Below are 280564 nucleotides of genomic sequence, written 5' to 3' on the forward strand. Positions count from 1 at the left end.
TCAGATGTTGGTGTTCCCTGCACATTCGACCTCTGCCGTATGAACTGTATGCCCAGGCAGTCACTGTCCAAGGCAGGCCTGCGAATAGCAGACTGCAGGCCTGACAATGGCTGGGGACCATCCCTGGCTCAACATTCCCGCCATTTCCATTGGGGCCTCAGTGAGGCCTGACTGACGTAATGAATTCACCAGAGTCCGCCTGTATCTCCTAGGACGTGCCGGCGCCTCTGCTAGGTTGTTTTTCCTTTTGACTTAAACAAAGGCTCTGCTGAAAGCTGGCACTGTTCTGTCTCCCCCATAGAGCGTGCTCTGTCACGGGACAGCTGGCTGTGGGCAGTAGCACCCTGAGCCCCTGGTGAACAATGACTGCTCTTAGGCAGGAGCTGTGTGCTTGTCATGCTAATGAACCCACCGCCTCTGCATGGAGGCTCTGCTTCCTTATGGTGCTGTAGCACAGTGACACTGACAGACTGGCAGAGCGGCTGTGACCCAGCCAGCTGCCATGTTCACTAGGAGGCAGCATCTCTGCTCTAGGAAACACAATCACCCACGTGGAAAGGGCAAACAGCTCTCTCACATAGGGCCGGATTTCCAGTTAGGCACATGCCAAGGGATGCCAGCGTCTGCATTTTTTACAGCAAACACGAAGGTCACCTGTAGGCAGGGGTGGGGTGGGGTGGCACTGAAGATACTGTGCCTAGGAGCATGTAAGGTGTAAATCCCGCCCTGCTCTCAGACGCGCTTGCGGACAGGTGCTTGGCTTCCCTGGTCCTGAAGTTGCTTTCCCTGCACTCCATTCTCAAAGTGAGCGGTTCTGCCTCAATGCTTGTGCTGCCCCAGATAAAATGCTGCACTAGGCCCCCTCATTTGCATGTTAATAACTATCAGGGTTACCAGCGTGCCAGGGAGAACGGTGGTGGAGAAGTTGTTCAGAACACATATTGGGGGAGCTACCGCCCCCATGTCTCCCTCTTACTTCCTAATTCAATCAAATATCCAACTGAAAATTGCTTTCAGCGCCTTCTGTGGTTGGAGTATACATAACAGCACCACAGGCAATCTTGTTATGGGCAGACGTTCTGACATCCCACGCTGGCTTCAAAGCAATGGAAGAGGAAATGCAGGGACTGTAGGCACGGCTGAGCTAGAGGGTAATGTATCGCATCACAAGCAGTTGCTATTCTAATTCCAGACAAAAAAAACACAGGGCTTGTTTATACACAAACTTGCACCAGTTTAATTACCCTGGTTTAGTTAAACTAGTGCAAAGCCCTGTGTGGACACATTATCTCATTTTAAAACGGGTTATAGTGGTTTAGCTTGCTCTGTATGTAGAATGTAAGGTACAGGAGCAAGTTAATAACTAAAATACAGGATTAAGTTGGTTTAAGAGTGTCCACCCACAGATTGAATTAAGTCTTTGTAAAATCTTGCCTGTACTTAAACCAGGACAGCTGTGTGTGGAGCAGAGCTCTGTGGCAGTTGCAAACCCATAACAATGACGTCAAAAGTAATAGATAAGAATGCTGGAATTTTTAAAAAGGCCAGGTGTGGCTAAACTGAGCTAAAGCCACCAATGTGTGAGAATGGGCTTGCGTCACTGCAGCTCAGGAGGTCAACATCCACTTCTGGCTCTGCATCCCTCTGTCACCTTGGTAAAGTTACTTCGTGTCTCTGGGCCTCCACTTCCCACCCATCAAATGGCGATAACAGCACCCTGGCTCAGAGGTTTTCTGACGCAACATTAATGCATGGTTGTAAGGCGCTTTGAGCTATTCTCCTGGAACAGAGGCACTGGAGAAGTGCAATGGGGAAATGCAGAGTTAAGTACCTCAAGTGACCTTAACTCTGCCCCCAAACCTGCCGCCTCATGCACCCTCCTAGCAGATTGCAGCCTATGAACAGCACGCTGAAGGCATGTGTACGCTGCTTAATTATTGGCAATGAGCCATAATACACTGACCTCAGCAGCTCTCCTGTGTGCAATGCGCTAGGCCTCAGCCTTGCAGACCATGAGGAACTCAATGTACAGGGTTCACCTGGAATGTTGTGGGTGGAGAAGCTGCAGGGGGAGGGAGAAGTGTAATGGTATTTCACTCAGTGACAGTGCTGCACAGAGCCAGCAGGAGGGCTGGGTGTGGAATGAGGCATAGACAATGCAGAGAGCAAGATATGAAAATGTGAGGGCTTCCTTGTTATAGGCGCAAGCTGGAATTGAGGCAGCCTTTGGTGTGTCTATGAAGGGTGAGAGGCTCCTCCAAAGAGGGAGAGTTGAAGAGTCTGTTGGGGTAAGTGGCCGCTGTGAAGTGGATGAAGGTTGTGTATGGTAGCATACAGGAGCATGTGGCTCCATCATCTCCCCCATTCTAGTCAACATATGCACAGACCTGCTGGGGAGACCATGACTCAAACAGCCGCAAGATCCAGCTTTATATCCAAGGCAGAGTGCACTATCTCCTAGCTCTCCCAGTGCCTGAGGGAGATTAGTCCCTGGCTGCAAAGCACACATCTTCTGGAAATGTTGGCCTCTCCCAGTTCTCTACTTGCTCCTTCAGCCTGGCCTTCAGAGGGTCCTACTCACGCCCTCATCAGTGCTCTGTGGGGGTCCCACCGGGCTCTGTCCTTGCTCCTCTTCTCTTCCCCCTCTATGCTTTATCTCGGGCCAAGCTCATCCACAAGCAGACATTTAACCCTCTCTATGCTGACCACTCTCAGATCCAGCCCTGCCAAGCTGGAGAACTGAATTTGATCCCAGCCTCTGCCACAGAGTTCCTGTGTGATGCTAGCAAGTAACTTAAACCAAACTTTCACAGGCAGCCACAATTGTATGTTCCTTATTTTCTGGATACAGTGTGATCTAAGTGGGGATCTGGAGTGTTTTAATGAGTACAAAGCCTGATCAGTTTGTGAATTAACTAGGTTTTGTCCATCAAAGGGTAAATCTTCAATGGGCGTCTGAACCTTTTTAGGTAAACTAGATAAGAAGGAGGCCTCCTCCTTGCCACCAGTTGCTATAGATCTACCCTTGTGTCCTCTGCATCTAAAGCTGCCTGCAGGGATGTGTTGGCAACTGATTGTCCTGCTGAGCAAATGGACTTAACCCCTCCTTGTGTTCTCCTGGGAGTTTATCCACAATCTCCACTTCCTTGTCCCACTGCAGATAGTGACACTTGGCTAACATAGCCTGATGATTTGCTATCCTGGCTTGCAGGCTACTAGAGGAGTATATTTTTTTTTTTAGTAAAAAAAATAAGAAAATCTAATCTTTTTTTCAGAGGTTGGTTCTTTGCCCTTTAGGGCAGACTTTGTAAACTGCTTAGATTGCTCATTGGCTGCCGTGATTACTAACAAGGTGAGTATCAGAATACTCCAAACCCTCAGATGGAATTTGGTATCTCCAATCCATGCATTTCAACAAAGCAGAGTGTGGCTGAGGGAGACCATAAATCCTTAACAAGGCTGAAGATTCCCTTCTTCAGTGGCAAAGTTGCACAGCTCTGAGGAGCCAGTTACAGAATCTCAAAAAATGTATATGCCTTCTCTTGAACCATCTCAAGAAGAATTTCAAGGATTTCTACCATCTTTTAAACAATTTTTGAAATCCTCAGCAGTAGCAGGGACAGATGAAATCACTACTTCATCTGAGGGGGTTGATGGAAAGCATGGAGGTACTGATGGGGTCCTCCTGATGCTCCATGTCCTTCCTTCACTCAGCAGTTGCTGCTCCTCTGGGGTGATCTCCTGCCCAGGAAGAGTGAGAGGGCATTTGAGGTTTAGGCACTGGAGATTTATTTCTGGCTCCTGAAGGAAAAAATGGAAACTGACGCTGGAATGGAGTTTGTGGTGTCCACATGGCCAGTATGGCCAAGTTTGAAAGCCATAGGAGTCTGGCATATTGGGCCAAAGAGGAGGCATCTATGAAGCATGTGGAGTTTCAGGTACATCATCTCTGCAGAAGGGAAGAATTTCATCTATGCCCTTCCCCATCCCTAGATCGGTCGGGTAGGAAGGGTGCTGGTTTAGAAGGATTCCTGCTAGAAGTGGCTGCAAATGAGGAAAAACCCACCAATCGAGAAGCAGTGCCTAGAGCCACTGAGACTTGAGTGGGAATCATGGATTTCCTCTGACTCTCAGGTGGATGAGGTGAGATCTTCATCACTGGTACCCAAGACTGGGGTACCGGAGATGATTTTGAAATCATAGCAGAAGCAGACACATTGGGAAGAGAAGACTCCAGGGTGACTCAGTCGGGGGGGGGGGTAGAAAATGCCCCCTTAGGTGCCATCAGTACTGGAGATCTGTGTTCTGTGGAGAGTGGTCCCAGGTGAGTCAATACCAAAGAAACTCTCAAAGTGCTGTAGGCGAGGCACTCTACGTAGTTCAATGCTGCTGCTCTTTGGATGGTGCTGCATCAGTCCAAGGTCAATGACATGGTGCTGTCTTTACTAGCACTGGCTTAACCAAGACTCTGGCTTGCTGACTCTTAGCAGTCTCTTGCCCTGTACTGGGAAAGGGGATAGTGCTGAGAGGCAAACTGAGCTATGCTCTGCTCTCCTGCAGGCGGCAAGGGTAACAGACTGCCAGCAGGGTGTGTGGCACAGTCTTTGCACTCCTGGAGGAGGAATGAGCACACGCTGCCGTTCCAGAGCCTGGAGTGGCATCCCTAGCAGATGGAGCACTGGAAGCATATTTTGCAGGAAAAAAGGCAGGAACTTTTGTCTGGCACACCATCAGATGCTCCCCTCAAACTGCTCCATGAGGTAAAGATTTAGCGCTGACTCTAGGGTGACCAGACAGCAAGTGTGAAAAATCGGGATGGAGGTGGGGCGTAATAGGAGCCTATATAAGAAAAAGCCCCAAATATCAGGCCTGTCCCTATAAAATCGGGACATCAGGTCACTCAAGCTGACTCTCTGGCCTTCTGTGTGCATTTGCTAAAAGATTTGCAAACTGCACACTTAGGGGAGATATGGCTCTCGCCAAACAGTAAAGGCCCTTCAGATGTTCATCCCACAGGGAAATTACCCTTCCATGGGAGAGAAAGGTCTTTAAACCTGGGGACATGGGATCAGCCATGAAGCTGAACATCTGGGATCAGCTATCTCATGTAGAGTTTTGGGGATTTTTGCTTGTTAAACCAACAGGCTAAGACCAGAAACACTAACATGCAATACCTGCTGTAACCACGTCTAGTAACAAACGCTCTCTAGTGACTACAGGGACACTGAAGTTGTTCTGACTTGCTGCCAAGGGTGGTAAGAAGGAACTGAGTGGTGGCTGGGGTCCCTCTGCCCTTTACCCTCTTGGGAGTGGGAGTGCAAAGGTGTGCAGAATACAGGCCTGGCCCCAATAGACACTGCTGCTAAAAACATTCCAAACTCCCACACATAGGGCACATGTGCACCATGATCGCGTCTCTCTACTTGTGGTTCCCTGCCCAGATCACAGCCATAGCCTCAAAGCCTTTGGAGAGAGCCAGGGTAACATCCAGTTTGAGCTTGAGGAACCAGAGATGTGGCTTTGGCAGATTTAATGAACACACGTTAGCTCCCTCTAGAGCTTCTCGGTAGCTGTTTAAAGGGCTATTATCCACCAGGGCCTCCTTTTGCTCCCTCGCTCTGTGCACTTTTTTCCTGCCCCTTTCTTCTGAGGGGGCAGCAAATAGGCTAGAAGGGAATGGGCCAGCTCCTCCCATTGCCCCTAGAAGGCCCCTCTTAGTGCAGGGGATACAGCTACTACTACAAAGGGGAGAAAAAAATGCATTAACGGCAAAGTTTGTCACGCTCACAAAAACAGTTGCACAATAATGAGATGTATTCTAGCACTTGCCTTTGAAGTTCCATGATTCCCTGAGAGCTGAGGCTCTCCTGGGAGAGGGAAAAAAATACACCTTTTCTTTGAAAGGCGGAAAACCCCTTTCCTAGTGGCTTTATCCACCAGAAAGCAGTCGAGATGTACCAAGCCCAATTCTTCCCCACTGCAGCTTCCCATTACCACGTGCTCTTTCCCCAAGCTGTAGAGAGCACTTGGCTCCACCTTCTGCATCTGGCATTTCAGACACCTGGCATCACAGGTGAAACAAATCAGCTTTTAATGGTCTCCAGCCTCAACGCCATACTGTTCTGCACCAGGGCAGGAAACCCTCTCATCACTGATTTTTGAAGTGGTTTCTCAGGACGCAGCTTGTCCAATTTTTAAAGGATTTTGACAAATTGTCAAAGGTTCAGCAAAACGACAAGACTTCTCCAAGCGCTGGAAAATGTGTGTTACAATGAGAGACTAAGAGAGCTCAGTCTATTTAGTTTAGCTAAGCGAAAGCCAAGAGGTGACTTGGTCACAGTCTCTTGGCTGGTACCAACATGGAGAAGAGAGTTCGGATAGCAGAGGGCTCCTCAATCTAGCAAAGGCAAAATGAGATCCACTGGCTGGAAGCTGAAACTTCGACAAATTGGTTAAAATGTGCCCATTACTTCTGTCCAGACACTGTATTTTATACCCTTGTGTCAATAAACACTCCACCGTCCCCCATCTTTGGCGACTCTCTTTGCCTCTGTCCCCATCCCTTACCAGCTGCTCCATGGCCCCACCCCAGCTGCTGGTCTCCTTCACAAGGTTTCTGCCTTTTAATTTCCCCCAGGAAGGGTTGGAACTGGGGATGCCCTACACCAGTCTGTACTTCCTGGGATAGAAGGGAGGTTACTGGGAGATCAGCAACTGATGCTTTGGGCAGCCTCCAGCTCATTTTGCAATGCAGCAGCCCAAGAGCCAGCCTTTAAAGCCTTGCTATCAATGCACCTCATACCAGCCACAGCGTCTGCGCCAGGCAGCTTGACTGCTTATTGGCAGCGCTGCATGGGAAACTGACTTTGAACCTGCAGGCTGCATGTGTGCGATGACTCACAAGGAAGCAGCCCACTTTCCTGGGATGTTAAGGACACTCACTTGGGTGATTCAGTGTGTTAGCACCTTGAGCACTTTCCCAACCCATCTGCTCCATTCAACCTGCTCTCCGGAGAGCTATCTTATGCTGTGTGACCCAGCACCACAGCTGTTATATGGGTCTGCTGCCCACCCATGGGCTGGTGAGGAGCCTGAGGACTGCAACTCACGGGGACAAAGTAAAGACAGTTGTAGCTGCCTGGGGCGGTCAGTGGAGACTCCCTCTCCCAGCATGCCAACCCTCTCCCTCCCTCCCCCCACTGAACAGCCTACTGGTAGGCTATTATAAAATGAGGTCATCTGGGCAGTGGACTGCACTTTGGCCACCTCCACTACACAGGTACAGAGCAAGAGCTGGACAAGTAGAACCCTGTCAGATTGGAAACCCAGCTGGCCTCTTTGTCACCCTGGCATGGGCACAGCTAGCCCCTCTGTGTTGTGGTGTACTCTCCACACAGCCTGTCACAGCGCTACTGCTGCTGAGATTTTCCTGGAGCAGCACAAGTGGGTAGAGATGAAGAGCTGGAGCAGGCTGAGCTGATTTCTTATGCCCTGCAGGCACTGTTGCTCAGTCCTCGCTGAGGCTCCTATTCCTCTCAGTGTGATGAGATGCACAGATCTCACCCTGCCCCAGCAACAGAAGAAAGGAAAACAATTATAGAGAAACATTTCCTGCTGCCTGGAGAGGTCTGGTTGCCACAGTAACAATGGTGATGCCAGCAGATGATGCTTATTGACCTCGAAGAGAAGCTAGAAAGTGCAGCAGGTGGGGAAAAAAGGCAGCCCCCCTCCCCCTTGCCTAAAAAAGTAGGGAGAGGTGCTGGAGGCGGGACCCCCGATCTCTCCCAGCATTTGAGGCCTAGGGATCTTGTGAGTCTGGCCAGCACTGAGAAGCGTGAGTGTATTCCAAAATCCAACACATGCCTCACAAGCAAAGCAACTGAGCTTGTCTTCCCTGCCATAGCCACGCTCCCTCCCAGAGCGCCTTCTAGGGGCTGATGGACAACAGATGGCTAGGAGGAGAAATGCTGAGCTATCAGCACTTGTGGCTGGACAGTTCTGGGCCAGAGGAGTCCAGCAACCCCTGCAGTTAATAAGAGCGGAGGATGTTCTGGAGCATGCCATCGTCTGATCTTTAAAATCCTAGTTCATAGCAAGGGCCAGTGAAGAGTTGGCTCCACCCAGAGGAAGGAAGCGGTATAAAGCAGGCAGGGCTTCACTCCAGTGCTAGGAAGGGCGATGCTCCTTCCAGAGCCCAGCATCTGATTGCTGCTGTGGGCCAGTCCCATGCAGAGCCCCTGACTGAGCACACTAGCCCAGAAAAGCCCTGCCAAGGGGAGGGGCTGGATATCCATGAGCCAGAGCACAGCATTCAAGCCAGCTGCAATTCCAATCTAAATATTCAGGAGATGAGGGAAAAGCAGTTCAAGAGAGCTGGCAGTTTTTCAAAGAGACATTATTAAGGACACAAAAGCAAACTATCCCACTGTGAAGAAAAGATAGGAAGTATGGCAAGAGATTGCCCTGACTTACCCAGGAGATCTTCAATGATCTAAAACTCAAAAGAGAGTCCTACAAAAAGTAGAAACTAGGTCAGATTACAAAGGATGAATATAAACAAATCACACAAGTATGTAGGGACAAAATTAGAAAGGCCAAAGCACAAAATGAGATGAAACTAGGTAGAGACATCATGGGTAACAAGAAAACATACTACAAATACATTAGAAGCAAGAGGAAGACCAAGGACAGGGTAGGCCCATTACCCAATGAGGAGGGAAAAACAATAACAGAAATTGTGGAAATGGCAGAAGTGCAAAATGTTTCAAAGTTTTCACCAAACAGGTTAGTAGTGATTGGACGTCTAACACAGTGAATACCAGCAAAAATAAGGTAGGATCAGAGGCTAAAATATGGAAGAACAAGTTAAAAATTACTTAGGTAAGTTAGATGTCTTTGACTTGGCAGGGCCTGATGAAATACATCCTAGAATACTCAAGAGCTGACTGAGGAGATATCTGAGCCATTAGTGATTAGCTTTGAAAAGTCATGGAAGGTGGGATAGATTCCAGAGAACTGGAAAATGGCAAATATAGTGTCAATCTATAAAAAGAGAATAAGGACAACCAGGGGAATTACAGACCAGCCAGCTTAATTTCAGTACCCAGAAAGATAATGGAACAAATAATTAAGCAATACATTTGCAAACACCTAGAAGATAAGGTGATAATTAATAGTCAGCATGCATTTGTCAAGAACTAATCATGTCAAAACAACCTAATAGCTTTCTTTGACAGGGTAACAAACCTTGTGGATGGGGGGGCAAGCAGTAGATGTGGTATATCTTTATTTTAGTAAGGCCTTGACACTGGATCGCATGACCTTCTCATAAACAAAGTAGGGAAATACAACCTAGATGGAGCCACAAAGTGGGTGCAAAACTGGTTGGAAAACCGTTCCCAGAGAGTAGTTATCAGTGGTTCACAGTCAAGATGGAAAGGTCCCGCAGGGATCAGTTCTGGGGCCAGTTCTGTTCAATATCTTCATCAATGATTTAGCTAATGGCATACAGTACACATATAAAGTTTGCGGACAATACCAAGCTGGGAGGAGTTGTAAGTGCTTTGGAGGATAGGATTAAAATTCAAAATGATCCGGACAAATTGGAGAAATGGTCTGAAGTAAATAGGATGAAATTCAATATGGACAAATGCAAAGTACTCCACTTAGAAAGGAAAAAAATCAATTGCACACATACACAATGGGAAAGAACTACCTAGGAAGGAGTACTGCGGAAAGGGATCTGGGGGTCATAGTGGATCACAAGCTAAATATGAGTCTACAGTGTAACACTGTTGCAAAAAAAATAAAAATAAAAAGCAAAGATCATTCTTGGATGTATTAGCAGGAGTATTGTAAGCAAGACAGGAGAAGTAATTCTTCTGCTCTACTCCATGCTGATTAAGCGTCGACTGGAGTATTGTGTCCAGATCTGTGCACCATATTTCAGGAAAGATGTGGACAAATTGGCGAAAGCCCAGAGAAGAGCAACAAAAATGATGGAAAGTCTAGAGGGAAGCTTGAAACAATGGGGTTTGTTTAGTCTGGAGAAGAGACAGCTAAGAGGGGACATAATTTTCAACTACATAAAATATTGTTACAAGGAGGAGGGGAAAAAAATGTTCTCCTTAACCTCTGAGGGTAGGACAAGAAGCAATGGGCTTATATTGGAGCAAGGGCAGTTTAGATTGAACATTATGAAAAACTTCCTAATTGGTCAGGGTGGTTAAGCACTGAAATAAATTGCTCAGGGAGGCTGTGGAATCTCCCACTGGAGGTTTTTAAGAGCAAGTTAGAAAACACTTGTCAGGGATGGTCTAGATAATACTTAGTCCTGCCATGAGTGCAGGAGATTGGACTAGATGGCCTCTCCAGGTCCCTTCCAGTCCTATGATTTAAATACTAGCAAGTTGGTAGCTAGATATTACTCAGTTGAGGGGGAAAGTCCCAGCAGTATCTCTGTAGCAGGGTGCTGGTGCAAAAGCACCTAACTAGCCCCTGCCCAGTCAGCTCCAATCAAGGGAAGCAGATTGGGGCTGATGAAAAAGGCCTGATGCCGGCCTGAGGATTGGCAGCACCTGCTGGCCTGACAAGCCAAGGGCTATAAAGGCTGTGAGGGAGCCAGATGGTGGGTAGTCAGAGAGAAGTCAGTCAAGGAGGGAACTGGAGGCCCCCTAGCTGAAGGCTGCCGCTGCCTGTGAAAGAGGTTGAATAATCCTGTAAAATTTGTAAATAGACAGACACTGGTGGTGGGATAACTGTAAGTAAATAAAGACATGGGTGTTGTTACACAACCCTGAAGCCTCTCTGAGCCTTATTGGGGCAGCAAGGGGGCCCCAGGAAGAGGGGTGGGTTGTGAACCCTGTTACGATCTCCCTCCACCAAACTGAGTGTCTTCTCCTCTAGCTGAATGGTCCAGGATGGGCACTAGCCAGGGAGCAGAAAAAGAGGCTGCAACAGGGCTGATTTGGGGGGGGCAGGTTTCTGCTTGTGAATTATTAGAGAAGTCAGATTTTATCCACAAGTTTCCTGCAGGCTCTAGGGCTTGTGCTGCCATACTCCTGCTTGTCCGTGTCTGCATTAGCAACCTTTGCAAGGGTTTTCCCCCTGCTGCCAACAGCAGAGCTGGACTGCAGGAAGGGCACTGATCTTCATACTCCCATGTCATCCAACCGTGTGGCAGTCAGAGTGCAATTGCCCTCCTGCCACTCCAGCACCCCCAGGGGTGGCAGCAAAGGAGTTCACTAGGTGCAGCGGTATATGTAAGCGCTCTCAGTGTAGGCATGGCCAAGCAGGGTCATGGCAGCACCAGTCCCACCCTGTGAAACAAGGAAAAGGGGGTTTATGGAGACTATTTAGAAGTTTTCACTAAGCCCCTGTTAACACAAACACCTCACAAATGGTGCATTGAATGAGGCAGGGGTCCTGGGAAAAACCAGCATGTGAGTGTGGGAAGTATCCTAATGCATGCCATTACAGTCAGGAGGGAACTGCCCCAGAAGCTCTCCCTTGGAGGCACGGTTTCCAAAGCAAAGGGCTGTGCTGCTCTCAAGGTGGACCCCCCATTTTTAGACTGGATCACCAGGCTTCGGCACTTCCTCTTTACCAACTGTATTGACCTCGCAAATGGCTGAGACACACGCTCTCTGTGTAAAAGGCTTACCTGCCCTTTCAATGATCACATAACTAAGGGCTAGGAAAGCTCCTGCAGGCTCTGCCTCTCTAGGTCCTGCACTGAACACTCCTGCCAAATCCAGGAAGCTAAGGCTGACACCCCCACCGCTCCCACAGTGAAAGCCACACCAGATTTCCTCTCCTTGTCTCAGGTATTAGGCCTTCGTTATACATCCAAGACCCAACTTCCACCCCAAACACCCACACCCATTTTGCAGGTTTCCTTTTACCATGCCAAGCCATGGCACTGCCATGCTTGGGTGGGGGGCAGAATCAAGCCTTAACCTCACAGGGCTCATCCCCTCCAATAGTGAATGGCAGCAGCTTTAACACAGATGATATGGACACGTGCATTTCCAACACTTCATCATCTCAAGTGCAATGAAGGGAGTCTCTTCCCTGTAGGGGCTCACGAAGCTTTAGCTGCACCTCAGTGGTCTGAGCTGCATTCCCAAGTTCAGCTTAGCAGCATATGCAGCAATAACTGCTTCGATACAACCCAGGCTGCTGGAGACAGCAGGCATGTCAGCACTTTGCCCAGGCTGCTGCAGTGGTAAGAGAGATGAAAGCCAGACATATAGTGTAGCATGTTTACTGTGAACACACACATTCTGATATAGCGCAGAGATCTTTGGGTACAGCTTCCCCCGAGACTACAGACACAGACAAACCTGTACCATAAATACAGTCCTCTCCATAGGCGGGACAAAGGAATAGGGAGCCTTCCACTTGCTCCGACAGATTGTCACTTTGCTGAAGAGGTGACATCACAGCCCCTGCAGATGGGGATTCTTCTACCTGCAGTGGCTTAGGAGACAGGACCCCTGTAGTTACCATGCCTCTGGGCTTGTGCTTGACACTCATTTACATAAATATATATTAAATAGTTTGTACTTTATCCACAATAGCAATTTCTCCTTATCAGTGTCTTAAAAATAAAACCTGATTTGCTCAAAAAGCAGTTGCACTTTGTTTCCATCACTGAAGGGTTCAGAGCTCAAACCTCATTCAACCCTCAAGGACTAGAAAGACCCGTCTCTGTACTCCCTGTGCACCCCTCCTAGAGTGGGCACCACGCCCCTCCTTGCAGGAATCCCAGCCCAGTGGGAACACACAAAGGGGCAGCCACTGAAAGGGGTCCCCACACGCAGTGGTCCCCAACCTGACCCTGCAGTGCCCCAAGTAAAGCTTCCCATCTCACCCCCATTGCCCTCCCTGCCGCAGTACCTGTCCCCTGCCCCCTGCCCGTGTTTCTCCCTACAATCAGACTTGCCTCTGTGCCTCCCTACAACCATCCCCACCTGGGGGCGACTGACAGGCGAGGTGAGAGAGGCAGACAGTTACCAGACCTGGCAAGTGGAGCAGTCAGGTTGGGCAGAGGCAGCGGGGCCCACGGAAGGAAGGAGCTGGTTTTGGCAGCAGGCAATGCCCAGTGTTACCTATTTTTCATTCAATCACATAAAAGCCATTTCTCAACAGGCTTGTCGGGAACCTGCAGGCTGGGATTTCTCCGTTCCAGAAGCCACTGGCTTGCAAAGCACTCATCACACTGAATCTGCACCCTTGCCAAGCCTCGGGATCATTCTCCTGCTTCCAAGGACACTGCAGCTTAACCAGGAGATCCTCAAGCTGCTCTCAAATCTCCTCCCCTGGCATATTCCAGCAGCCAGAGGGCAGGAGACCAACACAATGCAGCTGTTCAGCACAAACATGCAGCACTTGTATGTTCTGATGAAGCTTGTAGCTGCTACAGTGCCCATGTCTGCCAGACCTGTGCCTCTCTCCATGCAATCAGTGGGCTAACACCAGCTGCAGGCAGCAGGCATCTCCTTTGGCCTCATTACCCTGACAGCTGTGGACCCCCTTCCCCTTCACTTCTGGCTCCAGTGCCACTGACAAAGCAAGCCCATGCACTCCCTATGACTTCAGTGGGAGCTGCCCCTGCTCACTCAGGGCTGACTTTTTTTTTTTATTTAAGGAAGGCAGGGGTCCCTTGCCTGGTGGTGACAAGCTGACTGGTGTCTCTGAACAGAACAGACTTTTCCACTGTCCCCTGAATGATCCATAGACCAGTCTCCTAAAGCCCTTGGGGCTCGGGCCATGGCATGCTACAGAGCTTTGGAGTGTCAGATGCTGTGCAGGGAGTGTCGTAACATCTGCCCAGCGGGTTGACTGGAGGGCTAGAAACATTATGCAAGACATGGGCACAGCCAAATCCACTCCAGGATTGGGAGCCACACTGCTTCCAGACATTGACTGGCTCGGGGATTCTCCTTTCTTCCCAGCATGCTGGCCATGGAGGGAGATGCTAGTTCTGTAGCTCCTGCTGACTAGAAGGCTGCTCGTCCTCAACACTTTTCTCACTGGACAGCTGTTGGTCCTGATACGGGTGACTGGACGGCTGCTGATCTGATAGAGCATTATTTGTGGACAGTTCCTCTTCTTCCTTCTCCAGTATCTCCACCGGCTGCCCCTCCTCACTTGGCTCCAATGTCTGCATCACTGGCTCCTCCTCATCCAGCGCCGATGTCCCCCCTGGTGCTACTGGCCTGATCACATCTGGTTCTAACATCTTCCCAGCTGGCCCCTCTTCATCTGAATCTGACATCTTCCCAGACAGCCCTATCTCATCTGGCTCCAGCTTCCCTGTCTCACCCAGCTCCCATGTTCCCCCAGCTGGCTTCTCCCCACCCTGCTCCAGCACCACCGACCCATCTTTTTCAGATGTCTCTCCAGACTGCCTGGTCTTGCCCAACTCCAGTACCCTCATCGTGCCCTGTTCTGGCACCTCCTCAGATGGTTCCTCCTTGCTTGGCTCTGGGACCTCCAAGAGCCCTGGCATCCTCATCGGGCCCTGTTCTGGCATCTCTCCCAGGGGGTTCTCTACCAAAGGCCCAGACCCACCCAGGTCTAGCTCAAGTGCCTCCCCCGAGGGCTCCATCTCACTCTGTTCAGGGGGCTGGCAGTTCAGTCGCTCTTCACTTATTTGGGGACTGATGGAAGGTTTCTCAGTGAAGCCGAAGCGAGCGTAGTTCTCCATTGAGGTCGGGGAGGAGGGGCCTGCACTGGAGACAGTGCTGGAAGGGCCACTGCTGTCTGCAAAGCAATTCCAGAAAGCATCAGACAAACACTTAGAGAGTCAGTACTTAGCTGAAAACCTCAGCCAGAGTCTGTGCTGAAAAGCCTATTAAATGGCATGTAGCACGTTCCCAGACATCAGCACCTGACTGTTCCCTCCAGTGGGAAGGCAGCACTGAGTGAACTGTGCACCAGGGTGGGACCCAAGTGGAAGACACTCTTGTGAGGAGTGTCTGGGCTGAACTGGTAAACAGCAGGTATGCAGACACTGAACAACATTCTCCTGGCTTTATACCAGATGTATCAGTGTGCATCCAACCCCCAGAACTGAACCAGGTTTGAGAGGACTGGAAATCTCACTGTCACTTTTATTTCTTTGAAAAACAAAATGTTCAGCCAATGGTGCCAGACAGACAGCACTGGAGTCTATTTAACCACAGGCCTGGGGAAGAGCTGGGCATGGTATTCCACACCAGCCCCTACTCATGGTTCAGGAGAGACCAGAGTCTGGTCCTTGGGGCCATCTGGGCCCTGGCCTCCCTGTTGTGATTGCCCATATGCAGGTCAGTTGGTGCCATTGTGATGGCGATGGTTTTGGGATGTTGACATATACGTGCTAGGAATTGAGCGAAGGCCTACAGGTCCCTAAAAGCGTAGCAGTAGAGAGCAATGCATACATGGATTCTCTCAGTTATGATGTCTGGTAACTGTGTATATGTGGTGGTTCTCTCTCTGCGGAGGAGGCAGCCAGAAGAGCCAGGAGGGCAGGTAGGACCACCCCACCCTCTGCTCCAAAAAAACAACTTACTGGAATCATGTAGGATCTCTTCCAAAAGTAGCTGATAACCAACATATGAACCCTTGGGTAACACAGGCCCAACAGGCTTTCAACTGCTTACATTTCTGTCTCAGAGCAAGTGGCTCTAAACTCAGATGAGGGGTGGGAGACACCAGGGATACCGCTGCTGACAGGTAAGAGCCACCTCTCTCTCTCTCTCTCTTAAAAGTACGTCTGGCAATTCTGTACATAGTGGACATAACTAGCATCAAGCCCAGGAATGGAAAGGGAAGAAAATCAAGCCATTACATGCTTTTATTTATTTAAACCCTTCTGCAGACTCTTGGACTCCACTATCAAATATTATGTCCACCAAGTCCAAAAAATTATAAGTGGGCCATAAACAAACAGATAGCTCAAAGCCCATATATCTGCTCTGCACATTTTCCCCCATAGGTACACTCCCAAAAGAGAGTGATGCTATTGGTCTTGTAGTGCATAATTTGAAGTCTGGAGTAGGACCCTTAGGCTATGGAATAGTCACCTTCTTTCATAGATTTTCTGAATTATTTTCTCCTGTTGGTAGATATTTTGATTGCCCCTGTCGCAGCGAGATTTGGCCATCGTTTCTCCTTGGGGTGCCATGGGACCAGACAGAAGGAAGTACTAATTAATGAGCCCTGTCAACCCTAGATAAAAGCTTGGTCGGGATTCCAGAACTCTAAAGGGCTTCATGTCCTTGTGAAACGTGCAGTACTGTTCCATTATAGATAGCGTCCCCCATGCAAACTTACTCCCGGATGAAGCTATCACTGAGTACCACAACTGCACTCTTGCTCTAAAGAACAGGGATGCAGAATAAATATTTAAATAAGTGGACCAGTTAGATCTTGTAACATGTCAGACTTAGGCTCTAGCATGGATACAAGCTTAGGTGTACATAAAACTATGGCTTGCATATCAGAACCCAATGGGGCGAATTTTTATCCTAGCCGCTAGTGACTTGCTACTCCTTGTCCAGAATATATGAAGGTTATTTTGGCCACGTCTACACTAGCACTTACGTTGGCAAAACTTTTGTGGCTGAGGAATGTGAAAAAACACATCCCTGAGTGACATGAATTTTGTCGGCATAAGTGCTTGTGTGCACAGTGCTGGGTTGGTGGGAGACACAGCTACACAAGCACTCTTACAATGGCACAGCTGTATCGGTACAGCTGTGCTGCTCTAAGCTTGTAAGTGTTGACATGCCCTTACTTGTAACCAGAGATGACATGTGCCTCCTGAGGGGGCACAATGTGAAGGTGGGGGGGGGACATGTGACCACCCCATGTGTTGCCTCTGGGAGAAACCTTCCAGCCCCTCCTCCCTGGGCTAGTTCAGTCAATTCCGCCGGCTCCTGGGCCCTAGGGCTACAGCAGCAAGGAGCACATGTGCCTCTGGGCCTGGCTGGGAGCCAGGGGAGACTCACAGCACCAGTGTCTCCCTGGGACACCTCAGCAGAGCAGAGGCCAGGGAAGCTGCTTCCAGTGCCTTCCTCAGTGACTGTCTGCCCTGTGCCTAGCCCAGGGGTGCTGTATTCTTCCCACGCTGCCAGAGTTACCTGCGTGGGCGAGAGCTTTGTCCTTCTCCCACTGCACCTCCCCGTCACACGGCATGTTTCTGGCTCCCTCAGTGGCTCTCCCTGGCAGCCGGCCCCCGGCAGGGAGCGGAGGGGGCAGGAAGGAGCTGCTTCTCACGCCAGCTGAAGGTGACCGCTACCTCTGTGCAGAGCGGCAGTTGCCGGAGAGAGAGCCTGGCTGGGGAGGCGGCGGTGGCAGTGACCCACCCCCTCTGATCCCCACCTGGGCCTGGCTGCCAGGGACAGCAGCCAAGCGAGCTGGAGGGAGAGGGGGAGAGAGAGAGAGAGTGTCTGTGTGTGTTCCGGCTTGCTTGCCTCCTGTCTCCAGCAAGGAGGGAGAAGGGGAGGGGGTGCTGCCATCTCCCCAGCTAGGTTCCCCACCACGCTGCACAGAGCAGTGACCCAGGCCCAGCTGCCAGGGGGCAGGCGCAGCGAGAGAAGGACAGTGCCCTTCTCCCTCCCCTCCAGCAGGCCAAGCAGAAAACAGGAAAGCACATGACCCTGCATGCCCCCCTATGTGGCACCTATGCTGGTAATAGGAGTTCTTCAAAGGTGACTCTGCATATTCCCAGTTGGGTATTGCAGCATTTGTTAGGGTCTAATAGCAGAACCTTCTCCAACCAGTGCCCATTGCCGGGTACATGGGCCCCACTTCCTCCTCCTCTCAGAACTTCCAAACATTGAGGTGAGGCTATATAAGGGGGTGCTGCACCCTCTTTCACCTCAGTTTGTTTACTGCTAACCCAGAGAGATCATAATAAGACTAAGAAAAATAGGGGCAGGAAATGTGAATATGCAGAGTCATCCCAAAGAACTCAGCTTACAAGTAAACTTCATTTCTTCTTTGAGTGGCTCTGCATATTCCCACTTATGGCTAGTTTGACAAGCAATAGGCAGTACTGAAAAAGCCCAGAGCTGGGAACAGAGTCCTAATTAAATAATGATTGAAGCACCACTCTGCCAAATTTGGCATCTGCTGCTCTAGAAGCTAGATCCAGCTCATAGTGCTTAGTGAATGTGTGCATTGACTTCCAGGTAGCAGCCCTGCAAATTTCCCTAATAGGAACACATTTAATACAAGCAAAAGATGTAGCTATAGCTCTAGTAGAATAAGACTGTACAACAGAAGACTCAGGAATTTCTGCTGATTTGTAATACTAAATGATGCATTGTTTCACCCAACTGGAAATAGTCTGAGCAAGCAAACTCTGACTTCTTAGTATAAGAAACAACCAACCTAGATGAATTCCTAAAACTGACTTCTATTTAAATATGCAAGAACCCTTCTAGCACCTAAAGTATGTAACTACCCTTATCACGTGGGTTTGGGTAAAAAATGATATACTGAAATGTGATGCGAATCACCTGTCCCCCAGTTCAATTATGCTCCTCTTTGTCTTCCAAATGATCTTGTTCCCAGGTGTCAAGAGGGGGGAGGAAAGAGGTAAAGAGGTGATGTCATGAGCTCTTATTTTATACCCTCCTCCTTGCTTTTAGGAATACCCCCAGCTGGGGTGCAGACAATCAGTTTCCTGAGTCCATGAGATACAATTCACCTGAGAGCTGCTTTGAATTTCTTGTTCACACCTTTTGCGTATGTGAGGCTTGAGTGCCATGCAAGGCCTTTGTTTCACAATTCTTTTTGTTATTTCTAAGGAGCTACTCTGCGGGCATTCCCCAGACCCATCACATGTTTCAGTAACAAGCATACAGTAAAATTTCATAACTTCATATACAATAACGATGCACATTTTAACAGGACAGTAGGGTTGCCAACTCTGACTCAAGCTATTCTGGGAGATATTTTCCCCCCAACATGATGTAATGTCATTTTCTTAAAATATCCTATTGAAGTCTCCCAGATTGCTTTCAATAGTCACCGGGAGATCGATGCCAGTTCCGGGAGACTCCAAGCCAAACCCTACAGGACAATGATGTACAGCAAATTATGATTTTTCAAATGATATCTCACAAGACATACTTTGTACAACATATATCAGAACCATATACACGTGGTGAATATGGGGGTTTCAGAGTGTTATTTTGAGGTACAATGTATCACAGTTGTCTGATATGAAACAGTGGCTATTTTTGGTAAAAACCTGGGATCAGATCTACGAACCACCTTTATGAAAAATCATAAAGGGCAGCTCAGCCATCAGGGCATGCAATTTGCCCACCTTTCTGGCTGACATTATAGCAATAGTGAAGACCATTTTAACAGATAAATAAAATATGAAACACTTCACCTGTGGTTCAAAGGATGACCTCAAACATAGATTAGATCAGATTAAGATCCCAAAATGGGACTGGATCCCTTAAAGGTGGAGATTTGTTAGATAATCCTTTCATAAATCTTTTAACAGAATCATGTACAGTGATATACTATCGACCAAAATAAGGTAGACTGAATAGCTACCAAGTGAACTTTTAAAGAAGAATTAGGCCTCGTCCCCTCAGATTTTAAGTATATAAAATTTCTAATACACAGGGTATGGAAGCTGCAACTGGGAAATCGTATTTTCCCTGCATCCAAGCAACAAATCTAGCTCATTTTAAATAGTAACACTTTTTAATAGGCAATTTTCTAGAATTAAGTAGTACATTCTATACCAATGAGAACATGACTGCTAAGAGTAGCCAAAGTCTGACAGCCCAGGCCATAAGATGAAGAGACTGAGGATCTGGATAAAAGATCCTGCCTTGTTGCTGTGACAAGAGATCCGGAGACAGAGGAAAATGCATGTAAAGTCCAGCTGACAGCTGATGCAGATTCATGTACCGCTGCTGTCTCAGACAAGCTGAGGCAATCAATATAATTTTTGCCCTGTCCTGACAAATCTTTGTCACCACTTTCTGAATAAAGGGGGGGGGTATATAGAAGGCTCCTTCCCCAACATAGAAGGAAGGCATCTGAAATGGACTGACTGGCTGTCAAAGAGATCTACATCGGGCTAACACCACCAACAGGAGATGTCTTGCATACCTGGATTGTTCAGGGACCACTCGTGAATCTGAGAACTGACCCTGATGAGGCAATCTGCTAGTACATTGCTCTTGCCTGCTAAATGCAGGGCCATTAGATAGATCTCATGATGAGTGCACCAATTGCATAATCTGACCACCTTGGTATATAACTGGAAAGAATGAAGCTCCCTTCCTTGCTCATGTAATGCATGGCAGGAGCGTTATCAATTTTTCTCCCTTCTCTAGCAACAGGAGAAGCGTGAGCTTGGCCAGACCTAACCTGTTATTGGCAGCAGCCACTAACTGAGTTAGTTACAGGATGTGTATGAGTAAAGTAGGTCCTGCAGCCAACTGTGCAATAAGGCTTCTATGCCCTGGCTCTGGGGGCTGCTCCCTTGTGAAGTATTTTGGTCTTTATGTTCTTATGATTCATGAACAGCTCTGTTGAAAGGAGACCAAACGTCTGAACAATGAGATTGAAAAGCTTGATTCAAACCTTGTACCTGCTGAGCCAATCTGCCTTTTGGTGGTTCGGGTCCCCTTTGATGTGGATCGCTCTGAGGTCCCACCTCATTATTTCCAGCACATAGTGTCTGACTCCTTGTTCCCCCTTAGTTGCTTAAATATGTAACTGCAGTCATACTGTCTGACTGAATCAGGGTGTGGCTCTCCCACAGGGTGGGCTGGAACCTTCGCAGAGCTAACTTAACCTCTCTCAGGTCTGGGAGATTTATGCTGTGAGCCTTTTCCTCCTGGCTCCAGAGGCCCTGGCCTGTTTGAATCTCCAAGTGTACTCCCCAGCCCTCCAGAATGGCATCAAATATTTGCACTGTAAAAACGATAAAATAAATAGTATTTTTCAATTCGCCTCATACAAGTACTGTAGTGCAACCTCTTTATTGTGAAAGTGTAACTTAAAAATATAGATTTTTTTTGTTAGATAACTGCACTCAAAAACAAAACAATGTAAAAAACTTTAGAGCCTACAAGTCCACTCAGATCTACTTCTTGTTCGGCCAATCACTCAGACAAACAAAATTGTTTACATTTACGAGGGATACTGCTGACTGCTTCTTATTTATAATGTCACCTTAAAGTGAGAACAAGCGTTCACATGGCACTTTTGTAGCTGGTGTAGCAAGGTATTTACATGCCAGATATGCTAAACATACATATGCCCCTTCATGCTTCGGCCACCATTCCAGAGGACATGCTTTAATGCTGATAATGCTCGTTAAAAAAATGCATTAGTTAAATTTGTGACTGAACTCCTTGGGGGAGAACTGTATGTCTCCTGGTCTGTTTTACCCACATATTTCATGTTATAGTAGTCTCGGATGATGACCCAGCACATGTTCGTTTAAGAACACTTTCACAGCAGATTTGACAAAACACAAAGAAGGTACCAATGTGAGATTTCTAAGGATAATACAGCACTCAACTGAAGGTTTAAGAATGTGAAGTGCCTTCCAAAATCTGAGAGGGACGAGATGTGGAGCATGCTTTCAGATGTCTTAAAAGAGCAACACTTAGATGCAGAAACTACAGAACCTGAACCACCAAAAAAGAAAATCATCCTTCTGCTGGTGGCATCTGTCTCAAATGATGAAAATGAACATGCATTGGTCCTCTCTGCTTTGGATCGTTATTGAGCAGAACCCATCATCAGCATGGACACGTCCTCTGGAATGGTGGTTTAAGCATGAAGGGACGTATGAATTTTTAGCACATCTGGCACATAAATATCTTGCAACGCCAACTACAACAGTGCCATGCGAACGCCTGTTTTCACTTTCAGGTAACATTGTAAATAAGAAGCAGGTGGCATTATCTCCTGTAAATGTAAACAATTTTGTTTGTCTGAGCGATTGGCTGAACAAGAAGTAGGACCGAGTGGACTTGTAGGCTCTAAAGTTTTACATTGTTTTATTTTTGAATGCAGTTATTTTTTGTACATAATTCTACATTTGTAAGTTTAACTTTCATGATAAAGAGATTGCACTACAGTACTTTTATTAGGTGAACTGAAATATACTATTTCTTTTGTTTTCTACAGTGCACATAAGGGGGTTCCAAAGAGGATGGATCTAGATTGTTCTCAGTGGTGGCAGATGGCAGAACAAGGAGTAATGGTCTCAAGTTGCAGTGGGGAAGGTTTAGGTTGGATATTAGGAAAAACTTTTTCACCGGGAGGGTGGTGAAGCACTGGAATGGGTTACCCAGGGAGGTGGTGGAATCTCCTTCCTTAGAGGTTTTTAAGGTCAGGCTTGACAAAGCCCTGGCTGGGATGATTTAGTTGGGAATTGGTCCTGCATTGAGCAGGGGGTTGGACTAGATGACCTGTTGAGGTCCCTTCCAACCCTCATATTCTATGATTCTATGAAATATTTGTAATAAAAAATATAAAGTGAGCACTGTACACTTTGCATTCTGTGTTGTAATTGAAATCAATATATTTGAAAATGTAGAAAACATCCAAAAATATTTAAATCAATTATATTCTATTATTGTTTAACAGTGCAATTAATCACGCAGTTAATCACGATTATTATTTTTAATCGCTTGACAGCCCTAGTCATAACTATACTGTACTTAAACTACTTTATACTAAAAACTAAACTGTAAACTAACAAGGGACCGGAGTGGTTCAATTCCATCTGGCACAGCAGCTGTTCCCTTACATAGCTACTCTGAGAGGAAGGGTCTAAGGGGGCATGTGTGCTCTCATGAGCATTGCTTAGAGAAGGTTTTGCCGTTGGGTGCCAACAGGTGAGGCAATATCCATAAGTGGGAATATGCAGTGCCACTTGAAGAATACTGATTTTTCATCAGCATCTCCTGAAGTAGCTAGGCTGCTAAGCTCAGAGAAAATAAAAACCTAATAGCCCCTGAAACCTCGAGAACCCACATCTTATGCTACATTGGCAGGACCAGACCCCAGGATCCAGATTGCAAGGGTTCCACCTGCCTGCCCCTGCCCCGGATAGGTCAGTAGATATGTCAGAGGAGGGAGGAGTCTGTCTCCCTACACAAATCACCTGGGAGGGTTTTTTAGATCTGGGAGTCCTGAGAGTGCCACAAGAACGGGGCAGCAGGGCTGCTGTGCAATCTGCCAGGGTGAGAATCCCACCTACTCACCTCTGTGGCCTCCTTCAGCCTCACCGTTTTGGCACACAGAGCCTTCCCGCTTTGTCCAGTGGCCTGGGGTTTATGATGGTCAAGAGCTGTAGGTAAAGCAGGGACACTACACCTTAGCCCTGCTCGCCTCAGTCTTTGGCTCCATACTGAGTTGCTAGCGAGTACAGAAGGCAGAAAGTCCCAGCTTCATGACAACAAAGCCAATAAAATAAAGCCAGTACCTAGCCCAAAGGAGAGAGGTCTATTTGCTCATCACACCAGATTTTGAGGAGAATTCTGGGTTAGATCTGACCAGGAGGAGCGGAACAAAGGCATGAACCTTGAAAGTGTAACTTTTGGGAAGAAGGTCCTAGCCCTGCCCTCCTGCTGTGAGCTCCAAGGAGCATGGGGGAGAGGAAACTCCCACCCCCAGAAAGGACAGAAATGCCGGATGTACTTTTGACCACTGCTTAACAGGGAAAAGATTCAACCAAAGGCCTTAGAGGTGAGATGAAGCTTATTTTCAAATGCAATCCCAGTCACTGTGAGAAGTGCTGCCCCTCACTTCCCCCTACAACAGAGTGGAGGGAGCGTCCTGGCCTCAGCCACCCTTAGAAGGAATGGGTGAATGAGGCGCAGTGAAAGCACTGGATGAAGACTCAAGAGTTTTGCATTCCCATTCCTAGTTCTGTCACTGGGTTGCTCTGTATCCTGGGGCGAATCCCCTCCCCTCTCTGGGGCCCCAAAGGGGTTGTGAAGCTCAGCTGTAGCTGTAATGAGTGACAGAGAAAAGCCTACAACTAAAATAGTAAAGAAGGGAACACCATGGCCTGGAGCTCTGGGGAGAATCTGAACAAGAAAAGGTATTCTGCCTCCTGGATCAGAGGCACTGCTATTTGTCAAGGAGAATCAGACACACTGGAGATGGAAACCCCTCTTAGGTGCCAACCAGTCCATCCCCACACTCAGGGGACAGTGCGGGGGTCGCCTTGATAGCATCCGTGGGGAGACTGTCTGCTCGAGTTGTTAATGTGTCATGATGGAGCTTCCACCCCTTCCCTTGCAGGACCGTTTGGTAGATGGATATCTTTCTCCTTCAGGAAGCTATTCCCAATACAGTAGACAGGCTACATGTTTTCTTTGTACTCAATTATATCCCATTTCTCCCAGGTCTACCCCTGGAAGTCCCCTAAGCAATTCCTCTCCCGCCTCCAAACCCTCCAAGCCAATTATCTTGGCATCCTGCCGCAACCATCATTTAGCCCAGCTACCACAAATCAATCCCTCCATAAGAGAAAGGAAACACTCACACCACGGTGGTTTGTCCGAGCGCTGGCGCAGTGGCAGAGATGAGGACGAGAGGATTCTCTGTGGCATGAAGGGGTCACCAGGTGTCTGGCTTGCAATCACGGAATCAAACAGAGCTTGAAGAGACAGAACGTCCACATGAGGCCACAAAAATTCCATCAACCACACGGATTAACACCCCAGAGTGGAAAATACCAGGCTGCTGCTCCAGCCACAACAGAATCTAGGCCCTCTGCAGATCTACAAGCAACCTGCAGTGCCCCCACCATCCCTCCCGGCACCATTACGGATGAACCAAGGTACTTACTACACCAAAAGCAGCTATTCTGATAATGCTTTCAAATGGTTTGGCTGACAGATACAGACTCCCTCCTCCTGCAGTTAGAAGCTACTTTTGATTGACTGCCTCTTATGTCTCACATAACCATGCAGGGCCACCCAGGACTCACCTCACTGGACCAGCAGGCTCTGGAGCTGTTACTTTAACTGGCATTTGCTACTTGCCTTGCTCTTTTCAATCTGCTCTACATTCTACAAGGAGAACAGAGGATAAACAGCCCCCCGCCCCAGTGGATCGACCACTGCTCCTGTTGTCCTTTTCTCAGGGTCTCAGGACCTGCCAGCCTCACCCACCCCCACCCCCACCAGTACCTGTGGATGCTCGAGAGTGTAAGTTGCTGTAACACCTGCACACAGACGTCAGGAACTCATTGACCTGTCGCAAAGAGAGGGAGTTGTGCAGGGTCTCCAGTGGGTAAATGGTGGGAACCATGGAGCAGCCTTCAAAACCTGCAAGAAACCCAGGCAGAAAATAAATACAGCAGACAGTGACTTGGTTGCATTCAGGATCATTCACCACTGAGTGGGGAGAGGGAAGCAGTCTCCCAAACCAGACAAGATGGGGCCACTATGAACCCCAGACCCAAATTCACCTCATCTAGGCCAGGAAAACTGTCATTAAGCAAAAACAAGGCTGAGAGCACGAGCACAGGCATGCACAGCCAGAGGGGGGAGCACACATCACCTCTCTGCTGCCCAGTTTGTGACCCTTGTACTAAATTACAGGCATTTGTTTGGTTGTTGTGGAAGAATTCATCATGCGCCCAACAGCTCATAGCAGCCCCTCTGGAGAAAGTCAGCAAAACCTTAATGGGAAAATGACTCCCATTTCTGGTGCCTTAAGTTTGTGACAAGATTTTTTCTCTGTCCTAAAATGTGCCCCGCAACCATATAACCATTTAACTAAAGAAATGGTGAACTGCAAGCTGAAGGCAGCAGCAGCAGCCATTCTGCTGTGCCCCCTCCTGCCCACAAGGACCTGCCGTGCCCCCTCCTGCCCACACAGGCCTGGCAGGTTTACCACACACAAAAGAAGGTTGTACTAGAGCCCAATTCCTCCCTGGCACTGCTCTCAAACTTCTACGCACTCATTTCCAGTAGCCATCAAATCCAATGCTACCAGGGCCAAGCATTTCACTCACTCACTGGTCTGCCCTTGCTCAGATCTCACACCCAGCAGGGCTGCAGGAGTCCCCATGTGACATTTCTGACCCCAGCAGAGCCACTGTAACACTAAGGCAGAGGGCAGCAATGCTGCCTCTCTTCGACTCTCCTTAGCCCCCCTATGGGCTCTGAGCCAGCGCAGAACTGCTAGCAGCAGGAAGGAGGCTGACGGGAAGAGACCAAGGCAGAATGGGGGAAGCTGTTTCAGGTACTCCTGCCTCCATGATCCCTTCACCCTCTTTCCAGGCTGTCCCAGGTTTCCATCCCCCACCTCAATCCTGCCCATTCACCCCTGGCTCCACCAAGCTGCCTTGGAAAGTTCCTGCCTCCCCCAAGACCTGGCCCCTCTGATCCTGAGAGGGACTCTGCAATTTGTCCTCACTGGTGAAAAATGTCACGCATGGAGCTGCTAAAAACCCTGAAAGCAGTGGAAAGCCATTCCCAGCCCTGCGCAAGTGCTCAAAAACACATTTCCAGATCTAATAAAAGGATTCCCGCAGCTCCATGCCATGTATCTACTGAGAGACTTCAGGGAGTCTTACATGGAGGCTGCTTAGTGTAGTTATAATTACAATAGCTATGTGCTGCAATGGCCCATTCTTGTTTTGTTGTGTTCAGGTCATCTAACCGAGGGGTCCCTAACGCGGTGACGTCATCGAGAGGTGTCACCACCAAAATGCCGCTGAAATTCGGTGACATTTTGGCAGATGCTCGACCGCCACCATGGTCTGCCAGACGAAAAGGTTGGGGACCACTGATCTAACTCATCTCTGTAAAGCACCAGCTAAGGAGAACAAGTATCTGTGCATGCAGAATCATCTTGCAGGCTAGCAGGAGCACATCACATGTAGATACCACAGAGTGGTGCACTCTCACCCTGAAACCTTTCAAGAGGACAGAGCAGCAGAGCTGCACTCTACAACCGTGCCCCAGGTGCACACCCAGCCACAGTGACTAACAATGCCCAAAGGCTTCCCAGACAGCTCCCAAAACAGAGAGGAGAGGTTTCCCTATGCCAAGGAGCTTACAAACAAATTTTATACAAGACAAGAGAGGGGTAACACAACAGCCACAAGAGGAGAGGATGCCTCACATTACACTGCTTCCAAGCAAGGTCTAGTAGAATGAGCACAGGCTTTTCATGGGAGGGTCGAGGAAGCAGACATCTCCATTTGATAAGTTTCTCATAGGCATTATGGCAGAAGTGGATTGTGAAAAGGGATTGAATGAGGAGGGCAGGACGTGCAGGCCAGCTCAGGGTGGATATTCCATGCATAGCAGCCGCAGATGAAAACAGAGGGCAGGAGTTCTCATAGACCCCAAGGCCAGAAGGGACCATTGTGACCATCTAGCCAGACCTCCTGCATAGCACAGGCCAGAGAACTGCCCCCAAGTAATCCCTAGATCACAGCTTTTAGAAAACGATGCAGTCTTGATTTAAAAATGGTCAGTGATGGAGAGTCCACCACAACCATTGGGAAATTGTTCCAGTGGTTAATTCAGAGGTGGGCAAACTATAGCCCGCGGGCCACATCCAGCCACAGGATCGTCATGCCCAGCCCTTGAGCTCCCGGCCGGGGAGGCTATCCCTGGCCCCTCCCCTGCTGTTCCCCCTCCCCTGCAGCCATGCCGCACACCTCTCAGGCATCCCAATAAGCCACTCCTGCTGCTCTGAGCGACATGGTAAGGGGGCAGGGGATGGGGAGGCTTAGATAAGGGGCACCCGGGGGCTGTCAGGGGACAGGAGCGGGAGGGGGTGGATAAGCATGGGAGTCCCGGGGGGCCTGTCAGGGGGCGAGGGTGTGGACAGGGGTCAGGGCAGACAGGGGACAGACAGCAGGGGGGGTCCCGGGGGGTGGTGGTGAGGAGACAAGGAGCAGGGGGAGTTGGATGGGTTGGGAGTTCTGAAGGGGGAAGTTAGGGGGCGGGAAATGGAAGGGGGCAGGGAGCGGGGGCAGGCTGTTTGAGGAGGCACAGCCTTCCCTACCTGGCCCTCCATACAGTTTTGCAACCTTGATGTGGCCCTCTGGCCAGAAAGTTTGCCCACCCCTAGGTTAAGTACTCTCACCTTAAAAAATTCACACCTTATTTCCACTCTGAATTTGTCTAGCTTCCACTTCCAGCCATTGGATCTTGTTATACCTGTCTCTGCTAGACTCAAGAGCCCACTACTAAATATCTGACCCCAGGTAGACTGTGATCAAGTCACCCTGTAACTTATCTTAGCCTTCCTTGTCGCCTGTCATTAGCTAGTTTGTTTAAAGAGAAGATTATTTGGGGCCTTTACATGGACACAACAGTGCGAGGTCCTAGCTTCCCCATACACTGCCCCCAGCCAATGGCTCTCATTGCAGACTGCAGGGAAAGAGGGGTCCCCATGGTTTATGTCCACTCTGACCTCACAGCTGAATCTACCAAGAGGGAAATTCAATGCCAGGGAGATAGGCACCACAAAGAAGCCAAGACAGATAAGAGACCTAGGCAGAAATAAGTGCTAAGTATTACTAAAGATCTTAATTATTTGCAGGCAGGACCGTCTAGAGCCCCAATCAAGAAACAGGGCCCCACAGTGCTAATCTCTTTACAGATACACATGAATAACAGAGATGGGCCCTGCCCCTGAGCTACAATCTAAGGCTTTGGCTACACTTGCATTTCAAAGCGCTGCCGCGGCAGCGCTTTGAAGCGCTAAGTGTAGTCAAAGCGCCAGCGCTGGGAGAAAGCTCTCCCAGTGCTGTCCGTACTCCACCTCCCTGTGGGGAATAACGGACAGCGCTGGGAGCCGCGCTCCCAGCGCTGGCGCTTTGACCACACTGGCGCTTTGCAGCGCCGCAATTTGCAGCGCTGGAGAGGGTGTGTTTTCACACCCTGCTGCAGCACTGCAAATTTGTAAGTGTAGCCAAGCCCTCAGTCAGAAGTGAGAGACAACAGATGGGGGAGGACACAGTGACCATGAGAGGGTATTTGTCAGCTTCCCACTGCTGCCTGGCCATTGTTGAGGTTTTTGTAGGCATTGTGTAGAGGAGAGTTTTAAGGCAGGATTTTGGTGATAGTTTTGTGATACTTGTATACTAAAAACCCAATGCACACAGAGAGACCACCAGCAACCATCAGAGATACACTTTTCATTCATTGCTGATTTGGCACCAAGTGCCATCACACTGAGGGATGGGTGGACAATGCCCCAAAGCCAACCCCAGCCAAGGAGCAGCATGTATGCTGCATATGTCTGCTAAAACTCTTAATGAAGTTTTCATGATAGCAGCTGGTGTGAATCCCAAACTCAGTTAATCCTCACTAGACAAAAAGGATGGTGTCGACACAGCTCCCAATTTTTTGTGCAGTGACAGGAAAAGGGAACTCCAGCTGCTGATGAAATGTTATTACTTGTTTAAATATACAATAAATATTAAGAGAAAAACCTGTAAAAAGCTAGAGGATTAGGTAAAACACTAAGCAACATGGGTTTGTAAATAACAGATCTAGGGACAATCTCAATAGACCTCAGATGCTGGGCAGACTCAGTTCTGACTAAACTATTTCGATTACAGAACTCCAAGAAAAGTGCATGTACTGCAGAGAGTGGGGGAGGGGACTCAGTACAGAGCACTCTTACTGCACCTATGTCCCAGAGCAGTGGCAAAGAGCGCAGTACTGCTAGATGACAGTAACCCCTCCAAGGGCCTTTAAGCATTCCCACTCTGTGGAGATTCGTGAGCTGTCCAGACCAGGTGGAAGGTGGGCTGAGGAATTCTCAATTAAATAAAGATTGTAGCACCACTCTCTCAAGTCCAGAACCAGAGCGGGACAATAGTACTTGGTGAATATGTGGGGTGATGCCAAGTAACTGCTCTACAGCTCTCAGCAATGCAGAAATGCCTGAAACAGGCCACAGAGACAGCAGTAGCCCTGGTTGAGCAAGTTCTACACCCTGCTGGGATAAGGTTTTTGAAACATCTGGTTGCATATGGCATCCCATTGCTCTTTATCCACCAGACATCTCTGTGTACCCAAATGCCACATCCCTTCCAAAAAATGAGCCTTAAACATATAAAATGTCCCCTAAGCAGAATTCATCCTGAAAAGGGAAAAAGCTAGAGATTCCCTGAAGTCCAAAAAGGCCTTCACTGTTGTTCTTATTAGTTGTACATGGATGGCACTCTGATTCTGATTCTGCAATGATGGGCAGCAGGGGCTCACCTCGTCCCCACCCCCTCCAGACCACAAGCAGAGATGATGCAGTAACTGTCTGTGGTAGCTGACAGCAAAGCCAGTGAGCCTTCTCCCTGCTGGTAGTAGGCTGAGATAAACGCAGAGAGCACTATAGCCCGGGTGGTCTTCAATTTCTCTCACACCTTATTCATTTTGGCACTAAAATGTCCATGTCCTTTAAATAGTAAGCCCTCAGTCTTCAACTAAGCCACGGATGGTAAAGCCTGAGAAATATAGCTGAGCACCAGGGCCGCCCAGAGGATTCAGGGAGCCTGGGGCAAAGCGGGGGAGCTGAGGCCTTTGGCGGCATTTCAGCGGCGGGGGGCTCTTCAGTCGCTCCGCATCTTCAGCAGCACTGAAGGGCCCCCTGCCGCCAAAGATCTGGACCACTGCTGGGCCAGGGCTCACGGGGCCCCTATGGGGCCCGGGGCAAATTGCCCCACCCTCTGGGCGGCCCTGCTGAGCACAGCTGAGGCTCAAACACATCAGAGTCTCATGATGGATGGTGTTTTCCTTAATCTCCCATCTCATATGATCAAGAAACTGCAGAAGAATTCCAGCTTTAAAACTTTTTAAAAAAACGTTTCTAGCTTTCAGAACGGCAAAGAAAGGCTGGAAATCGTGGAGCAAGTGCCCTGCAAACACTCAGAAACCAGAGAACAAAATTAAAATGTTACAAATTTTGGGCGCTATTCCTTCTATCTCCAGGTTTCAAAGAGGGCAGGGAATTCTGTACGTGAGGCTGTATCAAATGTAAGAGAGGCCCTTGTATCAACTTCATCCATCCAGAAGTACTAAAGATTGAACTTCCCTGAGGGGTAGCAGTATTGTGTTCCCAGTGCCACGGTTCTTGGGTAATACTGATGGAGATGATTTTCCAGAAGGCGTGAGGTGCCAGGGCATCATCCCCATTGCACCAATTTAACTAAACTGGCTTCTGAAATATAAATCAATCCGTTTGAGTGGCTAACACTCAGTGAGCTTATCTCGGTTTGTGGCCAGGCCTGGAAACATGCAAAAACCCTTGAAGAACAACTCCTTTCTGCATAAAGTTTCTCCTGTGTCGTCTTTCCCCAATGATTTAAGTTTGAAGTTAGTTCAGAACTGTCTTTAAAAGAGTCGTATATTTTCACTTTTTGAATCTTGTTCTAACATTTGCTTTGACCACTCATATCAGACACAACCTGCTGTAAAAATTTCAAACTTGTTTTTTATATTTGAATCTTTAATGAGAACTCATGCAGATGACTGTCATGACATTTGAGAGCAGAAGTTTTTAAGTCATTGAAGGCATTATCCCTGTCACAACTTCCATAAGAAACTCTGTTCCATCCATGCCAATATTTTATTTTGTTAAAAAGTAAGTTTTTAGCTAAGACTTGGATACTTCAGTGTTTGGACTGCAATCTTCTTTCTCCTGTCAATTTTTTTTCCTTCTTGTCTCTAACTATAATGTTCTAATTAAGTGGGTTTTAAATCACTAGCTCTCTCTTTACAACAACTCAAAACTATAACACTGAACTATTTTGGTTTTTAATTTCCTTAGTGTTAGACACACACCTCTCTTGTGCTTGAACTATAAACATGCTCCATGACCTCTCAAAACATCCAGCTACAATGGTTGGGCTATCAGGGGACAAAGCTTGGGTTCTCGTTTGATCTCCAGTAGACACAGGAAAGAGATCAGCAAGATCTCCAGCAGGGACAGCTCTCTGCTCTGACTTCAGAGCAGCCTGGTTTGTCCAACCCCCTCTTCCCTTGAAGTGATCTTGCCTCTTTTTAGTCTTTGTTGCTAGGAGACCAAGGATAATTCTAATCACATCTGCACAGCAACAGCCATCTTCTCATCACTTAATGGATGACAAGGACCACATTGAGAAAAAAAAACAGATTGGTCTGCAGAAATTCCCCTCCTTCCGCATCTTCAAAACCTGGGGTCTGTTTCTTCACAGTGTGAAAAGCCAACCCTTCTGCACCTGTCCCCTTCCTCCTTCAATTCAGAAAGGAAAACCCGATTGATGCAACACAACACACACAGTTCAGCAAACCACATGCACCAGCAGGTTTTATGGTGTAAGAATATCTGGGCTGGCCAGCACCAGTTGGATAATTTCCTTGCACACAAAAGGATATCCCCTCCTACCCAATTAAAACCAGCCGCAGGCACTACCCCCAAGATTTCCACACTCCTGAAGATGAGAAACACCCAGAGGAACAGGAAGCTATCATACCATTTAGATCTGATGCTGAAATTTCCTGCCCACTCCCTGACAAGCAGGGACCAATTCCCATAAATGAAACATTTGCCATGCAATGCACACACACAAGCAGCTCTTCAGTCCTACATTAATCTGGCCTCTCTGGAAAGCAGCGCACCTCCCTCAAGCATCTCACTTTCCATGCATTTCCAAAGGAGAGGTTACTTACCTTGTACAGTAACTAGAGTTCTTCGAGATGTCTGTTTCTCTGCGGGTGCTCTATGCCATGATGTGTGCACACCTGTGCACTCTGGCCCACAGATTTTTTTTTGTCAGCTGTGTCCATGGGTCCATGCCTATGCCTTAGACACCCTCGTGCTCTAGTATGAGGGCATATAGGGAGGGGCAAATTTGCTTCCACCCCAGTTCCTTTTCAATGGCAAAAGTTCACCAAGAGATACCGAGGCAGATGGGTAATGGAGCACCAAATAGGGACACACATCTTGAAGCATTCCAGTTACTGTACAAGGTAAGTAACCTTTCCTTCAAGTAGAGTCCCTAAGGGTACTCCTGAGCAGCACCGCCAACACGGAGGAGGGTGCTGAGGAAGTGGATTCAGTCAAGATCATAAAACAGGGTCACCGAAAGCCGCATCAGCTATGGAAACAGTGACAAGAGCATAGTGCTGGGAGAACATGTGTATCAAAGACCAGGTGGCTGCTCTGCTGGGATAGGTATGTTTCTCAGCAGGGCAACATAGGAAGATTGAGCTCTGCTGCAGTGAGCCATAACTCTCGAAGGGGAGCAAACCGCTTAACCTTCATTGCAGGTTAAGATGCATCCCGCAACCCATTTGGACAGTCTGAATGGAAATCACCCGTCCTTTCATGCATTCTGCAACTGAGATAAGAAGTCTCAGTGTAGCCCTGTCCAAGACCCAGTCCTATCTTGGAAAAGGCAAGACCTTTTCTTACGCCCAGCGTAAAAGGCTTGGGATAAAATCACCGGTAGGTGACTCTGTTGGTTGATGTGGAATTTTGAGGATATCTTAGGAAGGAAGCAAGGATATGGACATAGTGTCACCTTGGCACAACTGAACACAGTGCACAGCAGGTCAGCCATCAAGGCTCCACACACCCCTAGCCTCCTGGCCAAGGTGATGGCTATAAGCAATAAGGTTTTAAGAGGATGGAAGAGGGAACAGTTTACCCTAGGTTCAAATGGGGATTTCCTCAGCACACTGAGGACCAGGCTGAGGTCCCATGGTGGAGTTCGTTCTTTAACTGGAGGGAAGAGGTTGAAGAGGCCTTTCAGAAACCTCATCATGGTTGGGTGGGTGAAGATTGAAAGTCCCTCAGTGGGGGAGCGAAAGGCTGCAACAGCAGCTAGGTGAACTCTATTTGAACTCAGATAATCCTGTAGTTTTTAAATTGAAGAGGTAATTGAGAACACGTATTAGACGAGAGTCAAGAGGAAATACAGACTGATGACTGCACCAACTCTAGAAGCATTTCCGCTTCTGCAGATAAGTTTTTCTCATTGTAGGTTTTTGCTGTGAAGTAGTACTGTTTGTACCTCTGGGGAGCAAAATCATTCTATACCAGAGAGCCATCTGGTAGCCACTCCTGGAGGTGAAGTGCTGAGAAGTTCAGGAGGTGATAGAGCCCAACTCTTGGGCGAGAAGATTCGCTGTCAGGGGAAGGTGGAGATGCAGTCAGAGGTATTGAAACAAGCTCTGAGAACCACACCTCTCTCCGCTATGGCAGTGCTATGAAAATGACTACTAATTTTTCTTGTTTTGATTTGTTCAGACCCTTGAGCAGTAGGGGAGTCAGGAGGATAAGCAAACAGCACTGCATGAGGCCAGCAAATAATTAGGGCATCTCTCACTGGGTTGTGGCTGTGCCCTTCCCTCAAGCAGAACTGCCTGCACTTTGCATTGGATAGAGCTGCAAGGAGCTCTGTTTGTGGATGGCTCCAGGTAAGAGAGAGCTCTTGGAATACCTGATTGTTCAGTTCCCACTCGTGTTCGATGCTGAAATGTCTACTGCGTTCAGTAGTCCTGGAAGACAGACCATTGATATGCACCAGATTCACAGTTTTATGGATTCAGAGCATAAGGACCAGGATCTTGCTCCTCCTTGTCGATCAATATAATACATTAGTGCTGGTCCACAGAGAAGCATGCTGATTGACAGGCCCCCTGATGCGTGGAAGGAAGTGCTGGCGAACATCATCAGCCACTCAGAGTTCTAATACATCAATATGGAGGATTGCCTCGAGGGGACCACTTGTCCTGGCTGTGAGGGTTTTGAAAGCGTGCACCCCCTCCTATCAGAGAGGCATCTGTAGTGATGATTCTTGTGGAGAGGGCTGTAAGAACTGAATCCCTGTGCACACGTTCTGCAGATCCCTTCCACCAATTTAGAGACTAGCGGTCCCTTCGGGGTACGGGCACTGGCTTGGATAAGCGATGTTTGTTGCGGATGTAAATGGTTCTGAGCCAGGCCTGAAGACACCAGGAGCATAGTCTTACCAAGTATCACAAATGTACAGGCTGCCGTGTGGCCCAGACATTGTAGACAAGCTTTTGCTGTGCTTTGCTGGCTCTGTTGTATTGTCAAGACAAGTGCTGAATCTGTCTCTGGGCAAGTATATTCTGGCAGTGGAAGAATCCAGAGTAGCTCCCACAAAGTCTATTCATGGGGTGCATGCGAGAGTGAAGTGGAGGACCAGTGACTGAAACAGAGATAGGGCCTTGCTGGTTGTAGTCTGTGCTTCGAGGAATGACTGACCTTTCAGGAGCCAATTGTTCACAAAGGGAAAAAGGAAGGAAATGGGGGAGACGGTCCCCATAGCCTAGGGGTGGAGGGGGGGATATATGCAATGTAAAATCCAGAGCAGGAGAGAGCGTTCATGACCCAAGACCACCAGGTCAAAATGGTTGTTTTGAAGATGTTGCCAACTGGGAGATCACAGCAGGGGACTGTCCTCTCAGAGGACTTGAGCTTCTTCCGGGGGGGCTCAGCAGTTCTTGTGGGCTGGCAGTGGACTGGGTTTGACCACTGAGTCACCGGCAACCTATTGTACTTTCTCTTTGCCACAGGTGTATAGATGACCAGATACTATAGCATGGCCAGAGTCCTTAGAGTGAATGGAGCCATCCACGGCATCGCTGAACAACATGGGTCCCTCAAAGGGAAGGTTTGACAGTATTTTGTACCTCCCAACGCAGACCAGAGGACTGCAGCCAAGAAGCTCTATGCGTGAGTATTGCTGTAGCCAGTGAATGAGCAGCTGGGTCAGTGGCTTCTAGTGAGGCTGTTACGAAGGCTTGAAGTTGTTCCCTCTGATCCTGTAACAAGTGGGCAATAAAAGGATGAAAACTGGGAAGAGTTCATGAAACTGTGTTTTGATATCAGGGCTTGGTAACTGGCTGCTCTGAACTGGAGCGTGGCTGAAGAGTAGCTTTTTCATACTCAGAAGGTCCAGTCTTTTTTGTTCTATATCAGATGATGTAGAATGGAACAAATGTTGTCTGTTCCATTTGTTGACTGCCGCCACAACCAGGGAGTTGAGTGTAGGATGGGAAAATAAATATTCTGATCCTTTGGGAGAGAGGTAGCACTTTTTGTCTGTCTGCTTTTATGTAGGCAGTATAGTAGCTGGGATTTGCCACACAGAACGTGCAAGGGCCAGAGGAGCATCATTAGTGGGAAAGGCAATTTTGCCCTGAGGAAATGTGTGAAGGATATCCATCAAGGAGTATTTGAGGTTCCTGTATGTCCTTCAATGGAATATGTAGAGTCTCCACTATATGTTTCGTAAGATCCTGAAATTCTTGAAACTGACAGCATAAGATGGCGAGGGAGGCATGAGCCTTGTCTGGGGAGCAGGAGGATGTGTGGGAAGGCAAAGTTTCTTCTTCCATATAAAGCGACAAAGAGTCCTGTGGCACCTTATAGACTAACAGAAGTATTGGAGCATGAGCTTTCGTGGGTGAATACCCACTTCGTCAGATGTGAAAGCTTATGCTCTAATACTTCTGTTAGTCTATAAGGTGCCACAGGACTCTGTCGCTTTTTACAGATCCAGACTAACACAGCTACCCCTCTGATACTTCTTTCATAGGTTGTTTTTGCTTCTCTGTAAGATCCTGCTGTGCAGAAGTACCCAAGAGTGGCAGCTGCACTCCTACGAGATGGGACCCTGTAGAACTGGTCACCATAAGGGGCTCCAGTGCTCCAATAAGCCCACTGTGGTGGCTGAAAGGGACAGGATCCCACTGTTCTCCTTGCCAGAGGTATTGCCTGGATAGGAATTTCATCATCAGGAGGTACTCTGAGTGAAGGAGGTTGAAAAGAGGAACCCTTTATGACACTTCAAATTCGGATGTGTCATCTTCTGCGTCAATTGGAGAGGCAAATAGTGTCGGTACTGGTGGTCAAGTCAGTATCAGGGCCCAAAAAGGGGCCTGTAATTGCATCAATACTGGAAGCTGTTAATATGAAGGTACCAGACAGTGTCGAGTCAGTAACAGAGAGAAGTGTGCCTGTGTACCCGCAAAGAAGGATTGGAGGCTGTGATGGCACTGGAGGATGAGACATGGTTGAAGAAAGTAGCGGAAGAAACGTAGACTCCTGCAGATGAGACTGTACACCAGTGGGGAGTGTCTTTCAATACCCCTCAGCAGAGGTGATTCAGGGTACTCCAGGATCCAAAGGTCCACATGGGTCAAAAGATTGGATGGTACTGGGGACCTCAGGTAGGAAACACTGGGAGTCAGAATATCTGGTGGTACCGAGATGGTACCAAAGTACAATTGGCACATCCTTTATGTCTGGTTGCTAGAGGCAGTACAAACAATGGTTTTGGCTTAGCTCTGGAATGCTTACATCTCGGAGGCACAGAGTCCAGTGGCAATGTAAGTACCACTTCAGGTAATTTACCAGACAGTTTCTTGGTATGCAGCGTAGTCACCTTAGCCAGTGCTGTGGTCTCAGTTCCGAAGGGGATGGGAGCCTCAGAAGTACCCGTAATGGGACATCATCTCTTGAGACTCAGATTGAGAGGTTGACGTTCCCTTTCTTTTCTCCTATTCTGGGAACAGGGGCCTTCTCTTCAATGGTTTAGCTGGTTCTGAAGGGCCCCCCAAGTCTTTGGTTACTGTCACTGAAGAGACTGTCACCGGAGCTCTCTCAGGGTCTGACATATAGGGGGATGACTCAGATCCTGTGGGTCTCAGCAAATGCTCCATTAACAGGAGTTTGAACCTGTTCTATCAATTTCTTAGATCTACTCTTAAACCCTGAGCAGATCTGACATTTGGAAGGGACGTGAGACTCCCCGAGGCAGCTTAAATGTCCATTGTTGTGGGAGAAAGATCTATGGCAGGTCTGGCAGGGTTTGAAGCCCAGGGGCCTGGGCTTAACTCATACTTAAGGCCATGGATCAAAGGCCTGAATTGGGCAAAAAAGAGGAAGGGAGGGGAACCTATTAAAAAGAACAAACTGTGCTAAACAAAAATAAAGAAAAGAATACTAAGAAAAATAAATTTTTCACAAGAGGAGTAGCCAGCCTTGAGGCCAGCTAGCAGACACCGTGATACTCTGTTTCAAACTGCAAATGACTGAGAAGAAACCGGGAGTGGCAGCAGGTTCACCCCTCCCTGTATGCCCTCGTACTGGAGCATGAGGGTGCCTAGGGCACGGGCACAAACTCGCAGACACAGCTGAGAAAAAGTCTCCAATCCAGAGTGCACAGGAGAAAACGGTTACCCACCTTTTAGTAACTGTTGTTCTTCGAGATGTGTTGTTCATGTCCATTCAAAGTAGGTGTGTGCGCACCGCGTGCACGCCAGCCGGAAGATTTTCCCTAGCAGCGTCCGTAGGGTCGGCCCAGGCACCCCCTGGAGTGGCGCCACTACGGCACTCTATAAAGGGGCCCACCGACCCTCCACCCCCTCAGTTCCTTCTTGCCGGCACTCCGACAGAGGGGTAGGAGGGTGGGTGTTGGAATGGACATGAACAACACATCTTGAAGAACAACAGTTACTAAAAGGTGGGTAACCGTTTTTTCTTCTTTGAGTGGTTGTTCATGTCCATTCAAAGTAGGTGACTCACAAGCCTAACCTTAGGAGGTGGGATCGGAGATCACTGCAGACTGGAGAACTGCTCGACCGAAGGCTGCGTCATCCCTCGCCTGATGCGTGATGGCATAGTGAGATGAGAACGTGTGGATGGAGGACCACGTGGCCGCTCTATAAATCTCCTGAGTCGGAACCTGAGCCAGGAACGCCGCAGAGGAGGCCTGCGCCCTAGTGGAGTGGGTCGTGACCGGAGAGACAGGGGTCTTAGCTATACGGTAGAATTCCCGGATGCAGGTTGCGATCCACGAAGAGATTCGCTGAGAGGAGACCAGGATCCCCTTCATCCTTTCCGCCACCGCGACGAAGAGCTGGGTCTAGCGACGGAACGGCTTGGTACGCTCTATGTAAAAAGCCAAGGCCCTGCAGACATCCAGGGAATGTAGCCTCTGCTCTTCACTGGAGGAGTGTGGTTTAGGATAAAACACCGGGAGAAAGATATCTTGGCCCATGTGGAACTGTGAAACGACCTTGTGTAGAAAAGCCGGATGAGGTCTAAGTTGGACTTTGTCCTTATAGAAGACTGTGTACGGGGGCTCAGATGTTAATGCTCGAAGCTCTGACACCCTTCTGGCCGAGGTGATTGCCACCAGGAATGCGTACAGGTACAGCAGGGAACAGGAAGCCAGAGGCTCAAAGGGGGGCCCCGAGAGGGCGGAGAGGACCAGACTCAGGTCCCAAGGAGGGGTCGGCTGACGCACATGCGGGAAGAGCCTGTCCATACCCTTGAGGAAACGCCCAACTAACAGGTTCACAAACACCGAGGTACCCCCTCTCCCGGATGAAAAGCAGAAATGGCCACCAAGTGAACATAAATGGAGGAATGGGAGAGGCCCAATTGTCTTAGGTGAAGCAAATAGTCTAGGGCAACAGGGATTGGTACCCCCAGTGGGGCGTGACCCCTCTGACCCGACCATAAGGAGAAGCGCTTCCATTTGGCCAGGTAGGTGGCCCTAGCTGACGGTTTCCTGCTACCTAGCAACACTTGCCTGACCTGCTGGGAGCACTGCAACTCCACCGGGTTCAGCCATGGAGCATCCAGGCTGTGAGGTGAAGGGACTCGCCATCCGAACCTCGGAGGGAGCCCCGGTCCTGCGTGATCAGGTCCAGGAGTAGGGGCAACGTCAGGGGCGTCTGAACGGACATGTGCAGGAGTGACATGTACCAATGCTGGTGCGGCCACGCCGGGGCTATCAGGATTACCCTGGCGTGATCCCTGCGAATCTTTAAAAGCACCCTGTGTATCAGGGGGATCAGAGGGAAGGCGTAGAGCAGACCGACCTCCCAGGACTGTAGGAAGGCGTCCGACAGAGACCCCCGACTGCGGCCCAGGAGGGAGCAGAACCGTCGGCACTTCCTGTTTTCCCTTGAAGCAAACAGGTCTAACTGGGGAAAGCCCCAGAGCTGGAAAATTGAGCGCATCACATCCCCTCGGAGGGACCACTCGTGACCCTGGAACGAGCGGCTGAGGGTGTCCGCCAAACCATTCTGCTCCCCTGGAAGGTAGAATGCCGTCAGGTGGGTGGCATTGTGAACGCAGAAATCCCACAGCACGAGGGCTTCCCTGCACAGGGGAGAGGAGCGTGCACCCCCCTGTTTGTTGATATAAAAAACTGTCGCTGTGTTGTCCGAAAGGACTGAAACAAACCTGCCGGCCAGGTGAGACCGGAAAGTCAAGCACGCCAGGCGGACTGCCCTCAGCTCCCTGACACTGATGTGTAACTCAAAGTGTGCCGGTGACCACAAGCCCTGCGTCCTGAGGCGTCCCAGGTGCGCTCCCCAACCTCAATCCAAGGTGTCCGTCACCAGGGAGAGGGAGGGCTGCGGGGCAGTGAAGGGGACACCCATGCAGACTTTCCGCGGGTCGAGCCACCACCGCAACAAGCTCAGCACCAAGCGGGGAACGGACACCACTGAGTCCAGGGGGTCCCTGGCTGGGCGATAAACTGTGGCTAACCAGGACTGTAGTGGGCAAAGCCGGAGTCTGGCATGGACCACCACATAGGTGCACACCGCCATGTGGCCCAACAGCTGGAGGCAAACTCGCGCCATGGTAACCAGGGCGCGGTGCAGTCCGAGGATGAGCTCGGAAATTGCACGGAACCTGGATTCCAGCAGGTACGCTTTGGCGTGGTTGGAGTCCAGAACCGCTCCTATGAGCACTATTCGTTGTGTCGGAGATAGGATCGACTTGGCTTCGTTCAAGAGGAGGCCGAGATCAAGAAAGGTCCACCTGATGAACAACACTTGAGTCTCTACCTGCTCCTTGGAGTGGCCCTTTATGAGCCAGTCGTCCAGGTAGGGGAATACCTGGATGCCCCTCCTGCGCAGGAAGGCCGCCATGACTGCCATGCACTTCGTGAAGACCCTGGGAGCGGCTGACAGGCCAAACGGGAGCACCGTGAACTGCAGATGGGCACCGGCCACAAAGAACCTGAGGTACTGATGGTGTTGAGGAATTATGGCAATGTGGAAATAGGCGTCCTTTAAGTCGAGGGCGGCATACCAATCTCCTGGATCCAGGGAGACCATACGGAACTTGAGCTTTCGCACAAACTTGTTCAGCCGCCGCAGGTCTAGGATGGGTCTCAGGCCCCCTTTCGCCTTCGGTATGAGGAAATACCGGGAGTAGAAGCCTTTGCCCCTGAGCTCCCGTGGGACTTCCTCCACTGCCCCTGCCTCTGTGAGGGACTTCACTTCTTGAGTTAGAAGTTGCTCGTGAGATGGGTCCCTGAAGAGGGACGGGGAGGGGGGTTGGTGGGGCGGGAGGGAGGAGAACTGGATAGAATATCCCCTCTCTACCGTGTGGAGCACCCATCTGTCCGACGTGACTCGGGATCAGGCACGGTAGAAGGGGGACAGACATGACCCAAAGGTAGGGGTGGAAGGATCCAGAGTCTCGACTGGTAGGTCGTCCTCGACCGCACCATCAAATAGGGGGTCTAGGCCCTGATGGTGGTCGCGATTGGTCAGACGCCTGGCCAGAGGGGTGGCATTGGTGATGCCTCCTGCCATTTCTGCCCCGCCTGCGCCCCAGCTCCTGGCGAGCCTGTGGCTGGTATGGGCGAGGGGCTGCCTGCGGTCTAAATTGTCTGCGCTGGGTCGCAGGGGTATGCAAGCCCAGCGAGCAAAGCATGGCCCTCGAGTCCTTTAAGCTGTGCAGACGTTTGTCCGTTTTGTCCGAAAACAGCATCTGCCCCTCGAAGGGGAGGTCTTGAATTGTCTGCTGGACCTCATAGGGCAGGCCCGAGACCTGGAGCCATGCTCCCCGCCGCATGGCCAGGCCTGTGGCCAGGGTGCGTGAGGCTGAGTCCGCCGCATCCAGGGCGACCTGGAGAGAGGCCCGGGAGATCAGTTTGCCCTCCTCCACTAGGGCCGAAAACTCTGACCTCGAGTCCTGAGGAAGGAGCTCCGCAAACTTCGACATGGCCGAGCACATGTTGTGACCATACCGGCTTACTATTGCCTGCTGGTTGGCAATGCGGACTTGTAGGCCCCCCGTGGAGTACACCTTCCTACCAAAGAGCACAAGTCTTTTCACGTCCCTGCTCTTCGGTGTTGACCCTTGAAACCCTTGGCGCTCCCGCTGGTTGGCCGCGTCCACTACCAGGGAGTCCGGGGGAGGGTGGGTGTACAGGTGTTCGTGCCCTTTAGAAGGGACAAAGTAGCGCCGCTCCGTCCTCTTGGCAGTAGGGGCCAGAGAGGCTGGTGTTTGCCATAAGGTATGGGACGTCTCCGCTATAGTCTTTATCAGAGGGAGGGCCACCCTGGATGGCCCTGAGGGAGCCAAGATGTCCACCACAGGGTCCACGTCCACCTCGATTTCCTCCGCTTGGATTGCGAGGCTCTGGGCTGCTCGCCGAAGCAATTGTTGGAGGATTCGAGTGTTCTCTAGGGCCAGCGCCGTAGCCGTGCCCGAACCCGCTTCGTCCGGGGAGGACGACGAGGAGACCACATGGAGTGGCCCTTCCTCTGGTGCATGCGGCCTCTCTGGGTCCTGCGGCACATGGTATTGAGGTTGCGGTGCCGGTTCCGAGTTTAAATGCGGCACCGCGACCGGTACCGGGGTCGCCTGTGAGCGGCTTGGCATATCATGTGGTGCCGGTGGAGCCCAAACTGAAGCCGTTGTCGGTGCCGCTGCCCGGCTAGGGGGTGCTGAACTTGACAACGGCACACCCCTGCCCGGCAACGGTGCCGGTGGAGGAGGCAGCTGCGCCAGGGCCACCGACATTGAGGACACCAAGGCTGAGCGTGAACAAGGACCGAACGCCTGGCCTACCGACTGATGGTAGGCCCAGGGAGTCCAAAACGGCCACTGCGAGGGTGGCTGCCATTGTTGCTGCCACTGCGGGTAACGTTGGTGGCTCGCCCCCGAAACCGATCTCCTGCTCCGCGACCGGCTGGAGCGATAGGAGTCTGCCTCTGAGGTCTCTGAGTATGAGGACCTGGGGGGAGCAGCGCCCGGTGCCGATGGAGAGCGGTGCAGAGGCGGTGGGGAGCCTCTCATCTGGTCCGGTGCCGCCTTCACGGCGCGGTGCGGAGAGGGAGGCAACAGCATGGCCGGCTTGCCCGTAGATTGTACCGGGGGACGGACCACAGTAGGCAACTCCCTATGATGTGAGGAGGCCGGCGCCGGGAGACCCAATAGATCTGAGGCCACCTCGAACGCCTCCAGCGTCGACGGGGGGCGTAGGTCTCCGCTGAGGTCCGGGGAATTAGGCTGGTCCGGACTCGACCGCCCTCTCTGCGGTGCGGGAGTCAACGGAACCGCCGAGGGCTATAGCCCAGCCTGTCCGCTTGTAGCCGCGGATGGCGTCGGCCTCGGATCCTGGTGGGGTGACCGATCCCTCACCGGCTTCCTCCTCTTGGCGGGCACTGGCGAAGGTGAGCGGTGCTGCACTGAGGCCGACTTTCTATGACCCGACTCCGTCCGGTGCCGGGTTTTCGACGACTTGGACTGGCCCTTAAGTCCTGATGCCAGTGCCAGGGCGCTCCGCACCGAGGACGACGTGCTGGTCACTGCCTTGGCCGGTTCCGAGTCCGAGGGTGGTCGTAGGGCCGCCTCCATCAGGAGGACTGTAGCAGGGTGGACCCCTGCTCCTGCCCTGAAGGGGTTAAAAACAGCCCTGGGAAGGGGCTGTGGCAGGAGAAAGCAGCCTTTAGGCTGGGCTGATTGGGAAGTGGCTGCAGCTGGGGCCACGCCCCAAACTGAGCCACAGGGCCTTATAAGAAGGCCAGGGAGGCCAGAAGCAAGTCAGTCTCTCTCTAGCTCTAGAGGGGGATGGGCCTGGCTGCAGGGAGCTAAACAAGAGGTACCTGAGTGGAGCAGGGCTGGGGAAAGGCTGAGGAGCTGGGGAGCTCCAGCCTGGAAAGCCCCAGGCTGCAGCCTAGCAAGCCCCGGGCTGCAGCCTAGCAAGCCCCGGGCTGCAGCCTAGCAAGCCCCAGGCTGCAGCCTAGCAAGCCCCAGGCTGCAGCCTAGCTATAGGCCAAAAGGTACTGGGGGTTGCAGAGGGCAACGCAGGGGTAGGCCAAGGCAGCAGGTCCAAACCCCCTTTGCCGATGATGAGTGGTGGATACTGCAGTCTGCCCCAGTGAACGGGGGCTAGATGGAGACTGGGCAGTAGCCCCCACTGAGGCAAAGTGTGGATAGTGGGGTGGGGGTTCCCCTGGGAGGGGGAGACCCAGTTAAAGGGGCACCGGGGTCCTGGGAGGGACACGGGGGCCAGTAGCTGGAAGGCGAATCACCGGCCTGCAGAGGGCGCTCTGGACACTGGACTGAGCTAATTCCCAAGGACGACCAGTAGGAGGCGCCGCAGGGGTGAGTCCGGCCCGTTACAAGGACTCTAAGTCTTTGAGCCCTGTCCTTAAGAGTTCACGGCACCTCAAAGAGTCCTCAAGAGTTCGAGGCACCTCAAACAGAGTGCGGGTTGCTCTTGAGCATGAATTTCCCGCAGTCCTTGCAGAGTTTGAACCTGGGGGACCCGGGGGGGGGGGAGGCCCCCCAACTACGAAGAACTATATACAATGAACTGATTATTCAGTGGTATTATAGTTACTTAAACGACTAAACGGTAAGGATAGGACACTGCCAACTTGCTACGCAAGAGAAGTTCCAGCTAGCCGTCACCGGCGGTAAAAAGGAACTGAGGGGTTGGAGGGTCAGCGGGCCCCTTTATAGGGCACCGTGGTGACGCCACTCCAGGGGGCGCCCGGGCCGACCCTACGGACGCTGCTAGGGAAAATCTTCCGGCTGGCGTGCACGCGGCGCGCGCACATCTACTTTGAATGGACATGAACAACCACTCGAAGAAGAACATGCACATCCTGACACTGAGCACCTATAGGCGCGCTACTCGAAGAAGCAACAGGTTAATTTCAGGGGTTTCAGGCTGCTCGGTCATTCTTATGCTATGGCTCCTGCTTCTTTACCTTTCTCCACACAGCAGTCATCCACCTCAGTTCCTTTATTAAACTGAAGGGACATGAGGATTACACTTCTCTGGGGATTAGGCATGGGGTAGAGAGATCTATGTCAGCAGTCCATCAAGCTGCTGGAGCAGTGTCTCAGACAGATGAAAGCACCCCAATCCACATTGGCCATCGCTCCACAAAAGAAGCATAAGTACCCACTCTGACTAGAGGAAGAAGGCACTGTGCAATTTCCAAGGATGAAGACCACAAAGTTACAGCTACACAGAAAAGTTATTAGCCCTAAATGGAAAGTACCTTCCTCAGGCTTCAAAACTGCCCTGATGCAACCACCCACATGCCTCACTGCAGCACCAACCCGAGGCTCTCAGAGAGGTAGAGAGGGAAATGCTTTCCCTGGTTTAGAAAGCACAGCATACATTGCATTCTCAAGCAGGCAGCTCTCCCCCGCTCAGCTATAAGAGCGTGGGCTTGAGGCAGCTGCAGTGTGCAGTACCGTAGAGGCACTCCAAGTCATCCTGGCCTGAGATCAGCCAGCTCCTGAAGAGACGCAGGTGGTAGGAACACTGATGTAGGTGGTGGGCCAGAGTGGCATCCAAGGAGATGTTCTGTCTCATGGCATAGTCAGAGGAAAAACGGCACAGCAGCGGGACAACACGGTGGTGTTCAAGCACATCTAGAGAAGGGAACCACAGAAGGCGAGAGAGAGAGAAAGAGAGAGAGAGTAGCTGAGAAATGAGAAAATGGAGACAGGTGGGGAAAAGGCCATATGCTGAACCCCCAGCCCCAGAGCTGGAGAGTAGGAAGAGCCCTCTCCTCACCACACAATATGCTGCACCTTCAGCCCCCAGGGTACAATTCCATTGAAGAGCTCATTTACATTTAGGTTGTTTCTTTCCAAGATTTTAGTTTTTCTAAAATGAACAAACCCCAGGAACACATTTTTAGCCTGTGTGTAATTAAGATCCAGGCTGGGCTACAAAACAAGAAAGGTAGCCCCAGGCCTGGCCCTTCTCAAACTGAACCAAGAAATCCAGATTCAGCCTTTGGTGCCAGAATCCTGAGCACTGCGTATGGGGAAGAAAAATGTAGGGCTTGGAGAGCATAGCAAGGCTGGAAAATAGCCAGCAGGGAGGCTGAGAAATTAGCTGAGAACAGATCACCTTGAAGTTCTGAAAATGCAGAGGGGCTCAAGTTATTTACAGCCCCCAAGAAGACAACAGTGCCAAGAAACACTGGGAAACGTATCGCCCCACTCCATAAAATTGTATTGTCATCCTCAAGGCACTGTGGAAAGACAACTAAATTCCTTCCCTTCACGCACTGTGGGACTCATGATATTGTAGCCCAGTTACTCCTGGAGTCACAGATTTTAAGGCCAGAAGGGTCTATTATGATTATCTAGTCCAGCCTCTGGCACAGGGCAGAGAATTTCACCCAGTGGTTCCTGTATCGAGCCAATCGCTTGTGGTTGAGCTACAGCAGATATTTTTGAATGAGACATCCAGTCTGGATTTAGACAGGGAATGCATCGTGTCCCTAGGTAAGTGGTTCCAGTGGTTAATTACCCTCACTGTTAAAACGTGCACCTGATTTCTAGTCTGCATTTCATAGAATGATAGAACTGGAAGGGACCTTGAGAGGTCATCTAGTCCAGTCCCCTGCACTCAAGGCAGGACTAAGTATTATCTAGACCATCCCTGACAGGTGTTTGTACAACCTGCTCTGACACCTCCCTAGGCAATTTATTCCAGTGCTTAACCACTCTGGCAGTTAGGAAGTTTTTCCTAATGTCCAACCTAACCATCCCTTGCTACAATTTAAGCCCATTGCTTTTTGTCCTATCCTCAGAGGTTAAGAACAACAATTTTCCTCCTTGTAACAACCTTTTATGTACTTGAAAACTGTTATGTCCCCTCTCAGTCTTCTCTTCTCCAGATTAAACAAACCCAATTTTTTCCAATCTTCCCTCATAGGTCATGTTTTCTAGACCTTTAATCATTTTTGTTGCTCTTCTCTGGACTTTCTCCAATTTGTCCACATCTTTCCTGAAATGTGGCACTCAGAACTCGACACTCCAGTTGAAGCCCAATTAGCACAGAGTAGAGCAGAAGAATTACTTCTTGTGTCTTGCTTACAACACTCCTGCCAATACATCCCAGAATGATGTTTGCTTTTTTTGCAACAGCGTTACACGGTTGACTCTCATAATCCCCAGATCCCTTTCCACAGTACTCCTTCCTAGGCAGTCATTTCCCATTCTGTACGTGTGCAATTGATTGTTCCTTCATAAGTGGAGTATTTTGCATTAGTCATAGAATCATAGAATAGAATATCAGGCTGGAAGGGACCTCAGGAGGTCATCTAGTCCAACCCCCCTGTCCTTACTGAATTTCATCCTATTTACTTCAGACCCATTCTCCAGTTTGTCCAGATAATTTTGAATTTTAATCCTATCCTCCAAAGCACTTGCAACCCCTCCCAGCTTGGTGTCATCCACAAACTTTAAGTGTACTCTCTATGCCATTATCTAAATCATTGATAAAGATGTTGTTGAACCTTTTGTTCAATAACAACAAGTGCAGAGTCCTGCACTTAGGATGGAAGAATCCCATGCACTTCTACAGAATAAGGACCGAGTGGCTAGCAGTTCTGCAGAAAAGGACTAGAGGTTACAGTGGACGAGAAGCTGGATATAAGCCAACAGTGTGCCCTTGTTGCCAAGAGGGCTAACAGCATTTTGGGCTGTATAAGTAGGAGTATTGTCAGCAGATCGAGGGATGTGATCATTCCCCTCTATTCGGCATTGGTGAGGCCACATCTGGAGTACTGTGTCCAGTTTTGGGCCCCACACTACAAGAAGGATGTGGAAAAATTGGAAAGAGTCCAGCAGAGGGTACCAAAAATGATTAAGGGGCTGGAGCACGTGATTTATGAGGAGAGGCTGAGGGAACTGGGATTGCTTAGTCTGCAGAAGAGAAGAACGAAGGGGATTTGATAGCTGCTTTCAACTACCTGAAAGGGGGTTCCAAAGAGGATGGATCTAGACTGTTCTCAGTGGTACCAGACAACTGAACAAGGAGTAATGGTCTCGAGTTGAAGTGGGGAAGGTTTAGGTTGGATATTAGAAAAACTTTTTCACTAGGAGGGTGGTGAAGCACTGGAATGGGTTACCAAGGGAGGTGGTGGAATCTCCTTCCTTAGAGATTTTTAAGGTCAGGCTTGACAAAGCCCTGGCTGGGATGATTTAGTTGGAGATTGGTCCTGCTCTGAGCAGGGGGTTGGACTAGATGACCTCCTGAGGTCCCTTCCAACCCTGCTATTCTATGATTCTGTGCACAGAACCGGACTCAGAACCAATCCCTGCAGGACCCCACTCGTTATGCCCTTCCAGCATGACTGTGAACCACTGATAACTACTCTCTGGGAATGATTTTCCAACCAGTTATGCACCCACCTTATAGTAGCTCCATCTAGATTGTATTTTCCTAGTTTGTTTATCAGAAGGTCATGCGAGACAGTATCAAAAGCCTTACTAAAGTCAAGATATAACACATGTACTGCTTCCCCCCATCCACAAGGCTTGTTACCCTGTCAAAGAAAGCTATCAAGTTGGTTTGACACTATTTGTTCTTGACAAATCCATGCTGACTGTTATTTATCACCTTATTATATTCTAGGTGTTTGCAAATTGATTGCTAAATTATTTGCTGCATTATCTTTCCAGTTGTAGAAATTAAGCTGACTGGTCAGTAATTCCCTGGGTTGTTTTTATTTCCCTTTTAATAGATGGGCACTTTATTTGCCCTTTGCCAGTCTTCTGGAATCTCTCCCATCTTCCCTGACTTTTCAAAGATAATCACTAATGGCTCAGATATCTCCTCAATCAGCTCCTTGAGCATTCTAGGATGCATTTCATCAGGCTCTGGTGATTTGAAGACATCTAACTTGTCTAAGTATCAGAGGGGTAGCCGTGTTAGTCTGGTTCTGTAGAAGCAGCAAAGAATCCTGTGGCACCTTATAGACTAACAGACGTTTTGCAGCATGAGCTTTCATGGGTGAATACCCACTTCTTTGGATGCAAGAAGAAGAAGTGGGTATTCACCCACGAAAGCTCATGCTGCAAAACGTCTGTTAGTCTATAAGGTGCTACAGGATTCTTTGCTGCTTCTAACTTGTCTAAGTAATTTTTGACTTGTCCTTTCCCTATTTTAGACTCTGATCCTACCTTATTTTCATTGGCATTCGCTATTTTAGAGATCCCATTGCCACCAACCTTCTTGGTGAAAACCGAAACAAAGAAGTCATTAAGCACCTCCACATTTCCTAAGCCATTTCCACATTTTCTGTTACTGTCTTTCCCCCCTCATTGAATAATGGGCCTACTCTGTCCTTGGTCTTCCTCTTGCTTCTAATGTATTTGTAGAATGTTTTCTACAAATCTGTCTGGCTCCAGCTCCCAGCCATTGGATCTCATGTTGTTTCTGTCTGACGGATTAAAGAGCCCTATGCTCTGTGCACTCTGTTTCCCCAACACGCACTGTGGGTGCCCTATTTCCCTCTATAATCTCTCTATGGGCATCAGGCTGCTATTACAATGGGGACAGGGGGTGGCCTATGGAAGGCTGCTCCACAAAGGAAAAGCTTGGCCTGCACGTCAGAGTGACACATGCCATACATGCTTACCAAACTATTTTCAGAAAGATACTGGAATGAGCCATGCAGCTGCTCCCTTTGCACAGAATGAGACCAAGTCCACCTGGCAATTTCTCCCATGGTCTGACCTGCTTGGAGACTCAGTATATATACGCACCAGAAGCTGTACACAGGCTAAGCTACCTGAGCGAGCATGAATCCCACTAGTGTGGATAACAACAGCAGTGAAGACAGCACAGTGCAGTGTTCAGAGTGCACTAGTGAGCTGAGCATAACTCAGGGTCTGTGTCAGGCTTGAACTATCCATGCTGAAGCCCACGCTGCCCTGTCTTCCTGGCTCTTGTAACCTGAGCCAGCGCAAATCCAGCCAGCACACGCAGGCTAGCCCATGCAGAGCTTTGGCTGTGCAGACATACCCTTCAGAAACTAGCCAGACCATAGCTTTGTGCTTTATGATGGTTCTTTTCTGATCTTAGACTTGTCTTCCAGATCAGAGTGTTTACTGAACACCAGCATTCAGGTTGAGAGGAGCCGGCCTAACCCATCTAAGAGAGAAGAACTTAGACTGATAACTCCTAATAACCTGCTCTAGTCCCAGCCACTCCCTATCCATGAGGAATGGGGAGGAACTTTGGCTGTAAAACAAACTTTTTCTGAACATTTCTGTTTAAGGCTTAGAGAGAAAATAGTTGTGAACCATTTGACAGTTAGACCAGGAGAATCAATTGTCTTCAAAACATCTAAAGATGCACAGAATCAGCATCAGGTTAGGAACTACACAGAGCAGGGGAGTTGGAGCACACAAGGAGCAGGGCCACTCTTCCCCTATTCCTTGCTGTTAGGGTGGGGAGAGCAAAGCAGACTGCACTGCAGCTGCTCTCCCTCCTGGCTAAAAAGAGGGGGACAAATATGGAGTCCAGTCTCTGAATTTCATGGGTTCAGTGGGGAAGATTTCCCACAGCAAAGGAGCAAGGCACTGTCCCTCTGAATGTCAGTGAACATTCCACGACCTTCCTTCGGGACCATATTTGTTTGTATGTGATTAAAAGTGAATTCTCCAGCGACACCATGCTTGGGGTAGGGTGCATGTGAAAAGGTGAGACCAGCCCTACTAATGCCATCACATTGGGTGGGGGATGAAGAGAGATGGGGGGGGACGGGACATGAGAGGGACCAGCGTTACAAGCGACCGTGCAGGTGGGAGACCAGGAGAGAACCAGAGCTACCAAGGCCACTGTGCTGAGGGGCAGCTTGGCTAGAGGAAATGCTAGGGATCTCTGCTGTTTTATCCACTTACTCTCACCTCCGCAGATTGCATTTTCTATGGCCACCAGGTGGCCTCACTTATTAACGCCATCTAACCCCAGAGCTGCCCTTGCTCTTTCTCCGCCGCCATACACAGCAGACTAGGGAGCCAGTCACTGCTGCTCTCAGGATGCAGACTGTCAAGGCAGATTGTGCTGCAGGGTTTGCACGATTATGCATCCCACACCATCAGTGAGATGGAGAGAGTGAGCATGGGGAAGACGCTGATGCCAGCACAGAACTTGAGGCTGCTAAAGGATCCAATTCTCGTTTGCTCACATTCGGTTGATCAGTCGAAGTACAAACACCTCTGGGAAAAACAGGCTGCCAGGCTTCTAACAGCCTGACCAGGCCTGGGCCCCTCACAGACAGTAACACAAAGTGAGCAGGTTAGTCACAATGAGACAACAGGGAAAACGGTGGAACAGTTGGACACCAGATACACGGACGCACAGAGGAACATGAGAAGGCTGAAGGGAGGGGAACACAGAACGACGTGCAGAAAGAACGGAACGTGAGGATGAGGTTAGAAGCGTGAGAAAAACGTCAAATCAAGGAAGCAAACGTACCATTAGTCGGATGCTTTGCAAACGACACAGAAAATCGTTTTACGGCTGGCATAGACAAGAGCTCTGAGGAAATAAAAACAGATCATCTCAGTTAATAGTCTGCTTCTAAGGAGCCCTAGACTTTGCATGCTTACAGCTATCCCTGCCTGACAGACCCCTCACACTTATCCGTCTGCCTGAACCCCAGACACCCGCTCCCACTTGACACGTCTCCTGACACTCCTTACATCTGCAGAACCTGACAGAGTCCTCCAGACCCCTCTTTAAACCTGCTCTCTGCCTCCCTTGCACTTATGCCCACTAACAGTCTCCCTTCCTGATACCCTGCAATGCTCTCACATTTCTACAGTCCCATTCTTATACACAGGAGGCACTCCCTTCCCTCCTATCTCATTTTGCCTAGAGAAACTCTCTGCTCTCTGAGTTGTGCATGGACTGGTCCTACTAGAGATAGCTGGGGGAAGAGATAGGGCTCTTCTGCACAAGTGACCAGGACATTCTCAGAGTCAGTAAAGCACAAAGCCACAGAACAGAACGCAGCAGCACAATATAGGCCAAGCCCCTCGGAATTTATTCGAGAGAAGTGACGTGCCTAAGACTGTTCTCCCCTCACAGGAACAAAAGATTCAGAGTAAAGGACACTGTAGCCTCAGCGTGTCCCCTCCAGAATCTGTGCTAAGCAGAGAGCTTTATGAATTAAAAAGGAAAGTCAAATGTACAACTGAACAGAATAAGCAGGTGCCCCCAGACCTCGCCCCATGAGGCATTCCCAGATACAGGCCAGGCATGGCCCCTCAAGCACAGCTGGGCCTCACAAAGATCCCTTTGGGCATGAGCCAGGCCAGGTTCCTGGCCACAGAGGAGGCAAAGCTGTCTCACATAAGTTATGTGGAGAGTGGGGGAATGAAAACAGATGGTGCATAAAAGGGCTCAGCTTTCATAGTACAGTGTTTTTATTTCCATAATCTACCAGAGAAGTCTGCACAGTGAGGCATAGGGAATATTGCAGGTAGCTCCTCAGAGCATGTGGGAAGGAACAGGCCAGCACAAACTGAAGAGAGAAAGAAGCTGACTGGATCCATAGCTTGGGGAACAGAGCCCAGCTGGTCAGACTTCCACCACTGCGTGGGAATTAAAAAGGTTTTCATTTCTCAGTGTCTCTTTTATGCTTCCTTTTTAATCAGAGCCATAAGAGCTACACACAACCTTGCCCTTCCACACGTACTCTAATTCAGCTGGCATAAACACCATCTCATCCTTGTGTCCACACCATGCTGCTGGCTAGGTTTATGGAAATACCTCGGACTTGCCCCCACAATTAATTTTAGCCAAGGGCTCAGGGACATTTCTGCATTTCTCTTACTGTCTGGATGGCCCTGAGACTGAATTGCTCTGTTTATTCCTGGGTAGATGCAGCACAGGTAGAAGTAGGACAAGATTCCCATCCACATGCACTCAAATTGGACAGTGTTTCTCAGCCTTGACCCTGTAAATCAGCTCTAGAGGTGACAATGACATTCAGTCTCCATACCCCACTCAACAGCCGGCTATGTGGAACTGGCCTGAGGCCAACCAACTCACGTCACAAAAGGAGATACCACTGATGACTTTCACTCACTAGTGGATTGCGCTCCATCACATCAGTAATGTAGAGGTGAAAAGATCCATATCCTAGTCACAGTCCCCAGCAAGGAGACTTTTAAAGGAAATAAAGCCAATTCAACTTCATAGAGCAGCAATGAGTCTATGGAGGAAAGCACTACAAACAGGGCACTATGTACTCTGCAATTCAGCAGCCACAGAATGAGAAGCAGAAGCTACCACTGGCCCAGAATTGCGCTCCAGAATCTTAGGGTGTGTCTCGGGTTTAATCCAAAGATGTTTGATGTGAGTCAAGTAACTCACAGTATGCAAGTCGCACCAACAGGATGCGCACGGAATACTTGTTCCATTTTCAATTCACAATGTGTGAACACATTGCAGCAGTCTGCTGCAAACTCAGGGTGCAGTGTTGGGGAGAGGTCCTTTGTTTTGCTGCTGAGTAGCATGCATCCTGGGATTGTTTTTGCTGTGAATTGTTGGAAGCCAGGTAGGTTCTATTTTTTTTTGTTAATTCTACATTTTTGCATTCTCCACCCCATCCTTCCTTTCCCGACAGTCTTGTGCGATTTTCAAATTGCTGTCAGTCAGCATGAACTCAACAATGCTCCATTCCACTATGGTGACAACTGAGAATATTCAGAACCTGCCCGGGCTGCATTATAGCACTAAAGTCAGATGAAATTGGCATTTCATTTTGCCAATCACCCCACAAGCAGGAGAATATTCTATGGCAGCAGCAGCAGAACACACTGGAGTGGGGGGAGCAGGATGAGGAGGAAGAGGACACTGCCGACCTGCGTGAACTAGTCCTCACCAGTTCCTGAATGAGTTACATGGTTCTCAGCACAGTCTATGGGCCTGGGAAACCAGTGTGGATTGGTGGGAGAGGATGTTCTGCAGGCCTGGGATGACTGGCCGTGGCAAACACTTCAGGCTAGGGAGGGTTACCCTTTTTAGAATTATGTTCCCACTTTGGTTTTTCTGTTTTGTTTGTGTGCTGGAGGCACTTCTGTGATGTTGGTAAGGTTAAAAGGGGGGTTATGGGAGGCTTCAGGGGTGAGCTGGCTAGTAATCCTCCCTACACCCCCATTAGGCTGTCCTGATTCTCTAGGATGTTATACTGGGGCGGAGGCAGAGAACAGAGGGGGGAGGGATAGTTCAGTGGTTTGAGCACTGGGCTGCTAAACCCAGGGTTGTGAGTTCAATCCTTGAGGGGGCCGCTTAGGGATCTGGGGCAAAAATTGGTCCTGCTAGCGAAGGCAGGGGGCTGGACTTGATGACCTCAAGGTCCCTTCCAGTTCTAGGAGATTGGTATATCTCCAGTTATTAAAATGAATTAATGCCTGACTAGGAGGCAGAGAATGCTCATATTAAAAAAGGTAAAGAACAGACCATTGAGATATGCTGCAAAGTTATTCACTAGGATGGTTCCCCTAGAAATGCTGCAGGAGTGGAAGAAGCTTGAAAGCTATACCTGGGGCATGGGCAAGCATCCATTCCCTACAACATGCAAAACTATATTGAACAATTTCTCAGTCTTAAGTTCTGCTATATCTCCACAGAAGACAGAACAATAAATAGAGCCATACAATGATCATCAGTTAGAATGCATATAACAGGGCATTTGTTCCTCAGCAGGGAGCAGTTGGCATGCCTGGTAAAGACAGTTGCAGAACTATGGTATACAACACATCACTTAAATCAGCCTCTGTACAAGACAGCCATTTTTTAAAAAAGCTCCAGAGGCGATCCTGGCAATAACAGGCTGGTAAGCCTAACTTCAGTACCAGGCAAATTGATTGAAGCTACAGTAAAGAATAGAATCATCAGACACACAGATAAATATGATACATTGGGAAAGTATCAACAAGGCTTTTGTAACGGGAAATCATGCCTCAGCCATCTATTAGAATTCTCTGAGGGAGTCAACAAGAATGTGGGCAAGAGTGATCCAATAGCTCTAGTATAGTTGGATTTTCAGAAAGCTTTTGACAAGGTACCACATCAAGGGCTCTTTAGCAAACTAAGCAGTCATGGGATGAGGGGGAAGGTCCTCTCACGGATCAGTAAGATAGGAAATAAAGGGTAGGAATAGAATGTCCGTTTTCACAATAGAGAGAGGGTACCCCAAGGATCTGAACTGGGACCAATGCTGTTCAACATATTCATAGATGATCTGGAAAAAGGGGTAAACAGTGAGGTGGCAAAACTTGCAGGTGATAGAAAATTACTTGAGATAGTTAAGTCCAAAGCAGATTGTGAAGAGTTGCAAAGGGATCTCACTAAATCTGATGACGGGGCAAGAAAGTGGCAGATGAAATTCAACAATAATATGCATTGATAAATGCAAAGTAATGCTCATTTGAAAACATAATCCTAACTATACATACAAAATGATGGGATCTAAATTAGTTGTTACTGCTTAAGAAAGATCTTGGAGTCATTATCGTGGATAGTTCCCTTAAAACATCCACTCAGTGTAGAGCAACAGTCAAAAAAGTGAACAGAATGTTAGGAGCCATTAGGAAAAAGGATAGATAATAAAACAGAAAATATTAGTGCTACTATATAAATCCATGCTATGTGCACTTCTGGTAGCCTCGTCTCTAAAAAGATATTAGTACAGAGAAGGGAAACAAATTATTACTAGTGGTATGGAACAGCATCCATATAAGGAGAGATTAAAAATACCAGGACTGTTCATCTTAGATAAGAGATAACTAAAGGGGAATATGCGAGAGGTCTATAAAATCATGACGGGTATGGAGAAAATGAATAAGGACGTGTTATTTATTTACCCCTTCACATAACAAGAACCGGGGTCACCCAATTAAGTTAGTAGGCAGCAGATTACACAAACAAAAGGAAGTATTTCTTCACACAATGGACAGTCAACCTGTGGAACTCATTGCCAGGGGTGTTGTGAAGGACAAAAAGTATAACTGGGTTCAAAAAAGCATTAGATAAGTTAATGGAGAACAGGTTCATCAGTGGCTATTAACCAGGATGGTCAGGGATGCAACCCTATGCTCTGGGTGTCCCTAAATCTCCAACTGCCAGAAGATGGGACTGGATAACAAGGGATGGATCACTCAGAATTGCCCTTTCTGTTCATTCCCTGTGAAGCATCTGGCACTGGCCACTATTAGAGACAGGTTAATGGCCCGGATGGACCATTGGTCTGACTCAATATGACCTTTCATATGTGCTTATTTATACCTCATGTAAACTATGAGCACCCACCAAACTCCTTTTACTGTAACAACTGTCTCAGTAAACTTGATTTCTGCAGAAATGAATGCTTTCATTATTCAAATCTGTTGAGGGAGGGAAGGCAGTGTAGAGACTATGCTTCACCAATCTAGTGGCCACGTTGAGGGCACAAGGAGGGGGATGGATTCAGTAGTCAAGGTAGATAAGGGAAGAGGAAAGGAAGACAGGCAGATGGGCAAGTGGCCTCCATGCCATGGGCCTGAAAATGGTCAATAGTCATGGCGTTAGCATGTCACAGAGGCCAATTGCCTGGTGGAGCAACCACCATTTTGGAAACACTTTGGAGGGCGAGGGGGCAATGGGCAGCATGAGCCAAGGGAGGCAGGGGCTGGATACTCGGAAGGGCTCCTAGCTCACATCTGCCTACAATGGCTGCGGACAGCAATGTGGCACAATACTAGATTGCAGAATTACATGCTGAAGTTCCCTCCAGGGAACGTGCCTTTTCAGTCCCGAATGGGTTTCTGTCTGGGCCTTGGATTCAGCCAATGCAGGGCAGGAATTGTGACCCACTGCAGGAGGGTGGGACTGCAGCTAGCTGGCATGAGGGTCCTGAGTCCTAAAAAGATCCTGTCTCTCAGGAGACAACTCCTCTCTGGTGTCCTCCTGCTCATCCTCTGATGGGTCTGGTCAGTCTTCATCGGGGGTGGAGTGGGGTGCAGGCAGCAGATCCCAAATGGTGTCTGTACTGGATGGACTAGAATTGTGTAGAATCCTATCTAGTTCATCAAAAAATGCACAGGTCACATCCCCTGCCATATTGCCTTCTTTTGTCCCATGCTGTAATGTACTTTCTCCTGAGCTGCTTGCTCTTTATCTGGCACTGCTTGGCATCCTGGTCATGACCCCTTGCAGACATCTACTTTGCAATGTACACAAAAAGGTCTTTATCCTAGCCACAAGAGCTCCCTGAACTGCCACTTCTCCCCAGATGGCGATGAGATCCAGGGTCTCAGCCCAGCTCCAAGCGGCTGCATGAGGGCATATTGTGGGGCTTCTGGAGTGCTATGGTGGTCACACTGCAAAAAAATGATACACTGGAGTCCAGGAGCAAATGGGCAAAATCTGGTTCTGTGTCAGCTTCTGAAAGGAGGCGGTATAGTCCTGGAAACTTGACATCAGAGCAGGGAGGGCACAAAGGTAAACTGATAGGTCAGTAATGGTCAACCTGGATAGCTACTGGAAGCATGTAAAAAGTAGTGCGCACAAACAACAGCTGAACTAATATGATTCGAAGCAAACGTCCACTTTGCAAGAGAGTTTGCAGTAAATGTGTAATTAGTGAACAGTGATGGGATGGCGTTGCATGTATTCAAGTGTTTTCAAACATATTAACTTGATTTCATCCACTATAAAGCCCCCCCGTGTAGACAAGCCGTTAGCTTAGAAACATAACAGTAAAAATAAAACTGTTGTCTGAACTGCCTCACTCACCTCTATTGATTGGTAACTCTGAAATCTAAAGAAGATAATTAACAATGCTGGTATTTAAAACACTTCACTGCAGAAACACTCAATCAAAGGGCTTGTCTCACTTTCTAAAGTGCCTCCCCCAGGAGCCAAAAGCCTCAACAGCTTCCTATGCAGCTGCTAAAATCTTCAGCTTCCTCCTCACAACTTCCACAAAGCAGCTTGTTGGCCCTGGCAGAGCAGAAAAGCATGGAGACAATGAGAAAGAAACTGAATTTAACACTAAAATAAATAATTCTGGGGCAAGTGACTTGATCAGGTTGGTCGCCTTCATACTGAATTAAATAAAAATGTACCTTCTAAACATTTATTTTATGTGTCACTCCACAAAAATGTCAAAGAATGCAGGGACCTTGCCACAGGATTTAGACCCAGCCTGCTGGAAACTGCCCAGGGCCTTGACTATAAGCAATCAATGGTACTGGCCATTCAGAATTTGTAGGCAGGCCCCAGCTGCCCAGCATACCTGCTGCAGCATTCAACAGGCAGTGAATGAGCACAGGGCCAAGACTGAGGAGACCTGGATTCTATTCTTAACTGCTACCAGCTTGCTGCATGCCCTGCACCAAGTCAATTCTCTCTATGGGAATAATACTGCCTTTGAACTTTGAAAGTGCCTAGAAGCTACAGAAGAAAAAAAAAAAAGAGACACAGGCTATTCTTTCCAGCCCCTTCACCTGTATCCCCACACTGGATGCCTTGAGCTAGCCTGCCTTATACTGGCAGATTGGCTCTGGGACCTATTGCATAACCAGCACAGCTTCTCTTTCCCAGCCACCTAGGGCAGCTCAGAAGAACGGATAGGAAAAGGTTGACAGAGACAAGGTGGTTGAAGTAATATTTTTAATCAGTGAGAGAGACAAGCTTGAGTTACACAGAACTCTTCTTTAGGTATGGGAAACGTATCCAGAGTGTCACAGCTAAATACAAGGTGGAAGAGATTGTTTAGTAGCTAAACACATAATCTAAGAGATCATTTAAGATGACGTGGCCTGTTAATACCCGTGCAGTCACAGGACAAACAAGGGGGGTTAGCAGGCTACAGATTGTTGTAAGAAGCTGTAAATTCAGTGTCTTTCTTTTTTAGTGTCTAGCAGAGAGTTATGAATTTAAGCTTCCAAGCTCATCTTTTGAAGTTGTGCAGGTTTCCTTTGAGGATGAGGACAGGGGTCAGATACAGAGTGATCGCTTTGTGAGAAGTGTTTGCCCAGGGGTGATACTGGGTTTTTGTCTTTTACTTTTTTCTTTGTGAGTCTGAGCATAGTGATTGACTGGTTACACCCACAGAGTTGCTATGGGGCAGTTAGTACACTGGATGAGCTACACCACATCATGATGGGCACATGTTAGATCCCGGGATCCTGACAGGTGTGTTATGTGGGTCACTGATCATCATACCCATCCTTTCTCGCCAATACCTTGGGAACAACATAGCTAGCACACCACAGCAAACAAGGAGAAGGTTTTGCAGTTTCCCTCAGTTTGCTTTCCTGATATCTGCCACCCTTATGTTGCATTAGGGAATTCCCATCCTTTATTCAGCTCATGGGGACAAGCGTCCCTATTACATTCTACACCACAATCAGTGGCTGTGCAAATGATTATGACTGACCAGGCAGCAGATCGGCTCATAGGCAACAAAGACCTGGTATTATGCAGAAGTCTCTTGTAACAAAGATGGAAGAAGAGCAGCAAAAACTCAGCAGACTGATCAATACAACATTCTCCTTGAAGTTCCAGTGAGTTTGTGGTTTGCAAATGCCCTCCCCAGAGTGCTTTGCCGGACCAGCTCCCTCTTTATTCCATTCTATCCCACTCACAATGGGCCATGGTCACAAGAACTGAGCTAACATGGAAAAATAAACAATCCTCCAACTTCACATCTCCCAGAACATCCCAGCTTCTACACTAAGTCCTTAGAGGCAGAAGTGCCTCATTGTGTCTCTCATGCAGTGCAACCCATAGGTGCTGGAACTAGGGTGCTGGGGGAGCTGCCATACCCCCTGGCTTGAAGTGGTTTCCATTATATACAGGGTTTATGGTTTGATTCAATGACTCTCAGCACCCTCACTATAAAAATTGTTCCAGCACCCCTGGTGCCACCACACTGTAAGTGCTGTATAAAATACAAATGACTATTCTTCTTTAATGTGTCAACCGGACAGTTCCTCTTCACTGACAAAGTACAGGCCAGCACTTAAACCAATGAGCTGAATGTTTGATTTTATCAGGTCATCTTCATTAGGGATTCAATTGCAGATTTTTCAGGCAGCTTCTGCAGTGAGTGAGTGATAGTGATGAGAGTTTGCAAACTCCTCCCAGCATCCTAGTCACCACCTGCATCAGCACCTCAGGTGTACAGAAGTGTCTGGATGTGAGTGCATTCCAGAGGTTCTCCCACAGATGCCCATAATACATATACTTCCCCCTTCCTAACATTCCCAGCCTGACCCCACCATGCATGTCATTCTGCTAACATGGCAGCCCCAGCTCCATAGAGCCATACGGAGATAAAAAACGGTTACCCACCTTTTAGTAACTGTTGTTCTTCGAGATGTTTTGTTCATGTCCATTCAAAGTAGGTGTGTGCGCGCCGGGTGCACGCCAGCCGGAAGATTTTCCCTAGCAGCGTCCGTAGGGTCGGCCCGGGCACCCCCTGGAGTGGCGCCACCGCGGTGCCCTATAAAGGGGCCCGCCGACCCTCCACCCCCTCAGTTCCTTCTTGCCAGCTCTCCGACAGAGGGGTAGGAGGGTGGGTGTTGGAATGGACATGAACAACACATCTCGAAGAACAACAGTTACTAAAAGGTGGGTAACCGTTTTTTCTTCTTCGAGTGGTTGTTCATGTCCATTCAAAGTAGGTGACTCACAAGCCTAACCTTAGGAGGAGGGGGTCGGAGATCACTGCAGACTAGAGAACTGCACGACCAAAGGCTGCGTCATCCCTTGCCTGGTGCGTGATGGCGTAGTGAGCCAAGAATGTGTGGATGGAGGACCACGTGGCCGCTCTACAAATCTCTTGAGTCGGGACCTGAGCCAGGAACGCCGCAGAGGAGGCCTGCGCCCTAGTGGAGTGGGCCGTGACCGGAGGGACAGGGGTCTTAGCTATACGGTAGCATTCCCAGATGCAGGTCGCAATCCACAAAGAGATTCGCTAAGAGGAGACCGGGAGACCCTTCATCCTCTCTGCCACTGCAACGAAGAGCTGAGCCGAGCATCTGAAGGGCTTGGTACGCTCTATGTAAAAAGCCAAGGCCCAGCGGACATCCAGGGAATGAGCCTCCGCTCCTCGCTGGAGGAGTGTGGCTTCGGAAAAACACCGGGAGAAATATATCTTGGCCCATGTGGAACTGGGATACGACCTTAGGTAGAAAGGCCGGATGAGGTCTAAGCTGGACTTAGTCCTTGCAGAAGACAGCGTACGGGGGCTCAGATGTTAGCGCCCGAAGCTCCGACACCCTTCTGGCCAAGGTGATCGCCACCAGGAAGGCGGTCTTGTATGACAGGTATAGCAGGGAGCACGAAGCCAGAGGCTCAAAGGGAGGCTCTGAGAGGACAGAGAACCAGATTCAGGTCCCAGGTAGGGGTCAGTGGACGAACATGCGGGAAGAGCCTGTCCATACCCTTAAGGAAACGCCCAACCAGCGGCTTCGCAAACACCGAGGCACCCCCTTCCCCAGGGTGGAAGGTGGATATAGCCGCCAAGTGAACGCGAATGGAGGAAAGGGAGAGGCCCAGATATCTTAGGTGAAGCAAATAGTCTAGGACAATGGGGATTGGGACCCCCAGCAGGTCATGACCTCGCTGACCCGACCATATGGAGAAGCGCTTCCATTTTGCCAGGTAGGTGGCCCTAGTGGATGGTTTCCTGCTACCCAGCAGCACCTGCCTAACCTGCTGAGAGTACTGCAACTCCACCAGGTTCAGCCATGGAGCATCCAGGCTGTGAGGTGAAGGGATTCGAGGTTCGGATGGCGGAGGGAGCCCCAGTCCTGCGTGATCAGGTCCGGTAGCAGGGGCAACATCAGGGGCGCCTGAACTGACATGTGCAGGAGAGACGTGTACCAATGCTGGCGCGGCCATGCCGGGGCTATCAGGATTACCCTCACGTGGTCCCTGTGAATTTTCAAGAGCACCCTGTGTATCAGGGGGAACAGAGGGAAGACGTGGAGCAGACTGACCGCCCAGGACTGTAGGAAGGCGTCCGACAGAGACACCTGACTGCGGCCCAGGAGGGAGCAGAACCTTCAGCACTTCCTGTTCTCCCTCGAAGCAAACAGGTCTAACTGCGGAAAGCCCCAGAGCTGGAAAAATGAGCGCACCACATCCCACCGAAGGGACCACTCGTGACCCCGGAATGAGCGGCTGAGGGTGTCTGCCAGACCATTCTGCTCCCCCGGGAGGTAGAATGCCGTCAGGTGGGTGGCATTGAGAACGCAGAAATCCCACAGCGTGAGGGCTTCCCTGCACAGCGGAAAGGAGCGTGCACCCCCCTGTTTGTTGTTATAGAAAACTGTCGCCGTGTTGTCCGAGAGGACCGAAACACATCTGTCGGCCAGGTGGGACCGGAAGGTCAGACAAGCCAGGCGGACCGCCCTCAGCTCCCTGACATTGATATACAACTCGAGGTCCGATGACGACCACAAGCCCTGCGTTCTGAGGTGACCCAGGTGCGCTCCCCAACCTCGATCCGAGGCATCCGTCACCAGGGAGAGGGAGGGCTGCGGGGCCGCAAAGGGGACACCCTTGCATACTTCCCGCGGGGCGAGCCACCACCGCAGCGAGCTGAGCTCCAAACTGGGAATGGACACCACCAAGTCCAGGGGGTCCCTGGCTGGGCAGTAAACTGTCGCTAACCAGGACTGTAGCGGGCGGAGCCGGAGTCTGGCGTGGGCCACCACATAGGTGCTTGCCGCCATGTGGCCCAACAGCCGAAGGCACACTCGCGCCGTGGTTACTGGGGCGCAGCACAGACCCAGGATGAGCTCGGAAATCGCATGGAACCTGGATTCCGGCAGATACGCTCTGGCATGAGTGGAGTCCAGAACAGCCCCTATGACCTCTATCCGTTGTGTCGGAGACAGGGTCGACTTGGCTTCGTTCAAGAGAAGGCCGAGATCGAGAAAGGTCCGCCTGATGAACGACACCTGTGACTCTACCTGCTCCTTGGAGAGACCTTTTATAAGCCAGTCGTCCAGGTAGGGAAATACCTGGATGCCCTGCCTACGCAGGAAGGCGGCCACGACTGCCATGCACTTCGTGAAGACCCTCAGAGCAGCTGACAGGCCGAATGGGAGCAGAGTGGACTGCAGATGAGCATCGGCCACGACAAACCTGAGGTACCAATGGTGTCGGGGAATTATGGCAATGTGGAAATAGGCGTCCTTTAAGTCGAGGGCGGCATACCAATCTCCTGGATCCAGGGAGGGAATGATCGAGGACAGGGAGACCATGCGGAACTTGAGCTTTCGCACAAACTTGTTCAGCCACTGCAGGTCTAGGATGGGTCTCAGGCCCCCTTTCGCCTTCGGTATGAGGAAATACCGGGAGTAGAAGCCTTTGCCCCTGAGCTCCCGTGGGACTTCCTCCACTGCCCCTGCCTCCGTGAGGGACTTCACTTCTTGAGTTAGAAGTTGCTCGTGAGATGGGTCCCTGAAGAGGGACGGGGAGGGGAGTTGGTGGGGCGGGAGGGAGGAGAACTGGATAGAATATCCCCTCTCTACCGTGTGGAGCACCCATCTGTCCGACGTGACTCGGGATCAGGCACGGTAGAAGGGGGACAGACGTGACCCAAAGGTTGGGGTGGAAGGATCCAGAGTCTCAGTTGGTATGTCTCCCTCGACCATACCATCAAATAGAGGGTCTAGGCCCTGATGATGGCCTCGATTGGCCCGACGCCTGGCCGGAGGGGTGGCGTTGGGGACGCCTCCTGCCATTTCTGCCCCGCCTGCGACCCGACTCCTGGCGAGTCTGTGGCTGGTACGGGCGGGGGGCCGCCTGCGGCCTAAACTGCCTGCGCTGGCTTGCGGGGGTATGCAGGCCTAGCGAGCGAAGCGTGGCCCTTGAGTCCTTTAGGTTATGCAGACGTTTGTCTGTCCTTTCTGAAAATAACATCTGCCCCTCGAAGGGGAGGTCTTGGATTGTCTGCTGGACCTCATAGGGCAGGCCCAAGACCTGGAGCCATGCTCCCCGCCGCATGACCAGGCCCGTGGCCAGGGTGCACGAGGCTGAGTCCGCCACATCTAAGGCGGCCTGGAGAGAGGCTCGGGAGATCAGCTTCCCCTCCTCCACTAGGGCCGAAAACTCTGACCTCGAGTCCTGAGGAAGGAGCTCCGCAAACTTCGACATGGCCGAACACGTGTTGTGACCATATCGGCTTACAACCGCCTGTTGGTTGGCAATGCGGAGTTGTAGGCCCCCTGTGGAGTACACCTTTCTGCCAAAGAGCTCGAGTCTTTTCGCATCCCTGCTCTTTGACGTTGACCCCTGAAATCCCTGACGTTCCCGCTGGTTGGCCGCATCCACTACCAGGGAGTCTGGGGGGGGAGGGGCTGTACAGGTGTTCCTGCCCCTTCGAGGGGACGAAATAGCGCCACTCGGACCTCTTGGCGGTAGGGGCCAATGAGGCTGGCGTTTGCCATAGGGTGCGGGACGTATCCGCTATAGACTTTATCAGCGGGAGGGCCACCCTGGATGGTCCTGCGGGAACCAGGATGTCCACAACAGGGTCCGCGTCCACCTCGATTTCCTCCGCCTGGATCGCGAGGCTCTGCGCCGCTCTGCGGAGCAAGTGCTGGAGGATACGAGTGTCCTCCAGGGCCGCTGCCACAGCCGTGCCCGAGACCGCTTCGTCCGGGGAGGACGACGAGGAGAGTACCTGGAGCGGCCCTTCCTGTGGTGCATGCAGTCCCTCAGGGTCCTGCGGCACACGGTACCGTGGTTGCAGTGCCGGTTCTGAGTCTAAATGCGGCACCGCGACAGGTACCGGGGTCGCCAGCGAGCGGCTTGGCGTAGCATGCGGTGCCTGCGGAGCTGGACCTGAAGCCGCTGCCGGTGCCGCTGCCCTGCTAGGGGGTGCTGAGCTTGAAAATGGCACACTCATGCCCAGCGACAGTGCTGGTGGAGGAGGGGGAAGCAGCTGCACTGGGGCCACCAAGGTCGAAGACACCGATGCCGATCTTGATCGTGGGCCGAATGCCTGGCCTACCGACTGGTGGTAGGCCCAGGGAGTCTAAAATGGCCACTGCGATGGCGGCTGCCATTGTTGCTGCCACTATGGGTAACGGTGGTGGCTTGCCCCCGACTCCGATCTCCTGCTCCGCGACCGGCTGGAGCGATAGGAGTCTGAGTCTGAGGTCTCTGAGTATGAGGACCTGGGGGGAGCGGCACCCGGTGCTGATGGAGAGCAGTGCGGAGGTAGCGGCGCGCTTCTCGCCTGGTCCAGTGCTGTCCTCATGGCCTGGTGCGGGGAGGGAGGCGACAGCATGGCCAGTTTGCCCCTAGACTGCACCAGGGGACGGACCACCGCAGGCAACTCCCTGCGGTGTGGAGAGACCGGCCTCGAGAGTCCCATCAGACCTGAGGCCGCCTCTAACGCCTCCGGGGTCAAAGGGGGTTGTAGGTCTCCGCCGAGGTCCGGAGAATTAGGCTGGTCCAGACTCGACCGCCCTCTCTGCGGTGCGGGAGTCGACGGAACCGCCGAGGGCTGTAGCCCAGCCTGTCCACTCGTGGTTGCGGATGACGTCGGCCTTGGATCCTTGTGGGGTGACCTATCCCTCACCAGCTTCCTCCTCTTGGCGGGCACCGGCGAAGGCGAGCGGTGCCGCACTGAGGCCGACCTCCTTAGACCCGACTCCGTCCGGTGCCGGGTCTTTGATGACTTGGGCTGGGCCCTAAGTCCTGATGCCAGTGCCGGGGCGCTCCGCACCGAAGGAGACGTGCTGGGCACCGCCTCGGCTGGCTCCGGGTCCGAAGGTGGCTGTAGGGCCGCCTCCATCAGGAGGACTCTAAGTCTTTGAGCCCTGTCCTTAAGAGTTCGCGGGCGGAAGCCTCTACAGATAGAGCACCGGTCCTTTTGGTGGCTCTCTCCGAGGCACCTTAAACACGCAGAGTGTGGGTCACTCTTGGGCATGAATTTCCCGCAATCCTTGCAAAGCTTGAACCCGGGGGACCCGGGCATGCCCCAGCGGGCAACAAAAACTCAGGGGGGAGGGGGGAGGACCCCCCAACAACTAAGAACTATATACAGAGAACTACTCAGCTAACTATAATACAACTTATTCACTAAATGGTAAGGATAGGACACTGCCGACTTGCTATCGCAAGAGAAGTTCCAGCTAGCCGACACCGGCGGTAAGAAGGAACTGAGGGGGTGGAGGGTCGGCGGGCCCCTTTACAGGGCGCCACGATGGCACCACTCCAGGGGGCGCCTAGGCCGACCCTACGGACGCTGCTAGGGAAAATCTTCCGGCTGGCGTGCACGCGGCACGCGCACACCTACTTTGAATGGACATGAACAACCACTCGAAGAAGAACTTGGTCTTCTTATGGGCTTAGAAGTAAAGCACAAGTGGGACCATTTGAGACAAGCAAGCTGACCCTCCAAGCATACAGGGACAGACCAATGGCCCATTGAGCTCAGTAATCCACCTCCAAAGAGCGGGTACTGTCAGTTTGCTTGGAGCAATACATAACAATTCAACTGTGACTGTGGTTAGTGTAGGTGCAGAGGATATTCAATTCATTCATGTCTAATTCTCTGGAAAATCTTACTACAGCTTTGCCTCAGTAACATCTTTAGACAGCAAGTTCCACAAGTCAATTATCTGCTACACAAAGAACATTCATACCATCTTTGTATGTCAGGCTGGCGGCGAACTTTTTGCCATGGCTGCGTGCGTAGTCCTGAAGGTTTGGGGCACTGGAGGAGCCTCCGAGCACAGTAGTGCTAAATAGTCCTGTACACTGCGACCCTGGAAAGGTGTGGGAGGGCATTAGTATTACGTCTCCACAGCATGCAGCTACAGAAGACATTAGCAGAGTTAGCAGGGGAGAAGTAATCTGCCCCATCTCCAGGAGATGAATCTCCAGAAGGGCCTGATGCCGGAGAAGGCAGCAATCCCCTCCAAAGGAGATCAGCACTGGGCACAGCATTGGGATCTTGGTATTTGGAGATGAGGAAAGTTGCCTTACTGCACAATAACCAACCATGCAGGGTTTACTGTCACTTAGCTTTCCGCCTCCTGACCCAGGAGGCCCATGTTGACCAGTCTGAGTGCTAGGTTACCTACCCATCCACGTCAGTTATTTAGGATACCTAATCCCCTTAATCTGTAAGCACCAACAGCAAGCACTGCCCCTCTGCCCTCCCTCCAGTGCTCTTGTGCAGGGATTTTGCTAGTTCTGTAGAAAGCAGCCAGCACTGCAGCACAGAGGAGGAGGAAGCAGGGAATAAATCGAGAGAGGAGGGAGTGTCTATAGCCCAATCAGGATTTTTCAAGTAATGAGGAATCTGCTGATCAGGAAATAGAGAGCTTTCTCATCGCTCTACTGAGTACAGAGAAAAGACTGGATACCCAGCTGGTGATGCGTCACTATATCAGGCACTGGGCTGCTGGTGCCAGACCTCTACCCATCAGCACTGGGGAAAGAAATCTATCCAGAGAGCCATTTTTCAGGTTTTCAGATATACAAGCTGCTGCCCCGATCAGTCCACAGGTCCCTCCAGTCCAGGATTCTGCCTTGATGTTTCAGAAAGGCCAAGTGACTCACAATGCTCCTCACCAACTGTGAGAAGCTATACAGGGCACAGTCCTGCCTGAGTCGGGCTTGCAAACCATCCATTTATGCCCCCACTGTCTCTCTGCAGACCTACTTAGGGATTTCTCTTTTCTTTCTTGGTTAAGACTTTCCAGTTGTACAAAGGAAAAAACACCCAAACAAAACTAACCCAACCCTAATTAAACCATGGCTTTGCTTTCTGCATCCACGGTTATATGCTCACTAGAAATCTGTTCTTAAAAAAAAGAATCACAATGTATTAAGCCAAGAGTTTTGTTGAGAGTCTGAAAATGACTGCCACATATTGTGTCATTCTGCCTGTTCTGGATGCCTCTATAAAAGTATGTTTCTCCATAAATTAAGTGTCCTAAATTTTTACTATCCACAATTAATTGTTGGCTCTTTTTTCCAGGCAGTTGGCAGTGCATATCTAGATTCAACTTACATAACACAGTAAGTTTATGACCTTTTACATGATATGTAACTATAACCTATAAACCCAGAGGAAGGATGGTCTGTAGAAAAGGCAGATAACTAGGAAGTCATCATTCTATTCCCAATCCTGCCACAGACTCATTGTGTGCAGAGTAACTCAGGTCAAAATTCTCAAAAGGAGTCTCTGATTTTGGGTGTGCAAGTTGATCCCTTAGGATTTTCAGATGCGCTGTACGCCCTCGGCTCCCATTGACTTCCGTCAGAGTGATATGAGCTCAGCACACTGAAAACCAGGCACAAGAGGTCACCATCTGGACACCCAAACAATGGTCTTTGCCTCTCAGAGCCACAGTGCTCCCTGGAATGCTTTGCACACCACATGGTAATGAATGTGGCTTAAGTGGTGGCTTGATGGTTGGGCATTTGGAACATGGTTCATATCAGTCGAGGAAAGCAATTTTGTTTATCCATATTGTGATCCAAAACTGTTAACTGTGGATGCAGCAGAGTATAAGCCCTTGCTCTCAAGAGGGGAGTCCCTCCAGGAGTGGGGAGGTGCTACACATGCTGCTCTCTCTCTTTTTTTTTTTTTTTTTTTTTTTTTTTTAAAACACTCCTTGAACAGTACAGGTCCAGGTACCTAAAAGCTGTTGACTTTACACTTATCTAAAGTTTTCCTCCTTTTTTAACTTAATAGCATTCTATTCTCCGCACCACTACCATTCCTCAAATTCAGCCCTTTTAAAACCTCTGTCATAGGCATGGTTTCATGGACATCTCATGGCATGCTGATTACTCACCCTGAGAAGCATTTCTTTTGACTGAGTTTAAATTTATTGACCTTTAATTGACTAACCCTTGTTCTCAAATTATGGGGCAGCATCAAAACTCAGGTCTGATCAATTTTTGCTATTATATCCATAATGTCACTTCAGACAGATTCCCTTTAATTCATATTCCCAACTCCTTTTTTATTCCTCTAGGGTAAATGCAGCAATTTTAGTCTTTGAGTCTCTCATTAACTACCCTCACTGTTCTGTCTCTGGGCCTCCCAAGCTCAGTTCTTCTACAGCCAAGGCACCAGCACTGGACATACTGATCCAGATAAGGATGTACAGTGACGGCCTAGTTTTCTATGCTAACGTCTATTTGCTGCTGTCTTCACTGAGCTCCTCAGGGCCTTAGCATGAGAATTCTTCATCAGGGTACCCTTGCTCAGAGAATTGACAGAGGGATGCAGAATCTTTCCCACCCAGAGTCCTGCTTTGTACCTAAGACTGAACGCAAACTCCTCACCCCAAGAGATGATCCCTTCAGCTGGAGATCTGAACCTTACTGGGAGCAGGCAGAGTGATGAAATTTGGCACTGTCATTATCTGTTCCAGAGAGAAACAGGAGCTCAGTCTCCAGGCCTCCCAATTTGCCATTTGACACCAGTTCTAAATTCCACATTTAACTCAGAGATTCCCCTGGTGCATCTATGGAACATTATTTTGTTTTCTCATATGTCATCTGATTTTCTCCTCTCTCTTCTTCTCCTGGCTGATCCTCAGTTAACTGCAAAGCACTCTGGGATTTTAGTCTGTTCATGAACTCACCTCTGTACTCCACCGAAGGACAAATTCCTTTTTCTTAGTTTTTCAAAGGAGTAGTGTTTGCTGAGTGTGAAGCAGCTAGCTCAACACAGCACCTTTCCTGTCAGAGTCTTCATGAGAAAGAGACACCCTGCAGAAAATATCCTTCCAAAGGAACAGGAATTTCCATATGTGATCACATCAAAGATCAATTCAGACCTGGAACCATCACCTACTGCTATTCTGGACCAGAAGAGTGGCCCATCCACTTGGTATCCCCCTCTCCGTGATGCACTAGATCACACCAATAGACCATTTAGTCCAGTATCCTGCCTCCAGCTGTAGCCAGGACCAGATGCTTCATAGAAACATGTATATTGTTTCCATATCTCACTGGGCAATACTATCCCATATCGGGAAATTGATTCCTAACTCTATAACTCATTCATTTCCTGAAGCAGGACTGTGGATGACTCTTGTAATTTATCCTGAAATTGTGACACTTAGCATAAGATGACACTATTTTTCCATCAGCTTTCAAAAGGAGTTAATTCAGTTCATACAACCAGAACAATTATTTGGGAACCATCTGTTGCTGCAAAGCTGCAGAAGAGGCATCAGGCTTGGTCAGCCAGCAAGTGGCTGAGAGGACAGAGGCATGCAGGGATGTGAACACCTCCCAGTGCAGCCAGGGGAGATCACAGCTCCCAGAGGATAAGCTTGGAGATTGTGCTACAATGCAATTATGACACCAAACAGCAGAAAAGAACACAAAGAAGCAAACAAACTGTGTAGCAAGAGCTCTATGTCTAATCACTTGGCTGAAGAGAAGGCAATACAAACGAAGTGAGAGACAGAGAGAGAAAGAGAAGATCATGACTATTCTTTGATCTGGCTAGCTCAGTACAATTGGCCGGGTCAGGGAAAATGAGCTTGTGGAACTGGCATGCTTTTATATGGATCATTTCTCCATAAAGACTCTACACAACCTACCCCCTCCATCTCTCAAGCTGCGCCTGTGGCCTTCCCCTTTCCAGTGGAACATTTTAAGGGCTCCAGCAGAGTAAACCCAACTCAAACTTACTGTGATGATAGCTCAGGAGGGGATGGTAACAGCGCTATACCCAGGGTCCTCTCCTGTCTTCTCCGTTTGGTGTTTGTAACCATTCTGGTTTTATACCAGAGTACTAGCACTCATCCTTCTCCCTCCATGGCAATAGATTAAGAAACACCACCAGCCAGTCACTGGCAAGGCCACTTAGTGGGAAGTAGGCACAGTCTGACACTGGAGCAGGACTTGCTCGAAGCCCAGCAGTAGCAACAGGTGGTAGTGGCTAACAGACCCACCCACAAGAATAGGTGCTGAAGCCCAAGCCAGAGGGAGAGCCAATCGAAGACCAGCTGTCCTTCCTACTCCTCCCCACACATAGAGAACACACATCTCAGTTGTGAAGGGGATTAATCTAGGTTTCAATAAAGCCAGACAAACGCATTAGGAAGGAAGAGACCCATGAACAGGTAACAGATGCATTGTCCCTTTAAATACATCAGAGAGATAAATACCAGGGAGGGAGAGGAGTTATTTAAGCTAGGCGCTAATGCTGGCACAAGAACAAATGGATATAAACTGGCCATCAAACTAGTTTAGGCTTGAAATTAGAAGGTTTCTGACCATCAGAGGAGTGAAGTTCTGGAACAGCCTTCCAAGAGGAGCAGTGCGGACAAAAAAAATCTAACTGGCTTCCAGAGTGGGTTTGAGAAGTTTATGGAGGGGAAGGTATGATGGGACTGCATACAATGGCATGTAGCCGATCTGTGAGTGCGAATAACAAATACCCTCAACGGCTGGTGATGGGACACTATATGGGGAGGGCTCTGAGTTACTACAGAGAATTCTTTCCCAGGTGTCTGGCTGTTGGGTCTTGCCCACATGCTCAGGGTTTAACTGATGGCCATATTTGGGGTCAGGAAGGAATTTTCCCCCAGGTCAGAATGGCAGAGGCCCTTGGGAGTTTTCACCTTCCTCTGCAGCATGGGGCATGGGTCACTTGCAGGTTTAAACTAGTGTAAATGGTGGATTTTCTGTGACTTGAAGTCCAGTAACTCAGCCAGAGGTTATGGGTCTATTAGAAGAGTGGGTGGGTGAGATTCTGTGGCCTGCAATGTGCAGCAGGCCAGACTAGATTATCACAATGGTTCCTTCTGACCTTACAGTCTATGAGTTTTTATGAACCCAAATCCATCTAAGAAGAAAAGCACATCCCCAGCAACCATGGCTCCACAAGTAACCCACCAGCACAGATCCCTCAGTGCAGACGCAGAGCCCTCTGCAGAGCAGTGACCACACATGTCCCCCTCACAGAACTGATCACTTGGTGCCATTTGTTCCTGCAACTTACTCAGTAATGCTGAGACTCTACAGTGCAGATGACTAGTGAGAAGAGTGGTTTTGTACTGACAATCTAGTTAAAGATCCATAGACTCAGAGTAGTTAAGGGCCCTTTTTGCACCTCAGTGGAGCCTGCAGCAGCCTCTCCCAGTACTGAGTGAGGCCTAGGGAAAGCCAAGAGCAGGTAGTCAGGGATATTAGATCTTCACAGAATACTAAACAGAGGGCCAGCCATCAGTGCCTGAACCTCTCTGATACTGCCATATCAAGCATTCAGTCTTCAGGGACAGACACTAAAACAACCTTCACCTAATGGTTCAAGAGGAGATTCCGTTAACTGGGTGAGAATTAAGTTCAAATCCTAAGAGGGGGTTCGTGCACAGATGTGGAGGAAAGATTCAGGGCCTTTTAGATATCTCTTGGCTGTAGTATGTCTAAAACTCAGAAAACAGGGACTTGAACTAGTGCTGCTACTAGGAGGACTTTGGCCAGGCCTCAAAGGTGACCTGCGAAGATGTTTAAGAAAATCGGTTTGCCCCTACTTTGCCGCTTTCTGGTGTATAATGGCAACCTGAAAGATCTGAAGCTTGTGACTTTTTTTTAACCTTAGGAACATCAGGAATATCAAGTCTGGTCTATCCTGCTTTTGCTTTCTTGGAGCTTAAATGTGAACTCTTCCACCTAAATTAAAGATTAAAAAATCTGCCTCTTTAACAAAGACATCCTTTCTCCTAAACATTCTAGGGTACGTTTACACTGAGATACAAACCCACAGCACCAAGTCTCAGAACCCAGTCAGCTGACTCGGGCTCGCAGGGGTGAAAACTGCAGTGTAAATGTTTGGGCTCGGGCTGGAGCCCAGGCTCTAAGACCCTCCCCTCTCATGGGGTCTCAGAGTCCAGGCTCCAGCCCAAGCCTGAACATCTACACTGCAATTTTAAAGCTCCCCAGCCTGAGGCCCGTGAGTCCAAGTCAGCGGACCTAGGCTAGCATGGGCCTGTGATCGCAGTGTAGACATAGCCTTAGACTTTGGAGCTCAGTGACCTGCTAAACAAAACCCAGAATTTTAAAGTGTGGTGAAAAATCCCTTTCCCTCTCAATTGCTCAGGTTTTACTTTCTTGCAATACTATATTTGCACTAGTTCTACAGTGGCCATAGAGCCTTCCAAGGAGACAAGAACTGAATTTATAATGTTAAAGAACAAAAAAAGCAGAATTTTCTTTTGACAAAACCCGGCAGGACTTCTTCATACAACATAAATAAAAGCAACAAAATGCACAGGCTCATTTACTTTCCCTTGGGACTGCCAGACTTTTAGGTATAGTAAATATTCCAGGACTGCAGAGACAGAAGCAGGTGCTGGAACTGTCGCCTTCTGTATTGTCCAGAGTGAACACCTCCAGCACCTTGCTGCACAAAGCTGTTTTATGGATAGTTTGCAATCTCCCACAAAAATGTGCTATCCTTCTAAACCATCATTATCTGCATCTGTCAAGGTTCTGCTTTGCAGGCAGTCAGCAGCAGAGACTTGGGCTCTGGATAGAGAATTTGACTCTGTTTCTGCAACAGGAGTTCTGGGAGCATTAGGAAGCTCTGATCAACAAAATCCAAATTCTGGCCTGACAGGATAGCACGGTCATGGCTTTCTTAACCTTGCACCAAATGTTTGGCTCTACTAGGCAGCTTGACAAAGTCCAACATAATCTGACTTCAGTGCCCAGGCCACAGATACTCAACAGTGGGGGGAGGGATAGTTCAGTGGTTTGAGCATTGGCCTGCTAAACCCAGGGTTGTGAGCTCAATCCTTGAGGGGGCCACTTAGGAATCTGGGGCAAAATCAGTACTTGGTCCTGCTAGTGAAGGCAGGGGGCTGGACACCATGACCTTTTGGGGTCCCTTCCAGTTCTAGGAGATAGGATATCTCCATTATAAAAAAAAAAAAACAACAGTAGGAGTCTGTGCTAAAAATACTTGCAAATAGTGCCCAGAAGTTTTTTCACCAGCTTCAACTGGCACTCTACCGATGAAAAGCTAACCAGATCAGTGATGGGTGCTATAAGCCGTAATTAAGAAAGTCTTAATTACAACCCTCAAATTGCAAATCCTCAATAACTATCTGCAATTCTCTAGGAAGAGGAGCCAGGATCATTCACACATTGTGACAGACTTTGCCATTGAACAGACAGTGGTTGGCGAGTGATCTCCATTGCCTTGACGAGGCCAAAAAATCTTAACATGAGGAAGAAGGGATTATAGACAACAATCCATCTATGGGAAGAGCATGGCAAATGAATAAATTAACCCAGCTGTGATTCAAAAAGCATGCCCATTTCAGCTCTATACAGAATCCACATACATCAACATCTCAGATTTTGGCCAGTAATTTTCCTTCCCTCTGCTGAGGATAAAATAGTGCACCGTGAAATACGCTGCCATGGGAGCAGAAACCTGCTCTGCAATTATGCATCTGCTACAAAAGGTAACGTGTGCACTTTCAGCAGTAAGGACCTTGGCTGTGTGAGGGGCTCAGGAATGAAGGAGATAGATAGAGAACTGTATAGGAAACTTATTGTATGCTGTAACATATGTTACATAAGAGGACATAATACATACACAGACATACATGGAACTTGAGCCAGATGTACATGTGGAGGGATGGACAGACGCACACAGAGAGAAAGAGGTACAGGTGGACAGGTCGAGTACAGGCTCGTACCTAGGCCACTTTGCTTCATTTCGGTAGATTGTCTGGAGTAGGAGGAGAAGAGGCGATACCCTCCAGTTTTGGAAGAGGACTCGGACAGCACCTGTAGAAACAAGAGGAATGCTGACTGCACCATTAAGGATTCCTGGCTGCTCTACCCACCACCCTCAAAGCACTTCTCAAATGTTAGTAAGAGATGGAGAGGATGTGTCTCATTTTCACAACAATTCACAGGCACAAAGAGCCAATCTCACTGGCAGTCACAGGGAGTTATTAAGTGTTGACCTGCCTTTTGCACCTTTAGAAATTTCCCCCTAAGGAACTTGGCACAAAGCTGAGAATAGATTCCCATGTTCCAGCTCTGATCACCAGAGGATTTCCCCTCTAGGGCACACACAACCCATGTCAGCACCACCAAGTGCAGTTGTTTCCACATAAGAACAGCCACACTGGGGCCAGACCAAGGGTCCATCCAGCCCAGTATTCTGCCTCTGACAGTGGCCGTGGTAGCAGATGGCAGAACAAAACAGGGCAATTTCAAGTGATCCATCCCCTGTCATCCAGTCCCAGCTTCTGGCAGTTGGAGCTTTAGGGACACTCAGAGTATGAGGTTATGTCTCTGACCATCTTGGCTTATAGCCACTGATGGACCTCTCTTCCATGACCTTCTCTAATTCTTTCTTGAACCCAGTTTAAAAAAAAAAAATTATAGTTTTGGCCTTCACAACATCCCCTGGCAACGAATTCCACAGATCAACTGTGTGTTGTGTGAAGAAGTAATTCATTTTGTTTACTCTGCTGCCTATTAAGAACCTGAGTTCACCAGATGAAATTGCATTATGAGAAGGGGTAAATAACTCTTCCCAATTCACTTTCTCTGCACCATTCATGATTTTATAGACCTCTATCATATCCCCCCCACCCTTAGTCGTCTCTTTTCTAAACTGAACAGTCCCAGTTTTTTTTAAATCTTTCCTCACATGGAAGCTGTTCCATACTCAATCATTTTTGTTGCTCTTCTCTGTATCTTTTCTATTTCTAACATATATTTTCGGAGATGAGGCAATCAGAACTGCATGCAGTATTCAAGATGTGGGCATACCATGAATTTATACAGTGCCACTATGATATTTTCTGTTTTATTATCTCTCTCTTTCCTAATGGCGCCTAACGTTGTTAGCTTTTTTGACTGCCACTGCACACTGAACAGATGTTTTCAGATAAACTATCCATGACTCCAAGATGTCTTTCTTGAGTGGTACCAGCTAATTTAGACCCCATTGTTTTGTATGTGTAGTTGATTACATTTTCCAATGTGCATTACTTTGCATTTACCAACATTGAATTTCATCTGCCATTTTCTTGCCCAGTCATCCAGTTTAGGGAGATCCCTTTACAAATCTTCATAATCAGCTTTGGACTTAACTATCTTGAGTAATTTTCTATCACCTGCAAATATTGCCACCTCACTGCTCCTCTCCTTTTCTAGATAATTTATGACTATGTTGAGCAGCACTGGTTCCACTACAGACCCTTGGGGGACCCTGCTATTTACCTCTCTCCATTGTGAAAACTGACCATTTATTCCTACCTTTTGTTTCCTATCTTTTAACCAGTTACTTATCCATGAGAAGACTTTCCCTCTTATCCCTTGACTGCTTACTTTGCCTAAGAGCCTTTGGTGAGGGACCTTGTCAAGGCTTTCTGAAAGTCCAAATACACTAGATCCATTGAATCACCCTAGGATCATCCCCAGACCATGGTTAATTTATTGTGTGCCAATCACCAAAAAGGCACCTGGGATTTCATGGCTGACAATAATAAGGAAGGCCCAAGACAGCCAAAGATCCCTCAGCCCAAAACATCCCTTCCCCAGCCTCCAAGAAAACAGCTTGTGAATCGTCCCAGAAAGGGGGGGACACAGTGCTGAAAGCAGCCTGAAGGGGATTTGGATCCCTGTGAGTCCCCACCACTGAGACAGCCCATCCAGATTGAGCCTGAGGACAGGGAGTAAGGCCAGCCCAGCTCAGTTCAGTTGCCTTGGCAGGACAGTGGATAGACAGTCCTATAAGTATATCGGCCCTATGGCAGATTAAGAACTTTATAATAAACCTCCACTGCACAATGCAAATCACAGATGCCAGGCACCACCCCTTCCCATGAGCCTACAGGAGGCAGATAGGCCATATGGCACCTTCCAGTTTAACTTCATGAGACAAGTGCAGAGTCCTGCACTTAGGACGGAAGAATCCCATGCACTGCTACAGAACAGGGACTGAATGGCTAGGCAGCAGTTCTGCAGAAAAGGACCTAGGGGTTACAGTGGACAAGAAGCATCATTTTGGGCTGTATAAGTAGGGGCATTGCCAGCAGATCGAGGGAACGTGATCATTCCCCTCTATTCGACATTGGCAAGGCCTCATCTGGAGTACTGTGTCCAGTTTTGGGCCCCACACTACAAGCAGGATGTGGAAAAATTGGAAAGAGCCCAGCGAAAGGCAACAAAAATAATTAGGGGGCTGGAGCACATGACCTATCAGGAGAGGCTGAGGGAACTGGGATTATTTAGTCTGCAGAAGAGAAGAACGAGGAGGGATTTGATAGCTGCTTTCAACTACCTGAAAGGGGGTTCCAAAGAGGATGGATCTAGACTGTTCTCAGTGGTACCAGATGACAGAAAAAGGAGTAATGGTCTCAAGTTGCAGTGGGGAAGGTTTAGGTTGGATATTAGGAAAAGCTTTTTCACTAGGAGGATGGTGAAGCACTGAAATGGGTTCCCTAGGGAGGTGGTGGAATCTCCTTCCTTAGAGGTTTTTAAGGCCTGGCTTGAGAAAGCCTTGGCTGGGATGATTTAGTTGGGGATTGGTCCTGCTTTGAGCAGGGGGTTGGACTAGATACCTCCTGAGGTCCCTTCCAACCCTGATATTCTATGATACCCCCTCCTTCACCCCAAGCCCCCTCCTGCACTCCAACCCCCAGCCCTGAGCCCCCTCCCGGAGTTAGCACCCCAAACCCCTCCCTGCCTACCCCGGCTCCACACTGCTCCCAGAAGGGGCCAAGGGGTCCCTAGGAGGTGTGGGGGGCACATGGCTCCATGCGCTGCCTCTCTCTGCAAGCACCGCCCCCGCAGCTCTCCCGGCCAATGGGAGGTGCAGAGGCAGTGCTTGAAGGCAGGAGCAGCGCACGGAGGGAGACCCCTGGCTCCTGCCCCCATGGCTACGGGGCTGTGCTGGCTGCTTCTGGGAGCAGCGTGTGGTCAGGGTAGGCAGGGAGTCTGCCTTAGCGGCAGCCACACTACACCACCAGAGATCGCAATCAACTGGGAGATCCTCTAGGATCGACCACTCGATCGTGATCAACCGGTTGGTGACCACAACCCTAACTCCTTTCATGGCAGTAGCTCAGACCCTAGTACACTGTTAAAAGTGGAGTCCCAGAAAATGCAGCTTTTCTGCAATGATAAAACTGAGATGCCCGGTCTGGGCAAGAGGACTAGATCAGAGCAACTGAAACTATGGAGAGAGGGATAGCTCAGTGGTTTGAGCATTGGCCTGCTAAACTCGGGGTTGTGAGTTCAATCCTTGAGGGATCTGGGGCAAAAATCAGTACTTGGTCCTGCTAGTGTAGGCAGGGGGCTGGACTCAATGACCTTTCAAGGTCCCTTCCCGTTCTAGGAGATAGGTATATCTCCTCCTATTATTTTATACCCGCCCCATTACCTCCATGGACCCAGTTTTCCGGTTGCGGATCAAGGGCGATCTCCGCTGAATGCAGATTGGCTCAGAGGGTTGGGGTGACCTTTCTTGTGCTTGGTCTGTCTCATCAATGCTCTTCACTTTGGAGAGATCCTCCATGCTGCCCTGGTTTGGCTTCTTATCATCATTCTGCATGAAGGAAATACTGGTAGCATCACTAACACAACTAGCAATGCAGGCCCAGGTGGGATTTATTGAGAGGAAAAACAGGCCCAGCAGAATTCCAGTCAGACATTTGTAATCACACTTCGTTTTGTACATCTCCCCACACCCAGCCCTGAAACCTGAGACAGACACACAGTACCCAGCCAGCCAGGAAACTCAATCCCGCAAATGACCCTCAGCTGCCAAATAAGCTACTGCAAGAGCAGGCCTGAGACATGGCCACTGCTGGCCGATGGAAGCACTGCAGCATGCAGTGGAGCTGCTAGGTATGTACTTATCAGAGTGTGACTAAGGATTCTGGGTCAGACTGCACCTGGCCCTGCTGTGAGCACACCAGAGCCTGCTCCGCCAGTATCACAAGGGCTCTCCTGAGCACACTTGGGTCCCAGCCCCTTTGCTAAGGATGGGGGAGAGGTGGGCCTGTGGCTTCACCTCTTTCATTAGCACGCTGCTTTCCCCTCAGGGGCAGTGCAGTTGGTGTGCTCCACACCATCTCCCACAAGGCCTGTGCCTCAGTGACACAGGCAGGCCCTTCAAACAGGGCACAGTGACTGCCAACTCACTTCTGCTGATGCAGGCCGAAAGCCAAACCCTGTAGGGGCACTTCCATCTTCCTCACATCCCTTCACACCTGGGCTGAAATGCAGCTCCACGTGAAAACGCTCCTCTGAAGATGGGTCCTGAGAACACAAAAATCAGCCCCACCTTCAGCTGTGGTACTGGCCCTCAGCCCTTTCTCCTCCATGCCAAAATAGCACACACCCCAAGCACACTGCTTACGCGGAAATGCAGAAGCAATGAGACAAGCACAGACAAGCTAACTTGGGCTTTATGTCTCACCCAGCAGCACAGAGCTCAGTATTATGTTTATCACAGTAGCTTCCGGAGTACTCAATCAGGACTGGCTATGCAAACATACCCAGTGACACTGTACCTGCCCTCCCTTCAAAACTGATCACACACTGGGGAGGGTGTGTCTTACACCTTCCTTGACTTTGGCTTTATAGATTATGACTTCCAGGACAACACAGGCCAGGGAATCTCACCCAGGATGCCTCCTGGCTGGGCTACAGCAGATCTTTGAGAAAGACACACCCAGCCGTGATCACACACACACACACCCCCACCCACCATATCCCTGGGCAAGTTGTTCCCAGGGTTAATTACCCTGACTGTTAAAACTTCCCACCTTATACTCTAGTTTAGATTTGTCTACTTTCAGCTCTTTTTTTCAAATCGTGAATAGAGATATTTATTGAATACTTCTGCCTTTTCTGCATCATTATTGGCAATTTTATCATCTCCATCTAGTGCAGACTTACACCATTGCTAGGATTTTTTTCCTGGATATTTAAAAAAAGTCTGTTATTGTCCTCTTAATCCTACTATAGATATTTAGCATTGATTCCTTTGGCATCCCATAACAATTGTCTGCATTTCATGACAAAAAACACAAGAACTTAAGAATGGCCATACTGGGTCAGACCAAATATCTATCTAGCTCAGTATCTTGTCTTCTGACAGTGGCCAATACCAGGTGCCCCAGAGGGAATGAACAGAACAGGTAATCATCAAGTGATTACCCATTCCCAGCTTCTGGCAAACAGAGGCTAGGGACACCATCCCTGCCATCCTGGCTAATAGCCATTGATGGACCCATCCTCCATGAACTTAGCTAGTTCTTGTTTTTAAAAACCGTTATAGTCTTGGCCTTCACAACATCCTTTGGCAAAGAGTTCCACAGGTTGACTGTGCATTGTGTGAAAAAGACGGTTACTCACCGTTGTAACTGATGTTCTTCGAGATGTGTTGCTCATATCCATTCCAGTTAGGTGCGCGCGCCGCGTGCACGTTCGTCGGAAGATTTTTACCCTAGCAACACTCGGTGGGTCGGCTGGGCACCCCCTGGAGTGGCGCCGCTATAGCGCTGGATATATACCCCTGCCAACCCATCCGCCCCTCAGTTCCTTCTTGCCGGCTACTCCGACAGTGGGGAAGGAGGGCGGGTTTGGAATGGATATGAGCAACACATCTCGAAGAACAACAGTTACAACGGTGAGTAACCGTCTTTTCTTCTTCGAGTGATTGCTCATATCCATTCCAGTTAGGTGATTCCCAAGCCTTACCTAGGCGGTGGGGTTGGAGTGAGACGTCGCAGAATGCAAAACTGCTGAGCCAAAGGCTGCATCGTCTCTGGATTGTTGGACCAATGCGTAGTGTGAGGCAAAGGTGTGAACCGATGACCAGGTAGCCGCCCTACATATTTCCTGGATGGGGACATGAGCCAGGAAGGCGGCAGAAGAGGCCTGCGCCCGCGTAGAATGGGCAGTGAGATGACAAGCGGGAACGTGAGCCAGTTCGTAGCATGTTCGGATGCAGGATGTCACCCAAGATGAGATCCGTTGGGAAGAGACCGGCATGCCCTTCATGTGGTCTGCCACCGCTACAAAGAGCTAAGGTGAACACCAGAAGGGTTTTGTTCTCTCTATATAAAAGGCGAGAGCCCTACCGACATCCAAAGTATGCAGTTGTTGTTCCCGGCGCGATGAGTGCGGCTTCGGGAAAAAAACTGGGAGGAAGATGTCTTGATTGACATGAAAAACGGACACTACCTTAGGGATGAAAGAGGGGTGTGGCCGCAGGTGTACCTTGTCCTTATGGAAGACCGTATAAGGGGGGTCAGCCGTCAAGGCACGAAGCTCCGAGACTTGCCTCGCTGAGGTGATAGCGACGAGGAAGGCCGTCTTCCAGGAAAGGTACAGCAGGGAACAAGTGGCCATAGGCTCGAAGGGGGCCCCCATAAGCTTGGTCAAAACCAGGTTTAGATCCCAGGTGGGGGCTGGGTGACGGACTTGGGGGTACAATCGTTCCAGTCCCTTAAGGAACCTGGAAACCATGGGGTGAGAAAAAATTGAACAGCCACTTTCGCCTGGGTGGAAGGCGGAAATAGCTGCCAGGTGAACCTTTATAGAAGAGACCGCCAGGCCCTGCTCTTTGAAGGACCAAAGGTAATCCAGGATAGTAGGGATAGAAACCTGTCCGGGGACTAAGTTACTCTGATCGCACCAGTGCGAGAAACGCTTCCACTTTGCGAGATAAGTTGTCCTAGTGGAAGGCTTCCTACTTCCCAAGAGGACCTCTTGTACCGAAGCAGAGCAGCACAACTCAGATTGGTTCAACCACGTAGGAGCCATGCTGTGAGATGCAGGGACTGCAGGTCTGGGTGGTGAAGCCTGCCGAAGTCCTGCGCTATGAGGTCCGGCCACAGTGGCAGGGGAATCGGATCCTCCACTGAGAGGTCGAACAACAGGGTGTACCAATGCTGCCTCGGCCACGCTGGAGCAATGAGGATCAGGTGGGCCCTGTCCCTGCGGAGCATGAGTAGGACTCTGTGAACGAGTGGAAACGGTGGGAAGGCATAAAAGAGGTGCCTCTTCCACGGGATCAGGAATGCGTCTGAGAGGGAGCCCGGGGAGCGACCTTGGTAGGAGCAGAACACCTGGCATTTCCTGTTCTCTCGGGAGGCAAAGAGGTCTATGCGGGGAAAGCCCCACCTCCGGAAAACGGAATGGATGACGTCGGGACGGATCGACCACTCGTGAGACAGGAAGGACCTGCTGAAGCGATCTGCCAGGGTGTTCTCGTCTCCTGGGAGAAAGGACGCTACCAAATAGATAGAGTGGGCTATGCAAAAGTCCCACAGGTGAGTGGCCTCTTGGCAAAGTAGGGAGGAGCGCGCTCCGCCCTGCTTGTTTATGTAAAACATGGTCGTCGTGTTGTCCGTGAACACGGATACACAGCATCCTTGGAGATGGACCCGAAACACCTGGCATGCTAGACAGACTGCCCTCAGCTCCCTGATGTTGATATGCAAGGCCAACTCCTGGGGCAACCAGAGGCCTTGAGTGTGAAGGTTCCCGAGGTGGGCACCCCAACCCAGAGATGATGCGTCTGTGGTTAGTGCCACCAAGGGTTGAGGAGGGTGAAACGGCATCCCTGCGCAAACTACAGTGGGGTCCAGCCACCAAGTGAGGGAGTCGAGAACTGTCCTGGGGATAGTGATCACCGAGTCTATATTGTCTCTGTGAGGACGGTATAGAGAAGCAAGCCAGGTTTGGAAGCACCGAAGTCGCAGCCTCGCGTACTTGGTCACAAAGGTGCAGGACGCCATGTGACCTAATAGAGCGAGGCAGGTGCGCACCGACGTTGTCGGGAAGGATTGAAAACTTCGAATGATCGAAGACATTGCCTGAAACCGTGGCAGAGGAAGGCAGGCCCTGGCCAGATTGGAGTCCAGAACTGCTCCAATAAAGTCTATTCTCTGCGTTGGCGTCAGGGTAGACTTTTCTACATTGATCACGAGGCCTAGCCTCCCGAAGAGGTCTTTGACGACACACAGGTGCTGTGATACTTGCAACTGGGAAGTCCCTCGAATGAGCCAATCATCGAGATACGGGTAGACGTGTATTTGACGACGGCGGAGGGAGGCAGCTACTACGGCCATACATTTGGTGAAGACTCTCGGGGCCGTGGAAAGACCCAAGGGAAGCACCGTGAACTGGAAGTGCTGTTGGTTGACCACAAAACGGAGATACCGTCTGTGCGGCGGGTAAATGGCAATGTGGAAATATGCGTCCTTCATATCGAGGGCGGCATACCAGTCTCCCGGATCCAGGGATGGGATGATGGTCCCCAGGGATACCATGCGGAACTTGAGCTTTATCATGAATTTGTTGAGTTCTCGCAGGTCCAGGATCGGTCATAGACCGCCCTTTGCCTTGGGGATTAAAAAGTATCGGGAATAGAACTCCCTGCCCCTCATGTCCTCTGGCACCTCCTCTATGGCTCCCAGATTTAGGAGTGCATGGACCTCTTGTAAGAGGAATTGCTCGTGACGGGGTCCCTGAAGAGGGACAGGTAGGGAGGGTGGGATGGGGGTGGAGAAACAAATTGGAGGTGGTATCCCGTTTCCACCGTGCGGAGGACCCAACGGTCGGAGGTCAGCTGGGACCAGGCAGGGAGGAAATGGGAGAGGCGGTTGAAGAAAGAGAGAGAAGGATCCGGTAGGGAAACTGGTGGGCCGTCCTCGGACATCCCATCAAAAGTTTTGCTTTGGCTCCATAGGTGGTTTAGGGGGCGCTTGACTGTGGTTTCCCTGAGGGCCGGACTGTCTCTGCCGATTCCCCCTGCCACGCCGTCTGGTCGTATCCTGGCGCGGCCTAGGCTGGTTATAAGGGCGGTATGGTTGGGGCCTGAAGGACCTTCATTGGGTCACCGGCGTGTGCATACCCAACGAGTGCATTATGACTCGATTGTCCTTCAGGCTCTGCAACCTAGGGTCGGTTTTGTCCAAGAAAAGGCCCTGGCCCTCAAAAGGCAAATCCTGAATTGTCTGCTGCATCTCTCCGGTGGACCAACGGAAGGAGGCCTTATGAGGGCCGGCTTGCCAATGGATTGGATAACCCGCACCGGCGGTGCTGGGGGCTGAGGCTGCATCGACTCCGTCAGCGCGATGAGCTCTCTTGCCGTTGAGAAGGTCTCCGGCATAGAAGGGAGAGCGAGCTCGACCACCGCGTGAGCCGGGGAGCTATGTGGCACCGGACTCAACGGCCCTTGCGGTACCGGAATCAACGGTGCAGCGCTAGGAGGAGCTGCCAACTGCGGTGCTGGTGTTAACGGTGCCGCAGCAGTTATTGGGGTCCGACGGACGGACTTTGATGCTTGCTCCTTCTGCGAGGATGGGGTCGGAGCAGTACGTCGTTTCCCCGTTGGGGAAAGGGAGCGGTGCAGGCAGATGTCGGTGCCGGGAGTCCTTCTCGGTACCGGAGCGATCCGGTGCCGAAGGTGCGCTCCTCACCGATGCGGTCTGTTGGGCGGTCGGTGCCTGCACCGCGGGACTAAGGGCCGATTCCATAAGGAGCTGCTTTAGTTGGAAGTCCCGCTCCTTCTTCGTTCTTGGCTTGAACGACTTGCAAATTCGGCACTTGTCTGTCAGGTGGGATTCTCCTAAGCACTTTAGGCAGGAGTCATGAGGATCCCCCACTGGCATCGGCTTCTGGCACGCCGAGCAGGGTTTAAATCCCGGCACCTTGGGCATGAGCCCGCACCGGGTCGGAGGAAAGGGGGCTACTCCCCCAATCCCCCGCTTAACTATATACACTATGAAAAAACGTACTAAAACTAACTATAACTACAAGAACTTGAACTATATACACGATAAAGAGTAAATAACTCCGAGAAGCTAGGGATGTGGAGGTCAGCAAAGCCGCTCTCCACAGTTCCAACGACCGTCACGGGCGGTAAGAAGGAACTGAGGGGCGGATGGGTCGGCAGGGGTATATATCCGGCGCTATAGCGGCGCCACTCCAGGGGGCGCCCAGCCGACCCACCGAGTGTTGCTAGGGTAAAAATCTTCCGACGAGCATGCACGTGGCGCGCGCACACCTAACTGGAATGGATATGAGCAATCACTCGAAGAAGAAAAAATGCTTCCTTTTGTTTTAAATCTGCTGCCTATTAATTTAATTTGGTGACCCTTAGTTCTTGTGTTATGAGAAGGAGTAAATAACACTTCTATTTACTTTCTCCACATCATTCATGATTTTATATACCTCTATAATACCCACCCTTAGCTTTCTCTTTTCCAAGCTGAATAGTCCCAGTCTTATTAATCTCTCCTCATATGGAAGCCATTCCATACCCCCAATCATTTTTGTTGTCCTTTTCCAATTCCAATATTCTTTTTTGAGAAGGGGCAATGTAGCAGGGTGGTTACCCTCTCCTGCCCTGCGGGGCTTGAAACAGCCCAGGAGAGGGCTGTGGCTGGGGCAAGAAGCCTGGGCTGATTGGGGAAAGTAGGCTCAACTGTGGCCACGCCCCAATCAGGCCTCAGCAGGCTCTATATAAGAGGCTGGGAGCCAGGAGCTTAATAGTCTCTCTCTGTGTTCAGAGAGAGAAGGGCCTGGCTGCAGGAAGGTTAACCAGGTATCTGGAGTGGAGCAGGGCTGGGGAAAGGCTAAGGGAGCCGGGGAGTTCTGGCCTAGGAAAGCCCCAGGCTGCAGGCCTGATAAGGCCTATTAGGTACTGGGTTGCAGGGGAAGCCCACGGGTAGTCAGAGGTAGCAGGTCCATACCCCTTTGCCTGTGATGAGTGGCTTATACTGCAGTCTGCCCCAGTGAACAGGGGCTAGATGGAGACTGGACAGTAGCCAAGAACATAAGAAAGGCCATACCAGGTCAGACCAAAGATCCATCTAGCCCAGTATCTGTCTACCGACAGTGGCCAATGCCAGGTGCCCCAGAGGGAGTGAATCTAACAGGCAATGATCAAGTGATCTCTCTCCTGCCATCCATCTCCATCCTCTGACGAACAGAGGCTAGGGACACCATTCTTACCCATTCTGGCTAATAGCCATTTATGGACTTAGCCACCATGAATTTATCCAGTCCCCTTTTAAACATTGTTATAGTCCTAGCCTTCACAACCTCCTCAGATAAGGAGTTCCACAAGTTGACTGTGCGCTGCGTGAAGAAGAACTTCCTTTTATTTGTTTTAAACCTGCTGCCTATTAATTTCATTTGGTGACCCCTAGTTCTTGTATTATGGGAATAAGTAAATAACTTTTCCTTATCCACTTTCTCAACATCACTCATGATTTTATATACCTCTATCATATCCCCCCTTAGTCTTCTCTTTTCCAAGCTGAAGAGTCCTAGCCTCTTTAATCTTTCCTCGTATGGGACCCTCTCCAAACCCCTAATCATTTTAGTTGCCCTTTTCTGAACCTTTTCTAGTGCTAGAATATCTTTTTTGAGGTGAGGAGACCACATCTGTACGTAGTATTCGAGATGTGGGCGTACCATGGATTTATATAAGGGCAATAATATATTCTCAGTCTTATTCTCTATCCCCTTTTTAATGATTCCTAACATCCTGTTTGCTTTTTTGACCGCCTCTGCACACTGCGTGGACATCTTCAGAGAACTATCCACGATGACGCCAAGATCTTTTTCCTGACTCGTTGTAGCTAAATTAGCCCCCAACATGTTGTATGTATAATTGGGGTTATTTTTTCCAATGTGCATTACTTTACATTTATCCACATTAAATTTCATTTGCCATTTTGTTGCCCAATCACTTAGTTTTGTGAGACTGAGGTGAAGTGGGGATAGTGGGTAGGGGTTCCCCTGGGAGGGGCAGACCCAGAATTGTGGGGGTACTGCCAGGGGGCAGCACCCAGTTAAAGGGGCACTGGGGTCCTGGGAGGGACATGGGGGCCAGTTGTGGTGGTGAGACACCGGCCTGAAGAGGGTCTCCAGAGGCTGGATGCTAATTCCTGAGGACAACCAGCAGGAAGTACTGCAGGGGTGAGTCCTGTGTCACTACAAGTGACCTCATCTTCATGCAATATTCAAGATGTGGGCGTGCCATGGATTTATATGGTGGCAACATGTCTTATTATCTATCCCTTTCTTAATGACTGCTAATTTAATAGATTTTTAAGGCCAGAAGGGACCATTATGATCACCTGTCTGACCTTCTGCATAATGCAAGCCATAGAATTTCATCCAGTGATTCCTGCCTCAAACCCACCATTTAAGTCATTGTTATCAACCTCCTCATTTTTCCATTTGTGCGTGCAATTCTATAGTGCTCTTTTCTCTTCCCTTTTTAAATCAGGATAGGTTTTTCTGTGATTGGGAAATTTTGATTTGGGGGGGAGGGAATCTACTAAAATAATTTTTAAACAACTTCCAATTATTATTCAAAAGTGCCAAGTAAATATTATTGGTTAGGACAATATTTTGTTTACAGATAACAAATGTAATTAGGTCGTGTTCACTTACACCTAGGCAACCACTACTGTTTAGCTCAGTGATTAATGTATCTCTCTCAACAAGTTAACACAATATTAGCCACAAATGCCATAGCTGGGCTATTCTCCTCTAGGAGAGCTCAGCCCCTAGATTCCAATAACTAGAGGGCCACAATCACTCCCCCTAAATCAAGGGTGGGTTAACGAGTGGTAGCTGCCACAATGAGTCAGAAGGGCTCAGTTAACCTTTCCCTACAGCGTTCCAACACTTATAACATAGGGGGTCAGTAGAAGAGCACAGCCAACCGATTACAACAGGACTGACTTCAAGTGCTCTGCCCCAATCGCTTACAGACGATGCGGTCTCTTCTAACAATACACTGGGAGAAGGGGGGGGGGTATTCTCTCTCTCTCACCAGTGGTCAAAGACTACCACTAATAAAAGGCTGTTATGTCTGGCCTCCAGCACCTCTGGGATGATCCCAGCCAAAGGAAGCTGATAGCAGAGGTGTCTGATCATAGATTCAACTAGTCATAGATTAACACTGTGACTGGAAGGGGCTGCTCAGCAGCAGGCTATTTTTAAATACCAATTCGAAATCCCCTTAACTAAGTGAAGGATTCTGGTCTATAGATTCTTGGCCAAACAGGAACTCTTGGCTCTAGAAACTTGTGTTTTGGGAGGCTCTTCAGCCCGGGAGACTTCCCATCTCACATTTCAGAAAGAAAATCTGCAATCAGTTTTGGGCCCTCACTGCCTGGTATGACAGGAGGCCTGCCAGTGCCTTGCCACCTGGGCAAAGACAGGGAGTGCTGGATCCTGGTGGCCACTGTCTCACATCACAGGAGGAAAGATTTTACTCTAGTTCTAGATCCCTCACCTTGTTGTTGTCCTCGTAGAGCATGATAACAATCTGGGTCATGTAGTTCAGTTCTGAGATAGCACTCAAATAGTCCATGGCTCTCTTCCACTGCTGGTCCTTGGACTCCTGATACATACACACAAACAGTCACATGGGATAAGCAATGGCAGACAACTTGCAGCACTAAGTGAAATGGGTCTGAGAGGGTTTCCTCTCCACAGTGTAACATCCCTGTCAGCACAGAAACACTTTGCTCAGCTAATCGGCAGACAGAATTGAACACTGAGGAGTTTACAGAAAGAAATGATGGCAGGAAGGGATACTCCGACTACAGCTACAGCCCATGTTCAGATTTTAGCACATCGAGCAGCAAACTCCCCTCTAATATCATGCTGAGATTTGGAACATAATCCATAAGTTTCCCTAACATGCTGGTTCTCAAATGGTGGTCTGCAGAATGAAATATGTGCAAGAAGCAGTGAGAAAATGGAGGGCGGAGAATGGAAAGGAAGGAGGGTTGCTCTTACAAAAGGGTCTGATAAATGGAAAAACTGGAGAACACTTTGGACATGCCATTTATGAGATGGGAAGGGCAGCACATCCTGCAACATGGTGTCCCCCGACCTCTCACCAGGGCACAGCCATGCCCCCAAGGTAGCATGCCATGCAGCACAGTATCCCCTTACACTAAAGGGGATGGGGAGTGTAAGCAAAACACCCTGGACATTGACGAGAAAGTTAGACAAAGTCACATATGGCTACTTTCCTCAGATACAGAGAGCTGTCACAGGCACATGAACTTGAACCTGCTAAACAAGCCCTAACTCCTACAAAACTTCTGGGAATAGCACGATAGGAGACAAAAGCGAACCAAAGAACACGATTAGCTGTTTGTGAGGCAGTGCATTTCTTAGTCCTTCTAATACCCACAGGGAGTGTGTGTGTAGAGCCAACCCAATCAACCACTGAGGCTCGGGGAAAGATTTCTCCAATTCAAGCTCTGTGGTGATGTGAAATTCTAGGCTCTACTCTTATCAAAGGAGAGACAGGACTCAGTCTCCAAATGCCAGGTCCTTCCATTTCCTTCTTGCTGAGGAGACCCACTCATACACAGAATCACAGGATTGGAAGAGACCTGGAGTGGTCATCTAGTCCAGTCCCCTGCACTCAAGGCAGGACTAAGTATCTAGACCAGGCCTGCACAACTCGTAAAGCGGTGAGGGCCACATTCCTCCAAAGAAAACAGCTGAGGGCCAAAACCTCCCAGCCCGAGGAAACACCCTGCCCCAGGGCCGCCCAGCCCTGCGGAAACAAACCCTCCTTCCCCAGCGCCGCCCCACCAAAACAGCTGTGGGCCAAAAAGGAAGGTTGGGGGTTGGGGGGTGATACTTTATTTTAAATCAACCAGGGGCCTCCCAGCTAAAGAGGTGGCTGGGAGCCCTCAGGGTCAAATTAAAGGGCCCGGGGCTTCAGCGGCTGGGGGAACCCGGCAGGGCCGGCTCTAGGTTTTTTACTGCCCCAAGCAAAAAAAAATGTGGCTGTCCCCCTTCCCAGCCCTGGGCTCCCCCCACACCCTCCTGCTGCCCCAGTCCTGGGCTCTCCCCCCACCCACACACACCCCTGCCACCCCAGCACTGGGCTTCCCCCTTTCCTCCCCACCAGTGCCCTCCCTCCACCCTGCTGCTGCCCCAGCCCTGGGCTCCCCCCCACCAGTGCCCCCCCCACACCTCCTGCCGCCCCAACCCTGGGTCACTGGTAACTCGCTCCCAGGGCGGGTCATTCAGCCGGAATTTTGGATGTGCACAAAACACAGACAGGATTGGTTCCCATATGGTTACAGAGCTGCAGTAAAGTGGAACAATTTTCAGCTTGTGTGATTGGAGGATATCTGGATGCATAGTATAAGACTGTCCTCCATAAATGAGGAAAAGTTGAGGTGCCTTTATTATTCTTTTGTTCCACTCTTTCTTTCTATGGGGAATTTGCCAATGCAATATCACTGTCTTCCTTTCAAACAAACAAAAAGGCAATGGCTGTTGAAAATAGCAATTCCAGTCCTAATAAGCATTTCTTGCTCAATTTTATCCTACTTTTTCTACAGCAAGTTACAGTGGATCAGTATATTTGATTTGGGAGAAATGAAGTAAAAGCTGCCCAAACCGAGCTTGAGCACTCCTGAATTTTGAGATGTTCAAATCTGGAAGGCAGGTGCTGGGGGTGGGAGAGGGCTGTGGGCTCCATGGGGGAGCATGGCAGCAACTGTCTGGAGCTGCACGGAGCCAGACACGCTGGTCTGAGTGGCACAGTATGCGGTTTGGGGGTTGGAAAAGGGGTAGTGGGTTCCGGGGGGCAGTCAAGGGACAGGGAGCAGGGGGGGTTGGATGGGGCAGAGGTTTGGAGGGGCAGTCAGGGGACAGGCAGCAATTGGATAGGCATGGGAGTCCAGGAGGTTTATCAGGGGACAGGTAGGGGGTGGGGTCCTGGGGGGAAGTTGGGTGGGGTCTCAGGAGGGGGCAGTTGGGGACAAGGAGAAGGGAAGCTTAGATAGGGGCTGGGGTCCCAAGGGGCAGTTAGGGGCAGGGGTCTCAGGAGGGGGTAATCGGGGGACAAGGACCAGTGGTGCTTAGATAGGGGGTGGGGGTCCTGGGGGGCAGTTGGGTGGGGTCTCAGGAGGGGGCAGTTGGGGACAAGGACCAGTGGTGCTTAGATAGGGGGTGGGGGTCCTGGGGGGCAGTTGGGGCAGGGGTCTGGGGAGGGGGCAATCAGCGGCCAGGGGCTGGGATTCAATGGGCTTTGGGCTGCTGGCAGCCGCGGGGAGCCCTGAGCCCTTTAAATCCCAGCCGTGGCTGGGATTTAAAGGGCTCTGGGCTCCCTGCCCCTGCGGGCAGCGCAGAGCCCTCTGACTCCCGGCCGTGGCTGAGATTTAAAGGGCTCTGGACTGCCCGCAGAGCGCCATGTGGGGGGGGATTTAGAATCCCCCAGTGGGCCGCACAGTGAGGCTCCGTGGGCCACATGCGGCCCGCGGTTGTGCAGGCCTGATCTAGACCATCCCCGACAAGTGTTTGTCTAACCTGTTATTAAAAATCTCCAATGATGGAGATTCCACAACCTCCCTGGAAAACTGATTCCAGTGCTTAACCACCCTGATAGTTAGGAAGTTTTTCCTAATGTCCAACCTAACCCTCCCTTGCTGCAATTTAAGCCCATTGCTTCATGTCCTATTCTCAGAGGTTAAGGAGAACAATTTTTCTCCCTCCTCCTTGTAACAGCCTTTTATGTACTTGAAAACTCATGCTTCCCCTTAGTCTTCTCTTCTCCAGACTAAACCCCAATTTTTTCAATCTTCCCTCAGAGGTTATGTTTTCTAGACCTTCCATCATTTTTGTTGCTCTTCTCTGGACTTTCTCCAATTTGTCCACATCTTTCCTGAAATGTGGCGCCCAGAACTGGACACAATACTCTTGTTGAAGCCTAATCAGCATGGAGTAGAGCAGAAGAATTGCTTCTCATGTCTTGCTTACAACACTCCTGATAATACATCCCGGAATTTTTTTTTTTTTTTTTTTTTTGCAACAGCGTTACACTGACTCTCATTTAGCTTGTAATCCACTGACTCCCAGATCCCTTTCTGCAGGACTCCTTCCTAGGTAGTCATTTCCCATTGTACATGTGTGCAACTGATTGTTCCTTCCTAAGTGGAGCACTTTGCATTTGTCTTTATTGAATTTCATCCTATTTACTTCAGGCTCTCTCCAGTTTGTCCAGATCACTTTGAATTTTAGTCCTATCCTCCAAAGCACTTGCAACCCCTCCCAGCTCAGTATTATCTGCAAACTTTATAAGTGCACTCTCTATGCCATTACCTAAATCACTGATGAAGATATTGAACAGAACTGGCCCAAGAAGTGATCCCTGCGGGACCGCACTCAATATGCCCTTCCAGCTTGATTGTGAACCACCGATAACTACTCTCTGGTAACAGCTTTCCAACCAGTTATGCACGCACCTTAGAGTAGCTGCAATTTCAGCTCACTTCAGGGGAACATTTAGTTCCAAGTCAACTCAAAGAAAGTCTCTAGAGTGGAGCTTGGCCCTGCTCAAGAGGAATCAGCTTTCCTTCCCTTCCAAGAGCAGGGTGAGGAGAGGAGAGTAGCAGATGCCAACTCTCTCACTTAGGCCCTCTCTGTCACCCTGACTCACACGCAGTAGAACCATATTACTCCATGAGCTATGCCACTGAAATCAGACTCCCGCCAGGTTCCCACTAAAATCAGTGGGGCTGGTCTTGGAATGAGGTATTATTCAGCAAGAACATGGAGCAAGAATCAGACCCTTAGCAAAAATAACCCTCCACATGCCAAAAATGAAAATAAGCCACAACATGCAAACACAGCAGAGATAGCGCTGGTCAGAAACCAGTGGTATGAGTCATTGGTGGGGCATTAGCTAGGAGGAGTAATCTGCAGCCGCACACTGTTCACCCTAGACAGGGGTGATGAAGAAAAGGGGAGGTTTACCCTGTGGTACTGCTGGCACACTTACATCCAAGAGCCCACCATAGCGGAAGATGCTGAGCAGGGAATGTACGTGGCTCTCGCTGGTAAAGTATAACCGTGTCCGGACATGGCGACCTGGGGACAGGACTCCTCTCGAGTACCTAAACCAAACCAATGCTGCTTAGTTCATATGGACTCTCTCAAAAATGCATGCCTAACAGAGAAATAATTCTGCAGAGATAAATACACCCACGTTTGAGGGTAGCAGAGGTAGAGCGAGATGCAAGGAGCAAGTGGCCTGCTACACAGCATCCTAAGGAACAGGCCTGTAGGAATGGTGTAGTCCTCTCCCCAGTCAAACACCTGCTCCCCTCTGCACATTCTGATAAAGGCAGTAACACTCCCTCTCCCCATTCCGATGCACTACTGCCTTCGTTTAACATCACTGGTTGGTCCATCTAGGTCAACATATGGCATGGCCTTCTCAGGGCACAGTGTCCCCCACCAGTGCCAACATGCAGCAAGGTCCTTACAAGGGGTGCAGCTTGTTGACAGACTCATCCTCATGGGTTCTTTGCAGGTCCAACTGGATCTTCTTGATGAGAGGAAGACAGAAGCCAATAGCAATCTCCAGCTTCTCCTCCTTATTAATCCCATATTCCTGCAGTAGTAACAGAAAAAAAAGAACATAAGAACAGCCATACTGGGTCAGACCAATAGTCTATCTAGCCCAGGATCCTGTCTTCAGACAGCAGCCAATGCCAGGAGCTTCAGAGGGAATGAACAGAACAGGTAATCATCAAGTGATCCATCCCCTGTCATGCGGCCCCAGCATCTGGCAGTCAGAGGCCTAGGGACACCCAGAGCATGGGGTTGCAGCCCTGACCATCTTGGTTGATAGCCATTGATGGACCTATGCTTCATGAACTTCTGGTTTTTTTTTAAACCCAATTATACTTTTGGTCTTCACAACATCCCCAGGCAATGAGTTCCACAGGTTGACTGTGCATTGTGTGATGACGTACTTCCTTGTTTATTTGAAACCTGCTGCCTATTAATTTCATTGAGTGACCCCTGCTTCTTGTGTTATGTAAAGGGGTAAATAACACTTCCTTATTCACTTTCTCCACACCTTTCACGATTTTATAGACCTCTATAATACCCACTCTTAACTTCTCATATCCATGTTGGAAGGGACCTCAGGAGGTCATCTAGTCCAACCCCCTGCTCAAAGCAGGACCAATCCCCAGACAGATTTTTACCCCATTTCCCTAAATGGCCCCCTCAAGGATTGAACTCACAACCCTGGGTTTAGCAGGCCAATGCTCAAACCACTGAGCTATCCCTCCCCCAATTATTGATAGTTGTTTGTCATACCTATCCATTTCCTAATGGTTCCTAACACTGTTAGCTTTTTTGACTGCCATTGCACATTGAGCAAATGGTTCAGAGAACCATCCACAATGACTCCAAGATCTCTTTCTTGAGTGGTAATAGCTAATTTAGACCAAGTCATTTTGTATGTATAGTTGGGATTATGTTTTCCAATGTGCATTACTTTGTAATTATCAACATTGAATTTCATCTGCCATTTTCTTGCCACTCACCCAGTTTTGTGAGATCCCTTTGGAACTCTTAAGACTGCTTTGGACTTAACTATCTTGGGTAATTTTGTATCATCTGTAAACTTTGCCACCTCACTGTTTACCCCTTTTTTCAAGATCATTTATGATCATATTGAACAACACTGGTCCCACTACAGACCCCTGGAGGATACCACTATTTACCTCTCTCCATTCTGAAAACAGACCATTTATTCCTACTATGTGTTTTCTGTCTTCTAACCAGTTACTGATCCATGAGAGGATCTTCCCTCTCATTCCATCACAGCTTACTTGGCTCAAGAGCCTTTGGTGAGGGACCTTGTCAATGGCTTTCTGAAAATCCAACTATACTAGAGCTATTGGATCACTCTTGCCCACATTCTTGTTGACTCCCTCAGAGAATTCTAACAGATGGCTGAGGCATGATTTCCCGTTACAAAAGCCTTGTTGACACTTTCCCAATGTATCATATTTATCTATGTGTCTGATAATTCTATTCTTTACTGTAGCTTCAACCAATTTGCCTGGTACTGAAGTTAGGCTTACCAGCCTGTTATTGCCAGGAACCATTTTTTTTAAATTGGTGTCCCATTAGCTATCCTCCAGTCAACTGGCACAGAAGCAGATTTAAGTGATAGGGTACATAACACAGTTAGTAGTTCCACAATTTAATATTTGGGTTCCTTGAGAACTTTTGGGTGAATACCATCTGGTGCTGGTGACTTTACTGTTTAATTTACCAATTTGTTCCAAATCCTCCTCTAGTGACATGTCAATCTGGGACATTTCCTCAGATTTGTTACCAAAAAAGAATGGCTCAAGAGTGGAATCTCCCTTACATCCTGTGCAGGAAGACCAATGCAAATAATTCATTTATATTCACTGCAATGGCCTTGTCTTCCTTGAATGCTCCTTTAGCACCTCGATCATCCAGTGGCTTCCTGCTTCTGATGTACTTAAATTTTTTTTTGAGTCTTTGGCCTTCCTAATTATGTTTACTCTTGACTTGCCAGAGTTTATGCTCCTTTCTATTTTCCTCAGTAGGATTCTACTTCCAATTTTTAAATGATCCTTTTTTGCCTCCAACTGCTTCTTTTACTCTATTGTGTAGCTATGGTGGGATTTTTTTTTTAAAATCCTCCTACTATTCTTTTTCGTTTGAGCCTCTAGTATGGTGTTTTTACAAAGTTCCCATGCAGCTTGCAGGCATTTCACTTTTGTGCCCGTTCCTTTTAATTTATGTTTAACTTCCTCATTTTTCTGTCGTTCCCCTTTCTGAAGTTAAATGCTACTGTGGTGGGTTTCTTGGGTATTTCCCCATTGCCCCAACCAAGCATATTAAATTATGGTCACGATTACCAAGCAGTTCAGTTACAATTACCTCTTGGATCAGACTCTATGCTCCACTTAGGATTAAACCATGAAATGCCTCCTGCCTTCTGGGTTCCAGGACTAGCTGCTCTAAGAAACATTTAAAGGTGTCAAACTTTATCTCTGCATCCTGTCCTGAGGTGACATGTACCCAGTCAATATGGGGATAGTTGAAACCATCCATTATTATTGAGTTTTCTATGTTTATAGCCTCTCTAATCTCCCTAAGCAGTTCAGAATTACTGTCGTCATCCTGGCCAGGTGCTTGGTAGTATGTTCCTACTGCTATATTCTTCTTATTAGAGATTATACAGTACAGTTTATTCATATAACAATTTTACTATATTTGACTACGCTGTCTTTCAAATATAGTACCACTCCTCCACCAGCATGACCTATACTATCATTCCTATATATTTTTCACCCTGATATTAGTATCCGACTGTCATTCCACCATGTTTCTGAGATTCCATTAAATGAGGATATTCACATCATACCAAGCACTCAAGTTCACCCATCTTAGTATTTAGACTTCTTGGATTTGCATACAAGCACTTATAACATTTGTCACTTTTTAGTTGTCTGCCTTCATGTGATGTAGAATTGGGACTCTTTCATTTGACTGTTTCTCTTCAATTTCTACCTTTACTTTATCAACTTCTAAACTCTCCTCTTTACTAGGATAGAGAATCCCTGTTAATAGGTCCTTCCCCATAGGATATTTGTCTGAACTGCATGCTCCTCTGCGCCTGTCAGCTTCCCCCCAGCCCTTAGTTTAAGAACTCATCTATGGCCTTTTTAATTTTACATGCCAGCAGTCTGGTTCCCATTTTGGTTTAGATGAAGCCCATCCTTCCTGTATAGGCTCCTCCTTTCCCAACAAGTTCCCCGGTTCCTAATAAACTTGAATCTTTCCTTCCTACACCATTGTCTCATCCACGCATTGACACCCTACAGTTCTGCATGTCTAACTAGCCGTGTGTGTGGAACTGGAAGCATTTCAGAAAATGCTACTATTGAAGTCCTGGACTTGAATCTCCTCCCTAGCAGCCTAAATTTGGCCTCCAAGACCGCTCCCCTAGCCTTCTCTAGGTCACTGGTATCCACCAGACCAACAGACACTGAAGCTGGCTTCTTAGGGCCAGATCCTTATATAGATAATGCAGGCTTCTTACACATAACCAGATTTCTTCAAGATGAGCCTCTGACTATTCACACTTGTGCAATCAAGGCTCCTCCTCTCGTATATTCTGGAAGCTTGCAGTGAGCAGTGTCACTTAGAGCCACTTACCCATTCCCTCCCCATCCCTTCATAAAGGGCTCTGAGTACATACAAGGGGAGGTGGTCCCAACCATGCTCAGACACATCCTTTCATCTGGGAATTTTTAACCCACACCTCTGAAAAGGTCTGACTGATCAGCACCTCCTGCTTTCCAACAGGCTTGGCCAGAGCACAGCATCACTCTTATGAGAAATGTTCCAGCATTCCAGAGTCAAGCAGCTGACCAGAAAAAATTCAGACCTGAATGGAGATTCCCACCTCAAGGAGCTCCTGTAGCTTGGAAAGCAAGCCTTCTTAAGATGACTAAGACCAGGATATTGGACAGAAAAGTCAAGCTCCAATCATGGCTAGTGACAGCAACTAGGTAGCAATTTGACCAATATCTGAAAGATCACCAAGTCAAATGGAATATACAGAAACATTCCTGCTCTTAGCGAAGGAAAAGAACTGTTATTGATGTTAGCTCTTGCTTGTTCTTGGGTCAAAGCAATGGACAAAGTGCATTATCCCTGGGGGGGGGGGGGGGGGGGGGGAAATAAGCTGGTGTGTGTGTGTGTGTGTGTGTGTGTGTGTGTGTGTGTGTGTGTGTGTGTGTGTGTGTGTGAAATAGCGCAGTTTTGGTTGCCAAATATTTTTGACTGAACCAAAGAAGAGTGCTTTGGTAATATTAAAATGAAACCTTTCAACTCAACAAAGGTTTTTGTTTCAATTTTAGGCATTTTGACAAAAGTGAAAGACTAGATTCTCCAGAGGGCCTGGGGGAGTGGGAAAGGAGGAGATTTCCCTTGCCACCTTTAGGTAGTTAGGGACCCCCCCAGGATGAGGCTGTCCCCAGTTCAAGTCCCCCTTCTGCCTGATGTGGAGAATTATAGATACGAGGCCTGAAAGGACCATTGTGATCATCTAGTCTTATCTCCCCTGTATAACACGGGCATTGGAAGGGGAAAACCCTCTCCAAGACAAGCAGGGCATCAAGCGTTTACATGTGAACATGACCAGACAGGAAGACCATTGTTAAGACTCCATCCCATTAACAGATCCACCATCCTGAACTCCATCAGAAGCTTGCAATGTAGTTCCCAATCTCCAGTGGAGGAAGGACCTCAACAAGGATGCTCACATCACCATTTTGGGCACAAAGCCAGTAAGACAAGCAGTTCTTTAAAGATCACGGTGTGTTACACCTGCAGTACCAGGCTTCATTGAACAGGATAGGTCCAGGGCCTCTGCCTAAATCAGGGGTTCTCAAACTGGGGGTTGGGACCCCTCAGGGGGTCACAAGGTTATTACATGGGGGGTCGCGAGCTGTCAGCCTCCACCCGAAACCCCGCTTTACCTCCAGCATTTATAATGGTGTTAAGTATATTTAAAAGTGTTTTTCATTTATAAGGGGGGGGGAGTTCGCACTCAGAGGCTTGGTATGTGAAAGGGGTCACCAGTACAAAAGTCTGAGAACCACTGGCCTAAATGGTCCCATGCTGGGCACAGAATCACTAGATAAGGGACTCTTCCTCCTCAAAGGGGTTGGATCCTCATGCTGGCTAGATCCCAGACAACTGGACCCATGCTTTGGTTTCAGAGGTGGACAATGGCCTTTGACTTTCAGGAGCCACTTTAGGCATACAGCCAGGTCTGCTAGGTTGACCTGGACTTATCCAGGGATCTTAATAGAGAGCAGATCCTTAACTTGATAGCCAGACTTAATCAATTGGGCCTGAAGAGCTTTCCACCAACTGGGGTCTGAGGCAGCCTTCCCATCTCTGCAGGCCAATCCTGTATGTTGACGCTGGACTTGTACATGGCTAACCTTAGCTTAGCAGGCCTGAAGAGTCTCCCTTGACAGTGGAGTTGTGAGGGAGCCTACTCTTCTGCTCGTGATAGTCCAGAGGAAGCCCATGCCAGATGGACATCTCATCTTCTGCACTTTTGACTTAAGAAATCGGATTAGTTGGCTGATAATTTAACTATAAGCAAAATTTGCCCTAAACGGTATAAGAAAAACCCCAACAAGATAAGCACGTAGAACACTGCGTATGATCCAAGCTTGCTACACCTTCAGTGGTTAGAAGGAACTGTAGGGTGGTTAGGGCCACTTAGGTTCCAAGGCTAGGAAAAGGTTTCTGGCTAAGACGGCGAGGGAGGGGCAAGCTGACCCAGTGGATAATACTCTCTAGACGATATGGGAGGCTTGCAGAGTAGCTGCCTTGGTCTCAAGTGAGAAAATGCAGTGAATCCTCTTATAAACACCAACCAATTGCTTTCTGGTTTTTGCTCACACAGCGGGGAAGCCTGACAGGGGCCTGAAGACGCATCCCTTTGCGAGACCCATGCCAGACACTTCCACTATTGAGAGCGGACACCACTCCTAGGAGAGAGGGGAAAGAGTTGAGCCAGACTGTACCTGGGGTATGATCACATCTGCCAAGGCTTTGGAGAGTTTGAAGAGTTCAGCAGTGCCCTCCAGCTTCAGGGTACAATTGTGTTGTACATCATATTTAATGCAGTCATAGATATCAGGGATCTTGCTGATGTCATAGCGCCCATTCTTCATGCGGAAATCCCTCTCCAGCTTGCTCCAGCGCTGCAGCATCAGCTCCAAAGTCTCGCTGTGGTACAGCTGCAGGTCTAAAGAGCAGCAAGAACAAAACCAGTATGTTTTAAAAAGGGAACAGAGGGTCTCTCTACACTGTTTGAAAACCTGCAGTACAGAGTCTCAGAGCTAGGGCTACAGGCTCCAGCTTGTACTAAAAACAGCTGTGTAAACGTCCGTACTTGGGCTGGAGAAACACACCCATGACCCCAGGCTTCAGAGCCTGAGCTCCAGCCTGCACCCAGATGTCTACACAGCTCTTTTTAGTGCCTTAGCACGAGCCTGAGGTCTACAGACCCAGGCTCAGACTCACTGCTGCAGGTTTTAAAAGTGCAGTGTAGATGTACTAAAAGGTCCTGCAGCATTATAGAGTAGTCTGCCTATCTTCGATACCTTGTAATTATTCAACAATCAATTTGTATGGAGAATAATAGGGTTTTAAGCAATAGCCAGCATGTATTTGTCAAGAATAAACTATGCCAAACCAAACCAATTTCCTTCTGTGAAAGGGTTATGATCTTGTGGGGGTGGGGTGAGTAGAAAGGATATATCTTGACTTTAGTAAAGCTTTTGACAGTCGCACATGACATTCTCATAAGCAAACTAGGGAAGTGTGGTCTAGATGAAATCACTACAAGGCGGGTGCACAACTGGTTGAAAGACCACACTCAAATAGCAGTTATCAAATCAGTCAGTCAAACTGTGAGGAGGTATCTAGTGGGGTCCCACAGGGCTCAGTCCTGGGTAGGTACTATTCAGTATTTTAATTAATGACTTGGATAATGGAGTGGAGAGTATGCTTATAAAGTGTGCAGATGACACCAAGTTGGGAGGGGTTGCAAGCACTTTGGAGGACAGGATCGGAATTCAAAACAACCTTGACAAATTGGAGAACTGGTCTGAAATCAATAAAATGAAACCACCAAAGTACTTCACTTAAGAAGGAAAAAAAATCCAACCAAATGCACAACTACAAAATGGGGAATAACTGGCTAGGCAGTGGTACTGCTGAAAAGAATCCGATCACAAATTGAATACAAGTAAAAAATGTGAAGCAGTTGCAAAACAGGCTAATCTCACTCTGAGGTGTATTAAACAGGACTATTATATGTCAGACATAAGAGGTAACGGTCCTGCTCTACTTGGCACTGGTGAGGCCTCATTTGGAGTAGTGTGCTCATTCTAGGCACCACACTTTAGGAAGAGGTGGACAAATTGGAGAAAATACAAAATAGTGCAACAGAAATGATACAAGGTTTAGAGATCCTGACTTATGAGAAAAAGGTTAAAACAGTGAGTATGTTTAGTCTTGAGAAAAGACGACTGAGGAGGGACCTGATAAGTCTCCAAATATGACAATGGCTCTTATAAAGAGGACTGTAATCATTTGTTCTGCATGTCCACTAAAGTAGGACAAGAAGTAATGGGCTTAATCTGCAACAAGAGAAATTTAGGTTAGATATTAGGAAAATCTTTCTAACTCGAACAGTAGTTAAGCTCCAGATCAGGCTTCCAAGGGCGGTTGTGGAATTTCCATCATTGGAGGTTTTTAAGAACAGGTCAGACAAACACCTGTCAGGGCTGGTCTAGGTTTACTTGGTCCTGCCTCAGCACAGGGGGCTGGACTTGATGACTTCAAGGTCCCTTCCAGCCCCACATTCCTATGGTTCTATGTTCACACCCAGGCTACTCTTATTTGAGTTTCAGCTGACAAGACTGCATGTGTTTGATAGCTGGGATTCCAGCTGGGAAAGGAAAAATACAGAAAGACCTACAGCCTCACAGCAACTACCATAAATGGGCTTTTAAATGGTTCAGAATAGGAATGGGAGCTTTCAGATCAACAGCACGCAGGGGGGGGGGGTGTGCGTGCGTGTGCGTTAAGAACTGGAGCTTTCTACCACTCTTTGGAAGGCACCTCCTCCGGAGCAGAACTATGCTGCTCAGCTGAGTCCAACTGCTCCCTTCATGCATTAGCCAAGCCTCTCTCCAAAAGTGTGTTTCCTACGCCTCTTTGTTTCAGACACATATTTATACAGCTAGAGCTCATGCTTGCACAGACCAATCCAAAGGGTTCTGCTCTGGACAACCCTCTTCCCAAGCACAGCCACTCACCTGCAGATTTGGGATCTTCCAGACGTTTGCATATCTGGGAAGTGAGGTTCTCGATCAAGGCAAACACTTGGTCACAGATCTCTACTGGGTTCTGGATGAAAGTCATGGAGTTGACCAGAGAGATGCTGCCTGTAGGTGCTAACTGCAGAGTAAAAAGAGAACACAGAAAAGGTTAGTGTCTATGCATACAGAGAGCACAGAGCATCCAGCCCAGCCCCAGCAATTAAGCTTCTGGAAATGGTGTGCAACTGAAAAACTAATTTCCTGTGTAACAGTCATCCTACACATCCACCAACAGCCTATGCCTCCCCCGACCCTCCATGCCACACCTCGCCTGTTGGCAAAAGTGTCTTTCTATGGTACAGCAGAGACCTTCCAAGAGGGGCTAGGTGGTATTCATAGGTGAGAAGCTATTTCCTTTTCTCTACTGGGTCTCAGCTTCTTCCATTTTGGGATCTCAGGTTACAAAAGAAAAAAGTTTGGTGGACCCTCCCCCAGCATAGTTGTAAGGAAAGGAAGGGTGGTCATAACCTCCAGGATCTGTTCCTGGTCCCCAGGTTGAGAACCATGCTTTACTCCCAGTGCATCAGATGCTAGTGAGGGCAAGTGCTGCCAGGTGCTTCATCAGTACAGAGGAGTCTGGGTCCTGACAACGTACGTGAGTGGACTGGATCCAGGCTTGATTATTTTACTTCCCATGCTCAGCAGCCATGACTACTCCAGGTAGACCTGCAAGGAAGAGGCCCTATGCTTGTGTGGGAAGGAAGTCCCCTTCCCCTCAGAGAGGAAGAGGCCAACAAAGGCTTACAACCAACTTGGCCTCACACTCAACACCAAGAAAACTAAAATACTCCACCAACAGGCTCTGAATCACCAGGATCCTGCTCCCGTAATTCAGATCAATAGAGACCCTGGAGACTGTCGAGCTGCTGAGGTAAAGGAAGTGCTATCTGTAGCAGAAAGCCAACACTGACGAGGAAATTCAACGCCACCTTCAATGTGCCAGTGCCACTTTCAGATGCTTGAGAAAACTTGTCTTCCAAGATTGTGACATCAAGAATCAAACCAAGCTTCTCGTGTACCAGGCTGTTATCCCTGCTCTCTTGTACAGTGCCAAAACTAGGGTCATGTACAGTAGACACCTCAAGATTCTTGAACGATACCATCAATGGTGCCTCTGCAAGATCTTCCGAATCAAGTGAGATGCCCGACACACCAACATCAGTGTTCTGTCCCAAGCCAAAAACTCCAGCATTGAAGCTATGACCATGCACCACCAACTCTGTTGGGCTGGTCACGTTCTTTGAATACCAGAAAATTGACTCCCGAAGCAGATCTTGTTCTCACAACTGAGCCATGGCCAATTGATATGGGGTGGGCAAAAATAAAGCACTTCAAAGACACCCTCAAAGTTAACATAAAGAAGTGCAATATTGACATAACTCCTGGGATGCCCTCAACCAACCAAAATGGAAAAGGACCTTGTGGCAAGGAACCCAGTATTTTGAGATCAATGGAGACAACAGGAAACTGAGAAACAGGAAAGAAGGAAAGAACATGCCGCAGCCTGATAATCCAGATCCACCCCTTCCACTGGGAAATGACTGCCCCAATTGAGACAAGATCTATGGATCTCAGATCGATCTCATTAGCCACCTGCAGATGCACCAGTGATAACTGGCTATCATTTTATGGAAGACAATCATCCTCGAACGCCAAGGGATCACCGATGATAGAGGAAAAGCTATCCCTTTCTCAGGTAAGTTCAGAGACTGCCATCAATAGCATTTGGGCTGCCATCAGTGCTGAGTGTGTGTGCATAAGAACCTGTAGGACTAGCACCTGGGACCATGCAGATTCTGGGCCGCTGACACTTCCATATTGCCACTGGAAACTTAGGCTGGGTTTTCACTGGAGTACCCTGTGATGCTAGGCACTGCAGGAAGTACCGTCCAGCAGGGCCTGAGTGGCAGCCCACTGATTGGCTCATGTTGATATATAAACCAGGAAGCCGTCATGGAGAGTGATCTGAGCAACCACAGAGATCACCTGCTTGCTTCTGTTCCAGACCTTGCCTTGTTGTGGACCTAGACTCCAGCTTCTGATCCTGGTTTGTCCCCAACTCTGCTATTTGCCTGCTGTCTGTAATCTGGTGCCTGATCCTGACTTCCTGGTAGCCTGAGCCAGTTCAACCCCGACTCCGCTATGTGCCTCCTGACCGCAAGTGAGTAATTGACCAGTGCACACAGGCCGCCTGTGGCCTGGTGCTGATAAGATGTGTAGGCACATGGCTGGGGGGGGGGGGAGGGAGGGAGGAGGAAGAAATCACTCTATTTAGGCCACCACCACTAAGATAAAACACAGGTCAGAATCCTGTCTCTGCCCTTCTGGGACATGGGCAATGACATGCAGAAGATTATAAGCTTAAAGAGTCATCGATTTTAAGGCCAGAAGAGAATTATGATAATCTACTTGGAGCATCCCCATAACATAGGCCAGAGAATTTCACCACATGGTTCCTGCATCAGCCTATAAATTCTGGCTGAAGAGATCTTTTAGAAAAAGACATCTGGTCTTGATTCAAAAAGAATCCAAGTGATGGAGAAATCACCACATCACCAAGCAAGTTGTTCAATGGTTAATTATGCCGACTGTTAAAAATGTACACCTGTATTTCTAGTCTGAATTCCTCTAGCTTCTAGATATGGATCGGGATATGCCTTTGTCTGCCACATTGCCTCTACTATCACAAGCCTTTTCCCCTGGTAGTTACTTGCAGATAGTGATCACACCACCAAATAACCTTCTCTTGGAAAAACTAAATAGACTGAGCTTATTTTAGTTTCTCATTGTTTTCTCACTGTAAGCCAGGTTTTCCAGACCTCAAATCATTCAGAACCTCTCCAATTGATCACCAACATCCTTTTTTAAAGGGTTGACACCAGAACTGGACACAGTAACCAGTAATGCTCTCACTAATGCTGCTTACAGAGGTAACAGCACCTCACCTACTAGATACTGTCTTGCTTATGCATCCAAGGGATTGCACGTGTTCTCTTAACCAGTGCAAGGCCCTGGAAATTCGTGTCCAGCTAGTATCCACTAGGACCTAGAGTCCCTTTCAGAGTCACTGCTTTCCAAAATACTCCCGATTCCCAGAAATGTGACCCATTACATTCTTACATGTGTGACCTTTACATTTAGCTGTACTAAAATGCATGCTGTTCAAAGAAGCACAGCTTACCACATGATTCAGATCCCTCTGTAGAACTGACCCTGCTATTATTTAGCTTTCCACCAATTTCTGTGACCCCTGCAAACTTTATCAATAATTATTTTATACTTTCTGCTAGATCACGGGTAAAGATAGCGATTAGCACTGAGTAAAGAACAGATCCGAGGGACCCCACTTAGAACACCCTCACAGAATGATTCCCCATTTCTTTTCGATATGTAGGAGACAAATTTTGAAACCATTTAATATGGGCTACATTGGTTCTGTACAGTGTTAATCTTTTAATCATGTCACATGGGACCAAGTCAAGTGCCTTACAGAAGTCTAAGTATATTATCTCAACACTATTACCTTTGTCAACCAGACTTGTAAGCTCATTACAAAGTGATACTGGGTTAGCTATTTCCCATAAAATCATGTTGACTAGAATTAACTAATTCTTTACCGATTACATACCGTATCGGCCTTTCCACATTTTGCCAGGCTCAATGTTAGGCTGTCTGAACTAGAACCATTCGGTTCATCCTTTTTAATACTGGCACATTAGGTTTTTCCGGATTCAGCAAGACCTGGGATGGCTCTGTCCGAGATTGAGGTGTCATTAGAGGAGGTTTTGAAACAAATTGATAAATTAAACAATAAGTCACCAAGACCAGATGGTATTTACCTAAGCGTTCTGAAGGAACTCAAATGTGAAATTGCAGAACTACTAACTGTAGTCTGTAACCTATCATTTAAATCAGCTTCTGTATCAAATGACTGCAGGACAGCTCAAGTGACTCCAATTTTTAAAAAGGGCTCCAGAGGTGATCCCGGAAATTATAGGCTGGTAAATCTGACTTCAGTATCAGACTAACTGGTTGAAACTATAGTAAAGAACAGAACTGTCAGACACATAGATAAACATAATTTGTTGGGGAAGAGTCAACATGGTTTTTGTAAAGGGAAATCATGCCTCATCAATCTACTAGAATTCTTTGAGAGGGGTCAACAAGCATGTGAACAAGGGGGATCCAGTGGATAAAGTGTACTTAGATTTTCAGAAAGCCTTTGACAAGGTTTCTCACCAAAGGCTCTTAAGCAAAGTAAGCTGTCATGGGATAAGAGGGAACGTCCTCTCGTAGATCAGTAACTGGTTAAAAAGATAGGAAACAAAGGGCAGGCATACACACTCAGTTATCAGAATGGAAAGAGATAAATAGTGGTGTCCCCCAGGGGTCTGTACTGGGAACAGTACTATTCAACATATTCATAAACAATCTGGAAAATGAAGTAAACAGAGGTGGCAAAATTTGCAGAGGATATAAAACTACTCAAGATAGTTAAGTCCGAAGCAGACTGTGAAAAATTACAAAGGGCAGTAGTATAGCTTGGGGGGGAGCGGGGCAGCGGCCGCTCCCTCACTGAGCACAAGTGGTGCCTTGTCAATTTCTTGGCACCTTTTTAATTTTTACTCACCCAGAGGGCACAGGGGGAGCGATAAAAAAAAAAAAAAAAAAAAGGCGCCACCCACTGCAGCGCTTTTACTCACTGGCGGCGCTCCAGGTCTTCGGCGGCGGGAGCTTCTCTCGCTCTGCGGGTCTTCGGCGGCATTTCAGCGACAGGTCCTTCAGTGCCGCCGAAGACACCTGGAGCAAGTGAAGGGCCCGTCGCCGAAGACCTGGAGCACCCCCCGGTAAGTAAAAGCACCACAGCAGATGACGCCTTTTTTTTTTTTTTTTGGATCGCTCCCCATTCCCTCCACCTGGCTACGCCACTGACAAAGGCAACAAAACGGCAGATGAAATTCAATGTTGATAAATGCAAAGTGATGCACATTGGAAAACATAATCCCAACTATACATATAAAATGATGGGGTCTAAATTAGCTGTTACCACTCAAGAGAGAGATCTTGGAGTCATTGTGGATAGTTCCCTGAAACCATCCACTCAAATGTGCAGCAGTAGTCAAAAAAGCGAACAGAATGTTGGGAATGATTCAGAAAAGGATAGATAATAAGACAGAAAAATATCATATTGCCTTCATATAAATCCATGGTACGCCCACATCTTGAATACTGCGTGCAGATGTGGTCACCCCCCTATTTCAAAAAAGATATACTGGAATTGGAAAAGGTTCAGAAAAGGGCAACAAAAATGCTTAGGGGTATGGAAGGGCTTCTGTATGAGGAGAGATTAATAAGAATGGGACTTTTCAGCTTGGAAAAGAGAAAACTAAGGGGGGATATGATAGAGGTCTATAAAATCATGACTGGTGTAAATAAGGAAGTGTTATTTACTCCTTCTCATAACACAAGAACTAGGGATCGCCAAAGAAATTAACAGGCAGCAGGTTTAAAACAAATGAAAGGAAGTATTTCTTCATACAACACATAGTTAACCTGTGGAACTCTTTGCCAGACGATGTTGTGAAGGCCAAGATTATAACAGGGTTCAAAAAAAGAACTAGATTTTAAATTCATGGAGGATAGTTTCATCAATGGCTATTAGCCAGGATGGGTAGGGATGGTGTCCCTAGCCTCTGTTTGCCAGAAGCTGGGAATGGGCGACAGGGGATGGATCACTAGATGATTACTTGTTCTGTTCATTCTCTCTGGGGCAGCTGGCATTGGCCATGGTCGGAAGACAGGATACTGGGCTAGATTGATCTTTGGTCTGACCCAGTACGGCCGTTCTTATGTTACCTTTTCGTAATCCTCCTCGCAGAACTTGGCATCCTTCTGCATGATTTCGTGCAGCCGTGCCTTCACTCTGTGCTGGCAGCTGCTGAGGGAGTCGCTATCACTGTCCAACAGCCCATTCATATTGGCACTTTTTACCATTTGCACCAAGATGGGGGTTAGCTCTCCCTCCAGAGCCAGGAGACCCTAGAACAGAACAGAAGAGGATTTCAGCTCAGTGGAACACAAGCCAGCACACTTTCTAGCAAATTTCATGACTAGTTTCTCCTTCAAATCACCAAATGAAATCCTAGCTGCTGAGGATGGTTTTAACTATGGCAGTGTTTAGGAAAGTAAGTGCCAAAAATTCTTTCAGTGCAACTAGAACTGTTGTAGGTTTTGACTGGAGCAGTCCTTGGTTGCCTAACGCACCCTTGAATCACTGACTTCTAAAGGGGTGGAACCATTTATATAATGAAAGCTCCTTGCAAATCAGATTCCAGAAGACACTCGGATTTCCCATTAGTTTGAATGGTACTCACAGACACTCCCAACCTGTTCCCTACCCCATTGGGATGTTTCACTGCCCATTTACAACCAAGTGATTACCAGAGAGACATAACTTAAACCAGGGTTGGCCAAACTTACTGACCCTCCAAGCCTCATATGACAATCTTCAGAAGTTCGAGAGCCGGGTCACGGGACTTTAGCAGGAGTGGGGCTGAAGCCTTGAGCTCTGGCAGACTTGCTCCGTGGGGCTGAAGCCCTGAGACCAGAAGCCTCTAACCCCACCACAGGGCAGAACCCCCGAGCTCCCGCCCACTCTGGTAACAGAGAATGGAGGGAGGGGCTCCATGAGTCACATTTTAACTGTAAAAAAGGCACATGCGGCACGTGAGCCGCCGTTTGGCCACCCCTGCCTTAAACTAAGCAGTCCTCTGAGAAACAACTTTCTAAGCAACAAACACCTAGAAGCATACAAATGGCTCTGGCATCATGCACACCCAGGATACCAGATAAACAACAACTTCAGGGATCTGACTGATTCATTACCAGGCTTCAACTAATGCTCCAGTGGCTGTCAAATGCAGCAGAAATATGAGGGTCATATTGCACTGCCAGTGCTGCCCCATGCAAATGTACAGTCTCTGAAATGTGGACACCCCCATTAGGACAGCAAAGGGGTTACCCACAGGAGAACTCACCCTGAGTATCATCTGGGCCTGCTTTAAAAGGAAAAATAATTATTGAGACCTATCTAGTGGAGTTTTGTAGCAGCTCCAGATGGTGTAGATCAGAGGTGGGCAAACTATGGCCCGCGGGCCATATCTGGCCTGCGGGACCGACCTGCCTGGCCCTTGAGCTCCTGGCCCAGGAGGCTGGTCCCTGGCCCCTCCTCTGCTGTCCCCCCTTCCCCGCAGCCATGCGGGCAGCGCTCTGGGCAGCGGAGCGGCGCACTCCTGTCGAGCAGAATGGCAGCGTGTCCAGCTCCGGCTGAGCAGCGCGGCTGCCAGACATGCTGCTCTGAGCAGCATGGTAAAGGGGCCGGGGGTTGGATAAGGGGCAGGGGGTGCCGGAGGGCAGTCAGGGGACAGGGAGCAGAGGGCGGTTGGATGGGGTGGAGATTTGGGTGGGGGGGTCAAGGAATGGGGAACAGGGAGGTTTGGATAAGTGTGGGAGTCCCGGGGGGGCCTGTGGATAGGGGTTGAAGCAGTTAGGGGACTGGGAGCAGGAGGGTTGGAGTCCCAGGAGGGGGCAGTTAGGGGACAAGGAGCAAGGGGGCTGGATGGATCAGGGGTTCTGAGAAGGGCAGTCAGGGGGGAGAGAGGGGGTGGGGGCCAGGCTGTTTAGGGAGGCACAGCCTTCCCTACCCAACCCTCCATGCAGTTTTGCAACCCCAATGTGGCCCTCGGGCCAAAAAGTTTGCCCACGCCTGGTGTAGATCCTTTGCTGCCGGCCATCAGCCCTACAGCCAAGAACCACCTCTGGGTTATCTGGTCTGCAGCAGACATGGCTGTGAACTGAGCAGATGCCGTAAGAGATGAGTCACCTTTGCAAAAGCTGCTGCTGTCATCTGAACCCTGCCCTCATCTGAAGCATAGATCTTGAGGTCATGACGGTAGGTGCTGTGCAGTCTGAGCAGGCCACACCCTGGGAAGCCAGCATAGTCACCTGGAACAGAGAGCAGAGGCTCAAACACAACTTTCAAACACCAACAGCAGTCAGCTGCTAGGATCTGTCAGAGTTAAATGCACTCCAAAATTCTGCTCCTTTAGGGAGCAGATACCTTCCTGAGACAGTTACAGTTCTCTGCAACGTTCAGTCACACAGACACTCAGTCTTTGGGTTTGCACAGAATGCAGCTGTGGTGGGGAAGGCACTGGCTAATACCTGACACAGGCTGAAAAAAACAGGCTAAGAGTTCTACTAATCCACTGCAGGATGGGACCGATCCACATAGTCCTAGCTTGAGGGCACTGGGCCAGGGAGCAGAGAAATCATCATATCCAGGAAGGATTGGTGTCAACAAGTTACTGTTATTACAGTGGGTCCTTGTAGTGAGGTGCAGGGGCCTCCCGCTGAGACACAGGAGGAGGAATGACCGCAAACCCACTACAGCCCTTAATTACTTGATGGGAACAAACCCCAGAGTCAGTGATTGGGCTAAAGAAGACCACCTGGATATTCAGAGCCATTCCTATTGACAGCCCATTACTAGCTCCTGAATGACAAACTGCAGGGTCAGTTACCCAGTGTCATCAGGGAGCAGCCCTGTCTCTACCAGAGCCTCAGAGGGAGGGGGACAATCACACACTGTATGATTAGAGTTGCAAATAAAATCTCTTCTGGGGTCTGGTTTAACAACAGACTAAATGAACTTCTATTTGCACTGCAAACCCCTTTCTGTCCATGCTTGTCCTGTCTTCCACAGCCCTCTTTCTAGGGACTGTGACTAGTCATTACTAGGGCTGCAAGTCTGTCATGGAGGTCACAGATTCCATGAATTTCCATGACTTCTGCAGTGGCTGGTGCTAGCTCGGGGGTTCTGCAAGCTGGGCAGCCCCTGCGCCGGCAGGAGCAGTTTGGGTGTGTGGGAGGGGGCTCAGGGCTAGGGGAAGGGGGTTGGGGAGTTCAGGGGGGCACTTACCTTGAGGTGGGGGGCCCTCCAGCTCCCACTGGCATGGCCCCCTGCACTGCCCCACCCCATAGCTCCCATTGGCTGCAGTTCCCAGCCAACGGGAGCTGTGGCAGCCAGTGCTTGTGGTGGGAGCAGCGGAGCCCCTGCCCTGGCTCCTGCCTCTGCCGCCTAGAAGCTGCAGGGATGCGGAGCTGGGTAGGAAGCCCCTGCCAGCCCTGTCAACTCCAAGTTCTCCAGGCCTGCTTGATTTTAAAACATTTATCACTAGTAGATGTTGTTTAACATCCTCCTCTGTTACAAATGGACTGGAAAGTAGTTAGTCATCCTCATGTGACACAACCACATCATCCTCCTCCTTTCCAAACACAGAACAGAAATAGTTATTGAATTAAAGCAGTGGTGGAGCCCTGAGACACTTATGCTACTAGAGCCTAATCAAGAGAAAGTATTCAGATGCATGCGTGAGTCCAGTCACCAATGGTGATTAGCAGGCTATGTGTGGCCTCTGTGCACAGTCAGAGACCAGGACTGATGAGCAGCACAAGAGGGAAAGCTCACCTTGGCCTCCAGGGTACATACAGCGAAAGGCCCGACCAAGCTCTTCTGCCTGGACCCTTCCTGCTGGGGTCAGCTCTCCACCCCATTTCAGCACCAGTAGCAGAGATGGGGAGGGCTCCTTACGGGCATCTAAACAGATCAACAGGCAGTCACCATACTATAAAATAGGGGCAAGGCTCCAGAGACCAGGGGGCCTACAGGGCAATGGCAGAGGAGTCTCAGCATGGGCATGATTTCAGTGGGCGCTGGATCAATAAGAGCCTGTCTAATAGACTTCAGTGAGTGCATGATTAGAGGGCTCTGGATTTTGGGGTCAAATTTCCAGTCTTAATGACAGAAGTTCAAGACAGAGCATCTCAACTCCAATCTGCCCTAAGGGATGGGGGTATGGGTTCCCAGCCTTTTGATGGCATAAAGCATTCAGGTGTTAGCTCCAGTAGGTCTTGCCATAGCGGCAGAGGGGGCATGCATTCGTCCTTCTGACCAGCACTCTGCTCTGTCCCCACCACCCCAAAGGTGCAGTCCAAGCTGGGGTGACAGAGCAGCATACAGGTACTGAAGCCCAGGGATTAGAACCAGTCTGATAGGGAGCGTGTGGGGGGGGGGGGTTTAACCTTCGTCTTCACTGGAAGCTTTTGGGTGTCCACGAGGCAGGTAGGTTAGCTGCACCTTGCGGTTAATGCCAGAGAAGTGTCCATACCTGTCACAAAGGGAGAGGAATCAATACCCTGGCCCAATAGTCCCCAGGCAGCAAAAGGCAAGGCCACTCAAGCTCCCTGCAATGCCCATTGCCTGGCAGCACCACTAAGTGGCCAAGTTATGCGCTGGTGCTCTACATCTGTGACCCAGCATACAAAGCTGGCAGGTTTGCCTGCTGCCTCATTTAACAAAATGGTCTGAAAACAGACGACTTTCTTGGACTCAGAAATTAGTGTCCAGGGGGCTTCAGACACTCTTAATTTCTATCTATACCTTTGACAGATGAACACAGGGTCCCATAGTTCTGCCTCCTAGGCCCAAACAAGGGGAGATCTGGTCTACTTATTAGATTTGGGCTTCTGTATGTTGGAGATACCATGAGACCACCATGTCACCCGTTATGTTGGCCCTATAAGCTATTCTGCAAGGCAAACACAAGGCCAAATCCAGAGGTACTGGATTCACCAGGTCCGCATCAAGGTTTCAGTTTTCCTTTTGTTGCACTCTTGGTGCTAACAACCTCCCTGAGCAAAGCTACCTCCATTCCATTTGCAGATCTCTAGACAGAGGACATTACGTGCACAAGGGGATGATTTTTCCTTTTTTCCAGCAGTGGAAGTTCCCCACTGTCACAAGAGCATTGCTAGGTCAGGGCACTGGGCCTTTCTACGCCAAAACCAGAAGACGTCATGCTTACAGTGCCCAAAAAATAAGAACTGGTGCTTGTGGTGCCAGTTTCGGAGCAAGCCCTGCTGGTGTCATCCTCCAGGTACTGCTGCCTACAAGAAGGTGGCTGCAGCCTCTGCCACCCCTAGGGGACTGGCCAGGCAGGACATGAGCAGTACACAGTGCTTCAATAATGTGTCTCCCTTCTGTAGCTGCATTATTATCCTCCGGGGAGTAGGCAGCCCTAACATGAGCCTCCACCTCACCCGACTCGCTCTTACTCACATCTCCAGGACAGTTTTTAGCTGCTCCAATTTGGACTTCCTCTCCTCTATCTCACAGTCATTGTGAGTTCCCAACTCCACCACTAGCAGGCGCGCAATATCCAGCACTTCCTGTCAGGGATAACGAGCACCATCTATCATGTACCCAGAGAGCTTGCACCCCCTACCCTTACAGTGCCCCAAGGCTAACAGACACCCAGCTCCACAATCACCCACTCTCCTCCCAGTGAGCCACGGAGGATGGGCACTCAGATAGCATGCACCTAGCTCCATGGCCGCTCACATCATTGAAGCTGTTTCCCACATTCATCTGCAGGGACATTTTTAATCCAAGACACAGCTTTAGTCGGGATAAGCTAAGGCTAGTTCTAGTTCCTTCCACTTTCAGGTTGCAGCTCTGTCCTGCTCAGGAGCAAACACAAGCCTTCAATTCCTCCAGTTCTCGAAGTTAGAGGCGCTCTCTCACCGAGACAGCACCATGATGGGAGAGCAGCAGGACTGACATTATTGTGGTTCTACAGCAGTTCGTCTTTCCTCAGGTTCTTGCCCATGAGCAGTCCCTGCTGTAAGCTAGTGACAAGACCTGCTGTGTGTGTGATGGGGAGTGCTCAGATAGTGCTCCTCCCATTGACCATCCACACAAAAAGCTCTCTCTCGGATCCAGATCACCCAGATCTTCTGTACAGTGACCCCAGGAAGGTCTCCCCTCACCTGCAGCTGCTCTGGTTTCTTCAGCTTCAGCTTCCCTGTCTTGTAGCCATCATATTTCTCAAATAATTCAAAGAACCTAAACAGACAAACAGACCTAGTCAGATTTTCAGCTCTTCCCATGCCAAGAGGATGGTCATCCCTCTTCAGCGAGAGCTGGCATGTCTACAGGCTCATCCCTGCCCCCCAGAATTCCCAGGAAAACAGGTGCTTTCAGCCTGAACTAGGAGAAGGAAAGAGTAGCCAATGGTTTCTCTCCTTTGCAAGTGCCCAGCAGGAAGTCCAAGATCTTGTACTTTGAACAAGCCTTCATCACAAGCTGCCCTCTCCCAGTGCTTGCATGGAAAATGCAGGAGCTTCCTGGGGCAGGCTAGATTGACTGAGTGGAAGGTATTAGCTGTGAATGGAGCTAGAGAAAGCACGGCTTCCCATGCAGTGGGCTCTCATGCTTGGTCCATGACCTCAGCAGCTAAGCGCTCTACCTATCATTTCTCTTGACTGCAAGAGTCCATACCCCTTCTGCTGCACCCTTTACCTAGAGTGTTTAACCTCCATCTTCATCTTCTGCTTGGGGGTGCGGTCTCCATGTCGTATCACTGCAATAACACAGCGCAGCTCCATCCTAGGGTGGAAGAAATCAAAAAGCACACGCCCTGTCAGGAGACAGCACCCTTTCCATAGACTCCTGCCTCTCCCATTCCAACACCAACACAAGGAGACGGATCCCCTTTTTGCAGAAACCCCTTTCACCCCCATGCTCTCAAAAGTCTGTTTCAGCATTAGAAAGCCTACACTAGATCTGGGAGAATCCCCATCATCAGATGCGGTTACCCCAACCCAGACTGGCACACAAGTTCAGAGCCTGCAAGACAGGAGTCAAAATGCTACAGTCACATTAACACCACAGCAGACAGAGTCACAGCATTCACAAGTTGACATGTAAGCATGAAGCAACAGGAGACTCTGGTGGTGTGAGCTGGGCCAGATGTTAGGGCAGCTGTAGGAACAGGACTTTGGACTGTGCCAAACTGCTTTAAGGAAGTGCACAATTCCACTTGGGGAACACAGAAATGGCCAGACTGGACCAGACCACTGGGACAACACCTGTCTCTGCTTTTGGCCAGTACCAAATGAAAAAAACATGCACCAGGCAGTTCTGGGACAGCCTGCCCCAGGGCTAGTTTCCTCTGACCCCCGTTAGTTAGGCCAGCTTATGCCCAGAAGCAGGAGCGATGACATCACTTCCAAAACTTTTCAGTAATTACCACAGTAACTCTGGCTGTGCTTATTATCCATATAAATGGCCAAACCTTTTTTTTTTTTTTTTGAGTCCTGAGCAGAACTTTGCCACAATATGCAATTGTGGCAATGAGTTCCACAGGTCGTCTTGTGTGAAAAAAATATTTCCTTTCATCAGCTTCAAATCTGCCACCAGTCAATGAAATTGACTGTTCTCAACAACCTTTCCCAGAATACAAGAATAAGAGGACTTCCTGATCTACTTTCTCCAGATCAGTCATTATTTTGTATATTTTTATTCTACCCTCCTATTTGTCTCCTCCCTAAGGTAACAATTCCAATCTTTTCTCTCTCTCTCTTCATAGGAGAGTTTGTCAGGCTCCTGTTCATTATCACCCCTCTCTGCACCCCATCTATTTCTGGTACAACCGTTTTATGACGGGGTGACCAGAACTGACCACAGTATTCTAAATGAGGACATCCCACAGATTATATAATGGCATCATGATACTTTCACTATCCCATTTCTTCAGTATCTTATCAGTTTTGTTTTGATTGCAACTGTACACTGAGAAGGGGGCTCCCTCAGCTGTCACCATGACACCCATGTCCCTTCCCTGAGTTGATATCGTTCCTTTAGAACCCTCAAAGGCACATGAATGGTTCATATTATTCCTCCAATGTGCATTCGTTTGCATTTCTCAACACTCAATTTTATCCTTCGTTGTAATGCCCTCCCCTAGCTTGGTTAGGTCTCTCTAGTGCCTTACAGTCTCTGGGTTCTGCACAGACCCAAATGCTTGGAGGGGAAGCACAATGCTATGGGGGAGTATGGCAATACTTGGCTACCACTGGGGACACCCTTTGCAGGGGCTAACAGGTACTCACATGGTGCCTGACGTTGTGGGGACAATGGGAATATCCTCTGCCTCCGTTGGGATGGACCAGGGAATCTGGAACTGGGGAGCCAACTCCCGCATGATTATATTCCTGGAACAGACCAGAACACAGGAATCCCATTCCCTTAGCAATCTGCACCCAGTGACAAGCTCCCCTAGAATCCCCCTCCACCACAGCTTTGCTCAAACCCATTATGCCACAGACGGTGCTTCCTTTAGTCCTGCACACACTCTCAAGTCAGATGTGTCTTGTCACAGACCCAGCAGGAGAGCTCCAGAGTGCAGCGTTGGCATCCTTTGCATCAGGCCAACCAATCACTTTCCAAGTATCTCCAGTACAGTAGCTGGGTTCAGTAGGTTATAAGAAGGCCAACTCGACTACATCTGAAGATACTACTATTGGCTGGCAAATCTGCATCTGAGAGAAATTAACTCCTGACACCCTGGAGCTTCCCCATCCTAAGCACTTACAAGTTTCAAATACAAAGCAAGTGTTCCCTGCTGAGCAGCTCGTTGAGCTCTCCAGCATAAGGCACACAGGGTTATACCACATACTTGGAGGAGCTCACACACACACACACACACACACACGCTTTACCTCTGTACATACCCAAGAATTTTGGCGCAGTCATCATAATACTTCATGGAGTTCTTCACAAAGCTGAACCCATTCACATCGCAGACAAAAGAGTGGCCATTCGCCCGGAGAAGGTCAAACCCACACACTGTCTGCTGCATGAGGAGGAAACAAAGGGCAAGGGATTCAGACAAACCTCCCCAAGAGCTCAGGGTTCGGGGCAGGCAGCACAGACCCAGCCCAGCAGCCATGAAAGAGGACTATGTGGCACAGGCCTAGCAAATACACTGTGCAGCTTGGCTCCTCAGAGGCCTTCCAAGCTCTGCTTTCTCTGGCAGGAAGGCTAGGTAGGACCCTCTGGCTTCAGCACCCCCATACCACCAATACATACACTTCATGGATTCTGGGAGAGAGAAAAGAGAGGAGTGAGTTACCAGTAACTGGCCCTTTCAGGTAAGCAAGCCTGTGTATGTTCACATCTGTGGGATAAAGGGGCTGCACCATGAGCAAGTGAACTAGGACAGCAGAACTGTCACAACAAGCATAATCTCTGGGTGCCATGTCAAGAGTGTATGAGAAGTGACTACACTCTTGCGCTCAGTCCTTTCAACTCAAACCTCAGCTGAGGGGAAAAGCCACATACAGAGCTCTGAGAAGCAGCATTACAAAGTCCTAGGATGAAGACAGCACAAAGGCTACCATGCAAGCGATCTTAAGTCTCAGCTGAGTGGCACTGGACATCTCCAAAATGTACATAATGTTTGCTAGGTCATAACAATAGCAATACATAGCCCAATTCATTTGGGCAGCCTCTGAGCAGTAACGGCCCGACCCCTGGTCTCACCTGCATATAGTTCAGAAGTGGGGAACTTGTGGATAGGTTTGGTTCCATACAGACAGGGTCTCATATGTTTTGCAATTCCACAGCCATGGCATTTGTGTGGAACTGTTTTCCACAAGCTTTTCTCCTCAACCACAAGGACTAGAAAAAGGAGGCTACTTACCAGTAACTGGGGGTTCTTCAAGATGTGTGGTCCCTGTCTGAATTCCAAATGTGGATACGCACTCATGCCATGCGCTACAGCCAGAAGCGTTTTGTATTGCAACAATGTCCATTGACCCACACGTGCATCGTGCATTGTCTGCGTGCTTGCATCCAAGGCTATAAGAGGCCATGTGGGTCAATGCTGCTCCAGTATCCCTCTTACCACTAAGCAATGTAGTCCGTAGCAGAGGGGATGGAGGGCAGGTATCAGAATCCAAATAGGGACCACACACCTCGAAGCATCTCCAGTTACAGGTAAGTAACCTCCTCTTCTTTGAGCAATGGTTCTATATGGTTTCCAAATGTGGGTGATTAGCGAGCCGTGCACAGCATGGAGGTGAGTGCGAGGACCTGCGAGAAGTCATAGGATACGTCTACACTAAAAACTTAAGTCAACCTATATTAGGTCAACTTACAGCCAGTGCAGTAATTACTGTGGTGGCTGATGTCCACACTACCCTCCTTGGGTCAGTGGTACATATACTCACCAGGAACACTTACACCAACCTAAGAGGGGTAGTGCAGTATGAGGAGCTGAGAGACCAGCTTCAGCTCCCTGCAGGGAGCCCAGCTGCCCCACATGCTCCTGGGCTCCCGATGGGCTGCCCCCTCCCCTCGCCTCCCCGTTCCCCACCAGGAATGGGGGAAGCCACCTGGGCTTCTTGCCCCTGAGGAGTGGGGTCCAGCTGCCCTGGCTTCTCACCCCACCCTTCTCCCCTGCCTGCTCCCTGCCCGGAGCTGGGCAGCCTTGTCAATTTCACAGCTCCAGCATGGAGCCAGAAGTTGACAAGACTGCCAATGTTGGGGGGGGGGGGGAGAAGAGGGAAGGGGGGGGAAGCAAGGCTTCTCCCTCCCCACTGAGAGCAGGTCCAGCCCAGGCCCCCTCTTTCAGCCTAGAGTGGGGTCCAGCCACCTGGACTTCTCCCCCTGCACCCTCCACTGGGAGCACAGTCCAGCAGCCCGGGCTTCTCACCTCCACTCTGAGCAAGGGCCAGCTGCCCAGCTCCCCAGGGGAGCAGAGAACAGCTGGGCTTCAGATGCCTGCTCCACTGGAACTGTGAAATTGACAGCCAATGTAAGTAACAGTGTCTACACAGACACTGCATCACCTTAACTACACCAACGTAAGTCCTACGCCTCTCATGGAGATGGAGTTATGTAGTAGGGCACATACATCGGCAGGACAAGGCTGTAGTATAGATGCTGACATAATTAGGTCGACTTAAGCTGCTTTACGTCGACCTAACTGTGTAGTTTAGCTCAGGCCTTAGTCTGTAAAAGTGTGGCCGGTGGCCACATCCACAGCCGCTCTGGGGCAATGGTATAATGGGCGGTACAGGTGTGGATGGGGACGCCATGTGGCTACCCGGCAAACGTCCTGCCACGGCACATCCGCGAGGAAGGTGGACACGGCAGCATGCGCCTGCGTGGAATGAGCCATGACTCCAGGGGGCAGGGGTACACAAGAGACAGAAGCATTCAGAAATGCAACAGGCAATCCATTTAGAGGTGGGCTGGGAGGAGAGGGCCTGGCCCTTGCAACGTTTGGCAGTGACGACTAGGAACATGGGTGAAGCGCAGAAGGCACAGGTGCATTGGAGATAAAAAGGCTAGTGCCTGGCAGATGTTAAGCAACTGTAACATTCTGGTCCTGTGGAAGGCATGAGGGTTGGGATATAAAGATGGGAAGGTGGATGCTTTGGTTGAGGTGGAATGCAGAGGCCACCTTGGGAAGGAATTCGGGGCACAGGCACAAGGAGACTGTCTTTGTGGAAGATGGTGGGGGGGGAAGGGTCAGCCATCGTGGCTGCCAATTCACTAACGTGTCTCACCGAGGTGATGGCCAACAAGATCACCAGCTTCACGGAGGTGGACGAGAGAGCAGATTGTGAGGGGTTCAAAGCAGGGCTTTAGAGCTGTGCTCCGGCTCCGCTCCAGCTCCAGGCAAAAACCTGCAGCTCCACTGCTCTGGAGCTGCTCCGCGCTCCAGCTCCGCGCTCCACACCAAAGCCCTGGTTCAAAGGGTGGTTTAGTAAGGACAGAGAGAGTGATATTCAGGTCCCAAGAGGGGCTAGGTTTGAGCACTGGTGAGAAGGCACTGAGCAAACCTTTGAGGAAACGAGTGGTGGTTGCGTGAGTGAAGAGGGAGAAACCATCCACCAGAGGGAGGAAAGCACAGTGCCCCCCCCCCCAGTGAACCCATATGGAGGAGTGGGCAAGACCCAACAGTTTGAGAAGGCGGTCCAGGAGGTTAGGAATAAATATGGAGTCCAGTGGGTAATGGTGGCAGTGTGCCCAGGTCGTGAAACGCTTTCATTTTGCCTCACAGCAGGTGCTGGTGGATGGCCTCCTGCTGTGCATGAGGATGTCGTATATGGGGGTGTGGAGCACACCTGGTCTATGTGCAAGTTCATCCAAATACCAAGCCGTGGGGTGGGGTGGGGGTGCTGGAGTCGTCCTTGTGCCTGCATGAGGGGATGCAGGTGGGTGCGGATGTGGACTGAGGGGGGGCGAGTGGAGGAGGTCTGTGAACCAATACTGGTGAGGCCAAAAGGAGGCTATCAGTATGACTGTAGCCCAGTCCCTGCAAATTTTGCGCAGGTCTTGGAGGAGGAGGGGAATGGGTGGAAAGGCGTAGTGTTTGTCTTTGGTTCACGGCAGGAGAAGGTCATCGCCCTGTGAATCCACTCCCAGTGTTCCCCTGGAACAATAAAGGGGGAGTTTGTGGTTCGTGCTGGTCGTGAAGAGGTCCCAGCAGGGGTTTCCCCACCCAGGGCTGGATTGCCAATTAGGCACAGTAGGGGCACCGGCGTTCTAGGGTCACCTAAAAGTGGGTTAAAAGTTTCATTTTTTACAGAAAACACAAAAGATGTAGGCAGGGGAAGCAGACGATGCTGTACCTAGGGAGTGCATAAGGTGTAAATCCGGCACTGGCCCCACCAGTGGAAAAATGGAGTGTAGTGTGGGATCATGCAGTTCCCACTCGTGGTTCACGTGGAAGGACCTGTTGAGTGCGTCTGCAAGGGACTTGCTGGCACCCAGAAGATATGTGGCCTGGAGCAGGACATCATGCATGATGCATTAGTTCCAGAGCCTGATGGCCTCTGCACAAAGAGCGGGAGACCTGGCGCTGCCTTGCTTGGTAATACAGACAATTCCTGCCATGGTGAGAAGAACATGTCTGGATGTGTGCGCCTGTGCTGGGGATGATGGTGGAAGATGGGGCATAGAGAAAACAAGTGAAGAGTTGGGGGGAGGGGCGAAGAGAGGGGAGGCAGAGAAATCTCAGAAATTAAGGGAGAGAGGAAAAGTACAGAACTGGTGGAAGGGAAGATAACTGTTAGGATATAGATATTCAGGCCTGTCTGCAAAGGCCTACACTTTAAGAATTTAGATGTATTCCTATCACTTAGCTAGTTATAGAGGTATAAAAGAAAGAATCAAAAATCACTGTCTGTCTGTGTAATGGCCTTCTCTTACTGTGACAGTCTGAGGCCTGGTTCTTCGGCTAAGCGGCAAAGGCAGCCATAAGCTGGGAAGTGTATGGTCACATCCTCACATTCCAAACTAGTCACATTGAAATAAGGTGCTATTGGGCTATTAGGAATACAATCCTGTCCTGATATTTCTATCACCTCCAGAGAAAGGGAAGAGCCGAGAAGATGTAAAAGGAAACTTAGTTTGATAGCATCCTGTCTGGCAAGAACTCACTTATCAATAGACACAGCTGGAAAACCCTTATGTTTGTATAGATGTAGTTGTGAAATCCTCACTTCTGTATTGTTTTGTATGTTTATTTGCATGGTCTCTGTCTGGTTCTGTAATTGTTTCTGTCTGCTGTATAATTAATTTTGTTGGATGTAAACCAATGAAGGTGGTGGGGTATAATTGGTTAAATAACCATGTTACAATATGTTAGGATTAGTTAGTTAAATTTCAGTAAAATGATTGGTTAAGGTATAGCTAAGCAAAACTCAGGTTTTACTATATAGTCTGCAGTCAATCAGGAAGTAAAGGGGGGGAATGGAACAGGGACTGGGGATGGGGGAATTAAAATCATGTTTTGCTAAAGGGGAAAATGGGAACAGGGGATGGGAACAGGGCCACAGGCAAGGCTCTGTGGTGTCAGAGCTGGAAAGGGGAACACTAAGGAAGGAAACTGGAATCATGCTTGCTGGAAGTTCACCCCAATAAACATTGAATTGTTTGCGACTTTGGGTATTGTTGCTCTCTGTTCATGTGAGAAGGACCAGGGAAGTGAGAGGGTGAAGGAATAAGCCCCCTAACAATAACAGTAAAGACAACCTGCATGGGGAGATGAGTCATTGCAGAGTGAAGGCAGTGGAACAGAGCCCAGTGTCTGGAAGGGGAAGCTTATTTGAAGTTTTCACACAGAAACAGGGATCGATTTACTGTGCCTTGGACAAGCCCAGAGGTGGCTGGAATAAGACAGCTGAATTGCTGGAGCAGGTCTGTCAGAGCCCAGGCAGCGGAAGGAACTACTGGACAGAGCCAAGAACTGTCAAGAATCACCTCAGCACCCTCCATGGGAAGGGGCAGTCTCAGGTCATGGGTAAGTACATGGCAACGAGCTGAGACAGGGGTAGTTATGGAGGGTGAGCAGGAGCATTGTGGATTGCACCAAGAGGGACAGCTGAACCAGTGCAGCTGCAATGCCTGGGTCTCCCATCCACACTAGAACTCCAACGCTGCAGAGGAAGGGGTTTTCAAGACTGGTTCTAAATGGTGCAATCACACTGGTGCTGAACCCCTGCGAAATGCAAGGAGCACTTCCACATGCAAGCACAGGACCAGAACCAGGGGACAGCAATGCCAAAAAGCATCTAATGTACATGGGCCCAACAGCAAAACAGACACTGAAAAAGTGGCAGAAAACATGCACTAAGATGTACATGAGAATGGGAAAGAGTAGTGAAGGAAGGGACAGACCATGGGAGTAGCAGATGCCAGGCCACAAGTTAGAGTGTGACACTAACCAATGTAACACAAGCAGGCTAAATGTTCTCAGCCCACATGTAGCTGAGAACACAAAAAACGTTTGAGCTGCTCCCTTCCCCCCACCCCCACGTCCCCTCAGCTTGCCTGACTGGTTACAGACCTCGGTCTCAGGGGTGTCAGGACCAATGGGGTGACAGGCTGTGGCAGAAGTGGATGCCTGGGGCACAAACAAGATGTTTCAGGGAACAGTCTGTTACTCCTACAGAAGCGGGGAGGATCGCTCAGTGGTTTGAGCATTGGCCCACTAAACCCAGGGTTGTGAGTTCAATCCTTGAGGGGACCATTTAGGGATCTGGGGCACAAAAAAAAAAATTGTTGGGGATTAGCCCTGCTTTGAGCAGGAGATTGGACTAGATGACCTCCTGAGGTCCCTTCCAACCCTAATAGTCTATGATTCTATGCACAAACCTTAAAGGCAACACAGACTTTCCTGGCAACTAACTTCTCCATGGCAGTCAGCATGACTGGATAGCGGATTTCTTTCCCCTCACTGTCCCGTTCAACCTTCCCATCCAGAGCAGGGGACTTCCGGGCTTCTGCATGGGCATAATCCGGCCCAACTGTGTACACCTGGGTAGAGACAGAGGTGAGCTAGGTGACCTGCATCACCGGATCATCAAGCCAGGTTCCAAAAAGTTACAGCTGAGCAAACACACAAACTAGCTGAAATCCACCAGGACACACCTGGCCTGCAGACTATGGAGAAGTGGAATGGGGTTTGGTGCCACACACTCTCCTCATTAATGTCTGAAGCGCAGACAAGCATTAAATCCTCACCCTGATCAGGCATTGCTGTCAGCGACTCTCATCTGGAGGGAACACTCCAAAGAGTTCTCAGCAGGACTACTAAGGCCACAATCTGGCCAAGGAGGCAGCCATCCCTCACTTTCACTCCAGCCTTCTCCTCACCTTGACATCAGTGCCATCTGTAGGCATGAACTCCTCGTAAATGTATGAGCCCGTTTTCCGTACACAGCTTTCAGGGGAGTAAACACTGCTCCGGCTACCAATCTGAAACCAAAAGATGAAGAGAACCTCAGAGGGGGTAAAAAGGAAGCTGTTCAGTGTGAGCTAAAATATGCTCATGCAGGATCCAATGCTGCAGGGAAGAAAAAAAAAAAAAAAAACACCACACAGTGAGGAACCACACAGGCCAGGCACCCTAACAGCACTTATTAGTCTGTCAGTCTGCTTGACCGTGCATAAGTCTCTCTCTCACACGAACACACAGCAAGCCACCTAGCAACACACAGGGGAAAGTACTTTCCCTTCAAACCCTCCTCTTTCACAATAAAGTGTTCCACTGTTTGGACTCTGCCTAACAAAGAGCTAAATGGGAAGTTTAAATAAAATCAAATTCAGCCACACAAGAGGTTGGAAATGTAACCAACAGCACTTCCTCCTTTGGGAACAACCTAATCCAAAAGGCTGAGCAAAGAGGGATGGAATGGGACCCTTGAAACTGGGTATGAATCACAGAAATGCAAGGGTGTAAGGGACCTCAAGAGGTCATCTAATCCAGCCTGCAGCACTGAGGCAGGGCCAAGTAAACCTAGACAATCCCTGACAGAGGTTTGTGTAACCTGTGGTGGGGATTCCACAAACTCCTTTGGAAGCCTGCTCCACAGCTTAGCTAGCTGAATAGTTAGAAAGCTTTTCCGAATATCTAACCTAAATCTCCCTTATACAGATTAGGCTCATTAGTTCTTGTCCTAACTTCAGTGGACAGGGAGAACACTTGATCACCATCTTCTTTATAATAGCCCTTAACATATTAGGAGATAGAGGTGGGACCTGATAACAGTCTTCTTTTCTCACGGTAAACATGCCCATTTTTTTTTAGCCTTTCCTCATAGGTCATGTTTTCTGACCCCATTATCATTTTTGTTACTCTCCATCTTTCCTAAGGTGTGGGACCCAGAACTGGACCAGGTACTCAACTGAGACCTCACAGTACCAAGCAGAGCAGGACAATTGCTCCCTGTATCTTACATATGACACTTCTGTTAATACATTCTAGAATATTAGCCTTTTTCACAACTGCACCACATTGCTGACTCTCATTCAATTTGTAATTCACTATAACCCCACAAACAACAAGGAGTCTGGTGGCACCTTAAAGACTAATAGATTTATTTGGGCATAAACTTTTGTGGGCATCCGAACAAGAGAGGTTTTTTACCCACGAAAGCTTATGCCCAAATAAATCTATTAGTCTTTAAGGTGCCACCAGACTCCTTGTTGCTTTTGTGGATAAAGACTAACACAGCTACCCCCTGATACCATAACCCCAAATCCTCTTCAGCAGTACTACCACCTAGGCAGTTATTCCCCATGTTGTAGTTGTGCATTGGCTTTTCCTTCCTAAGTGCAGTACTTTGTACTTACCTTTACTGAATTTCATCTTATTGATTTCAGATCAGTTCTCCAATTGTCTAAGTTATTTTGAAATCTAATCTTGTCCTACAAAGTGCTTACAGCCTCTCCCAAGTTGGTGTCATCCACATATTTTTCAATCTTACTCTCCACTCCATTATTCAAGTATCAGAGGGGTAGCCGTGTTAGTCTGGATCTGTAAAAGCAGCAAAGAGTCTTGTGGCACCTTATAGACTAACAGACGTTTGGGAGCATGAGCTTTTGTGGGTGAATACCCACATCCGACGAAGTGGGTATTCACCCACGAAAGCTCATGCTCCCAAACGTCTGTTAGTCTATAAGGTGCCACAAGACTCTTTGCTCCATTATTCAAGTCATTAATGAAAATACTGACTACTATCAGACTCCTGCCAGACTCCACTAGAAACACTCTCCCAGTCTGGCAGAAAACCATACCCACTCCAATTGCGGTCTTTCAACCAGTTACACACTCACCTTACAGTTATTTCATCTAGATCAGTGTTTCCCAAACTTGGGATACCGCTTGTGTAGGGAAATCCCCTGTTGGGCCGGGCCGGTTTGTTTACCTGCCGTGTCTGCAGGTCTGGCTGATCGCAGCTCCCACTGGCTGCGGTTCGCTGCTCCAGGCCAATGGGAGCTGCTAGAAGCGGCGGCCAGTACATCTCTCAGCCCGCGCCGCTTCCCGCAGCTCCCATTGGCCTAGAGCAGCGAACCGTGGCCAGTGGGAGCCGTGATCGGCCGGACCTTCGGACGCAGCAGGTAAACAAACCAGCCCGGCCCACCAAGGGCTTTCCCTACACAAGCAGCGTCCCAAGTTTGGGAAACACTGATCTAGACCATATTTCCTAGTTTGCTTCTGAGAATGTCATGTGGGACTGTGTCAAAAGCCTGACTAAAAAAATCAAGATATATTGCATCTACTGCTTCTCCCTATTCACTAGGCCAGTAACCCTGTCAAAGAAGGAAATTAGGTTGGTTTAGTGTGATTTGTTCTTGACAATTTCATGTTGACTGTTATTATTAGCCTATTATCCTCCATGAGCTTACAAATTGATGTTTTAATCTTATGTTCCAGTATCTTTCCAGGTATCAAAGTTAGAGTGACTGGTCTATAATTCCCAGTGTCCTCTTTGTTTCCCTTTTTAAAGGGAGATTCTGTGTTTGCCCTTTTCCGTTCCCTGGCACCTCACCCATCCTTTGTGAGTTCTCAAAGATAATCGCTAACAATTCCAAGATTGCTTCAACTAGTTCCTTTAGTACCCTAGGATGAATTTGGTCAGGCCCTGCCAACTTGAATACATCTAATTTACCTTAATATTCTTTAACCTCTTCTCTCCCTATTCTGTCTTGCAATCCTTTCCCCTTGTTATTAAATGTTAATTGTGTTAAGCATCTGGTCACAATTAATCTTTTTAGTGAAGCCTGAAGCAAGTTAGGCATTAAACACCTCAGCCATCCTGACATCATCTGTTATTAGCTCTCCTTCCTTGCTAAATAGTGGACCTACACTTTTATTTTTCTCTTGCTCCTAATGTATTTATAGAACCTCTTCTTCTTATGTCCTTTTATGTTCCATGCTGTACATAATGCATTTTGTGCCTTAGCCTTTCCAATTCTATCCCTACATTCTTGTGCTATTCTTTCATACTTATCCTTAGCAATTTGTCCATGTTTCCACATTTTATAGGTTTCCTTCTTGCTGTTCCGCCTTTAACATTATCCATGAGAAACTGTCAGCAATCCTGAACAACTTTTCCCCTTAGGTAAGGTACCATGAGAAGAAAATCTACCAGTTCTGAGTCTGTAAATTCTGCATTTTTGAAATCCATCATCATTCTGCTGCTCTCACTCCTCCCTTTCATTTGAACCATTAAATCTATTATTTCATGATCACTTTTATCCAAAATGCCTTCAACCTTCAGTCAAACAATTCCAATTCCTCCATGTCAGTCAGAATCAAATCTAAAGTGGCTGTCCCCGAATTACTTCCTCCACCTTCTGAAACAAGACATTGTCCTCACACAGTAAAATAACTTATTGGATAATAGCCACCACATATTGTTGTTATGCAGGTGCTAGTATTAACTCCATAATTCATGCTAAGTCAGAAGTTTTCAATTTAATGGAAACTTTAAACATTTACTTTTTAAAAATCATATTGATATGATAAAAAACAATCCACAGAATGTAAATTCTGATGCTATTTGAATTTCCTGGTGGTTTGAGAAAAAAAATGACTCAGTACAGAGAGAACAAGAGTTCAAAAATCACCTCTTTGGGCATTTTCACGTCTCACTTTTTTGTACCTCCTTTTGCAAGAAACCTACAGCACTCCAGCCACATTGCTGCTCTTAATGCACTGATTGCTCAAAATACCAGCTATACAATCGTCGCTCTTGTCTATAGAGCATTTTATAACTTTTTACCCATAAGTGAAAGTTTGTGCACTGTGCCAAACCTGCCAATTTGACAGCAAATCTGTCATATGCGAACACCACCACTCACTTCTGAGGGCAAAAAAAAAAAAAAGAGAGAGACCAAGAGTTCAAACCTAAACTCGTCTATCTGCTGTTTAAATTCCCATGCAGTTCACTACCCATATCATTGACTAAGACAATAAACCCCCAATTTAGATGGCAGTCAGGGAAATGCAAAAACAAAAAATCATTAATGCAAAACTTTAGCAGTGCCCTCAACATTGCTAAGACAGAATAACTTCCCCACTGCATGGAATGTGGGAATCAGATGTGGTGATCTATTGATATAACTTGATATAGAAGTAAATGAGTTACAGTGCGAGTTTGATACGCCGGTGTCTGCATTTGTGTTGTGTCTCTACAGAAGAAGTGAAAGCCATTTGGAGTGCTGGATTGTACTGTTGACAGCACTGTAGGCAATATAAAAGTGGAAAGGAATGCACAAGTCTTTCCCCCAATCTATTTCCATGTTGTGAAGGTTTTGGGTGGGTGTAGCATATTCTAATGCAACTTTAACTGTCACTAAATAGTCTTTGTTTGACAATTTAGTATTTGTATTGTGCTAGGCATATTCAAAACCTAGAGGAAAAGCTGGTCCCCCGCCCTAAAGAATGCACAAGCTAAACAAAAACAGACAAATCATGGGGGAAGGGATAAAAACAGATAAGTAAAGCCTTGAGAGTGACAGCAGACATGGAGAGCAGAGTGCGCACCAGGGTGAGATGCAGTATTCATAGAGGGGTTGGTGATGTGCAGAGTAGAAAACCTTTAGATGTGCCTCCAGAAGTCCCAGCACTGCCACGCGAGTGAGCAGAGCTCCAGTATGGATCCGCCAGCACTCAGCTGTTACTCTGGAGCGTGGACACTCTCCCTCGTGATAGGTTAACCTCCAAGGAAATCTTTCAAGTGTAGACTACTGGAGTTAATTCTGTAGCATAGATACACCCAGCATGAAATTTGGGTGCTAAGGCATCTGAATGAAAACTGCATTACCTGGTGCTATCCATGACTTCTAGTGATCATGTTGATGGTATGAGCACTTGAGCAACCTTCATTTGAAATCTACTAGGCTTTTTTTGGGCTGTTCTATTGCTGTGTGTGGTGTGATTGAGCACATAAGCCAGGCACTGCTGCTGGAACGGTCTCTTCAGCAATTCCTGACTCATTGTGATTTAACTGCACGTTCTTAACATGGCATTAACAGATGTTTGCATTTAACAACAAGCAACAAAATCTCAGTCAGCTTGAAACCATATTCCCCCACTACTCCCTCCAGGAGGCCCCACAAGCCTTTCCCAGACCCAAGGACTCTCCTTCCGGTGATGCATCTCTGGCCTCGAGGCACATGGGAGTTCTATCTATCTGTCGACAGGCACGCACTGAAGTGTCTGCCCCACAGCCAATGGCCACTGACAATTGGAGTTCCCCTCACCTTCCGGAAGAGCCTCTGGCTGCCCCCACCTGCCGAAGTTGGATAGTAAATATAAACATTGTGATCCTCTGCACTGACTGGCTTCTCTACAAACGGCTTTGGGAAAACGGCTCCATTCACCTCCACTTGGTCCTCTCCCTCCACTAGGTTGCATTCTGTAGATAAAGCACAGCAGGAGCAGGTCAGGAAAGAGGGGAAGCCTGCTTCAGGGGACCCAGCTCACCATTCCCCCCCACCTCACTCCTCTACCCTACGTCTGGGTCAGCAGCATAGACTGCGAATCAGGTCTGTTCAGGCTTGCCACCAAGGTCTGATCTTTAGTAGCAAGTTCCTTTTAGCACCATCCTTGGAGGCACTCCTTTGGTGGAGTCAGCTCTGATCACAGCCATGCTGCCTGGGCATTTGGGGTGTGCTGCATAGAATACTTGGGAATAGCATCAGGCTGGCCCTCTGAGGCCTTAGTAACCAAGGGCAGACAAGGCAGCCAGGCACGCCAGCTTGTTTGTAAATTGAGGTTGAGAAACATCAGCATCCCTGTGTACCCAAGCTCTATTCCCAGACTCTTCTGAGGCCGAGCCACCTAAAGCGGAGCTCTCTGGGGAGATGAACTTGCCATCTGTCACTCCCACTGCCCCCTGGGTACACTCACCATCCGGCTTGTCAGGGTCTCGATTGAGCACAGCGTAGCGGGGCAAGTCTATGCCTTCCTCCTGCAAGATCCGGTATACTTCTCGCCTGCAAGGGACAGGACAAGAAGTCAGTGGCAGCCAACACAGTAGGCGGAAAGGTCATGGCTGTGACCTCGACATAAAACTTGAAGAGATTTATCACTAAGTCGAGTGAATGCAACAAGGTCTATGTTTGAGGTTCAGCATGGATGGGACCCAGAACCCAGGTCTGCAGGATGGCTGGCACCTTCATGCCACCACCCAGCAGCCATGGTAGGTCCACAGGCATCACTATTTAGACAGACACCACAGGAAGTAACACCTTGAAAGCCCAGACCAACAGATTTCCTTGTGGTCCCTTATTGGTCCAGCCACCCCACTGAAGCCCAAGAGGAATTCCAGGAATGCCTATGCAGCAAGGTGGACTCCCTTGCCTGCTGTAGCAATGGACCTGCCTCTCGGCTTGCTCTTGGATTCCTGACCCCAGCTCTGACCCCTGGTTCCTGTCTGTTGGTGCTATTCCAGGCCTCTAACAGCCACTACTCTAACCACTAAGCATCCCACATTGTGTGACCACTACGCCTGACTGCCCAAGCCCCAGTCATGACACTAAGGGAGGCAAAGCATCTGCATGCACCTGCCCAGAGATGTCTGCCTCCCATCCCTGATTGGGATGCCTGTAAGCAGCAAAGCACTACCCACCCTGAACTAGGATGCCTATGTCATGGATCCACAGGACTAATGCTATGGCTCCCAGTCTCTTGGAGGAATGCCTTCAGTGTGCCAGATCTCCTAGGCGTCTCACTCTTCCTCCAGGGTAAGCCATGCAGATTCCCCACCTCCTTAGACTGGACCTCTGGGCCTGCAGCCCCCGCTTCCCACCGTAAGCACCATTCAGCGAGTCCAACTCAGACTCCTGATGGAGACTTGTACACTCTTATGGAATTAATGCACCTCGCCCAGCATTTGTAGTGACACTCACAACTTTGTGAAAAGTCGGGTTTATTAATCAATTGGAACACAGCATAGGGAGGCCTTAGGGTAGTATAGAGAACTGAAGGTTAAAGCACACTCCATTCTGGTCAGCACAAGCCCAGCCATGCTCCAGTGAACCCCTTGGTTCAAACTCTGACCTCCTGCATCAGACCGGGTGAGAGCCCTGACTCCTTCCAGTTGCCAGCTCTTATCCCCCACCTCATAACTCTCCTGTCCTTCGATCTCAAGCTGTTGTTCAACTTCCCTAAGTAGAGGTGGGGAAATTCATATCCCTCTGGGTCATTACTTGCTAGGTGTCAATGTCCTGGCAACTGGATTTGCCACTGGCTTCTCAGATGCTCCAGTGATATGGAGACTAAGGCCCAGACAGCTGGGCAACACCCACACCTATGTCACTCAGCCTGCCCTGAGAGCAAACAGTCCTTTTCCACCCCACTGGGTAACAATGTTGCATATAATGGAAACAGACACAAACAGAACTCAAAAATATTACAAAAGATTCCCACTTTGTCACAGCCTGGTGGTAGCTGGGTACCCATCATACTCACCTGCACCCACCCAACCTGGACACCTAGGGACAGCAGAACACCACCTTTGACCCCCTCCAGCACTAGACAGCAACAACTAAGAGTGGTAGAGACCATACCACAAGAAACCTCCACCCTGGTCAGGGACACCTAACAGCAGCCGTGTCCTCGCATCCACAGGTCCCAAATGGGGAAGCTATGGTTTTCACACCAATAGCTACCTTCTTTGCATTTGAACTTGAGGGCATGCCAGCCACACAACTCCAGGGCAGTGTTTCAGGCATGCAAATCTGGAGGGGAGGGCTGGGTGTGACACTCTAGCCCTAAACATCCAAGGCCAAAGTTTTCAAACCTTGCTGCCTAGCTCTGACTCCTAATATATTTAGATATATGACTCTTGTATATTTAGATATACAGCCTGAATTCATTAGGAGCTGGGCACCCACAAATCAGCTGGTGTTCCTGGGAGCTGCAAGTGCTCAGATCCCCTGGAGGCCTGGCACTTACTTAGGAGCTACCCTTTTGGCACTTAGCTACAAAATGTTGTCTGTTCCCCCCCCTTCCCCAGAATCTCACCTGCCCTTACTGCTGTCACTCCCTGCCTCCCTACACTGGGATATGACCTGTCCTCACTAATCACTCCCATCAATCATTCTGCGAGCTCACTCCCTTGTCGTACTTCACCCTGTCCCTCCCACACACTGTACTAACCAGGAAAGCTCAAAATACACCTGCTTCCAATCAAAGTAAGTCCATTCCTTCCCCTTACATCATCCCACCTGGAAGTTATGAGATCACCTCCCAGAAACCTGCTAAATAGAGGCAACCAAGGCCCCTCCATCCCTTGTACCCACTAGCACATGGAAGGTGAAGCAGCAGGAGCATTTGTACAGCATTCTGAGGGAGATCAGGAACCAGTCAGGTAGTTCATCCACAGGGGAAGGAAGGAGATTCTCCGGGCACTGAACTCCTACCTGTCCTGGATGTAATACTGCATATCAAGGTCATTAATCAGAAACGGATTGCACAACTTGGCGTAAGCAACTGCCTTATCCAGAGGGAATCCTGAAAAACAGCAGAAGGTGCTATTAATGCAAGTTCCCCACTGCCAGGCCTGCGGGGCAGGGGCTGCCACAAACCTTTACCTTTAGAGTGGAAGGAAATGAGGCAGTCACAAGGAGGCCAGTTCTCCACTGGCTCGTTCAGAATGACATCTTCTCCCATGATCACCACTGTGATGTACTCAAACTTGCACAGACGTTCCAGGATCTGGGTCATGGGCTTTGACTTGGACTTTTTGGTCATGGCACAGATTCCAACCACAATCTGCCGTTCTGGAGGCTGAGGGGAGAAGCAGGCAGCTTAATATTGAGCCATCTTGTTCAATGAACTCAAATTGCAAATGGCATATAGAGGCAGCAATCGTGAACAAACATGGGGCTTTCCCCCCCAACCCACACACATGCTTCATTTTCTCCTTAGATCCCACCCGAGACAAAGAACTCAGCAGGTGGAAACCATTAAAAGCATCTTAAAATACCTGATTCTCCAGCACACGGAAGATTCTCCCTTCTATCTCTGAACACCTACACTAGCATCAGAGTCACTCTCTAAACCACTACAAGCTTATAAAAGGAGAGATCTAATACGTGGCTCTAACATCTCCTCTTTGCATACACATGCAAAAGGTGATGTGCACGCATACACATTGGTGACACAAGCACATACACGGCCAAGCAAACACAGACCATGGACAAGCACGAGGATTTGCACATGCTCCCTTCCACACAGCACTCATTCTGCAGTTAGGAATTGCCATCTTTAAAAGCAGTTTTACCACAAAGTTCATGGGCTGAATCTGCAGAAGTGCATGCAAAAATGCTCAGAATTATTTTTTTTTATTCTTAAAAACAGTGGGTAACTTCCTCCCGTACTCCCCTCCAGTAACGGCAAAAGAACTCAAGGAAATTTGCTCAAACACCCCCCCCCCTTTCTTTTCAAGTCCCCTATGGTAAGACACCACATATAGAAGAATTCAGATAAATGCAAATGTTTCTGATTAAGAGTGTACGAAAACTAGGAGTCAGAATGAGAATTCTGTGCAAACCTGACTCCAGCAGTCACAGCCAGTGCAGCTGCTAGAATGACTGTTTCAAATAGCTCGGCCCTTGTTGTGCCAACGTTTCTACCCGATGAGGCATGGCAGTATGCTTTTAGAAGGACTGGAGCAGAGCTGATGAGGCCAGACTCCTGTAGGGAGCTTCTTTGCCAACAGAGTCAAGGAAAGAGTAGGGACTAACTGGAACTTTCAGAGATCAGCATTTACACATGGGCTTGGCTAGCACCTACTCCCACTATCACTGGCCACAAGAGTAAAAACCATTAAGAGTCAGAGTTGTTCTACTGGTCTCTTAATAAAGAGCTTAGACCCAGGAGTGAGAATCCTGCACAAATGGGATCTTCAGAGAAACCATCTTATTAATTAAGAAGGATTTTGACAATAAGCTAAATGCCCCAGAAGAAGAGAGAGACTCATAGAATCGCAGGGCTGGAAGTGACCTGGAGAGGTCATCTAGTCTAGTCCCCTGCACATTCATGGCAGGATTAAGTATTATATATAGACCATCCCTGACAGGTGTTCGTCTAACCTCCTCTTAAAAATCTCCGATGATGGAGATTCCACAACTTCCTTAGGAAATTTATTCCAGTGCTTGACTACCCTGACAGTTAGGAAGTTTTTCCTAACGTCCAACCTAAACCTCCCTTGCTGCAATGTAAGCCCATTGCTTCTTGTTCTATATTCAGGGGTTAAGGAGAACAATTTTTCTCCCTCCTCTTTGTAATGGTCACTGACTCACACCAACATATTTAAGGAAATATTTACAATAGGAAATGCTCTGCAACCTCCATCTAGGATCTTATGTGCCCCAGGCAAATATGGAGCAGTGACCTGAATGCTACAATCCAGGACAATATGGCAAGGGGAGGGACCAGGGGATTCAAATCCCTCATGCCCCCAAACACCACCTTATTAAACATTAAACCGGATATCAAGAAACATCTTGACACACGCCCCTCCAGCAGCAAGAGACACAGAGGAATCTTTAGGGAGCTACTTCATCATTTTCACGTAAGAAAACATTCTCCTTATTCCCATCCAGTCCATCACCACCACACTTCATGTGAATACAGCTCCCATTCTATTTATGGTACAAGACTTGTCTGCATTAGCCCTCAGAGGTTCAGCCCATATCACACACCTGAGGCCAAAGGGTCAGACCCTCAGAGGGCCCCTGGCCAGCGCCACACAGAAAACACTGTCACTTCAGTGCAGTCTGTCTGCATTATTCATGGTGAATTCCTTTAAGTAACTAAGAATGAAAAAGGGGTAACAGAGCTCCAAAGGAAGGAAAAGGTACAGTAGTGCCTCTGAATTAACCCTGCTTACAAAGGGGGTTAGAAGAGAGGCCAGTAAGGAGGGATGCGAACAGAGGCAAAAGGAAGCAGTCACAAGAAGAAGGAGATTACTCTTCTCTGCAGCCTGTAATATGAGAGTGCAGATGATCTGTGATCCAATATAAGGGTGAAGCTGCCAGGCCCACCCTACTGCTACCACCGTTTAAAGGACCTGAAAGAGAAAACCCTAGAATTTGCCCAAGTACGGGGTGCTGAGAACAGTGGAACAATCGTGCTGCATTTGGTGTTGGGTAAGGCTAAGATTTTTGTCACGCATATTTTTAGTAAAAGTCAGGGACAGGTCATGGGCAATAAAGAAAAATTCATGGAAGCCTGTGATCTGTTCATAACTTTTACTAAAAAAGTGGCCTGTAGCTCCGGGGTTCCCCTGCCACAGCCAGGAGCTGCAGGGGGGTCCTGCCAGGGAGACCCTGCACCTCCCAGCCCCCGGGGGCTGAAGTCACGGAGGTCTCAGGAAGTCACAGATTCCATGGCTTCCATGATCTCCATAAGAAAATAATAGCCTTAGTGATTGGGATCTAAGACATGACATTTCCATACTACTATGCACACTGCCTGGTCTGTATGGCCTGCAGGTTGTGACATCCTGGCACCTCTAAAGTAACCATACATGTAAAAACTAAGCAACCGATGAGAAAGCGGGACACGGGACACACACAAGCACTCCACAGCACCAGGACCTACTTACCGACTCTGACTCCTCATCATCCTCAAAGAAATCGATCTCGTCTGTCTTCATGTTTGATCCCAGAAAGTCTGTCTCATCATCTCGGGTACCAACAAAAAACCTGGGAGTGGAGCTTGCGCCCTCATGGGAGGTCGTCAGGGACGACATTACAGCCTGGGTGGCCGACCATCCCGCTCTGGAATCATCATGTACAAACCAGGATAAAAAAGAACCCACAATGGGGAGCAAGCCAGGGCTGATGCTATTGAAAAGAGACCAGGGTGGGTGGGGTGGGATGAGCGCTGTATGAACGAACCCAGGAATGCAACAGCAGTACTAGTGGAAGGTGCCTGGGGCTGGAGGAAGAAGACTTTAGACTGGGTGGGGACAGAAGCCAGTGATATTGGAAGGCACCCTGAGAGGGGGCGGGGGGAGCACAGCATCCAGTGCCATTTCAAACAGGCACCTCCAGTGTGCAATTAATCCATCTGCACTAGCTGGGAGGGGAATGGTGTCATTGCTAAAATTAATTAGTTGGATGTGATGAGACTTAGCCCTTACAATGCTGTACCTTCCAGACTGCTGGCTACATCAGTCTCCAACCCCTGAGGACACCAGCTGATAATCAAGAGGGGGGGGGGGAGCTAAGGAGAGAATGAAGACTGCTTCCCAATCCCCAAGTTTCAATCCCTTCGCTGGTCAGGAAGGCCTGGGGGAAAAAAAAAAAAAAAAAAAGGACAAATCACATGAGGCACTTAAGTTAGCATGGTGGGGGTAGCAGCATTTTGAGACACTGCAAGGAGAATGGGAAGCAATATTTAGAGCACGTGACTTTTCCTGATATCTAAATCTGGCTTTGGTTCACAGCATGATCATAAGTAGGTCACTTAGGGCTCAACTGTCAAAAAAAATAGGCACCCTTTGTATGCACTCCCCATATGGGCACTTTTTCCACACAGAGTTGAAACGCAAATTTTATTAAAAGTTCAATTAAAAATAGCTTTAAATCCAACACATCTGTTCTTTAAATAATTGTTATTTTCATCCATTCAGCCTGGCTGCAATCTTGAAACTACTTTTACAGCAGTGGTCCACGGTGCCACAAGCCTTCCGTACGCATTAAATGGGCCGTGGCCAGGAAACAACTCAACAACTCTCCACTTATGCAGACTCCTATCTCGGAGACCCAGGGTTCGTCTACACTGAGAAATCACAGCAACCAAAATCAATTTATTTAATTCAGTGCAGCCTTCCTGCGTGGAAACTCAAATCAGTAAAAGAGTGCTTTACACCCATATAGTATAATTTTGTTTGTTATAATTTGCAGTGGAAGCAAATGGGTGATAGACTAAATGGACTGGTACTTGAAGAGGTTTCTCTTACTCAGACTATTGGCTCAGACATTTAGCTCACGAGATGAAACTATAACTTTACCAGACCAAGACATGTGGAATTATTAAAGCTGCTGGAAGATAGATACAGTTGAGTATAAGCAATAGGTATTCTTTAGAATTATAAAGTGATGACAGAGAGGGAGCAGGTAGACAGAATGCAAAGGCCCAAGAATTTAACCTAAAAGGACCCCATAAAGGAAGGATTTTGATGCACAGGAACTATAATTATGGAGACAGAGGGGAGAGAGGCAGGAACAGAAGCACAACAGAAAGCCGAGTTCAAGAGAAGAGAGTGGGCCACCACGTCAAATGCTGCACTAAGGTCTAGGGGAACAATGAGTAAGAAGAGCAAGAAGCAGCCAGCAGCAGCAGGTTGGCTCTCCTCTAGGTAGATAACTATTGCTATGCAATGGCCAGGCAAAACTAGGGTGACCAGACGTCCCGATAAAATTGGGACTGTCCCAATATTTAGGTCTTTGTCCCGATATTTCACTCTGCCAGCAGCACTCGGCTTGTTCCCCCCCACCCCTTCTTCCCCCGGTGGACACCCCACCCCCCACCCCAATGTGTCCCGATATTTTCCTCCTCACATCTGGTCACCCTAGGCAAAACCCCAGAGAGTGTGCCACCATGCTGTTAAATGCAGCCGCCTCTGTCTCCAGGCCTCCATGACACCTCACCCCAGTCCAACCCCTAAAACTTTCATAATTCCATTAACATCACCAGCACAGCTCCACCAATGGTAGCTACAGTAGGAGCACCAGCAGAGCCCAGGCAGCTACTGGCTGTTTTACCACCATGTCATCTAGACCTAGTAGTATCGGTGACAAACTGATGATGCCCTGTGGATATTAGCACTCCCTCTGATACTCCACCAGTAACAAGGCAGCAGTGGGAAATGTCAGAGAGAGACACTTTTTAAGGGAATGCACTGCACTTAATTTAGATAAAATTTACATCATTATGATCTACACACTGTGATAATTTCATCCACCAGTCTGCAAAGGCAACTGGGTACCCATTACACAGACACTAACATCAGCCCCATGGAAAGTTTCTATCAGACACCCTCTCCCAGAAAATGAAGACCTGAAACTGTGTAACGGCATAAATCCTTGGCTTCAAGATCTTTTTCTCTAGCAGAGGTGGAACCTTGGCACACCATATGCAATTGCTTTTGTATTATATAGCCATTGTCAAGGCTTTGTCTGTGTGCGTCTTCTCGATTGTAAAATCTCCAGGACTGGAATGGTCTCTGTTTGGGGCCACACATCCTGACTGCAGCATTCCTATCTTGGTGTTTATATAGCCCTCATTACTAGAGCATCTAAAGCCTCTCAGTCATTAGAAGACTTGATCTTCACAACAGCCCTGTAACACAGGGCAGAGCAAGCTACTTATCCAGAGTCACACAGGACGCCTGACTGAGCTGGGAATTGAATCCAGGTCTCTCGACTCCCAGGGTAGTGCCTTATCCACACTAGGCCATTCTTCATTGCCTTTAAGCACTAACATAATATAAATGCTTAATAATAAAACATTAGTTGAATGGGCATTCCCACAAAAGGAAGCATTGATAATGGGCTCATTAATAAGGACCCCATTTGCAGGTTATGGTTCTAAGCCCCTCTCCCCCATGAAAGATCACCTGCATGCCCTAGCGTGAGACACAATCCAGCTAAGCAAAGGCAGCAGATGCATTCGTGCCCTCTTGACTTGATATTTTTGTTTGGTACAAGAGTGTCGCTCTAACCAAAGCCAGTTCAAGGCATAGATTATAGGCCTAAAACCCCAGCACCTGAAGTCACATGATGACTTCAGCAGCTCAGTTTCCATTTAAAAACAAATTCCTAGCCCCCATGATTGTGAAGACAAACCTAAAAAAGGTGAATTGAGTAGTAGGATGCAGTGATGTCTGCTGGAATCTGCAGAGTCTCTATTAGCTCAGGAGGGGAACTGCTCCAGGCACCTCAATGGGGTAGTGAGCTCCATGACCCAAAGCTTTGGAGTCCCCACCAACACCACTCCAGCAGAGAACTGTGTGGCCTTGTCTAGACTAGGATTTAAGAGTGTAATGTTACCCAACATGTTAATATCATACCTTTAAATCCTAGACTAGAGAAGGTCCATGTGGAAGAGGAAGGAGTGGCTGGACACACTGCTCGCCTCAGACAGAGACGCCCTCACTGCTGGGGTAACCACCACCCCTAGTTGCCATTCCTTCCTCTCTGCTAAGAGGGAGCTAAAGGGGCCCCAAACTGCTGCTCCCTGCCACTCAAAGTGGAGGAAAGGGCCCCCTTCCTTCACCACAGCCACACTATGTAGGAAGGAGGCTCGGTCTCTAACCTTACTGATCTTCTCAGCAAAGAAGACAGCACACAGTGCTCCAAAAAGGACATAGCTTCAGGGGGAAGACCCTGGACACACCTGACTTCTCAAAACCTGTCAGGGAAAGTCATTGCTACTTCCAAAATAAATGCAAAGTATTTCTCCTTCAGCTTCACAGGTTTGCCTGAACCTTGGTTAGGCTGACTCTTCTGCCACTCTGTGATGCACTCCAACCTCATATCACAACACACCTACTCCAAACCACAGAACACTACGCAAGTCCACAATTGGAAATTTGAACAGGGGCTCTCTCCATACAAACCCCTCACAAGTCTTATCCCACTCAAAGATTAGTCTATATCAATAAAGATTTGAACAGGAAAATGTAAGAGGGTCTACAGATTGAAGAGGATGGGCTCAAGTTACCGTATGTTCTGGACTGTCCGCTAGTGTCAACCTTTGCAGTAAGAGGCCAATTCTCCTACTATTTTAAGTTATCCTCATGAGGGTCAAATAAAGACCTAACAGAGAGATTCCAGAGTAGCAGGACTGGAGCAGTTTGCAGTGTTGTGGCACAGCAGAAGTTGTCATACATTTAATGGAATTTCAAACCTCTGTTAAACTTGTGTATTATTAAGTTGTTTTCATGCTTGAGAGACTTTGACAGCAGAAGAAACCCATTATAGCAGTCTTTGGCACCCTTCAAAAACAGGCCAGCCCACAGATGAATGACTGCTATTTCAGAGGAGAGCCCTGAAAGACTAGGGGGCAGAGAGAGCTGAGCCTCACACAACATCTCAAAGAATCCTAAGGGCTTTGGCAGCAACCCAGGCAGTGACCGTCAGGCTGTGGACAATAGACAGCGTCCTCCTATAAAGCCGTGAGCCTGGCCCCGAGCTCGGTGAGCACCTCCTGGCTCCCCAAACCGGCCAGAGCTCGTGAGATGCAGAGGCAGCGAGCGGGGGCCAAAGCCAGCAGCGTTTGGCCAGGAAAGGAGAGAAGGGAGCAGAGGTGGCCAGAGGCCAGCACCGAGGGGCACAGGCAGCAGGGAGCAGGGTGACCCGCTCCCCCAGCCTCTGACCGAGGTGGTGGACACTCTGACCCACATGCCAGGGGTGGTCGCTAGTGTCTGAGAGCGAGCTGGGGCCCCGGAGTCACCGCACCCCCGCCCCAGACATCACCCCTCAGCCCCGCCAAACGGCACCCTCCCTCCACGCGCAGCAGCGATGGCCCTGGACCGACCCCGGCCCCGGCCCTCTCCCCGGCCTGGTTACACCGAACTGGGACCGACCCCCACCCTGGCCCGCCACCCCGGGCCCGACCCCCTCCTCACCCCGCCCCCTGGGGCCCCGGGCCCGACCCCCGCCCTGGCCCGCCACCCCGGGCCCGACCCCCTCCTCACCCCGCCCCCTGGGGCCCCGGGCCCGACCCCCGCCCTGGCCCGCCACCCCGGGCCCGACCCCCTCCTCACCCCGCCCCCTGGGGCCCCGGGCCCGACCCCCGCCCTGGCCCGCCACCCCGGGCCCGACCCCCACCTCACCCCGCCCCCTGGGGCCCCGGGCCCGACCCCCACCTCCCCCCGCCACCCCGGGCCCGACCCCCACCTCACCCCGCCTGGGACCGACCTCCCGTCCCGCCCGGCCCCGACCCAAACACCCGTCCCGGGACCGATCCCCCCCGCCGCGCCGCGCCGGGACTGACCCCGCTCCGTTACTGGTTTAAATCGCGGAGCGCAGCCATTTCCGCGCACTCACCTGCCACCCTCTGGGCGCAACCTAACCCGCCAACCATTGCTAGCCAATCGCAGCGTGTTTACTGTCACATACAGCCAATGAGCAGAGGTGGGGGCGGGGCATGAAGGAGGATTAGGCTGGTTGTGCAGGGAGGGAGCTGTGAGGAGACCTGTCGCGTCGCCTCAGCCCCCCCCCGGCCCATCCCCCACCAGAAAGGGCCACCTCAGACCCCGCCCACCCATCCCTCACCTGGAGAGGGGGCGCCTCAGACCCCGCCCACCCATCCCCCACCAGAAAGGGCCACCTCAGACCCCGCCCACCCATCCCTCACCTGGAGAGGGGGTGCCTCAGACCCCGCCCACCCATCCCTCACCTGGAGAGGGGACCTTCTGGGTGGACAGGAGCAGGGGAGGCTCCAGGCCCCAGCACGCCAAGCGCGTGCTTGGGGCGGCAAGCCGCGGGGGGTGCTCGGCCGGTGCCGCAAGGGCGGCAGGCAGTCTGCCTCCGGCGGCTTGCCTGCGGAGGGTCCGCTGGTCCCGTGGCTTCGGAGGACCTCCCGCAGGTGTGCCCTAGGCAAAATCGCTAGAGCTGCCCCTGGACAGGAGAAAAGTCCAGTAGAGAGATGAGGGTACAAAACACTGTACCCCTGACAGGGGAAAAAATTGACCCCTAATGCTGAACTGTTTTCCTATGGCACCTATCTTAAAAGCTTGGTCCTGAGATGTTAGAGTATCTTAGTATGCTGCAGCTTATACATAACAGTACTGAAATAAACTCCTACCAACTGAGGGGCTACACACCGAAAGCCGCCTTTCACAGATGTAAAGCTAAATGTGACCGGAAGTGACAATCCTTCTGTCTCCAAATAGCTGATACTAGTCACAAGGTATCTAGCAACAGGCTGATATCTAACAATAAAAACAAGCACTGACATCATGTGATTAATAATATTAGTATACATTTATTCTAAAAAATACAAATATATAATTGCATTAAAATAACTTTTGTCTTGTGTGTGAACAATTTGTAGTGGCTACTGTCTTTATCTTAACAAATTTATTACAAGGGCAAAGTTTGTCATACCAAACTTTTCTTAATATTGTTTTCCTGATGTAAGACCATACATCCTTTTCTGTTGATTGCAAATATATATGTGTGTGTGTGTGTGTGTGTGTTTTAAAGTTGCAATCAGATTAAGCTACCTAGGAAGTGTGCTTTCTCTTGTTTAGCCAGGCCAGCAGGAATCATAATATTCAAAAACCAGTGGGAGAACACTTCAACCTCTCTAACCCACTCAGGGACAGACTTGAAGGTGGCAATTTTGCAACAAAAAAACTTCAAAAACAGACTCCAAAGAAAGACTGCTGAACTCGAATTAATATGCAAATTAGATACAATTAATTTAGGTTTAAACAGAGACTGGGAATGGTTGGGTCATTACACTAATTGAATCTATTTCCCTATGTTAAGTTCTCCTCACACCTTCTATGGATCATCTCAATTATCACTTCAAAAGTTTTTTTTCTCCTGCTGATGACAGCTCATCTAAATTGATTAGACTCTTCCTGTTGGTATGCATACTTCCACTTTTTCATGTTCTCTGTATGTATAAATATCTCCTGTCTGTGTGTTCCATTCTATGCATCCGAAGAAGTGAGCTGTAGCTCACGAAAGCTTATGCTGAAATAAATTTGTTAGTCTCTAAGGTGCCACAAGTACTCCTGTTCTTTTTGCGGATACAGACTAACACGGCTGCTACTCTGAAACCTATTTTTTGTGTGGTGCTCACTGGCTCTGATTCCCTCCTCCCTCGATGAGAGGGTTGTATGTTCACTATGCTTCTGCAACCCTTCTCAAGACTACTTTCTACCACTAGAGGGCTGAGTGAATTGAGCCATAAATCTTGTTTTTTATGCCTAGATACATCATAGAACAGGGGTTGGCAATCTTTCAGAAGTGCTGTGCCGAATCTTCATTTATTTACTCTGATTTAAGGTTTCATGTGCCAGTAATACATTTTAACGTTTTTAGAAGGTCTCTTTCTATGAGCCTATAATATATAACTAAACTATTGTTGTATGTAAAGTAAATACGGTTTTTAAAATGTTTAAGAAGCTTCATTTAAAATTAAATTAAAATGCAGAGCCCCCCCGGACTGGTGGCCAGGACCCGGGCAGTGTGAGTGCCACTGAAAATCAGCTTGCGTGCCGCCTTTGGCACGCATGCCATAGGTTGCCTACCCCTGTCATAGAACCATAGGACTGGAAGGGACCTCGAGAGGTCATCTAGTCCAGTTCCCTGCACTCATGGCAGGTCTAAGTATTATCTAGATCATTCCTGACAGATGTTTTTCTAACCTGCTCTTAAAATCTCCCATGAGGTAAATTCCACAACCTCCCTAGGCAATTTATTCCAGTGCTTAACCACCCAGACAGTTAGGAAGTTTTTCCTAATCTCCAGTCTAAACCCCCCTGTCTGAAATTTAAGTCCATTGTTTCTTGTCCTACCCTCAGAGGTTAAGGAGAACAATTTTTCTCCCTCCTCCTTGTAACAACCTTTCATGTACTTGAAAAATGTTGTCATGTCCCCTCTCAGTCTCCTCTTTTCCAGACTAAACAAACCCAATTTTTTCAATCTTCCCTCAATGGTCATATTTTCTAGACCTTTAATCATTTTTGTTGCTCTTCTCTGGACTTCCTCCAATTTGTCCACATCTTTTGTGAAATGTGGCACCCAGAACTGAACACAATACTCCAGTTGAGGCCTAATCGGTGCAGAGTAGAACGGAAGAATTACTTCCCATGTCTTGCTTACAACACTCCTGCTAATATATCCTGGAATGATGTTTGCTTTTTTTGCAACAGTGTTACACTGTTGATTCATATTGAGCTTATGGTCCACTATGACCCCCAGATCTCTTTCTGCAGTACTCCTTCCTAGGCAGTAATTTCCCATTGTGTATGTGTGCAACTAATTTTTCCTTCCTAAGTGGAGAACTTTGTTTTTACTGAATTTCATCCTATTTACTTCAGACCATTTCTCCAGCTTGTCCAGATCATTTTGAATTTTATTCCTATCCTCCAAAGCACTTGCAACCCCTACCAGCTTGGTATCATCCGCAAACTTTATAAGTGTACTCTCTATGCCATTATCATAATCATTGCTAAAGATGTTGAACAGAACTGGATCCAGAACTTATCCCTGCAGAACCCACTTGTTATGCCCTTCCAGAATGACTGTGAACCACTGATAACTACTCTCTGGGAATGGTTTTCCAACCAGTTTTGCACACACCTTATAGTAGTTCCATCTAGGTTGCATTTCCCTAGTTTGTTTATGAGAAGGTCAGACAGTATCAAAAGCTTTACTAAAGTCAAGATATACCACTTCTAACACTTCCCCCCATCCACAAGGCTTATTACCCTGTCAAAAAAGCTATCAGGTTGGTTTGTCACAATTTGTTCTTGACAAATCCATGCTGACTGTTACTTATCACCTTATTATCTTCTAGGTGTTTGCAAATTGATTGCTTAATTAGTTGCTCCATTATCTTTCCAGGTACAGAAGTTAAGCTGACTGGTCTGTAATTCCCTGTGTTGTCCTTATTTCCCTTTTTATAGATTGGCACTATAGTTGCCCTTTTCCAGTCTTCTGGAATCTCTCCCGTCTTCCATGACTTTTCAAAGATAATCACTAATGGCTCCAATATCTCCTCAGTCAGCTCCTTGAGTATTCTAGGATGCATTTCATCCAACCCTGGTGACATGAAGACATCTAACTTGTCTAAGTAATTTTTAACTTGTTCTTTTCCTATTTTAGCCTCTGAGCCTACCTCATTTTCACTGACATTCACTATATCAGACATCCAGTCGCCACCAATCTTCTTGGTGAAAACTGAAACAAATAAGTCATTAAGCACCTCTGCCATTTCCACATTTTCTGTTACTATTTTTCCCCCCACATTGAGTAATGGGCCTGTCCTTGGTCTTCCTCTTGCTTCCTCAGTGATGCTCACAATATAAACAAATAAATATTGTGTGGCTTCCACACATCATACCCAGGCAAAATCATTTTAGCTTTACAAGAGGGGACAGCACAGAGCAAACTAAAAGTTGCTTTACGGGAGCACTTTTGAAATCATGAAGAATTCTGGCTCACTAAAGATTTGTCAATATGTTGCCCTGCTGACTGTAACCAGGGAGGTTCTGTATTCTCAGAACTCAGAAGGCAATCACTGCTCAAATAGCAACACATCTCAGGAATTCTAAGACTTCAGTATGCCCCATCTCTTCATTTTAGGGTTTTTAGAGTATGTGCATTTGACTCTTGTAGTTAAGGTGGAGCAAAGTTTGGGAAAATAAAGAGTCTTTGGACATGTTTGATTGTTAGTCAGAATTGCATAGAAATCCTCCATCTGCAGTAAAAACAGGTAATTAAATTTCTGACTAAGCAAACCAAGGTCTTACATTCAGCTAGATAACTTACACCCAAGAGTCATAATAGAGTTGATGGAAGAAATCTCTGGCCCATTTATGTGAATTTTTAATACATCAGGAAATACTGGGGAATTCCAGGAGGCTGGAAGATTGGTAATGTTGTGCCAATATTCAACAAGGACAAGCAGGATGACTTAGGTTGCCAGTTAGCATGCCATTGGTCTCAGGCAAAATAATTGAAAAATTTATACAGGATTCAATCAACAAAGGAAAACAGTTCTTGTCAAATGAATGTAGTTTAATTCTTTGATCAGATTACAAATTTGGGTGACAAAGCTAACTGTCACCCAAACTAGATACCATTAACTGTGGTCTAAATAAAGACTGGGAATGGTTGGGTCATTACACCAATTGAATCTATTTCCCTATGTTAAGTTCTCCTCACACCTTCTATGGGCCATCTTAATTATCACTTCAAAAAGTTTTTTTTCCTCCTGCTAACGATAGCTCATCTCAATTGATTAGACTCTGCCTGTTGGTATGCATACTTCCACCTTTTCATGTTCTCTGAATGTATAAATATCTCCTGTCTGTGTGTTCCATTCTATGCATCCGAAGAAGTGAGCTTTAGCTCACGAAAGCTCATGCTACAATAAATGTGTTAGTCTTTAAGGTGCCACAAGTACTCCTGTTTTTTTTAAAGCTAACTGTGTTGACATATATACTTAGGCTTGGGTAAGGCATTTGACTTAGTATCACACAACATTCTGTCAAAAACTTACACAATACAATATCAATAAAGCACATGTAAAATGGATTAACAACTGGCTGACAGATCTCAATAAATTAGTTGTCAATGGGAAATCATCATTGAATGGGATGTTTCAAGTGGGGTTCTGTGAGGATCCATTTTAGGTTCTGTGATACTCAACATTTTTATCAATGATCTGGAAATAAATATAAAATCATTGCTGAAAAAATGTGGATACCACAAAGTTTGGTGGATTGGTAAACAGTGGGGACAGGATAGTCATATAGAGCAAACTTGGATTGCTTGGTAAGCTGCTCCTATGCAAATCAAATGTGTTTGAATACAGCCAAAGGTAAGGTCATACAGTGGTACAGAAAATGCCTACTGTACCTACAGAATGGGGGACTGTATCCTGGAAAGCAGTGTCTCTGAGAAGGATTTATGGGTCATAATGGACCAGCAGCTGAGAATGAGCTCCCAATGTGATGCAGTGGCAAAAACAGATAATGCAATCCTTGGCTGTACATTCAAGGGACAGGGGGATAGTGAATAGGAGCAGGGAGTTGATTGTGCCTCTGTATGATATTGGTGAGACCAATACTGCAACACTGCATGCAGTTCTGGTATGCACACTTTGAAAAGGATATTAAAAATCAGAGAGGGTGCAGAGAAGAGCCACAAAAATATTTAGGGGCTGGAAAAAAATGCTTTACAATGAGTAACTGAAGGAACTCGCTCTGCTTAGCTTATCCAAAAGAAGATTGAGAAGTGATTTGTTTAGGGTATATGAGTATCTTCACAGGGAGAAAACACCAAATCTTAAAGGTCTCTTTCACCTAGTGAAGAAAGGCATAGCAAGAACTTATGGCTGGAAGCTGAAGCCAGACAAATTCAAATTACAATTAGGTACAGATTTTCAACAGTGAGGGTGTTTAACTTTTGAAACAAGCTTCCAGTGAAAGTTGTGGATTCTTTATCTCTTGGTGTCCTCACCTCAAGACAGGCTGCCTTTCTTATTGTAACTCTCCAGCTATGCATGGCATAACAAGTCCTATGTGCAATAGTCTGCACTGCACTGACTCATATACGCAAACTCTCTCTATACAGATTGTCTGCATACCGTATATATTCTAAGGCAATGGTTCTCAAACTTATTTGCTTGGGCCCCCCTTCTTTGTGTCTGCAGTTGTTTACATGCCTTCCCCCTCTCCATCTCCCTCCCCCTCCCTCTCCCCACTCACCAAGTACATATACCAACAGCCAGCTCTGAAGGCAGAGCAGAGAGCAGCGGCTGATGAGCAGGCACCCAGCTCTGAAGGCAGAGCCACACCAGCAGCAACACAGACGTAAGGAAGGCAAGGTGGAAGGTGATATTTGTCATCACTTTTCACAGCAGACTTAGCGTCTCATTGCCATCCTTTCTTCTGCGCTCCTGCCACCCCGAGGCTGACAGCCGCAGCCTCACCGTCTCCCAGTGAGGGATTGACAGGGTGTCATAAACATACAGCTACGGGTAGCATAAAATCCCTCCTTACCTGTAAAGGGTTAAGAAGCTCAGATAACCTGGTTGGCACCGGACCAAAAGGACTAATAAGGGGAGAAGATACTTTCAAATCTGTGGGGGAAGGTTTTTGTTTTTTGTATTCCTTTGTTCTCTTGGAGTCAGCAAGGAACCAGGGCAGGGAAAATACATCTCCCTAAGCCATATCTGAATTTAGCATCTAATATTGCAGAAATAGTAAGGAAATGTGTTAGATTATCTTTTGTTGTAGCGTGTGCATTTTCCCTGTGCTAAGAGGGAGGTTTATCCCTGTTTTTGTAACTTTAAAGTTTTGCCTGGAGGGGAAATCCTCTGTGTTTTGAATCTTTTTGTTACCCTGTAAAGTTATCTTCCATCCTGATTTTACAGAGGTGATTCTTTTATCTTTTTTTAAATAAATTCTTCTTTTAAGAACCTGATTGATTTTTCATTGTTCTTAAGAGCCAAGTGTTTGGGGCTATGTTCACCTGAACCAGTTGGTGAGGATATTATTCTCAAGCCTTCCCCAGGAAAGGGGGTGTAGGGCTTGGGGGAATATTTTGGGGGAATAGGACTCCAAGTGGTCCTTTCCCTGATTCTTTGTCTAAATCACTTGGTGGTGGTAGCATACTGTTCAAGGACAAGATGGAATTTGTGCCTTGGGAAAGTTTTTAACCTAAGCTGGTAAAAATAAGCTTAGGGGGTCTTTCATGTGGGTCCCCACATCTGTACCCCCGAGTTCAGAGTGGGGAAGGAACCCTGACATGAAGGAAGGTGTAGAACTGATAAATGAAATTGTTTTTAATTGTTCACTTTATTAATGTAACTTCTGTTCACCATTCACTACACTTGCCTACATTGTAACTTCTGTACACTGTTTGCCATCCACTACACTTGTCTATATTGTAACTTCTGTTCACTGTTTGCCATATTGTAATTCAAACCCCATTTTAAAACACTCACTCCATTTTGTAAAAGCTTCCTCAAACCTTCATTTTTGCAAACCTTGCTGTAATCTTATTAGTTTCGTTTAGATGTGTGAATGAGGCATGTATGAATGATGGAATCAACCTCCAGCCCCAGCCTGTCCTGATGAAATAGAGTTCAAACCCCACCGGCTGAAGATGCAGACAAGAGTCCTAACAGAGTAAGAAGAGTCCACCCTAAAAAGAAAAGGTGCAATAGAAGGAAGATCAAAGCCAGGTCCCAGGCTGAATGTCACACCTACAATTGATGGGCGATCAATCACCAAACCCAGAGGCAGCGTGACACAGCAAGACCTATAGACTCTGGATTCAAACTCAAGCCTACAAAAAGGATGGATGAGATGGAAGTCTTTGGAGGGTAACATTCTGCTGCCAACATGGAAGGGCATCGGTGCATGCCCAACAGAGACCCAGCTCGTCCTTGTGCCCAGTTTTCCTGGCCAGTTAGCCGCCACAAGCTACGAACCCAGGCTGCAAAATCAAGCCATGAACTTAAGCTATCTTCAGGACTGGTAACTATGCAGCAGCTGCTTCTGATGAGTGTGTGTGTGTGTGTGTGTGTGTGTGTATAGGTATTAGGTATAATGTGTGTGTAGAAGGATTAAGATATTAGTTATTGGTCATAAATCAAATTGTTATCATAATAAATGTGGCATCTTTGTCTTGCCCCCTGAAAAGATCCTGTGTAGTTTTGTCTGTACAACAAAGGGAGGAGGAGAACCCTCGTCTGGGGCACCGGGGCACTGGCTGTCAGCCCCAGAGTGGCGGGCCTCCAGCTGTCCCCACCTCCTGGATGTGCACAGCCCTTCGGCAGGAGCCCAGCCCCCAGGGCTGACAGCCAGAGTGCTTCCAAAAAAAGAGGGGGACACACAACTTGCACCTCCCTGGACACATTCCCGTTCCCCCTTGGGAGGCTCAGCCCATAGTTTGGTCCACTGTTCTAAGGCACTATGGTAAAGCTCACCTTAACCTCAGGGGGGTAGGATCGGGCACAAAAGGGACGTGACTTGTTCCATAATTTCTGGATGTAAAATGCTGAGAATAAGCTTCAGAAATAAGTTAACATTAATTTTTGATGTATTTGACAATAAAGCCACCAAGAGAGTAGTTATGGCTCATGGTTGGTATCCATACCATACAATATTGCCCTGGTCTGCCAAGTTTGTCTCAGAATTAGCTATACCAAGCAATTGTCAATGTTGGTATTTTCCAGGTGACTCTGGAAGTACAACTCACCTAATAAAACTGAGTTAATACGACAGAATCTTGGTTTCTATTAACAAATGTAATACAGTTGGCAACTTCTTTATTAACTGTTAAATAGTGTTCATGATCCTTTCAATATGCATAAAATACTCCAAATAAAGAGACCTACCACAGGGCTAAGAGACAACCACTGCCCCAGAGCTCACAGCCAAGGGTTTAGACAATATGCAGCCAGGACCGGCTCTAGGCACCAGCAAATCAAGCACGTGTTTGGGGCAGCACAATTCCAGGGGCAGTTTTGCTTTGGGCAGTTGTGCTCTCAGAGCTTGGGGTGGCAAAAAATCTAGCGCTGGCCCTGTATGTAACAGGTGAGGAAACAGACCCAGTGGGTGGAGGGAGGAGAAGGTAACAGTAGAGAGAAGGGCATTAGCGGAAGTTAGTAGCCAGAGGCAGTCACCAAACTAACTAGTAAATCCAGATTTTCTCTCTCCTCCATGCTGAGCTTCTCATTAAGGCCAAGCCAAGTTGGCAGCATTCAGCTCCTGCCACACACTTGCACTTGGTGCCAAAGGTCATTGTAACTACGTGACAGCAACCACCTACATACACCTGCCAACAGGTAAACATGGCTCAGACACACCTTAGAGCAGCGGTTTATCAAGAAATGCAAATAGAAGAACCTAGGCACAGAGAGCCAAGGTCCCTGGAACACAGCAAAGACAGACACAGTTCTGTCTCAGTGCTGACTTCAATTAATTACAGTAACTAATGCCACTCATATCCTGAAGTTCTGCTCTCTCTTACCCCCATTGTGCATTTTCAATCCAATCAGAGAAAGGGGATGTTATTTCTGAACGGCATGTCGCAGATGGGGACCACAGAGAGGAAGACCTGCACCTCAGGTCTCAGGGGAGAAGGGTATGAGGCTTACAGTGACAGAGGGGTAGGTGTGACCCCCTATGAGGCAGGGTGAGAGCCAGACGGTAGGGTATGTGTGCAGCAGAGAGAGAGAGAGAGAGAGCAAGCAGAGGAGAACTCAGGAGAAATAAGACTGTTGCAATATTACTCAGCCTGATGATAAAGTAGCTCCATAAGAGGAATTAATTATTTTGCTTATCACACAAAGATAATTGGACAAGTAAGAGGGAGTGTTATGAACCAGGTGGCCCCCACCTTTTCTGTAAGAGACAGAGGTGACATTTGAAATAAAGAATTCATTCCATTATCCAACTGGCCAGCAGCATGGCACACCTTACAAACACCCACAGGGTTGGAAAAGAGACGCAGGAGGCTGAGCGGGCCAGGTAGAGGCTCCATTAACAAGCTTACATGGCGCTTGCAGTCTGAAAAGGAAAGCCAGAAATGAACTGTAGAGGAAAAGACAAGCACCCATCTTGTTCATTATTATTTGATTACAATGGCACCTAGAGGTCCCAGTCACCATCAGGAGAACCTGATGTGCTGAATACTGCACAAATACAGGGAAAGAGAGTCCCTGCCCCAGCGGGCTCCCAGTCTTGTTGGCTGTTTCATACCTATTTTCCCCTAGACCCAGCCTTGTGACAAGACACGGCTAAATCCTGGCTCCCTCTTGGGAGCAAATCACCCAGAAAAGAGTGGGAAGGGGTAGGAAAGGTGTGAAACCTGCGCTGCCTGTGAAGGGGGCCAGTGCTCTGGGGAGAACCGTATGCCATTCTAATGGGTGTACAGTGTGTGCACGCTCCATGCACACTAACCAGCCCCAGGAGAGACTGAGCCTCCTGAAGCACAGTCTCCCCGTGTTCCCATAAGAGCAGTCATCTCTGCTCTGCCCTCTACATGGATTCACAGACTCCAAGACCCAAAGGGGCCATTGTGATCATATAGGCTGACCTCCCATATAGCACAGGCCAGAGACCTGCCCCAAAATAATTCCCTTTGAACCAGATCATAGATTTAAAACAAAAAAACATCCAATTTTGATTTTAAAATAGTCAGTAATGGTGAGTCCACCACAACCCTTGGGAAATTGTTCCAATTGTTAATTACCCTCCTGGTTAAACAGTTACACCTTTTTTCCCCTCTGAATTTGCTTTGTGCAAATTGCAAAGTGAGCAGTATCAGGAAAAATCTGCCTCCCACCCCGGCAGCCTCCTTGCCCAAGCAGCCAGGGCCGAGGTCTCCCATCTTGTTTCTTCCTCCACTCTTTCCACTCACCACCTTGACCCCATCCCCTCCTGCCTCCCTCATTTCCTAGGCTCCTTGGTGATGCTGGGCCCTTCAGGGGAAAATGGCCCCACCCGCTAGCAGCTGGGTGGGGAGCACAAAGAAGACAGGTGCTGTTGCTGCAGGGGTTGGGACGGCTGCACAGGAGTAGAAAGAGACTTGGTGCCTGGCACAGCTAGAAGTATGGAGCACAAATCCGGCTGTAAGCTCCCTGTTCCATGAGCCACCGAGAGCGGACCGGGTCCCAGGGAGCTCCATAGAACAGCCTCAGGGCTCTACAATGTGGGGGCAGAGGGGCATAAGCACCCTCTCCACATGGCTCACTGCAGTGCAGTCTGTCATGGGAGGGAGGGAGGGGGGCTCTGGAGCTCTGCAGTGGCAGGCAGCACATTCCGAGGGCAAATGTCACTGCAGTAAGGCATCTGTACTGCTGAGTGCCTCCATTTTTTGTGTGTGCAAATCAAGACACACTGAGCCCATTTTTTAGAAGTGCCAAGGCCCCACAACATTTTCACAGGTCAATAAGCAGCGATAGACTCAGAAACAGAGAAAATTGCCAGGGCAACTGCATGGCTGGAAGCAATGGGAGTCCTGCCTCTAGGAAAACTTCACAGCTGCTTATGATGCTGCCACCAATGGAGCCCAGAAAAGGTAAGAGAAATGGTGGCCTAGGAAGGAGTCCTGTGGAAAGGGATCTGAGGGTCATAGTGGATCACAGGCTAAATATGAGTCAACAGTGTAACGCTGTTGCAAAAAAAGCCAACATCCTTCTGGGATGTATTAGCAGCAGTGTTGTAAACAGTACAGGAGAAGTCATTCTTCCGCTCTACTGCGCACTGATTAGGACTCAGCCTGTTTTGGGCACCACATTGTAGGAAAGATGTGGACAAATTGGGGAAAGGCCAGAGAAGAGCAACAAAAATGATTAAAGGTCTAGAAAACAAGACCTCTGAGGGAAGATGGAAAACATTGACTTCGCTGAGTCTGAAGAAGAGACGACTGAGAGGGGACATGATAAGTTTTCAAGTACATTTGTCCTCCTTAGCCTCTGAGGGTAGGACAAGAAGCAATGGGCTTAAATTGCAGCACCGGCGGATTAGGCTGGAGATTAGGAAAAACTCCCTGTCAGGGGGGTTAAGCCCTGGAATAAATTGCTCAGGGAGGTTGTGGAATCTCTCTCGTGGGAGATTTTTAAGAGCAGGTTAGACAACCCCCCCCCTCAGGGGTGGTTTAGATCACACTGAGCCCCCCAGGAGTGCGGGGGGGGGGGGCTGGATGGCCGGGCCTCCTGGTGCCAGGGGAGCGGTCAGCCCGGCACCCTGGCAGGGCTTGCCCAGGGCGCGGCTGGAAAGCCGGTTTCTAGGTGTGTTTTATTAGCTCCCTTCTGCCTGTGGACTTTGCCCGGCCCCGCCCCCGGAGCACAGACTCCGGCCGCCCTGGCGCTGCTCCTCTGCCCGCCGCGCGCAGAGCAGGAGCAGCAGCGGCAGGACCGAGCCCTGGAGCTTCCCGCCGGGCGGGCGCGGGCCACAGGGGCCACGGGGCCCGCCCAGTGTCCCCCCCCCGCCCCGCAGCCCCGGGCCCGCCTGGCCCAGCCGCTCTCAGCTCCCGAGCCCGCCCTGCTGCGCTGTCCACAGCCCGGGTGCTGACCCAGGCGCCTGCCCCAGGGAAGCGCCGCAAAGCGCCGAGCCCCCAGGCGGCCCCCGGCCCTGCCCCGAGAGACCGGGACCGCGAACATCCCGGGGCTGCATGGCGGGGGGGGGGGGGGCGCACGGCTCCTGTCCTAAGCACCGGGGGGAGGCAACACACGGGGGGGGGACACTGGAGGGGGAAGGTAAAAAAACGAGGGGGGCAGGGGGAGCGGGGAGGGGCTGTGGCGGGGGCAGGGGGAGCGGGGGGGGGCTGTGGCCCGGGGGCAGGGGGAGCGAGCGGGGAGGGCGGGGGCCAGGGGGAGCGGGGAGGGGCTGTGGCCCGGGGGCAGGGGGAGCGAGCGGGGAGGGCGGGGGGGCGGGGAGGGCTGTGGCCCGAGGGCAGGGGGAGCGCGCGGGGGGGCCGGGGGCCAGGGGGGGGCCGGGGGAGCGGGGAGGGGCTGTGGCGGGGGCAGCGGGAGCGAGCGGGGAGGGCCGGGGGCCGGGGGGAGAGGGGGGAGCGGGGGGGGGCTGTGGCCCGGGGGCAGGGGGAGCGAGCGGGGAGGGCCGGGGGGGGGCAGGGGGAGCGGGGAGGGGCTGTGGCTGGGGGCAGGGGGAGCGGCTGTTGCCCGGGAGCGGGGGGAGCGGGGAGGGGCTGTGGCCCGGGGGCAGGGGGAGCGAGCGGGGGGGCCGGGGGGCAGGGGGAGCGGGGAGGGGCTGTGGCCCGGGGGCAGGGAGAGCGAGCGGGGGGGCGGGGGGGCTGTTGCCCGGGGGCAGGGGGAGCGAGCGGGGAGGGGCGGGGGGCAGGGGGAGCGGGGAGGGGCTGTTGCCCGGGGACAGGGGGAGCGGGGGGAGCGGGGAGGGGCTGTGGCGGGGGGCAGGGGGAGCGAGCGGGGACGGCCGGGGGGGCGGGGGGCAGGGGGAGCGGGGAGGGGCTGTTGCCCGGGGGCAGGGGGAGCGGGGAGGGGCTGTGGCCCGGGGGCAGGGAGAGCGAGCGGGGGGGCCGGGGGGCAGGGGGAGCGGGGAGGGGCTGTGGCCCGGGGGCAGGGAGAGCGAGCGGGGGGGGCGGGGGGGGCTGTTGCCCGGGGGCAGGGGGAGCGAGCGGGGAGGGCCGGGGGGGGCGGGGGGCAGGCTGCCTGTTGCAGGGTGGTGCGGCCAGGCTGGCACGTTGCGGTCCTGAGCTCACTGCGGCTCGCTGTAATCTCCTCTCCTGCCCGCCCCCACCCCTGTGCGGAGCGGTTCCTATTCCCATCACATCCCGCCCCCCCCCGCCTCCCTCCCCGTCTCTCTCCCACTCGACGCGCCTGGCTCCAGCGCTCCCCGGCCGCGTCTCCGAGCTCCCAGCGCCCCGCTCCAGCGGCATGGCTGGCACGTTCGCCCGCGTCCTGTGCGCTCGCAGATCCGCCGGCCTCCTGGCCGTGGTGGGAGCCGGGTCTCTGGCCACTGGATTCCTGCTCACCCGGGACGCGGTCAGCGCCGGCGAGAGGCAGCGGCGCCGCTACCCGCCAAGGTACCGGGCGGGGCTCGCTGCTCGGCCGGGACCCTCCCCGGGCTTCGTGCCAAAGCTGGAGGGGGGCTTCGCTCCCCCAGGGTGGGGACTGGGAGGGGCCTCCCCTGGAGCCGGGGGCAGCGCCCGGGGGCGGGGGCGTAGCCGCTGTGGGGCCGGGCGGGCTGCGCGGGTCTCCGCCCGTGGGGGCTGCGGTGGAGGAGCCCAGCCCGGACCGCCCCGGGGGCGAGTCGGTCCCCGCTGGCCGGGCTCCCTGCAGCGCAGGCTGCGGCTGGCGCCCCGAGCCATCACGTAGCTGCTGCAGCGCTCGGGCTGCGCCTCCCCCGGCGGCTGCGGCGGAGCGGGACCAATGCCTGCCCCGGGCCACTCGGGAACGTCCCCAGCCCGCTGGGAGCTCCGCCGCGTCTCTCTCTGGGCAGGGCCGGAGCCGTCCTGGCTCCCGGCCGGGAAAGCTCCGGGCCCGGGATGCTCAGGAGGAGCATGTGGGGCCGGGGATCACCCGCTGATCCGGATTAACGCGCCTGGAACCCGGGCGCCTTGTCCCGCCGCGGAGCAGCCCTTCGCCCCAAGCGGGCCGGGCAGCGCAGGCGGGAGCGCGCCTGGAGCCAGACGGGACGGGACGGGACGGATCTCCTCCCCCGGCAACGGCCGGCTGGGTAACCCGCCCGGCTCAGGGCCGGGCCCTGCCCTCGCCTGCCCAGCGCACAGGACCGGGCGGGTGGCTGGATAGCCATGGAGGGGGGGGGGGCGCTCCGGGGGAGGCTGGATAGCCATGGGGGGGGCGCTCCGGGGGAGGCTGGATAGCCAGGGTGGGGGGCGCTCCGGGGGAGGCTGGATAGTAGGGTGACCAGATGTCCCGATTTTATAGGGACAGTCCCGATTTTTGGGTCTTTTTCTTATATAGGCTCCTATTACCCCCCACACCCTGTCCTGATTTTTCATACTTGCTGTCTGGTCACCCTACTGGATAGCCATGGGGGGGGCGCTCCGGGGGAGGCTGGATAGCCATGGGGGGGCGCTCCGGGGGAGGCTGGATAGCCATGGGGGGGGCGCTCCGGGGGAGGCTGGATAGCTATGGGGGGGGCGCTCCGGTGGAGGCTGGATAGCCATGGGGGGGGCGCTCCGGGGGAGGCTGGATAGCCATGGGGGGGGCGCTCCGGGGGAGGCTGGATAGCCATGGGGGGGGGGCGCTCCGGGGGAGGCTGGATAGCCATGGGGGGGGCGCTAACAGGGGCTGGAGTCCTGGGGGGCTGCAGGGGCGGAACCGTTTGTACAGTGTGGGGCTGAGAGCCACTGAACCAAACTGTAACCCTGTGGGATGAAACTATTGCAAGCCAGGGGGTGTGGCAGCCCCCCCCCCGCACCCTCGTTCCAGCACCCATGGGTGCTAGTGATTGGGGCAGTGGATGGGCATGGGACACCCCCCCCTTCCTTCCACACCGAGGTCTGTGGGTTACATTGTATCTTGAGGGGAGGAGGGGGCTGGGCGAGGGATACCCACATCCCGGTCCTGTGACCTTGGAACTAAGAGCACCTCCTGCCTCAGCACAGGTCTGCTGCCTGCAGGCTCTGGCTGAGCCCACCTGGCTGCAGCAAGGTCTGTCCAGCCCTGGCGAGGGCTGGGCTGGGTCCTAGCTCCCAGGGCCTGGCTCCAGGCTCTGAAGAAGCTGCAGTCCCTGCGCCCTTGGGGGAGGAAGTTCCACAGGCTGGGGCCTGGAGGTGGCAGGCAGCCTTCCACTGGCTGCGGGTTAGAGTAGGTGATCCTTGGGTCTCGTCTAACACTCTGGCTGTAGGCTTTGAAAGGCAAAGGCCCTGACACACCCTGGGAAAAGCCCCATAGCTGGACAGAGTTATCCACACGGCTCACGCCTAGGGTGACCAGATGCCCCGACATTAGGGGCTGTCTTATTTAGGCAACTATACTCCCCTCTCCCCAAACTGTCCTGCTTTTCCACACTTGCTGTCTGATCATCCTATGCCTGGCACATGCACTCCCAGCCCTGCTTGTCTTCCCAAGCGCCCTCATCCCACCCTCAGTCCCTGCCCCCGGTGACTGTACTTAGCCCAGACTGGCCCAAGCGCTCCCACCCAAATCTCTGCCCCCTACCACCTGCAGCATGTCAGGGCAGTGTTTGGGCCACTAGGGAAAGACATGGGTGAGGGGCTCATGCTAATGTAGGGGATTAAGGCAATGAACGCTGCTTGCTGACTCAAGAGCACAAGTACCAACCTCAGGACAGGCTGTTAGGAACCAAGGCACAAACTCCAGACTGGTGGTGATTTCTGTACAGTACTTAGATTGCACCAACTAATTACCAAGTGTAAACCCTGAGGCACGGAAAGTCCCACTGGGTGCTCTGAGCTATCTCACCACCTAGGTGAGCCTGCCTTGGTGTAAGGGCCCATCTATCACAAAGGATCACAGCAATATTTGGTTACCCCAGTCACTTACCCAGGTCAGTTGCACCTTAGATCTCACGCCAAAGACGACACTTGTAGCCAATCCCCTACAGATTTCTTAAATAGGGAAAGGAACTCAGAGCATTATTTACAGAGTTAAAGCAAACAGACAAACCAATTAGTCTCAGTTTCCAGAGGTAATAGAAACTTCTGTAATCAGCCAGCTCTATTCATCCTTTAGGGCTAACCCAGACTAAGTGGCTGGGGATCTCTTGCTTTTGCCTCAAGGCAACCCCCCCCCCACCCGCCACACACACACACAGTCCAAGCAACAGGGATCATCAGTTCCTTCTTTTAGGGGTTGTATTCTCCTCTTCCCACAAGCTTTCAGCTGCAAAGCTCAGCTGATGGGAGGAGTCTCTTGCTTGATGCATTTTCACTGGGAGGAGGCAGCACCACCACAGAAGTCTTGTGTGCTCTTGTTGAAGGTACATAGGCAACTTCCAGCTGTGACATCCCACAAGAGTCCAGCTGGTATCGCTTGACCTTTCCTTGTTGGGAAGCTTGTAACACCTTCTGTTGAAGCTCAGCCCTTCACTCTAATTAACGTCTCTCTGCTCCATGGGGATTGACACACAGAGGCCCCAACATTGTAAGAACTTATTGGATATTGTGTTTTGCCATACGACTTTTCCAACAGCTGTTTGGCTAAGTAGAGTCCCCCATTACTGCCAGGCCTTGTGTTTGGGATATTTCTGTTATTTGTTCTAGAAATGCCTCATCCACCTCCTCTTCCTGATTTGGTGATGGACAGTACACCCCTACCATGATGTCAGCCTTATTTAACCCCTTTTTACTCAACTGGTCTACCTCCCACTTCTTTCTGGACCTCAGAAAGAGTGTATATGCTTGATGACAATGCAACACCTACTCCCTTTCTACCTGCCTGTCCTTCCTGAACACACTATACCCCTTTATACCCATCTTCCAGTCATGAGACTTATCCCACCAAGTCTCTGTGATGCTAATTACATCATAAGCTAAATGATGTACTAATACTTCCAGTTTTCCCCCATATTCCTTGGATCTGCATATAGACACCTAAGATGTTGAGCAGATTCCCTTACTGATTTCTTTCTTGATGCTCCTATTGTAATTTTCCATACCCCCCCAAACCCAACATTCAACCCTCTCGTACAGTCATCTTTTTTATAGGCTTTTGTTATCTGTCCCCTTTGAACCTAGTGTACAGCCCTCCTCACTAATTTGCTAGTTGGTGCCTCTTGGTCTGCTGAGAAGAGATGGGGTGCACCCGATCTTCCTCCTGGAGCAGCATCCCATTGTCAAGGAAGTTAAAGCTGTCCCATCAACACTATCTGCATAGCCAAGCATTCATCTCCAGGATGTGCATGTCCCTGCCTGGGCCCTTACCCACAACTGGAAGGATGGACATGAACAAAGCCTGTGCCACTGGCCCCTTCACCCTGGCTCCCAGAGCACTGTAGTCACTGCTGATCTGCTCGGGGTATGTCCAGTTGGAAGTCTCAGACTTGCAGTGTAGCTGTGCAGCAAGGCTTATAAGCATTCATGTGATACTTTTGGAACTGTTAAATACTATGCACTCTGCAACTGAGAGGCAACTTCTCAGACTGGCACCTTCTGGGAACAACTGACAACAACAGACTGGGAACAAATGAGAGGCACCTTCTCAGACTGTCTTCTGAAGGATGCTCATTGCTGGCTGAATATGTGTGGCTTTATCTGTCAAAGAAAGGACAAACTCCTGTACCTGTTAGGGCACAAAAGTAACTGACCTCTGTAGACTACAGTCACCTGGCTTTGGATAATATTCAGAGGCTTTCATTTTGGATATTTCAGACCAAAGGGTTAAAGTGGCATTATGCAAAGCCACTTCTTCATTTGAAAGCATTTTGACAGGCTCACTCACCAGAAAAAAAGTCATCCAAATGTTTTGTAGATAAAGTTCCTGCTTCAGATTATAGCAGCTTGTCTAGCCCCAGCGAATGTTATGGTGCTGCATAGAACCATGGTGGACTTGCCTTGTCCATGCTGTGCATGGACTGAAATTGCAGAACCCTACATAGCGTTTCTCATCTTGCCTGTAATAGTGTGTAGTTTCCACCTCTGAGGGAAGTAGGGCTTTGTGGGTGCTTGGACATCATCTAAACTAGAAAACTCATCCAGCAGCTGCCAATAGAATTAACTTCTCCTGCTTTCTGCTGCTGGCCTCACCAAATTCTGTCTAGCACGGGTGGCTTTTGACAGTTTTGCCTTCTTTTCATTTTCTTGACAGATAACACATATTAAAAGTTTGTGAAGAGTTTCTCTCTTTGATGTAAGCTTTAAGGGGCTTGCATCCTCCATGTCTTCATATACTATAACTTCCCTCTTGAGGTAGAAGTCCCAGAGTATATTGTTAACATTACCACACCATTTTCATTTTGTACAATATACAGATCTAAATTAGCACAAATCTGTATGTTAGTATCCAACTTGCCATTTTTGTTTAGTGAGCACTTTGATCCAAGTGCAATATGCAGCTGTGAATTGTCATCTCCAACACTAATACTGACCTGTGCATAAAAGTATCACTGAATTAAAAAGCTAGTTTATAGACTATTTCAAAGGCTAGTATTGCATGCACAGGCAATGACAAACTAAAACCTTTTGCCAGGCAGACTAGATGCTACTTTGTATGGAGCAAAGCTTACAGCTGGAGAAGATTACTCTGGAGAAGTTCATGTACATGTATATCTACTCACTATGCAGTACAAACTAAGACCATGCAATCTACTGCTTCTGGTTCACAATACTCAGTGTGACACTGATCTAAACAGAAAATTTCAGTTGAAAAATATAGAAAACTATTGTAATCACTTGTGAGATCCTTTGACAATTACAAATATGTGATGTGAAAATATTTCATGTTAGTATATTGCAAAATGTTTATATTCACCACTTTTGCCACATGCTAAACAGCTTAATTTCTGGGGGAAAAAAACAATACAAATAGTTTGATACACTGTTTGGTAGCATTGACCCAAACCCCATATTAAGGTTTTGAAACTGAACAGTCATAATGGCAGTCACAGTCACGTTGCAGTGTCTCTGTAACTGTGCAAAAAATGACTTTCATTTCAGGTACCATTATTTCACCTTGCCTACAGGGTTATGCCACCACTTGATAGCTCCATATCATACCTGATCAACACATACATAACAGAAGCTTTCCAGTGATCTGTGATGTGGGGGGGTGTACATGAAACTCCAACAATAAGCTTCTTTGTTGCGAATTGCCCCATACCTATTGGCTTGGCCTTGCCTTGAACAGGACCCCTAAGGCTCAGAGACCACAAGCCAAAGTACGAGAACCCAATATGTAGTATGGCTGAAAAGGAGATTTAACACAGTCTCCTGATCTGGGGGACTGAGTCAAGATTTTTTGGATGTTTGGGGCAGGCAATCCTGTAAAGGTCAAATGGGGGGGGCAGTATTCAGCAGCCAGTAACTGGAGATCCAAATGCCATGATGCTTCCTCCCAGGAGATTGACAGGATCAGTCCGTGACCTGCTTTGTACAGGCGTGCTACATGTCTGTGACATACAGCTAGTACACAAGGAACAGGTGCCAGCAGGGTGCTCAGGAGGAGTACATGGCACACTCCCTGCGTTTTGTAGGACCAATAAAAACTTGTGCCCTGCAGATGGTTTCCTTTGGCAGCTCCTTACAAGTTGAGCCTTTAACACCTTACAGGCAGCTGCATTCTGCGGGATTGTCCAGCCCTGCTGGAGCTGCTCAGCCAGCTCTGCAGACACTGAAAGGGCCGGGGGCTCCCCCCTCTCCTCCTGGGGAATCTGCCCAGCTAGAATTCACAATGTCATGGGGCTGCATGTCTGGGAGCAGCAGCATGTGTCAGGTTGGCCATGGGGAAATAGCTTGCTCGTGGCAGAGGGCAAACACCAGCGTGAGGAACGCTGGAACCAGCCAGGCTATGCTGCAGTGTGGGGCAAGCTCTCCTTGGAGCTGAGGTAGTCTGGAACGGTGTTACTCATGCGAGCCCCTGCAGCTTGAGGCAGTGTGGGAAGGAAAGAGCACTCTGCCTGGAGCAGACTGGATTTAGTCCCCCTGTGGAGCAGTCAGCTGTGGCCAGTGGTGTCTGCTCAGAAGCTGGATTCAGAGAAGCTGCAGGGCCTTGCCCAGCCAGAGGGCCCACTGTTCCCATGTAGGCGAGAGTGGCAGACACATTCCTGCGGCCCCACAATGGAGGTGGCTGCACTCACAGAGCTGTGCATTGTATTGCATGCCAAATGGGGGAGGCAGCAACAGAAGGAGACTGTGACTGCTACAAATACCCCATGCCCCGAGGGCAGTGCCTGTGCTGAAATAAAGCATGCTACTCCCAACACCTACCCCAGTGGGCCAACATCTGCTGAGCTCTGGCCCCCAGCACCTAGCTCCCACCCAGCTTCCCTGCACTAGCCTGAAGAGAAGCCCCCGCGGGGCTAGAACACACTGTTTGCAATGGGGCTCACCGGTCACCTCTGTGTGTATTTTCCTAGGAATGGGAATGCTCTGGGTACCTCTGTCACCCCCTGACTCTAGGATAAGAGCACCTACAATGGGGGCTGGGGACAGGTCATGCTCTCCAGGACGGAGGCTGGCCCCGTGACCCGCGGCAGCTGCTGTCTAGCACAGAAAGACTCATTCCAAGCCTTTTGCTCTTTTGTCTGAGCTAACAAGTGCCCGTCTCAGATCGCCCCAGTATCAGGAGAAAGGGTTCAGCTCACAGAGGCTGTGACCAGGTGCCCTCCCTGCCAAGCCGCCGGTGAACACAGGAAAAGCACAAAGCTTCTCTAAGCTGAGAATGAGGTCAGGAGAAGAACTCTTGTTAAGCTGATTAGAGGCAAACGTCTCCCTAATGCAATAAACTGCACCATTGGGAGCAGTTCCTGACAGCTGCAGATTGGGGTCACTGGCTCCGTCTCTGTCCTTCTGAGCGTCCCTTCCTTCCTGCCCAGACACCAGCAGCCAAGGTAGCCCCCACAAAGGATCCAAGGGGTGCAGGGACCCCAGGGGCAGGGGCTCACAGATCTATCCCTATTAGGAACCATCCATGTGCTTGACCCTGTACAAAAGACACAGGGTGTGGGGCCAGATTTTCAAAAGCCGTGGATAGCTAAAGATGCAGGTGGGGGCTAGTGGGCTTGTTGAGAGCAGGCTGGACATAGAATTCTATTGACTGGAAGAGAAGAAAATATGGATCTGAGGAGAAATAAACCAGAACAGAAGCTCCCAAATTCTTAAAGCCCTCAGAAAACCTGGGCTGGGGTCTCCTGCCAGAGCAACATCAGTCTTCATCTCAGAGCAGCCCTAGCACCCTCCTTGCCCATTCTCCTCACTCCTGCCCTGCAACCCCCCACTAGCAGCCTGGGCTCCCCTTTCCTTGCCACATGGATGGTGAGCAGAAAGACATTTATTCTGTTTCGCACCAGCAGCGAGCTCAGCACTGGGTGGGACAGAGGAACACAGCCTCCGCCCAGAGGTGCTTACGCAGGGGCAGGCCAGGGAGGAGATGGCTGTTTGCGCCTGGCGGAAGTGACTTCAGAGTAGGGGCTGATCCAAGAGGGGAGGAATCCAGCATCTCAGTACAGGGAGGCAATTCCTGGCACGGGGCAGTGTAGGGGAGGTAGAGGCAAGATTCACTGTGGAGTGAAGGAGGGAGGGAGGTGGAGCGAGGCCAGAGGAGGCAGCAATGGGAGTGCAGCTGGAAGGAAGCAAGAGGAAGCCAGTGCCTTGCATGGGTCCAGAGAATATCTTGGCCAAGGTGGTGTTCTCTCCACTGAGGCCTCCTCTCCACTGTGGGGGAGGATGTGGAAAGCCGAGAGGGAGCAGATCCCAGTGCCCTGATGCACCAGCAGGACACACTGAAATCCAGAGAGGCCAGTGCCCCAGCCCAGAGGTTAAACATTCCCCATGTTCTGTTCTCCCCACAGTGCCGAATATCCAGATCTCCGGAAACACAATAACTGCATGGCAAGTAACCTGACGCCAGCCATCTACGCCCAGCTCTGCGATAAAACCACCCCCAACAGCTGGACCCTGGACCAGTGCATCCAGACAGGGGTGGACAACCCTGGGCACCCCTTCATTAAGACTGTGGGCATGGTAGCAGGTGATGAAGAATCCTACGAGGTGAGCAGCTGCCAGAGCTGCAGAGCAACTCCAAAGCGTAGCATAACAATTTCAGCAGCACAAAACCCCCCAGCCTCAGCCAGACAGGATCTCACCCCCAGCACCCGCCAGCCCTGTGCCATCACTCACAGCTTGAGCATGCGTCTCCTTGGCCTCACCACACTGCGACCTCTTACCGTCAGACATTGTCCTGGTGGAGAATAGCATCTGCAGAGACATGGGCTGCTAGTCTTCTTGCTTTAAGGGCCCAGGGGTCACCAGCTGGGGTCAGGATGACTTGCCCTTCCCCAGAAAAGCACTGCACAAGCAGGTGCATTACAGGACATCTGTTCCTTCCCAACACACTCAGCACTGGACACTCTAAGAGCTGCACCTCTGACCCGCTGTGGCTCAAGAGAGGGTGGGGGGATGCCAGCCCATTGATGAGGAGTCCAGTAGTGAGCTAGATGGGCCATTAGCTGCTCCTTCAAGTAGTTCCTGGTTTATTATAATCTGGGGAACTTGTTCTAAACTAGAGGCACGTCCAGCTTGTTGAACATGAACCTGTACCAACCACTTATGCCGGCCAAAGGGCAGGCCAGAGGTATTCACACATGCTCCTTCCCTGCCCTACATTCTGACCCCATAACCCCGCCCCCCCCAGCCTTCCCTTCATTCTAACCCCATAACCCCCCCGCGCCGCTCCAGTCACTACATGAGGCTTCTCCCCCACCCCCCAGTCACCACATGGGGCTTCCCTTCATTCTAACCCCATAACCCCATCTCCCCCAGACACCAAAAGGGGTTCCCTACACTCTGACCCCATGAAGGAGAGTGGGGTCACCGAGTGCACCCCCTGGTTCCTTGAGCAGCTCTGATCCTGTGGTGGATCACAAACTGAATGTGTCACCATCTGATGCAGTTAATATCATTCTGGGGTATATTAACAGGCGTGTCATATGTGAGACATGGCAGGTAACTGTTCCACTCTGGCGAGGCCCTGGCTGGAGCACTGTGCTGCTTCTGGGCACCGCACTTTAGGAAAGATGTGGACAAATAAGAGAGACTCCAGAGGAGAGCAACAAAAATGATAAAGGTTTAGAAAACCCGACCTTGGAGTCATTGTGGAGAGTCCTCTGAAAACATCCACTCATTGTGCAGCGGCGTCAAAAAAGGTGAACAGAATGCTGGGACTCATTAAGAAAGGGATAGACAGTAAGACAGAAAATATCATATTGCCTCTCTATAAATCCATGGTACGCCCACACCTTGACTAGTGCGTGCAGACAAGACAATATATCTCAAAAAAGATATATTGGAATTGGAAAAGGTTCAGAAAAGGCCAACAAAATGCTTAGGGGTATGGAACAGCTTCTGTATGAGGAGAGATTAATAAGCCTGAGACTTTTCAGCTTGGAAAAGAGACGACTAAGGGGGGATATGATAGCGGTCTATAAAATCATGACTGGTGCGGAGATAGTAAATAAGGAAGTGTTATTTACTCCTTCTCATAACACAAGAACTAGCGGCCACCAAATGAAATTAACAGGCAGCAGGTTTAAAAGAAACAAGAGGAAGTATTTCTTCACACAGTGCACAGTCAACCTGTGGAACTCCTTGCCAGAGGATGTTGTGAAGGCCAAGATTATAACAGGGTTCAAAAAAGAACTAGATAAATTCATGGAGGACAGAACCATCAATGGCTATTAGCCAGGCTGGGCAGGGATGGTGTCCATAGCCTCTGTTTGCCAGAAGCTGGGAATGGGTGACAGGGGATGGATCACTTGATAGTTACCTGTTCTATTCATTCCCTCTGGGGCACCTGGCACCGGCCACTGTCGGCAGACAGGACACTGGGCTAGATGGACCTTTGGTCTGACCCAGTCTGGCTGTTCTTATGACCTGTGAGGAAAGGTTAAGAAAACTGGCATGTTTAGTCTTGAGAAAAGAAGATGGGGGGGGGAACTTAATCACAGTCTTCAATTATGTGAAGTGCTGTTTGTTATACAGAGGACGGTGATCAATGGCTCTGCATGTCCACCAAAGGTAGGACAAGAAGTGAAGGGCTTAATCTGCAGCCAGGGAGATTTAGGTTAAAGATTAGGAAAAGCTTTCTAACTTTTAGGGTGTTTAAATTCTGGAACAGGCTTCCAGAGGTTGGAAGGGCGGTTGTGGAATCTCCATCACTGGAGGGTTTGAAGAGCAGGTCAGACAAACACCTGTCAGGGCTGGTCTAGGTTTACTTGGTCCTGCCTCAGCACAGGGGGCTGGACTTGATGACTTCGAGGTCCCTTCAGCCCCACATTCCTATGGTTCTATTATCCAACCCCATTGCCCTCCACTACTTTAAGGGATGTCCCTGCACTCTAACCCCATAAACCCCCTGCCACTGCGCAGGGCCCCTGCACTCTAACCCCATAACCCCCCACCACTGCGCAGGGCCCCTGCACTCTAACCCCATAAACCCCCCACCACTGCGCAGGGCCCCTGCACTCTAACCCCATAAACCCCCATCACTGCACAGGGCCCCTGCACTCTAACCCCATAAACCCCCCACCACTGCACAGGGGCCCTGCACTCTAGCCCCATAAACCCCCTGCCACTGCGCAGGGCCCCTGCACTCTAACCCCATAAACCCCCCACCACTGCACAGGGGCCCTGCACTCTAGCCCCATAAACCCCCTGCCACTGCGCAGGGCCCCTGCACTCTAACCCCATAAACCCCCATCACTGCGCAGGGCCCCTGCACTCTAACCCCATAAACCCCCCACCACTGCACAGGGGCCCTGCACTCTAACCCCATAACCCCCTGACACTGCGCAGGGCCCCTGCACTCTAACCCCATAAACCCCCCACCACTGCACAGGGGCCCTGCACTCTAACCCCATAAACCCCCATCACTGCGCAGGGCCCCTGCACTCTAGCCCCATAACCCCCCACCACTGCACAGGGGACCTGCACTCTAACCCCATAACCCCCCACCACTGCGCAGGGCCCCTGCACTCTAACCCCATAAACCCCCATCACTGCGCAGGGCCCCTGCACTCTAACCCCATAAACCCCCATCACTGCGCAGGGCCCCTGCACTCTAACCCCATAAACCCCCATCACTGCGCAGGGCCCCTGCACTCTAACCCCATAAACCCCCATCACTGCGCAGGGCTCCTGCACTCTAACCCCATAAACCCCCCACCACTGCACAGGGGCCCTGCACTCTAGCCCCATAAACCCCCATCACTGCGCAGGGCCCCTGCACTCTAACCCCATAAACCCCCATCACTGCGCAGGGCTCCTGCACTCTAACCCCATAAACCCCCACCACTGCACAGGGGCCCTGCACTCTAACCCCATAACCCCCCACCACTGCGCAGGGCCCCTGCACTCTAACCCCATAAACCCCCATCACTGCGCAGGGCTCCTGCACTCTAACCCCATAAACCCCCACCACTGCGCAGGGCTCCTGCACTCTAACCCCATAACCCCCCACCACTGCACAGGGGCCCTGCACTCTAGCCCCATAAACCCCCACCACTGCGCAGGGCCCCTGCACTCTAACCCCATAAACCCCCATCACTGTGCAGGGCCCCTGCACTCTAACCCCATAAACCCCCACCACTGCGCAGGGCCCCTGCACTCTAACCCCATAAACCCCCATCACTGCGCAGGGCCCCTGCACTCTAACCCCATAACCCCCCACCACTGCGCAGGGCCCCTGCACTCTAACCCCATAACCCCCCATTGGCGGTGGTGCAGCACTGGTGGGGGTGGAAGGGTGCATTGGGGCTCCAGGGGGTGCAGTGTTTTGGCTGCTCAGTGGGGAGGAGGGAGCATGGCTTAATTTGGGATGTTGCTGGGGGTGGCTGGGATGACCAATGTTTTGCTGCCACATCCTCATTTCTGTCCCAGGCGGAGTCTTTGCTGCACCATCTCTGAACTCCCCTGAGTTCCTGGCTTGCCTGTGCCCTGTGCATTAGCCCTGTCACTCCCACTGAGCAGTTCCTTCTTGTCCCTGCTCTGCAATCCCTATCTCCACTGGTCTCTCCCTGGGAAGAGGCTGCAGCTGAGCTGCAATGCCTGTGAGGCCCACGTGCCCGTTGGGTGAAGGGAAGGTCGGCATTACGAGATGCACTGGACACTGCATGGAAGATGCCCTAGGGAGCACCCAGGCTGCAGGACAGCACTGCAGGGACAGGACATCTCCCCTTTCCCTGCGCTGCTGGGCTGGGCACAGAATGGGGAGCAGGCCCTGTCCTCCAGCAGGCAGATGGCCCCCTGCTCCCCATGACTCCTCTCTAATCCCTGCCTGTTGCCATTCCAGGTGTTCGCGGACCTGTTTGACCCTGTGATTCAGGAGAGACACAATGGTTACAACCCACAGACCATGAAACACCCCACGGACCTGGATGCTAGTAAGGTGCGTAACACCCTGAGGTCACACGGTGTGGCCTTAAGAGCATCCTAGTGCTACCAGTGTCAGGCAGTGATTCCAGCTGGCCTGACCACTGCAGTGTCCCCAACTCCCTTATGTCCTAACCTGTATCTAATAGAGTTGTGTCCGGTGTCATTGGAAAACCAGTAACACGCTGAGCAACAGTAGTCAAGCATGTACCATAAATGCCCAAGGCGTGTGCAAATGGCAAGGAAGTCTGGCACTACGATATGGTTCAAGCAGACAGGCCTGGGCAGTGGGTAAACAGGTGTTTGCCAGACAGGAAAGTCTGACCCCTCCCTCCAGGTGCAATCACAATTAACAATCACTGTCAAGTGGCTGTTCTGTGGCCTATCGGAGGCTGCAGGGACAGATCAATTTGCATTGTAGAAAGCAGCAGTGAGAAGAAACCAGCATGGAGTCGTCTCCATCAAACTCCAGGCACCTTTCCCACAGCTGGGGCACAGGATCCTGAGAAGGGCCAGTTCAGTAGTTCACTGGGTCAGCAAAGAGAGGGGCAAAGAGCCCCCAGTGATCGTTCACTGAAGACAACAAAGGAATTGAGCACATTGAACTGTGTGGGAGCCCCTCCCCTGGGGCGGGCAGCCTCTTGCTGGAAGGACGTGTGGTAAAAATCTGACCTTGAACTAAGGCTGGAGTGGTGGTAAGTCTGAGTCACTACAGCGTGTTTTATTTGCTTGTAGCCATTTCTGATTTTATCCCTTACACTGGAACTCACTGACAACCCATCTTCTTGTGATTAAATACGTTTACTTGGAGTCTACGCCAGCCCAGTGCTGTGTTTGACTTGACGTGCTTGTTAGCGTCAGTTAACGCAACAAGCTGCTGTGCTTTTGTCTCGTTAACAGACCAACAGAGCTTATTACTCCTCTGAACGTTCCTGGAGAGGCTGGACGCGTCAGGGCAGACAGTCTGGGGGAAATTCAGGACTGGGGTGAGGTGGGGTCACTTGGTGAACAGTCACCAAGGCTGGCGGAGACCTGAGTGTGCTGGAGTCAGGGTTGCTGAGCCCAGGCTGTGCGGGCTTGTCTGCTGGCCGGGAGCTACAGCAGCAGAGCAGTTTACGGGGTTACAGGACAAGCGGTGAGACAACCTCTCACTGGTCTGAGTTGTACCCCAAGCTGTCATCGTTTCATAGTCAAACAAGATTTGCACCCGGTTTGTTGTGTGGACTGAAGTTTTACACTCTAAGCACTGGTAAAACCGTGTAGGTGATTCTCAAGTGCTCAGGCTGGGAGCAGTCACAGAAAGGTTTACAGGGTTACGGTATCTATTTTGGGCATGAGAACTATAGAACAAAGGACGTCTACAATGAACGCTGGTGAAACCGTTGCATAGCTGGAGCTGGCTATGTTCGGAAAGGAGAAAAGAGCCCTAAGAAGAGATGCTGAGAAAGCAGCACGAAAATAGCAGAAATGGGAATCAGAACAAAGGGAGGGCGGGAGTGTGTGAACACCAACCATGGAGCCAAAGAGCAGCAGCAGCAGCTGTGCACCAGTGAACCCTGGAGCCACCGACAAAGGAGCACTGGCAAAAGAGGAGGCGACTGCACAGCCTGGACATGGGGGAAGCTGTGGACAGAGCTCATAGGTGCTCTCTCTCCCCCCAAGGAGCACCCAGCTGCGAGGTTCGTAAGGCCCAACGTTCACTAGCAGCCACTCGGGGCAGCTTTACATGTTCTTAATAGAGCGGAAGTTACACAAGCCTTGAACTATGGGGAACTGAAAGAGGCCGCCCTGCAAAGGCTCTCGTGGCTCCTGAGGTGAGGACATTTAGAAACCTCAGAATGAAGGACAAACTGAGTCCCAGAGACGGTGTGTATAAGCCATGTGGTTTGATGAAAACTGGGGCAAGGGGAAGGAGGCAGCGTGCTGTGAACAGCTATTTGATCTTTTTGCACAGGAGCAATGTTCTGAAGAAGTCAAACAAGCTCTTTGGGATAAGTCCCTGGCCTGTCCCCAAAACAGCAGCTCCAGCTGATTCCTATGTACAAGCCAGCATGGCCAATGAGCGCAAGCCCCAGAGGGAAAGGCAGAAGCCCAGTGTTAAGTGAGGGGGCACATTTTGTCCCTGGGAAGAGAAAGAAAGGTTGGGAGCCCAGGCACTCACCTCCCCAGACTCACTCCCCTGCTAGAAACCACCATCACAGACCCCCTCTTCAGGAGAACGATCCAAGAAGGTGCTACTAGGAATAATGGCCCTAAACTCAGAGAAGAGAAGCCCACGCCCTGCCCAACCCAGATCTCTGCAGCGGCCATTAACACAGAGAAGCTGCTGCCCCTCCGTGGCTGCCCCTGCCTGCCCCGCCCAGGTTCCCCCTCGTTAATTTTGTGAGGCCTGACCCAGAGAAAGTGGCTGTGGAAATTATGAATGTTGCCAAGGTGACTGGCAAAGAACACATAGGAGGAGGGACCCAGTGCCCAGATTTCTCTGGCCAGGAAAGCATGGTCCAAGAGACTGGCATGTTACTGGCCAGAAGGTAGACCACCTGGCATTGGGCAGATATAAAATTCCTGTATCTCTGGCTAAGTGGGAAGGCTGAGACGCTACCTTACAAGTTGGAGTGTCGGGCTGCATTCCTACTGAAATGCTGCTGGAAAATGACAGCTTACCCGTGACTCAGGCTGTTAACGTCGGACCTTGTGGTGAAATGGAACAGAGTTCTGGGACCCCGAGGGCATGGGGAAGACCCAGACTGCTGTGGGGAGGGAAGACACTTCCAGCTCTGGCTAGCAGAAGAAAGCCGTGTGGGAGGGGCCATGGAGCAGAGGTTCAGAGCTGGGAGTTAGTGCCTACGACTGAGGACACGGTCCCACTTGTCAGCTGCCAAAGGGCAGATTGTGCTGCAGAGTGCAGGACTGTCCTGGGGGGACCCCACCGAGGGGAAAGCTGGACAGGGAAGCTCCCGTAGGGAAAGCCAAAAGCCCTGGGAAACCTTACCAGCACCTAGCTGTGCAGCCCAGCCCTGTGGGCGGTTAATGGTGCTAGCCTGGGTCGCACCCCAAAATGTCAGGTTTCAGAGTAGCAGCCGTGTTAGTCTGTATCCGCAAAAAGAACAGGAGTACTTGTGACACCTTAGAGACTAACAAATTTATTTCAGCATAAGCTTTCGTGGGCTACAGCTTACTTCTTCGGATGCATAGAACAGAACACACAGACAGGGGATATTTATACATACAGAGAACATGAAAAGGTGGAAGTATGCATACCAACAGGCAGAGTCTAATCAATTGAGATGAGCTATCGTCAGCAGGAGGAAAAAAACTTTTTCCTGTCTGTGTGTTCCATTCTATGCATCCGAAGAAGTGAGCTGCAGCTCACGAAAGCTCATGCTGAAATAAATTTGTTAGTCTTTAAGGTGCCACAAATACCTCAAAATGTGACATACAGGCACAATCAGAGCCCAGTACCCCTGACACCAGGGAGGACACTGCTCTAACCCCCAGCTGGGCAGAATGGGAACAATCCAGGGCAAAACTCCTGGCTCCACCCACATATTAGGCCCCACCTACTCACCCTGAGGCATGAGCGTTCGGGCAAAAATACTCAGCAGCCCACCCCTTGTTTCAGGCCGGCACTGGCTGCAGACTCTGGTGCAGCCCTGGGGGAGGGGAAGGGAGAACACATTGTAACCCCCACATCTCACCATCCAGGGGCCTTTTCAGACAAGGACGGACCCAGCTTGTACCAGCCAGGATTGGCTTCCCTTCCCCAACCCCGCCACCTTCTGCCCCTCGCTCCCATCTTGGGGCTCTCACCTCCCATCACCCCTGCTTCCCCCCGCAGATTAAATCCGGCTACTTCGACGAGCGCTACGTGCTCTCATCGCGCGTCCGGACGGGGCGCAGTATCCGCGGGCTCAGCCTGCCCCCTGCCTGCACCCGCGCTGAGAGGAGAGAGGTGGAGAAGGTGACCGTGGATGCCCTGAGCGGCCTAACAGGAGACCTGGCCGGCCGGTACTATCGCCTCAGCGACATGACGGAGAAGGAGCAGCAGCAGCTCATTGATGTGAGCAACCCCGCGGGCCCAGGGCTGCCATGGGGTGATGGAAGGACCGACATGTCAGGGCCATCCTAGGGTGTTGGGGCAGGGCCAGGGCCAGCCAGGGGGCTGCCAGGGGCAGGGGAAGGGTACAACACAGATGGGCCAAAACTGGCAGGAGCCCTGGAGAAAGTAACCTGGAAACGCTAGCTCAGCTTCTGCCCTTTTCTTCTCCCTGGCACGACCCTCCCCCCCCCCCCCACCCCCCCCCCCCCCCCCCCCCCCCCCCCCCGCCCTTCACGCTCCTCCCTCTGCTGCCGCTCAGCGGCTGCCCCTGCCTGCCCCGCCCAGGTTCCCTGCCCTGCATGGCAGATGGTACCAGGGCTCTGCTCCTGGACAGGGCGCAGGCCTGGGCACAGCTGCTGGATCTAGCTGGCTCCACAGCGGGCTGGCTGCGGAGGGGAATAACACAGCCATGCTGCTTAGTCCCAAGGCCAGGGAGCCTGCAGCCCAGCACCTCCTGCAGCACTTCCCACTTCCTGTCTCCAGCCTCATGGTGCTGCCAGCATCCTGCCGGGCCCTGCAGCCTCTGGGCCTAGGGCAGATCCAGCCATAGCCTCTTGCGGCTGCTGAGCAGTTCCAGCCCCGGAGCAGACCCTAATGAAGGGGGTCCTTAGGGACAGCCACTGCCAAGCTTGCTGGGAGTTGGCCCTGCCCAGTGATTAAAGCACAGATTGCCCCCGATGTTCCCAGCTCCCGGAGCGCAGCTTGCAGGCCCCAAAGGCAGCTAGGTCTGCCCTGCATTGGGGGAGCTGCCCAGAAGGTGCACAGGGGAGGGGAGAGCTCAGGGGCCGGGCAGGGGATCCCCTGGGAACAGTACTTGGGGTGTCTTGCTCATGCCCCATCTCCTTTCGCAGGATCACTTCCTCTTCGACAAGCCCGTCTCCCCCTTACTGACGGCATCAGGAATGGCCCGGGACTGGCCCGACGCCCGAGGAATCTGGTCTGGATCCACTGCTTTCACCTGGGCAGCTGATAGCACGCAGCCTATGGGGCGAGGCTTAGCCCGTTGCCACGCACACACAGGGCAGCACAATACTCACAACTACACCTCCTATTACCCCCACCCACTCCACACACCCCCCGTATAGCCACTTCCCTCTACAACCAGCCCCCCCGATCACCTCCCCCTCTCTACACCCCCCCCCCCATCTTTCCCATCCTCCTCCATACACCCAGTTCAAACGCTCCTGGGACTGACTATCATCAGTGAGATCACCTGGAAGTTCTCTCAGCCCTTCTCTGTCACCACTCCCGCTCACTATCAGGCAGGTTTCTAGCCCGTTAATCAGCATCGGGACTCTTCTCTGAGCCCTCTCCAACTGATCGACATGCACCAGAATTGGGCAGGATTCCACCATTGCCAGATACAGACGTTAAAAACCCTCTACTCCCTTTATGGAGCCCAACATCGCGTTCGCCCGCGTGGCCACAGCGTCGCACTAGGAGCTCTTGTTCAGCTCACCATGACCCCCACCTCCTCAGAGCCCCTGCTTCCCAGGACAGCCCCCCAGCCTGTGGACGTGGCCTAGAGTCCTTCCTGTGTGTTTACATTTACACTTGGCAGTAGGCCCCACACACGCCTCATACCCCTGCTTCCCCCACCCCTCGGCAAGCAACCATTCGTGGCTTGTTTGCATTGTGGGGGCCAAACCCTGGCTCTTCCCAGACCCCTTCTTCCAGGGATTCTCACAACCAATTTTTTGGTGGCCTCAAGGAGCGGCCACCAATTCTTGCTGGTGGCCACTGTGCCAAACCTGTCTCTGTGCCTGCCCCCCGCATCCCTTCAGCGAGAGCCCCTGGCCCCGGGGAAGGTGGGGGGAACTCTCCGGTCACTTGCGGCGTCCCAGGCTCCCCGTGCCCTGGGTAGGTTGGAGTGGGGAAGCTGCCTGGGGGAGCCCCAGCAACCAAACACCATAGCCACCTCCATGGAGGAGTCACCTGGCTCCGGTGCTGCACGTCTCCAGAGGCACTGCCCAGAACCCCTGGGGAGGCTGCCTGGTGCAGGGCACCGGCCCCTGCTGGTGGTGCCAGCGCAAACCCCAAGGTGGCACATCTCACTGCCCTTGGGAACAGCTAGTCAGGAGCTATAGCTGGGTGCTGCCGGGAGGGGCCGCAGCTCTGCCCCCCCCCCCATTTCTGCCCATGCTGTGGAGTGTTGTGGCTGCAGAAATATGCTGGTGGCTGTTTGAAACGCTGCCTTAGAGCGTGTCGCCCGGCACTTACGGTGGCTGGCCTGTGCCCACTGGCTGGGGTGTGGGACTGTTTCACTGCTGTGTCGCTGTCAGGGCTTTGGCCTGGCTGCTGGGATCTAGCCGGCTCTGTTCCAGCAGGGGCAGGATCAGTGCTCTCCTCACCTGCAAGCCAGAGCTGGCCCAAGAGTCTTCCACCATGAGTGTCACAGGGGCTGACCCCTGCTGGGCACTCCCGCCCTGTGGGCTGCCCAGCATCTGCCTGGCCCAGCTGTGGCTGCGAGTGCTGACGAGCTGTGCTCTCCCCCAGGCACAATAATGAGAAGACCTTCCTGATCTGGATCAATGAGGAGGATCACACCCGCCTCATCTCCATGGAAAAGGGCGGCAACATGAAGCGGGTCTTTGAGAGGTTCTGCAAGGGCCTGAAGGAGGTGAGCACAAGGCTGCCCCGGCCCGGCCCGGCCCTCCTGGTGCTGTCAGCCGCCTCAGCCCGGCCCTCCTGGTGCTGTCAGCCGCCTCAGCCCGGCCCTCCTGGTGCTGTCAGCCGCCTCAGCCTGGCTCTCCTGGTTTGCCCAGTGGAATGGCCCCCTCAGGGGTAGGCTCAGCCCACAACACCCCGTGTCAGTGGCTCGCACCGGGGGCTGCTGGGCCCTATGTCCGGAAGCAGCCAGTCCAGGCTTCGTTTGGGCAGTGCTGGGAGAGCTGGCCGCGAGGCTGACCTGCGGCTGTTCCTCGGGTTCCAGGTGGAGAGACTAATCCAGGAGCGAGGCTGGGAGTTCATGTGGAATGAGAGGCTGGGCTACATCCTGACGTGTCCGTCCAACCTGGGCACCGGGCTGCGCGCAGGGGTCCACATCAAACTGCCGCTGCTGAGCAAGGTACCACCATAGCTGTGGCTGTTTGGAGCAGGGCTGAGCCTGGGGGACAGGTCAGACCTCACAAAGCCAGGAGAACAGCCATTGAGGGCCCCAGGATTTGGGGCTCCTATCAGAGTTACCGTGAGGAGCAGTGCATGCTGGGAGCTGCAGTCAGCTCCCTCTGACACAGATCAGAGGTGATCCTTGGCCCGGCCACAGACCAGATCACGTCCCATCTATGGCAGGTCTTCCAGATTCAGTTCCCTGTGCTCTCCTCAAAGGGCCCTTTCGGGAAGAGACTCCCCACTCTCATTGGCTGGGCTCCCCCACCCCACACCCAGGCCTGGCTCCAGGGGCCCTGTCCTGCCCTCCTCGACCGCCTCAGCAGGTACCCAGTCTTCCCCACAAGGCGCTGACCCAACGCCTCTCTGCGTTTCCAGGACACCCGATTCGCCAAGATCCTGGAGAACCTACGGCTGCAGAAGCGCGGGACAGGCGGGGTGGACACGGCCACCACCGGCAGCACCTTTGACATCTCCAATCTGGACCGCTTGGGAAAATCTGAGGTACCTGCCTGGGTCGGTGTTCTGGCCAAGCCTGGCATGGGAGGGCACTGCGAGCATGGCGGTGCAGAAAGCAAGCGCTCGCCTGTCTGCGTGCTGCACGTGCACGGCAGACATGCCGCTAGTGGGCATGGGTGGGGGCAAACAGCAGCCCAGCCAGCTGAGGGACGTGTGGGCTCCTGGCCCACAGACGGAGCCAAGCAGAAGGTTGTGAAGGAATGAGGGGGCTGTGCTGCTGTCTGGCATGGTGCCATCTGGCACTGGAGGTCTAGGCTGAGCTGTGGGGGCCACCTGGCATCACCACAGCCAAGGCTGTCCCATGCTCATGGGTGTGCAGGGCCTACTGTGCCCAGGTAGCCGCATCACTGCATGGCCAGCGCCTTGCAGGAGCCAGGCCCTGCCCAGGGAGGGCTCAGTCAGGGGGCAGGGAGGGCTACCAGGGCTGCTGGCTGCAGCCGTGGCCCCTGGGCTGCGGGAAGAGGCGGGGCCTGACGTGGGCTCTGTGTGCTCCTGCCTCAGGTGGAGCTGGTGCAGCTGGTGATAGATGGAGTGAACTACCTGATCGACTGTGAGCGGCGGCTGGAGCGGGGCCAGGATATCCGCATCCCCTCGCCCGTGCCTCAGTTCAGGCACTAAATCTGAGCCCTGCTTGGACAGGCCCCAGCCCCGGAGCCCCCCCCAACCCCCTGTAGCCTGACCGGCCCTAATGGCTGTTGTGTTACCCACAATGCACTGTACCAGCCTCCATAAACCTCTGCTGCTGTAAGCCTGGCTCTGGCTGGTTCTTGGCCCCCAGCTCCCACTGGGGGCTTCCGTCTCAACTGCCCAGGGCCCTTGGCTGGGGGAGCCCTGAGCCCTGGCCCTGCCTAGGGAGAGGGCTCCAGGCCAGCTGCCCTCCCGCCCCAGGGGCACGCGGATGGGGCCAAGGGCTTGCTGTGCTGGGAGCATTGGCCAGTGCCCATGGTGGAGCTCCAGCTGCCGACGTCTCCCCCACGGCAGCAGTGGCGGCGCCCGTGGCAGGACCAGCGAGCACAGCTGGCAGCAGGCTGAAGGGTTTATTATAAACACAGGCCCCAGCGGCTCTCACCCAAAGCTGTACATCAGACAGAGCAGTGCCAGGGCACTGGGGCCAGGATGGCACCGGGCATGATTCCTGCCTGCAGGAGGAAAAGGAACGTTAGTGCGCAGCTGCCTCCTCCCAGAGCCCCGGGCATTGTGCCGCCACAGGCCCCAACACCACCGCACACGTCCCTAGTCTCTGGTCATGGAAACGCCCTGCCTGCCCATGCGTGCATGCCCAGCCCCCCCGGCACACGCAGACGTGATCACACGCCCAGCCCCCCGGCACGCCCAGCCCCCGGGCACCCCCAGCCCCCTGGGCACACGCAGACACAACTGCACACCCAGCCCCCTGGGCACAAGCAGACATGACCACACACGCAGGCCCCCGGGCACACGCAGACACAACTGCACACCCAGCCCCCTGGGCACACCCAGCCCCCTGGCACACGCAGACCTGACCACACGCGCAGCCCACAGGCACACGCAGACACGACAGCACACCCAGCCCCCTGTGCACGCCCAGCCCCCTGTGCACATGCAGACATGACCCCACGCGCAGCCCCCTGGGCGCACCCAGCCCCCCGGTACACACTGACACGATTGCACACCCAGCCCCCCGGTACACACTGACACGATTGCACACCCAGCCCCCCGGTACACACTGACACGATTGCACACCCAGCCCCCCGGGCACGCCCATCCCCCTGGGCACACACATGGGGGCTGGTGCGAGGTTCTGCGGGCTGGGCCCGGGGGCTCAAGAGTTGACTCTTCAGCAAGGATGAGAGGCTGGGCCCAATCCTGTGGCAAGGGGTGAATCCCAGGGAAATGCCCCAGCCCTGCACTCACAGAATACGCAGGGCAGCCAGTGTGTCCTGCCGCCCAGCCCCAGGGCACGGGGTGCCCCGGCTGTCACAGGGCGGCTGAGAACTCGCCACAGGGAGGGGGCAGCAGTAGAATGTGGGGCTCGGCAGGGAACATGCAAGAGAAGCTGTTGGGGGGCAGTGGGTGGGAATGGGGGCAGGGGTGTGTGAGGAGCCGAACTCTCACCCCTGCCATCCTGGGCGCCCTCCACCTCGTACTGGGCACTGGCCACTGCTTGCCTCTGCTGGGCGCTGAGCCGCGCACGCTGCTGGGGGGTCACAGCTGAGGCCTGGGCGCTGGTGAAGCCCAGCAGCTGGGCTGGGCTGAAAACCACCTGCGGGGGAGCACCAGCATCACAGCACAGACCAGTGGGGCCAGCAGAGCTATCAGCAGAGCTACCACAGAGCGAACCCCCGTAACTCCCGAGCTCAGCCCATGGGGGGTCCCAGCCCCCCACCCACTCCGAGCTCAGCCCATGGGGGCTCCCAGCCCCCTGCCACCCCGAGCTCAGCCCATGGGGGGTCCCAGCCCCCCACCCACTCCGAGCTCGGCCCACGGGGGCTCCCAGCCCCACAGCACCCCCCGAGCTCAGCCCATGGGGGGTCCCAGCCCCCCACCCACTCCGAGCTCGGCCCACAGGGGCTCCCAGCCCCACAGCACCCCCCGAGCTCGGCCCATGGGGGGGCTCCCAGCCCCCTGCCACCCCGAGCTCGGCCCATGGGGGGCTCCCAGCCCCCCTGTGACAGAGCAGGGAGCGGGGCAGATTTGACCTGGGAATGTTGCCTGGGAGTTACATTGGGGATGAGAAGGAAGCTACCTGAGCTGTAACCTGAGCCAGGAGGGGGGTTGGGAGAAGTGACACTTTCTGCCCAGGGGACTGAACAAAGGAGGAGGAGGAGCAGGGGGAGTGGGGCGAGAGCTGCTGGAGGAGTTTTGGGTTTGGCAGTTTGGGCTGGGTGGTGGAACGCAGGGAACCCCAAGCTGGGGTCTAAGCTCCCTGCCCCCCGCCCCAGAAGGACTTGACTGAGGGGTCCTGGCTGTACCTACAAGCTCTGCTGTAGCCTGCGTTCCTACTGTCCAATAAACCTTCCGTTTTACTGGCTGGCTGAGAGTCACGGTGAATCCCAGGAAGAGGGGTGCCGGGCCCTGACTCCCCCACACTCTGTGACACCTCCGCCCCCGCAAGCTCGGCCCACAGGGAGTCCCAGCCCCCTGCCCCCCCGAGCTCGGCCCATGGGGGCTCCCAGCCCCCCGAGCTCGGCCCACGGGGGGGGGGTCACGGAGTCCCCGGGCGATGCTCTGGAACTGCCCCCACCAAGCCAGGCAGGACTCTGGGGAGCCTCCTCTCCCTCGGAGCAGCCTGTCTGCAGGGCAAGAAGCTCCCACGGCTTCACCTCCTGGGTCTGACCTTGGAGCATTCAGCATCCTCTGCCCCTCCGTGCGCTTCCCACAGCGAGTCCGCCCAGGCGGGGTCCTGGGGAAGCCACAGGGTCCTGCCCCCCCACTTCGCAGTCAGACGTGACTCTCAGCCAGCCAGTAACACAGAGGTTTATTAGATGACAGGAACAGGGTCTAACACAGAGCTTGTAGGTACAGAGAACCGGACCCCTCAGCCAGGTCCATTCTGGGGCCCAGCAAGGCAGACCCCCACGTCTGCCCTCACTTCCCGTCCCCAGCCAGCTCCAAACTGAGACCCCCTCCAGCCCCTCCTCCTCTGCTGAGTTCCTTTCCTGGGCCAGGAGGTCACCTGACCTTTGTTCTCCCCCACCTTTAGCATCCCCTTGCAGGGGGGAAGGGCCTGGCCATTAGTTGCCAGGAGACCGAGTGTTGGCCAGAAACTGAGGCCCCCACACAGTATCCAGAGGAAACATTAAGAACAGTCCCACTTCATCACAGGGGGTCCTAGCCCTCCGCCCCCCTGAGCTCAGCCCACAGGGGGGGTCCCAGCCCCCTGCTCCCCCCCAAATTCTGCCCACCGGGGGGATCCCAGCCCCCTACCCCCCTGAGCTCTGCCCATGGGGGGGATCCCAGCCCCCTGCCCAGGGCAGAGATCCCAGCCCCCACCTCCTTAGACTCGACCCCTTTGTCCTCAGTCAGAATTTGGCTCTGTGGTTCGTTACACTGGAGCTAGGCCCCCACTACATGCCGGTGCAGGAAGAAGGGGTTTTGTGGGCACAAGCAGGGCTGCAACTCACAGTGAATTTGGGTGCGGGGATTCCCGCGATGGCCAGCGGGGTCAGCGCCCGGATTTGCTCGGGGACGAGTGAGGACAGGGCGATGTCCTGGAGCCCAGCTGGGGAGCGACACAGAGCAGGGCTGGTTACAATCCCAGGCTCTGCCCCTGCTCTCCCCCGCCCAGCTGCCCAGCCCCAAAGGGAACTGTGCACCAGAGCCCGGCTGGGGCGGGACTGGGCTGGGGGGCCCCACGGTCCGGTCCAGTGCGGTGGTGCTGAGCAGGACTGCACAGAGGTTCTGCGGGGCCCAGGGCAAACTCGGAAACGGAGCTTCCCCCCGAGGGGAGCCCCTGGAGAGCGCGCTGGGAGGCGGGTCTGAAAGGGGCCTGGCCTGCACTCACCTGTCCTGTGGGCTGGGCCCAGCACTCCCCCTGCGACCCGGGGCAGAGGTTCGCAGCACCACTCATGATTGGCCTGGCCACCCGTCCATCATGATGACAGAGGGGCCACCAGGCCAAACCTCAATGGTGCTGCATCCCCTGCCCCAGGTCATAATGTCCCCAGGTCTGGAGGCCCTGTCAAATGTCCCCTCCCACCCGCCCCAGGGAAGCCCTCCTGGGGGCACTGACATCGCTGGGATCAGCCTTCTGCTCTGGCACTTGAGGCTGGATAAAGTCAGGCTGGAAATAAGGCCTAAATATTTCCCAGTGCCTCATTAATCGCTGGCACCACTGCCCAAGGGCCTGGGGGAGTCTCTACCACTGGCCAGGCTCACATCCTGATTGGGGGGTTTCTGCTCGAGGGTCATTGTGGGGCTGGTCTCTGGCCTGTGCTAGGCAGGGGGTTGGACTAGATGGGCACAACGGTCCCCTCTGGCCTTGGGATCTGGGACTCTTGAGGGGAGGGGAGTTCTACTGAGCTGGATGGACCCAGGGGCCTGGTCTAACGTGGTGGGGGAGGTACAAGGCTAGATGGGCCGAGGGTCTGAGCTGATGCAGGGGGCCCAGGGGTTCCAGGCTGGATGGGACGTGGGTCTGAGCTGATGCAGGGGGCCCAGAGGTTCCAGGCTGGATGGGCCGTGGGTCTGAGCTGATGCAGGGGGCCCAGGGGTTCCAGGCTGGATGGGACGTGGGTCTGAGCTGATGCAGGGGGCCCAGAGGTTCCAGGCTGGATGGGACGTGGGTCTGAGCTGATGCAGGGGGCCCAGGGGTTCCAGGCTGGATGGGACGTGGGTCTGAGCTGATGCAGGGGGCCCAGGGGTTCCAGGCTGGATGGGACGTGGGTCTGAGCTGATGCAGGGGGCCCAGAGGTTCCAGGCTGGATGGGATGTGGGTCTGAGCTGATGCAGGGGGCCCAGAGGTTCCAGGCTGGATGGGACGTGGGTCTGAGCTGATGCAGGGGGCCCAGGGGTTCCAGGCTGGATGGGACGTGGGTCTGAGCTGATGCAGGGGGCCCAGGGGTTCCAGGCTGGATGGGATGTGGGTCTGAGCTGATGCAGGGGGCCCAGGGGTTCCAGGCTGGATGGGACGTGGGTCTGAGCTGATGCAGGGGGCCCAGGGGTTCCAGGCTGGATGGGGCTGTGGGTCTGAGCTGATGCAGGGGGCCCAGAGGTTCCAGGCTGGATGGGGCTGTGGGTCTGGTCTGTCATGCACCTCCTACACACAGGGGATGCGAGGAGTTGTAGGGCACTGGCCAGGCGGTTCAGAGCAGAAGGCCCATGCCCACACTGTCCCACTTCAAGGTCCCCGGCTGCCCAGTTACCCCACAGTCCCTCCCTCCCACCACCTTCCCCAGGGCCCCGCTGCCCCGCCCCACCCAGCCCCCCTCACCTGCCAGTGTTCCGATCTCAGTGAAGATTTCGGGGCCCCAGCTGCTAACGGGGCCAAACGCCGAGTGGGACGTCAGCAGCTCAGCCAGTGTCTCCAGCTGCCTCTCGGAGCAGCCAAGCCTCAGGGAGCCCACAAATGGGGCAGCCTGGCTGTGGGAGAAGGGAGCACAGCCCGCGTCAGACCCATCCCCCAGAGCCACAGCCTCCATCCCCAACACCGACGGCCAGCTGAGACAGGGCTGGCACCCAGACACCTCCCCCCCAGGGCCGACCCTGCTCCCCTGGAGCAGCAGACACATCTCACACCCCACTGCTGGGCAACTCCCAACTGCCTCTCGCTCTCTGGCTGCTGGACTCAGAGCAGCATTAACACCTGTAAACTGGGACTCTCTGAACTCCACCTCCCAAAGGGCCCCCCCCTCCCCGTGGCTGCTCCCCCAGTCCCAGACCTGAACTCCTGGCTGTTCAGCATCCGCATCTCGTCAGCACGGAGCCCGCACAGGAGGTGGCCGAGGGCAGCCAGCTCTGGGAGTGCCAGGCCCTGCACACTCACCCCACTCTGGCGCAGAAAGCTGGAGACTATGGCTCGCATCTGGGGGGAGAGCGGCCTCCGTCAGCGTAGCCCAGGGCAGCCCCCTCACCCCCGCCAGACCCACATTCAGCTGGGCCCCAGCCCAATCCCCAGGAGCCAGGAGCCAGGGGCTGGGCTGGGAGGCGGGGCCGGGGTCTTTTGGAGCACAGGGGGGTTGGGCTCCTTGCCATGGCCCAGGGGCACTGAATGAGGCCTTACCTGTCTTGCTGTCCAGCCTTCCAGGACCCCCAGGACAGAGAGGGCCCCCCAGTTGGAGAGCTCCAGCTCCTGCAGCTCCTGCTCGCTCAGCTGGGTGGCCAGTAGGCCCAGCTGCAGGAGGTGAACCGGCTGCAGGGGCTGGGCGGTTCCAAACAGCTGCACGGCACGAAGGACAGCACGTTGCAAACATGGTGCCCCCCAGCACGACTCCCCCCCCACCCCCCATGAGCACAGCTCTCCTCCCCCCGATGGGCACGGCTCCCCCCAGCACGACTCCCCCCCCCGTGAGCACAGCTCTCCTCCCCCAGATGGGCACGCCTCCCCCCCCATGAGCATGGCTCCCCCCTCCCCCTGATGGGCACGGCTCCCCCCAGCACGGCTCCCCCTCCCCCGATGGGTACACCTCCCCCAGCATGGCTCCCTCCAGCACGCCCCCGCCCCCACCATGAGCAGGCCCCTTGCAGCTCCTCCAGGTGCAGCTCCCCGAGCTGAAGGGACCATCCTGGTTCCCCTCTCCCTCCCTGCCCTGTTGTGTCGGTCCCAAGGGAGTTCCTGTTCTGATCCCAGCCCTGCAGGTCTCTGTCCATGGCCGGAGTCCTGCAGAGCTCACATTGTTAGCGGTGAAACAACCCTTGGGCTTCCCACTGTCCCTCCAGATCCTCTGTTGATGTGGGGCCCAAACGGCGCATTCAGAGAGCCGGGGCCAGCCCGCCGGGGCCCTGCACAGAAATACCCCCCCCCCACGTTCTTCTCAGACAAAGCAAACGGGGGCCCCGTGAGCTGCTCGGAGGCCTACGCAATTGCTTAGTGGGCTTACGCCCAGCGTTGGCTCTGCACTCATCTCACCCCAGACTGACCCAGACGGCTCATGCCTGCTTCAAGAGCAGCTTTTTAACCCTTCGCTCTGTGTCTAGCAATGCAAAGCACAGAGGGAAACTGAGGCACACACAGAAATCATAAAAATATTACTAAAATTCTCACATTTGACACAGCCCAACAAGGCTCCCCCCGCCCCCCAGCGAGCACAGGTCTCCCCCACAAGCACCGCTCCCCCCGCCCCCCAGTGAGCGCAGCTCCCCCCATAAGCACCGCTCCCCCCGCCCCCCAGCGAGCGCAGCTCCCTCCACGAGCACATCTCCCCCCGCCCCCCAGCGAGCGCAGCTCCCCCCACAAGCACAGCTCCCCCCGCCCCCCAGCGAGCGCAGCTCCCCCCACAAGCACAGCTCCCCCCGCCCCCCAGCGAGCACAGCTCCCCCCACAAGCGCAGCTCCCCGTGCCCCCCAGCGAGCGCAGCTCCCCCCACAAGCACAGCTCCCCCCGCCCCCCAGCGAGCGCAGCTCCCCCCACAAGCACCCCTCCCCCCGCCCCCCAGCGAGCGCAGCTCCCCCCACAAGCGCAGTTCCTCCCGCCCCCCAGCGAGCGTAGCTCCCCCCATAAGTGCAGCTCCCCCCCACAAGCACAGCACTGAGCACTGCTGGCTGTCCCATTGAGTGAGCCTGGATCCTCCCTCCCCCACTTGATGAGTATAGCTCCCCCCCGTCTCAGTGAGCTTAGAACCCACCCATCTCCCATTCCACGCCCCACTCACACCCTTTGGGAGATACCAAGGCCATCTGGGACCTAGCCACGCCAGCTCTGCCTGCCCCTGGCCCCAGCAGTTGCAGCCGGGGCTCTGGCCACACCAGTTCCCCACGGCTGCACCCCCTCTCCAGCGCACCGGCTTGTCTCTCACCTGCTTGGCTTTGCCCAGAGCGGCACGGAGCTGCTCGGGCGAGAGTGCAGGGTCCTGACTGATGAGACCCAGGCAGCCCTCGAAGTGGGACGGGGCCATGCTGGCGATCTGTGCTGCGCTCCAGGCCGCAGGGTAGGTGGCGCGCATGTCAGCGCAGCTGGGAACAGGGTCTGCCAAGAACGGAGCCTGAGCGAACCTCGGCCAGGGTGGTGTCACCAAACTCTACCCTGACCACCCCATCCCCCAGAGCCACTGCAGGGCAGGGGAGCTTGTGTGTCTGGCACTGGTGGAGCCTGCCCCTGGCGTGGGGACCTGCCCTGGGTGGGGAGGACACACGGAGATGGCACTGCACTGGGGTGGGTGGGGCTGCCCCCGGGGAGGACACGGGAGATGGCACTGTGGCAGTTGGGGGGCCTGCCCTGGGTGGGGAGGACACACGGAGATGGCACTGCGCTGGGGTGGGTGGGGCTGCCCCCGGGGAGGACATGGAGATGGCACTGCACTGGGGTGGGTGGAGCTGCCCCCGGGGAGGACACGGAGATGGCACTGTGCCAGTTGGGGGGCCTGCCCTGGGTGGGGAGGACACACGGAGATGGCACTGCACTGGGGTGGGTGGGGCTGCCCCCGGGGAGGACACACGGAGATGGCACTGCACTGGGGTGGGTGGAGCTGCCCCCGGGGAGGACACGGAGATGGCACTGTGCCAGTTGGGGGGCCTGCCCTGGGTGGGGAGGACACACGGAGATGGCACTGCACTGGGGTGGGTGGGGCTGCCCCCGGGGAGGACACACGGAGATGGCACTGCACTGGGGTGGGTGGGGCTGCCCCCGGGGAGGACACACGGAGATGGCACTGCGCTGGGGTGGGTGGGGCTGCCCCCGGGGAGGACATGGAGATGGCACTGCACTGGGGTGGGTGGGGCTGCCCCTGGGGAGGACACGGAGATGGCACTGTGCTGGGGTGGGTGGGGCTGCCCCCGGGGAGGACACACGGGGATGGTACTGCACTGGGGTGGGTGGAGCTGCCCCTGGGGAGGACACGGAGATGGCACTGTGCCAGTTGGGGGGCCTGCCCTGGGTGGGGAGGACACACGGAGATGGCACTGCACTGGGGTGGGTGGGGCTGCCCCCGGGGAGGACACACGGAGATGGCACTGCGCTGGGGTGGGTGGGGCTGCCCCCAGGGAGGACACGGGGATGGTACCACGCTGGGGAGGGTGGGGCTGCCCCCGGGGAGGACACACGGAGATGGCACTGCACTGGGGTGGGTGGGCCTGCCCCCGGGGAGGACACGGAGATGGCACTGTGCCAGTTGGGGGGCCTGCCCTGGGTGGGGAGGACACAGGGAGATGGCACTGCGCTGGGGTGGGTGGGGCTGCCCCCGGGGAGGACATGGAGATGGCACTGCACTGGGGTGGGTGGAGCTGCCCCCGGGGAGGACACGGAGATGGCACTGTGCCAGTTGGGGGGCCTGCCCTGGGTGGGGAGGACACACGGAGATGGCACTGCGCTGGGGTGGGTGGGGCTGCCCCCGGGGAGGACACACGGAGATGGCACTGCGCTGGGGTGGGTGGGGCTGCCCCCAGGGAGGACACGGGGATGGTACCGCACTGGGGTGGGTGGGGCTGCCCCCGGGGAGGACACACGGAGATGGCACTGCGCTGGGGTGGGTGGGGCTGCCCCCGGGGAGAACACGGGGATGGTACCGCGCTGGGGTGGGTGGGGCTGCCCCCGGGGAGGACACACGGAGATGGCACTGCGCTGGGGTGGGTGGGGCTGCCCCCGGGGAGAACACGGGGATGGTACCGCGCTGGGGTGGGTGGGGCTGCCCCCGGGGAGGACACGGAGATGGCACTGTGCCAGTTGGGGGGCCTGCCCTGGGTGGGGAGGACACACGGAGATGGCACTGCACTGGGGTGGGTGGGGCTGCCCCCGGGGAGGACACACGGAGATGGCACTGCGCTGGGGTGGGTGGGGCTGCCCCCAGGGAGGACACGGGGATGGTACCACGCTGGGGAGGGTGGGGCTGCCCCCGGGGAGGACACACGGAGATGGCACTGCACTGGGGTGGGTGGAGCTGCCCCCGGGGAGGACACACGGAGATGGCACTGCGCTGGGGTGGGTGGGGCTGCCCCCGGGGAGGACACACGGAGATGGCACTGCGCTGGGGTGGGTGGGGCTGCCCCCGGGGAGGACACACGGAGATGGCACTGCGCTGGGGTGGGTGGGGCTGCCCCCGGGGAGAACACGGGGATGGTACCGCGCTGGGGTGGGTGGGGCTGCCCCCGGGGAGGACACGGAGATGGCACTGTGCCAGTTGGGGGGCCTGCCCTGGGTGGGGAGGACACACGGAGATGGCACTGCACTGGGGTGGGTGGGGCTGCCCCCGGGGAGGACACACGGAGATGGCACTGCGCTGGGGTGGGTGGGGCTGCCCCCAGGGAGGACACGGGGATGGTACCACGCTGGGGAGGGTGGGGCTGCCCCCGGGGAGGACACACGGAGATGGCACTGCACTGGGGTGGGTGGAGCTGCCCCCGGGGAGGACACACGGAGATGGCACTGCGCTGGGGTGGGTGGGGCTGCCCCCGGGGAGGACACACGGAGATGGCACTGCGCTGGGGTGGGTGGGGCTGCCCCCGGGGAGGACACACGGAGATGGCACTGCGCTGGGGTGGGTGGGGCTGCCCCCGGGGAGAACACGGGGATGGTACCGCGCTGGGGTGGGTGGGGCTGCCCCCGGGGAGGACACACGGAGATGGCACTGCGCTGGGGTGGGTGGGGCTGCCCCCGGGGAGGACACACGGAGATGGCACTGCGCTGGGGTGGGTGGGGCTGCCCCCGGGGAGGACACACGGGGATGGTACCGCGCTGGGGTGGGTGGGGCTGCCCCCGGGGAGGACACGGAGATGGCACTGTGCCAGTTGGGGGGCCTGCCCTGGGTGGGGAGGACACACGGAGATGGCACTGCACTGGGGTGGGTGGAGCTGCCCCCGGGGAGGACACACTGAGATGGCACTGCACTGGGGTGGGTGAGGCTGCCCCCGGGGAGGACACACGGAGATGGCACTGCGCTGGGGTGGGTGGGGCTGCCCCCGGGGAGGACACACGGAGATGGCACTGCACTGGGGTGGGTGGGGCTGCCCCCGGGGAGGACACACGGAGATGGCACTGCGCTGGGGTGGGTGGGGCTGCCCCCGGGGAGGACATGGAGATGGCACTGCACTGGGGTGGGTGGAGCTGCCCCCGGGGAGGACACGGAGATGGCACTGTGCCAGTTGGGGGGCCTGCCCTGGGTGGGGAGGACACACGGAGATGGCACTGCGCTGGGGTGGGTGGGGCTGCCCCCGGGGAGGACACACGGAGATGGCACTGCGCTGGGGTGGGTGGGGCTGCCCCCGGGGAGGACACGGGAGATGGCACTGTGCCAGTTGGGGGGCCTGCCCTGGGTGGGGAGGACACACGGAGATGGCACTGCGCTGGGGTGGGTGGGGCTGCCCCCGGGGAGAACACGGGGATGGTACCGCGCTGGGGTGGGTGGGGCTGCCCCCGGGGAGGACACGGAGATGGCACTGTGCCAGTTGGGGGGCCTGCCCTGGGTGGGGAGGACACACGGAGATGGCACTGCACTGGGGTGGGTGGGGCTGCCCCCGGGGAGGACACACGGAGATGGCACTGCGCTGGGGTGGGTGGGGCTGCCCCCAGGGAGGACACGGGGATGGTACCACGCTGGGGAGGGTGGGGCTGCCCCCGGGGAGGACACACGGAGATGGCACTGCACTGGGGTGGGTGGGGCTGCCCCCGGGGAGGACACACGGAGATGGCACTGCGCTGGGGTGGGTGGGGCTGCCCCCGGGGAGGACACACGGGGATGGTACCGCGCTGGGGTGGGTGGGGCTGCCCCCGGGGAGGACACGGAGATGGCACTGTGCCAGTTGGGGGGCCTGCCCTGGGTGGGGAGGACACACGGGGATGGTACCGCGCTGGGGTGGGTGGAGCTGCCCCCGGGGAGGACACACGGAGATGGCACTGCGCTGGGGTGGGTGGGGCTGCCCCCGGGGAGGACACACGGAGATGGCACTGCGCTGGGGTGGGTGGGGCTGCCCCCGGGGAGGACACGGAGACAGTGCTGGAGAGGGGGCCTGCCCAGGTGGGGAGGACACATGGAGATGGCACCGCGCTGAGGTAAGGTGGGGGGCTGCCCCAAAGGGGAAGCACACGGGGAGATGGCATCCCCTGGGGTGGACTGCCCGGGGGGCGGGAAAGGGGATGGTACTGTGCTGGGGGAGGGGGTGATGGGCCAAGCACCGGCAGTGCAGGTGAGGCTGTGAGACCCGCAGTCTCACCTTGTGCCCCCACCGGGCTGCTCCTCACCAGCCAGGCCACCAGTGCCTCCTTCCGGCTCCTCACCCGTCCCTGGGCACCAGGGGCTTGGCACAGCCGGCCTGGCTCGCTGTGCTCCCACTCCTGCTGGCTCTGCAGCAGCTGCTCCAGGGTGTCTCTGCTCCGCACCTCCTGGGAGACACAAGAGTGAGCAGGGCTGAGCATGGCGCTTGCCGCCAGCACCCACCTGAAGGAGGCCTGGTTAGTGTGGGGCACCCGGGGGGCACAGGACACGTGGGTGAAGGGGATGGCAGGACACGGCACAGCATGGGGGGTGGGGCACAGCACAGCTTTTACAAGGGGCCCAGGACAGAGGGGGTGGGCCCCAGCACAAGATGCGTGGGGGGTGGAAGGGCAGGGCAGAGGCCAGCCTGGTCAGTGTGGGACACGCAAAGGGCAGGGGTGCAGCCGGTGTGGGATGGGTGGAGGGACAGGGTGATGGGGCAACAAGCTGAGGCACAGGCAGGGCGACAAGACCCAGGAGGATTGGAGGGATGGGCGGACAGACCGGCAGGGCGACGGGGTGGAGGGACCGGCAGAGGGATGGGCGGAATGGGGGGACGGGAGGACAGACCGGCAGGGCGACGGGGCACTGGAGGAACGGAGGGACAGGCAGAGGGACGAGGCATAGGAGGATTGGAGGGACGGGCGGACAGACGGGCAGGGCGACGGGGTGGAGGGACGGGCAGAGGGATGGGCGGAATGGGGGGACGGGCGGACAGACGGGCAGGGCGACGGGGCGCTGGAGGAACGGAGGGACGGGCAGAGGGACGAGGCATAGGAGGATTGGAGGGACAGGCGGACAGGGCGGAGGGACGGGATGCAGCCAGCGTGAGGACCCTGGTCTCACCCTCGGGATGAGCCGGATGCTCTCCACCGGTAGCAGGAACACCAGACGTCCCAGCTGCTGTACGTCCAGGAGGCTCCAGCGCTGCGGCGGGCTGCGAGGGAAGAGCAGGGTGAGGCAGGACAGGGCAGCGAGTGGCGCCGGAGCCGGCTGCGAAGGGCTGGGTCCCACCTTACCCCAGCACCCGCTCCGTCAGCAGCAGCCTCCCCAGCTCCTCAGCAAACCCCTCCGCCAGGCAGGCCCCTTGCAGCTCCTCCAGGCGCAGCAGCAGGCTCTCGGGTTGGATGCGGGCAGCAGCCTCCTGGCCCAGGAACCCCAGCAGTGGGCCCAGAAGGTCCAGCACCTCGCCTGGGATCTCGGTCTCAGCCGGCGCGCGCTGGCAGGAGAGGGAGCGGAGTGGGTAAGGCCCTGCCCTGCCTGCAGCTGCGCACCGCGGACCCCTTGTCACGGAGTCCCTGGGCGATGCTCTGGAACTGCTCCCCACAAAGCCAGTCAGGACTCTGGGGAGCCTCCTCTCCCTCGGAGCAGCCTGTCTTCAGGGCAAGAAGCTCCCACGGCTTCACCTCCTGGGTCTGACCTTGGAGCATTCAGCATTCTCTGCCCCTCCGTGCGCTTCCCCCAGCGAGTCCCCCCGGCGGGGTCCTGGGGAAGCCAGAGGGTCCTGCCCCCCCACACACTACGCAGTCAGACGTGACTCTCAGCCAGCCAGTAACACGGAAGGTTTATTTAGACGACAGGAACACAGTCCAAAACAGGTCTTGCCGGTACAGACAACAGGACCCCCTTTACTTAGGTCCATCTGGGGCCCCCAGGGAGGCCACGGCCCCGTTGGGAAGCCCAAGCCCCGTCGGGCTCCCCTCCATTTCCCAGCCAGCTCCAAACTGAAAAACCCTCCAGCCTCTCACTCCGCCTCCCCCCAACTTCTCCTCCAGCCTTTGTCCAGTGTCCCGGGCCGAGGTGTTACCTGGCCTTCAACCCCCGCTCCTGGTTCTCAGGTGACATGCTCAGGTACCTCCCTTCCCCAAGGCAGCCGTCCCAGCACAACTCCCCTGCCACCTTCCCAGGTCAGTGCTCCCCACTCAGCATTCACAGAACACAGCTGGGACATTCCCACCTCGTCACACCCTCCCCTCCTTACCAGGAGGCGCAGGGCCCTGTGGGCCAGGGCAGCCCGGCGGTGGGGCGGCAGCACCAGCAGGCTCTGGGGGTGGCTGCTCACATAGTCCAGAATCAGCCTGACGGAGTCGTTGGGCAGTTTGTCCACAAGCTTCGCCCTGAAAGAGTCAGAGACACCTCAGCGTGGCTGGCAGGACCTGAGGGGGCAGGGTCTGGGGGGGGCAGGGCCCATGACGGTCCAGGGTAGAGCCGGGCAAGGGAAGGGGCCGAGGATACAGCAGGGCAGGGCAGGACTCAGGTTAGGAGGGGGGGCCAGAGCCAGGCAAGGGGTGGAGGGTAGGGGCGGGACCCAGAAGTGCAAGGTCCAGCAGGCACCCAGGAAATGCCCTCTGCCCTGCCATGCTGGACTAGCAGAGCCAAGGGGTGGGGCTACCCTAGCACAGAGCCTCCGGGCCCCAGCCCCTCAGTGGGGTCTGTCACACTCCCCTTCTTGGCTCCCACCAGGCTGCTGCGAAGGGACCCGGCCACTAGGTCCCTGGGCGGTTCAAGCCTCCTGGACCTAACCGGAGTCCAGCCCCCAGGGTCTGGGGTGCCCAGGCAGAGCCACTGTCGAGTCCTTCCGAGCGCTGGGACTCGCATTCTTGGCTCTGATGTAGGGTTACCAGATGGCAACTGTGAAAAAATGGGGCAGGGTGGGGGGAAATAGGTGCCAAAAAACGGGACTGTCCCTTTAAAAACGGGACATCTGGTCACCCTACTCTGCTGGCTCAGACTCAGTGGCCCTGGGAATCGAGCGCCAAGAGCAGAGATGTGTTGGGCTCTGTGTCCGTGTGTATCTGTGCTCAGACTGCCGGGAGCTCTCTCGTTCACCCTCACCAGGCCGCCCTCTGGGGCGACCTCCAGCAGGGGTCTGCAGCCAGCGCTGCACGTGGGAGCCAGCACCTGGCCAGACTGGGGGTCTGCCCCGGGACCCTGCAGGTTAGGACTCCCCGGCTCACAGCAGGGGGCACCCATTCAGCTCTGTGACACCAAGCAGGGGTCCCAGTGCAGGGGCTACCCATGCATGACTGACGGGGGCCCTGGTGAGAGCGGGGAGGGGTACCCAGGTGGGAGGGGAAGGGGGACCCGTGATCGGTTCAGTGCCCAAGTGACACAGCCCGCTCTCCCTGCAGCTGTTAATGCCCCACGGCAGCAGGCAGGTGCGTTGGCAGGACAACCTACGGTAAATCCATGAGGAACTTGGGTCCCAGCCACACCAGCTCCTCCCCGGAGAGTCCCGGCCGCCTGCGGACTTCCTCCCAGACACACCGCCTCTGAGGACACAAAGTGAGGCTAGGCAGAGGAGATACACAGTCTCGCCTGGACCCGGCCAGGGCAGGGGTCCACAAGGCATGGCTCAGAGCGGGGCTGGGGGTGCCATTGCAGTGCCGGGGGCACCAGACGTCCAGGCCAGGGTCACAGCGAGCGACTCGTTCCTTACCAGGCTCCCAGGCAGGCTGCTGGGACACGCATAAAGAACCCGGAGAACCCCCAGGAAATCTGCCCTCCGACGGAACTGCTGCAGGCGGGCACAGCCCATGCCAGCTGCCAGAGTCCCCAGCGCCCTGCCAAGGGGACAGCGTTAGACAGCACCTCGTCCCTCACCCCACTCGAGCAGAGCCAGCCCCAGCGGGGCCAGACGCTTGGGCTAGGCTCTGCCCCAGGGCCTCACCGAATCGTATCCTGGCTCACGCTGGTGCCCGCTTCCACCTTCCTCCAGAGGAACTGGGCCTGTGGAGAAGCAGAGAGGGGAGGGGTCAGCCAGGCACATCAGCCCAGAGCCCTCCGCCCCTCTCTGCCCTGGGATCTCGGCTCCTCCCTCCAAACCTGGCGACAGCATGTTACCTGCTGCTGGGACCAGGGCAGCTCCCAGAACCGGCCCCTCTGCCCCAGCAGAGTCGCTGCGTCCAGGTGCAGGAGTTTGAGGGGCACGAAGGGCACGAGGCAGTCTGGCCAGACGCTCCGGGCCGGCTGCTCCCGGCTGAGCCTCTGCAAGGGAGACAGAGCCTGTGACACAGGAGAACATGGCACCATGGGCCTGGCGGGCAGAGCGAGAGCCAGGCCCTGCTGTCCATGCAAACCCCTCAGTACCCCCCAGGTCCTGCCCACTCTGCACCTCGAGTGCCCCGACCTCTGCCCCCCAGCCCAACGTCCCCAGACCCTCAACTGCCCTCAGCCCCCAGCCCACCCAGTACCTGCAGCAGGGCTGCCTTCTGCGGGGCCGAGAGCAGAGGCAGAGCGGTGGCCTGGCATTCACATGCCTGGGCCAGGGTGGGAGTGGGAATGGCCTGGAGGGACTCGGGCCCAAGGCCTGGCAGCAGGGGGCACAGGCTGCTCGCCACACCCTCCGTCACCTGCCAGGGAAACAGAGGAGGAGATTCGGAGCAGGGAGGGGTGAGGCTGGGGGGCCCATCCCAGAGCCAGGAAAGGATGGGCGCAGGGGGGAAGGGGGCTGTGCCCACAGCAGGGAGGGTGGGGGGGCATAGGGGGCTGTGCCCAAAGCAGGGGGGGCATAGGGGGCTGTGCCCACAGCAGGGGGGTATAGGGGGCTGTGCCCACAGCAGGGAGAGCTGGGGGGGTCAAGGGGGCTGTGCCCAGAGCAGGGAGGGGCTGGGGGGGCATAGGGGGCTGTGCTCAGAGCAGGGAGGGGCTGGGGGGGCATAGGGGGCTGTGCCCAGAGCAGGGAGGGGCTGGGGGGGGCATAGGGGGCTGTGCCCAGAGCGGGGAGGGCTGGGGGGGGCATAGGGGGCTGTGCTCAGAGCAGGGAGGGCCGGGGGGGGGCATAGGGGGCTGTGCCCAGAGCAGGGAGGGCTGGGGGGGGCATAGGGGGCTGTGCCCAGAGCGGGGGGGGCATAGGGGGCTGTGCCCAGAGCGGGGGGGCATAGGGGGCTGTGCCCAGAGCGGGGGGGGGCATAGGGGGCTGTGCCCAGAGCGGGGGGGGCATAGGGGGCTGTGCCCAGAGCGGGGGGGCATAGGGGGCTGTGCCCAGAGCGGGGGGGGCATAGGGGGCTGTGCCCAGAGCGGGGGGGCATAGGGGGCTGTGCCCAGAGTGTGGGGGCTGGGGGCCTGAGGAGCAGTGCGGGGCCCTAGGGGTGGAAGGCCACTACCAAAGCAGAGGGAAATGTTAACAGGGCATGAGAGGGGGGCACCACATCTCGGGCTGCGGACACTGGGCCTGCTCCCACCCTGCAGAGCACGGCAGGGGAGTCGGGGCGGCTGGTCTGGGGCGAGCGCCACACTCACATTCTCGGTCCGCACAGCCTGCGTGAGCAGCACAGACGCCTGGAAGAGAAGAGGTGGGAGCCAGAAGCCCAGCCTGGGGCTGCGGGCCAAGCCAGGGGCAGCTTACAGGGCAGGGACCCTTGCACAGCCCTGTGGCATCAGGGTCTGTAGGTGGCTGCCCAGGCTGCACCACTGGGTGGCTTGGCAGGGCCATTGGCATGTGTGACAAAGTGGGAATTTTCTGTAATACCGGCTTGAAGCCGATATGTGCCTCAGTTTCCCCTGTATTTTACATGGCTACCGGGGCAGCGGGGGCTATCTGCTCTCAGGGCAGGCAGGGAGACAGGGTATGAATGTCACCTCGCTCGCTGAGCCCCACTTCGTCTCCATGGAAACCCAATCGCCAGGTCACTGGCATGGACCCCAAGGGAGCTGGAGTTCCCCACAAAGCGCCAGCGCGAGCCTGAAGGCCGGGGAAGGAGCGAGGACAGGAGCTGGCTGCCGGAGGGAGTCGGGGCTCTCACCGGGGATCTGACGAAGGAGCTCAGACCAAGCGCTTGTCTCTGCTTCCAGCACTCCAGCCGCGCCCCTGCAGCGCACGCTTAGGGAGATGCAGACGCTGCCGAGCCCGGGGGGGGGGGGGGTTCTCCCTCGGCTAGGAATGCACCTCCCCAGGAAGCATTGTCTACACTGGGACCCAGGTCGGGCGGACTGATGCAGCTAAACCAACCTGACTGTCTAGCACAGACCAGGCCTGAGAGAGACAGAGAGATGGCAGGGCCACCCAGAGGGGGAGGCAAGTGTGGCAATTTGTCCCAGGCCCCAGGGCCCGCGAGCCCTGGCCCGGCAGCGCTCCGGGTCTTCGGCGGCATTTCGGCGGCGGGGGGCCCTTCAGTGCTGCCGAAGATGCAGAGCGACTGAAGAGCCCCCGCCGCCGAAATGCCGCCGAAGACCCGGACCGCCGCCGGGTGAGTACAAGCGCCGCAGCTCCCCCGCTTTGCCCCAGGCCTCTGAACCCTCTGGGCGGCCCTGAGAGACAGAGCCTGAACTGGGCTTCACGGCAGCGGGGCTGGTGAAGTGCTGTGGGCTGACCAGCACGGACCTTCATTTCTCTGTGCTGCCCGAAGGCCTCCCTAGGCGTGTCCAGGTGACTATAAACCCGACGGTTTTCACAGCGTGTCCCCCTGCAGCCGCTGGGCGAGGTGCTTAGTCCCTGCAGAGTGGGTGAGTCTCTGCTGGGCTGTCGCAGTTGGACTCGCTGGGCAGAGGTTCAGCCTCTCGAGGCAGGGAGGCTGCACGGCCGACCATGAAGGACGAGTGAGCCCCTCTGGGGTGTAGCACTGATCCTGTGGCTCTGCCCAAGCACGCAGCTCCCTGATCTTTGCCAGAGTGGGGGGTGATGTCCAGCTGCCCGTGGGCAGAGTGGCCTGTACAAGGCAGTGTGCGCCCTGCACACAGGGAGCTCCCAGGATGCCCTGGCACATGGAGCACCTTGGCAAGCCCATGAAGGCTCCAGGTGGCTGGGCTAGGTTGGGCTGGTCACCCTCCTTCCCCACACAGGGCCTCCAGCACCCAGCCGTGTGTCCCAGCCGTGCCTGCCTCACCACGTCCCTGCCGCATGGTGTGGCCTAGTGCCCAGGTGCGGCTCCAGGTATAAGAGACTGCAGGGGCGCTGGGGCTCAGGGAGGGCGAGCAGGCTGGGTACTCACCTGGGCAGGTGTCAGGTGTGCAGCCTGCAGCTCTGGAATGAGAGCCCTGACCTGCGTGGCTGACAGGCGCTGCAGGAACCTCACCCCCAGCTCCGGAACGATGCCTCGCCAGGCACGCAGCTCCTGCGGCCCGACAGCAGCCAGGCTGGCAGAACGCAACAAATCCGCCAGCGCGTAGGCAACCTGCAAGCAGGAGGGGAGAGCAGGGCCAGGCTGGGCTTTCCCAGGTTCCCGCCGGGCAGGGGCTGGAGCCATGGGATCAGCTGGAGGAAGGGGGGGAATATTCCCAGACAGCCTTGGCCCTGCATTCCCACAGGCTGCGTCTGCCAGGAGCTGCTGCACCCACTCCCACCCAGCTGCACCTGGCATCCAGCACTGTGATGGGCCAGACGCCCCCTGCAAGCAGAGCCAGCTCAGCCAGCGGTTTGCCCATCAGCCACGTTCCCCTCCAGCTCGGAGCAAGAGCCAACCAACACGGGCCCTGGCCACTCTCCCGTCACCCCAGCAGCGCCCCGAGCCAAGCCCCGCACTCTACGCCCCCGGGCAGGATGGGATGCAGAGCCCAGCCCTGGCCCTAAGCACTTCTGTGCCTTGCCCCTCGCCACTGGTTCTGCCCCGAGGCTGGCTGCCCAGTGGCCCCCCGGCTCAGGGCGGGACAGCCGTGTTGCTGGCACGCACACAGGAGCCCCTGCGGCGGCTCGGCTCACCCGCCCGTGCTGGCTCAGCACTCCATTGGCAGCGCATGCCAGCAAGCTCTGCTCCACCGGCCCCCAGGGGTCACGCAGCGGGGCCAGGACCTGCAGCTCTCCCGGGCTCAGATAGCAAGCGAAGGTCCCCAGCCTGGAGAGAGAAGAGAAGTCCCTTAATGGGGGGCAGGAGCTTGGGCCCCACAGAGTGAGCCTGCCCCAAGGAATGGCACCACTGTGACCCCTTCCCGGGCCCTGCAGCCACGACACGACACACCCCCACACGGGCCCTGCAGCCACGACACGACACCCCCCGCCCACGGGCCCTGCAGCCACGACATCACACCCCCCGCCCACGGGCCCTGCAGCCACGACACGACACCCCCCCACACGGGCCCTGCAGCCACGACACGACACCCCCTGCCCACGGGCCCTGCAGCCATGACACGACACCCATCCCCACAAGCCCTGCAGCCACGACACGACACCCCCCGCCCACGGGCCCTGCAGCCACGACACGACACCCATCCCCACAAGCCCTGCAGCCACGACACCCCCCGCCCACGGGCCCTGCAGCCACGACACGACACACCCCCACACGGGCCCTGCAGCCACGACACGACACCCCCCGCCCACGGGCCCTGCAGCCACGACACGACACCCCCCGCCCACGGGCCCTGCAGCCACGACACGACACCCATCCCCACAAGCCCTGCAGCCACGACACGACACCCCCCGCCCTCGGGGCCTGCAGCCACGCCACGACACCCCCCGCCCACGGGCCCTGCAGCCACGACACGACACCCCCCGCCCACGGGCCCTGCAGCCACGACACGACACCCATCCCCACAAGCCCTGCAGCCACGACACGACACCCCCCGCCCACGGGCCCTGCAGCCACGACACGACACCCCCCCGCCCACGGGCCCTGCAGCCACGACACGACATCCCCCGCCCACGGGCCCTGCAGCCACGACACGACACCCCCCCGCCCACGGGCCCTGCAGCCACGACACGACACCCCCCGCCCACGGGCCCTGCAGCCACGACACGACACCCCCCGCCCACGGGCCCTGCAGCCACGACACGACACCCCCCGCCCACGGGCCCTGCAGCCACGACACGACACCCCCCGCCCCACGGGCCCTGCAGCCACGACACGACCCCCACCCCCACCCCACAGGCCCTGCAGTGACAACAACAACCCCGCAACCCCCCCCGCGTGCTCCTCTCACCTGTGCACCTGCTCCTCACCAGCCCCACGGCTCACGTTTATCAAGCTGTGTGCCACATGGCGCCCCTGGGCCAGCCGCAGCCGGACATCCTGCCAACCGTCTGCCAGCCCCTGGATCTGTGCAGCAGAGACCGGCCTAGTGCACTCGAGGGGCAACGTCGTCAAATCCTCCGCAACACTCAGCTCCCAGGGGCATGGGGGGTCCCAGCCCACGGGGTGCAGGGCCTGGAGGGGAGGCTCCTGGGAAGTGGGGGGGTCCCAGCCCACGGGGGGCAGGGCCTGGAGGGGAGGCTCCTGGGAAGTGGGGGGTCCCAGGCCTTGGGGGGCAGGGCCTGGAGGGGAGGCTCCTGGGAAGTGGGGGGTCCCAGGCCTTGGGGGGCAGGGCCTGGAGGGGAGGCTCCTGGGAAGTGGGGGGTCCCAGGCCTTGGGGGGCAGGGCCTGGAGGGGAGGCTCCTGGGAAGTGGGGGGTCCCAGCCCACGGGGGGCAGGGCCTGGAGGGGAGGCTCCTGGGAAGTGGGGGGTCCCAGCCCACAGGGTGCAGGGCCTGGAGGGGAGGCTCCTGGGAAGTGGGGGGTCCCAGGCCTTGGGGGGCAGGGCCTGGAGGGGAGGCTCCTGGGAAGTGGGGGGTCCCAGGCCTTGGGGGGCAGGGCCTGGAGGGGAGGCTCCTGGGAAGTGGGGGGTCCCAGCCCACGGGGGGCAGGGCCTGGAGGGGAGGCTCCTGGGAAGTGGGGGGTCCCAGGCCTTGGGGGGCAGGGCCTGGAGGGGAGTCTCCTGGGAAGTGGGGGGTCCCAGCCCACGGGGGGCAGGGCCTGGAGGGGAGGCTCCTGGGAAGTGGGGGGTCCCAGGCCTTGGGGGGCAGGGCCTGGAGGGGAGGCTCCTGGGAAGTGGGGGGTCCCAGCCCACGGGGGGCAGGGCCTGGAGGGGAGGCTCCTGAGGCCTGGGGATGAGGGAACACCGGGACTGAGCCTGGGAGCTAGGGAATGACACAGAGACGGCCCCGTACGACAGAGCCACCGGCCCCAGGACAGAGCGGACATGGGCTCAGCCCCCCACAGCGATGACTGTCATGGGGCCGTAGCCCTGACAGCGTTGAGCCACTGGGCCCCTGGCTGGACGGCGCTGCATCCCCACCTGCTGAGGTGTGAGCTGCACAAAGCAGCGAAGCGGCAGGTGAGGCAGCAGCGGCTGGATGGTGCGGAGGTAGCCTGGGCGCCACGTCGGCACGTCCCCGAGGAGCTGAGCCTGCAGCAGCAGCTTGGCAAAGGCGCTTTTCTGCACCAGCTTCATGTGGGGGCTGTGACTCCGCAGAGCAGCTAAGCTGGAGGGGGCGGCACATTAGAGCTGGCGTGGCCTGGAGACCCCACTGAGCTCAGCCCGCCCGGCGCCAAGCTGGCTCGGCTCCCCTACCCCAGCACCCACAGGAGGCACCCAGTACCCGCTCCTCAGCCCTGGGGCACGCCCGCACTGGCCTGGACAGAACGGCCTCTGCAAGGCAGGCTGTGGGAGAGCAGGGGGTGAGAGCAGGGGCTGTGTGACCAGGTGCAGGGGGTGAGAGCTGGGGGCTGATCTGGTGTGTGAGTGAGGGGACCGGGGCACACTACAGGACCCGCGGGGCACTGGGGAGCCGGTTATGGGGCATGCGGGGCACTGGGGCTCAGTGTGGGAGTGTAAGGGGCTCAGAGTGGGGGGCAGTCTGGGGTGAGGTGGGGCTAGGACTGAGGCAGAAGGTGTTACAGGGGCACGTTCCAGGGCCTCACTCACACGCTCTCATTGGCCAGCAGGGCAGGCGGGACTCTCATGATGTCGGACACGGCCATGAACGGCATGAACTGCGACAGGTCAACAAAGAGCTGCGGAGTGAGCTGGGGGAACCGGCCCATCAGCCGCGAGGCAAGAGCCTGCAGCGCCTGCTCATCCGACATGGGAACCTGCGGGAGCAGCACGTTAGGGCTCCCCGCACAGTGGCAGGACCCCAGCCGTTGGGGGACAGCTGCCCCCATGCCCACGCGAGGAGACCCCCTCACGCGGGCCAGTGGCCACAATGCATCCTCATCTCTAAGGCACCAGCGCCCCCCCCAGCGACCTATCCCCCTCCCGCTGGCGCATGCTGCCCACCTGCAGCTGGGGCCAGGAGCGGTGCAGCAGGGCCAGGAAGCGCTGCACTGCCTCGCTCTCCGCCGACAGCAGCAGCTGCTGGAAATTTTCCTGCGGCATCTGCAGGTATTCCTGTGGGGAAGGACAGCGCGTCACGGCGGGGCCCACGGAGCTGCGTGGCCAGGGCCTGCAGGGCCCAGCAAGCCAAGCTAGGCTGGGCTCCCCATCAAACACAAGAGCTAGTGCCAGGGCAAGGTGCATGGGCTGTGGGAAGGTGGAAGCGTCTTACTGGAGTACGGGGCACCCATGGAATCTGGGGCCGCAGGGAGGGGGTGGAACAGCCCCCAGGCCCTGCTGAGCGGGGTCGGTACCTGCACAAGGACTTCCAGCGCCGGGGCACCCTCTTCTCTTTGGATCAGATCCCAGAGCACAGGCTGCTGGAGAGAGCAGGAGAGGTCTCAGCAAGGGGCCCTCCGCTAGCCCATCCCCCAGGCACCCCTCCGATCCCCCGGAAGGGGAATAAGCTGCATTTGCCACTGGGGCACTGTTGCCAGGGCCAGAGGTGGGACTTCTCCCGAAGTCTGGGCTCTTTCCCTCTGTCACTCTCCTGGTCCCAGGACAGTCCTGGATTCCAGCAAACCAACAGGAGCTCTTAGTCCAGAGATGGGTCATCTGGAACCCTGGCTGTGCAGGGCCTAACCCTTCCCCACAGCGCAGGAGCCACTGGGCTGCCTGGTGCGAACGGGGCAGGGGGACGCCAGGGCAGCAGCTGGGACTGTGCTCCTGCAGTGGGCCACTGTGAAACCAGCAAGAAACTGTGTTAACCAAAGGCCCCCGGGCCCGGTGCTGCCCAACGGTGCCCAGCCTGATGGGACCCAGAGTCTCAGGGGGAGGTTGTGGGGCCTATGCAATTGCTCAGCTAGCTGTTAAATTCCCCATTAAGCCCCCATGGTTGTTGCTGGGGAGCATCACAAACAGGGCAGCTCACAGCCAGAGCTGAACGGGGGCTTGCTGACAGCCCTCGCCCCAGGGCATGACTAGGGCCTCGGCTCTCTGAGGGGGTCTGCTGGAGCCACAGAGCTTGGCGCGTGGCTCTAGGCAGAAGGGCCACTCCCTCCCCACCGGGCCTGGAACCTAATCCACGAGTGTGAGGCAGGAGGGAGCGGGGCGGGTTGAGCTGGGAATGTCAGTTTTACTGGGGCTGTCTGCATGGGGGAGGGGAGAGCAGGGGGTGACTTTAGGGGAGGGACAGGACCTGAGCCAGGAAGGGGGGTGGGGCGAGTCGACACCTTGGCCCAGGAAACTGGACAAAGGGGGAGGGGGAGAAGGAGGGAGGGAGCCGGCTGGAGGGGTTTTGGTTTCAGTTTTGGGCTGGCTGAGAAGAGGCAGGAACCCCAGGGCTGGGGTCTAAGATGCTTGCCCCAGAGGGACCTGGCTGAGGGGTCCTGGTTGTACCTACAAGCCCTGCCTGGGACCGTGTCCCTGTCATCTAATAAACCTTCTGTGTTACTGGCTGGCTGAGAGTCCCGGTGAATCGCAGGAAGTGGGGGTTGCAGGGCCCTGACTCCCCCACACTCCGTGACAACGGGCTCCCCAGGAATGACCCCTATGAAGGAGCTGCAGCATGCTGGCCCTGCAGAGGGTGCCGCTGCTCACCCGGCATTGCTGGCTCTGGTTCTGGAGAGATGTGTTGTGCTAGCTGGGTGGCCAGCAGGGGGTTCTGGACTCAGCAGCGATTCACAGAGACCTTGGTTTGCAGATGCACAAAGCGCCTGGTCTCCTGCTCTCTTGGCAGGTTTGCCTTCCATGCCATACACCTCTGCCCTCGGCATGCCCGACGGACACACACAACCTGCCCTGCACATGGCATCTGCCTTGGGGTCTGCCACAACTCCTGCACGTTGGCAGGGGTTAGATGAGATGGGCTGCTGGTCCCTGTGGGTCTCTGATTTGTTTAGCCCACGCGCACTGGAGGGGAGTATGGGCTAGGGAGGGGGCAGTGGGCTAGGACTCCGGAGACTACAGGTCTGTTCCCGCCCCTGCTGGGCTGCAAGCCCTCTGCACCTGGTGTCAGGCCCTGTGAGAAGCTCAGCTTTCATGATGAACCAAGGACGTGGCTGCAGAGGGAGCCTTGAAAACAAGCCCCAGAACAGCCCTGAAAGCAGGCGGCCAAGCAGCAGACAAAATTCATTCTCTTGTCAAATCTCATGATGTTTAGGGCCTGACTCAGGGTTTCTGGCCTCCCAGGGCTGGTGACATGGTGTCCGTGCAGCATCCAGTGCTGGGGGCCTGCTCTCCGCTGGGGGTTTGTGGTCGTCAGACAGAGCTGATGACAACAGTAGTTTGGGATCTGTCTGGCACGGAGTGCTGGGCCCATGGCACATGCACAAACAACTGCACCCAAGTGGCTGTGTCAGGGTTTGCAGCCATGAGTGATCCCACACCTCGGGGGTGCACAAAGGGTTGGAGCTTAGCCCCAGCATGGCTTGTGCAGCGAACCCAGGGGCTGAGGCGGGCTGGGAGCAGGAGCCTCCCATCAGCCTGCTCACTCGCTCAGAGGCTGGGAATGGCACCACTCACGCTGAAGCAGCTCAGCAGCTCTTTCTTGAAGGAGGTGTCATGCTCCTGCCTCAGGTACTGGCCCACGGCCTGCAGGATGCTCAGGGAGGAGTTCACCTTCAGCAAGGCCCAGAAGGAGCCGTTGTCCAGGAGGCTGGAGAGCAGGATGGCCTCACTCAGCTGGTCCCTGGCTGCCTGCCCCACCTCATCCAGCTCAGAGGAGGGCAGGGTGAACTCCAGCAGGCGCAGGAGATAGTTCATGCTGAGGATCCAGTGGGAAGTCTCCTCCTCGCAGTGCGTGAGCTGGGACACCAGCCCCAGCAGGTAGGACGCAGGGTCCCGGCAGAGCCAAGATGCATCCACGTGAGAGGAAATAGGCAGGATGTCCAGGAGGCGCTGCAGGAAGCACTGCCCATTCTGCAGGGAGTCCAGGCAGTGATCCATGAGCCAGGGGTGGGAAGACTCCAAAGACTGGAGGAGGGAGGAATTCTCACACACCAGCTCCTGGAAGCGAGCAGGGTTCACCTCCCGGCACTGCTCCACCAGGCTAGCATTCCTGAGCGCCTGGAGGCTCCAGGCATGGAAATTGCAGGGATCAGAGTTCCTGAGCAGCGAGGAGTTCAGTGTCTTTGTCTGGAGCTGGTGGCCGTGGCAGCGTCTGGAGATCCAGGTACTGCTATTTGCGGGCACCGCCTGCAGGCTCTCATTGGTGCACAGCCGCTGAGTCCAGAGAGTCTGGTTTTCCAGAAAGCAGCTCCAGAAATCCTCCTGGCTCCAGGGGGCCCCAGGCAGCCCCTCTAGACAGCTGTCACCTTTGGGGGGTAGGGAGAGATTGGCACACAACTGCTCCATCAGAGGCTGGTTGGGACTGGGCAGCTGCAGCAGGGAGGCATTGCTGCAGACCGTGGTGTTGAACTGGCCAGGGAAGTACTCCCTGCATGTCCTCACCCACATGGAGTCCCCGCTGGGGGAGGAGAAATACCAGGCGGAGCTGGAGCATGCAGCCCCCAGGTCTGAAGGAGGCTGGCTGGAGCTGTCTGAGCCATTGAATAGGCTGCAGTAAAGATACACAGTGAAGTTGGAGATGCCGGGCAGGCCTGGGATAGTGTCATTGCAAGCAGACTCCAGAACCTCGGCTGAGGGCCAGGATGCACCCCAGGCGTCTCCAGATGCCCTCTTTGTGACTTGGGGGGGCTTGCGGGCAGGCTGCATGCAGCTCAGGATTGGTGGAGGAGATGGAAAGGTCCTAGACTTGAACCCTAGGGTCCGGGCGTTCCAGCTGATGTTATGCCTGATGCCCCTGTTAGCAGCAGACAGAGGAGCTGGTCACGCACCTCGCTAAGCCTCCCTCACCCTTTCCCTGGAGCCCATCTGCATGGGCTGGGGAAATCCCACATGCTTGCCCGCGCCCCAAACCCTCTGGCCTTGCAATCCACACTCCACAGGGACACACTCTGCCGTCTCAGTCCTCCCACCACATCCCTCACACTCGGGCCCTGCCTCACTGCAAACCCCTCAGCCACCCCCTAGCCACGAACCTCCTCGCCCACGGCATAAACCGCCCCGGCTCCCAGTGGGTGGTCCTCCTCCTCTGTGCAGCACTCAGCGTTCGCCTGGGACCCGGGACCCTTTCACACCGAGTCCCACAACTTCCCCGCCTGACCCCAGTCCCCCCAGGCCAGGAGAGCCCCCTCCCATCCCAGGCAACGCAGCCTGTCCCAACGCAAGGCCATGGGGGACGTCAGCACCTGTGGGGGAACCAGCTCCATACACAGCCTGATTGTTAGGGGGTGTCACAGCCACCGCTGCCATGTGCCCTGCGATATCCCAGCCCCTCAACTAGCCCGGCTCCCTCTTGCCTTTGCAGCCCCTGGCCACGGGGAAGGAAAGGGATGTCTCTCTCTGTCCTCCCCCCAGGCCAGGAGGCCAGGGACGCAGGCACAGAGCTCATGGGCCCAAGGTGGACCCAGCAGCTAGCACTGCCCTGCCCCAGCCCAGCCAGGCCCCTCTCCGAGAGCTCCTCCAGCAACTCTCCCCAGGCGGACGAGCAGTCGGCTCTGGAGCTAGGCCATGGCCAGAGGATGGTTATGGCCGAGGCTTCTTTGCTGAAATCCCAGGAGCCCCTGAGCCCAGGCCCGGGGTGACCCTGCGTGGAGCCCGGGCATCAGCAGGGGCTTTCCATCTAGGAGTGCTGGGAGCCCGTGGCTCTGACTGCTGGCCACGCGCCGGCCCACGCCCATGACTCACCACAGCAGAAGCTGCTGCAGGGTCCCTGAAAAAGGAGAAGGGAAGGAATGAGTGTGCAGCCCGGGCCTGGCGGGCCTGGGGCCTCAGTGCCCCACGAGTCCTGGGAAGGAACGACTCACCTACGGTGCACTTCCCCTCTCGATCCGACTGAGGGACGCCGAGGGCCACCGAGACCTTGTCCACCAGCAAACCTGTCACACGCGAGACCTTCCTCCTGAAGCTGGGGTAGAGTGATCGGCCCATCCTCCGCAGGAGGCGCTGCTTGGCCGCCTCCTCCAGGGCCCCCCAGAGGGTGTCTGCAGAGCCCCCCTCAGAGTCCAGCCCTGGCTGCTTGGTCCGGGAGATCTGCAGGAGGTTGCTGGCATTGGGGTTCAGCTCTCGGATGGCCCCGGGCACCACGCGGAAGGGTTTAAAGCGTTCAGAAGCCAGGACGGGGCCTGCAGGCTGCAGACGAACCCTTGGCTTCCAGCTGGTGCCTTCAAAGAGCTTCAGCAGTTGTGACACCCAGTCTGTGCTGGAGCTGCAGTTCCCACGGCCCGTCAGGGGGCAATCAGTGCCCTGCAAGCCAGGGCTGCCCTGGCCCAGCACCCCAGTGAGCAGCGCCTGGGCCAGAGCCTCCCCCAGGCTGCTAAGCCGCGCCCAGTTCTGCTGCAGGAAGAGGAGCAGGGTCTGGTCTCTGCTGAAGCGGCTCAGCAGGCTGCGGATGAGGCTCAAGAGCATGTCCCAGTCACGGCTGCCCCTCAGCGAGATCAGGACATCCCTCAGCTGCAGAGCGGGGGTCGGGGAGGGCTGAGATAGGAGGTGCTGCAGCAGGCTCCCCCAGGGCATGGCCCCCAGTTCGTCCAGCTTCTGCTGCTCGAGGTGCATGGAGATGTTGTACAGAAAGCCAGAAATCTGGCTCCTGCTGCCGCGGCTCTGCCACAGGGCCCGGAGGGGGGAACTCCTGACTGTAGGCAGGATCCCCAGGGACTCCAGCCCCACCAGCACGCTCCTCACCAGAGACTTCACGTCCTCCTGCCGCCTCAGGCCTGCTGGAAAGCTGGACAGGACTGAGCCACCAGACCGCTGCCCGCCCTCCAGCATCAGGAAGGAGATGAGGTCTCGGACCGGGACCCTGTGCCCTTCTGGGGCTGCTCCTGCAGGGGAAGCCAAGCTGGCTGAAACGGCATGGAGCAGGGCCCCCGACTGAGAACAAGGGTCACCCCCATACCAGTCAAGGACCCATCTCCCTGCCCAGTGACTGTGAGGCCACATCACCCTGCAGCTGGTGAACAAGCAGCAATTCCCAGCCAATCAGGTGCAGCACATTAGCCTCCATAGCTGCCCACCCGCAAGCTGGGCCCGGCCCCGCTGCCTGGCCACCTGGGAGCACGTTGGGGCAGGGCCGGTGTCTCTCCGCTCTCTGCCAAGCGCACGGTGCCCTTCAGGGCTCCATAAGGCAGGACCTCCCCCAGCAGCTGGCTGAGTGACGGGTGCTCCCCAGGGACTTGGCGCTCATCCAGCTCTACCAATGGGCGACACCTGTCTCACGCCTTCCCCAGGTCTCCGAGAGGCGCTGAGCACCTGCAGCTCCCCGTGCCCCAGCCCTGTGCCTCTCCAGGAATCACTGGGCCCACCTGTGCGCGTGACAGTGCCTGGGCTCTCCGCACCCCCCTTTGCACGTTCACATCCCTGTGGCGCTACAAATTGGTCACTGCTGTAGCCAGGCACACGCCACTCCCCAGAGAGCTGCCCATGGCGTTACTACCCGCCCTCTGGTAATGCACAAGCAACACCGACAGGTGGTGTGTGTCTATCTGATCCAAGGAAATACCTTTTCATGCCACACAGTTCATCTGTGGGACTCACTGCCACAGGATATCACTGATTGGCCCGGGCAAGTGACATCTTCCTGTTATCAGGGGCTATCCTGCTGGGAGACACTAGGGGACGTCTGCCTGGACTGACAGACTTACGCTACCCCTGCTGGAGCTAGCATGCTAAAAATAGCAGTGCGGCCATTGGGGACTGGGGGGGCTCCAGCTACCCACCCGAGCTCGGCCCAAGGGGGCTGGGAGGGCTTTGACTTGGAACTGTCCTGGGACAGGGTTTCCAGCACTTGGCCCCAGTCAGGGACGGGATGTGAGGCTAGTGGGGCCCTGCACGACAGCAGCCTGGCTTTCTGCTCCCTGCTGTCCCCGGCTTCCCTTGTGAAGCTGAGACGCTGCCTCTCAGGAATGTACCCCAGGAAGAGACGCTTCGCACGCCGACACCCCCCATCTCCTGCACCCACGCTCACCCTTCGCACGCCGACGCCCCCATCTCCTGCACCCACGCTCACCCTTCGCACGCCGACGCCCCCATCTCCTGCACCCACGCTCACCCTTCGCACGCCGACGCCCCCATCTCCTGCACCCACGCTCACCCTTCGCACGCCGACGCCCCCCATCTCCTGCACCCACGCTCACCCTTCGCACGCCGACGCCCCCCATCTCCTGCACCCACGCTCACCCTTCGCACGCCGACGCCCCCATCTCCTGCACCCACGCTCACCCTTCGCACGCCGACGCCCCCCATCTCCTGCACCCACGCTCACCCTTCGCACGCCGACGCCCCCATCTCCTGCACCCACTCACCCTTCGCACGCCGACGCCCCCCATCTCCTGCACCCACGCTCACCCTTAGCACGCCGACGCCCCCCATCTCCTGCACCCACTCACCCTTCGCACGCCGACGCCCCCATCTCCTGCACCCACGCTCACCCTTCGCACGCCGACACCCCCCATCTCCTGCACCCACGCTCACCCTTCGCACGCCGACGCCCCCCATCTCCTGCACCCACGCTCACCCTTGTCACGCCGACGCCCCCATCTCCTGCACCCACGCTCACCCTTCGCACGCCGACGCCCCCATCTCCTGCACCCACGCTCACCCTTCGCACGCCGACGCCCCCATCTCCTGCACCCACGCTCACCCGGCGCACGCCGACGCCCCCATCTCCTGCACCCACGCTCACCCTTCGCACGCCGACGCCCCCCATCTCCTGCACCCACGCTCACCCTTCGCACGCCGACGCCCCCATCTCCTGCACCCACTCACCCTTCGCACGCCGACGCCCCCATCTCCTGCACCCACGCTCACCCTTCGCACGCCGACGCCCCCATCTCCTGCACCCACGCTCACCCTTCGCACGCCGACGCCCCCATCTCCTGCACCCACTCACCCTTCGCACGCCGACGCCCCCCATCTCCTGCAGCCACGCTCACCCTTCGCACGCCGACGCCCCCCATCTCCTGCACCCACTCACCCTTCGCACGCCGACGCCCCCATCTCCTGCACCCACGCTCACCCTTCGCACGCCGACACCCCCCATCTCCTGCACCCACGCTCACCCTTCACACGCCGACGCCCCCCATCTCCTGCACCCACGCTCACCCTTCGCACGCCGACGCCCCCATCTCCTGCACCCACTCACCCTTCGCACGCCGACGCCCCCATCTCCTGCACCCACGCTCACCCTTCGCACGCCGACGCCCCCATCTCCTGCACCCACGCTCACCCTTCGCACGCCGACGCCCCCCATCTCCTGCACCCACGCTCACCCTTCGCACGCCGACGCCCCCATCTCCTGCACCCACTCACCCTTCGCACGCCGACGCCCCCATCTCCTGCACCCACGCTCACCCTTCGCATGCCGACGCCCCCCATCTCCTGCACCCACGCTCACCCTTCGCACGCCGACGCCCCCCATCTCCTGCACCCACTCACCCTTCGCACGCCGACGCCCCGTCTCCTGCACCCACGCTCACCCTTCGCACGCCGACGCCCCCATCTCCTGCACCCACGCTCACCCTTCGCACGCCGACGCCCCCATCTCCTGTATCCACTCACCCTTCGCACGCCGACGCCCCATTCTCCTGCACCCACGCTCACCCTTCGCACGCCGACGCCCCCATCTCCTGTACCCACGCTCACCCTTCGCACGCCGACGCCCCCCATCTCCTGTATCCACTCACCCTTCGCACGCCGACGCCCCATTCTCCTGCACCCACGCTCACCCTTCACACGCCGACGCCCCCCATCTCCTGCACCCACTCACCCTTCGCACGCCGACGCCCCCCATCTCCTGCACCCACGCTCATCCTTCGCACGCCGACGCCCCCCATCTCCTGCACCCACGCTCACCCTTCGCACGCCGACGCCCCCATCTCCTGCACCCACTCACCCTTCGCACGCCGACGCCCCCCATCTCCTGCACCCACGCTCACCCTTCGCACGCCGACGCCCCCCATCTCCTGCACCCACGCTCACCCTTCGCACGCCTGCACCCACACTCACCCGCTTGGGGCAGAGGTTGCAGCAGCAGCAGCCAGAAGCACCAGGGGGACAAAGCCATTTCTCTGTGTTCTTATGCAGGGCAGGAGTGCCCAGAAGCCAGAGGCTGGGGAAGCTGGTGGTCCCAGGGGTGTTCAGCCGGACTGGGGAGCAGGGAGCTTGCTGCCAGGGAACAGGACCTGTACCATGACACCAGACGCTGAGCGGGGCTGGCAGGCGAATCCCAGCTCACCTGATCTCTTTCCGCCGCCGGCTGAGCATTACTTACACCCAGGAAGGAGGAGTCCAGCTCAGTGCTCACCTTACACTTTCCACTCAAAGGGAAGGGAGGGGAGGGACGCCAGAGACTGCCAGGGCACGAGGGCCAAGGGGCAGCGCCAGAGGCTGCGCTGGAACTCGGGAGAGCTGTGTTTGTTTCCTGGCTTTGCCACAGACTCCCCTTGTAGCTTTTGGAAAGTCACTTGGGCTCAGATCTATTGAAATCAATGGACGTGAAGAACCACAATTTGGTCAGGGTCCGTGCAGCCCCCAGCACCCGGGGGCCCCCATCCTGGTTGGGGTCTGTGCAGCCCGCGGCACCAGAGGGCCCCCATCTCATAAGAACATAAGAACGGCCAGACTGGGTCAGACCAAAGATCCATCCAGCCCAGTATCCTGTCTGCCGACAGTGGCCAATGCCAGGTGCCCCAGAGGGAGTGAACCTAACACGTAATGTTCAAGTGATCTCTCTCCTGCCATCCATCTCCATCCTCTGACAGACAGAGGCTAGGGGCACCATTCCTTACCCAGCCTGGCTAACAGCCATTAATGGACTTAAACCCGCCCCCCCCCGGCACCAGAGGTCCCCCATCTCGGTAGGGGTCTGTGCAGCCCCTGGAAGCATGGGTCCAATCTTGGCTGCTGGCTCTCGGTGCTCTGGGACTACCAGCATTAATGATAATAGCTAACACTGAAGGGCCAACGTGCACCAGGAGGAGGACGCATTGCAAGAGGCAGACGCACCTTACCTGGTGATGGGGGAGGGGAGAGCAAGGTGCATGCCCTCCTGGCGTGCCCTCTCTGTCTACCCCGGTGCCCTTCCGGCTCTGTGCCCAGACGGGGATCTGACAGCCCGGCACGGAGCCCGAAGCTGCAGGGCGAAGGCAGGGAGATGCAAGTGCCCCTTCAGCTCGGCAGCAGGGGGAAGGGTGAGCACGCACTGCCCCCTGCCCCCTGGGCTCGCCCACAGGACAGCAGCAGCTGCTAACCTGGCCCCCAGCCAGGGTAGCAGCACAGGCCCAGGGATCAGGGCTAGGACCCCCATTAGCCAATTCCTGACCCCTGGAGGAAGAAGGGCCTGCAGGATCCGTGCCCCATTGACATTTCTCTGCCAGCACTGAGAGGGACCATGCCCCACCCTCCCATACGGGCTGCTCCCCTCCCCCCACTGATAGAGCCCAACCCCCCACCCTCCCATACGGGCTGCTCCCCTCCCCCCACTGATAGAGCCTGACCCCCCACCCTCCCATACAGGCTGCTCCCCTCCCCCCACTGATAGAGCCTGACCCCCCACCCTCCCATACGGGCTGCTCCCCTCCCCCCACTGATAGAGCCCGACCCCCCACCCTCCCATACAGACTGCTCCCCTCCCCCCACTGATAGAGCCCGACCCCCCACCCTCCCATACGGGCTGCTCCCCTCCCCCCACTGATAGAGCCCGACCCCCCACCCTCCCATACGGGCTGCTCCCCTCCCCCCACTGATAGAGCCCGACCCCCCACCCTCCCATACAGACTGCTCCCCTCCCCCCACTGATAGAGCCCGACCCGCGAGACTGGCTTTCTGACTGGTCCCCTCCCGACACTGATAGAGCCCGACCCCCCACCCTCCCATACAGGCTGCTCCCCTCCCCCCACTGATAGAGCCCGACCCCCCACCCTCCCATACAGGCTGCTCCCCTCCCCCCACTGATAGAGCCCGACCCCCCACCCTCCCATACGGGCTGCTCCCCTCCCCCCACTGATAGAGCCCAACCCCCCACCCTCCCATACGGGCTGCTCCCCTCCCCCCACTGATAGAGCCCGACCTCCCACCCTCCCATACGGGCTGCTCCCCTCCCCCCACTGATAGAGACCGAGACTTTCCCCCACCTCTGTACCAATAGCCCATCTCCCAGGCCCCCCTGTGCCCGTAGCCCAGCCCGCCAGCCCTGGTACCAGCAGCCCAGCCCCCTCACAGGGCTCAGAAAGCTGTGCACAATCGATGTATTTGTCCTGCCACACCTGACACTGCTGGTCTCTGCTCCGCCAGCCCCTGGCGCGAGCCTGTAACCTGAGGCCTGTCCCTGCACAGCCTGGCTGATCTCCGCCAGCCCGGATGCCTCTGCCCGTGAACAATGGCCTGCCTGCTCCATTATTGATGTCTTGGGCCATGGCCTACTGGGCTCCCTTCACCAGCAGGATAATTAAGGAGACGGGGAAATGTCCTGGGATGGGGGCAGCTGCCTGCCTTCTCCCAGCAGGCCGGGCCCGGTCACCCTGACAACTGGGGGTCTGCAGGACAAAGAGACCCTCCACCTCCAGGCCCAGAGGACAGCTGTGCTGCATGCCAGCTGGGCTTCACCTGCCCGGCGCTGTGCATCCTACATGGCAGGTTAGAGCCCACGCTGGGGCACCCCCGCCCAGATGCTTCTCCCTGGTGAGTGTCTGCAGCTCAGCTCAGTTCCGCATGCTGGAAAGGCCGCGGGGTGGGAGCTGCGGGGGGATGGAGACCCAAGAGCTCACCGTGTGGCCCGTTCAAACAGCGGGACGAGCTGGGGAGGCAGCCAGGCCCCAGACAGCAGACGCTCTGGACCACTTGGCCATGGGACCCTGCCTTCATCTGCAGAATATGGCCAGGAATCTGACATACTGACCCTCACTGGCGGCCTGAACTGGTCAGGGGGCAACACCTGCTTCCAGGCCAAGCAGACGCAAGAGAGGTCGGCACAAAACAGGATACAAGCATCAGTCCAGCTGCGGTGGGCCGGCCATGGGGCGTCACAGCTCCCTCCTGGGCAGGCGACTGAACAGCTGCTTGGACACGCAAGGAGGTAAATAAAAGCAGCTACATCCCCCTCTTCCCCCCCAGCCCGGTGTGAGTGAGGGGAGCGGAGTGCAGGAAGGGGAGGGAGTGATCGAGGACGTGGCCTCAGGGAAGGGGCGGGGCAGGGGCAGGGCAAGGGTGTTTGGGTTTGTGCAATTAGACAGTTGGCATAATTAGCTTGCTTGATTTCATGTTTGGGGTTCATTTGACCATTTAGTTCCCTCTACAATGGCAAATGGGCAAACAGGTCAAGGGGCAGGAATTTCTGACCTTGACAAATATCCCAGGGAAGGGCTGGGCCCAGGGCCGGCTCTACATATTCGGCCGCCCCAAGCAGTCATGCGCAGGAGACGCCCCGGAGCCCTGGGAGCAGCGGACCTCCCGCGGGCATGACTACGGAGGGTCCGCTGGTCGCGCGGCTCGGCTGGACCTCCCGCAGCTGCGGACGGTTGGCTGGTCCGGCGGCTCCGGTTGAGCTGCCGCAGTCATGCCTGCGGGAGGTCCAGCCGAGCCGCGCGACCAGCGAACCGTCCGCAGTCATGCCTGCGGCAGGTCCGCCGGCCCAATCTGCCGCCCCTGATGACAACTGCTGCCCCACGCGCGTGCTTGTCGCGCTGGGGTCTGGAGCCGGCCCTGGCTGGGCCCCATGGCTAGGGTTAGGGGGCTGGGAGCCAGAAGCTGCTCAGAGAAGATTCTTGTCTGTGGAGTCTGAAGGGTTAAGGCGAGTCACAGTCACTCTAAGGATCCCACATACTGGATTCTGAGCGGATGAGGAGGCTGGTTTTCCTGAAGTGTTTGACATTCACCCTTAAGAGACTCAGCCCCTTGAGAGTTTGGATTGACTGGTCTCACCCAGGAGTCCAGGGCATGGCCCCTTCCAGAACTTGGGGGTTCTGGCTCCTTTGCCCTGCTGGTCCTCTGCCAAGCAGCCCCCTAACGGGACTGCTCCCCTCCCCAGCTCACAGGAAGCAGTGGTTTTTCCTTTCAGCTCTGCATGTGACTCTCCAAAGCCTGAACTCTGCAGCAAAATGTTCCTTAACATGAAAATTGCTCCCATTGCTCACCATAACCTCAAAATTGTCACAAGCAGAGAGCCCCGGCAGTTTCTCCCTCACACTTCTCCAGGGATGCAAGAGTCAGGAATACCTCAGCTGCTCCCCACCCCCAAGGCAGATACACTGGTTCAGTTTCCCTGCTCCCCATAACTCTGTCCACACAGACAGCAGACACCCTCCCCCCATCCCACTCAAGGATAGGGCATGAGATCACCTATTGTTCACAAAAAGACAGAGTAAAGGAAACTCCAGATAAGGGCAACATCAACACAGGTGATTAGAGGCCTGGAGGGCAGGGCCCAGGGTTGCAAATACAAGGTGAGACTAAGGCCTTGTCCATGCACAATTTTTACACCACTGTAATTTTAAAGTGGTGCAGACCCCGGGTATAAACAAGCCCTAAAGCTGCTTAGCTGGGAAAGCAGAACAAGACAGAACAGGCTACACCGGGGATGTAAAATGAGCCAGCTAGGCCCCTCTTTACTCTTGTCCCAGGATCTGAGAACAACAGAGCAGCGAGTGAAAGCCAAAAGCTACAAAGTCAAAGCTGACAGAAGGGAAACCCAGGGCTTTGGCAGCATCAAGCTAGTCTGCAGACCTTGCTGCACCAGAGTATTACTGAGGCAGGCCAGCTACCACACAGCTGGGGCAGGATGACACAGCTGCTACCCCTCCTGCTTCTGGGGTCACCAGCCGGGGACCAGGAATGGCATCTCCCTGGAACAGGGCTCAGAACATCTCTGCAGCCTCCAGTATTGGACAGTCTTTGGGAAATAGCTGTGAGGCAGTGATGGGGGAGGGGGAGCCGCGCTGTCAATGTCTTTGAGGGGTGTGCTGCGCACACACCCTAGCTGCAAATCCTCTGTCTACACTGTGGCTGATAGAGGAGGGTGGGCCTCACAGGCAGATTGCAGCTAAGGGGGTTGGACTTATTGACAGACATTAAAACTTTTGCTGCTAGATTCTCCCATCCCTCCTCTTTGCCAGATGGCCCAATAACCCACCCCCCGTGATAGGAAGTGAAAGGAAGCCACGGCCAGGTTCTGAACCGAGTCACTGTCCCAAGGCCCATTATCCCTCACTCCCCCAGCTGCCAGGGGCACCTCCCTTCTGGTCTCCACTTCAGGGGGGACAGAACAGGAACCGCTGCTGACCAGGAGCTCTGCAGCCCACCCCAGCCCTGGGGCAGACAGAGGTGGCCTCTCCCAGGGAGGTGCCAGCTCCAGCCTGCCCCCGCCCAGAGAACAGACAAGGAGGCACTTTCAGCCGCTCCTCTCTTCCCGGGCTGGAGGGAGCTGAGTTTGGAGCAGCCAGGGGAGGAGGGTCTGGGGCCTAAAGAGAAGTGGGGTAGGGGGGAGCCGGGACGGAACCGGAACCGGCCCAGGCCCAGGCCCTCCGCTTGACACCCACAAACCAGCCCAGCCGCTACCACGTGTCTGGGGCGCTCCCACCTGAGAATAAGCCCCGCCTCTTATCGTACAGACCCCGCCCCGAACCGCCCCTTTCTGCGGCTTTGGCCAATCCGCGTGCGGGGTGGGAGTCCTGTGGGCGGGGCCTGTCCCGCGGAGAGCGGGTTTAAAACTCGCGCGGGCGGCCAGGGAGCTCCGCGGTGGCGTCATGCGGTCTTTGCTGGCGGTCAAGCTGGGCTGCCTGCTCGGGCTGCTGCTCCTGCCGCTACTCTGCGGGCTGCTCCCCGTGCGGCTGCGGGGCGCGGGTGGGTGCGGGCCGGGGTCTCCCCGGGGGGAGGGATGAGGCCGGGATCCCGCCCACGCGGGCCGGGGTCTCCCGGGGGGAGGGATGAGGCCGGGATCCCGCCCACGCGGGCCGGGGTCTCCCGGGGGGAGGGATGAGGCCGGGATCCCGCCCACGCGGGCCGGGGTCTCCCGGGGGGAGGGATGAGGCCGGGATCCCGCCCACGCGGGCCGGGGTCTCCCCGGGGGAGGGATGAGGCCGGGATCCCGCCCACGCGGGCCGGGGTCTCCCGGGGGGGGGGCTGCCATGCTGACTATTCCCTCTCCGGAGCAGGGACTCGCGGGCGGTGGCGCAGCTTCGTCGGCTGCGTGGCCGGAGGCATCTTCCTGGCCGCCTGCCTGCTGGACATCGTCCCTGACTCCCTGTCTGACATGCGGGAGGAGCTGCGGAGCCAGCGGATCACGGTAGGGCGCCCCCCACCCCCACCCCCAGAATAGCGCTGGGATGGGCCGAGCCCTGGGGGCCAGCTGGGCTGGCTGTTCCTCCCGGGTCCCTGCTGCAGTCCCCCCACCCCCCCCCCACCCCGCCAGCTGGCTGCGGGGTCCTCTCCACCGAAGCAGGTCACTAGTGGTGGGTTGCTGCCCAGGGAGCTGCTCTGCTGGGTTGGGGGGCTGGACCCCTCTGCTCGGGCCAATGCTCTCTCTGCTTCCCCAGGTGGACTTTCCCTTTCCTGAATTCGTCCTGACTCTTGGCTTCCTGCTGGTTCTCATAATCGAGCACGTGGTCCTGGACTGCAGTGAGCGGAGGGCAGGGGAGGCCACCCCCCTCCTCCCCTGTGGGGAGGCCACCCCTCAGCCAGCAGGCACTGGTGAGTGGGTGGTAGAGACAGGTGTGCCCCACTTGCCTGCAGACTTCCGGGCCCACTCGTCCTTCCGCTCCTTTGTCCTCTTCCTGTCTCTGTCGGTGCACTCGCTGTTCGAGGGCCTGGCTGTGGGGCTGCAGGACACGGAGTCCAAGGTGCTGCAGATCTGCATTGCCATCCTGGTGCACAAGAGCGTGATTGCTGTCAGCCTCTCCCTCCTGCTGCTCCAGAGCCAGGTCCCCACCCGCTGGTTTGTGGCTTTGATTGGCACCTTCACCCTCATGTCTCCCCTTGGCATCACAGTGGGGATTGTGATGATGCAGAACCCGGGCCCCAGCAGCACCATGGCCCAGTGCCTGCTGGAAGGGATCGCTGCAGGGACCTTCGTCTATATCACCTTCCTCGAGATCCTGCCTCACGAACTGAGCTCCCCAACGTGCCGCCTGCCCAAAGTGCTCTCCATGCTGCTGGGCTTCTCAGTCATGGCTGCCTTGCGCTTCCTGGGCTGACGCCATTGGCCCTGCTTGGGCAGCTGCTGGCTGCGCTCACATGTACTGAGGCAGACACTAGCCTGGGAAACTGTCAGCTGCAGGTTCAGCCCCTGCTACCAGAGTGTCTCCTAGAGATGGACTGGGATGACCTTTGGGGGTGGGTTCAGGGCAGCCTGGTTTTTGCTCTGAAGACACAGTAGGGCCTGGATTAATAGCCTAGCAGTATGCTGTTCATGAGCAGAATGCCTGCACTCGGGCCAGCAGGTGAGGCAAGCGTGTAAATGCCTGATCACCGTCACTCACATTGTGGTGATGAGGGGTGTTCACAAAGCAGCCCCCCATTTTATCCTTTTAAACGTCTATCAGACTGATTTTACAAGTGGAAATTGTGTGGCATGTATTAAAGACTCTGCTGTGCCCAGGAAAGCCAGTTCCCTCTACTCCCTGCTGGGGGAGGTCTGGGTTCTGGCAGGAGATGGGCTCCAGGGGGTGTGCCCGTTGTGTGTGTGGGGGGGGGGGGTGCATCTCCATCGCACGGGAAAGGCAGCGCTGATCCTGTGAGATGTCTTTGAGTGTGGTGGCTGGGCAGGGCCAGAGCCAGCCCTGAAACTGCTGCCCCAGCCTGGAGCGGAGCGCAGGGAGCAGGGGCCTGGCGCCGAGGGAGGGCAGGACAATGCTCTGCACTGGCCCTGGGAGCCGGGGAACAGCCCTGTCTCGGGCCAGGCTTGCTTGGTGCTGCAGTGCCCTCTGGTGAGCAATGGAGAGTGAAGTCTTGGCTCCTTGCAGCCTTAGGAGGAGGCAGGCTCGGCTGTGGACCTGAGTGGCAGGGGCTGCTCATCAGCCAGAGGAGGAGATGCTGCCCCCAGGCAACCACTGGTGGCGCTGGGCAGGACCCAGGGTCACAGCCCAGGTACCGCGGGGAATGCGATGCACAGGGTGTTTGCTGAGACAAGCCTGGTCTCTGGCTGAAGAATCAATCTGTGTGTTCCTGTGAGCTGGGCCTTATCCCTGTTCTATAGATGGGGGAGACGTGCCTGTGATATCGCAGCCTGTCCTGGAGGAACTGGGAACAGAGCCCCCCCGTTCCCAGTCTAGCAGTGCTGACCTCTAGCACGTGCCTCTTTACTCCCCTGATGCTAGCAGACGGGGGAGGCACCAGTAATGGATGGCCCCAAAGGAACTGCTGCCGTGGGCAAGAGCAGATGGGAATCCTGTAAACTACATGGAGGTGCTCAGCTCTATAAAGAATCCAGGCGCTGCTATCGGTTCCCTGCCTGCCGCTGCTGGCCACTTCCTGCAGAGAGCCGAGGGGAAGCACTCCCCACCCTCCCCTCAGCACAGGCCAGGCAAGGCCTGCAGCTTGGAGGCTGGTTCTTGAGTTGCCTCAGACCCAGCCTGCTTGTTGGAGAAGGTCAGATGCTCCAGCATGCCAACCATGGTGCAGTTAGCCTGCATCCGCACCCCAAGGGAACAGGGGAGGCAGGCTTGTGGGGCCCTTGTGCTGTGCAGTGGAGCGGGGGCAGCCACAGCTAGAGGGAAGGGAATAGAGGGCTGAACCCTGGAGAGGAAGGCTGAATCAGCTGTTTAATGAGCACATGCTGCTAAAAGTACAAGGGTCAGCTACTTCCTGTTTAATCTAGCCCAGGTCTTAAGACGGCCTCTAAGGCCAGCTGCCTTGAGCCTGCAGCAGGATTGGTGTGGGGATTGGAGGGGGAATGTGGAAGGCCGGGGAGGGAGGAAGGGGTTGGGGCAGCTGTTCCTGCAGGCAGTTCTGTAGTTCTCTCTGCAGCGTAGTGGTGCTGACTTCTCCCCTTGTGGGAAGGGCTCTCCTGCTGCACTGAGCCCCTTGGACGCGGCTCCCTACTTGTCCTCCATGTTCAATAAGGCCATGACTGTAGGAAAGGAAGGTAGACGAGGTCTGGCTGTTTGCTGCTGGTGAAGTAATGGCCCTGTCCCCCAGCCACAGGAACTGAGGGGCTGATCAGCTTGTAGCCAGGAGACCCAGTCCTGCAGAATGGCAAGGGCCAACCACTCCTGTGTTCAGATCTCTGCAGTTAGTGGCTTTCTGCTGGTAGGGAGCTGCCACGGTCCTGAAGGGGCACCAGCCACTCGTGCAGCTGTACTGAGCAGCAGGGGTGGAGAGGTGCTGATCTAACAGCATGACAGGAAGCTGAGGCTAGATGGCACTGCGACTACATGCTAAGTTGGGAGGAGCTGCACATCCCAGGGAAGTCAGAGAAATAAAGAAGGGGGTAGACAATCCAATGCAGTTCAGCCTGGGAGGATGCTGGTGCCAGGACGGGGCAAAGGCAGTGCCACTGTGGGCTTTGTGTGCAGAGCTGGTACAGAGCAGACCCTGCCCTCAGGTGACTGCCCCTGGAACAGTCTCTTCCATTCTGGGCACCTAGTTATGAATGGGGGACAACTAGCCTTCCTGGTCAATAGCAATGGGCATGCCCTGCCCCAAGAGCAAACTGGGGAGGGAGCAGGCCTGGGGCATGGAAACTACCTTGCAGGGAGCCCTGTTCCCTAGCTGGGGGGGTTGTTTCACTGGTGCTGGTGGGAGGGCTGAGCTGAGAAGAATGAAATGCTGCAGGCAGAAAGGAGGCCAGGCAGTGCCTCAAAAGAGGGGCAGGCGCACATCTTCCTGTGCTGGGTTTGCTCACCCATGTGTGCTCAGGAACCTGCCCCCTTCACCCTGCTGTTTGTCTCCTACTCACCTGCGTAGTGCTGCAGCCTCTTGCGCTCTTCCAGGTTGTGCTGCAGCTGCTCCAGCAGTTCGAAGTAACGGAAGAGGGAGTCGCTGGGCCACACCACCTGCCCATCCTCATTTACCTCCACTAGGCTCTGCAGGTTCTGGTGGATGTATGTCTCCCAGTCCACTGGCAGAGGCAAAGACTGCAGCTTCAGGACTGGCAAAGGCCCCCCTCGATTCCCGTGCATCTCCTGCATGGTGGGATGAGATTCCTGCCCTGCTGTGAGGGGAGGTAAAGGGCCCTTCTGTCTAATGCCCCCTCCCCTGGCACATGGAACAGGGATTCCTGCTGCTGGGGGAAGGAGAGTGGCTCACTGCGGTCTTCCCTTCTGCTGCTTTCTGCCCCTGCACCCAAGGCCTTGGGTTTGGTGCTCCCAGGAAGGGGTATCCCCAGGCTGCAGCCTCCCCAGCACAGTGAGATGCAGAACAGAAGCAGAGTTAGCTCAGCACAACTCTGCTCAGGCTCCTGCAGCTAGGCGAACGCTCCCCCTGCCCTGTGTGGGACACGTGCACTTACAGTCCTTCACGCTCTGCTTCACTACCACCTTGTACTCCAACTGCTGCGCACTAGGGGGTGCCTCTGCTCCTGGGCCCACCTCCAAGCCTGAGGCCTGAGACCTGCTGAAGAGAGAGGAACCCAACATATTGCTGGAGAGAAACGCTGCTGGTTCTAAACCCTACCACGGATGGTGACTCAGGTCAGCCACAGCCCTGGGGCTGGCTCAGCCATGGCCTGGAATAAAGGGTCTGGCAGGCAAGCAGTCCAGGTCCAGCTAGGGTGGGTGTGGGTGCAGGGGCTGTGCCCTGAGAGCCCTGTATTGTATGCAGGTGCCTGTGCCCAGGGCTGAGTTCTCAGAGTTAAGGCCAAACCCTGCGGTCCCTGCCCTTTTGAGGACAGGGTGCTGTGGTGAATGCAGGGGGGCTGTACCCACTACTCTGGGGAGACCCTCAGGACTCGCCCATCTTTGCCATCCCTTAATGCTTATGGATGCCCACGCTCGCCCCAAGGGCATCTCTGCAAACCTCAGTTGGAAGCAGCAGAGGAGGAGAGAGAGCTGGGGGTGTTAGTCATCCTGTGATCAAGCATGAGCTATCAGTGATGCACTGCAAAAAAAGGCAAATCCACTCCTAGCAGACAAGGCGCTTCCAGCAGAGAGAAGTATTCATGCCAGTGTATGAGGCACTGTGTACAGTTCTGGTCACCCAGGGGCAAGAAAAATGAATTCAGACTGGAACAGATACAGAGAAGAGCTACTAGGGGAATGGAGGTCCTGCCTTATGGGAGGAGACCGGAGGAGCTGGTCTTGTTTAGCCTGGCACAATGAAGGCAGAAAGGGGCTATGACTGCTATAAACACATCAGGGAGATGAGCACCAGGGAGGGTGAAGAGCTATTGAAACTAAAGGACAATGTTGGCACAAGAACAAATGGGGATAAACTGGCCAAGAACAAATTCAGGCTGGAAATTAGGTGGTGGTTTCTAGCCATCAGAGGGGAGACCAAAGGATGGGGAGGGGGAAGATGGGGGAATAATAAGGCCTTGGCTTTTCACCCAGGAACTAAGGAAGGCAGCAGGGAGAGACGGAGCCTGAACTGGGCTTCACGGCAGCGGGGCTGGTGAAGTGCTGTGGGCTGACCAGCACGGACCTTCATTTCTCTGTGCTGCCCGAAGGCCTCCCTAGGCGTGTCCAGGTGACTAAACCTGACTGTTTTCACAGCGTGTGTCCCTGCAGCCGCTGGGCGAGGTGCTTAGTCCCTGCAGAGTGGGTGAGTCTCTGCTGGGCTGTCGCAGTTGGACTCGCTGGGCAGAGCTCCCGCTGTGAAGCAGGAGGGCTGGAGCTCCAGAGGTGGTGAGAATGTGTGGCGGACCCTGAAGGCAGCGTGAGACCCCCCCGGGGGGTCTGACCCATTAAAGAGGCTCCCCCAAGAGACTGTTCCAAAGCTGGGGGCATAGCACCAACCCTGTGGATCTGTGACAAGGGACTTTTGCCTTCCTCTGCAGCGTGAGAGTGTGGGTCACTTGCCCAGATTATCTGGGTATATGTCCGACCGTAACCCCCCAGTATTCATACCCTACACACTATTGTAATAATCTTTGTACAAAATGTGCCTTGTGAGGTATCATTTGAAAACTACTAACTTACTGATCATTCGTATTCTTGTGATGTATGTACATGGTGTGGATTGAGTTATGGATATGTGCTGCAGTTATGACTAAACTGGGCATGCTGGGGGAGTCTGCCCTAGACAAAAGAATGTGTAGTTGATTCTCTGGCCAGTCTGGCCTTCAGGCAAGGACAATGAAGGTCCATTTTTACACATTAGGTAGACAAAGCTATTAAGCTGTCCCCTGGAGGAAGAAAAAACATGGAGCTTCCTTCACCACCAGACTCCTTGTCGCCTTCCTCAGCTTGAATGAACGTCACTTTGAGGGGTGACCTCAGAAAAGTTCATTGCAAAGATTTACTGGTCTGTAAAGAGCCTGAATGATCAGCAATGGAATTGGCTGATTGAATGCAGTATCACTGTATTACAGAAGTGTCTCAAGTGAGGTCTTTTCTGGAAGTTGATGCCATGCTGGTGAGTAATAATATTATGAGAGATCTGTATTAACCTTGTATAAGGAATCTGGATACTTAATGATATTGTGCCTGAAAGTCTGCGGCCAACCAGGGAGAAAAAGGATCCTTCCCAGATCAAGGGAAAGCACCTGTTTACCCGTCTCAGAACAACCGCAGCCCCATTCACGGGCAGGGGGTGGGAAGCCCACAGGAAGTGGGGAAGTAGCATGAGGCCACCTGCCTCTTGAAACAAAGACATTGAACTTCGGGAGCTATACGCATGGACGGATGCCATCTTTGGCATGTATCACTGGACACACAGAGGGGAACAGAACTCGTGCAAACTGAGAGATGCCCTTCAGCCAAGCAGGAGTTGAAGTGTCTGGGAATTGAGGCTGTGTCTACACTACACAGCTTTTAGCAACATGGCTGTATCGCTACAGCCGTGCCGCTAAAAGTCGGGCAGTGTAGCCGCTGTTTGTCAGCTCTCCTGCCGACAAAAAACTTGCACCCGCAATGAGCAGCAAGCGGCATTTGTGTTGTTCCTGCCAACAATGTGCTGTTCTCACTGGGGCTTGTTGTGCCAAAACTTTTGTCTTTCAGGGGCAGGGGAGAGTTAACACCTCTGAAAGACACAAGTTTTGTTGTTCAAGTGCTAGTGTACACCTAGCCTAAGTGTAGGTGATAAACCTTCTTAGGCAAAGATCTTTCACCTAGGGAAACCAGCACCTGGTACTTCTGTGGAAGGTCCTGACAGGGAAAGTCAGCTATAGCGGCAAAGATGAATGACTGGTCAGAGCCAACAGCTTGAACAAAGCCTGCAGCTTGCTGGATTAAGCTTGAGACTTTTAGATGTGTGTTGTAACCCTTCTAACTTTATTCCTGTTAGTTGGCATCACTGACCCTAGACCTATTGTTAATACTTTATTATTATTAATTATTTTTACTGTAAACCAACTCAATGCTGTGTGTGTAGAAGAGGGTGTATTTACCCCAGTAATTGTGCTGTGATGTTCTTTTGTGTCTTAAGGAACAAACAAGCCATATTATGTCTCTGACCTGTCCAGGAGAGGGCAGGACGTTACAGAGCACATGGACGGGGGAAGACTTAGGACTGGGTGTACGTTGGCATCACTCTGCAAGTAGCACCCACGCCTGGTAGAGAGCAGGGACTGGAGTGGGGCTGGCAGGCTGCTGGGGTCAGAGCTGCTGGACCAGGGCTATGAAGCGCACACACTCAGGGTGGGACCTGCCTGCCTGCTTGTTGCTGACTGTGAACATGCTGGGCAGGGAGTTACAGTAGCAAAGCATTTGAGATAGCCAGGGTTACAGGGCAGGTGGTGACTCAGCCCCTTGCTGCTCTGGATTACACCCTTGACCCCGTAACCATCTCACATAATCATCTCCTGCCACTGCAGGGGCCTTGGGCACTGGCGCCCCTTGGTCCCTCCTGGGCACTGGCGCCCCTTGGTCCCTCCTGGGCTCTGCCGGGGCACAGGACAGCTGCATCTCCTGGGGGCTGTCATACTTTGGTCTGGTGGTGGTGGCAGGGAGGGACCACTGGCTTGGTCTGCACAGGAGGGCAGACTAGAGGGTGTGGTGGTCCCTGGCTGCTAGGGGAACTCCCAGGCCAGCCTAAAATGGGGTGGGTGCTATGCTCACTCACCTCTCTCTAATCTGTATTTTAAATAAATCTGCTTTCTTCTGGGCCTCTATCTGCTTCACCTCTTCAGCCAGGTCACTCCGGATAGTCTGGAAATTAGTCACTGACAAACCCAGAGCCCCCATTAAGCCTGGGGGGTCCTGAGGGTCTTAGGAGGGACAGCAGGGGCATGGAGGCTCCTACGGACTGTTACCCTTCCTTGTACCATTGCTGCACAGAGCCCTGGCCTGGTGAGCTGGGATCTAGGGCAGCAGCCAGAAGGTTATTTTCAAAACAGGGTTTATTTCTACATTTCCTGTAACCATAGGAACATCAAATTGTACCTTCTTTTTGCTGGCAGTCTCCTTGGAGTACCAGAGAGCTGGGCTGGGATTCCTTCAGCCCCTAACCAAAGGGGTGGAGGTGTTGAACCTTTGGCACCAGTCCTCCCGGTTTGTCAGATCATAGAATATCAGGGTTGGAAGGGACCTCAGGAGGTATCTAGTCCAACCCCCTGCTCCAAGCAGGACCGATTCCCAACTAAATCATCCCAGCCAGGGCTTTGTCAAGCCTGACCTTAAAAACCTCTAAAGATGCAGATTCCACCACCTCCCTAGGTAACCCATTCCAGTGCTTCACCACCCTCCTAGTGAAAAAGCTTTTCCTAATATCCAACTTAAACCTCCCCCCTGCAACTTGAGACCATTGCTCCTTGTTCTGTCATCTGGTACCACTGAGAACAGTTTAGATCCATCCTCTTTGGAACCCCCTTTCAGGTAGGTGAAAGCAGCTATCAAATCCCCCCTCATTCTTCTCTTCTGCAGACTAAACAATCCCAGTTCCCTCAGCCTCTCCTCATAATCATGTGCTCCAGCCCCCTAATCATTTTTGTTGCCCTCCACTGGACTCCTTCCAATTTTTCCACATCCTTCTTGTAGTGTGGGACCCAAAACTGGACACAGTACTCCAGATGAGGCCTCACCAATGCCAAATAGAGAGGAATGATTACGTCCCTCGATCTGCTGGCAATGCCCCTACTTATACAGCTCAAAATGCCATTGGCCTTCTTGGCAACAAGGGCACACTGTTGACTCATATCCAGCTTCTCATCCACTGTAACCCCTAGGTCCTTTTCTGCAGAACTGCTGCCTAGCCACTCGATCCCTAGTCTGTAGCAGTGCATGGGATTCTTCCATCCTAGGTGCAGGACTCTGCACTTGTCCTTGTTGAACCTCATCAGATTTCTTTTGGCCCAATCCTCATTTCTCTAGGTCCCTCTGTATCCTATCCCTACCCTTCAGCATATCAACCACTCCTCCCAGTTTAGTGTCATCTGCAAACTTGCTGAGGGTGCAGTTCACGCCATCCTCCAGATCATTAATGAAGATATTGAAGAAAACCGGCTCCAGGACTGACCCTTGGGGCACTCCGCTTGATACCGGCTGCCAACTAGATGTGGAGATGTTTCAATTGAACAGGTCTGACCAAATCACAATCCCCACCTCCCAATTACTCTGCTTTCCTGTGCTTGCTCCCTGTCCTGCTGTGATTCTAGGAATTTTCTAGTTGTCCAGAGAGTCTGCAAGGACAGGGGCAAGACATGTCCTGAGTTTATAAGGTGAAAGCCCCCCACACTAGCCTGAACCAGGTGCCACCAGAAGCTGAGAAGGGCCCATACTTTGCTTTGCAGGGGAACTAGATGTAGCAGTAGTGAGCCACCATAGGCAGAGGGCTTTGCTTGGGGACCGCCAGAGCCCCACCGCATGCCAGCATGGGCGGCTGTAGTGTTCCTGCGGCCTTGGCAGTGTGCAGGGCCTAGGCACTTACCCATAATTGCCACAAAGAAGTTCCTGAACATGAAGGATCCAATCAGCAGCCAGAGGATGATGTAGAGGCTGCTGATGAGCTTGTTCATCTCAGGTATCTTCCAGGTGTCCTGGAGAAGGGCGTACCAGTGATCCATGGTGAAGAGGATGAACAATGTCACCAGGGTGTTGGGGAGATCCCTGCAGGCAGAGAACAGCTTCAGGGCATGTTGCTTTGATTGTGAGGCCTATTGATGCCTGCGGGATCCAAGTTGGCTCTGGGCCGCTTGCTGCTTTGCTGGTGATCTCTCGGCTGAGTCCAAGTGCAGAGGCAGTGGTGATGAGTGCTGCATGCTGCAGAGGAGGGGGCTGGCATCAGTTAGTTGTGGCCCTTATTCTGGGAAGGTGACAGCATGACACACAGGTGAGCAGTTTGCTTGGCCTCAGCATTCAGCCATACACAACAGGCAGGCCCCTCTCCAGTAGCGTAGCTAGGTGGGGAGCGGGGCAGCGGCCGCTCCCCCACTGAGCACAAGTAGTGCCTTGTCAATTTCTTGGCACCTTTTTTATTTTTATTCAATCGGAGGGAACGGGGAGCGATCAAAAAAAAAAAGGCGCCAACCACTGCAGCGCTTTTACTCACTTTTTTTTTGGATCACTTCCCCTGTTCTCTCCACCTGCCTATGCCAATGTGACCAAGTGGGACTGTTCTTAATGTTTCCTCTGAACACTGTGTGGGTGCCTCAGTTTCCCCTATGCATTTCTTAAGTCTCCAGGGGGTGTGATTGTTGCAGAGCAAAGGGCCAGTGTGCATAAATGTCAACACTCTGTCTCCTGGCAACTGATGGCCTGGGCCCTTTCCCCCTGCAAGGGGATGCTAAAGGTGTTGGAGAACAAAGGAATCAGGTGACCTCCTGGCCCGGGAAAGAAACAAAGCAGAGGAGGAGGGGCTGGCTGGGGATGAGGAGTGAGGGCAGACGTGGGTGTCTGGCTCACTGCTCCCCAGAATGGACCTGGCTGAGGGGCCCCGTTCTCTGTACCTACAAGCTCTGTTTTAGACCCTGTTCCTGTCATCGAATAAACCTCTGTTTTACTGGCTGGCTGAGAGTCACGTCTGACTGCGCAGTGGGGGTACAGGACCCTCTGGCTTCCCCAGGACCCTGCCTGGGCGGACTCGCTGTGGTCAGCGCACAGAGAGGCAGAGGATGCTGAATGGTCCAAAGGTCAGACCCAGGAAGGTGAAGCCGTGTGAGCTGCTTGCCGTGAAGACAGTCTGCTCACAGAGAGGAGACTTCACCAGAGTCCTGACTGGCTTTGTAGGGAGCAGTTCCAAAGCATCACCCGGGGACTTCATGACAGCCACTGCCCCCCTCACATGGAGGTCTAGACTAACATGGTCCAAGTCAGACACTAGCCAGGGCTTGTGAGCTGCAGCCTTGTATCAATGCTACACAGCACCATGACTGCCCTCGGCATCTCCAAGAGCATCCAGCAGTTCCAGAGTTAGACCACATACGTACACCAAAGGGAAGGCACTGAAGTCTGAGGGGGGAGGTGGGTGCCATCAAGCACAAAGCCCAGCTTTTTGCAGCTGCTAGGCCTTGCGGGTGTCCCACTGGAGCCCAGCACCATCAGTGCCCAGCTGTAAAGTGTCAGTGTATCCCCCAGCCCGGGGCCACCTGCATCCCCACTGCTCCGCTCCTTCCAGCTGGCTCTGCAGCCCCCTGTCCTCCCAGAGGCTGTGAGAGCACCCAGCTGAGGAGCAGGAATAGAAAGGTGGAAGAGTAGGACAGCACCCCCCTATGGCCAGAGGGAAGAGGGTGTCTTGCTGCTGGGTGACAGGGCATTGCACCACCGTAAGCAAGGAGATGTACCTGAAATACATGCTGTACTCCAGGTCGGTGCGGTCTGACCGACTGTAGCTCTCGAAGAAGAAGATGCCAGATACGGCAAACACAGAGAAGAAAACCACCAAGAGCAGCAGGATGAAGGTCATGGCCTGGGCAAGGGAGAAGCAGAGAGGAGCCGGGGCTGAGGGGCGCTTGGGGCTGGTGCTGCCCAGGGAGCTTACAGTCGAGATTAGATTTAGTACAGCAAAGATGCTGCTCAACAAGGCCTGCAGTCGCGAGGAGCAAAATGGGGCAGGTGCAGCCAGGGGCTCCTGGGGGTGGGGTTGTTAAAAATTGACCTCAGTGTGTGAGCAATAGGGGCTGGGGTTCCATAAACGGGCAGGTGGGAGGCCAGTGCTCTGTACCCGGGGCAAGGCTGAGTGCTGGGAGACTAACCAACCGGAGGCAGTTTGGCACACATGCAGCTCCCCCAGCCCTGGCACCTGTCTCAGCAGGCCCCCACCTCACCGGTCTTGTACCTTCAAGGTCTTTGCTATTGCCAGGATGATCACCCGAACTTGCCGGAATTTTGAGAAGAGCTTTAAGGTGCGGAGGATGCGAAAGGCCCTGATGAGTCTCATGGCAGCTATCTTGTTGGTTATGCCAGTCAAGTCCAGGAACTCAGGGATCACGGACTATGAGCCAAGGGAACAGAGCAGCAAGATGACCATGCTCAGGTTATGCTGCTCTGCACAGTCAGGCCAAGCTACACATCACCTGCCCCCCTCCAGCCACTTCACAGGGCATCAAACTCCACACACACACACCCCCCGCATTGCAGACTTCTCCCCCAAGGTTTGGGCCAGGATGGCAGGGAGTGTAAGAGGGGCTGGCAGCTGCATCCACACTGATTGTTAGAAAGCATGAGTCGGCGCCCCCAGAATCATGGCTTTAAAAATACTAAATTCTGGTTCTTGTCTTTGCTTTCTAAGTTCTAAGCCTTTAGGGGTCACATTTCCAGCTTTTTCTTCCTAACCAGAAATGTCCCTTTTACTTTTTTTTGCTTATAATGAAAGTGAGTTTCACAATCCCATGACTCCAGGAGCTGAGGCCAGAAGAGACACCACATAGCCCAAAGTGGTGATGCTGGAACTGGGTGATGGATTGGAACTCCCTAGAGGGCAGATATAAGCATCACAAAACCACTGGTAGTTTTGAGGCATTTGGGCACCACAATACATGACCAATAACGAGCTTGAGTAGCCAAACAGGAGCAGTCTCTGTCCTGCATTGGGACCCCTTGAGAAAGCCCCCTGAACTGAGAGTCCCACCAGACCTTTCTGGGCACAAGGCTACTCGAGGTGATGAAGCAACAGGGAGCTAGTCTTTGGTCCATGCATTGCCCCTTGCTTCCCCTCCCCCGTTGACTCCCCCGTGTCTCTCACCACTATGGTAACGCTGAAGTCAAAGACATTCCAGCTGCTTTTCCAGAAGCCTCTGAAACTGACAATCCAATTCAGCAAAATCTCCATGATAAAAATTAGGAGGATGACCCAGACGGTCACCTCTAAGATGAGCTTCAGGCTCACCAGGCTGGCATCCATCTTGTCCATCACCTCTGGGAAGCACAAGATACAGTTGCTGAAGCCTGGCTCCAGCAAAGTGTTGACTGGGGAACGGAAATAGCATGAAGGGGGGGACGGGCAGAAACTCCTTGTGTATCACTGACTATTCGACATGTCCAGCCCCAGCTGAGGACCCTGCCATGCTCAGTCAAAGCTGGACCTGGAGTCAGAGGGCTGCAGGAGAGGGCACCTGTTGAGAAGCACTAAGTAACTGGTCTCTGGGAACTCGCAGGCATTTGCTGGCTGTGCCCTGCGGGGCAGACTTCAGGATGCACGTTGCTGCTACATACACTCCTATGGTGCTAGTGGCGGTGGTACCCTGCTTGGTAATGTTTAGCATAGTCAAGTCTTTCTCCTCTGGCCCTGGAAGTGGCTCCTCACTAGTGGGGACTGGAGATGTGAGGACTCTTGGAGGAGGTGGGCACAGGAGAGGCCTTAGCAACTCCCTCCCCCACATCCTGTCTCAGTTATCCCAAGCTTGGATTGTGGCCTCCTTGGACCAGGGACTTCAATCTCTGCCAGGCACCAAAGACTCTATAACAAGTGGAGCACTGTAGAAGGACATAGCCCTAGTGAAAAGAACTGAGTGGGGCCTGAGTGCCTAAGCCCTGTGGGAGACAGGAACGTGGAGGAGAGACAGCACCAGCCAGGATGGGAAGAGCTGGGAGAGGTGAGACTTTGGGCAGGGGAATGAGCCCATGGAAGGAACTGGAGTCCAGTAATGAAGGGCTGAGATGCCCGAGACTGGTGATGGGCTCTGAGCTCTCCACCTCTATGTCACTGGCTCTAGGCCAGGGCAGCAGTGATTGAGAGCAGTCACCACCATCTGATGGCTAGTTGGTGGCTTAGCTGAAATTAGATGGTGCTCTGAATTCAATACGTCGTGGACAGGTGCCTACACCACAAAACCACCATAACTTGGTTCTCATTGGCAGCCTCCTTGCTCCAATTATGGACTGGCCCAGGAGTCCCCTCTTGCCTCTGGAGGCAGGCTGCAGGGGCCTGAGCCCACAAGCACTATATATGCTTGGGCACAGAGGGGTTCAGCTCCCAAGGCTGCTGGGCTGGCACTACTTGCACGCGCATGGAGGCCCTGTCTCCCTCTCACCACTCTTGATCATAAGAACCAGCATGTTCAGGAAGATGAGACAGATGATGAAGCTTTTGAAGATGGTACCTGGGGTTTCTCGCTGAGAAATATGCAGGAAACTGTGTGTTATTCGTCAGACTCTAGAGGGGCTGGGTCACCTACACTTGAGAACCCAGGAGACAATGGGTAGTATCCAGAGCAGCTCTACTGCTGAAGTAACAGAGCTCCACACACAACCCCCGAAGGAACACAGCATCCCATAAAGCCCAAATACCAGCACAAGCATCCTAACACACCCTCCACAATGTGCCTCAGCCCCCGGACCAGCAGACAGGAGATCATGAGCTGTTTACCCATTCAGAGGAAAGGCATGTGGAGAAACAACCATCCACCTCTAGTTTGGAGCCTCAAAGTGCCCATTTCCTGGCCCTTATCTCTGTCCCTTCTCTATCTACCCTGACCACGCTCCCCATGGCACTTACCCCACCCCTCATTAGGCAACAACAATTCAGATTTAATCCACTACATTGGACTTTATACACAGGTGGGAAGCACTGAGCACTAGAACAGAGGTGGGCAAACTACGGCCCGGGGGACTGACAGAGGTTACCCCCGGCCCCTTCCCTGCTGTTCCCCCGCAGCCTCAGCTCGCTCCACCGCCAGCACAATGCTCTGGGTGGTGGGGCTGTGAGCTCCTGGGGCAGCGCAGCTGCAGAACCCGGCCTGACCCGGTCTCTGTGCTGCGTGGTGTAGGTGGCGGTGGCGTGGCTCCAGGCAGCGCAGTAAGGGGGCACAGAGTGGGGGGGGTTGGATAAACGGATGGGGAGATTGGGGTGGTGGTCGGGGGCAGGGGTGTGGATAGGAGTCAGGGCATTCGGGGGGGGGAATGGGGTTGAATGGGGGCAGGGATCCCAGCGGGGCAGTCAGCAAGGAGAGGGGGTTGGATGAGGCGGCAGGGGCAGTCGGAGCAGGGGTCCTGGGGGGGCAGCCAGGAAGGAGTGGGGGTTGGATGGGGTGGTGGGGGTCTGGGGGTGGTCAGACGACAAGGAGTGGGTGTGTGTGGATGGGGCAGGGGTCCCAGGGGGGATGTCAGGGAAACGGGGGGGTTGGATGGGGCAGGAGTCGGGGGGGGCATGACTCCCTCCCCTAACCGGCCCGCCATACAATTTACGAAACCTGATGTGGCCCTCAGGCCAAAAAGTTTGTCCACCCCTGCACTAGAACCACAGAATACAGAGATGGAAAAGATTTATCCAGCCCCCTGCTGGTCAACTCTCCGCTTTGTCCAGTCCCAAGCTACTGGGATTCCATCATTTCTCTTGCAGCTGATTCTGCCTATCACACTTAGGAACTATTTTTTCCTTCTCTTCATACCAGCCCCCCTGACTCGCCCGATGGCAGTGTCAGTCCTGAGTTGTCAAAGGATACTGTTCAGGACCCAGGATGCCCACATGGCCAGGGGAGGCCAGCGGCTGCAGCGCACTTGGATGCGGTTGCGCAGGCGTTTCTCTGGGGTGATGATGGTGTTCCTGACGGGGGTTATGTTGAAACGAACCAGCTGGTGATGGTCTGTGAACATCAGCTTCCTCTGCTTCTTGGGGTCTGTAGGGAACAGTGACACAGAACTCCTCCCAGGCGGTTCCTGGAGGACATGCAGGGAGGAAGAGGAGCCAGAGAGTCCAGCACAGCTAGACCTGTCCCCAGCAGGAGAGAGTTTCAGTCAGTAAAGAGAACGGGTGAAAATTCCTGTCCCCTGCCTGCACTGCTGCGTGATTCCCCTGGGGGAGCTGCATGGGTGCAGAAAAACACACATTTTGGCCCAGATCCTCAAAGGTATTTAGCCTTCTAACGTCCATCCATTTCCATTCATTTTGACTGGATCTGGGCCTTTCCTGCCTCAGTTGTGGAGAATAAATACAGGTAGGAGAGCAGCTTAGACAACTCACCCCAAACCCCAGTATAGAGCCACGGCCCAGCTGCAGCCCCAGCCACATCACATTGCCATTTGCAGCTAGGATGTGGAAGGAAGCCAATCAGGCTGGCACTTCCAGGAACCCACCACCTCGCCCACACCTCCTCCGGAGTCAATGCTAGGTTAATGTCAGCAATCCTGCTCCTGGGGAGAGAAACACCCGCATGTTCTGATCCCGCAGTGTGGGCACTGTGTCAAACCCTAGGAGAGAGATGGGCTCACCACCCTCAGTGCCCAGAGCTCTCTCTAGTGACCTCAGCTTACCCAGTCAGCACGGAGAAACTCGGCAGGCCTGCCCAGCAGAGCGAGAAGCATAGGGAATGTTGCTGGGGGGTGGGGGTCCCTGCATGTGGTTTGTAGGGGGAGAGAAGCACTCAAGGTGAGATGCTGAGAGGTGTCTGAGCTCCTCATTCATTCCACCCCCTCACAGGTGTTGGCATAGTGAGAGTGGCTTGTTACCAAGGAAATCCTGGATATTGTGCCGTGGGATGGCATGGCTCAGTCCCTGAAGGTGGTCAATCAAGTAGAAGGTGTAGATCAGCTTGGAGCGAATGGCGTCAGCTCGGGGAAGCAGCGTAAATGGGGAGCTGACTTTGGTTTGGGAAGCATCCTCTGGGCTCTGAAAAGAGAGAAAGAAAGCAGCAGCATGGAGACAGTCTGGAATGGAGACCCCCCCAAAGAGAGCTCTTACCTGGGAATTCATGAGTCCAGCTTGGCTTCTCCTTCTTGTTCCCTGCGCGGATCAGAAGGTTCTTTGCTGTATCATCACAGAACTCTGCAGTGACCTCACAGTCTGGACTAAAGGAAGGGGACATGGCTGGCAGGTGCTCAGTGGCGCATAAGCGGTTTGGCAGAAGTTGATTTATTTTTTAACAGTTTTGATGGATAGGATCAATATTCATTTAAGTTTGGGGTTTTTTTTTACATTCATCTATTTAAAGTTTCACAGTTGTGGGAAGTCGAGGGGGTCAGACAATTGTTATTTGATGACAGTAGCCCCCAATATTCAAAAAAATAAAATGTTATAACGATCAAAGCACAAACTGTCAGCATCACATGTCAGAACATACAGAGTAAACATCCTTCAAGCTGACTCTGAAGTTCCCAAGCAGCATTTGTCTTACTTTGCCTATCTGTAAATTTCTGTTATCACCACTGGAAATATTTGTTCACCGGTTTGTCTGTGTGTGGTAACATCGATGTTTGCTAACATTTACTGATAACAAAAATTGAATCCTTCCAAGCCTGAGCATGTGCTCCTGAAATCAGAGGCAGTCTGGCCATCTAAAAAGCTTCTGCTGTGCCTTGGCAGTCTTCAGAGAAAGCTTCACTCTGAGGGATAGGGGGAAAATGTCCCGTGGGCAAAGGCTCCAAGCAGAGTTCTTTCTATTTCTCTGTCTGACTTGGGTCCTGGACTCTGTTAACGTCTTTTATGTTCCCAGGGTTAGTGTGAATTCATCTGTGATCAAATGCACTGATGACACAAGGACAGAACTTCACAGTGGCCCAGGTGAATCAGAGCAGTCAGGCCTGTAACCACTAATAAGTGTAAAATCCAGAATCTGGCAGAGAAAATGAAACATTCCAGACACACCCAGTGCATTAGTGTGTCAAGGTGCACAAACCCCTTACTGGAGCAAGGAGGGAAGGGGTTAATGATCTGACTGGGACACAGTGGCTGAAGCTGGCCTTGCCACACCTGTGGGAAACACCAAGCCTAGGGGAGTGGGAGGAAAGCAAAAGGAGGAAGTAGGCCCAGAGCTGGGCGCTCCAGACAGAGATCCTGGGCTAGGGGTGGCCAACCTGTGGCTCCGGAGCCAGATGCAGCTCTTCAGAAGTTAATATGCGTCTCCTTGTACAGGCACCGACTCCGGGGCTGGAGCTACAGACACCAACTTTCCAATGTGCCAGGGGGTGCTCACTGCTCAACCCCTGGCTCTGCCACAGGCCCTGCCCCAGTCCACCCCTTCCCATCCCCTCCCCTGAGCCTGCAGTGCCCTTGCTCCTCCCCCTCCAGTCTTCTGCACACCAGGAAACAGCTGATCAGGAGGTGTGGGTCGGGAGGGGAAGGCACTGATTGGCGGGGCTGCCAGTGGGTGGAAGGTGCTGGGACCCTACTCAGCTTGTGTGGACTAGGCCTTTCCTCATCCTGCACAAAGAGCTTTTTCATGGACGCGGGTGCTACTGTTGCAGTAGGGAAGGTGCAGGAGGGTGCAGCGGGGAGCATCCAAGAAGGTCTCAGATAAAGAAGATACAGTCAGATAAAGAAGCAACCTTCAGTTTGAAAGTGTTTGAAAAACCACTGCCCAGGTACACGCTCCAGCATCTCAGGTTACGCTTGAACCACCAGTTGTGGCTCTCTGGGACTCAAGCCTGCACCAAGAAGTGCAGTAAGTGCTGCTTGTGAATCATGAGGGCTGCTTTTCCCTTCCAACATTCCAAGCCCTCTACACCAACATTCCACACAAAGATGGACTACAAGCCATCAGGAACAGTATCCCCGATAATATCACGGCTAACCTGGTGGCTGAACTTTGTGACTTTGTCCTCACCCACAACTATTTCACATTTGGGGACAATACATACCTTCAAGTCAGTGGCACTGCTATGGGTACCCGCATGGCCCCACAGTATGCCAACATCTTTATGGCTGACTTAGAACAACGCTTCCTTAGCTCTCGTTCCCTAACGCCCCTACTCTACTTGCGCTACATTGATGACATCTTCATCATCTGGACTCATGGAAAAGAAGCCCTCGAGGAATTCCACCGTGATTTTAACAATTTCCATCTCACCATCAACCTCAGCCTAGACCAATCCACACAAGCGGTCCATTTCCTAGACACTACTGTGCTAATAAGCGATGGTCACATAAACACCACCCTATACCGGAAACCCACTGACCGCTATACTTACCTACATGCCTCCAGCTTCCATCCAGGACACACCACATGATCCATTGTCTACAGCCAAGCTCTAAGATACAACCGTATTTGCTCCAATCCCTCAGACAGAAGCCTGGTCTACACTAGGCGTTTAAAACGGTTTTAGGAGCGTAAAACCGATTTAACGCCACAACCGTCCACACTAGGAGGCACCTTATATCGATTTTAATGGCTCTTTAAACCGGTTTCTGTACTCCTCCCTAACGAGAGGAGTAATGCTAGTATCGGTATTACCATATCAGATTAGGGTTAGTGTGGCCGCTGATCGACGGTATTGGCCTCCGGGCGGTATCCCACAGTGCACCAGTGACCGCTCTGGACAGCATTCTGAACTCGGATGCACTGGCCAGGTAGACAGGAAAAGCCCCGCGAACTTTTGAAATTCATTTCCTGCTTCCCCAGCGTGGAGATCTCATCAGCACAGGTGACCACGCACAGCTCATCAGCACAGTTAACAATGCAGTCTCCTGAGAATCGTAAAAGAGCCCCAGCATGGACTGCTCGGGAGGTACTGGATCTGATCGCTATCTGGGGAGAGGATTCAGTGCTAACAGAACTGCGTTCCAAAAGACGAAATGAAAAAGTATTTGAAAGAATTTCTAAGGCTATGACGGATAAAGGCCACAGCAGGGACTCAGTGCAGTGCAGAGTGAAAGTTAAGGAGCTCAGACAAGCCTACCAGAAAACCAAAGAAGCAAACGGAAGGTCAGGGGCAGGTCGAAAAACATGCCGCTTCTATGCTGAGCTGCATGCAATTTTAGGGGGCTGCGCCACAAGTACCCCACCCCTGATCGTGGATTCCGAGGTGGGGGTTATAATCTCTGCCATGGCTGAGGATTATGCAGACGGGGAAGATGAAGATGAAGAAGAGGAGGAAGACCTAGCAGAGAGCACACAGCACTCCGTGAGCCCCAGCAGCCAGGATCTTTTTATCACCCTGACGGAATTACCCTCCTCCCAGCCCTCACAAGCCACTATCCCAGACAATGACGCCATGGAAGGGACCTCTGGTGAGTGTACCTTTGCAAATAGCAAACATTTTTTTTTAAGCAAGCGTTTTTTAATGATTGATTTGCCCTGAGGACTTGGGATGCATTCGCAGACAGTATAGTTACTTAGAAACGTTTGTTAACATGTCTGGGGATTGAGAGGAAATCCTCCAGGGACATCTCGATGAAGCGCTCCTGTAGGTACTCCAGAAGCCTTTGCAGAAGGTTTCTGGGCAAGGCAGCCTTGTTCCACCCACCATGGTAGGACACTTTACCACGCCATGCATGTAGCAAGTAATCAGGTATCATTGCGTGGCAAAGCATAGCAGCGTATGGTCCCGGTGACTGCTGGCATTCAAGAAGCATCCGCTCTTTATCTTGTTCTGTTATCCTCAGCAAAGTGATATCGTTCAGGATAACCTGGTTAAAAATCAGGAATTTAAGTAAGGGGGGTGGCCATTTTTCTACTGGGTTCGTGGAGTGCAGCAGCTTAAAAAAAAAACTTTCCTGCACGTAGCGAAGCGGGGGGAGGGGAGGAGTGAAATGCCGATGATCTTTTCTGTGTTTGGTCACCGGCGATCTTCCCCAAGCTACCAGCCACGCAGTGGGTGGGGGGGTGGGAAGGTTGTTGATTAGCAGGGAGCTAGCGTGGTATTAGCCATGCGTTGGGGGGGAGGGGTAAATCACTACAGAAGCCGAAAGACAGTGGCTTACCATGGCCGCATGCAAGCAGAATTCTGATGCCTGGACCTGTGTCTGTGAGATCTGTAACTCCAGAGCTGCAAGCACTCACTATTAAGATGAAAAATGCGACCTTGTAGGGAAATCACATGTGCTAGGTGAATAGTGCTGTTCACTGTGAAAGAGTATAACCATTGTTCTGTAAAATGTATCTTTCTAAATATTTATCTCCCTCATGCAGCTGCAAATTTTTCAACCATCCCTCCTCCATCCCAAAGGCTAGCACAGATAAGGCGGAGGAAAAAGAAGACGCGAGATGAGATGTTCTCGGATATTATGGAAGTTACACGCAATGAAAGAGCTCATCTGAATGAGTGGAAGGACGTGGTATCAAATTACAGGAAAGAGGCCAGTGAACGTGAGGACAGGAGGGATGAACGTGAGGACAGGAGGGACAACCGAGATGAGAGGTGGTGGCAGGAAGACCGGCAGGAAAATCAGCGGTGGCGGCAGGAAGATCAACGGTGGCGGGATGCAACTCTGGGGCTGCTGCGTGATCAAACTGACATGCTCCGGCGTCTGGTGGAGCTTCAGGAATGGCAGCAGGATCACAGAGTGCCGCTGCAGCCCCTGTATAACCACCCTCAACACTCACCATGTTCCACATCCTCCTCACCCAGATGTGTAAGAACGCGTGGGGGGAGGCTCCGTGCACCCGCCCACTCCACCCCCGTGGACAGCCCAACCAGAAGGATGTCGTTACTGTGAATTTTTTTTAATGGCCTTCTCCATCCCTCCTATCCTCCTCCCAAACCACACCCTTACTTCTCTCCCTCTTTTTATAATGAATCAATAAAGAATTCATGCTTTTTAAATGAGAGTGACTTTATTTGCATAAGTAAGCTGTACTCAAAGGGGGAGGGGGAGTTGCTTACAGGGACTGAGTCAATCAAGGGGGTTGGGTGTTCATCAACAAACACAGCAGTCACACTGTACCCCAGCCATTGATGAAGCTCGTTTTCAAAACTTCTCTGATGCGCACCGCTTCCTGGTGTGCTCTTCTAATCTCCCTGGTGTCTGGCTGCGCGTAATCAGCGGCCAGGTGATTTGCCTCAGCCTCCCACCCCGCCATAAAGGTCTCCCCCTTACTCTCACAGAGATTGTGGAGAATACAGCAAGCAGTAATAACATAGGGGACATTGGTTTGGCTGAGGTCTGAGCGAGTCAGTAATGTCCGCCAGCGCGCCTTTAAACGGCCAAATGCACATTCCACCACCATTCTGCACTTGCTCAGCCTGTAATTGAACAGATCCTGACCACTGTCCAGGCTGCCTGTGTATGGCTTCATGAGCCATGGCATCTAGGGGTAGGCTGGGTCCCCCAGGATAACGACAGGCATTTCAACATCCCCAACTGTTATTTTCTGGTCTGGGAAGTAATTCCCTTGCTGCAGCCGTTTAAACAGAGTAGTGCTTCTGAAGATGCGAGCGTCATGAACCCTCCCTGGCCATCCTACGTGGATGTTTGTGAAACGTCCCTTGTGATCTACCAGTGCTTGCAGCACCATTGAAAAGTACCCCTTCCGGTTTACGTACTGGGTGCCCTGGCGCTGCGGTGCCAAGATAGGGATATGGGTTCCATCTATCGCCCCCCCACAGTTAGGGAATCCCAGTGCAGCAAAGCCATCCACTATGGCCTGCACGTTTCCCAGAGTCACAACCTTTCGTAGCAGCAGCTTAGTGATTGCTTTGGCTACTTGCATCACAGCAGCCCCCACAGTAGATTTTCCAACTCCAAATTGATTCCCGACTGACCGGTAGCTGTCTGGCGTTGCAAGCTTCCACAGGGCTATCGCCACTCGCTTCTCTACTGTGAGGGCTGCTCTCATCTTGGTATTATGGCATTTCAGGGCAGGGGCAAGCAAGTCACAAAGTTCCATGAAAGTGCCCTTACGCATGCGAAAGTTTCGCAGCCACTGGGAATCGTCCCACACCTGCAACACAATGCGGTCCCACCAGTCAGTGCTTGTTTCCCGGGCCCAAAATCGGCGTTCAATGGATAGAATCTGCCCCATTACCATCAGGATCTCCAAAGCGCAGGGGCCCGCGGTTTGAGAGAATTCTGTGTCTACGTCCTCATCACTGTCATCGCCGCGCTGCCGTATCTGCCTCCTCCTCGCCTCGGATTGAAGGTCCTGGTTCACCATAGACTGCACGAGAGTGCGCGAGGTGTTTAAAACATTCACGATTGCGGTATTGAGCTGAGCAGGGTCCATGCTTGCTGTGCTATGGCGTCTGCACAGTTCACCAAGCAAAAAAGGTGCGAAACGGTTGTCTGCTGCTCAGGGAGGGAGGGGTGAGGCTGTACCCAGAACCACCCGCGACAATGATTTTTGCCCCATCAGGCACTGGGATCTCAACCCGGAAATGCCAAGGGGCGGGGGAGGCTGCGGGAACTATGGGATAGCTACGGGATAGCTACCCACAGTGCAACGCTCCAGAAATCGACGCTAGCCTCGGACCATGGACGCACACCACCGATTTAATGTGTTTAGTGTGGCCGCGCTCACTCGATTTTATAAAATCTGTTTTACAAAACCAGTTTATGCAAATTCGGAATAGTCCCGTAGTGTAGACGTACCCAGAGATAAACACCTACAAGATCTCTATCAAGCATTCTTAAAACTACAGTACCCACCTGCTGAAGTGAAAAAACAGACTGACAGAGCCAGAAGAGTACCCAGAAGCCACCTACTACAGGACAGGCCCAACAAAGAAAATAACAGAACGCCACTAGCCATCACCTACAGCCCCCAACTAAAACCTCTCCAGCGCATCATCAAAGATCTACAACCTATCCTTAAAGGTGATCCCTCACTCTCACAGATCTTGGGAGACAGGCCAGTCCTCGCTTATAGACAGCCTCCCAACCTGAAGCAAATACTCACCAGCAACCGCACACCATACAACATAAACACTAACCCAGGAACCTATCCTTGCAACAAAGCCCGATGCCAGCTCTGTCCACATATCTATTCAAGTGACACCATCATAGGACCTAATCACATCAGCCACGCCATCAGGGGCTCGTTCACCTGCACATCTACCAACGTGATATATGCCATCATGTGCCAGCAACGTCCCTCTGCCATGTACATTGGCCAAACCGGACAGTCTCTACGCAAAAGAATAAATGGCCACAAATCTGACATCAGGAATCATAACATTCAAAAACCAGTGGGAGAACACTTCAACCTCTCTAACCACTCAGTGACAGACTTGAAGGTGGCAATTTTGCAACAAAAAAACTTCAAAAACAGACTCCAAAGAGAGACTGCTGAACTCGAATTAATATGCAAATTAGATACAATTAACTCAGGCTTAAACAGAGACTGGGAATGGTTGGGTCATTACACTAATTGAATCTATTTCCCTATGTTAAGTTCTCCTCACACCTTCTATGGGCCATCTTACTTATCACTTCAAAAAGTTTTTTTTTCCTCCTGCTGACGATAGCTCATCTCAATTGATTAGACTCTGCCTGTTGGTATGCATACTTCCACCTTTTCATGTTCTCTGTATGTATAAATATCCCGTCTGTGTGTTCCGTTCTATGCATCCAAAGAAGTGAGCTGTAGCCCACGAAAGCTCATGCTAAAATAAATGTGTTAGTCTCTAAGGTGCCACAAGTCCTCCTGTTCTTTTTCCCTTCCAGTCACTCCTGAGCGGGAAGGGAGCTGTGAAGGAACTGCCATACCACTGCTTCACAAAACAAGTTGTCATGGTTACAGGGCCAGTTGTCCCTCTGTCTCTTTTCTGATCTTGGCGCACCCCTTAAGGCCTCCTGCCTTTACCTCTCCTCAGAGCGCCCTGTCACGGATCCCCAGGATCACTGCTACGGCCCCAGCTTTGGAACAGTCTCTGGGAGGACCCCTTCAGTGAGCCAGACCCCCTGAGGGTCTCACTCTTCCTCCAGGCAAGCCACGCAGCATCACCGCCTCCTTAGGCTGCATCTCTGGCCCTTCAGCCACTCTGCTTCCCACCATGAGCTCCAGTCAGTGAGTCCCACGAAGGCAGACCCCTGAGGGAGACTTGTGCTATCTTAGGGAGCAATGCAGCCCCACCAGCATATGCAGGGGCACTCACCCAGTGCTAAGAAACAGTTGGGCTTATTATCAATTGGAACACACCATAGGTATCTAAAAGGGTGTTATAAGGAGGAGGGAGAAAACTTGTTCACTTTGGCCTCTAAGGATAGAATAAGAAGCAATGGGCTTAAACTGCAGTAAGGGCGGTTTAGGTTGGACATTAGGAAAAAGTTCCTAACTGTCAGGGTGGTTAAACACTGGAATAAACTGCCTAGGGAGGTTGTGGAATCTCCATCTTTGGAGATATTTAAGAGGAGGTTAGATAAATGTCTATCAGGGATGGTCTAGACAGTATTTGGTCCTGCCATGAGGGCAGGGGACTGGACTCGATGACCTCTCGAGGACCCTTCCAGTCCTAGAATCTATGAATAGGAAGGCCTCGGTTAGCACAGAGAAAAGAAAGTTACAGCATGGTCCATTATGGTTAGCCCAGAGCCCTGGACAAGCACTGTGACCCCCTTGGCTCCAGCTCTGTCCCTCTCTCCTCTATGTTCAAGTTCCTGGTGCCAGTCCCACCTGGCCTCTCCTCAGTCCTTTGTTCCCCAGCTGGTCCCAGAGATTGGATTTGCCATTGTGTTCACAGACTCTCCATTGACCTGGGTCCCAAACTCAAGAAAGCTAGGCATCAATCATGCCTGCATCTCTGGGCCTCTCTAGAGAAAACAGCTCTTTTCCATGCCAAGGTGACAATACAGCATATAGGGGAAACTGAGGCACACACAATATATATACAAAATATTAAAGTTCCCACTTCATCACACCCTCACTTAGTCTATCAAATGTGCTTGCCTAAGAGGTCTGACTGGGTTCAGAAGCTGCCATTCTTCCCATCAAGAATCTGCAACCAGTGGTGAATGTAATGACTAGACAGCCTTCTTAAAACCCAAACAATTGTTTCCTTTGCAGTAGGAACAATGCATCAAAGGATTTAAAACAGTCTACACACATCTATCTTACCTAATGCACACCAGCTCCTGGCAGTAACCAGGGAGGCCTACCTTCTTCTGACACCCCCAGTGGGTGCTTGCATCTTAGTCTGTTTCCTCTAAATCAGTGGTTCTCAACCAGGGATATGCCAAGGTCTTCCACGGGCTACATCAACTCATCTGGATATTTGCCTAGTTTTACAACGCTCTATATAAAAAGCACTAGTAAAGTCAATACAAACTAAAATTCCATCCAGACAATTAGTTGTTTATCCTGCTCTATACACGATACACTGAAATGCAAGTACAATATTTATATTCCAAATAATTTATGTATCAGAGGGGTAGCCGTGTTAGTCTGGATCTGTAAAAGCAGCAAAGAGTCTTGTGGCACCTTATAGACTAACAGACATTTTGGAGCATAAGCTTTCATGGGTGAATACCCACTTCGTCGGATGCATGTCACGAAGTGGGTATTCACCCACGAAAGCTCATGCTCCAAAACGTCTGTTAGTCTATAAGGTGCCACAAGACTCTTTGCTGCTTTTACAAATAATTTATGTTATAATTATATGGTAAAAATTATAAAGTCAGCAATTTTTCAGTAATAGTGTGCTGTGACACTTTTGTATTTTTATGTCTGATTTTGTAAGCAAGTAGTTTTTAAGTGAAATGAAACTTGGGGTACACAAGACAAATCAGACTCCTGAAAGGGGTACAGTAGTCTGGAAAGGTTGAGAGCCACTGCTCGAAACAACTTCCCCTCTCAATGTTCATCTTTAAACTACTGTTGGCCTTTTGATCTTGCTAGTTCCTGTACTTTGGCCTTCTTGGTCAAAACCAGTTTCATAACTTGGCTGGAGCAAGGAGGTGGAATCTTCTGGGCTTAATAGTTTGGACAGTCTTTCTTAACAACCCTGAAGTGTTTACCAAGGGGTGCGGCTTATCTTGACCATTTGTTTCCCTTCCTCTTTGTTTTTCCTGACAGCCCTCTATTAAACTAAACAAACATATTCATGCTGTACATATTCCACTAACCATATCATAATGCGACTATATAGATCCATGGTATGCGTGCAGATCTGGTCACCCCACCTCAAAAAAGATTTATTGGAATTAGAAAAGATACAGAAAAGGGCAACAAAAATGATTAAGGATATGGAACAGCTTCCATATGAGGCAAGATTAAAAAGACTGGGGCTTTTCAGCTTGAAAAAGAGATGAGTAAGTCGGGATATGATAGAGGTCTATAAAATCATGACTTGTGTGGAGAGAGTAAGGAAGTGTTATTTACTCCTTCTCATAACACAAGAACTAGGAGCAACCAAATGAAATTAACAGGCAGCAAGTTTAAAAGAAACAAGAGGAAGTATTTCTTCACACAATGCACAGTCAACCTGTGGAACTCATTGCCAGGGGACGTTGTGAAGGCCAAAACTATAATGGGGTTCAAAAAAGAACTAGATAAATTCATGGACGATAGGTTCATCAATGGCTATTAGTCAATATGGCCAGGGATGCAACCCCATGCTCCGACTCTTCCTAGCCTCTATCAGAAGTTGGAAGTGGACAACAGGGAATGGATCACTTGATCATTGCATGTTCTGTTCATTGCCTCTGAAGCATGTGGCATTGGCTACAGTTGGAAGATAGGATCCTGGGCTAGATGGACCATTGGTCTGACCCGTATAGCCGTTATGTTCTTAACCAGATTGTATGCAGTGTTACCGTAGCCATGTCAGTCCCAGGATTTTAGAGTGATGGGGTGCGTGAGGTAATAGCTTTTATGGGACCAGCTTCTGTTGGGGAGCGAGACAAACTTTTGAGCCACACAGAGCTCTTCTTCAGGTCTAGCAATAGAAGACATTATCACACCCACCTCGTCTCACTACCTAGAGTAATATAAAGGTTTCATACAGAGGAGCTCCAATGCCATTATGCAGATCCTGACTGCCTGTACTCATGTCTATTACTAGTGCTCTAGCCAAATGCCACCTCTGTAATTACAGGCTGTCTTCCAAATTTCCTCTGAAGCGCCCATTTAGATATGGGAATCTGTCACTTCCTGCCCTGATTTGGGGGATGGTATTGTTATGTGCTCAAGGTGCTGGAACAATTTTTATAGTGGGAGTGCTGCTGACAAAACCCCTGTACCTGGGGTTTGTTATGACTTCCAGCGGGCGGTGTGACAGCGCCCTGCGGCCTTTCACCCCACACGGCTGCAGCTCAGCGGCAGAGAGGCTTTGCGTTGGTTGGGGAAACTCTCCATTTACAAGAGTTCAGAGGCTCCCGAAGCGGGATTTTGCTGTGGACACCTGGACGAGCTGCCCGGCTTCCTGACACCCTCCTTCGGGCTGCGGCCGAGCCAGACTTGCCCTGGAGGCGAACCCGGCCCTGCCCCCCGGTGGGATACGAGCAGGTGCCGTGCTGGGAACAGCGCACCCAGCCCCGGCTTGCGCCCAGCGCCTCCGGGGGGCGCGTCCCAGCCACAAGCTCCGGGGCGGGGCGGGGCCGGGCCGGGCGCAGCGTTCCCGCCCGGCGGAGGGAGCGCCCTGCAGGCGCCGAACGGGCCGAGGAGGTTGGGGCTGTAAAGTCCCGGGCCCGCCCCGCTCCCAGCGCCGGCCCTGCCCCCTCCCCGCCGTTGCCATGGCTGCCAGCTCCCCGGCGGCCCCGCCCCGCTCCGCCCCCAGCGCCGGCCCTGCCCCCTCCCCGCCGTTGCCATGGCTGCCAGCTCCCCGGCGGGCCCACCCCGCTCCCCGCCCGGCCCTGCCCCCTCCCCGCCGTTGCCATGGCTGCCAGCTCCCCGGCGGGCCCGCCCCGCTCCAGGCCCGGCGCAGCCCGCCGAGCGCGGGGCCCTGGAGGCGGGGCCTCCGCAGAGCGCCCGCCGCAGCCTCGAAGCAAAAGCCGCGGAGGCGGGCGGGAGGCAGCGATCCAGCCAATTTATAGGGCACGGGCCTGAGGGGTGGGGACTCTGAGATCCCAGGCCCCGCCCACCCTCCGTGACGCGCCACTCGGGTGCCAATGGAGAGCTGCCACACTACAGATCCGGTTCGGGGGCGGGACTTCCTGCGCTGTAGCCGCTCGAGTCGAGTCCGGCCGCCGCCGCCGCGGAGGGAACGAAGCAGGAACCGCCCGGCCCGACTCGCCGCTGCCCGCCATGGCTCTGCCCCGGTCGCTGCTGCTGCTGCTGGTGCTCGGCCCCTGGCCGGGCCGCGCCTCCGACGTGCTGGAGCTCGGGGACGCGGACTTCGAGAGCGGCCTGGCCGAGCGCCCGGGGCTGGTGCTGGTGGAGTTCTACGCGCCCTGGTGAGCGGCCGGGCCCGGGGCCCGGGCTGCCCCTCGGCCCGGGGCCCGGGCTGCCCCTCGGCCCGGGGCCCGGGCTGCCCCTCGGCCCGGGGCCCGGGCTGCCCCTCGGCCCGGGGCCCGGGCTGGCTCCCTACGGGCCCTCGCGGCCCCCTGTGCCCCGCGAAGGGCGCCCGGGGTTCGGTGCAGGCCTCGCTCCTCCGGGCCCAGCCGCGGGTCCCTTTGGCGGGAGCCCCGCGGCGCTCGGTTCCTGGCTGGCTGACAGCGGGGCCTGGCCTCGCACGTGGGGGACTGTCCGGGTGGAGCCCCGGAACTCGGGGTGGGCTCAGTGTGCTGGGAAGCGGTGACGCCACTGCCCGGTGTGCACCAGGAGCAGCCCTGGTGGGGAGACCGTGAGACCAGCACCAAGGGCCTGATTCTGTGCTGTGTCCTCGGGGCAGCAAGACTGCCTCGTGTAGACAAGCCCCTGTAGCTCGGCCTCTGAGGACCGTGGGGAACCAGACCTCCCTGGTGTGGCATGGCATAGGCTCGCCTCCTTTAGCATCGCTTGCTGAACGCCCTGCGGTGGGCTGCCGCTCTTGTGACTCAGACCTCCCACCAGGTTGTCTTTTAGCCCCACCCCTTGTGGGGTAACAGAATCCAGCAAAAAGGAATGTCCAATGTGCTGCCCTTGATTCTGGGCCCAGTGGTGAGTCCATCCATCCCTCTGGGCATCTTTATTTCTTAAGGGTTTCGTGCTTTCAAGTGGCTGGTGGGAGACCTCAGGCCTTCCCTCTACACTGGGCTCCAGCACAGAGACCCTAGGACAGGCAATCAAGGTTTACTCTGGCAGACTCTTTGCTGTTTGTTGCCTTGTCTTTTTCGAAAATACAAAATGAAAATAACTGGTAAGTGCAGAGTTATCATAACTTACTGCATATGCCCTGTTTGAAGCATACTATGGTAGGCTACTTCCAAATTAATATGATTAAAACATTAAGTTCCGTAGTATCAAAACAATTCTTAGTTGGAAATTGGATGCCTTAATATAAGGGTCTGTGTTCTCTAGCAGACTGTGTTCTGCATTTCTACGAAGTACTAACTGCTTGCTTTACTTATGAACTTGTCAAAATTTTCTAATTGAACTGTCTGGTATAGAATGAGAACTACAACTTCCATCATGCATTAGGTTGCAGGAAGATGAGGAGGATTCTGCTGTGGTGTCTGCTTTTAATTGGCTAGAAAACAGGTTTTTGTTTGCAAGTCATTGATGAACACTCCACAAGAGTGGTCCAATTTTGATGTATTATCTTATACTTCTGAATTGGTGTCCAGCTCCAGAAATACACAGGACTTCCTAAAGCATCCCCTCGACTCTGTGGAATAGTGAATAAGTCATCAACTCACTGAGTACATTTGTCTAGCCAAACAAATGTATTAATACCTTGTTTGTGACAAATGGAACAGCAAATCTTGGTCACTTACACAGATTCTTTTGAATTAAGGAAAAAAACACTAGCTCATGGACAGCCTTTCATTAGTTAAATTGCTTGAAGGAGGCAGAGCAAAAGAAACCTAGGGTTTCTAGGAACTTTGGAACTGGGTGTCATGAATATAATCCCCTTCATTCTGTGCCACTAGATTTTGCAATATACGTCTCGATAAATGTTGCCAGAGGAGGGAAAGCTACAGTGTGTGGTGGATAATGCTATTGGCACCAGAAGATGTTTGACTAATAGTTGCCATTTTGTTAGTTTGGGTTACTGATTAGCTGAGATGATTAAAATAGTGGTTTATTTTTACTTTCAGTTCTGTAAGGAGTTACTCAACTTTCAGGATTATTAAAATGAATTTAACTTACCTGCTGCTGAAAACTGCAGAACTCTGTAAACTAGACAGCAGTTCACTGGGTGACAAAGCTGCAAATACAACTTGCCATGTGTTTCAGGCCTGTATTAAGCATCAAATTATATCGTGGTTCTGTGGTTAGTGTGTTGAGAATTAAGTTATGGAATCATCAAGTATTCGTACATTTAGCTTAAATCTTGTTCCTGTGTATCTTCTTCTGAAATGGATGGAAAGTCAGGACCTGGCAAGTCCATTCACAGTAGGTAAATGTGTTGACTGGATGATTCATTAATATTAGGTTTCAGACTTAATTCCACTCATCTCAGTGGGCAGGAGTTAAATCACAGTGCTTAGTGCTAATGGTTGTTGGGCATCTGTAGGAACACAATAGTGCGCTGGCCTGCATTCTAGCGAATAGATAAAGCCTCTGGGAAGATCAACAAATTTTTTTTCTTCCCACTCTGGTCAAGTAGGGGAACTCCAAAATGTTGGGAAGGAATAATGTCAATGTGACTTACTCCATCTCTTTCCCTCAGCCCTTGTCTGAGCTCCAAGTTGAAAATCCTTACTGGAAGCCTCATTGTTTCTATGAAGACTGTTTGGGTTGGTTGTGTGACAGTGTGGAGATCCTTTGTAAATGGAAATGTGGCATCTCTCCAATTGCAGGGAGGCTTTTCCTTGTAACCAAACTGTCACTTCCCCTTCAGGTGTGGGCACTGCAAACGACTAGCCCCGGAGTACGAGGCTGCTGCTACCAGACTGAAAGGAATTGTCCCTCTAGTAAAGGTATGGACCTAGCCCGAGTTCACGGTTCTGTGACCGGTTACCTGCTCAGACTGAGCTGGAACCATCTTCGTGGTGGATCTTAAATGGCGTCTGGCACAGGCAGAAGATTTTACACTTACAGTCCACTTACTAAAAGCCTGTGCTTGGGGCTGTACCCTGACTAGTGTATCCAGTGTTTCCATGGCGATTCGGGGTCTGACTTAATTTCCTCTGTTTCATAAATGTGAGGGTGTTGGTTTCTGTTCTGCTCCATTTCGGGGCACCGAGTCCTCCTGCTCCAGATCTTAAGCAGATTTCCTCCACTGGAGGCAGTATTGTGCAAGTAGTGTGCTGCCTGCCTCTGGAGCACTAGGCATTCATTGCTGTCAGAGAGGATTGGTCTGTTCCTGTACAGGGCACACTAGAGAGCCCATCCCTTTACCGCTGCAATAAAATACTTTTTTTGTACACTAGTACTCACGGCTTGGGGAAAAACAAAGGCCGTGTATCTGCAGGCGTTATATGCAGTAAATGGCATGCTCAGACCCTGGGTTTAGGGGATTTTGATGCCTAATGCACTTGCATCTCCTGTCTCTCCCTCTGCAGTGTGCAGAGCACTGGAAAGGAGTCTGTCTCCCTACATGCAAACAAACCCCTTCATTAAGTAGTGATGGCAAAACCCTCCTAGGCCCTACTTGGCTCACTCCAGGGGGCCAATGCAGGGAAGTGCCTTACAGCACTGCCTTGAAGCAGAGGGCTGCTTTAAGGGGAATCTCTCTTGTGAGGAGGTTAATAAGTACAGGGAACCCTGTCACTGTTTGACTTGTGCAACTCCACTAAGCCAGTGTCTCATCGCAGTCTTTTCACACCATCCAGTCCCCGTTTACTTGTATCGGTCCCTCCGGGCATGGGGAGCATTCTTCTGTTTCAGCCGTCTCTAGGCACTGTTACATTGGCTGACTGAAGGAATTTTAGAGTTATCAGTGGCACTTCTCACATTGCAGTTGGTGCACTTTAGTCTCTCATGTAGTGTCCCAGCATGTACTTGCCTAGCTTTGTTAGCCAGGTTAACAGTCTTCAGATCTCCCCAAGTCCATGTTCCGGCCACCCTGTGGGTGCACTAGATCTGGCCTATAAGCTTCCGTGGACATGGATACAGCCTGCTCCATATTTTTTATAGCATTGATTGCATGTTCTGCAAATAAAGGCATACAGGGTGCCAGGTTTGTTCCTATAACTTTCTGCCAGAAGCCCCTTCCCTGTGGATAGACACTTTGCCTTTTAATGCCCTATTGAGGCTGCAGTTCTCTACTTCATAGAATTATGTGGTGAGCCCTCTCTGGGGCAGCTGCCTTGTGCTGCTTCTGATTTCTGCAGCAGAGGAGGTGGTGCTGTGTGCCGACACTGCATGAATGTGACTGTGTAAAGAAGCAGTATTTCTCTTCTTCAGGTTGACTGTACAGCAAACTCAAACACCTGTAACAAATATGGAGTCAGTGGCTATCCCACCCTGAAGGTTTTCAGGGATGGTGAAGAGGCAGGTGCCTATGATGGGCCCAGGACAGCAGGTAAGGATCCTGGCATGGTGCTGCAGCACTTTCCCATCTGGACTGAATTTGACTTGTTGCCATGGAGATGGGAGCACCCTGGCTGCATGGCCCACAGTTACCAGGCTCAACTTGTCTGCATGGTGATGGGAGTAGAAGCCCTGGATACTTGAGTACATAATTGGTTCCTGGTAAAGATGAGGCACTGCAAGTCTGCCTTGTCCACATCTGATCAGCACTGGGAGAGATCCAGTGGCCAAAAGACACGGGAAGGAGAGAATATTTGTTACATTCATCAGTCTGGTACGGTCAACATGCACCTGCCTATCTTTGAATTCCACTGCAGTGCAGCTGTTGCCCAGGGCTTGTTGCTTAGTGCAGTGATCTCAGCCAGGGGTACGCAGAGGTCTTCCAGGAGGTATATCAACTCATCTAGATATTTGCCTAGATTTTTAACAAGTTACATAAAAAGCACTAGCAAAATCAGTAGACACTAAAATTTTTTACAGATGACCTGTTTATACTGCTCTGTATACCATAAACTGAAATGTACGTGCAATATTTATATTCCAATTGATTTATTTTGTAATTATAGGGTAAAAATTAGACAGCAAGCAATTTTTCAGTAAGTGTGCTGTGATATTTTTGTATTTTTAGGTCTCATTTTGTAAGCAAGTAGTTTTTAAGCAAGGTGAAACTTGAGGTACACAAGACAAATCAGACTCCTGAAAGGGGGGCAGTAGTCTGGAAAGGTTGAGAGCCACTGGCTTAGTGCTCCAAGGTCAGGTTTCAGAGTAGACACAAAGACACTCTGTTTACGTAACATCTTGTGATGAGCATTGCGCACTGGTCTCTTGAAACTGGCAAGCCTTTGACTCCTTATGTTACTGCACTGGTAGCTAGGGGAGGAAGGCTTTACATTTGCATGGTAAATGTTGCAATTCTTGAGAAGAATTGGGGGTGAATAGGTCCTGCTGGGATGTTGGTGCTCTGGGAATCCCCTATGGATCTCTTCCAGCTCAACATGCTTTCATGGAAGTTCCATTGTGGGGCTGGGATGCATACGTATTTGTATTACAGTAGTGCTTAGAGACTTGGCTGGGGTCCCATTTAGCTAAGTACTGAACAGGCATATGGTGCAGAAACAATCCCTGTCCTAAAAGCATGGAATCGGTCTCCTAGAATGCCATAAAACCATCACTCTGACACTGCTGTATGCGTCTCTTCCTTCTTCCTCAGATGGGATTGTCAGTCACCTCAAGAAACAGGCAGGGCCTGCCTCAGTGGCTCTCCACTCTGTGGCAGATTTTGAAAAATTCATCAGTGACAAAGATGCTTCTGTGGTGGGTGAGTAGTACGGGCCAACACAGCCTTTAAACTACATTGGATACTTACACATTCACCAGTCCCCATCCCACTCCTTCTCTCCCCCCTCCCTCCCCGCTTGCTGGAATCTGATTGCCTTGGGCTCTTGGAGCCAAACATGAACATCAAGGATTATATCACAAGATGGCCCCCAGATATCCTGATTTTAAGTCATCTGACCATGGCATATGGATGATATCAAAACATCCTTCCCCATCACTCATGCAGATCCACTGATACCCAGTATAACTGGGTAAGTATCTTACCAGTGTCTCTCAACCTTTGTGACACCAGGGAATGGCTTGCTGCCTTGCTAAACTGTGTTGGGTCCTGGGGTCCGATCCACAGAACGGTTGAGAAACCCTGCCTTGGACAGTGGTGTCCAAAAATATCTGGATAAGTCACCAGTATAGCTGGTGAAATAGGCTCAGAACTGCTGGTGCTGGACTATTAAGGGCAACAAGGCAAGCAGCTTGCTTAGCTGAGGGTAATGCCTTGGTGTACGGTTCTGGATGATGCATCACAAGGCTTTGCTTTTTCTTTCAGAGTAAGGTTAGTACTAGAGCACTGGATAGGCACCTACAGATGTATGAAAAATGTGAAGAAATGGCCAGGTCTCCCCCAGGACCCTGTTCTGACTTCATCCCCTGGGGGCAATATGCTATACCCAGCCATACCTGACACATGCAGGGATGGCTGTTGCATAAGCCTTGTAGCGCTCAACAGTCTCACCACATTAGCCTGACTCAGGTCATCGCAATAGCAGCTAAGCTAATCCAAGGAACATTTCAAATGGGAGCTTGAAGGAGACCAGAACTCAGTGGAAAAACTGCTCTCTGAGTCCTGTGGAGCAATGTTATAGGGCAGGGGTTCTCAAACTGGCACTGCAACTGTCTTCTGACAACAAAAATTACTACATGACCCCGGGAGGGGGGACCAAAGCCCGAGTCCCACCGCTCCAGGAGGGGAAGGGGTCAAAGGCTTTAGCCCCAGTCAGGAGACCTGTAACCTGAGCCCCACCACTCAGGGCTGTGGGGCTCAGACTTTGGCCCTGAGCCCCAGTAAGTCTAAGCCAGCCCTGGTGACCCCATTAAAATGGGGTTGTGACCCATTTAGGGGTCCCGACCCACAGTTTGAGAACTGCTGCTATAGGGCACTGCCTCTGTCCAGACCCCAGCTGCCCAGCATGCAGCTCCATCTCTGGCTGCAAGTGGCAAACTTGGTGCCCAGAGGGCTGCAGTCTTCTGGGCTGGGGATTGGGCTGGATGTACTCCCAAAGAAAGCTGCTTGGCTCCTGCTGGGGCAGAAAGAAGGAAGGAAATGTTGGTGTATTTCTAAAGGAACACAGGGAAATTGAGCCTTGCTAAACAGAAGCAGTTTTGCTGGGCAGAGAAGAGTCCATTCAGAAGTGACGGATTCTCAGGCAGAGTAAAGACAGAAGAGTTGAGTCAACCAGTGAAATGGCATCTGCTGAGGCAGAGATTCTGCAGGGTCCCCGTGTCTCTCTCTGTTGCAGGCTTCTTCAAAGATGCATTTGGTGATGCTTATTCAGAGTTCATGAAAGCAGCCAGCAACCTAAGAGAGAGCTACCGCTTTGCACACACCAGCGAGGAGGAGCTGATACAGAAGTATGAGGCAGACGGAGAGTAAGTGGCTCAGTGTACAGGTGGTTCTTGGGGCAGCAGGGACAACCTCATAGACCCCTCTCAGACAGCCGTGCCTTGGAAAGTGAATTCCTTTCATAGCTTCTCATGTGGGCAAGACCAGATGAGGTTAATCTTTCTAAAATCAGTACTGTTGGGCCCAGCTGGAAATCCCTTCAGACCAGCCTGCCTAGGTCCTGCTGTTGGGCACTTGAGACCCTTGAGCCATAAACTACAGTGAGCAGGTCATGGTTCTTGTGGAGGGGCAGGGGAGAGAAGCTGACGGATAAACACTTGTAAAGTCTCCATGGCTGGCTGTTCCCGTATTGCCCATCCTTCTCTTCCCTTGTCACCACAGGGTGGGGCTTGTTTACTTGTTAACTTCCAGAAATCTTGCTGATTGTTCTGGCTAGTACCATAAGGCTTGGCTAGGTGGCTTCAGTACAGGTAGCTTTGTTCAGGACCTGGATGATCCCACTGTGTACTTGGAAAGGCGTCTACCACTGTACCTGCCCACTCATCCACATACTGCTAGTTCCTTCAACTGTTTCATGTTGTGCTCTCTCCTCCTCCTCTGTTCAGGGGTGTTGTCTTATTCCGTCCTCAACGCCTGGCAAACAAATTTGAGGATAGCACTTTGAGGTACACAGAGGACAAAATTACCAGTGGCAAGATCAAGAAGTTTCTCCAGGAGAACATGTGAGTGACATCTCACTTCGATCTCAGGGCTAGGGTGGGTGACAGAGTTCAGCTAAATTCCTAGACTCTGAGCAGTCTGGCTTCAGTCCTATTGGCTGGGCATGGCTAGTAGCACTGCCTCTGGGCTACTAAATTCTAGCTGATCTTAGGGGTTCTTCTCTTCTAATGGAACACGCAGAATAGTTGGCTTGTGGGTACTTAGTGCACTGCAGGTCCATCATTCATTCTCAAGAATGAGATTTCTATGTGGGCTTTTCCTCTGCATTGACCGTGGCTGCTGGGCACTTGATCTAGCATTCCAGTTACCTGGTTTGCCCATTTGATTTTAGGTCCGTTTTTGTCATAAATAAAAGTAGGTCCCTAATTTGATCAAAACCCATGTGTAACTTTGTATGTCCAGCTACAGTAGCAGAACCCCACAAACTGGCCTGATGCACGAATGAGTTATTTGAAGAAAACACTTTTCAAATAGGCCTGCTGGATATTGGCAATTGTATGGATCCTGTGATCTTGGATGAGAAGGAGACTGCGCTAGGACAGGCTTATTTTTGGGTGGGGAGGAAGGCTCAGATAGTGAGACGCAGGTTGCTAACTACTGCTTTGTTGATAGTTTTGGCATCTGTCCACATATGACAGAAGATAACAAAGACTTGATACAAGGGAAGGACTTGCTGGTGGCTTATTATGATGTGGACTATGAGAAGAATGCCAAGGGCTCCAACTACTGGCGCAACAGGTAACCAAAGGGAGATAAATCCTAAGCCACAGTATTCCTCCCCTATGCAGTGCACTGTTTTGGTGGATTCCTGTGGTTTAATCTGGCAGAATGCTGTCTCCAGGGTGCAAACTCAGAAATCATTTCTGGGACTCTAGTAAATTTTCCCTTCTCTTGGCTCTGTCTGCAGGGTGTGTTGTCACTACAAGTAGAGAGGCGTTGCAGGCCACTATCCTGTTCCTCAAAATGTTGCTTCTGATTCTGGAAAACTGCCTGTTCCAGCTTATGCTTCTGTGGCAAGCAGTTGGTGTTTCCATAGGTTGCAGGCAGCCAGCAAACATGCCTGGAGCATTCCTTCAGCATCAGGTGTAGACAGTACATTTGGTATGCTTATCAGGAGCTCTGATTCCTTTATCCGTCTGTCCACACCAAAGTTGCTTGACTGAGACCCAGAACTACTAATCTTGCTAAGGAGGCTCATGCTCGATTCCATTCTTTGTACTCCACCTTACTGGAGCTCGACTCCCTATGCAGTGCTGCAGCCACAGGAGACCTGGTTGATCAGAGCTGACTGAGGGATTATGGAGTATTCAGTGCAAAATGGAGACTTGTTGAAGCTATGCCTTGGGAGATCCCTAGGTTACATCCAGTTTAGTAGCATGTTCCTTTCTTTCCTGTTTCTCCAGTGGCATTTTCATGTTACTTCTCTTTGCAAAACCTCCTAACCAGCAGATCCCCCACTAATTGTTTCTAGCTGTTCTGTTTCAGCTTGAAAGAGGTAGTTCTCTTCCTTTCCCCAAGTGCTGTACTGTCTTGGAGAAACTGTTCAACATCTGTAAGCATAACAGCACATTTCCTCTGCTTTACTCAGAGTGATGATGGTGGCACAGAAGTTCCTGGATGCTGGACACAAGCTCTACTTTGCGGTTGCTAGTAGAAAAACCTTTGGCCATGAGCTTTCAGAGTTTGGCCTGGACAGCAGCACAGGGGAGGTTCCTGTCGTTGCCATCAGAACCGCCAAGGGAGAGAAATATGTCATGCAGGAGGAATTCTCGTAAGTCCTGGGTGTGGGGCCCCCCTCCTATCCAGTCACAGGCAAAGCCTCTCAGATACTTACCGCCCCCCTGGGCTCACTGGGAGGACACCTGAGCTGGATGTTCCTGTGTGGCAGAGGAGTAGGTGTGGCAAGCCTGCCACTGGGCAGTTACACACTATGGAAGGAGGAGCTGCAAGCTCTAAGGATTGAGGGTTTAATTCCAAGATACCTAAAAAGTAAAGACCAGGGTAGAAAATAACGTGAGACTGAACAGCAGGAGGAGTGAATACCTAAAATAAAGGGCATGGGAGACCCACTTCAGCCTATCTCCTGGGTGGGCGAAGCGTGGGCAGCAGGAAGCCTGACTTACTGGGGTGATTGTGTGCACCAGGCACTTTCCCAAAATCCTGAAGGTGGCTCTTGTGCCCTGGGTCATCTAGGGGAGTTAGAGCCCTGGGTTAGCACTGAGGATCCGAGTGGCTTTCTTCAGTGTGCTGCTGTCTGTGGGTAGAATAACACTCCCTTGGGATTTGTAGAGTGCACTTGCTAGTCCTGTGTGCCAGATGGCTCTGAAATGTCGCCTGTATTTGATTTGTAGCCGTGATGGGAAAGCTCTGGAGAGATTCTTGCAGGATTACTTTGATGGTAACCTGAAGAAATACCTGAAATCGGAGCCCATTCCAGAGAACAATGATGGTCCTGTGAAGGTAAGTGCTGCTGAGACATGTTCAGCCAAAGGGTGTACGTGGCTGTTGCCTCTCCAGCTAGAACACTGCATGTTGAGCTGACAGAAATGTTCTGTGCAGGCTTCAAGGACCACTGCGTGCAGTTTGCTGCATGAGGCTCAGGCTCACTCAAGTCAGAGCCTGGAGAGTGAGCGTGTGGTTATTCATGTGCAGAAATGCTGCTAATCTGGAGAATTCAATCTTTCCAGGTGGTGGTTGCTGAAAACTTTGATGACCTTGTTAATGCGGAGGACAGAGACGTTCTGATCGAGTTCTATGCCCCATGGTGTGGCCACTGCAAGAACCTGGAGCCCAAGTACAAGGAACTAGGAGAAAAGGTAGGCTGGGAGCTCTTGCCTGTCAGGTTTGAATGCAGCAGTCATCCCCAAAACTGAGTGGTTCGAGGGTCATGCTCAGCCGGCCAAGCCATAAGGTTGCATGAATGTGCCTAAGGGGCCTCCTCTGACTGCTCTCTAAACTGGCATTGGTCACTATGCAGTTGGCTACTTCTGCCCTCTAGTTACGTTTGAGGTTGGGTGGTACTGGCCAGGGCACACCAGTATTCCCTGGTCAGTAACTAGCCTCCAGTGGCTGCATGTCTTTCCGGGTCACTGTCTTCTGTCCAAACATTGCTGAGAGCTGGTCCCCAGGGAATCCTTGCTAGAAAGATGCCTGCCTGAGGGATGGTTTGGCTGTACTCTGCTCAGGCCTGCTCCCTTGGCTCCTGTACTCCTCAGTTCTTCATCCTGTCCCAGTGAACTAAGGCACGTGGGGAGAAGCATAGGCAGCAACCAATGTAATCGAATCACTAGAAATGAGATGGGTGTGTAATGATGCTCCCACTCTGTAATATGGTAACATCCTGCTAAATAGAAGAATCTGATGAATCTATTCTAGTTTAATGTCCCTTTAAACAGAAGTTTCCTGTTGTAAATATCAGAAACAAGATCTTTACAGGGCAAGGATTTGTGAACTTGTTATAAATTGTTAGAGGCAGCAACTCCCCCTGCTCACCCAGGCGGCCTTGGCCATCTCTCCTACAGGCAGTGGGTGAGGGTGTACATTGGAAGGGCAGCCTCCTAAAGGAGACCTGAGCCAGGGGTGCTCTCTGGAGGGGCCTGAATGTTGTACCTGCCCATGTATCTCTAGTGCTCGCCTGGATATCAGACAGCGAGCTTGTGCCCTCCTTGCTGCCAATACCAGCCTGAACTGGCGCTGCCTGGTCTCTCTCAGGACAAAGCTTGGACTCACCATAGCACCCAGGGGCCTTCCTTGTGTTAGGCACTGTACAAATGAACGCTGCTGTCCCAGATCCTGCCCCAGCCTCCCCTGGCTGTTCTGATGCGCCTAGCCAAGAGCCCCTGTGGCTCCCCATCTCCCCTTGGCCTTGAAGAACACACATTCCTGATCCTAGTAGAACATGGCGGGGGGGGGGGTCAGCATCTTCCCCCAGCGTCCACAATAGACTAGTGATAATCTGTTCACTAATGTGCTGTCCTACCAACAGCTCAGCAAAGACCCCAACATTGTCATAGCCAAGATGGATGCTACAGCCAATGATGTGCCTTCTCCATACGAAGTCCGAGGGTAAGAGCTTCAGCTTGTATGACATTGGGTGGGGTGGCAGGGGAGAGTCCTGGCTACTGCCTCTAGCCAGTGACTATGCTACAGAAGGGCTAGGGAATCTCTCTGGCTCTGATGGCAGCTGGGGGCTGATGTGCATGTAGTGGTAGTCACTGGGAACTTGCTTGTCTTGCTCCTGAGCAGCTGTCAGCAGAAATTCAGACTTGGAGTAACTCAAACGAAAGCATCTGCCCTTGTTCCTGTTGTGTTTCCCAGGCACACCTGCACACAGCTTCCTGAACTTCCCTGGCCTGCCCTTCCTTCTACTTCCAAAACTGTTCTTGAGGATGAAGAACAGCACTGGGCACCTATCGTTGTGCAAACCTGAATCCAGGTGCACTCAGTCAGCTCTGCTCCCAGGGCCAAACTGATGGTGCTCATATCTCCTGCTGGGGCATGGCTTGCTACTGTTCTGGGCTTCCTCTGGCTGATGGTGCCTTGAACTGCTTGTCTCTTGACTTCTGTGTGGCAATAGACTCCATACAACAGTGATTCTCCCCCTTCTGTGGCTCAGGGCAAACCTGCTGCCCCACGTGGTGAGTACTAGACTCACCATGAGGGGTTGGGACCTGAAGACTGCTGAACACAGAGCTGACATGTCCCTTCTTTCCCCAGCTTCCCCACTATCTATTTTGCTCCAGCTGGTAACAAGCAGAATCCAAAGAAATATGAGGTGAGTGTCTGCTTCCTGCCCTGGGAGCTCTGCAGGCAGGTTTCCTCCTTGCTGCTACAGCTTTGGGCAGTGCACATCCAGGTAAAATCCCTGCAGCTGAAGAGTGTTGTGCGGCTGCGCAGGACCCCAGGAATGCTGCCCTGCACACTGAGGGATGCCTGCCCTGTAGCTGCACCTCTAGGACACGTTGGTGCATCCTGCAGGAGAGCCTTAAAGGGCTCTCAGGGAAATGGTCTGGGGAAGCTTGGTTTCCTGTGAGGCCGTGAACACTCCCCATTTGGGGCCAGCAGGTGCAGATATTCCCAAGACAACAGGGAGTGTCAAAGCCAGGATCCTGATGCTCAGCCCTGGCCTTATGCTCTTGTGCTGTTTGCAGGGAGGCCGGGAGGTGAGCGACTTCATTAGCTACTTGAAGCGGGAGGCGACCAGCCCTCCTGTGCTGCAGGAGGAGGAAAAGCCCAAGAAAAGGAAGAAGGCCCAGGAGGATCTGTAAAGCACCTAACCACCCAGCTCACCAGTGTGTCAGGAGGAATTGTGTGGGCAGTGGGGAAGCCCTGGGTGTCTTGGGGCCAGCTGGGGGGAGTGAAGAAACTGTGCCCAATGCAATGTGGGCTGAAGGGACCCAACTGCTGTACCTAGTTGTGTTTAATTTCCTGCCGTCTCTTTGCTGCATTCTTATGGGGCTGCCCCCGACTTGGGTGATGATTGAGGGGTGGGGAAGGGGGGTGGGGCAGGGGGAGACACGTTATTTTCTAATTTTTTTGTACATTTGGAGAAGAGACAATAAAATGGACCCCTTTAAAACCACACCTCTGTGCCCAGTGGCTGCTGCTGAGAGTCCTGTGTATGTGGCCCCAGCAAGCTGGGAGACCATGGCCTCTGGAGTGCTGCCCGGCTCCCAGCTGGTTCCTGAGGGCTGTGAGAATGCATGGGGAACAAATCCCACCTGCCCTCACACTCCAGCTTGTGGTCCATGAGCTACTTCCCAGTACAAGAGGCTGGTGAGGGACTGGCCCCTGCCATGCTTCTGTGGGAACTTGGCCTAGGAGGGGGGCTGTGGTGCAGTGGGTAGAACTGCATGGTGCTTAGGGGCAGAGGAGACCCCTTTGTGTACAGAACACAGGCTCTGTGACAGGGCACAGCTGCCATAGTGAATGCCCCAGACACCAGGGGTGAAGGGGCAAGAAGCCTGCCGGAGGCCCATGGCTGCAGGCTCTGAGCTCCCTGCCATGGGCCAGCTGTGACCCAGTAGCATTCTGCACTAACTCACTTAGCTGTGGGCTGTTTCTACAGCTACCTCCAGGGCATGCTGCTCACTCTAGGAGTGCTTCAAGCTGTGCCAAGCATTAAGTGGGCTTCACTTGGTGCTGGGCCTGGCAGCACAGCACCTCTCCCTGGCATGTAGCCAGAGCTGTGGCAAGGGTGTGAGCAAACCCTTCAGTGCCACAAGAGGCTAGGACCAGCTGTGAAAGCATCCCCCAGCCAGATAGAAGGGCAGGGCACTTTGCTTGGTGCTCAGCTCCCTTAATGAGCTAGCCTTTGCCTGTAGCCCTCTGTCCTGTCTCCTGCTGGCTGGCTGCACCAAGCCTACATCCCTTCCAAGGTTTTGAATTGCCGTGAACAGCTGGCCTGCTGTACTATAGACTGCTCTGTTTACCTTGGTGCAGGTAGGAGGGAGATGAGTGGCTTCCTAGTCATGGAGGCAGAGTGCTGCAGTGGAGGGCTGGTAAATCCGAGTACTGCTGTGGTCTGGCTCAGCACTCCTTGCTGCAGCAGGGCTTCCCCTGCCCTCTAACTTGTCTTTTACAAAACACCAGGGGGCTGTCTACACCTTTATTACTGGAGCACACGCTAGATACAGTAGCTTGCACAACAGCATTTACAGGATCCTCCCCCCATACTGGCTTTGCTGTACCATAGCTTTTCCTCCAGCCCAGCACCAGTGTAGGCCTAAACCACGGCTGGGAAAGCACTTGCTACCCTGTCTTTGGTGGGTGGGGGTCAGGCAGTTTTGATTGAGCATTTCCCTCTGGGCTCCTGCTGTAGCCCCCTAGCAGAGACTGAACCACAGCCCTGGCTACAGATAGGCAGCTGCCCCCCCCCCCTTGACTGGGAGGGGGCACAGCCCCAGGGAATGAGCTGTTGTGGAGAACAGGCAATAAATTAGGGGCTGGTGAGCCTTGTGGGGGCTAATGGCTATCAGCTGTGAACAGCCAATACCCACCTAGCCCCTGGCAATGCAGTGCCCATAGAGCATTTGTCAGAGGGGGAGTTTGGCTGCTAAGTGGCTCAGTAATTATATTACAGCTAGTGCCTAGTAACCCTCCTCACAGCCCTGTGGTGCTGTACAAACGCGTCCTTGACCAAGGCAGCAGAGCCTGGAGGTGAGGGCCCTGCCCCTCCCCTGAGGCCAGCGGTAAGTAAGGCAAAGAGTTGTGGCATCACTTACAGTCCCCCAGCCAAGCCCTAACACATCAGTTTCTCCTGCTGGGCTGGGTCAGGCTAGTTACTTTCAAAGCCGGAGGAGCTGACAGGTGCTGGGAGAGGGGGCAGGCCACAGCCACACACTGTACAATGAACTGTTTCACCCAGGGCCATAAAGCAGGAACAAGGCAGAACTCCCAGGGCCTGCACTGTGGCTCAAAGGGACCCTATGCACCATTATCTCTTCTCTCCCCTCCCCCGCAGTTCCACCTTGCCATGGCAGCAGGGTCCCCAGGCGTCTGATGGCCGAGCACAGAGAGAGTTGGGGTGCACAGCCAAGGAATGGGTGGCACTTCCCTGTCCCCTCAACTCCTGCTCCCACACACTGCTCCAGCAGGTGTCAGTCCTCAGACCCCAGCACTGACTGACCCCTTTCCTCCTGTAGCCCCGGGACCTGGTGCCCTTAGCGCTAGTAATTGAGACTGTCCCTGGGGGGCAAGGCTCTGCCATGCTCTCAGCTCCTAGGCAGGAGGGAGCCAGTGAAGGAAGGTGGCAGGTCCCACTTCTCCAGCAGGCAGCTTAGGCTGCACCTATCACAAGTTAGGCTGAGCCACGCTGGCTGCGAGAAGCCTTAAGCCAGGGATCCTGCCCTGAACGAGCAGAGCTCGGGTACAGGCTGCCCCCCTGAGCAGGACACAGGCACCCAGCCTGATCTGGAGCTGCACCACTAGCCCGGATGCCCTTGGGAGCTGGGACAGGTAAGACAGCAGCTCACCAGGGACGATTCACTAAGACCATCACCCACTCCCTGTGCTTTGTGGCAGCCACATGCTCTGTCCTGCAACCCTCCCCCACACCCCAGAGCAGTCAAATGGCTGGGTTGGACACCAGGCTGGGGGACTGCAACTACTGTACTACTACAGGAGAGTTCGCTAACCCCCACCCTGAAGGGAAAGGAGAACGGGCAGGGCCCTGCTCCCTGCAGTGGGAAGGCTGCAGGCTCAGAGCACCAGAGGCTCCTCTAGGCAGCCCCTGTCTTCTCAAACTCCAGGATGAGGGCCTTGATGTGGGACAGCTTTTGGTGAAGATACTCGCAGCGGTCCTTCTCCTTCCTGTAGCTGGGGTAGGTCTGCAAGAAAGAGCCCAGGTCAGCTCCTGCCAGGGAGCATCAGCCCCAGCCCCCCACTGCTAGCCTCACCTGCTTAAACCTCCGGTATTCCTGTAAGATTCTGTCTTCTACTGCCTGCAAACCAAGAAAGCTGACTCAGCACTCGGCCTAGGCACGCTGCCCTGCCACCCAGCCCGGCCCACCCTCACCTTGTGCTCCTGCGTCCCGTGCGGCAGCGTTTTGATTTTGGCTCCCAGCTGTATGAATGTCCTGCTCACGGTCCCAATCCTGGTGTGGAGGCGCCGGTACTCTGCGTAATCTGCACTGAACGCCTCCATGTAGGCGTGATGCTGCTCCACTGAACAGATGGCTCTGTATTTCCTAGCACAGCCAGGAGAAACTACTGACTAGTCCCTCCATCAAGGCAGGTGAACTGAGCAGCAGGGGCTCTGCATGAGGTGCACATGCCAGAATGCTGCATGGTAGGAGCAACTCCAGCTCCTGACCCACAGCTTCCCTATGCGTGAGGAAGAGAAAAGGTGGGCACTGCCCAGGAGCAGGTGGTGCTGTCACACCACTGCCCATTCGGGAGCTGGACCTGGTCTGCTTCTTGTCCAGCTTTGAGATTCCATTTACAACTTGGACTTTACAGGCTGGGAATCTGCAGCTCAGCCTGGCCCCAGCCCTCTCCCCACCCCGGCTCAGGCTGTGGGAGCTGGGACAGAGGTATCTGCTGAGAGGCTAGCCTGTCACCCGGGTGAGGAGGAGCTATGCTTACCGGCAGTAATCCGGGAGCTCAGTGAAGGAGGCCAGGGGGCTTGCCCGGGAGCTGCTGTCTGAGGAGGAAGGAAAAGAATTTGGGCAGAAACTCTTCAAAGTAATTTCCCCTCCAGCCCCAGCCTCCAGCCCTCAATTCCTTGGGGCTACGGAGCCACCAACAACCCCAGCAGGAGCTGCCTGCAAAGTTGTGAGCTCCAGCCACCTGCGTTGCCTCAGGCGGGGCCCCTCAGCCATGCTGGTGTGCAGAAGGGACGGGACAGTGCCCTGATGACGCGCAGAGTGGTAGGTGCAGGGGCTCTGCCCAGCACTGCCATGACCTGCCCCAGGGAAGCAAAACTCGCCTCCCACCCCCAGCGCGTGGCCCTGGAAGCTGTGAGCAGACACACTGCTCACGGGCTGAGTCCCAGCCCCCCAAGCATTAACCAGCAGGTTTGCAGGGCTCACTGTGCAGGGACCAGCCTCATCACCCCCCCCCCCCCGCCCCGTATCCCTGGCAGGGGGGGCCAACAGCTCAGGGTGTCACAGAGCTGGGAACAGAACCCAGGACCCCTCCTTCCTGGGGCGCCCCCTGCTGACCGTGGGGTGAGACTCCTCCCTCTGACTTTAGCGGGTACTTTGGGGCCACAACTTCCCCCTCCCTGAAGCTCTGATGTGAGCCTCGCTTTGGGCTCACCCCAAGTCCTTTTTCAGCCCCCCCCCGGGTCTCACTGCCTGGGGGCCGTGCAGCCCTATGTGGCAGACAGCTCTGGCTAGGGGTGCTTACGGCTGACAAGGTGGGTCAGAGCCTGGCTGGCAGCAGGATGTCCCTGTGGTGGGCTGGGAGCAGCACAGCCCCTCACCTTGCAGGGCAGAAAGGTGCTGCTCCAGGCGCAGAGCTCCCTCTTCCCAGTCATCACCTCCCTCCCCGTCGCTCGGCTCCTCCTCTGAGCTCTGCAGCTCCGCGCTGGGCCTGGGAAGCTGGCATGGCTGCTGCTGGCTGTGGGCCCTCCGATGCTCCAGGCCAGGCTCCTGCAGGCTGTGGTGGGACCCCAGAGAGCTGCGGGGGTGCCCTTGGGCACAGGGTTTCTTCAGCCCTTGTGGGTCCGAGGCATCCAGCAGTGCCAGCCGCTTCTGAAAGAAAAACTCATCAGGCTGTGGGGCCTGCCCTGGATTCACCCCCCAGGCTGGAGCCCTCATTGCGGAAACAGGTGAGCAAGGAGGAATCCACCCCTTTCATCATGGCCCATGGGGCTACCCCCTCCCCACATGCAGCACTCTCACCCCCCCGCTCTGGAGGGCAGAACTCATGCTCTAGGCCAGACAGGCACAGGTGCTGGAACTGGGATGCCGGGGGGCTGCCGCACCCCCTGGCTTGCAGTGTTTCCATCCCACAGGGTTACAGTTTGGTTCAATGGCTCTCAGCTCCCCACTGTACAAATGGTTCCCGCCCCTGCAGCCAGGCTGCCCACCAGGACTCCAGCTACCCAGCTGGAGACTACAGCCTGCTCCCCCAACCCACCCAAGGCCAGAGACTTGGTGCTACGGCTAGTGACAGTGGCACAGCAAGGGGCAAGGCCCAGCCAGAGCCAAGCACGCAGCTGGGACCAGCCCCCTCCCAGCCCAGGAAAGACTCAGCCCAAGGCAGAGCCTCAAGGAGCTGCCCAGCCAGTGGCCTGGGCACAGGCATTCCCATGACCCTACAGCTGCTTCCCTGCTGCAGCTGGGACCTCGAGGAATTGTGCTGTGCTATTAAGCAGTAGGGTGGTGGGTGGAGCCTGCCTAGGGGTGGTCAGGCGGCTGCAGTGGCCCTGAACCAGGGGGACCAGGGGGAGGTGTCCAGTCTGCCCAGAGTTAGTGGAGGAGGATGACTGGGCTCTGGATTTTGGGGGGGAGGAGTTGATCTTGCCCCATGGGGGACGGGGGGCACCATGGCTTCAAAAAGAGGCACCAACGTATCTGTAAATCAGCTCAGTTCTGGTAATGAGGACATGTGCAATCTCTGCAAATAAATCAATGCATATTCAAATATGAAAATTGGGATATTAAGCCATGCTGGTGATCTCCAGATTTCTGAACATTTAGCCTTAGCAGGTTTTCAGCCCTTGTTCTCCTGCCCTTGGACGCTCTGGCGCAGGATCCAGAACTAGGCATCTGCCTAAGGCTTCATACCACCAATACTTACCACGCCCAAGGGCCTTCTGCTGGCACCTTGGCAAGACGGGCACTCCAGAGGCACCAAGAAGGGCCTGGCCACAGCTCCCTGGGCCTGTTTCCTGGAGCAGAAGAGAGAAGATCTCTGGGGCAGCTACCATGGGCCAAGGCAGTGTGTCCCCCAAGAACAGGAGAGAAGCTGCCCTGCCAGCACCGAGGCCATGGGGCTGGGCAGGCTGCGGTCAGGGCCTTGGTGTGGGGATGGCACAGAACACGAGATGGGAACAAGGTGTGAACCCACCATCTGGCTGTGAAGCCTTCTTTGCCTGAAGCCAACTGTACACACAGGAGTGCCCTGCAACCCTCCCCTGCTCTGAAACATCCAGCCCCTTCCCAGAGCCAGCCGGGACTTCAGCATTAACCCTGGGGGCACCAGGGCAGCTCTCTGTCCCTTGGCCCAGGGCTGCACCTGCGCAGGAGCTGCCTGACTTGCTGCTGCTCCTCGACCGTGTAGCCCAGCCAGTCCTCCTGCACCTGCCCGAAGAGCTCCTCTTTCAGACTGTAGCTGCTCTCCCGGGGATTCAGCTGCCCCACCTGCGTGGACAAGAGCAGCAGAGTCAGCGAGAGCTCAGGAGGCAGGAGCCGCCGCGCTGCCCCCTCTACCCACACTCACCTCCTCCAGCATGGGCAGCAGCTGGGCCCTGTCCTTCAGGCAGATCTGCACCCTGTCCAGCCGCTCCAGGAGCTCATGTTTGCAGTGGGGCCGCAGAGCCAGAAGCTGCACTAGGCATTTCACAAGAACCCTGTGATCTGTCCCCATGGGGCTACATTTCCTGCCCCCTGGAGCAGGGCTCCCAGTGGGGCACTTCCTCAATGGGGTGCTCATGCCCAGCTTCTTTGGGATGGTGACACATTTACCTGCAGAGGAATCAATGCTCAAATGGCTGCTAATAAAGAACTAACCCCTCCATATGTGCCCCGAAGGCCTCTCATCCCAGATCTCCCAGCTAGTACCTGACTCCTCTCTGCGTGCCCATAGCTGGCCCCCTTGGCGCAAGAGCCTTCTCCTCTGCAGCCCCTGGGTCCCTCCACTTCATTGTGAGTTTGGGCTAAATCCTGCCAAGCTGAGGCCTGGCACATTTGCTGCAGCCAACGCACAGCTCAGGGGGACTGGGCAGGGGTTGTGGAGGTGAGACGACACCCAGAGAGAGAGGCTGGGCTCACCCAGTAGCTGTTGCAGCCCCAGTTCAGCCCCCAGCTTCTTCCTGAATCCAGCCTTGCCAACCCCGCCCAGCAGGCCCAGTGCAGCCAGCAGGGTGCAGGCTGATTCCCAGGGCCCCGCACCTTGGGCACAGAATGGCTACGCAAGGCGTGGGACAAAGAGACTTGGCCATGGGAGCCCTCCAGGCAGGAGCTGTAGTGAGCCTCACCCTCCCATGTGCAGCACAGAGCCAGCTGCCAGCACTTACACGGGCCCCATGCTGCCCCATGCCCAGACGCAGAGTGGGAGGGGCTGCTCTGCTCTCTCAGCACTTCCTCCCACATCTCAAGGTCAGCCCCACTCGTGAGCCACGCCCTGACTGTGGCAGGATCCTGCCTTACCATGGCCTGGGGCTGCTGGCTTGATCTCGATAGCAGCTCTGCTCCACGCCTCCTTCTCCGCCTGGGACACACGCTCCCTCGTCAGCTGGTACGAGTCATCGGTGGCACAGACGGTGATTTTCTCCTGGATGCTGCCCACACAGTCCAGCTGGTTCTGACCCAACCTGAGAGCACAGAAACCTGTGTCACTGGCCTGGCCCCTGCTCTCTGCTAGCCCATGCTGAGAAGCTAGTCAAGGAGAGGGAGCCCAGACACACCCCCAGACCAGGAGGGCACTCGCTACCACACAGCAGGTGATGTGCCCTTATCTTGTCTCATCTCATCCCCAGTCCCTGCCCAACACGGCCACTCCCCAGGGCAGCCTCCTGCTGTGCTGGAGTGGAGATTTTCTGTCACATTTTGTATGACTAGTTTGCGTGCCTCGGTTTCCCCTCCATGCTGCATTGCTAACGAGGTGGTGGGAAAAGGCGGGCTTTGGCACAGGTGTGAATGGCACTGGGCTGGCACCTCATCAATAGAGACCATGAAGATGACAGCAAATCCAGTCACCAGGACTTCAATACCTAACAACTAAGGACCATGGATGGCTCCACCTCTCTGCTGGAAGCCAAGCCGAGTTTGCCCAGCTGGAGAACAAAGGACTGAGGGATGGAGGGTTGAGGTGGAAGTGAAGTGTGGGCTGTGGGAAGCAGTCAGGGCTCACCTGACCTGGGACAAAGAGGGGTCAGAGGGACAGGGCTTTTGCTCCATGCTGACAGGACAGACTGTGCTGTAACTGTCCGTTTTCTGTGCTACCAAAGGCCTCCCTATGCTGGGTGCCAGCCGCCTATAAACCAACTTTCTCCGCACTGGGTGAGTGCCCCTGCAGATGCTGGTGGGGCTGCATTGCTCCCTGAGATAGTACAAGTCTCCCTCAGGGGTCTGCCTCAGTGGGACTGCTTCCCACCACGAGCTCTGCTCAGCGAGGGTGGCTGAAGGGCCAGAGATGCAGCCTAGGGAGGTGATGACGCTGCGTGGCTTGCCCTGGAGGAAGAGCGAGGCCCCTTGGGGTCCGTCTCACTGAACTGCCTCCCAGAGACTGTTCCAAAGCTGGGGTCACAGCACCGGTTCGGTGAGGCTGTCTCTCCTGTGCATTCTGGAATGGAAGCACCGTCTCTGCAGATGCCCCACAGGGGAGTCAGCAGGGATATGGGGCTGCCCCTCCCACAGGCCAGTCATTCTCAGAGCCCTGCTGCCTGCCTGCCTTCCTACCTCCCCGCCTCTTCGGCAGGCTCTGGCTGGTGAGGCTGATGGGCCCCTCCCCACTTAGGGGCACTGGGCTGGCTCTGAAGTGGAACCAAGGACTCCTCCCTGACCCTGAATGGACCGCAACCACCCCCAGAGCAGAGCAGGGCAGGGCCCCCCCTCCCCCCAAGTTAGCACAGGTCAGTGGGAAGAGTTAGGGGATCGGCTGCTTGAGACGACAGCCGCTCTCACCAAGCAACTCACGCAGCCTGCTTCCTCCACACTGAGGCAGCTCCCAGCCACCTCCCGCCCTGCTGAACAGCCCGAGGGTGTCAGTCACCCCTTCGCTCGGCACTGTTCTCTGCTCAGGAGCAGCTTCAGTGCCAGTGTGGGGAGAGCAGCCCCCTCCTGGTCACTGCTACCCCCCACGCTGTCCTTTGGGGAGTGGGGGCTGCACAGGCAGGGAGCTCCTGGCACATGGTGCCCCAGTGGATCTGGGGAGAGCAGGGGCTGCAGCTCCACACAGAACTGTCACTGGACAGCATGGCCAGGCAGGTGCATCTGCAAAGAGCCAGCCCCCTCCCTGACACAAAGCAGACCCAGCCCCTTCCCCACTGCCTGCGCCCCATCTTCAGCCTCACACACGCACCCCTCTGAGCTGCCTCGACTCAGGCGCTGGCCATGCCCCTACTCAGCGAGGTCAGGTTCCCACAAGCCCTTGGCCCTGCCCCCAGCCACAAGCTGGTTACCTGCCTAGAGCTTCAGGGCAGGAAACAAGCCTCCAGTTCCAGGAAGTCTCCAGGACAGGGCCGCTGGGGCACAGACCGGCTCCAGGCTGGGCACTGCCCACTCACTCACCTGGAGACGTACTGCCGGATGCAGTCGAAGCTGGCCTGCGGCTTGTCCTTGCTGTAGCGGGACAGGTAGAAGGTGAAGAGGCGAGCTCCGTCCCCAGGGCTGCCCAGGCCACAGGGGATCTTGATGTACTGTCCAGGAGAGAGGGAGCGCATGGAACCATTCCCGGGGAGTGGGGCACTGAGAACAGGGGAGCTGCATTGTCCCTGCCCCTCTGCATCCTCCTCCTGCCCCACATCCCCATCCCTGCCTGGGACTTGGCAGCTCTCCTTGGGCTCAGCTGCACACGCTCCAGGCTCTCCCAGGGAGGGGGACTGGGGGCTCCCCAGACCCCATGTTTACAGGCAACGGGCCCAGCAGCACTGCCATCTAATTGTCTGGTTCAGGATCCCCCCATGAGGCTACAGCCTGCTTTTAGCAGCAGCTCTCCAGGGGGCAGATCACCAGCAGAGGTTTAACCCTTACAATGCTGGGCCATTTCCAGACTTGGGGGACCCAGTGAGAGACTTGGAGTGGCTTTACTCCCAGCAGTGGGGTACACAGCTGGGGCTGGGGCTCTTATTGGAGGGACAGAAGGGAGGCCTGGCATTCTGGGCAGGGAACGGCTGGCCAAGCCATGGGCTCTGTGCCCCAGCTCAGGCGGGGGGGGGGGGGTGTACATGGGGCAGGCACCCCCAGACACACCCTTGGGGCGGGGACACATGGAGGGATCCAGCGCTTTACCTATTCTCATTCCAACTGCCTCTGCTGAGCTCGCAGCCCAACATCTGCCCCCCCAGCCCCCCTGCGAGGGGACTGTTAATGTGTTTGCAGGCAAAGGCCAGAGGGACCCTTATCTGAGCTTCAGGCAGCAGCTCCCTGCAGGAATCCCCTGCAGAGCTAGTTAGCGAGGAGCATGGCGCAGCTGAGGTGCTGCAGCAGCCCGGAGCCAAAGGGGAGGGAGGCAAATCCCTGACCCCAGAGCCCCCAGAAAACAGCAGAGAAGAGACTCAGCCAGGCCTGGCACGGGGCAGACAGCCTACAGGGCCCTGAGCTGCCAAGGCCACGGGTTGCAGAAGCACAATCACTCCACCCCATCCCCCTCGCAGCTGCCAAGAGCCAGTCAGGCCCAAACAGGCCGTGACACCCCGCAGGCAGTGTCGTGGGCCCCTGCCTTGGCTACAGATCAAAAGGGCCCCTCTCCCCCGCAGCCCAGCTGCTCCCTAGCCTCCGCGGGGCCCTGTCTGTTCAGCAGCCCCGGCCCCATGGTCCTGGGAGGAGGCTCACAGGTGGTGGAGGTGGGGAAATCCCATGGGTCCCATCTACAGCTTCTGTTACTGGGGCTAGGGACCAATCCTGCCTGCAGTGCCAAGGCCATGTCCGGTCCCAAGCAAGGGAGCTCCCACCTGCCCAGGATGAGCGCTGTGCCCAGGTCCCGCAGGCTGCACATTGCACCTCCCCCAGAGCAGGGCTTTGCTGAACTCCCCCTGCCCCATCATCTCGCCTGCTTAGCTCTGCTCCCAGCCCCTCGCCTCGTGCTGGCGAAGGAGAGTGAGGAGGAACAAGCGCTGCCCTCGCCCAAGCCAGCCCAAGGGGTCATGAGGGAGGGGCTGCTCCAAGCTCGCTGCCAGTGGCGCTGGGCTGCGGGTGTGGGGAGAGGCCCAGAACACGGCTGGGGTTGGCAGACCCAGGCTGGAAACGGGAGTGGAGACAGGGCTGTGGAAAGCCAGTGGGGCTGGGCTGGCGTCCGTCTCACACGTACTCAGTGTGTTCGAGGGCCCCATCCTCAACCCCCGCAAACAGGGAGCCGCATGCTCCCCAGGGAGCCCTGCCCCACTCACCCCCTGGCTCCCTTGGAAGGCGATGACAGGCTGGGCTGAGCCCTGCAAACAGAACAAGAGGGACAGTTAGCGGCTGCACCTGTCCAGACCCCTGCGACTCAGGGCCCCCCCACAGCTGGGTCACCCCACAGCCCACCCCCACCCCCGCACGGAGCCGGCCGGGGGGCTGCCCTGGCTGAACTGCAGCAGAGCTTCTGGGCCAGGGCCAGCAATAGAGACTCCAGCAGGCCCCTCAGGACACGGTTCTGATGGTTACCGACCCTCCCTGCAAAACAGACACATCACGACCCGGCTGCTGCCAGCCTGGTCTGGGAGCGGATGGCTGGGAAGGGGGCGCTCACCCAGTCCCAGGCCATGGGTGAGGTGATGGGGAGGGCACGGGGGGGGCACTGGCCTGGGACAGGGGGCACAGACCTGGTCCCAGGCTGGGGGGGGGCAGGGCAGGGCCCGGGGGCGAGGTGGGGGGCAGGGGGCACTGACCCAGTCCTGGGGGGAAGGTGCAGGAGGGCCCGCGGGGGAGGTGGGAGGACACAGGGGGTGCTGGCCCAAGCCCAGCCAGGAGGGAGGGGGCGCTGACTCGGTCCCGGGGTGGAAGGTGGGGGGGGGGCACTGACCCGGACCCAGCCAGGGAGGAAGAGCCCGAGGGGGGGCATGGGGAGCGCTGACCTGGTCCTGGGGAGGAGGTGGAGGGACACGGGGGGGCAATAACCCAGTCCTGGGGGGGAGGGCACGGGAGGGCAGTGCCCCGGGCGCGGCGTGGGGCAGGGGGGCGCTGACCCGGTCCGGGGGGGGAAGGGGGAGGAGACGGGAGGGCAGTGCCCCGGGCCCGGCGTGGGGCAGGGGGGCGCTGACCCGGTCCGGGGGGGGAAGGGGGAGGGCACGGGAGGGCAGTGCCCCGGGCCCGGCGTGGGGCAGGGGGGGCGCTGACCCGGTCCGGGGGGGGAAGGGGGAGGAGACGGGAGGGCAGTGCCCCGGGCCCGGCCTGGGGAGGGGGGCGCTGACCCGGTCCCGCGGGGGGGGCGCTGACCTGCAGCCGCTGACAGTCCCGCAGCGCCCGCAGCGCCGGATCGGTGAGTTTCAGGTGCAGGAGGCTGAGGCGGGGCCCGCGGGAGCCGCCCCGGTACCGGAGCCGCCCGGACAGCTCCGCCCGCGGCCACGGCATGGCTGGGAGTGGGGCCGGGCCGGGCTGCGGGAGCCCCCGGCGCTCGGGGCGGGGCCATGGTTGGGGGCGGGGTCAGGCGGGGCGGGGCCATGGCTGGGGGCGGGGCCAGGCGGGGCGGGGCCAGACGGGGCGGGGCCATGGCTGGGGCGGGGCGGGGCCGGGCCGGGCCGGGCTGCGGGAGCCCCCGGCGCTCGGGGCGGGGCCATGGCTGGGGGCGGGGCCATGGCTGGGGGCGGGGTCAGGCGGGGCGGGGTCATGGCTGGGGCGGGGCCTGTGCAAGGCGGGGCCATGGCTGGGGGCGGGGTCATGGCTGGGGCGGGGCCTGTGCAAGGCGGGGCCATGGCTGGGGGCGGGGCCATGGCTGGGGCGGGGCCTGTGCAAGGCGGGGCCATGGCTGGGGCGGGGCGGGGCCGGGCCGGGCCGCGCTGCGGGAGCCCCCGGCGCTCGGGGCGGGGCCATGGCTGGGGGCGGGGTCAGGCGGGCGGGGCCATGGCTGGGGGCGGGGTCAGGCGGGGCGGGGCCATGGCTGGGGGCGGGGTCAGGCGGGGCGGGGCCATGGCTGGGGCGGGGCGGTGGCCCGCCGGGGCTATTTTCGGGGCAGCCCGAACCAACCCGCTAATCGCATTAGCAGCCTCCCCGCGCGGTGCGATCCCGGCCCGCAGCCCCCCCCCCGCTCCTGTTCACTGAAGGCCCAGAGGGGCCGGGGCCAGGGCCAGGATCGGGCCCCGGACACAGCAGGAGCCACCCAAGCCCGCCCGGGCCCGGGCCCCGCTGCTGGGCCCCCTGCGGCCGAGCCCGGCTCACCCCGTGCCCGGGGCAGCTCCCGGGAGCCCTGGCCGGGCAGCTGAGGGCTTAGCGCCGCCAGGCTGCAGGGGGCTTATGCTGATCAGCCTGGCAAAGGCAGGAGCAGGATTAGAGCCGGGCAGGGACCCAGCCGCAGCCTCTCCGGGTCGCTGCGAGCTGGGCTGTGAGTCTGCGGGGGGCGCCCGCGGGAATGATCGGCCCGCAGCCAGACGACCCCTCTCCCAGGGCCGAAGCCCAGGAGCCTCCGGAGATGTCGCAGGTGGGGAAGGAGGCGGCGGAGAGCCAGCGTGCCGACCCGCCGGCCTCCGCTGAACCCGCAGCGAGCCAAGCCGCCCCGGGGCTGGAGCGGAGCCCTTGTCTGGGGAGGGGGGTCACGTTCCTCCTGCCCCACACTACAGTGGAGGCCCCCCTGCCCCAGGAGGAGGAGCAGCAATTCTACCAGGCGCTGGAGCGTGTGCTGGGGCCAAAGCAAGGCCGCTTCGGGAAGCTGTTCGCTGCCGCTGGCTGGGCAGATATCACGGGTGAGTGAGTCAGCAGGACTAGGGGGAGGGAAGGTAGGAAGGGGTGACTGGAAAACAAGACCCCAGAGCCACTTTTGGGGAAGCTCCCATCTGCCCCCCATCCTCTCAACTGCACAACTCCTGAGCTACTCTTGAGAGCAAGGCGAAGAGCTGCCGGGCTCCCGGAGCACCCACACTGGCATTGGATTGCAGTGCAGCATGGGGACATGGCACTGCTGGATGAGGGGTCTCTGGCCGGCCAGCTGTGCCTGGCACAGTGCCATTCGGCTAGCCAGTCTGGGGCAGCATGGCTTGGATGAGCCTTCTGCTGGGTGCACAGACACCAAGTGTTGCACATGGGGCATTTTCGGCCCCTTCAGAGCTGCTGAATAGCACGCTGGGCAGAGGGGGTGGGGCCCTGAACTCCAGCAGCTGAGCTTCAGTGGCACTGAGCCAGTTTCCAGGCCACAAAATTGCTGCTAAGAGAAACATGCGTATAAAACGGTGCAGGCTGGGGGGCAGGGCATGGGGCTGGGACTCAGGAGAACTGGGTTCTAATTCTGGCTGAGCCGCTGGGTGACCTTGGGCAAATTGCTTCCCCTCTCCTGGCCTGTCTCTCCTCACAGCCTGGCTCTGCCTGGTGTAAATAGACTGTGGACTCTGGGGCAGGGCCCATCTCTCCTGGTGCCTATGCAGCGCCCAGCCCTGCGGGGCACCAATCTGGAGGCTATCGTAATACGCATAATAAAGCACAGCGGCCCTTAGGGAAGTGCAGTCACCTCCTTGAGGTCCCCCGTCGCTGACCAATGCTGCAGAGCCAAGAGCAGAAGCACTAAAACAAGGGGTCTGAAATGAAGGAGTCTCCTGAGGGGATGGGGAGCGAGAGTGAGGAGTGCCCCTGGCCGGAGTGGGAAGAACGGGTCCCTCTCTGCCCAGTGGAGCCCCTCAAGCCCTGCGGCAGGGGCTCCTGCTCCCCTGGGCTGATTCCCCTCTCCCTGTTTGCTTCCCCAAGAGGACAGATTCCTGAGGAAGTTGCTGGTGAGAGAAGGCCAAGGAGAGGCCAGCAGACCCCAGCCGGGCCAGGAGGTGACTGTGAAGCTGCTGGGAGTCCTGGAGGATGGCAGCCTGGTGGAGAAGGACCCGAAGCTGACTTTCATTCTGGAGCAGGGGGACGTCATACAGGTCTGGTCTCCTCCTGCACCCTAAGGACAGAGTCACCATCGAGGCTGGATGGCTTGGTGTCCCTGGAGGTTGGCATTTGCCAGTTTTGAAATGCCCGACTCCAGCCATAGGCATCAGTGGCCATGTTCTTCTGATCCCATCTTGCTATTGCAAAGAAACAGACTGTAAAACCTACACAACACACTTGTGCTCCCCCTGCTGGCTGAGCAAGGCAGTAACAAAACCTCTTCCTGGCTGTTCTGGCCCCTTACAGAGCTGGGGCATAAACAGAGGCAAATAAGCTCCTGGAGGTAATTCCCAGCGCCTGGGTTCAGCCCATGGGAAGGGCTGACTGGCTGGAAAGCTGCCCAGGGGGCCAGTCCACCCAGTGAGAATCACAGATCCACAGGGTAACAAGGGCCCATCTGCAAGAGTCACCCAGTCTAACCTCCTGCCAAGTGCAGGATTTGTTGGGTCTAAAAATCCTTCCTGGGCCCTTCCAGTCCCTGGAGCCAGCGTGCCCACAGGCGTGTAACCCAGGCATTTATGGTGCATGCCTAAGTGTCAACTGAAGCAGCAGCCAACTGCAGGCTCTAGAATCCTATTAAAACACCCACACGCACACAAGTCTGCAATGGGTCCCAGTCCGTAGTAACTGAACCTGGAAAGGAGGGAGCGAGACAGTTGGGGGGTTGCACAGGATCCAGCCTGACACAGTGGCTTGCAGGCCCCACCGAGGTCTTGTTCTTGTGATCACTTGCTAAAAGCTGTGTACAGGGATGAAAATGGAGCCAGTCCCTGCCCCACCTAGATGCAAGATGTACTAGAATGCCCAGAGGGGATATGCACTTTGGGGTGGCTCTTGCTTCCTACCAGCAGCCCCATGGTAAATGTGAGAGATCCACAAGGCAAAGTCAGAGCTGAGGAGGAGAGAGACAAAAGCCCAACAGCTGCTCCTCAGGGTGCCCCTGCCCTGTGGGCTCCCCTGATTGGGAGTCCCCCTCAGGCACAGGGACTGACTACCTTTTGGTGTTTGCTGCAGAGCCAAGCATGTTACTGGTGTGTAACACATGCCATGACAACGGGGGGGCTGACTCATCTGCCCCCCAGGCTGTGTTAATGCCATAGGTCCCATGTCACAGTTTGGGGTGCAATTCAGACTAGTCTGAGGTTCTCTCAGCACTTGTCCTGTAACCCTGAGGGCCTTAAAACACTCTGCTGCTGTAGCTGCCTGTCTTGACTCTCCCAGCCAGCAGACAAGCCCACACAGGGTGTCTGTGACTTGAGCAGCCCTGGGTCAGCAATCCCTGACTCCAGCACCTGGTTTGTTACACCCCACATGCTCAGGTCTCCACCAGCCTTGGTGACTGTTCACCAAGTGTCCCACCACACCCCAGTCCCAAGTTTTCCCAAAACCATCTGCCCTGATGTGTCCAGTCTCTCCGGGAACGTTCAGAGGAGCAATAAGCTCCATTGCTCCTTTAAAGAGACAAAAACACAACTCCAGTTAAGGCAACAAGCTGCTAACAATCACTTCACTTCAAACCCAGCACGGGGCTGGTTTAGATTAAAAGTAAAGTACATTTATTAACAAAAGTGAGAGATCTACCTATCTCATAGAGCTGGAAGGGATCTTGAAAGGTCATTGAGTCCAGCCCCCTGCCTTCACCAGCAGGACCAAGTACTGATTTTGCCCCAGATCCCTAAGTGGCCCCCTCAAGGATTAAACTCACAACCCTGGGTTTAGCAGGCCAGTGCTCAAACCACTGCGCGATCCCTCTGCAAGGCTCTTATGTGAGTTCAAGTACAAGGGATAAAGCCAATGTGATTACAAGCAGATTCCAGTAAAATACACTCTCTGGTGGCCTAGACTTAACCAGCTACAGCCTTGGTTCAAGGTAGATTTCTTACTAATCTTTTTCTTTCCAGCCATGGCCAACTGTCCCTCAGTCACCTTCCACAGACATATAAGGGACTGGTTTCCCTTGGCTTCCTAGATGAAAGACCCTTGCCTAAGCACCTTTTTCACCTATATTCAGTTCCTAGAGACTCCAACCCCCTTGGCTGAAGGACTCATCTTTCTCAGCTTGCAGAGTGCTAGCCCCTTGTGTCTGGCCAGTGATGGATGCCAAGATGGCTTCTTTTCTCTCCCCAAACTCACTGCTTTGTTCCCAGACTTAGATGACCAGAGGCTGGTCTTCCCTGCTGTGTACTTCCCATCCCATTGAGCCGTATATAACTGGGGCTTCCGTTGTTTCTGGTCACACCTTGTTTGACGTCATTGGGAGACAGCCTGTTTTCTCTATGTTTGGTCACAGACTATAAAGCAGAATATCCGTGAGCATCCACAGTTCCTCATACAGTGTTAACAGAGATACCTTACAAAAATGGTAATCACCAGTGTGTCAGCGGCTTTCATACTCGATACATGTGTATAACACAATAATATTGTACACAATCTGCTGATTCAACTACTTACACCCTGGCTGTAGAGTCCCGTAAACCACTGCTGTGCACTGTCACATAAGATGTCAGGCTGGTTCCTGCCCTGCCCGCTGGTGATAGTTGCCTTCTTACCTCCTCCCCTTGGTAGCCAGATGGCTCTGTTGACCTTGGATTATAAATGCACCTTCATTCTCCCTGCCTGACGCCAAGGCTGGTCAGCCAAGCAAATACACTGCAGTGTCTGGGGCAGACTGGGCATGTGCATGGCTGAGAACACAAGTCTAGCACATACGTAACCGTTTGTACCCCCCCGGGACAGACATCACACAATATTAATGAGCAGCGAGTTATTCGCTTCCCACTGATCGCTCACATGCCACCTTTGGGGATATACATGACAAACATGTGGGGTGTAGTGACAAGTGTTGCTGCCAGAACACCCCCCCCAAGGGACCTCTGGCTTACACCCTGCTCGCACACCTATCCTGCAGCATTGCTGCTCCCGCCCCCCACCCTGCTTGTGGCTCAGCCAATACCTCAAAGCCTGTGAGGACAGCTACAGAAAATGATTCTTGCCAAGAAGCCCCTCTGGGTCTGGCTAGAATCTACACCTCTTGGGGCAAGGTGGGGGCAGGGGAAGTAGATGAGACTTCCCATCCCATCCTGACCCCAGGGTTCCTCAGAGGAGAGAGACTCCCAGTTTCACGTCTGCCCAGAGGCAAGTCCCCACTCAGGAGGAAGAGAACCCCATATCCATCCCAAGCTCTGCTACTGGTCCAGGGCCCAGCAGCTCAGCTGCAATTCAGAACCCAATCTGACCCTTCCACCCTTCTCTACCACACCCCCTTGCTGTTCCACCCATGTATCCACAGCAGGAAGGGAACAGATGCCACAAGAATGGGGCCCTGTGGGGCAGATTCCTCCCCTGACTCTGGCATGCAACAGCAACGGAAAGGAGTAGAGACCCTAGTCTCACTCCCTAAAGAATGCCCAGCACCAGGAGCCAGCCACCTTCCTTCAATGCCAGGGGACAGACGGTGGAACTCAGCGTAGGCACTGCTGAGCTCTAACTTCTCTGCAGCATGCTGGGCCAAGGGAAGCCCCCATGCAGTGCAATGGGTGCATGTCTTGGGGCAGGAATAAACCACTCTACCCTGTCCTCCTCTCTACAGGCTCTGGAGCTCGGTGTCCAGTCCATGCAGCTAGGAGAGGTGTCCTTCCTGCTCACCAGCTTCCTGTATGCTTACGGTCACCTAGGCAGGTAGGCTGTGGTTGATCCTTTCCCTGCTCTGGGCTTAGAGCAGCGAGGTGCTGCCCACCCCTCACTGTTCCTTTGGCAAAAGGAACAAAGTGTAATCCTGGTGCTGGTTGCCTGGAGGGTCCTGTCGTCCTGGCCCAGCTGTCCCTAGTAAAATCACAACTATCCGCACTGTTTGTGATTCTGGGGTTCCAGAAGCCAAGGGGTTCTGCACCCCGACTCCCAGAGTGCAGGAGCCCAGGGAAGGGTGTACTGGGGAAAGGCAAAAATCTCCCTCCCTCCCTCCAGGGACCCTGATATCCCGTCAGATGCCTCATTACTGTATGAGGTGACCCTGCTGCAGATCCGGGAGAGCCCTGATCTGCGGCTCCTGCCACCCTCTGCGCGAATCAGCCTCAGCAAGCAGAAGAGGGAGCGAGGGAACTTCCACTTTGAACGGGAGGAGTACCAGCGGGCCATGCGATCCTACCAGCTGGCCCTGGGCATCCTGGACTCACCTGGTGCAGGTAAAATAAGAGGCCACCTGGGCTTGGGGCACATGAGTTGAGTGGAGGGGAAACTGGAGGGGGTCTGGGATGAGCAGGGAAGAGGGTCAGAGATAAGAGGCTGGCACAGGATTGGGGTTGCACGTTCTCCTTTCCCTAGCAGCTCTGAGTGAGCTGCAGAGCACACTGGTCCCAGCTGGCGTTGACCGCATTGTTGTTGGGCTCATTCCCAGTCCCTCCAGGCCCCGAGGAGGAAGAGGAGCTGCAAGAGCATCGAGTGAAATGTCTTAATAACTGTGCGGCTGCCCAGCTGAAGCTGCAGCTGTTTGAGGAGGTGCTGGCATCATGCAATGCAGTGCTGCACATCGACCCCGACAACGTGAAGGCCCTCTACAGGAAAGGCAAGGTACAGCCCAGCCCCACACCAAGGGAACCCAGCAGACTGGGGCACAGACCGGGCGACGAGGGGAAAGGCTGCTAGGAGATGGAGGGGAGGGAGACTAGAAGCATTGGAGCTGCAGGTTCCAGGATGAGATCTCGCCAGTCAGGCTCTCTCTCTCTCCAACTGCTCTGAGTCTGGGCTGGAGACCCCTACACCAGCGGTTCCCAAACGTTTGTATTGGTGACCCCTTTCACAATGCAAGCCTCTGAGTGCCACCCCCGTATACTATACGTTAACACTTCTTTCTATTTAACACTTATAAATGCAGGCGGCGAGGCGGGCCTTGGCAGTGGAGGCTGACAGCTCACGACCGCCTGAGGGGTCACACACCCCAGGCTTAGCGCCCCTGCCTTACCCCAAAGGGACTGTTAGAGCTAGAGAGAAGGGGGCAGGGGGGAACGGGCAGCAGGAGAGAAGGAAGAAGAGCCAAGAGGAAAGTACTGGGAGTTAGTAACCAAATGGCTCTTCCTCTGGCTGTATCTGAGGCTCTCTCCATGTGAGCCCTTCCCCCTTATCACTGCGTCCCATCCCCCACAGCGCTATGCCGCCTGAGCTGCTTCCCATCTTTTCTTTACTGTCTCCTCTGTCTCACAGCTGCTGTCAGAACAAGGTGAGGACCAGGCAGCCATGCATATCCTAAAGAGAGCCCTCCAGCTAGAGCCCACCACAAAGGTAAAGAGCAGAGCAACGGCCCCACTCCAGGGGCGAATTCCCGAATTATCCACTCTCCCTGGAGCGGATGGGCAGCGAGGAGCCGTCTCACCTTGCACTGCCGCCAAGCAGCACATTTACAGGGGTAGCCAGTATCCTGCTTATTTCACGCAGGGATCCCCAAGTGTTGTTCCCCCCCACAGGGCCAGGGGGCAGTGACCTACCCACGGTCATACAGGTCAATGGCAGAACAGGAAATAGAGGCCAGGAGCCCTGACTAACCAGGAGTGAACTACTAAAGCTGCTGGCATATAAAAGGGTTCCTATTGTACAACCCTTTCTTTAAAATCCTATTATAAAAAAGGGTTGAGAGACAGGAGGAATGACAGTTGCAGGACCAAAAGCCCCCTCTCCATGCTCCAGAAGGAAGCAGGTGGAGCCCTCCAGGGTTAACGACCTGCTGTCCTCTTTTGGTCTCTTCCAGGCAATTCACGCTGAGCTCTCAAAGCTAGCGAAGCGTCAGAAAGGGCCGCCGGAACGCCCTGCCCCCACAGGTGTGGACGACCTGGTGCAGCCAGCAGCATGCCAGAGTGCATGGGTATGTAGGCTTGGCCCAACCAGGATGCTGGTGCTGCTCCGGCACAAGAACTCTGCCTCCCCATTACTGTCACTGGTCGCAGTTATGCCTGCGTCTGCATCCAAAGCCTGTTCACCTAGGGCCCTGCCTTGTTAACCTGGACCTGCCCAACCTGTGACTCCCGTCATCCTGGCCCAAGGGCCCAAGTTTGACCAGACTGATTCATTCCCAGCTGGAAGGCTCAGGTAGAGGCTGTGTCACCTCTTCTTGGGTGGAGACACTTCCTCGTTGCCCATGAACAGGAGACCATGGTCTACACACGGGGGTCGCCTGCTGGTTTTGGTGTATGTGAGCAGAACGCTGGCAGGTGGATGCTAGCACTGCGGAAAGGAGCCGCGGGGCCTCTTATAATTCCCTATGCTCTCCCCAGGGCTGACGCTGATGGTGCAGAACCCAGGTCCTCACTGTTGGGGGACTGGGAGGTGGTGTCTGATCCAGTGGCAAGAGGCCAAGGCCTGGGTAGAGGAACCCAGGACTTCGCCGCTCCACCAGGTTCCAACCCAGGGCCAAATGGTAGTTAAAAAATGTGCAGCATACACCTGCTCCCTGGGCCACTTCCTGTCCAGGCGTCCTCTGCTGTGCCATCGGTGCCCTCTTACGTTCTCCCTGGAGTCCTCTCAGGTCCCTTCCAGAGGGTCTTCCTCTCTCCATCATGGCTCATCAATGCCATCCATCCTCTGCGGTGGCTTGGCAGCAGGGCCTGGGCCCGGCCACCCGGCGCCCAGCAGCTTCTCGGCAGTAGCCTGCTACACACAACTGTCCCTCAGACTGAGCTGAGCTGCCCCCTTTGAGCTCAGCCTCCACCGAGAGCATGTCCAGCAGGGGCAGCTGGGCAGAACTGTCTGGGCCCAGGGCTGGTCCTTAGCCCTTATCAGTGTGGGGCTTGCACACCCGTCCCCATCACATCCATTCACAAGGTCCCTGCCTAGCTAGGGCCCATGCAGACACTCCCAGCCCCATCTGGCATTGTGCAGGGATGGGCTGGAAGGCTGCAGAGACTCACACCTTCTCGTCAACTGTCTGTGATGAGCCACTCTCTTACCACTTCAAAAGTTATTTTTCCTCACTTGGTATCCTGCTGTTCATTGATTTATCTCACTAGACTTACCTCACACTTGGTAAAGCAACCCCCATCCTTTCATGTATTTATACCTGCGCCTGTATTTTTCACTTCATGCATCCGATGAAGTGCGCTCTAATCCACGAAAGCTTATGCCCAAATAAATTTGTTAGTCTCTAAGGTGCCACAAGGACTCCTCGTTGTTTTAACCCAGCAATGAAACCCAGAAACTAAGGCAGGAACAAGTAGCCTGGCTGGCAGTCAGGTTGTGGGGAGGGAGATGAATCAGAGCCTTCCTTGGCCCGCCTCTATCATCTCAAAGCTCTTGACACACAACTACCACCTTAGCTACGCCCTCTCCCTACGAGACAGGTCAGCATCACTGTCCCTGAATCACAAGTAGTGAGACCACAGCCCACTCAGATGGCCTGTGGAGTCAGAAATGGAAAGAGAACCTCCATCTCAAGTACAGGGGCTGTGCTCTCCTCCCAAGACAAGGAGCTTGGTGACCCCTGCCCAGGGCCGGCTTTAGCAAGTGTGGGGCCCGATTTGTACTCACCCGGCAGCGCTCCGGGTCTTCGGCGGCACTTTGGCAGCAGGTTCTTCACTCACTCCGGGTCTTCAGTGGCACTCAAGGACCCACCGCCGAAGACCGGAGCGAGTGAAGGACCTGCCACCAAAATGCTGCTGAAGACCCCAAGAGTGCCGCCGGATGAGTAAAAATTAAAAAGGTGCCGGCACGGGGCCTGATTCAGGGGAATCGGCCTAAAGCCGGCCCTGCCCCTGCCCATGGCCCCAGGCTGCCTTGTGGGGATCTTGCCGTGCAGGTGGCTGTTGTGAAGCTCATTCTCTCCATCTCTCTCTTCTCCTCTTGCAGATGGACCCCAATGGCCCACAGCCGTTTAAGGACACTAGCTGAGTTGCCTCCTGTCTTTTCCAGATCACCCCCTGGAAGCTGCTTTTTGGTGCTGTGGCCGTGGCTCTGGGCAGCACGGTGACCTCCATCTTCCTGACAACACGGAGCTGAGACTAGCCAAGGACACGAGGGATGCAGGGGGGTTACAGCCCCTCCCACAGCAAAGGGGGGACCAGGTGCGAGTCCTGGGTTGTCCAGCACAGGACACAGGCCACGTTCCCAGTGAAGCCAGGATCACCAGCTGACAGGACTTTAGCAGTGACCTGTGTGTTTTTGTAAATAAACGTGGCTGTTGTTTAGCCAGCGCCCTGCAGCCAGGCCTGATCTCAGCACGGGGATTGGGGCATGCAGAGGGCTGGACCCAGGCCCCACCCCCCACCCCCGAGCACCTGGATCTCCCCACCACCCCCAACCCAGCACCCCCAGAGCGCCTGGATCTCCCCACCACCCCCAACCCAGCACCCCCAGAGCGCCTGGACCCCCCCAACCCCCAACCCAACACCCCCAGAGCACCTGGACCCCCCAACCCAGCACCCCCAGAGCGCCTGG

General features: G+C 53.4%; 9 protein-coding genes across 28 annotated transcripts; 5 read left to right on the forward strand and 4 right to left on the reverse strand.

The window, feature by feature from the left end:
• Positions 1-11425: 11425 nt before the first annotated feature.
• PPIP5K1 (diphosphoinositol pentakisphosphate kinase 1) lies at positions 11426-140719 on the reverse strand. 10 transcript variants are annotated; one of them, XM_044978841.1, is made up of 32 exons: positions 140690-140719; positions 135775-135922; positions 135235-135409; positions 132215-132410; positions 132044-132134; positions 129528-129613; positions 128879-129033; positions 123482-123583; positions 122981-123142; positions 116542-116663; positions 115921-116022; positions 114329-114415; positions 113797-113872; positions 113087-113196; positions 112051-112136; positions 111437-111565; positions 109790-109911; positions 107764-107946; positions 101845-101986; positions 99541-99764; positions 93415-93542; positions 92928-93042; positions 88404-88511; positions 79271-79387; positions 78507-78671; positions 74800-74890; positions 66754-66876; positions 51560-51622; positions 45526-45705; positions 25194-25331; positions 24545-24658; positions 11426-14769 (listed from the first exon to the last, which is right to left on the reverse strand). In XM_044978841.1, exons 3-32 carry the CDS (start codon positions 135379-135381, stop codon positions 13982-13984), a joined length of 4452 nt encoding a protein of 1483 aa, XP_044834776.1. In that variant the 5' UTR covers positions 135382-135409; positions 135775-135922; positions 140690-140719; the 3' UTR covers positions 11426-13981. The 10 variants fall into 10 exon arrangements, with proteins under 10 accessions (XP_044834776.1, XP_044834775.1, XP_044834777.1 ...); XM_044978839.1 differs by having other exon boundaries at positions 11427-14769; positions 135785-135922; XM_044978847.1 differs by adding an exon at positions 23256-23341 and having other exon boundaries at positions 14526-14769; positions 135235-135922.
• A 13995-nt stretch (positions 140720-154714) lies between these two features.
• LOC123344258 (creatine kinase U-type, mitochondrial) lies at positions 154715-176351 on the forward strand. Of its 3 annotated transcripts, none has more exons than XM_044980275.1 (9): positions 154715-154906; positions 163318-163516; positions 167814-167909; positions 171732-171953; positions 172844-172929; positions 174489-174612; positions 174925-175059; positions 175479-175604; positions 176121-176351. In XM_044980275.1, exons 1-9 carry the CDS (start codon positions 154758-154760, stop codon positions 176235-176237), a joined length of 1254 nt encoding a protein of 417 aa, XP_044836210.1. In that variant the 5' UTR covers positions 154715-154757; the 3' UTR covers positions 176238-176351. The 3 variants fall into 3 exon arrangements, with proteins under 3 accessions (XP_044836210.1, XP_044836211.1, XP_044836212.1); XM_044980276.1 differs by lacking the exon at positions 154715-154906 and adding an exon at positions 162258-162357; XM_044980277.1 differs by lacking the exon at positions 154715-154906 and adding an exon at positions 162694-162781.
• Positions 176352-176645: 294 nt separating this feature from the next.
• Positions 176646-204541, reverse strand: STRC (stereocilin). Its single transcript, XM_044978866.1, has 28 exons — positions 204306-204541; positions 204187-204211; positions 201961-203239; positions 199752-199814; positions 199402-199512; positions 199048-199214; positions 198418-198604; positions 197288-197403; positions 196074-196206; positions 195367-195549; positions 193679-193717; positions 192631-192789; positions 192281-192424; positions 192108-192166; positions 191877-192000; positions 191618-191709; positions 190419-190554; positions 189457-189656; positions 189284-189374; positions 188425-188565; positions 184052-184221; positions 182930-183038; positions 182320-182475; positions 181979-182121; positions 181531-181679; positions 179723-179820; positions 177714-177861; positions 176646-176758 (listed from the first exon to the last, which is right to left on the reverse strand). The coding sequence occupies exons 1-28, from the start codon at positions 204427-204429 to the stop codon at positions 176685-176687; spliced, it is 4620 nt and encodes a 1539-aa protein (XP_044834801.1). The 5' UTR covers positions 204430-204541; the 3' UTR covers positions 176646-176684.
• A 1379-nt stretch (positions 204542-205920) lies between these two features.
• Positions 205921-208690, forward strand: LOC123344038 (extensin-like). The gene is made up of 2 exons (XM_044979764.1): positions 205921-205943; positions 206401-208690. The coding sequence occupies exons 1-2, from the start codon at positions 205921-205923 to the stop codon at positions 208688-208690; spliced, it is 2313 nt and encodes a 770-aa protein (XP_044835699.1).
• A 2580-nt stretch (positions 208691-211270) lies between these two features.
• LOC123344663 (zinc transporter ZIP1-like) lies at positions 211271-217370 on the forward strand. 2 transcript variants are annotated; one of them, XM_044981097.1, is made up of 3 exons: positions 211271-211570; positions 214644-214774; positions 215025-217370. In XM_044981097.1, the coding sequence occupies exons 1-3, from the start codon at positions 211510-211512 to the stop codon at positions 215679-215681; spliced, it is 849 nt and encodes a 282-aa protein (XP_044837032.1). In that variant the 5' UTR covers positions 211271-211509; the 3' UTR covers positions 215682-217370. The 2 variants fall into 2 exon arrangements, with proteins under 2 accessions (XP_044837032.1, XP_044837031.1); XM_044981096.1 differs by lacking the exon at positions 211271-211570 and adding an exon at positions 214221-214332.
• Positions 217230-232832, reverse strand: CATSPER2 (cation channel sperm associated 2). Of its 7 annotated transcripts, none has more exons than XM_044981090.1 (12): positions 231634-232832; positions 231402-231561; positions 230399-230572; positions 228989-229057; positions 227701-227873; positions 226795-226950; positions 226301-226425; positions 224449-224627; positions 222646-222745; positions 218936-219036; positions 218384-218545; positions 217230-217555 (listed from the first exon to the last, which is right to left on the reverse strand). In XM_044981090.1, the coding sequence occupies exons 1-12, from the start codon at positions 231643-231645 to the stop codon at positions 217524-217526; spliced, it is 1443 nt and encodes a 480-aa protein (XP_044837025.1). In that variant the 5' UTR covers positions 231646-232832; the 3' UTR covers positions 217230-217523. The 7 variants fall into 7 exon arrangements, with proteins under 7 accessions (XP_044837025.1, XP_044837024.1, XP_044837026.1 ...); XM_044981089.1 differs by having other exon boundaries at positions 218936-219039; XM_044981091.1 differs by having other exon boundaries at positions 218936-219039; positions 230399-230612.
• Positions 232833-243689: 10857 nt separating this feature from the next.
• On the forward strand, positions 243690-257360 carry PDIA3 (protein disulfide isomerase family A member 3). Its single transcript, XM_044979348.1, has 13 exons — positions 243690-243936; positions 246468-246546; positions 247976-248093; positions 249312-249419; positions 250954-251083; positions 251663-251779; positions 252390-252515; positions 253366-253548; positions 254129-254237; positions 254465-254593; positions 255763-255842; positions 256494-256551; positions 256928-257360. Exons 1-13 carry the CDS (start codon positions 243788-243790, stop codon positions 257042-257044), a joined length of 1503 nt encoding a protein of 500 aa, XP_044835283.1. The 5' UTR covers positions 243690-243787; the 3' UTR covers positions 257045-257360.
• On the reverse strand, positions 256987-269662 carry ELL3 (elongation factor for RNA polymerase II 3). Its single transcript, XM_044979347.1, has 12 exons — positions 269522-269662; positions 268495-268536; positions 266678-266805; positions 264596-264759; positions 263667-263911; positions 263463-263587; positions 263025-263115; positions 261703-261973; positions 260862-260919; positions 260293-260464; positions 260174-260218; positions 256987-260104 (listed from the first exon to the last, which is right to left on the reverse strand). Exons 1-12 carry the CDS (start codon positions 269654-269656, stop codon positions 259997-259999), a joined length of 1584 nt encoding a protein of 527 aa, XP_044835282.1. The 5' UTR covers positions 269657-269662; the 3' UTR covers positions 256987-259996.
• A 621-nt stretch (positions 269663-270283) lies between these two features.
• On the forward strand, positions 270284-280319 carry LOC123344762 (peptidyl-prolyl cis-trans isomerase FKBP8-like). 2 transcript variants are annotated; one of them, XM_044981248.1, is made up of 8 exons: positions 270284-270981; positions 271973-272142; positions 275739-275827; positions 276113-276330; positions 276543-276715; positions 277346-277423; positions 277887-278000; positions 280040-280319. In XM_044981248.1, the coding sequence occupies exons 1-8, from the start codon at positions 270651-270653 to the stop codon at positions 280124-280126; spliced, it is 1260 nt and encodes a 419-aa protein (XP_044837183.1). In that variant the 5' UTR covers positions 270284-270650; the 3' UTR covers positions 280127-280319. The 2 variants fall into 2 exon arrangements, with proteins under 2 accessions (XP_044837183.1, XP_044837184.1); XM_044981249.1 differs by having other exon boundaries at positions 270288-270981; positions 279977-280319.
• Positions 280320-280564: the final 245 nt, after the last annotated feature.

The sequence above is a fragment of the Mauremys mutica genome, chromosome 11 (genome assembly GCF_020497125.1).
Source record: "Mauremys mutica isolate MM-2020 ecotype Southern chromosome 11, ASM2049712v1, whole genome shotgun sequence".
NCBI lineage: Eukaryota > Metazoa > Chordata > Testudines > Geoemydidae > Mauremys > Mauremys mutica.

Excerpts from the sequence above, each read along its gene's own strand:
- PPIP5K1 (XM_044978841.1), bottom strand. The coding sequence starts at position 135,381 with ATGTCGTCCCTGACGACCTCCCATGAGGGCGCAAGCTCCACTCCCAGG. Across the intron at positions 107,947-109,789 it reads CAGCAGCAGCTTTTGCAAAG|GGTCTCCTGGCTCTGGAGGG; the intron begins GTGACTCATCTC and ends GTTCTGTTCTAG. Across the intron at positions 99,765-101,844 it reads GGAAGATCCCAAATCTGCAG|ACCTGCAGCTGTACCACAGC; the intron begins GTGAGTGGCTGT and ends GCTGCTCTTTAG.
- LOC123344258 (XM_044980275.1), top strand. The coding sequence starts at position 154,758 with ATGGCTGGCACGTTCGCCCGCGTCCTGTGCGCTCGCAGATCCGCCGGC. Across the intron at positions 167,910-171,731 it reads CGGACCTGGATGCTAGTAAG|ATTAAATCCGGCTACTTCGA; the intron begins GTGCGTAACACC and ends TTCCCCCCGCAG. Across the intron at positions 175,060-175,478 it reads AACTGCCGCTGCTGAGCAAG|GACACCCGATTCGCCAAGAT; the intron begins GTACCACCATAG and ends CTGCGTTTCCAG.
- STRC (XM_044978866.1), bottom strand. The coding sequence starts at position 204,429 with ATGGGCCGATCACTCTACCCCAGCTTCAGGAGGAAGGTCTCGCGTGTG. Across the intron at positions 199,513-199,751 it reads CGCTGGAAGTCCTTGTGCAG|GAATACCTGCAGATGCCGCA; the intron begins GTACCGACCCCG and ends CCTTCCCCACAG. Across the intron at positions 179,821-181,530 it reads TGAGATCGGAACACTGGCAG|CTGGGCTCCAGGACATCGCC; the intron begins GTGAGGGGGGCT and ends GTCGCTCCCCAG.
- LOC123344038 (XM_044979764.1), top strand. The coding sequence starts at position 205,921 with ATGGCGTTACTACCCGCCCTCTG. Across the intron at positions 205,944-206,400 it reads GCGTTACTACCCGCCCTCTG|GAATGTACCCCAGGAAGAGA; the intron begins GTAATGCACAAG and ends GCTGCCTCTCAG.
- LOC123344663 (XM_044981096.1), top strand. The coding sequence starts at position 214,236 with ATGCGGTCTTTGCTGGCGGTCAAGCTGGGCTGCCTGCTCGGGCTGCTG. Across the intron at positions 214,333-214,643 it reads CGTGCGGCTGCGGGGCGCGG|GGACTCGCGGGCGGTGGCGC; the intron begins GTGGGTGCGGGC and ends TCTCCGGAGCAG. Across the intron at positions 214,775-215,024 it reads TGCGGAGCCAGCGGATCACG|GTGGACTTTCCCTTTCCTGA; the intron begins GTAGGGCGCCCC and ends CTGCTTCCCCAG.
- CATSPER2 (XM_044981089.1), bottom strand. Across the intron at positions 230,573-231,401 it reads CAATATCCAGGATTTCCTTG|ACCCCAAGAAGCAGAGGAAG; the intron begins GTAACAAGCCAC and ends TGTTCCCTACAG. Across the intron at positions 217,556-218,383 it reads GAGGCTGCAGCACTACGCAG|TCATGGCCTTATTGAACATG; the intron begins GTGAGTAGGAGA and ends CCTTTCCTACAG.
- PDIA3 (XM_044979348.1), top strand. The coding sequence starts at position 243,788 with ATGGCTCTGCCCCGGTCGCTGCTGCTGCTGCTGGTGCTCGGCCCCTGG. Across the intron at positions 248,094-249,311 it reads TGATGGGCCCAGGACAGCAG|ATGGGATTGTCAGTCACCTC; the intron begins GTAAGGATCCTG and ends CTTCTTCCTCAG. Across the intron at positions 249,420-250,953 it reads CAAAGATGCTTCTGTGGTGG|GCTTCTTCAAAGATGCATTT; the intron begins GTGAGTAGTACG and ends TCTCTGTTGCAG.
- ELL3 (XM_044979347.1), bottom strand. The coding sequence starts at position 269,656 with ATGCCGTGGCCGCGGGCGGAGCTGTCCGGGCGGCTCCGGTACCGGGGC. Across the intron at positions 268,537-269,521 it reads GGGACTGTCAGCGGCTGCAG|GGCTCAGCCCAGCCTGTCAT; the intron begins GTCAGCGCCCCC and ends TTCTGTTTGCAG. Across the intron at positions 260,465-260,861 it reads GAGCTCCCGGATTACTGCCG|GAAATACAGAGCCATCTGTT; the intron begins GTAAGCATAGCT and ends TGGCTGTGCTAG.
- LOC123344762 (XM_044981248.1), top strand. The coding sequence starts at position 270,651 with ATGATCGGCCCGCAGCCAGACGACCCCTCTCCCAGGGCCGAAGCCCAG. Across the intron at positions 272,143-275,738 it reads AGCAGGGGGACGTCATACAG|GCTCTGGAGCTCGGTGTCCA; the intron begins GTCTGGTCTCCT and ends TCCTCTCTACAG. Across the intron at positions 278,001-280,039 it reads CAGCATGCCAGAGTGCATGG|ATCACCCCCTGGAAGCTGCT; the intron begins GTATGTAGGCTT and ends TGTCTTTTCCAG.